We start from the raw sequence: 212590 nt of genomic DNA on the forward strand, positions 1-212590 counted from the left end.
GTCATGACGCCTGCAGACGTATACATGGTTGGTTGACGCGGAGTCCAGCTTGCTAGCCAGAGTCGACCCGAATTTACGTTTCTGTCTACCGAGTCGCACGCCGCGTGCCATTGAATCATTAGTGCAAAGCCTTCGAATAGACGTCCGGTTCACGCGTGCCATGTGGTTAAAGATGGGAAAGGTACACTCGCCGAACTGCCTCACGTGTGATGAAGTGGAGAACACTGAACACATATTAATTAACTGCTCCAGATATAGTGTCGAACGTAATGACCTCAGAGCCGCCTTGGAAAGACTGGACCACCGTTCTCTATAGAGGATGGTGACTTAGTAGACTTAGTAGACTATAGGGACTATAGACTTAGAGGGATGGGCAGTATTTAAATACATTCTAATTGAAATACTATTTAAAATATAAATACATATATTTATATTTTGTATTGAAATACAGACTATAAATATATGTATTTATATATGTTTATGTATTTATGTTTAGCTAGTTTGAATCTTGTTTAACTTGTGTATTTAAATACAGACTATATACGGACGGTTCCTCCACTACGGAGGAGGAGGAGTGTCGTTGGGAGGAACCCGAGAGGTCTGCCTGCCTGATTAGGCGGCATGTTTCTCGGGAAGGGAAAGGAGGTGGAGAGGAGGAGAGGAAAGGGTGAAGTGGAAGACCTAGCGGAATCCGCTTGGGGGGAGGATAGCTGCGTCCATGGGCCGACTTCAGGGGAACTGTGCCGGCATACACCTATTACACATCTGAGGGAAACCCAGGAAAAACCCCAGACGGCACAGACGGCCCGCGGATTCGAACCGCGGACCTCCCAGTCTCCAAGCGCACGCGTTACCGCTGCGCCACCGGAGCTGGTCGTTCCTCCACTACCGGCGGCTCATCTGCGGCATTTGTAATCCCAGACGAATCAATTTCACGTGGGTTCCGCCTATCGCACCGCACCTCGGCCACCTCTGCGGAGTTGTATGCCATCCTGCTATTCCTAAGGTCTATTTTGGATCACCACCCCCGCCTCTGGGTGGTTTACACAGATTCGCGGGCAGCGCTGCAGTGCATAGACAGCATGGGCATCCGTGGCTCCTTGGCTCCGGTGGTAGTGAACATCCTAACGACACTCAAGGTTTTAGAAGACAGGGGCCACCGGCTCACCCTCCAATGGGTCCCTAGCCACATTGGAATAAGAGGCAATGAGGTAGCGGATCGGGCAGCTGCTGCAGCTCACCATCGCCGCTCAGCAGTCTCCATCATACTTTCGAATGGAGATAGGCGCTCCCTCTTGTCCGCTTTGACGTCGCCCTGGGCCCATCAGGAATGGTGTCATGACATCACCCGGTGGTCGCTTCTGTATGCTGTTGACCCAACGCTTTCATTTGACATGCCAAGCGGTTTCCCTCGCCTCTTTACGTCCCTAGTGCGTCGTTTACGACTTAGCGTCGCATTCACCCCTGCACTCCGGTATAGGCTGGGCCACAGCACCACGGCGCTGTGTACAACTTGTGGTTTACCGGCAACAATCCGACACATTCTCGAAGACTGCAGCCAGTACGTACGCGAGCGACGCGCCTTTAAATCTCAACTTGAAATGCTGGATCAGAGGCCATTCAACATCTGCAAAGTTCTCGGCCCATGGAGTAACCCTGGACACCAGTGCCGTGCACTTGGCGCTCTTCTTTCCTTTCTGAGGGCCACCGGCCTCCTTCACGAACTGTAGGGATTTCCTTCCCTCGTCATCCTTTCATGTGAACCTTTTTGGAATGGGGTAGGGTCCTGCACTTAACGCAGGGAAACATCCCACATCATCATCATCCATTCATCTATGTTGTTGTTGTTGTTGTTAAATACAGACTGGAAAAATGTATTTATAATTATAGTTAAATACCAATGTTTGGGTATTTATTCTTGTAAATACTCTGTAAATACTCCTAAATACAGAATATACTGACTCATAATCTCATATCCTAAAATTGCCCTGCATTTGACCTTTCGGGAAGAAGGGCGAGTTTGGGGCGCAGTTATACCGTGTGTGTGTCAGCGTGCGCATGTGACAACCATTTTAGATGGAGAGTTTTCACTGTTGTTGCGGACAACGCTCGCGACTACCCGATTACCTTGTTGTACGAAGCAGCTTCGTCAAATTTAGTACAAGCCTTTGTTCATCGGCACCTGTGGAAATGCAGCTCTCCTTTGCGAATCTGATTGTACGGCCGAACAGAAGATGCCTGAAAGATGCAGTCTTCGATAAACTTCTAATATTAAAATCGCCATGATAATCTAACAAAGAAGTGCTATTGTTCGTTGCTGATTTGTTGTTATGACCGTCGTTATCTCTGTAATTCCAGATGACATCTTCCTCACAGTATTTATGGTAGTATAGTTACGGTATTTAAATGCTGTATTTATATTTTGTATTTAAATACTCATATTGAAAAGTATTTATGAAGAGTATTTAAATACCCCTTTCAACAAAGTATTTCGTATTTATATTTAAATACTCAAAAAATGTATTTATGCCCATCCCTAGACTTAGTGAAGCTCCTCGGAGAATGGCCGAGGGATCTTAGACGGCGTGCGACAGCTGCTTTAATGACATTTCTTGTGGACATTGCGGAGCCTCTAACTTTTTAGACTTACTGATTTTTATTTTGAAGTGTCTTGCAGGAGCCACCATCTCCATATTTTTCTTTCCTAATTCCAACTCCAATAAAAAAGGACGCCACTCAGGGAAGCCGGTGGCAATGCAAGGAGACACGGCCGCGGTGGACAGTAATGTAGCGCGTCGCCCACCGTCGGAGGAACTCTATTCCGTGTCGTTTTTTTTTTTTTTTTTTTTTTTTGAGTTCTTCGAATATATTCGGTGCATCTATACGATTCAAATAGAAAATTCACTCCACACTGAGATTGAGGAACAACAACAACAACAACAAATAAGTTTATGATAATGAATGGGGAAATTCGCCACATGAGGTTGCGGCCCACTACCCCAAGGCACAATGGACAGGATGAGATATTGTTGTCTTGATGATGATATGATGAACGACGCTGAATAGGGGCGATAGTCAGTGGATAGTGAGACCGAAGATGACCCGACTTGACCAGAAGTCGCCCCTAGCCCCCGATGAGGACCGACGCCCGTGATAGCAGCTCCCCGTGATGGCTGAGCTCCCGCCCTCGGAACACCGACCTTCCAGCGAGCAGCACAGCGTCCCCCAGCGCCCCATCGTCCGCATCGTTGCCGAACATCATTCCTTGCCCTGTGCCTTATCGTCCACGTAGCTATTCCTCACCACATCGTCCACGTCACGTCGTCCACCTCGCCACCACCCTTCAACCCGTCAGCATCCACGTCGACGATGTCACCTTCCACCACTGTCTCTTGACCATTGTTCATCTCCGTCGTCACGTCACCACCCGTCGTGCCCGAGGGATCATGCCTTCGGGGAGGGGGGGGGGGGGGGCAGTGTAGCGACGACGATGACAAGAGGCATATCACGCGCATTATCATTCTCTCATTAAGCCATTGCCATCATGACGCTGAGCTGCTCGTAACACTATTACACATTCATTCGCTCCGGTATTCGAAAAATTCGAATATTCGCGCAGCCCTAAAATATATATATGATAGGCGGCACAACTTGAGGCAAAATGTCGCAGCCTCTTTTATGGATTACTCGTCTCGAATCCGAGCACAACCATCCGCGCTGTTGGCGCACGTTCATCAAGAATTCGTTATTCGAACGCTCGTGGTAGAGCACAGTGCGACGCGGCGCGCATAACCGATTTGAAGGAAAGTAATTCACTCATGGAGCGAGCACATTATATTTGGTATCCTATTTGCGAAGAGACCTTCATCGCATAATCTCGTCCTTAGGCCGCGCGCAACGCAGGTGAGATTAGAGCCGAGATTACTTCTTACCTACGATCTCTCTCCCAAGAGGTAGGCCAGTAACGTGTTCTTCTGTTACACACGTTGCACAACAGGTCGACCTCGTAAAAGCATCCGCGTTAATGGAAATATTTTATCGGTTGCGAGTCTTTGCTCGCTGTTGCGATCCTAGGTTATTAATAGCGAAAGGTGCATTTCAGCAGCAGGACGTCGATCCATTTAAAGCCGTTACCAACCGGAACAAAAGCCGCTCAGCGGAGCGCTAAGAAACGGCCGTTTTCATTTCGTATATGCGGCAGTAATGTCAAGATGAAACTGATGCGAGCCTTTCGTGCTACTACTCAACGGGTTTGCCCCATTGCGCACCATAATGCATCGTGTAAAACGAAGTGATGTGCACGTAGAACTTACATCTATTCGGAGTCACAACAACAACAACAAATAAATCGTGACTATGACACTGGGTGACGGAGCCACATGTCTAACATCAGTACATGAGAAACGAGAACCTCACTGCATAACACGCAAAAGGTCAACCATGCATTCAGAACGAAATCGTTCGGTCTCCTGATTTGCTGAGGACGAGGGGCGTACGCCATTTTCCTAACATTTTGAGAAAATGTATATATATAAAAGGCATTCATCTCCTGCTCTCAACGATCAGAAGAGGGAACGAATTTCTCGTGAGTGCTGGATGTCCTTGAGCGTGTTGTGCCGTGAAGTTCTGTTTCGTATAGAGCCGAGTAGATCCTGAACCGAACATTCCCGTCAGTTGTGTGCCCTCCACTGGAGCTCCCTCTCCTTCCTAGTTTCTAAATTTCGCAAGTTATAGATGTCGCTTTGAGCGATTCACAAGTTGTAGCGATTCACGAGTTGCATTGTGCGCCCAACCGGGACATTCCGTATGCTGATTTTGTGCACGTGTTGAGAAATTTTCTTGTCTTTACCAGTAATGTCACCAGCAGAGGCGGATCCAGGATTTTTCTGAGGAGGGAGGGGGCCCTGCCTTGGATGGCATGCTGTTACACTACCAAGGTCACTTGAAACTCTATGTAACTACAAAGCTTGAGGGGGGGGGGGTCAGTAAATCTGGACCCCTCCTAGATCCGCCCCTGGTCCCCAACAATCGACCTCTGGGGGGTTCCGAGCTTCCAAGGGGGGCGGAGGTATATGTCTGTGGGTACATGTCTATGGGTATATGCATTGAGCTGTATTAGGCAATCCCTGAATTTCAAGGGGGTGTTGCAAAAATCCAGGGGTGGGGGTGGGGGTGGAGGGAAATCCCTGGTCTTTGCGACATTTCCTGTCGTGAAACGCTCAGGCAGATAGCTGTCCGTGCTCAGAAGATAGATAGAACACTTGATTATGGAGACAATTTCCTATTGCTCAAGTAATAAGAATGGTTGTTAGCACAACTTCGTCGAGTGACCGGGACATTTTTTTTTTTCTTTTTGTTTCTGATTTGACACGACATATAATGGTCTTCTCTTTGGGGAATCGTGTAAAACATGTTTCAAACTATTTCAGTAATGCAAAAGACCTCCCCCACATTGGCGAAACAGGTTCTCGACAGGCTCTCTAAACTCCTGTACAACCTCTATGCTCGTCTAGTCATTTTCTTTTTCTTTTCTTTTCGGTGCATCGCTCACAACGTTTGATCTGTGCGAAATTTCGTCAACAGCCGAAAGCAATATTCCCGGATGTGCCACTAATAATTCATAAACACTACCAAAGACGGAGCTACGTACTCCTCTTTGCAACGTGAAATACATGACTGGGAATGCGAGCCAGCTCATGCAAATTCCTCGTCGACAGCATATCATTCGGGTTAGAACAAGGGAAGAAATAGAAAACGAGAGGACCCAAGCTGAGCCAACTTCGTGTCCTGTCTAAGTCATCAAACTCGCAGAAATCTTGCCTACGGAAATTGTAAAATGCAGCATTGCGGAAGGAATCGGTACAAGCGTTCCTAAAGCACACAAATCGATATCATATATTTTAAACAATCTTTTCCACTCCCGGCGATCCTCTCCCTCTCGCCATCTGCTGTTTAAGGTCAACTTTCCCTCAGCGCGCGATATCATACCGACCACCCCTCAGCAGGTGGGAGTGGACCAGTCCCGTTTTCTTTCATTGGCGGCGGGCAACTTGCAGCGAGGAGATCGCCGAGTGGAAGTTTTGCGCGATCTGGTCTGCATACACTGTGTGCGTTGCTGAGGTGGAGCTGTTGTACGAACTCGTGGTGCTTTCTGCTTATTTTAGTGCACACCGTTAGTATTCACAAAGTTTGATCACCAACACAGCTGTGCAAATTAATCGTCTAGTGAAGCTGTACTGAAAAAATGCGCTCGCTGCGCAACTAAGGGAGTGTTAGCAGCCGGTCGGCATCGTGCGGCCTTTGTCCATGCGGTCGAGCGCTTCAGGGCTCGTCTGACTGACAACCACGAGCACGGAATTATATTGTCCGGCGGACACTGGGATTTACTCGTTCTTACGCTGTAATACACGGGATTTGAAGGTGAGATATCTAGTTGCTCCTCTGCCATGCACATGATAAGTTGTCGCGTGAATAAGACCCATTAAACTGGAAAGGAGTACATCCTGCATACAACTGAACCTTGTCCGGACAGTAAACCTCAGGACTTACGGACCAGGGTCAGTTCTTGCAGTATTCTTGCGAGGCTCTGTTCTGTGTAAGTTGCCGACCAGTGTGCCAACAAGGCTGGCGTAAATCGTACATATCCGATAAATGGTTCTTAGTGTGTGCGTACTTTTTCACGCCGATGATTTTAACTTTGCCCCCATATAAACATTAAATGGCGTGAACGTTCCCTTTACACTGTGTACTTCACTAGTAGTAGTAGCACATTTGTTTAGCATTAGTTGATCTATGTTTTGGACGGTTGAGTACCGTAACTTTATTGGTTGCCTGCCTTTACATAACATATCGTCAAGTTAGAGAACCTTTGGCATCATTAGTAGCCGTGGACAATAATCATGCCCCTCAGCTATAGAACTGTGGCTGCCAATATCGTTCCGAGCCTGCTAAACACAATTTTATATATCATGATTCATATGAGCAGTGTGCCTCGCAGCGCATTTGCCAGGTATATTACAGTCGGTAATTATTTATAACATTTCCAAAATCTACCATATCTCGTTTTGCAATGTGTTCTCGATTTATGTCTGACAAATTTAAAATCATGTGACTGTCGTTCATCGGTATTTGTATTGTAATGCCCATTACTATGAGTGGGTGAACACCAAGGTCAACCGAACCTTGCGTCATTTCTGATATGACCACATCACAAGCTTTGATTAATACATAATTAATGCATTTGTAATATCATGATTGTTAGCTAGAATGATCGTTCTGCTTTTTTTTTTCTTTTCTGGATTCGTTGAGTGTAATTTTAATATAATCTAAACATTTTCATACCTAGCAACCATTCTTGGGAGAGTAATATCATGTCAGCGCGTCATGTGAGCACGACGTACAAAAACGTTTTTCGTAGACGTATACCCTATATAGCTGTGGTCGCAACCAGTGAATGGGATTACCTGAAGTATCACGTACTACTTTAAGTTCATTTCTGAGTACTTGCACTTTACTTTCAGTGCATTTGAACCTGTATACTTAGAACTGTACTTTTGTAGTACACTTTTTGAGTACGTTACCATCAAGTACTGAAGTACCTAACTTGGACTGTGCCTGTTGACTTGGGTCTTTTTCCCTGAAAGTACGCCTTGCAGAGGTTCCCACCAGAATACTGCGCACTATGCAGACAAAATGTAATTATAATTTGCACTAGCTCAGCAAATGATGACGTCTGTTTCACGTCATATTCACGAGTAAGCATTAAACTAGTAGGACTTCATAACTAGCACTTGCAAGAATGCTAGCTAAAATATCAAATAGCATTCTTGGTGTTGTTCTACAGAATGTGTCAAGTTAAACCGTAGTTATTTCTGAAAGAATAGGCAGGTGAGCAAGTAACTGACGAAAAACAAACATACAAGAAAGCAAGATTAGAAAATAACTTCCGTTTATCCTTTATTTCTTGTCTCTGGTTTGTTTTGTTATGGATGATTTAATTCATTCACGGCTATAGCCGCAACTAAAATGTTTCGCACGAGAGAACAAGGTTATCATCATAGCCCCGCAGGACGGGAAAATAGTACATAATAGTACAAAAACCGCACAAACATTGTGCGAACGTCCTTTCTTCGTATGCATAAAGAACAAGAGCCCGCAATATATTTTGCATACTTTCTGAAGAATTTTGTCTATGAGAATATGAGTTATCCAAAGAATGTTACCCAGTTCAGAAGTGGGTCCTTGCATCTTTGTACCAGCCGCACTAACGTCATTCTTGAAATATTTGAAATTGAAATATTTTTCAGGCCTGAGGGCATATCCACACCGTAATGCTTTTGCACTTCGAAAACCAAGCTGAGATGCTTCTTATGTTCAGCCGCAGTCTTTTACACTACTTGCTACAGATGCTGGATTTGTGTAGAGCCTGCTGCTGAGTTGATCAAGTATGCGAAGCTGCGATATTCATTGTACAGGACGTGTCGAAAAATACGCTGTGCTCCCAACAGGCGGGAGAGAAATATGACACTGGGAGGCTTTGGCACGGAGCTGTGACCTTATGGACCACACAACAGATCAACTTTGTCCGCAGCACCGCGTTACAGCGTTACATATCAAAACGTGCATTTTCCAGTCTGGTTATAGGAACTGTAAAAGGCTGCACTTGGGTGCAACACAGCATTCAGTTATGCTGCACATGCGTGGCAGTGGCGCACTCTCTTCACATTTCTCTTTCATCTGCAAACAAAACCTGTGTGGGAGCCAGCTAGCAATTCCACGGAACCTGGCACCAATGCAACTACTGTGCAGCTGGGCCTTTCAGCGATTTAATGAGATTGGGAAATGGGCCTAATTAGGCGTGTTTAACATAGTTATGTTGATACTGGGAATTTGGTTTACGTGCAATAAAGTACACCAGCCTTTGTTCGAAATATCAGCGGCACCCGACCTGAGGCCTTTGCTTCAGTGTGCCTTCTTCGGATCGCCGGGGTTTCCACTTTTCAATGTGGTTGCTACAGTTATTGTACATACATTTTTTATTTACATCCTTTTATTTCAAAAAACGTTTTCCGTTCGTAAACGTAACATACGCTCTATACTGCGTGCACGGGCAGCATGTGTATGCTTAGGAAGGCTACAGACCTATTTACGTATAGGGTGTTTTGACGGTTTATTGGTGTAATGACGTCAAACGAACGCGTTTTGCCGCCATTGTGGTGGTCACTTTTTCGGCGCAGCTGCCGAGATTATCTAGAATTTGCTCGAAAACGAAGCCTTGAATGGTGTTTTGAAATCCGATCGCTTCCGTACCCTCCTTTTATCCCGAAGACACTTCGTCATTTTCGTTCTCACATTTTCTTTGATGAAAACTATGGTTGTCGCATTGAAAAATAGTCGTCATCTTTCAATGCCGCTAGCACGAAAAATGACCACCAGTGGGAGGAGCTTACGAGCATGCCACGTCACAATGTGACGTAGGTGAAAACTCTCTATAGGCGTGCTTGTGACACTGTTTCACTTATGCAACAATGTACCAAACTGGTAAAACAGTGAGAACAGCGACACAGATCTTGTTATATAAATACAGGTGTTATATATAGCCCGCAAACCTTGTACGCAGTGAAAATTTTCGGTTATTGACAGAATGGCGTAAATGCAGGCTAGCTGGTGGATAAATTCCATGATAGGCAAGCCTGAGCGATGGGCAAGACACGTAAACAAACACAAACACGAAGGCTCTTGAGCCTTCGTGTTTGTGTTTGTTTACGTGTCTTGCCCATCGCTCAGGCTTGCCTATCATGAAATTTTCGGTTCCCTTCAAAAGCGTGTATAATAAGCGTAAGCGAAAATAGCTTCAATAAATTGACATATACCTGAATAGGTGTGGTAAGTTTGTATAGACGAGTTGTTGACTCCTTTTCAGTGTGATTTTGTCGTGGAAATGAACAATACTGTAGGAATGTATTCCTTTCTCTCTATTTCGCGTGCCTCCCCCTCCGAAAATCGCGGATGGAAGTTCCCGCGAATATCTCCGTTCTCACGACACCTAACACGTCTTCTGTTTTCGATCTATCCTAATAGCTTTAGTCGTTGACGGAAAACATTTCAACGAATTACATTAAAAAAAATAATGAAAAACGCGAAGATCCACGCGAAAAAGTAGAGAAAAACCTGTATGGTTAAAGTATTGCAGTAGCAGTGCTATTAGCAGGTTGGGTGGGCCGGGCAGCCCCTCCACTAGTGAGCCCACCGTGTTCAACAATTGAATATCAAGTAGGGGTTCTTTCCGGTAAGCTGCACTGGACCTCATGACTTTCGCTGCCTCTGAGCAGTAACTACCGATGTAACTATAGCACAATAGGACACGAGTGTTACAACGCTGCAGACAACTTTTAGACACGTTGAGGCAAGCGAAACAAGCGCGATTGCTACAAGAAGTAAATGCTGCGGTGAGAAAGTGCAAAAGATGCACTAAAATATCGGCTATCAGCATTTTGGCACTGTCACGGTGGATGGCTACTATTCCGTGCGAAAACATTACCCATTACTTTCAATCGCTAATTTTACAATTTTTTGTCCACTCCTCACAGTGGCATCAACCTTCTAACCAAATTCTAGTGTTAGCCGCATGTATGAACGTTCGACGTGCTTTCACGTACCAAAATTATAAATGGACTGTTTGTTCGGCAACTGACGGAATAGTCGTGCAGCGTGTCATTTCAAAAGTTGACCTTCCACAAGCTGTGCTGGCTGAGGTTTATACGCGGGTCATCGCCACAGCTGCGGAACAAAGTCGGAATCAAAAATAATAGGGTTGCGCGAATTTGAAAACCGAAGCCAATAGCTATAGTATATCTGAAGCGAATACGAAGCGGATAGTTGAATATGGAACCGAACTCACATGCTGCATTACACAGCCGTACAGCATAGATACGTTGTATATGCCCACGGATCTTCGTATGAAGATCCGTGGGCATCCGCTCACTTTGCTCTGCCCTTTCTTCTGGCCGGCGTTGTTTGGGCTTACGAGTGGGCAGACATCGCTTCGATTGGAAATTCGAATATAGAATTACGTATTCGATTTGGAATGCGAATCGAATATACATTTGGCGTCGGTATTCGAAATATTCTAATGTTCGCACTGCCCTAAAAATAACAATAAATTCCAAAAGTTACTGTCAGCTAAAAGTGTGGGACAACCATCTCAATGATGTGATGGGCAGTGGAAACTCATTCCGAAGCCTGATCTGGCATTTAAATCATCGATAAATGAATTAATGAGCATATCGCCGTCCGAGATCTAGACCACTCAGTGTCCCAAGTATTCAGCGGTATCCGGGACGTGTGTAGGAAAATATCAAAGTAACGCGTCCTGGAGCAGGCGTGTGCCGTCAGCTTGAAGCAGATGAAGTTTATTTAACAGATAGAAGCCGTAGTGCGACGTTAGATTTATTTGAATAAGTGTAAGGTTTATTTCCATCGTACTAATGAGCACCAAAAAATCTTGAAATACACTCTTTGGGTGAAGTTTCTCCTCGTTTCTCTTATGCGTCGTCTTTCTAAACAGGGTGTCCGGATTGAGACACTGAGCTGTTGAACTACTGTGCTTTGCAAGTTTTTCTTAGACTTAATCCAGGCGCGCGGTGTAGTTAGTTGTGGCGCTGCAGTCGCAATTTTCAAAATGGCGTCGGATCAACAGAGAGCGCAACCTGGTTGCAAGGTATGCTATGTGAGGCGAATTCCGCAGTGTGAGCGCAGCGAAACTTTCGTCGTGTGTTTGGAAGTGAACCTTTATCACGTAGCACGAAGCATGGGAGGTGCTGTTCCTGCGCTTATGAATTCGTATTGAATATCGTTTAGGTATTATCCGTTCGACTGGATGAGCGCATGTGGAGATTTTATATTTGTGTAAGAAGGAGTGAAGACAGGGTTCCTCAACGTAAAGTATACTGTATTTCTTCCGTTCTGTAAGAAATATCGCTGGCATTGCGGATGTCGATCCAACAACAACAATAAATGAATGATGGAAAAGTCAAGTGTCGATCCGTTTTTTCTATAATCAAACTCAAACCCAGTGTCGATCCAGTGATGTGTGAAGAGCTAAAAAAATCGTGTCACAAATTTTCAGCTTCACGATCTGTTTCAAGAAAGAATGAAAAATTATAAGAATCGCACTTTTCTTGAGCTGTCGGGGCATCACTAGTCATCGCTGACGCTTTGAAATGAACTCTAGAAGGCATATTTACTAGAAGTGTAACAACAGAAGTGCGTGTTATGGTTCCGAGTTTTAAAAACGCAGAATATATATATATATATATATATATATATATTATAAGTTCTCGTAAGTTCGTAACAAAGTTTTTCTACTTCTACGAAACTACGCAAACCAGCATACTCGCCAGGCTTAGCAGGTGGTATAGGCCATCGGAAATGTTACAAGGACATTTTGCTTTTCTTTTTCGTAATTTTCACGATTTGTCGACGAAGTACTGGACGAAATGGCAATTTCTATACGATTTCTTAGCCTATGTTCTCTTGCACATAGTGTAGAACCCAAAAGCTACCTGTATTCGTGTTTATTTCGTGCGTTACCCTCGGAAGACCCACAGAACTGTACCGACGTTTGCAGGGAAACTTATTGAGTTTGTGTTCAAATTGCTTGCTTTTATTGTAGTTTACCCATTGAAAATGTGTCTTCGTCTGGACACAAACAACAACAGCAAATACATGATGTGATGATATGGTGTGTTTCACCACTGGAGCTACGATATACCTTACCCTCATAGCATATCTGTGGAACACATGTGTATATATGCCAAAGTTCCATATTTCATACTTCCCTAGTTGCGCATAATATAGCACTTATCCATGTTTTCTTTCATCTCTCGCAGATGTTCTTTCCAGTGTATGTGTACATATGTGCGGTGATCGTCATTTGAAGCGCGTGCTGTTGTGCTGAACAATTCAGGCAAGGTCTTCGGGGCCGACATATAGTTTGGGCATTATGAAACACTTCAAGGCTTGTGAGGAATTTGCAGAATCAAGACACATTGGCGTAAATGAGACGGGCGTAGTGAGATCCAATCATGAACGCGAGAGTTGGATTTCGCGGTTACATCCCAGTTTCTGGAAGGAAGCGTCTTACAGAATGAGGTCTCAGCATATTGACCCACTTTGATGAAGCTTTTGACCTCAATAGGGTTTACTAACATTGTTGCGTATTACATCGGCCAGGAACGCGCTATGGTCCTTGGACCTATCTTTTCAATTCCTGATTAATGTACATCTACACGACGAATGACTCTAGCAGCTAATGAAACATAGCTTACAATCCCCACGCGAAATTCATGCGTAATTGCCTATGCACAAGTCGGGACGATGTACAACACCACCGCCTTGTATGCGTCATATAAAATTAATTAAACCCGATTGCAGATTAGTCTCGTGAACGGAGGTATTCGCTGACTTTTTTTTGTAATAATGTCGCGTAACGTTTTATACCGAACGATCTTGTATGTAAGTGATCTTGTATTGGAATTGTTTGTCCGTTCATACCGTAACTACAGAACTGTTTCTGTACCGTCCTTCAGACAGCAATGCAGCCTTGATGGAAGTTCTACATGATCATCACCACCACCTCTGTGTATTATTTGTATGTGTTTGTATCGTGAACAGAGCAAAATTGTATGGGACAGTGAGACTACCGTCAAACACTTTCCTCTTCTGAAATATACCGGAAGGGGTGTGGGAGGCAGTATTACAATGTAGTAATAAGTGTGTGCTCGTTTTGTCTACAAATTAAGCTAAGAAACTCACTCGGTTAGCATTGTCGGCGCGTCATCTTCTTCCTATATTTAACCACGAGAAGCCAGTACGGTGTTCAAAACGTTGTATTAACCATACATGCTGCCCATATTTATTCCCCAACATCATTATTTTCGTAGTTGAATGTAATAAGCATATATACCATAAAATTCATCAACAGCTCCCGAGATGCCGTTCTTACGTTGAACATGACTATAGTTTTGTTTTGTACTCAACAGTCTTTTCTGTTTACGGCCTGTTTATTCTGGAGCCTACCCCCCCCCCCCCCAAAAAAAAAAAGTCTTCACCCCCCGAAAAATAAAATGTCCTGATATTAACATATCTTACATAAATACAGTGCAGTAGCCAGCGGATACAGGTGTCACCCCCTCCCCTTGAGATGGAAATTCCCGGATGAAATTTTTGAGGGAAATTACTCGCATTCGGTTGACGAGTGGCGTGGTCGTTTGAAACAGACAAGACTGTCGTGTGTGTACAGATGTTTCTGTCAACCCTCCCGCTTTCCTTCGATGAAATTGTAGTCTCATGCGCTTCATATTGTAGATGTTACGTGTTACTGTTACACTACACGAAGATGTGGTTGTACATAATAATATACGTTAAAGTCGTCGCTCAAATGATTTTAAAGACTACCGCTACTTCGTTTGCGGTGGATCCAACCAGACTGATGAGCATCTCTTTCAAACCAGTTACTCCACGAGATAAGATATGTGTGTGTGTGTGGATACTTTCCGGAATTACGTCATTCTTCTTTCGTCATTCGTGTACGATTCATGCACTAGGACGGGCGATTTTGTCGGTTAGCCAGCTATGGTTTTACTCCGTGTATCAAAATTGCGATTAATGGGGCTATTATTGCTAAGCAACTGACGCATTAATCAATATCTTCGGAACGATACTGTTAAGATCAATGAAGTTAAGATAGATTGCGCATTCCACCGGACATTGAAGTTAAAATTTGAACGAACGCTATACGAAAGGGACGAGTGAATTCCGTAATGCGGAATTTTCAAATCGCGTGTATGCCACATTCCGACGTGCTGATCTGCATGCGATGTGCGAAAGATGTAAGTACAACCGTATTCTCACTCCGCTCTCAGGGATCCCTAGTGGCGCTTCAGGGGGACCTCTCTTTCTGATTCGGTCAGGCAACTGTCTCCGTTATACAATCCGGCTATGTTCTTTTAACCTAACAGTAATGTCGCCACAGTCATCTGCTCGGTTTTGAACCTCACTCGGGACACTGAAGGGCTACTGGAAGGTGGTCCAGCACGCCCTTGAGTGGTGGGAACGGCAAAGGAAGACGCTGCTATAGAGTGTGCTTCGAGAATCAAAGAGAGGACCCCTCAAGGCTCTCAGTGGTCCCTCAGGGCGGAGCTAGAATACGGTGCTAAGCGTCACTGTGGTCGCGACACTCGCTCTTTCTGGTTTCCCAATTTAGTTGCTACGGGAGACGCACACTGATGTAATTCTTTCTCTTATAGTCCGATGGAAATCAACTGTGAGCTTAGTAAAAAGAGAATCCCGGAGTCGACCTGTTTTCGAAAAATACACATTTTGCCGACATTTTGTGGCCGTGTCTGGAAATAGTTATTGGAGTACAGCAGGCCGGCTATTGTGTAGGCGTATGGCTATATGTAGAGGATAGTGATAACCGCGTGTCTGTTCATTTACGCACGATTCAAAACTATAGCGCGGGATTGGTTGACGACCATTCTCCATAACTCGATAGCGGCGATTAGCTTTTCAATGAAACTCCTCCTGTAATGTTACTGCGTTTGCATTCAAGTTTGATATATACATAGTTGCTAGTCGTCCATTAAGGTGATACAATGAGGTGTGAGGCAACTTGCATTAGAAAGCCATTGTTCGCTTGGAGAAGTTACATTCTCTGTGCCATTAGCCCTTGTCAATATGTTTTATACCAGTGACCCCAAAACACTGTTTCCTGTCTTACTGGCTGTAATCCGATAAAAAAGGCCGTTAGCCCGAGAGCGGCAACCGGTCCTACAGGCAGTTATATGCTTTGCAGGTTGGTTGTTCCTCAAACGCAATTAACTGCATGCCGGATAATGTGTTTGTTCATGCGTAGGTTCACAGTGGGCGGACATTTCTTTTGGCCAGGATATCTTGACGGATACGCTTTTCTCCGAGGAATCGGGAATTTTTCGGAGGAAAAATGTATCTGGATTTGGTGATGTAAATCTTAAGTTGACGTCACGCGCGTTCTATATCATAATGGCACGCGCACACCTCTATACAACGCATTGGGTTTCAACTGGTCCCGAGCACGAGGCTTCTAGGCGTCTGACATTGCCTTTCTGGTGCCAACTTGTCAACCCACTGCGGATATGTATAGACGGAATGCCACCACTACTACCACCTTCGGTTTTGCGAAGGAAACGTTTCCCGGTATCTGCATTTATGGTACTTCGAGACCCGTTTCCTTCTTGCCGGTTGTTTTGTACTATATAGCTTCGGAAAGTGTTACATTAAATTGACCCTGACTGTTGAGCTTCACCATTGCTTTCCCTTTAAATGTTATAATATTCTGGCTTGTGTATCATGTGCATGTGTCGCAATATTTGCACCATAAATCACAAGTTAAAATAGAAGGCCATGCATGTTCATTCACCATATGCTGCTAATGTTCGACGGTCGTGCGTGCGTTCGATATAATCGTTCCTGTGTCGAACGAAATGTCATCATTCAGCAAACGGGGCAGCATGTCTAAGAAAATACATGTTGTGACACTTTGATAGATGTGGTTCATTACGTCATGCACACATTGTATTGCGCACTAGAGTATATTGAGAAAAAAAATTTTTTTTTCTACGCTTCGTACTTGGCGAGATATAAATCCATGAACACAGATACTCGTCAAGCTCTGACATGAGAGCTCCTGCCATTCCCGTTGGTGGTCGTAAGCATGTGACCTCTCTCGCGCTTCCTCGCTGGCTGAGACTCCTATTGGGACGTCAGAGCCGCATGAGTTTCGGTATTAGCCCCTCTACTGTAAAACTTGGAATGCAGGTTCACATTGATGCAGATAATTGCATTTTACGTTTGTCCGGAATGACCTGCGACGAAGTTGTCGCAGCGTCTAAGTAATACAAAATACAATTTTTGTATCAGCTTTTCAATTACTTGGCGGTTCTTCAATAGCAGATTTTTTAAACTCAGTGGTTTCACCGACAAAGTTTCGTTTTATTATTTTTAGTAAAAATAATGTGCCAGGATATTAAAGTATTGTCTGCAATTGTCCATTGCAATGTTCACGTTTCAAAATATCGCCGTGTAGCATAGAGAGGTGCGTGGACCTATAATTTATTGGCCCTGCCTATACCCGACCTCAACTCACGACAACGCTACCACGAATTCAGCCCTGCCGCTAAGCCCGAATTCCGATCCCGACAGATTTGTGTGGTCCGTGTGGCAAAAACTCGGGAACGACACTGACCCGAGAAAGAGTTCTCTGACTGGACCACGGCCCGGATCCCAAAGTAAATGGGAGGCCCGAACCTGACCCGCGTGCTGGGTCGGGCTGGGATTTTCGTGCCAGGCCTAGCCTGTGCTCCAGGGTAACGCATTTTGAGCCGCATTCATTCGTCAGCCATCCTGGAGCGGCTAAACGATTTGGCCTTGAAGGCGCTTCCCATTCTCCTATTTCAATCGTCTCAAACATTCGTTAACAAGGGCTTAATAGCGTGTAATAAGGAGGGCACGCCATATCTAGAGCTCGGCTCTCGTGAGCGCCCAGACTTACTACGGGGTATTGCGGTTTACCGTATTTTGATCAGCATCACCTGGATTATTTCGAATATTCGATTCACCCCAGCCACACTCTAGTAAGGCATTTTCCGACGTCGCATAGGGAAGTCAGCAGAAAATCTGTATTTAGATGAAAACTACCCGCGGTGAGTACGCGTTAATTTTCTGCGTTTAGAGGAATACTCTTTTTCGCGCTACGTATACGGGGACTGATACTCCTGCCACACGGGCAGGAAAAATGAGATTATGTTCTTATGAGTTAAGTTATGTCATTCGAGCGGTGCCATACGAACAGTTTTAATGGCATTTGGCTACATGCCATTTTCTTAATACTGAGTTCGCCACAACTCATTCGCCCATGAAATATGCCTACTCTCGCTCCCATTGTTAGCGCAGTGTAACAATTTTAGTTCGCATAAAACCACTTTCTACTGTATAACACGATGTGATTTGATAAATTTGACATTTCTCAAACATCGTTTGACGAAAGAAGTTCCAAGCAGGGGCGGATTTAGGGGGGCGGGGTACGAATGTCCTGTCTCCCCCCTCAATTTCAGTCGTTACATAGAGTTTCAATTGACCTTGGTAGTGTAATAGCATGCTGGCCAAGGCATTACCCCCTCAGAAAAATCCTGGATCCGTCTCTGGTCCCGAGTTGTTAGAAATTATCGACAACAGCAAAACAACTTGAGGTGCCGCCATATTGCTTGTTTTGGATTCGGGACCTGTTGGCAAATACGTTAACTGACCAGGTTTTTCAAACACATTAGAACTGCTCCACATGGAGACCGACTCGATATTATTATATTTCAGAATACTATTACATGCATTTTCAACATGTTTAACTGGGTTTAATTTTTTTTAAATATCATATCTTAAATTTTACTTAGTGAGTGGGCTGCACCGACATCGTTGCGTTTAATGTCATTAGAAAATGACGTGTGGCACGAGCTTCGTAAATAATGTCATTCGAGACCCGGATGTCATTAGACGATAATGTCATTTTTCGTCCCGTGTGACTCTGGTATAAAACTTAAAAGTGGGGGTACGTTGATGACTTTGAAGCGTTGCCATGTTATATCTCATACAGTCCCGTCGGTATTCGGGTAGTGGGTCATAATAAGTCAGGTGGCGAATTTCCCCATTCATCATTATATTTGTTGTTTGAAGCATGACAAATATCAGCTCAACCTCAGACAAGGGACAGAGACGAGAACCAGAGACAAAGACTTGTACAAAAGACAAAGGCAACAGGGGCTTATACCTCACAGAGATAAGTCATATTCTAAGCCATTGAAAAATGAACCGGGACGCATATCAACGTTTTCATCAGGAACATCGCGTCAATGATTCCCAGTTGTTCCGAGAAAGTCTCTCCTGACTGCAAATTCGTTGCTCGTACATGGCTGTAAGTGGTAATGTCCCAAACGACAATCTTCTTAACATTCCCTTAAATTTTAACATTTTACTAACCATATCTGCCCTTACATAACCGCTTTGAAGGAACCCACGCTGAGTGGGCCGACGTGCCTTTATTTTTCTGTACCTATCATTGTCATCAACAACTGTTTTCTCCCTTTTGTGGTGTATTGGGCCTCGTTTTTCTTTTTTTCGTTATTTGCTGGTTTCCTTCGTTATTCTGCCTTGTGTTTGCTGCGACTAATATACTCTTACGGTTTCTGCCTAGGCAGCAATAATAGTTAAAACCTTGAGCTTGAGGAAGCAAGAAGGACAACACGACACGGAGACTGACAAACGATAAGTCGTGCGAAAAGCGCCCCGTACTGACATCAGTTGTAACCGCAAAACAATAGGAGACCGGTGCCATAGCAAACTTTGTTCAGTAGTTAGGGCTTCTACTCCTTCTTTCCCTCCAACGTTTATGTAGCAGTCCCGTTTAACGTACAGATCTACAGATTTCAGACGTAAAGTTTTGCATAATCGATGTTCCGAAATGTCCGTGCACCGAGTCGACGGAATCGCCCGGTTACCTCATTGTACATGTAACACATCTGAACACATCTACGTGTGAAATTCCCCTTTATGTGTGTATGAACGAAGCCACCCCTCGGAACAAGGGAATGACTGATCCGCATTATCACCGCCTTAGCTGTGCGGGCGTACGGGTCCGTTTTTCTTTTCAAATTTTGCTTCCTTCGTCTCCTAAAAGCCCCAGATGAGGTACTCGAATGCGGATTGATCCCATAATCTAATGTCCTACATTCACTAACTACGTCATCAATTAATATGACTTGATTCAATTCGAAGACTTCCTTTCGTAATCATGTTCTACACGTTGTAGCCTGCGAGTTTCCAATCTGTTGGCCCTTGTATGGAATATGTCAACGTCGGGGGCAATTTGTAGATGGAAGGAGGTCCGAGTAACAATGATCTAGCAACTGGGTTCAACAATAACGGAGAAGTCCATTTTTCTGTTCTCTTTTTTGGAGTAATTCCGGTGCGTAGACGGTGACCCCGTTTTGTTTATTGTATACTTTTCCAAAGGACATACGCTGCGATGACCTCATTTCGCATTGTTCTAGGCAGTCTCCGGTTCATATGCTTCTGTTGCGGCATTCCACTCATCGAATCACCCTCATTTCTTGGGCAATTTGGAGGGTAAAAACAATTTGTGTGGGAAATCTAAGATCTGTTTATCGATCAGCCAGATATACTAAGTTACACTTGAAACGTTAGACGTTTGGTAACTGTTGACCACCCTGTGCCCCGGATTCTTCTCTTTGTTACAGACTCTGCATTAAGCTTAGTCCTGAGCCATTTCAGCTGTCCAGCTAGGTTTTCCTCCACCAGCCTTTTTACCCTGGTATATGGATGCGTGGAGTAAGCAAAAAACCAAGAAAGAAAACTACATAGGTCCCTGCAGCGTGATTTTCATGTGGCATCTTCGACTGGTCAAAACGGAGCGCTCTGACAAAATCTTCTTTCTTCCTCCAGCTCGGAGCGATCTGGCTTGGAGCATTCGTACAGTCAGAGCAGTTGAAGATACCAATAGTGTATTGTCGATTGCTTGATAATAGAGGTGCTGTCTTCACAGTGGACCAATGTTCTCTAACCTGTCCTGGAGCAGTCCCCCCAACATTTTACTAACCTCCTCTAAGCTGTGCTGACCACTACCACACTCACTAATCCTTCCTCTGACCAATGGTGCTGCCACGATGCGAGAACGACGACTTCCTTGACACACTGCTGTCCGTGACCCTCAGATTTTGTCTTGCAAGTGCCAAAAGCCATAAGAAGTTTTGCCGTAAAGCCCTCAGAGCAGGTGAGCGAATGCGGAAGTTACACTCGCGTGTGCTTTAGAGTGCCTTTTACGATTCGTGCAAAAGGACATCACCACCAGATGCAGATTTGAAGCGATTAGTGCGGCAATTCATTGTGACTCGCCAACCGTGAGGTTGTCATCACCTCTCGGCAACACTTCCCATTGCACCGTACGTAGCGTATGCTCACTTGACACTTGGTTCAGTCGGCACAGTTCCCTGTGAAGTCGGCCCAGGGCGCACGTTCACCCCTGCGATAGTCGTGACGTTGCCCGCCTAAGCGTGGTCTACTACGGCAAGTAATTCCATCACCACCACCGCACTTGGTTCAGGGACCAAGATCTCGAAAGGAATTATATGTATCAAAGCATGGTATCTATTTGCGTTTTACAATAGACAAAGTTAATAGCAAGTCCTCTAAGTTTGATAGTACTACTTGGTCCTTAGGCCATGTCCTCGTTGCAGCGTCTTACTATCAAACACCTTGGACATTTCCTTACGGGCACAGGACTGGCCTGTTATCATTAACCGTTTTGCTCCATACAGTTATAGCAGCAAACAACGCACGAAGGCAGAGTATAACGGGTCCTATATTTTGCGACAACCCTCTCTACATAACCTTCCTTCTTTTCTCATGGTACCCCCATGGTACCTGTAGTTCAGATAACATCCTTTTTGCGTACCATAGACGAACTTCAACAAAGGCTCTTAAAAAGCCGTTGCCTTTAAAATGGGACTAAACTTTAGATCTTGACCACTGACGTTCGTTTTTGCATAGGGACAAAATCGTACTGAGAGCCATATTGAAATTTGGCGTGTTTTTTTTTTTTTTTTTAATCACACTATCTCCGTCACTTTGCCACTGATATGACGGCCGATGGACCGCCAAAGTCGTCGTCGTCATTTTTGTGTGACGAACGACTGGGGAACGACGGCAGAATCAGGTAGTAGTACTGGTAGTAGCCTTGTTCTTTTGCTACAAGGTAAACTTTGAAGCAAGGAGTCCAAACGTTCCCTTAGATATACAAAATAGATGTTCTTTGATATGTTTTCCCAAATTAGGTTTGGCACCATCTACACTCTTCGAACAGAACCACTAAAGTGCTCGAGACCATGACCATTCATTTTATTTCATTATTAGTACCCTGAAAGCGCCCTGGGATGACATTGTCCGGACAAATGGCATAAATGATTGCAGGATAAGCTTGTGGGGAAAACTCCATACTGAAAAAGCCTAAGCGCACGAAAAAAAAGAAAAGAAAACGTCCGTGTCTGTTGTCCGCAGTATTCGAGCTTTTTCTGTGGATATTGTTCCACCTGACTGCTGAAAACGGGAGGCCTTTATGACTTCACCTTCGTACTTTCGTACACTATATCTCGAAGGTATTGAGAGCACTAAAAAATATATATATTTGAAGTATCAAGCGTACGGACCTCGTCCTCAAGCAGTCCAGGTACATGTCGGGACAAATATATCTCCGTGCTTTTCTTTTTTTATATCTAATCTAATTTTCAAAAAATGATAATGCAGAGGTCTCATCCCGAATGTTGGTTGGCGTGTTTTGCAATTCTCCGTTTAGAATGTATGCAATGCATGCTGCCATATCCGGCAGGCAGATACATCGGTATAATAACGCTATTATCATGTATGAACAAACTAAAATAAAATAGCCACTGATGGCCGTTTTAATTGTCAAGTCTTCTGCGCGTTCATGGAAGGCCAGACGCTTTCTTTATCGGTTCACGATCAGGTTTCGGTGTGTGTGGTCAGCTGCATTTATGTGGTAGCTCTGACGTAGTTCCCTCAGCTGCAGGGCTGCAGACGGTCATAGTGTGTGCGAATTCATAACTGCGAAACACGCCCCTCTGGGATGTTTTCAAAGCCATTTCGTCAAAGCAATGTGTATCGCGGCGTCACCGCATCTGCACTCGTGCGTACATCACTTGGCAGTAATTGTTGCGGTGGTAAATGTGGAAATGTGGAACACAAATGCGCCGGAACAGGTGCGCTGGAGGACGTAACATTTGCATTACTAGCATTGTGTATCTGTTCCTGGTCGGTAATGAGAAATTACCGTCAGAAGGAAACCCTGAAATGCTTCCAGCTCTTAGACTACTTGGTACTGAATTTTTCGTCGCGTTGCGTATCCTTCAGAACAGACTTAGAACAATTCAGAGCAGAAGTGTTTTCTTTTCTTTTGTTTTTCTTCGGGACGTTGATGCTCGAACGGCTCTACTGTTTTTGAGAAGTTCTGCCGAGGTTATGTCAAAATTCCCCTCATTGTTTCGCCTGGATGTCGGTATGGCAAACGAACGTGCCTCTGCTCATACAAAGTTCTTCCAAGTACCGTGAAAAATAGCTTTGACCGCAAGTTTTGTTGCGCCATTCCGTGATCCTTGCAGAGAAGAAAAAGCGAGGAAACGAAGCGTGCAATGACAAAGCAACCCCAGGTTGATGGATATACGATAGAAATCGTCTGGAACAGGTTTGGCGCCATTATACGCGCTGTATTGTGTCGGCCGAATTGTTATTTCCCTTCACTTTACATTGGCCGCTCCGCCAACTTGAGCACTATTATTTACCTTCATTCCAGACCTTCTGCGAAGGCTCGCGAAAGGAATCTGGCTTATCCGGTTGAAGTGGATCACTTTTATTTTGTACTCCGCCTACAATTTTCGGTGCTTTTAGAACCTCAGTATCGCGTACATACCTGTGACGCTGTCTGGGATCTTTGAAAATCTTGAACATTCGTCGGTTCTTTTCTGTATGGTCGGGTGATGCCCAGAGGACGGAGAACGTGAACCTCCATCGAGTGGCTCTAACCTGTGGTGTTGCTAAGTCAGTCTTCGCAGAAAGCGCAATGGTCATTTTGTCCTTTCTGCATCATCTAAATTAGCGAAAGTATACACTGCAAGAAAAGAAAAATGGAGAGAGATTTTAAAGAAATCAAATTCCCGTTGTTTACAGAGTAATTTGAGTCGTTTTGGAGACCAGATGCCACTTTCGGGCATGCACAGAAGTTTATGTGAAGTTTAGGGACTTGTGCAGTTCTGGGGAGTAAATTTCAAGGTCTAGGGGTCTAGAACGGGGAATAATTACAATATAAGGGACTACAAGCTGTAATTGCTCCACAATTTACTCATTTTTCCTTAAGGGTGTATTGGGAATTATTGCCGTTTTTTAATTCGACATAATTTTGCGGGAATCCCAGTGACGTATCAGGAACCGACATATTGAAACAGGGCACTTTTTAAATTGGCGCGTGATACGTCTTTTGATTGAAATATGGCAGCCGTCGAAAAACGTCAGACTAGCGGCGGAAATCTCCTCGGCGCCTTGAGGCTGGTGTTGTGTACGTCTGTTGGTGCGTTCGAGCCCCAGAACAGTTACTGTCCACCACGTCTTTTGAACCTCTTTTTATAGTTCACTCTCAAAAAGTGCCTCGGGAAATATAATTTTTTCCTGAACACGTAAGAAATGCACCTTTTTAATATACTTAAAGGGACGGTCGCAACCGGAAACCCATCTATGAAACCGATACCACTATGTTTGGCATCGGCCGACAATCTACCGGGCTAGTTTTTTCGTCCGAAAAGTGCTTAGATATTAAATAAACGAATTTTAAAGATAAGCGCCGCTTCTGCGGCCACAGAAGCTCCCGCGGCGTTAGCGTGACGTCATTCCCTAAGCGGAGGAGTGAGAGCGCGGCGCTCAGAGGAGTAAAGGCGCCGTCCAGACGCCCGCACGGCCACGGCATTCCTTCACGGAAGGTCGCGCCCGCATTGGTTCTTAGGGAGTGAAGTTTTCTCGTTTTTGCGGAGCGGGAATTCCGGAACACTCTCAACGTCCGTCGTCTTCTCTTGTCATGTATTCCGTCGTATAACAGTGAAACTACGCCACATTTCGCGTGGGATTTTCGGTACCGTAGTCAGTGGTCCAGGAGGAATAAAATGACACTATAGTTTCGAAATCGACTGGAATGGATGTGACCGTCCCTTTAAATAACACGGAATGGAAGAAGTAGATGGGAGTCATTGCTGATGGCTGAGTGGTCCACGTGCAATGCTTCGCAAAGGATGATGTATTGCCGTGAGTATGAAGCGTTCGGTCGCAAAAGCTTGTTTACGTGCTGTAAGGTTTCGGGCAGCAGCACTGCCACCTATTCTCAGTCAAGTGCGCGAGCAGTAATATTGTCACTGGGTCTCTAGCGTACCTAAGCAGCATATATCTAGCGAACCTCTTAAACAAGGAGCTGCCTCTTGCGCTGTCCAGCAATGTTTAACGGACCATTTTGCATGTTTTGTACATTGGTACTGTGCACTGTGCAGGGGGTTCATATCTACGCGAGCATTGTCTTAACGCCGGTTCTGTTTCCCTTTGATCTCTCTGGCAAAAATTGCGGAAATCCCAAAGGTACTTAGTTGCACGCACTAAAAACAGCTGCAACCGCCACCTGCCGTTTTTTTCCCCTCGCCTACTTTACACGAGTAATTTATGCCCCAGTGTCCCACAAATCACTCCTTTATGTTTGTTGTCGTTAGCTGTACATCACGTTGCTATGCAATGCTTGTTTGTTGGTACCGAACAGGTTGGTGCGGCTTTTGCATTCTGTCAGTACTTTGCTGCTGAGCTTGTACCTTGGCGCAGGTGGCGAATGTATCTGAAGAATTGCAATTCACCTGATGATAAAGCGTCGTGATACTTTCGAATAATTGCCGTGACAAATCATTTCCGTTCCTGTGGCAGAGAAGCGTCTTGGCTGTCAAACGGAACAGTGAACTGCATAGAAGTGATGGTATCACTGCAGTGCTTCAAATCGCCAAGCATAGAACAACAACATAGAATTATCTGCCTTCCCCCGTTGCACTTTCACAACATTGTGCTACTTATGGCAAACTAATGTCGAGCGTATATCTCGTCATCAGTCAAGAATGCTTCAAGTGCTTGGTAATGATGAATAAATAAGGACAGCCTCGGGGGGATGCAATGAGGGGTTTTCACTTTAGCATTACGCTCTATAGGCAATAGCATACGCACGCGCGGCGGTCACAACAGTTCAAGACACGTAGTTTCCTTATGGGTAATAATATTGCCACAGTAACTTTTATGCACTCCAGTCAAGGTGTCTAACGCTGCTTTCGAAAGATGCTTCAACTTTGTGCAAAAATGACGTATGTGTGTAAATCTATATGTTTAGCTTAATGAAGTGGCAGTTGATCCTGTAAAATATTTCGGTAAAATCTTTTTCGGTCAAAGAAATGGCAAGAAAGCGAAATAGACAGTTTCTAGAACTGGATGCAGGTTGAAAAAGTTTATCCTGAAATCAGGTTTCGTCTAACCCTTTGAACCATGTAGATGTGCGACTGCTTCACACCGTCTCGTACAGCGTCGACTGTTTAAGGTGCCTATTTCTCTGAGGTGTGGAGTAACTTCACAAAATGCACCGCACCTTTTTCTCTCTGTCTCTCTCTCTTTTTCTCCTGTGGAAAAATTATTTCCGATCTGCGTATAACTAAACAGGTATTTCTGAGGTTGCAGAAAGTTGTGCTCGAAAGTGCATAGTTTTGCATCTGTCGCACTATTTTTAGAGTGCTATTAGGAAAGTGGAGTACGCAGCGCATTCTTTCACCCGAAACTTTGCAGCGGTTCGCTAACGCAACTCCCAGGTACATAACTCCGCTTCTGACGCTTTGCTACGTTGGGTAGAAGCTGTCGTCTGTGTGATACGCATTGATTGTGGATTCAAGCAATTTGCCTGACTCGAAGCAAGTAGTGGCAAGTGAGCTCCTCCGCAACACACGGCGTGTTGGACTAAATCAGCGGCGAAGGGATCAGAAGTAGCAAGAAAGAAGAAAGGCTGCATTGAGCAATCTTTGACTGTGGAAGATCTACAAATCTTTCTATATGCGGAATACGTTTTTGTCACCCGCAATAATTGCCGGCGAATTATTTTTCCGTTTATTTTCAGCGACCGGCAATCGTAATGGCAATTTGCATACTAGCCTTATTGAAAATCTTGTGACCCATTCATTAAAGGCCCAACCGCATGCTGCGTTTCTCGAGCAGCGGAATGCCGAGCTTCTTTCAGCGGCAAGTGACGCTGTCAAGAAACGTCCGAAGAAAACCGCATGCAGCGTTTCCACAACGGGATGTGGACGGCGTCCTAAGCTAACTTTTCCGTACTCTCTAAAAAAGACAAACTCCACATGATTTCATAAACACATCTAAACGAATGAAAAAGTCACACACACACACGTATTTTAGCGATACCATATTCTAACGAATAACATAGCGCAGCAATGAGCACGAACGGTGCCATTCATTGTGAACATCGTTCCGCTGTTGAAATTCACGTAGTACCCCCCAAACACACGGAGCGAACGCACCATTGCAGTTGACATCTTCACAATCCGTTCCACAGCAGTGGCGGGTCCAGGAAGGTGTGCGATCGCCCCCAAATCATTAGGTTCCCCCCTCCCCACCCTGCTACGCGGTTCGACAAAGAATCCCCCCCCCCCCAAAGTGAGGGTCTTGATCTGCCGCTGTTCCACACTTTCATCTTTGTGTTTGACATGCTGAATTACGGCCGCTCACAGAACGGTTTCGTTTTTAACCTTCGTAACGATGTTCTGCCGAACGGGCCGAACGCTATCCATACGAGCCATTCCGCGAATCGCTACACCTGCAGTCGCATCTACAGGGGCCAACATATCAAGAACTGACGCGAGGAAAGCCTCCCAGGCAAGTAACTGACGCCTCCCAAGAACTGACGCGACCGGATGCTAACCTGAGGCTATTATCCGATTGTGCGTGCCAGTTCCACCGCTTGCTGTCCAAATCTACACGTCTCGGACTTCGCTGGGCCGTCGCGTCACTATTTTCCTACGACACTGTGGCTTGCCGCCCGACAAACGCCGCGGCGCACCGCGCAGAAAACGCCTCATCCGGTTGGGCCTCAAGTTTGTGCCCACGCATTGCCCCCCACTTCCCGGTGGTGAAGCTCAGTAGAGGCCTATGGATGTTAAGCAAGATACACAGTGTCTATGCATTGTGCCCTGATCTTCTTTACATCACCGGCGTTAGATGTTGAAAGAATAGTCTGACACTACATGCTATCGCTGACCTCGATAGCTCAGTGGTTAGCGCACTAGCATGGACACAGATCTCAACCGTTGCATGGTCGGTCCATGCATGGCCGAGGAGGACGCTTGCACGGAAGTACGGCACGAATCTCGGCGCGCTGTCTTCCGCGATGGACGTTAAACATGGGGTGCCGTGCACGTTAAAAAAAAAAAAAACCTTCGGGTGACCCACGGATCAACCACTATCGCCAATTATCGTAAGACTGACGCTGAGGACAGAAGCGGCGCCTTGATGTTCCCGTAGCTGCGTTTACATGAGTGCGACAGAAGCTTGTCGTATCCAGTTATCGCATCTCCTTACACCAATTCTCTCCAGCGGATTGGTTGACATTGCCTGGTGGGAGAGGATTTTCTGCTGTATGTGGATACTATACTCTTTTTCGCATTCGTGTAAGTGCGGCTTATGAATGGCCACCTCATGCGGTCCAGCATCCTAAGCAGGCTTTACGTTTCAAAGTCCCTTTGCTTCGTTTCACGGGAGCGCAAAGTTTATCTTATAAAGCGGGATGTATCTAAATTTATAACTAAATACACGTTCATGTAACGCTTAGTTTTGAATGTTAGCTTGAAGCTCTGAACAGAAAGATCACGATCAGACTAATTAGGGCACGTGAAACCAAGGCGTGGTTATGCGAGATGTTCTGACGGAGCGACATAAATCTCAACGGCACAGTTTAACATTAATAATTATGTATAACATCGTTTAGCAAATATGTTTTTACCAAAATTTTACCACCCAAAACTGGTGCAGATATCGGAGATCGCCTTTTCGTCGGAAAAGTCAGGCTCAGAATATCGCGATGACCATATTTTTCGTAATTCGTCGTCGAAAAGTGGCGTTCAGTGAGCAAAGCTTAACTTGCTAGTGTCAAGATTGGGCCTGTTAACTGGAGGCCTACAAACTATCTGCAATGCATGGTCTTTAATGACATAGCTGATGGTTAAGAAGTGATAGTACAAAATATGTTAAATGCTCGAACCATACTGTAACCTGCATAACGTACAAACATGTGTTATTCTATAAAATAAAATACCGCGCTCGACCGGCTTGTCTGAGGTGAGCGGCAAGCACGTTGACTAGTCATCGGGTATATTTACGTCCATATTCTAACGAAGGCGAAATCATTATGCTTACGTCAACCGCACTGGACGTTGAATTGACGTGAAGGACGACTAGGTGGTGTAGTCCGTAGAGGACAAGATGGGGTCCCTGGCACTAATTGGCTTTTTTCATGAACGGCATTATCTTGACGGATTATTGGTATTGGAAGTGCGCTTTATAGTGTTAAAGCATTTTCATTGTTGACACAAAGGCTGCACAGGAGTATTGTGAAGGGGGTGAAACCCAAGATTGTACGAAATGCGAGTTCATTGATTGGTAGGTTGGTAAAAAGAAAGAAAAATGGGGAGATGTTGGCCCAACTCTACACTTGGCCGACTACTCCAGTACGCTTATGGTAGAGAGGTCTGTCTACCAAGGAGTCTAAAAGGAGGTTTGCTCCACTAAAGGTCATGCTCCGAGTTCATTGTCCGAGCTCATTGTTCCGCTGCTCTCACATGGCTGTTGTGTATCCAGTATGGATTATGGGATAAGTGCTCTACTAGTGTGGATCATATCAGTCTGCTGAACATGTACGAGCTTTTCAAATTTTCTATTGTACTCCCAATTATTATCAGAGTTCGAGGTAACTCGTTACTGTAACTAAGTTCCTTTTTTAGGTAACTTGTAACTTAACTCGGTACTTTTGCGCCGTGGTAACTTTCAGAGGAACTCGTTCCTTTTTCAGGTAACTTTGCCACAGTAACTTAAGCTCCAAGTTACTTTTAACTCGCTTTTCACTAACGTCCACATATTTTCTTTCTTTCGCTCCGGTTCCTTCATGGCATTTTTGCCATAAAACGAGATATTCAATCAATGACAGTATTTTATTCAGGAAGTAAGAACCGCTGCCATTGAAATGAAGCTGAACCATTGTGCGCCTACAGGGAGTAAGATGCAAAACGTTCGGATAGACCTCTACCAGAGAACGTCATCATGACATTGGTAAATAGACTGAAACCGAAACGAATCCGAAGGAGAGTGCTGGGTGCCATGAACGGGCACTTGTTTGCTGCCTTCCATTGAAAGAAAAGTAGGACCGAGGGTCGCGTTAAGGGACCATATCGTAATCACCTCAAGACCGTGGCTTTCGGGCGCGACCTTGTTCACCTCTATCTTCGAGCGTAGTTCGATTCTACCAAATTTTGGCGCTGTCTAACACTATGACGTCATTTGTTTACAAACAGAGAAAGTTCTATTGTTGGACATAAACGAAAGCGATCTAAGCGTGTTGCACTCCTCGCTCCTCCGCAGGCAACTCAAGGTCTAACTCAACTGCTCACGCGCGCTGCACCTGCGTAATGCTATTTTGTGTCTGAAGTAAATTGGAAGTAACTCGTTCTTTTTTAAAGTAACTCAGTAACTGCGAGTTACATTTCAGGCTGAAGAACTTCGTTATTAACTTAGTTATATTTTGCCACGGTAACTTAACTTGTAACGAGTTCTTCTTGACGGGTAACTTCTCAATCTATGATTATTATTATTTCTATTGTACAAAATGCATTCGGAGAGCTGGGCTACTTATAATTAATAACGTTATTGAATTATGATCTATTTTGTTGTACTGAAAGAGGCATACAATACATTCAGCAAAAAAAGAAAAGAGGTGAACATAACAGGAGTATAGGTAAGCTAGCTGGTGTTGACTTGACGTTAACATGAAAAGTGAAATGTTACGATGACATTTAACTTTTCTTTTTCGCGTTCTATCTCACTGGATTTTGCGCGACTCTCAGCAAGAGCACGTTGCTGGATACTGTCAGCAAGAGGAGCAATGCTGGTGCACACGACTTGTTGAATGACATGACCTGAACTTCTTTGAGCGTATAATAGGCATCTCTGCCACGGCTTGCCAGCACTTGTCATATAGTCATATGTTTTTGTTGTTGAATTGCAGATAGGTGCTTAGGAGCACCTATCTTGCGACTTTTTGTTGTTGGATAACGTGTAGGAAATGACTATTCCATATTGGTTTCCACGACTTCTTCACCGCAGAACACTTTCGAGAGCTCGCGTAGAGATCGGTCAGCGAGAATATATTGGTGTTCAACCGAAGAAAGGCACGCATTGGCTTATTCTATTCGTAATACAACATGGCCATAACACTTACACGGAAGAAGCATGGCAGAAATATTAGCTTCAGTATATCGGCACATGGAACATAACTGTAGCGTGTTTCTCACTCTATAAATCACTGTACCAGTTTTACGAGTTGAGACTCTCTCTAATTCACTCCCTTTGATAATTTTTATTTGCTTTCTGTTTATGATGACTCTTCACAAAACGTCAAATGGCGAGAATAGGCGGACGAAAAGCCACTCTTTATTGGTGTATTCCTTCACGCTGCCATTCAAATGAGATCGGGTTCGTTTGGGACTGCGATTATCTAAAGTGACAGTAGTATTGGAGCTGGTATGTTTCATCAACCGGTTCTCCTTTCCTATCAAGCTGATAATCCTGAATGATCTGCATGGGTAACAGCGTCCCAGGCAAAACACTCACTGACTCTGTGTGCGCCTGTATCCTTATCTCGTAGGCATCAGCCGCAGCGTAACCAGGTTTCAACCGGGAAAGTTCATGTTAATGTGCTTTTTTCGTGAAAAGCAGTTGCAGGTTACGATTCACTCTATATCAGTAGTAGCCGTGATGTAATGATAGAAAGCAAAAACCGTGCGCTTTCACGTATAAGCAGTTGTTGATTGTTTTGTTTCCGAATTTCCCCATTCATCATCATTAATTTATCTGTTGTTGTTTTGTTTTACGTATAGGCATCGCCGTCATACCTCTTGACTATCCAATGAGCGACGATGCCACAGCGGGAATTTGACTCATCGTCACCGCTATAGGGAGGGTGATCACTTATGACGGTTTGGCGGGACATTTTCGTCGTGTACGTGTACCCTCAAGCGGCCGCTTGTGGCAAAATCACCAATTTGGGTCCAATTCACTTGGTTTATATCGCGTTTTAGCGCTCGTCGACATATTTCCATAAGCAAAACGGAGAGCTGAATGTATTTTGTGCGGTGTAAATTGTACGATGCTTCTTCTACCGTAGGTAGGTAGACCGACGGTAGCTTATTCCTACCAAGCAGGTATGGGCTGTATTTAAATAAATTGTATTTAAAATACAAATACATGTATGTATATCTTGTATTTAAATACAGTCTATAAAAAATGTAATTGTATCTGTATTTAAATACTGTTTTTGAGTATTTATTTGTTTAAATACTACATCAAACGCGCATATTTCCAAATTTCACGGCTGCATGTATACTGTCGTGACTGGGGTCTTGCTTAGAGGCTAGAGGTATTCACCTCGTTTGAAGCACTAGTACACTTTTAGAAGTTTCTTTCGGGCATATGCGGGTACTGCACTTGTGTCAGCAGTCGAATGACATTAACGTTACTTATTTGCAATACCGTGTTCAGCACCACACATAGCCATTGGCTCTGAGACCTCAGAAAGACTCCAGGGTCAATGTCTAGATGTTACAGAGCTATCTGGTTATGCATTATTCTTCAACTCCTGTGGTGAGGCTCACGAACCGACATCGTCTGATCAGACAGGAGCTCCATGGACAATAAAATCGTGTAATTAAATGATTTAATCATTGAAATCACCATGTTGAAGGAATGTTGTTACTTCGTACTGATCTGCTTGAAAGCTCATATAAACAGTTATTCAGTCTGTATTGATCTTAATTGTTTGTCCATTCAATGTATTTATAAAAGCATTTAGGGTGTTTAAATACTGTATTTATATTTCGTATTTAAATACTGCACTTGCAAAGTATTTACGGCAAGTATTTAAATACATATTTAAGCGAAGTATTTTGTATTTATATTTAAATACAGCAAAAATGTGTTTATGCCCATCCCTGCTACCAAGTATGAGTGCATCGCATCGGTTGAGCGAGTCTTAGCGCCGGTGTCGGTATCACATCTTTGGGAGTGGCCAGCTGTAGAGGCCTCATTTGCAAATGTACGTGCGTTACTGTGAGGATACCGCCGCCGTCATTATATTTATATATATATAAAAAGAAGGAAAACTAACTTCCGATTTCAGAAACAGGTACCCCGTTGCTTAGCAACGGTTTGGCCGCTGATCATGGGCGCGGCCATTTATATGGTCACTTATATGATGATGTTTGCGATGCCGTGTGAAAAGGACCTGTCCAGACTATCTTCAGTGGACCCATATATGGTAGGGCACCCTGTGGCCACCAACGTCAGTTCTGGTCGTATATTCATATCTGAGGATGATAGGTGGTCTTTTCAGTACATTTGCTCCGACACTGTAAAACGCCTACAGGCATGTTGCGAAACGTTAGTGCGTAAATGTGTTTCGCAAGTGGCGGCCGTATACTTCTGCTCTGTGAAATTCACTAGACATAGTCCTTCATGACACGCATTTCCTCTTCACATGCACGCTAATGTGTGGACATGCTTGGCGCACACATAAACTCAGCTTGACTAATACAGTGTTTTAGTGCCCAGTTTTAGCTGTGACGCCCTTTCCACCTGTGCTTTAACAGTTACACGTAATCGTGACGTCCCATGTTTGTACTCTAAGCTTTCTTAGGTTTGTTATGACTGCAAGTGGCGATGCCCGCTGTTTGTGGGCATAGGTAGGTGACCTCCTTAGCAGCGCATGACCAGAGTTCTGCGTGCATTTGGAAATTGCGCGTTTGAGAGTATCCTGAAGTAACGATGACTTGGTGTACAGCAGAAACCAAGCTGGAAGAAATGATAAATGTATGTTTTAAAGCTGCAGCGGAAGTCATATGTCATGGAATTGGTGAGCGTTCCTTGTTAACGCTGGCCTTGTCTGCTTGCTCCCTAGCGACAACGCAGCCCGGGCCTGGTCGCCTCCCGGCATCGGCTATGCTAGTCGTCGGAGAAGCCGGACAGACGCTTTGGGTATGCATGCAGTTGGAGTTGCTGACCTCTCCCTTACTACCGAATGAATGACTGAATCATGTGGCTTGCAAGGTACCCAGTGTAAGAAAGTGACGAAAATCAGCTAGCTCATGTTATAGCTAGGTTTTCGGTTTTAATCGAAAAACTACGCCGGGTAAATTTTCTCTCATTCGGTTTTAATCGGAAAACACCGAATACAGAGGGACATTCCAGGAACGATGGCAGAGATAAATTGCTGCACATGCCCAGCAAGGTGTTGATGCAGGTCAGAAAACCACACCGAAATACGATGGTCGTGAAAAATGTCAGTTTACTTTTTCGTTAGCCGTAAAACGGCACCGCAGCGAACAACGCCATGTTGAATGAGCGTCGTGCGGAAATTACATTGTGATTTCTATTCGGCGATAGCTGTCGGGTAAACCCCCGGAAAAACATCGAAAAACGCCGATTCCGTGAAAATCAATAAACACACGCCGAATCCGCCCAAAAATAAAAACCGAAAACACGGAACCCTAGTTATAGTTAGGGTTCCTAGTTTTCGGGGTTTTCATCTTGGAAAATTCGGAGGCTGTTTATCGGAGTTTTCAACTTTTCGGAAATTCGGAGTTCCTCGGAGGATTAAAAAGTCTGAAAAATGAACGGCGCCGATTTCGGAGTATTGCGGCGCGGTCGTCGCAGAGACAATGCAAGGAAAGATGTGCGAAAGTGACTGGGACCACACGATGTAACGCACGGATGTTTTAATACCCAGACCTATTGAAGTACAAACAAGCGTATTTGCACAAATTGTGAATGGTGCCCAGACTCAAAATGAGTAGCAGCTGTGACGAACACAGAATTGTTCTGTGCCAAACAAGCCCAGTACCCGGGGTCAAGTAGAGTCACTAGGGTCGAGGATACATAGAACAGATGGGACAAGTGTGCGTAGTATCCTCCTTTTGGGCCATTCATGCGTCCAGCGACCCTGAAGGAGGCTACCACATCTGACCTCTTCTTTTTTTTTTTTTAGTTGTGAATTAGTTTGAAGTCGAAGACTAGGTGTGGAAGAAGGGGGACAAAGGAAGAAGGAAACGGGAAAAACCTTAAGGCCGCCCCGTGGGCGTTGGAAAAATCGGAGTTTATCGGATAAATCCGATGTTTTGCAAACAAAACATCGGAGGGAGTTTATCGAAGTCTATTGGATAAATCCGAAAAGTCGGAAGCCTAGTTATAGCTTACGGTACGCGAGGACAATACATACAGCGAAACCTCTCTGTACGGACACCTATACGGCACCAGTGTTCATGTCCGCTGGAGGGAGGTGTCAGTAACGAGAGGCATTGGATAAGAGCATTGAAGCTTGCAAGGGGAAATCCAGCTGTCCGCAGTAGGGGAGTGTCCGTCTATAGGAGAGGTGTTCGTAATGGCACGTTTTACTGTAATATACATACAAATAATGCTAGTTGGCTAATATGCGTCGAAAATGCGCTGACTTCGTTCGTAGCTTTTGCATCTACACATCTGTCGTGTCGTGTGACGCCTGCCAGCGTTCAAGACTTCTTATTGAATATATGCTGACATTCAGTCAACCTGGTATCCCATAATCCACGATGGAATCTTAACTGCCGAGCTGGACTTTCCCGAACGCCCACAATGTGTGTCGTACTGCGTGCTACAAACAGTTGGATGAGCTAGTTTCCTTATTACATCCTCAATCATGCCGGATATGCTTACATCATTACCTATATGGACTACAGCGCGTCTTCTTGCTGTCCCGTGCAACGGTGCGCAGTCGACGGCTACGAACACCAGTGCTACTTTGTCGCTATGCCTATGATTTCAAAGTAATGCCTGAGTGACGACGATGCAAAAATGACTAACTCCAAAGCCGGACTCTGCTCGTAGTTCTCGTTGTCCTCGTTCTTTCTGGTGTTTGCTGTCTTTCTTATGATGTGAAATAAACTGTGGTATAGTTAAAAATGTAAAATACTAGGCAAAACGTGAATAAAATTCAACATAACAGTAGAACATGAACCACTGCCTACTGTTAATTGTGTATCCTTTTGAGCTACGGCGCGTAATAAAAATATCACGAAGATAAAAGTAATATAATGATAACAACTGGGTGGTGGGTTCTGTATATAGTAAGGTGGTATGTTCTGTAGGTTAGGTAAGTATTAGGTTACCTAATTACCTATTATTATTAGGTTAGGTATCGACAGGGGAGTGAGATGCTTGTGACTAGTTATCCAGGATATCAGGGCTTTTATGTGAGGAAGTCGTCAATGCTAAAACATAAGTGCAATAAAAATGTTTACGCGGTAGTTCTCGATCCTTAAAAAGGACGTTCGTTTGAACCACGACCTACTAGATTATACCGGCCATGTCATAATCGGCAACTCCTATGCAGAGCCCGTGCGCATGATCCGCTAGGATCGCTACACGTTGGCCCGCGAGATCTCCATCATGATTGGACGAGGGAAATTTGAATTTTGAACGTGCAGAAGCGGACGTACGGCTACCGTAGCAGACGACAGCAACAGCTCCTATGAAAACGCGTAGAATGATGATGATAATCAACTTTAGCAAGAAGCATCTCCCGTGGGACATCCACCGCTTGTACAAAAATTCTAAGGTAAGCTGAAGTACAAGGTATTGTCGATATTGAAGAAGCAGTAACCGGGCCGATGAGCAGCGCCACCGCTAGCTTCCAAATGCGGCGCTGGGAAGGGGTGCGAATGGTATGATCGCTTTAATCTAGTAGATTGTAGTTTGAGCACTATACACGAAGCACATTTCCAACCACATGCCAAGCACTTTTTGTATAAGGAGAATAAAAGCCTCACCTCAGATGTCTCGCATCCGAATCACCCCACAGATGAATGATAAGTACAGCTAAGGGTCACAACTCGATTTACAAGTATACATGGACCCAAAGAAAGTAATGCGTCACACAGAAATATCACATATTGAACACCTACCTACCGCCCATAATTGAAATGATGTCGCTATTTGTTGGCTATACAGGGTGTCCCAGCTAAATGCGAAAATATATTTTTTAAATATATATATATCACTTTTTTCGAGATGAAGCACTTGCAATATAACATGCTGAAGGATACTCCTTAATAGGGCAACAGCAAACTCCTAAGGTAATGTCCTAATTAACTTTCAATAATTAACTTGTTAATTATAAAAGCTACGAAGTTGTCCCAATGAGAACATCTGGTCCCTTCGGTCACCTGATACCGTAGCCGCTTTCAGAACAAAAATCCGTTCGATAGATCGTCCGCAAAGAATTCGTGAAGGAACACCATTTCCTTCTTTATTTTGTTCATTCCGCATCTCCAGAGACGCGTCTTCCCTTCACTCCCAATGTGAGAGGGTGAAGGAGCACAGTGCCCCCTCCCTCATGCGTCGAAGATGAGCTTTAACTCGCAGAAGCAAAACAAAACAAATGTATCGGGTGATGCTATGGGAACTGCTCTTATCTTAGGCGATAATGTGCTTTTTCGCTCTGCTTTCGCCCTCTCACATTGGGGGTGAAGGAAAGACGCGTCTCCGAAGTTGCGCAATGAACAAAATAAAGGAAAAAATGTTCTTTCACGTTTTTTTTTTGCGGACGATCTATCGAACGGATGCTCTCGTAATGCCTTAGGAGTTTCCTGGTGCCTTCTTAAGGAGTGCCCTTCAGCATATGCTATATTGTAACTGACTTCATCGCGAAAAAAGTGATATATATATTTTTTGAAAATCTGTTCGCATTTAGCTGGGGCACCCTGTATGTCCTCAGATACGTTGGAGGGTAACACGTTTTCAAAGCTCTCATGGGACGACACGACCGACACGAAGAAATGCAATGCTGCATCACAGAGTTCAGCTCAGGCAAAAGTGCAATTGTTGCGGTGATTCCTTGGAAGGGTAACTGCTACTCAGCCACGAGGTAGAAGTGTAATAACAGGCCCGAACATAGATGTTTGTCCACAGATGGCGCTGCCGTCCGGTGCCGCTGTTAACGTTCAGTGGTATCATAGTGGTTAATTCTTGTATACTTAAAAACTTTGCTATGAAGAGACACCGTTGATCTTTCTGTGCCGTACAGGATAATTACCGTGGTGCGTGCGCTTCCTGCTGTGTGTATTATGCTTTGGCCCGAATTTCTCTGGCAGTAACAGACAATGTGGAAAGTGTTGTCACGGTAAAGCAGGAACACCTGTTCGTGGCAAAACTGGCAACCGCGAATTCTGTTTCGCGCGGACCAAAATGAAACCACCTGCGTGTAGACTTCTTGCTTGTCGAGGGATTGAATTGCTCGGTTGCTTTGGCATCTGGTGGCATAGTTTCGTGCGACGGAGTTATACGTACTTTTAATGTGCTCACGCAGCTTCTTCCGGAAAATGGTTCTTCGTCACTGACACATAAGACATGACCAGGTCTTCTGTCGCGTTACAAATCGATAAAGCGCTGGAGTATATATCGTGATGGTTTACCGGCCACTCTACGGTCGATTGTGCGCGAGATTATTTCTCATGTTCGATGTATCCGGTATAACTAAAATCTGCCCGTGATACCAGATGTGCCTTGGCGGCACATGAGCGAACCATAACCTATGTGGTGGGCTGGTGGTCGCTTATATCATTCTTTCCTGTATGATAGAGATAGGCGAAACAGATGGACACAACCGAAGGTTTCATAGAATTTAAAGGACGTCGTTTCTACGTGGAACCCTTTTTTCGCGTGCGTATATAGTGGTTCGCGAATGAGCTGAGTTTCAGCAGATCAGCTATTAGGCAGAATGGCTTACATTGAAAGACAGTCCCTTGATACATCCCCAACATTGCGCTTCGAACTTATTTTGAGCGTTGTGTTCTCCTGTTGCGTCTGTCGTCAAATCACAAACCTAATGCTTTCTATGCGAGGCTCCCTCCATATTTATATTCAACTCCCGCTACTTTTTCGCGCTGAGCGATCCAGGGAATTTCCCAGTGCCCTCACGCCCCCTAATACTTCCCAGGGTACACCCCTCAGAAATACCTTCCGAATACCAGTAGATACGTGTGCCATCCCCCGAGATGAAAATCCTGCGCAAATCTCTGGATATATCATCTTTATATAGGCTAGCTGGTGCATGTCTGTAGGTAATAGAAATCGCGCTAAACTTGAGATAAACGTCTGTTCCTCAAGCTTTGCGCGGATCGTCTTAATGAATGAGGGCGATCAACTAGAAGAAGTCGCTCGAACTATAGTTACGTGTGCATATTGCTGTGGTACCAACTCGAATGGTGTCCTATAATAGCGGCGCCCAGCAACGACACAATAACGGTTCGCGTAGCTTTGTTTGAAATAGGAACAGCTGTGCAGCAATAAACGACAGAGCAGACGCTGCATGACAGTGTGTGTCTGTATTTGAGAACAATTCTTATTGAGGAGAGCATGTTTCAGCAAGTTTTTGTTTAGCTTCCTAGCTTTACAAAAACTGTCACACCAGCATTTTTACTAATTCTTGCTGGTGAGTTAGGGCATAAAGACGGCGCTAGTCGTCACCGTTGCGTTGTCGGGTGCGGGCACGTCAGCCCCCGTGGCAACGAGGTGCCTGATAGCTCTTTCGCACGCTAGTTCTGACAATGCCATGCGACATACAGAAATGGAAAAGCTGCTTTCCGCAGCGTTACTCCTGTCGTGCTGCTCGTGGAGTGGTCCTCGTTTTGGTTCGTTTTTTACTCGTTACTTTTGGAGTTTTTTACTCGTTTTCGGTTTGAAGCGAAAAAACTGTGACCAGCCTCTCTGCATAACCTTTTTACGTATCCCCCTCGATATTCCCCCTATATATAGATACCCTTATATATTTCGCCTTGTCCTCAGACAAGTGTGTGAGTCCTTGTGGCCAAGTGAGCTGTTGACGCAACAAAAGCAAACTTCCGAACATGAACCACAGGGTAAACTATCGTAGCAACGGAAGTCCGTTCTTGCGAACACTGATTGCGCTTTGCCTCGCGGCTCCAACATTTATCCGTATTGCGCCTAGATAGTACGAGTAACCGGCACAGGGGTGATATTTCTGTGGGAGTCTGGCTGTCATACGTTATTTTTCCTTTTGCATATTGTATACGAGAGAAGCCTTGACGGGTGCACGTACGGAGCGATTTTTTTATAGCGAACTTTGGTTTGACAAGGAGTTCGAGAAATGGAAACCTTAAGTAATTAAGATACCTTTTTGATTTAAAATAGTTCACCTCCATACATGAAATGTGCATCAGAAAACCGTTATATGGATTCCCCCCACTCGCGCGTAGGGGCACAAAGATGTTTTCGCCCTGTATAGGCTACATGTGGCGTGTTTGTTGTTGAGCAGGTTTCGACTAACTGCTTCCATGGGCTTACACGAGGTACAACGAATTGTCATCCCCCATTTCGGTTGATAGCAACCGTTTCTTATTTTCGTTTGAGTTGGTAGGGAGCTTTGATCCATCGGAAGGTTTTCACGATAACGGTTCTGACGAGATAAGTTAATCGGCTTACGTATTTGAGCTGGCTGACATCACATTGCAGACCTCTGATTTGACAGCTTACTTTATCGTATACCGTTGTCCGAGAGTTCTTCCGACCTACCAAAAACTCCCTACTAACTCCCTTGAGGTGAAAATCGTTTCGAAACGAACATCGTAAAAACTACACCGAGTTTTGTGTCTTTGCATGTCCAAGCGTGATACAAGTTACCGGCTTGCACATTTGAATGCGCTGTTTTGTACCCTGTAAATCGTGAATTGATTTAGGACGCCATTGAACGCCTGTGTCACTGGTTTTGTAGCTGTATAGGAAGCGCTGTATCCTCTATGCGGTTCGCAGAATAGACGGTTTGTATATTTATAGCTCAGGTGGTATCGTTGCTCGTAAAAATAAATCCTCGCGAAACCTCCTTTCTTGGTTGCGTTTACGTCTTTGCTTTCATAAATATTACAGAGACACTTTTGCTGGTAATGGCGCACGCTGTTTTGCATACGCAACGGACACTGGGGTGTCGTTAACGCGCTAAAAAGATGCATTCGAGAACATCTGTACTGTACGTTTTGCTGTCGGGATGGAAACCTTTTAAAGGTGGCCGCGTCATTTAACGATAATGTCTCCAAAGCTGGGGCCATAATTCCAGCGCCTGTCACACATGAGAACGACTCATTCCCGGCTGATGCGACGTCCTGTCGTCGACGAGTGGGTCCTCTTGAAAGTAACAGTGCGTGACGATTTACAGCATAAAAGTCACAATAAGATGCTACGGAATTGGGATTTCCGGTAGAAATGACGCTTTAAAGGCGAAAGGCGATCCCGGGGGGGGGGGGGGGGTCACTCTGGGAATCGCCTCTCGGGGGTGACTTTTCAGTCGCCGCAGATCTCCCTGAAGCCGGACGCCAACACATTGTCCAGTCAATCCTCGATTTATGAACGGTTAACCTTCCTGGAAAAATCGTTCATGAAGTTTGGTATAGGGGAAGTGTCCTGTCCCGAAGAGTACCGTTCATAAAGCGAAGGTTGACTGTACACTGTTTAATTAAAGAGTCTGTACATCGATCGCAGGTACTTTCCCGTGCTGTGACGTAATTAAAAAAAAAAAATTAAGTCTGAAATTGCGCAGTACGGGATTGCCGATGATACGCAACGTGTAACAAAAAAAGAAAGAAAAAGAACTGCCAATTTTGAACGTCGACGCAACCAAGTTAGAGAACCCCATTATGTGGTCTGGCTCAGCCTTGGGTAAGTTACGTACTTCTAAAAAGTAACTTAGTTACAGTTTATCTGCCAAAATAGCAACTAAGTTGCAGTTACATATACTTTATTGGTCGAATAAGTAGTTACAGTTATTGAGAGAAAGTAACTTAGTTACATTAGTTACTTTTTGTGAAAATGGCCATGAGAGGGTGATACAATTGCTAAAAACATACATTTATTTACATTAATGAAGTGCGATAAAAGTTGTCTTGCACTTAACCAGAAGCAGTATAAATTAATACGCGGTTAGCCCACACGGAAAAATACATGTGCATGCGACCTGGCGCATCGCGGTGAAAAACAAGAGCACGGTGACACACACGCGTTTCGTAGCGTGTAGAGAGAGAGAGACATACACAAGAACAAGGAACTCTCCTCAAGATGCTTTTTCAGGTTTGAAGTTGACGTCTTGTTTGCCGAGGACGTCTTATTCCATAGCTTGCATGCATTTACAATTAAATTATTCTCGTCCTTCCATTTTAAAAACTCGAAGGTTGCTTCATAGAGCGGCCACGGAAGCTTATGATAGGAGCAACCGGAGCAGTATTAGCTATTGGCCTGGTCGGAGCGCAAGTGAGCTGACAGGAAAGTTTCTCTTTGTGCATAATCATTCCCATGTCCATATCCACAGAAGGCAGGATCCTGTGCTAGGGCAGTGACACTGTTACTTTCATATGACTCACTCCGACCGTTGAGGGTCACTATCTTCAACTAATTTCTGTTCGCAAAGCTGGAATCCCTTGCTTGTTGAAGAGCCCAGGGTACGGGGCACATACCGATTACGGATAAAAGGAAGGAAGGAAGACACTGTTAGGGGGAGGTAGGGGAATGTAGGGTAAAAAAAAAGGAACAACGTTTATTCGAGTAACTAGCTACATTTTGCAGTTACATTCACAGAAATAGTAACTAGTTACAGTTAAAAGCTACTTCTCTGGAAATGTAAATAGTTACTGTAACTAGTTACCCCCAAAAGTAACTTAGCTACTACCCAAGACTGGTCTGGCTCCATAACCCAGTATCTAACACTGTTTAAAGGTACCAAAAAGCAATAAGCAAGCTGCTCACATTCTATTTATTGGTCGCTTCTAAGTATCGTGCAATGTAAGTTGTCGCTCCAAAAACTTTTAATTTGATGTCAGAATTGCGCCAAAAATTGGTCGGGCTGCGCTGGCGTCCATGCATCCAGAATTTTTTGTTGTGATTTTGGTTTCCACGCTGCGTGCCGCACGTCGCTGTGTTGCACCCAGTGTTGCACCCAGTGTTACACGCTAATGCAGGTCGTGTTATACGCACGCAAAGTAGTTTTGCCGCCGTGCTTGACGGGCATTGCGAAGTTTGGGTCTGCTTTGCCACTGTGTTGCCCGCAGTTTTCAATTTTGATTTTCTCAAAAAATATGGCTGTGATTCGGATGAAAATGGTGACGTCGGGGGTCGGAGTCCTAAGGGGTTACGCTATTCAGTGAACCCATTTAATGAGATTGCGCCTTAACTGCTTTACGGTAAGTATGCTACGATCCTTTTCGCCCCCTTCCTTTCCACATGACGTCTTCCGTGGCGAAAGGTGGGGCGGTGCCATTCTGATCACATTCGTAACCGATGCAAAATAAAAAATGATGCTGATTCCTTCGGTTGAATACCGCAATAAAACCGACGGAGGTTTCTCTGACGGGTTACTGCGGTTCAACAGCGTTTGTCTCAGTTTCTGTCTCAAACGCCTCTTGGGCACATCTTCAGCGACGACGAAGTTAAAGATCGCTGTGGCCAACAAAACAGCGCGCGTCATCTCGCGCTTTCTCAATGACGGGCTTGGCACGACGGTCTGACCATTCGGACATCACGAGCAATAGATATTGAGGCCACGTACCTCACTGTGTGTACACTAACGGATGATTGTGAAGGTTCTTTGCATACTCACATCCTGCCTTTACGTTCCTACCGCGGAAAGTTTCCTACCAGGCCCAATTCTCAAATGTAGCTATAGCGCTATATCATCCGGCTTGATGTCTTTTAGTGACGAAGTAATGATATTTTCAACGATTTGTCTCCCCGTGGTTTCGTCATCCAAATAATTGTGCGCACTACGTCTAGCTCTATGAGGAAATGTGTTTTAAGTATATACAGGGTGTTTGCTCTAACGTGTCCGGAAATTTTATTTAAAGCGAGCGATAAAAGAGAAACGAGAGCTACTTTTCAGCTGCTTGGCTAAGAAACAGGTGCTACTAGTGAAGCAGTACCTGTTTCTTACTCAAGTAGCAGAAGAGTGCCACTTGCTTTTCTTTTATCGCTCGCTTTAAATATAATTTCTGGACACGTTAGAGCAAACACCCTGTATAGTGTTGTGTGCGTTGTACTTATTGGTACGCATTGGTCGAACTGGACCCGTTGTATTCCATCGAGTTCTAAAAGCGCTAGAAACACACCGAAAGAACGAAACACACAGGTAGCGCACTAACAACAAAGGTTTATTCGCAGACACAAACCCGTCGGTTGGCCTAACCGACAAAGGGAGGGAATTTCTGCGTGGTTTTAAGCGATTTGTGTCCGTGAATAAAGCTTCGTTGTTAGTGTCTCGTCCTTTCTCTGTGTTTTTAGCACTTTGAGTACTCGAAGGAGTGCTTAAACTGAGAGAAACGACAACTGTCGGCTATACGAGAGCCACTTTGAGAAAGGCCGAGAGCGCAATAATTTGGCGGGCAACGCGTGGCGTCCAGGTAGCAGGTGGCCACGAGACGGAGCGTGGCACCACTGAAAGAATCAACAGATGGTGGAGGGAGAACCAGTCTTCCCGGGCCAAAATGGCGCTCTCTCAGTTGTCCCGTTGGCCACGAGCGAGACGCGTGCGGGCGACCATCATGAAACCGAGTTTCTCCTGCGCTTTATTTCTCACACGTGAGTACAGTTCAGTTGTTGTCGGAAAGCTCTAACGCCAGTAATGGCGTTCCTCCGCGGTACAGTTCCGTTTGTTGGTGTTTCCCGAATTCATGAACGCGAGTGGTACCCTCCTTTGTTGAACGTGTGTTAGCTGCTCAAAATGAAGGCCTCTTGCAACAGATCCACGACGACGAAAGCCTGAGCTTGGGCACAACGACAGGAGGATATAACGTCCTGTTGTTGTTCTACCCACGCTCAGGCTTTCGTCGTGGTGGATCTCGTCTACCGGCTTGCCTGCGCGTATGCTATTTTATCTGCAACCGATAGTTCGTAGCTGCTGCACCACGCCTTCATCCCTATGAGCAAACTAACGATGGGTCATGTTTTGTATCGTTTTTGAAATTCGACGTACGCCAACTTAATCTCAATTCCGGTGTGCATACGACACGATGATCAATCTTGTTGCTCTCAATTACCTATGGCATCTTCCGGAATGGTTTCCAGATATTGGGTACGGTTTAAATGGGGCCATGCGTGAAGGGACGATCTCACTCTGTTAGCACCCTGCATGCCTGCTTGCATGAGCAGTTCACCCACGCAAAAATTACCGACGAAAGTCTTCCGCGGCAGTGATAATGCCCCTCCACTTTGGGATTATTAATCTTATAGTAAAATTCGACTTTGCTCGAGTGAAAGGCTAATAATTTCGTTTAGATTTACACCGTTACTCTTTGAAGCCAACGCAGAAATGCTGCGAATATTGACCTTCGTCTTTCTTTTCTTCGTTTTACGGGTACGAGGTTTGTTTGCTCGCACGCTATATACGCATATGTAAACATTTTCGTGCCAACGTAGCCGCATCTCTCATACTCATAGTGGTGTAGCGTTGCATGGGCTCACATTTTCTTTGAGGAACATTGTTGATTCTCACATCCGTGCAGAACCGTAGGTTTGCGAAGAAATCCCCGGCGAGCAACATATATTTGGACGAATTTCGCTATAGCCCAGAGAGGGCGCTTCGCGAGGAGGAAGATGTGGAGAAATAAATTAGGTTCGTCCCTCGCATTTCGTTTTCTCAATGCATATTTTCATGAGCTGAATAGTGTATGTTTCTTCAAGAAGTGGCGATTTGCATTTACCATTCAGGTCACATAGCAACGAATGTCTGTGTCCTGAAAGTACGGAGCGTTGTCTCTGCCTTGCAGGGGGTCGGGAGAAGCGTTTATCAATTTATTTGACGCACAGTTGGTTTAAAAACAGAACAGCATAACGCGCTCTGAGCGAACTGTCATTCAGAATTATATCCTTCCTTCCTTCTGATTGTTTATGTGCGCCTTTTCATTTTTTAAATTTTATTTTTTAATATTTTTTGTGACACTTTACGTAAATGCAAAGCCTTATAAAAGGGGTGTACGCCCATCGTACTCAACAAGCAACAACACCCGTCACTGAGAGTGGTGTTTGGCTTTGATCGTGGAAAGCTGAAGGAACATCTCAGTTTAGTTTCTCAGAAAAATCACAGAGGCCGTATATTATATTTGATCGGACTACTGCGTGTAACCGCACTCACAGAAAAAAAAAGAGAGTAAGTTTAGTCCCTTGTGGGACTATAGATGCATTGCCGCAACCATTAGTCCATTTTCTGGACTATATATACGACCTTTGCGCGATTATTTGCAATGCTGGGGAGTTAATTTCGTTGTCAGGGGACCAAAATGGGGAGTAATTGCAATGTAGGGGACTATAGAGGCTGCGATTACTCCCCAGTTTTACTCTTCCCCCCTTTCAGAGTGTTGAAGTGTCGTGCTGACAAAAAAGTTATTGCAGAAGTGAGTAACACTTTTCACCTCACGTGTTAAATCGTCATTCTCCTAAAGAGCGGCTTGTAAAGTAAAAACTTCGTTGAGTTGGAAACTTCAAAATCGCTGAGCCTGAAGTGCTGTTCTCCAGATAGTCGCGAAAACGGAAGGATATATGTCACAACACATACCACTTTCAACAAACTGCGTTCATTCTTCTTTTCCAGGAGATTTGTAGTACTCCTGTCAGCAAAGTATATGGAGCAGTTGGTAACACAACTCTCCCCCATTATGCTGATCCATCTTGTTTGCTCACACAGAAGGAAACCGCGTCCTGAGCACTTTGCGAAAATCTGCATATTTTCAAATTCGAAATGGTACATCCTCTGCAAATTTTGTTGTAATTGAGAGAGTTTCGTTGTTTTTACGGTCTGGACTTGTGGTCGTATATTCTTAACTCGACGGTATTTCATTTATTACTTTTGTTCAAATTCCTACGGAACACGTTCTTGGCACTCCCCACCTCCCCCCATTCGCCGAGGTTATCAAGTATATCCACCACGCTTTGCGCAGAATAAAAAAGCTCTAGAAAGTCTGTGGTCTCAGTTGCTTTCGGGAAAGAAATTCCAGTTCGCGGGCATAACAAAACGAGGGAGAAAAAGAGCAAGTATTTACTAAGTACGCGGAACCACCACCACGGTGAACTTTTAACGCGCTTTTAAAGTATATAGAGTTTTGGTTTATAAAGATTCGAATTCAAAATAGCTGTCGTTCGTCGACATCTCCCAACAATAGAGTGTGCGATCAACTAGTTACTCAATACCGAAACTGGTACCTGAATTCGCTGTGTCCTGTAGAAGGTGATCCATTAATACGAGCGTTTTCTTCGCCTAGACTTAACTCGCAACCTCTCAGTCTTTAAAACCTACTTCTCCAGAATTAGGCTCGCTGAGACGTGGGAGAACCCTTTCCGAGTTACACACGACGCAGTCAGTACAATGTTTTGTTTACGTTAGATGTATTCGGTCCAAGTTATGTGTAGTCGAAAGGCATTCACGCGAGATAACTTCATCCTAACATTTTGAGACAGCCGTTCTTGGGTTTGGTTTGGCTTGGCCTTTCCTGACCAATTGCGTTACTGTGTCGCTTTAATTCGTTATGCATTACAGGTGGCGAAACCTGGCTTCCATTAATATAGTTGGATATTGACCACGAATTGAGCACTGTCTCTTAAAATATTTCGAACTGAATCCAGCGTGAAATCTACGAAGCTTCGAAGGACATTTTCTGTTCCAAAACGGATCGAGCTCTCCCATCAGTAATCGTTGAAAGGATGGCATGATATGCACGTCCGGGCTATTCCTGACACACGTTATTTAGTAGCATGTTGTTGTGTTGTCTGATGATGACTTTCTTTGTTTCCAGGCGATGGATAATTTTGACCTCTCTCTGAGCATGCAAGAGTCAGGACAAGACAGTTCGAGCAACGCAGCATATTTAGATCAAGTAAGCCTTCTTGTTTTTCAACTATGTGTATCTTTCTAGGAGGTGCATTGAAGGATCGCGAAGACGAAAATGTGCATCAGCATTTCTGTCCTCGTGCTCTTTCTTCATTATCATATGAGATAGCGCACGTTTTCTCTTTGTACCGGTGCTGCTCTCGTACAGCTTTTGTCGCGATGTCATCGAGCACTCTGAAAACGGGACTACGCCATTCGCGGTAGATCTGTCTTGTTGAGAAAGGGTCTGTAACATTGTATGTATGCAAAGGAAGGAGACCTCGTTATCTGTGTAAACGAAAGATTACACAGCCACAGTTGTACTTGTGTGCAACACGTGAACTGTGGCCCCCGACGGGATTCGAGCATCTGGTGGCGATGGGCGGGACCTGAAAAAAAAAAAAAAAAAACGGTATTTGAGGAAATAGTCCCAACCGGCATGGGAGTTAAAAATGGTCCCGTACCCGTCGGTGTCTCTATAGGCTGTCGATAATGTACCAAAGAAGGAGAGGATGAAACCCCAAAAATTCGTTGCTTCCCTCTCAGGGTTCCTCTGCGGTTCAATAAGTCAGTCCCGTTTTAATGAAGACATCACGTTTTAGCGAGTTACGTTTTATCGACATAAGGGTCGTTTTAGTGAATTACGTTTGACAGGCACGTTTTAGAGAAGGCTGTTCTGGCTAAAGTCTGGCTCACGCTATTGCGTTACAGTGCGTGCGCGTTGCCGTGGGGTACGGGGCCATTTCATCCAACGAGCTGTTACATCCATCGTGTCGTTACATCCATCGATGGACGTACTGGCACGATGGACGTACAGGCTTGTTAGATGTAATGACCCGTGGATGTAGTGGCAAAAATTGGTTGTAACGTCTCGTTGGATGTAACGGCACAATGGATGTAACAGTATGTTGTACGTAACTGCTCGTTTTTGGATGTAACTCCACGTTGGATGTAATGGCACGTTGAATGTAGTGGCGCGGTAACCAACGTCTGCGTCGGGGGGGGGGGGGGGGGGAGTGTCGAGGTAGCTTGCCGTTGTTGGCCGCACTCAAGTGGGCATCGTCACGACTATAGCCAAAAAAAGGAAAAGAAGGTGGGAGAAAGGGGAGTTGAGGACTTCAAAGTGATGTAGAAGCAGGATGACCGGTACTGATGGGACAGAAGCACACTGTAGGTGAGAGGTGCACTAGAGTGGTCTCTCCGCTAGGCCCGTTGCTTGGAGAAAGCGCACGAGGCCGCGAGTTTTTGAAAGTCGTTCCGCACAAGAACCTTCGGGGAAGAGGACGTCCGTCAGTATACCAGGCCTGGCGTGGGGAAGATGGGTTTCCCGCATGGCATGGTATGCACGGCATTCTGTCAGGATATGCGCAATTGTCTCCGGATGATTACAGTGTCCGCAACTGGAATCCTCCCTGGAGCCGATCTTGCACAGTTGAGAGTTCGTGAACGCAGATCCTGTGCGTAATCGATGGAGCATTGTCTGCATACCACGGGGAAGATCTTTCGTGGGAAGAGAGGGTCGGTGATTCTGCAAGATGTCCTGTATGCCAGGGTGACGCACCTCAACTAGCTGTTTGACGACCAAGAGCCTGTCAGTGTCGGCCGGGACTGCTAAGGATGGGCTGCAGCTGTTGTGTGCTGAGGAAGCTAGCTGGTCCGCTCGTTCGTTGCCTCTGATGCCGACATGAGATGGGATCCATTGGAGAGTAAGCTCACCTCCGGTTAGCCTATGCTGGGCACACGATCTCCTTATACATCGGGCCAGAATGCTACCACACATGGGGTTTATCACGTTGTTGAGGGCACTTTTGGAGTCCGTAAGCAAGACGGCCTTAGGTATTCCGGTGACTTGAACCGCAGCAGCTGCGTGTAGCAAGGCCAGGAGTTCGGCCGTCGTAGATGAGATTGGGTAGCGAACTGATTTCCCTTGCCAGGCCTTGTTTATTGACGGGATGTAGTACGCACTGGTAGCACTTTTGGAACGGTGGTCAATGGAGCCATCCGTGAACACCAGAGTATGTGTGGGATAAACGTCGCTGATCAGGTTCTCAGCCGCCATCCTGGCCACTAGGGGGCTGGACTCGCTCTTCTTCCGTAGACCCGGGATGTGAAGCGTTGTTGCGGGCACGAACTCCCGCCACGGCGGCGTAGGTGGACTAGCTGGGAGCCGAGGAAGAGCGCCCCTGTTGGCTAGAGAGCTGGTGGCACTAGCCAGGCGTCCTAGGGATGTGTGTGTCCTCTGTTCGAGGTCGGTGAAGAGGGAATGCTTGCTGATGGATGTTGATGCATCATCCAGAAACTGGAGTCCTTTGAGCTCAGAGCGGACACTAACAGGCTTTTCCTTAGCTTCCAGGTACGTTTGGGTGACGCTAGAGAACGTTGGGAGACCAAGCGCAGTTCTTATGCCAGCGCGATGAAGGCGCTCAAGGGCCTGCCATTGTGTAGGCGCGAGGTCTACGTATGGCGCCACGTAGAGAATGCGTGACAAGATCAGGGCTTTGTGAAGGGTGAGCAATGACCGCGCATTGCAGCCCCATGACTTACCGCTGATTCTGCGTAGCAGGTTGAGCGTTTTCTTCCCCTTGCAAATAGTCTCGTTTACTTGCTTAGACCAGCGTAATGTGCTATCGATGGTGACACCAAGATATTTACATGACGCGCATCTTGGGATGGGAGTGTTGTTAATGCTGAGGCTTGGGAAGTCTTTGCCCACGTACTTTCCACGGGGAATGCAGACCATGCATTTTGACTTCTCTGGTGATGCTTCCAGCCCTCTCGCAAGCAGCGCTGCATTGAGCCCGTTCAAGGCAATATCAGCTGTGTCACGAACTTTCTCCTTGTCCGTTCCCACAATGCGGAGGCAGATGTCGTCCGCGTAGATGGTGAGATGAAGGGCGTACGGTGTAGGGCGAATTCCTCGGTGAATCCCAGCCATGATTAGGTTGAATAGTATAGGTGATAGAACACTGCCTTGTGGGACTCCTCGCTCAAACTTCTTCACAGAGCTGATACACCCGCGGACGGAGACGTCAAACGTTCTGTTGGACAGAAAGTCACATAGGTATCCTAGAAGGCGGCCAGTGACTCGAGCTGCTTCGAGCGCAGCGAAACATGCCGAGTGCGTTACCGAGTCGTATGCCTTCTTCACGTCAATGAAGAAAGCGAGAGCAAACTCATTGGACTCTCTCGCTTGCTTCAGGCTAGTAGCCACTTCAGCGATTGCGTCTGCGTCGGTCCGCGCAACAGGACGCAAGGAGATCCAATCATAGGCCGCGCTTCCAGGATAGAAGATGAAAAATGTTTGCTGCCCCGAATTTTTGCTGCCGCTTCTTCTTCTTCCTCGTGATGTGACGGACGACGCTCATTGGTCGGGGCTTGCGGTAAGCCGACAGCGGAGAGCTCATTCAGCACACAACGGCAAGCCCTATCACCACCACCTTATCGGAGAGCTCATTCAGCACTACCAGCCAGCCAACCAACCAACCAACCCGCATATATGTGAACAGTCGAATGCATGTCAACGCATTGCAACGCGTACGCACGCAGCCGCTCGCACGCACGCATTGGAACGCAATAGTGTGAACCGCGCTGTACTAAAGTTCGGTTTTGGTACCAAGGAAGTCGGGCGGGTCAGCAACCACTTTAAATAAGCAATGTATAAGCCACTTCCAGTCTAGACCACCCTCTATTATTCGGAAAATTTCCACGAGCTGCAGGTATTTTGCATTTTCAACTGTACTCTTCTCGTAAATCTAAACTATAGCTTTGAAGGCTGGGAAAGGAACAGGAGGGAGCATAATATTTCTTGACGCATGTATAAACGAACAGCCTTTCGCTCGGTTAAAACATCTGGACTTGACATTTATTGATGACCTGCGTTGGAATTGCCGCGCCGATTATGCCTTAACGGAAGCTAATGTACTAGGATGCACCTTTTACGGTTTCACCCAATGTCATTACACGACAACAAAGTTATTGGCTTGGAAAGCGGTCCCAAGCAGCACAATGTTCTGAAAGTCGAGTGCAATAGGGGTGGACGGTAAGTGTCTTATCAATATCCTTTAGTTTCAGGAGTATGTTCAACGCCTTCCACCTACCCGTCCACCCCTATTGCACTCGACTTTCAGTACATTGTGCTGTTTGGGGTGGAGCTCTCCATTACTGATTATAGTTCAGTCGTGCGTTTTCTGTAAGTCATCATCAAAGTGTGTCAAGTAGTAGAAGTGGTACAGATAACGGCATATCCGTTTTGTTTATAACGGGCATTTCCGTTCTGGTCCTCCGTCTCTGTCACAATTACTGAAAATTCCGCTATTACACTGCGAATATAATTCAGCGCTTTAGGCGTCTGTTGTTTGTCTCCATTGATGAAGCATGTATCTAAAGGTATTAATACGGTATCCTCCTGCAACTGGCTAACCTTTTCAGTGACGTCCTTCTTTCATCATTTCTTTCAGTATTAATACACATTGTACACCAATTTATAGAAACGCGGCGGTTGGTAACACTTCACCCTGGATAATCAAGCTGCCAAAAAACAGGGGAATGCAGAGAAGCTGTGGTGTCGTCCTTCTCTTTGCCCCTGCGTTTTTGGCAGGCTTTATCCAAGATGCACATTATAAATATTTAGTGCACTATCGTTTCAGCATTATCGTTTCGCGCGTATTCTCGCCGAGAAAAGAAGTCGAACCGAAATCAAAGCCATTGCGGCCGAGGGTATTTGCCTAAAAACGTCATTCTATGAAACGACTTTCACTAAAACGTAACACGTCGCAATTTCCCCAAAGATGATAGGACTCTCTAAAACGGCACTCCCAAGACCGTATGGAAACCCTAAGATGGGAGCAAAAGATTTTTTGGGTTTCCGGCATAACAAACGTTCTATAAAACTTTCCCGTATAAACAGATAATGACTTGTCTGTGGTCACCAGGTGTTCGAGTCGCATGAGAGGCTCGTGCATTGGACACAGCTAGTGTGTCTCCATGCATCCTCTCATCACAGACCGCACCATACCTATCCGTAATGCACTACTGCGAATTGTGTTTATATAATCTATGTATACGGGAGATTCTACGCATAAACAAAGCAACCACTGATAGGTGGATGTTGTATGGTTGTAAGAAGGTGCATCGCGAAGGCATCGTCTGCCGTCGGGCGGTGCCTGGCGAAACAGGTTTGCAAGTGTATTTCGAGGCCGATCAGACAAGAGACCTCTCATTACCCTCTTTCTGGAGAAAATCGGCTTTCGTAAGAGGCGTCATTGTACTTTTCGAAAGAAATGGCACACTGACTTCTCTGGTATGCGAAACTGCCGCTAGAAGTCGACGTTTTTCTATTATTTCGTCTAGGTCATTGTTTTTCAGACTCATGTTTGCTCAAAACTATGTACTCTGCGGGCTGGAGTTTTCCTCTTTGCCGGGCATTGTCCTATAGCCGTTCCTTCGCTCACCTTGAGCTTTCCCTATTCCACTCAACCAGGTGGCTGCGTTTCTGTAGTGAATGTACTACACTGATAGCAGAAATTATTATTACTCGACAAGGTTACGTTCGTAACGAGATGCTCGAGGAGGTCCAGATTTCTTAGCGCACTTCATGCCTTGCAAGCAAAGAAATGTATGGTGAATATTTAACCTCATCAGAGAAGCTATCTCGGAGCCAAATTCGCAAAATCAAACTATACAGTCTAGCAGCGGCGCGCCTTACATTTTTGGCTGTTACATTTTTTATGCTTCCATTATTGCCATATTTGTTTTAATTGTTTAATTGTCACATTTCTCGTTTAATATAAAACGGATCTATATTTTATATATTTGTTTTTATATAGCCGTTTTATATGTTTGCGGTTTAATTGAAGGGGGATCTTTACCACATATCGTGCTCAGACCTTACATAGTAAATGTTTAAACACCTTTCACGTGTAAATGTCTTGTCCTATGGCGCAAACCCTTGTGGTGTAAGTTTCACACCATACAATAGGGTGTTTTGTAAAACACAATTAAAAAAGGGCGTGCTCTACAGGAAACACAATTTCGGGGAGGGAGGGGGGGGATTTAAAGCACTGTGTCAGATGGATGTTATACAAAGACCTTTTTCAAAACTGTTGTTACTCGATGACGTTACCATTGCCTAGTATTAGTATGAGTGACATTGCCTGGGTTTGAGGTAAAACAGAGGACAAGAAGAACACACGACACACTAGCTCTGCCGTCTGTTCTTCTCGTCCTGTGTTTTACCTCAAACTCAAGGCAGTGTTAACGTCATCAAGCCAACACAGCTAGCCTGCTTACTCCTGTTATGTTCATCGATTCTTGTTACTCCTTTCACTTGAGCGCGCGGGATAAAAAAAAGTGTGTTTATTTACTAAAGCACCCCTTTTTATGTGTACGTGTAACGCGTGCATAACCAACTACTTTATTGTCAGCGTCGTCGTCGTTGCGTATGTCACATACGCTTAAAGGTGAAAAAAAAAATAAAAAAATACTGTGTACCGACGCCCTTTTCTCCGAGCGTTAGAAGCGGGGGGCGGGTTTTGTAACACTTCATATAAATGGCAGGCGTTATAAAAGAAAAGCGTAAGTTCCTCGCCCTCAACAAATTTCGGAGACAAAGCTACATTGTTCTGAATGTTGGTAGGCCCCGAGATCACAGCCACAATTGTATTCTCGCAGTAATTATACGGACATCGCAAATTTGAGACAGCCGGTTTGTTTCACATCGTTTTGACCAAAAGCCCATTCGCATCACTCGTTCATTGAGACCAAGCGCTCAGTTGGATCACACATTCCTCGGTCGAAAAGAGCAGAGCCTGTATAATTACTTTGGCCACGAGTTCTTCATCGCGATTTACACGATGGTCACTGTTCACCTCGGGAATATGAGAAGGGTTGATCCAACGCTCGCTTTCCGCATGTCACGAAACACGTCTCGTCAAGATGCTGCATTAAGTCATCGGATGCGATAGGATGTGGCTTTTACAGCTCAGTGGTGTTAGTGCTTGAGACAAGTTGACTCTCCCAGATGCTGTCACTGCGGTGATCTGGAAGATCTACAGCACATTCTTCTTCATTGCCCACACTACCAACCTTCCCAAACCGCACTCTCCAGGTCTCTTAATCAGCTGGACTCTCGTCTCCCCCTCCCCCCCCTCTCTCTCTCTCTCTCAAAATTGCTTGGTCCCTGGCCAAATCCAGCCCACCAACGCTCTACCCTGAAAGCTCTTTCGACCATTTTGGACACCATAGGACTTCGATTCTTATCGTGAAGGGGCTCATTATTTCATTCATTTCCCACATCTCCGCCAGCACTGGAGTAGAGTATCGCCTCTGGTGATGAAACTCCCCACTCATCATCTCAGAATAAAGTTGTTTATCTCGGTAATAAGCCGGCATGGTCACCCTGAGTGAAAGGTTTCGGCGAGTATGAAACAGCGAAGAAAGAACGCATTAGGGCAGACTGACGCTTGGGTACTGCGAGAGGAACAAATAATGTCCTTTACCCTTTTACCTACCGTTGAGCATTTTTGATGGCATTGCCCGCGAAAGAAAATTTAGTGAAAACCATCGTATTGGTCAGCGGATCAGAATCTCGTTTTACTTGAATAGTTTTGAGTAGATTTACACGTAAGGTGAGTCAGCCCATATATGTGTGGCCGGAGATGCTACACGTACCACAGGGTAGGACCGTGATGGGGAGCTTCGACCGCCTAGGGTTCTTTGACGACACACGATGCTGTTCCCCCACATTGCTACCATCCACGACCGGGAACGAACCAGCGATCTCACTAGGCCATCACGCTACCGACTAAGCTGCCCAGGCCAGCTTTTCTTTACTTTATTACGGCATCTGTCATACATTATAGTCATATGCAAATATTAGACGCAAAGTCTGAAGAAAAGAACGGTATTTAAGCGATTGTATATCAAAAGCAATTCAAGTGACATATGTAGCGCCATTTCACGGTTACTACCGCGGAGGAATCGTAAAAAAAAAAAAAAAAAAAAAAAAATTATCACCGTCGGCAGTCTCAAGCAGCGCTCATTTTAAGGCAAGTGTTTGGTCTAATCGCAATATGCGAGCTTGATATGACGTAATGTTCTTCTCCTAGGGACGTCATTCGTTGACCTTTTGGTAGATCTCCTTTTTGAGTACCACGAACAGTTCTATGCTTCTTATACGTGTTTTTATGCACAATCTGCGTACGATTACCAACAGAGTTTTCCTGTTTCGATCCTCGTCGGTGGTTTCTGGTTTGAGTGTTGGGTTTAATAGTCATTTTGTATAATAATTTCGCCTTTTTCGGGTCAATTCAGTGACAGAAGTCACATAGGAAACGCAATTTTGTTTAAAGAAGAACACTAGCAGCGGAAAGTACTGCGGAAATTCCACGTGCTTCTTTTTTTTTTTTTTTCGTGCTTTCTTTCTAACCTTTGAAGGAGAGTGCATTTATGAATTACGATGGCGTGGCAAAGCTCCATTGGAACAGCCACGCTTATAAACGAGTTCATAAAACGGCGGCACGAAAGCAGTTTTTTTTTTTTTATGTCGTACTTTCAAGATTATTTCGTCGTGTACTTTAATTTGAGTCGGGACATTTATCATCAGCCGAAATACTTTCAATCAATCTATCTCGCGAATTCAAAAAGGCTTTTCTCTATATAGACAATGGCAGCTATGCGTATCCATGTGCGAAGTGCAATAATGGGTAGATAGTGACCATCTGCGTAAAAATCTGCGTAGGTTGTAGATCTTACCAGAGCAGGATCGAGTTTGACTGTCTATTTAGTTTCGTTCGGATTTGTTCGGTACAAGGTGTGATGTTGCTTAATATGTTACGAATGAATTTGTCAACAATGTCACGAAGGGGAACTAGGTGAGCGTTCGTGGTTTATTAGAATCGGCAAGAAGTATGTATAGCTTGGGACAAAATTTTACGGAACACAGCACTGGCGTATTTCTTCATCGGAGCGGCCCCTTGCTACCTATCAGGAAGAGATCGAATAAGAAACGGGTGACCGGCTACTCCATCCATCTCCCTGTATATGTGTCCACACTTGTTTGCTGCTTGGGTGTCGCTCCAATGGTGAAATGCGACACCGCGGTGTTCCGTAAATGTTTGTCCCATGCTGTACATAGCGCGTGCAGCCGTAGTAAATACGCGATACTGCGACTGGCGTCAGAATTCGTTCTTTTTTTTTTTTTTACCGGCAGAAACACTGCACACATCGCCTTGGAGACCGTTATGTATTTTTGCCGCAATCGGTACGGTAGCATGATACCGGGATACCGGGAGTCATTGGATCGCTTCGGTTTATGGTGTCCTCGACTGGTTGCTTCCGAGCGCTCTGGAGCGACGTTTCATCTTCGACTGGTCGAAACAGAGCACTCTCACTGCATTCGATTTGTTCATTTGGAGCTCTTTCCTCCAACTCGGAGCGCCCTACAGTGCTCTCACCAATGCCGTCGGAGCGATTGCGAAATCTGGTTGGGTTCCGGTCACGCGACTGCGCCAACTTCCGCTGAGTAGTGTTTCTGTATGATGGTAGTTTCTGGTTTCTGTTCCGCCATGCTTTCCATGTTCTGCATTTTGCGTCGTTGTCGTTTTGACTACGAGGGAAACACCGGAAGGCACGTGAGTTAACATTCCCTTTCCGCTCATCTGCTCGAACCGTGCCGCGTTCGGTTTCTGCACGATTCCTCCGGCCCGGAGCCGGAGTGAGATGCGGTCTGACCCGCTCCAACTCGGAGTATCGGGACGACCAGTCGAAGACACCATTAGTCTTTGCTTCCGTAGGACACTGCCAGAAATGTAATAATAGTGAGTGTTAGTAGACCGCTACCGGGAGCCCGGTAGGCTACCGCACCATATCGACAGATAAGATTCTGAGTCACGCTCTCTGTCATTGGTCCGGTAGGCATAGTAATGGTGTCTTCGACTGGTCATCTCGGTACTCCGAGCTGGAGCGCGTTAGACGGCATCTCACTATAGGCCCCGTGCACTAACCAAAGGGCGCGGCGAAAATTTGACACGCGCGCCACTTGTGCAGAAGATCGGTATGACTGAACTGAGCGCGGGCTGCTGTCGTGTGTTGCGCAATGGCAAACGAAGCAGCTAGCATCAAACTCAGATGCGGCTTGCGACCTCCTAAAGAAACAGGCCTGTTTCTGGAGGTATGTCCGTGTTCCTGTAACTCCATAACACTTCATGCTGCCTGCCCGCCGTTCTCTTGTGGGGTTGAACGAGCAATGAAGGAGCAAAATTGAAACGTGAAGACGTAAGATAGAGGAAATGATCTTCAACGGAAATACAAAGATTACATTTAGAACGTTTCGGAACAGAAATTAGGATTAAATTACGAGCCCGAGCTGTTATGGCCTCCCCTTTTTACCTATTTTGTGTTTTACGCACGTTTTACTCGCCCTCTTGTGGGAAAACAAAAAACGCTGTGTTTTTCTGGACAGTATCTACGGCACTTCCTAGATCGACCACATAATATCACGCACGAAATTAATCACATTAAGAAAAAAAGCATTCTTGAGACCCTTTCATTGGACGTCCAACCAACAACTCTGTATGCACAGACTTGACCACATTGGGCCAAGACACTACACTGCCTCGATGACCTTTTCCAGGGGAGTCTTCTGAGCCGTCTTATGACCCCGGTGATTATACATTTCGAAAACGTCTCTAGAAAGATGCGTTTTCTTTTGGATATCGTTTGTTGGTATTCTTCAGTCGTTTTGTGTACGGTATATACGTTCCCTAGAGTCACTAAATAAGCTTCGCTTCAGAGTATCGACACTGAGGTCCAAGGGAGAGCAGGAGCGCCATCTTGTTTCCGCACCACACCGGTACTATCCCCAGTTGAGCATCAAAGACGACTAACATAATGCTCCCTGTGGGATAGAGAAGCGTGTATGATTGTTGTGCGATAATCCATGTATTGTCAACCAGAGCGTCCCGAGGATCATGAGAGAACTGATCATAAGTAGAGTAGACAAGCGAGCTGGTGTATACGATTGAACGAAAACAGTTGATTGATGTTCTGAGGCTGGAACAACATAGAAAGGCCGTTTTTCGTCCCGAGGATGTCAAGGTGAGCTCAAGGCTGCTTGCAAACGAAATGGACATTTCACCCGCGCACGATAGATGGCATCGTGCACTGAAGTGCGCGTGCGCAGCATGGCACGGAAACAAGATGGCGCATGCTTGCTCTTGGAACTCAGTGTCGATACTCTGAAGCGTAGCTTATTTAGTGACTCTAACGTTCCCAACATGGTTTCGTTCGTGAAAGCACTCTTCTAAAGATGTTTACAGCATTCGCCGCACGTCGTCTTTTTTGTTTTTTGTTAGGGCGTTTTGCCACTATAGGTTCCTATACTCATCTGCAAAAATTATGCTTTGCTTGAGCGTCTACGTTGACAAGGAAGATGTTCTGCATGACATCTGCGGGAGTTTTGCACGATCACATCTACATTAGTGAACATATTTTCTCCCAGTCATACGATACACCTGTGCTTCTATCCAAATTGAATATATTTAACTTAATATTAACGGGGTACATGTCGATATTACGTAGGCATTAATGTCATTAGCGGTGCATGAAAACATCCACGTAACGTAACACTGCAAATGGAGTTTTGAACATTTGGCGCGTTAACGACGTCAGCGTGGAATTCATTGTGACACGAAAAGAGAGCATAAGGGAGTTCGTGAACTTGGAGAGTCATAAATGGCGCGTGCGTGACTCTGGCGTTTCACTGTGCATCGCTTAGAGAGCGAGAAGGAAAAAAATGACCATATCTCTGGGCATGTTTTTCATCTAACTGCAGCTCTTCGTGACTTATGGCGTCATGATGACTATACAGAGAATGTCGCATATCACGCGGCCATGAAAGGAAGGGGAAAAAATGCGTGTAAGGAATGCCAGGAGGTCGTCAGCTATTTCGGCAACGAATGTGTCCGGTCCGGTCCCCTCATAGCTGGCCGCCACTCAGCTCTGCCTACACTATTAATATCGGTGTGAACAGTAGATGTAACAAATGCATAGGGTTGAAAACATTCTCCAATGTCATACGGATACGCATTAAAGAAGCGTGGAGGGCACCTCGAACCTATATCTTTTTACGGCGTGATATAAACATACTACCTTGAGGAACTGTCATGCAAAACATTTCATGAGTAAATTAGTTTATAAAAGTGTGCGCATCGGCGATGATCTCTCTCAGCTCCTTCTGGCGTGCCGTGACGTCAGATCATTCGATCACTTTTATTGGCTGCCGAGAATCGTCTGCTACGGCAAGGCGGCCGGTCGACTGCGCTGTGTCACACCAACGCCACCTAGGTAAGGAAAGTCTGATCTCTTAAACAACGTGACGTAGTCACTAAGAGTCCGCCAATCGTGGCCGTAGCTATGGAGACAAGCCGCTATCAGCCTCATGGACAGCCACTGGTAGCCACAGAAAGCCTGTGTTTCAAATCGTCTGCGGCGATTGGTTAAAGAGGACTTTTCCCCCACTTTATTATGTCAGAGGTATGTGAGCAGGTCTTCTGTATTTAAGCGGCGCTGGTCAGACGCGTGACCATAGAAATCATAAGGAGAGAGGCTAGAAGAAAAGCTGGGAGAGAGAGTAATGGGGGAGAGCAAAGAACTTGTACGGAGGCGATGCCTCCTCCCAGCGTGGAAGCCTGGGAGGCGCCATGATCGATATAGTGGATTACGCCACGACCTTTCCACGCGTAAATGCCAGCCCGCTTCGGCACCCTGGTATGCAATCCAATCCAAGTCTCTCTTCCTTCCGCTAGGCTCCGTGTGCCGTGCCGACAACCTGTACAGAAGTGTTCGGGCCCCAGTCCAGTAAGAAATTTGTCCAGGTTCGGGGCCTCGTTGAAAGGTTGAGCATGATCCTGTCAAAAATGCCGCAAGACGGTTCTATGCCTCAGTGGATAGAAAAAGTAGAAAATGTCTGAGTCGGAAAGTGTACCCGATCAATGGAAAGTAGGATTGCTGTACCCTGTCTTAAATACACGGCGCAGGCAAATGCTTGCGGCATTGCCTGTAGCTAAGCGGGGTAGGTTCGACCGAAAACAGCACGCGGGGGCATACGTACACAATTGCTGAACGTATAGAACCGCATGACGGTGTCGCAAACAGAACAGCTCAGAAATACTAGAGAACGAGTCAGACGTTGGGAGGCAGCTTGAAAGCTCTGAGAACACACCGGGGGTGTTAGCAGGTGCAAGAGGCTCAGTGAAAATAGATAGCCGATGCACAGGTGGTTCTCACAGTGTTAGCGGGTGCCAAGTAAAGGTTGAGCGTACTGACTTTACCGGCGACGTACTGTCAAATACTACTACGACGATGGCAGAAGTGCAGATTATTGAACTTAATATCATAGACGATCGAGCGATCAAAGCGTAACTTCAGGCAAGCGTGGAAACCCACTAGAGAAAGTGAGGTGTCGCACTGTCTAAGTGAAGACGCACAAACGTATGGCGAGCATGAGGTGCAGTTCAAGGCATCTATGGCTGGGGATTTTGAGAATCACTGCGAGGAAATTGAGTTGGAGGCCATTGGTTGCTGGGCTCACACGTTGAAGCTGTACAGTGACACCGCACTGGAGTGCATGCAAACGATCAACAGTGATGGAGCTCGGTGCAGCTGTAAGCTGCACAGCACATCCATGTGCTGTGCATGAGTTTTGAGCTGAGGAATGAGCACGGTCATCTGACAATGGTGAGACACTACAATCAGTCGCCATTGTTCGTGCCTAAGGCAGGCAGAGGCTCCGCAGTTCATACAGTAGGAAGATACGTGTTCGATACCTTGGACTGAACAAGGTTGCGCCATTATTTCGGTCATGATGTGCTGCAGTTCGCGATCAGAGAGGCACTGTGCCAGTGTTTTTGTGATCTTCGTTTTGCGACTGTTGTGCATACGAATGTGTGTTATGCCTAGTCCTGTGGTGGAGGTACTGATAAGACGAGAGTTTGCAGGAACCGTAGAAGCCCTCTGTCAGAGTACAGGATGACTATCTTCTGTCCCCATATGTCTGCGTATTTTTTTTTTTATGTTTATAAGTGTGATGCATCACGTTTGAAGTATATGCATCACATTTGTAGTGGAGGTTTTAGGCGCGCAGACTCTTGTTGGTGTGTTTCGCCGACGACCTTCATTCTGCAGCACGCCTATTCGCCGACATGGGAACCCCACGGACATTATGGGATATTAGGGTACCTTTTTGGTCGTCGTCGTAGATACGTCACCGAAGTGCCTCCAAGGACATTGGGAGGGTTATAATTATGCAAGCGGCAGAGTGACGACGGACCAGGGTGGACAACAGGTAATCCAAAGGTAACCCTGCGGGGCCGTTCCTTTGGAACACTGCGACAAAAGTCGCCGCTTGTCGTGCGGCACAACTGTGATTCGGTTGATGAAGTGCTTGACTGGAGGGTTCTCACCTTCACCACACATTTTGTATATGTATACTGACGTCAGTTTCGTGTGTGCTGATTGGTAGAAGAGAGGTGGCCTTTCCCTTAAGAAGGCACCCGCGCATGTTAGCGTGGTTGATTGCTGATGGTCTCGCTGCCACTTAGGCTAGCAGTTGTAACTGGAAGTTCCTTGTAATAAATGTATATTATTGGTGTTCTACATCAAGTCCCCGTGGACTCCTCCTTTCGTAACGTGTCGACGTAGCGTCGAGCCCGCGAACCGTTCCTACGACTTGCGGACCCACTTCAAGAACTCTACGAACTTATCTGCTTCCTATTCCGTAAGGAACGGGTATTGTATTGTTTAGAGATGCGACATGCGAGAACGGCGGATGGAGCCTGTAGGAGATACCATTCGTAACATGTTAGGCCTACCGTGTCTGTCACGGCGGCTCACTTGTTGAGATGCCCCTCTTCGCTAGCTTAGTTTCTACTTTGTAGTTATTATCAGAGTTCTATGCGCGGGATGGGCGGCGCCATATACAAATGCAAAACTAGAAAGAAAGACGGGCGCCTCACTATTGGTCAGAAGACGTGGTCGCAGACTTGCAGCCGACGGATGGAACTTTTCTGACCCGCGAGATTGGAAGCTTTCTTGCGAACCAAGATTGCGCGCTGCTGTCGTATTTGTAGTGCGAATATGTATCCCAGGGCTTTTAATTTCTACTCCTCCTGACATTTTTTTTTCAAGCTCTTCATAATGCTTTAATAAAATTTGTGGAATGAGTGGGATATTGTTCTCATGGGGTATTGGTGACGCCCCGCAATAGGATTCCGCAAGGTTGCGTCAGATTGAGCCGTAAGTGAATAACGAACTTGCTTTTGTGCGTTGGAAAAGGCCCAAGAGTGCACATTTTCCACTTTCGTAAAAATTAAAAGGGAAAATATGTGAATATAACGGCGTGCATTGTAAGTAGCACAACGCGTGGCACGCTCCAACGATCGACCCGTCATTGACTGCTCATTGGGGGATGATTAGAAAAGGGAGCGAAAGTGGTCTCCTTTCTTAGCTACGCGAGTGTATACCCCGTCTGTTGGGTGCCCACTCAACCATGTGGGAGGCTATTTGGGTTCGCCTCGCTGGTTTTTTTCTTTTCTCCCGCTTTTCATGCGGTTTCATTGGTAGTTTCGAGGATCTACTTGTCGTTGTACGGTTGCCATATGTCGTGATGACACGTCTCTGCCTGAGGTGGGGCACAGTTTGCCTGCAGCTTTACGGGTCTCGATGGCAGCTCGGATACACGACGACAAGTCACACCGTTTTGGCCGCGCCGTGTTGCTTTTGAGCGCGTGTCTGACGCGATCCTTCCATTGGAGCATTGGATGGCACAATGAACAGTATTGCAAAAGAAGAAATAAACTCTAGTCGAGCGGTTGGTGTGATTGCTTACCCCGTTGAAACTGGGAGATGACTCGGTTCGAATCCCTAGGCCAGCTCTGCTAGCTGTTTTATTTATTTACTTTCAAATTTTCCCGCGGCATTTTCAGGTCTTCAGGCAAATTTCCCCAGGTCGACGCAGTATAACCTCGAGTCACACGCCGCCATCACAGACACGACGTTCTGTTCTTTTGTCAACCGCAACGGTAAATACTGGAACTTCTCTCTCTCTCTCTTTCCTTCGACAGAATGCCTCAAATTAGAAACGAATCAAACCGAAACAGGAACGTGGAGAGCAGGTCGCAGACATTTCTCCCTCCCAAGGCCACCGCGTTGACGTCACTCTGCATGGAGCGCACAAGTTGTATACCACGCCGGTCGCAGCCGCTGTGTTACATTCCCGAAACAACACTAAAAATTCGGGGTCAGAATACTCAGACACCGATGGAAAGAAACAGCGTTTAGTCGGCTTCCACGAGTCAGGAAACAGCGCTGGAATGGTATTATTAATGCACGGGGTCGTTGGCCCACCAAAGAAAGAAAGGAAGAAGCACCTCCATCGACGCTCGCTGGTTGATGCCAGATCTCAAATTTCAAAAGTCGTTTTTATGATGCCCCCTCGTTTTCAACTGAGATATTTCACAACTGTGTTCTGTTCGTGTAAATGATTGTGAGAATACCACACACTTGACCATTTGGTTGCGAAGTCTCCCTTTAAGCTACGTTCCGACTGCCGGGCGTGCGCTCTCGGGGATTGGCGAATGGAGAACGGCGAGAGTGTCCACACCGAAGTTCGCCGTACTCTCGAGATAAACCGATGAGGGCGATGGAGATGGGCTTCCACGCGCGTTACGAGGCCCTCGTCTTATTCTTCGCTTTGATTGGTTGGTCGCTGCCGTCCGCCGTCGTCAGTCGCGCAAGGAGCGACAGCTTGACGACGCCAGAGAACGGGCCTCCGGCGTCCTCCAAGTGACGTTTCTGCCGTTGCGGGCGCCGTTACGGGATCCCGCCCGACAGTGGGAACGCGCCTTTACTCTCCTACGGGTGCTAACGTAACCGTGTGTTCCGGAAGATGCGTAAAACGTCATAGCTTTCTTCTGTCACGTGAGCGCGAGTGCTGAAAGCCATGTCTTTTCGTGCTCTTCTAAACATGGGGAACATGCTGCAGCGCAGCCACAAGATATTCCGTAGCAGACGACATGGCGTCGACTGCTATGTGCGCAGTACGCCACTACCGGTATTTCTGCGCCCTGCGAATGCTCAACATTAGACAAGGGGGAACATCCGCACCAGCTCCGGTGGCGCAGCGGTAACGCGTGCGCTTGGAGACTGGGAGGTCCGCGGTTCGAATCCGCGGGCCGGCTGTGCCGTCTGGGGTTTTTCCTGGGTTTCCCTCAGATGCGTAATAGGCGTATGCCGGCACAGTTCCCCTGAAGTCGGCCCATGGACGCAGCTATCCTCCCCCAGAGCGGATTCCGCTCGGTCTTCCACTTCACCCTTTCCTCTCCTCCTCTCCACCACCTTTCCCTTCCCGAGAAACATGCCGCCTAATCAGGCAGGCAGACCTCTCGGGTTCCTCCCAACGACACTCCTCCTCCTCCTCCTCCTCCTCGGGAACATCCGCCCCGTTGGCAGTTTTCAGCTTTTTCTTCCTCGAGAATATTCCGCGGGGATGTCACTCGTATGAATCCACGGTAAATGGCCAAATGTGCGGCGACACTACAGCTAACGCTAACGAGATGCAAGTCTACCGAGTGCTCATTGGGGCACGTTCTCCGTCAGTGGGGACAGTCTTCGTAGCGTGTCGGGTTCGCTCATTTCGAAAAATCTATCAACTAAATCATTCAATCAACTAATCAACTAAAACTAGTAGCCGAGGCGGAGTGCGTCCGTCGGTGGCTTTTCTGTTGCAGATGACAACGACGAGACTATTCGTAAGACCCGGAAAGCCGGGGCGCATATACATGCTCATAGAATGCATCCTGCTTACGAGACGTTTGGTCAGGCAGTACCGAAGATGCGCCGTGATGTTCCAGTCATTGGGCGCTGCTGGTCTTCTCTTGCTTATAGTTATAGCGGGATTGGATTCAAGAGTTGCATCTTGCTTGAACGCAACGGGACTCAATTGGTGGAAGGAAATCGTTTGACAAATCGTGATGGAACCACGTGCCAGGATATAATCCAGATATGTCGTTATAAACGGCCGGAATAAAGTCTCTGTCATTGGTCGATTTTCGAGGACTTCTCGCCTGAGCAATTTTTATGAAGCTGCACTCCCTCTCTTTGCTTTCATTGTGCACTCTCTTTAAAAAAAGGGTGTACAGTAGCTCCTTTTTGGGGAGTACATCCTTGCCACATATATCACTCCCTTTGGAGTGTACAATTACTCTCCAGTAGGGAGTTAAAGGGTCTCCTCATTCCCTAAAGGGAGTGAGGCGACTCCTTTTGAGAGTAACTGTACTCTCCAAAAGGGAGTGATATATGTGGCAAGGATGTACTCCCCAAAAAGGAGTTACTGTACACCCTTTTTTTTAAAGAGTGGGATCCTGTCGTGGGTGTCATTGGAAAATATCGTACGAGGTAAAACTACTAGAGAATATCTGTGCCGCTTCTCCAACGAGTTAAGATCGGGCCTCCCGACACGCGACTTTTCGTGGAGGACACAATCACTAATAGAATTTCGAATGCTGCTGGAATTTCTAAGGGGCACTGGTCTGTTGTACACATTTTAGTAGAACTGGATTCGTATTGTGACTTTTACGCCTTTGTACATTGACATGTTATGACTACAAAGGCTTCATGTCGTAGGGCTTTGATGTAGTATCATTATTTACGCATCACCCAGTCAATTGACCGTTGCCTCTCATACTAACCACAGTGTGGCCTGGGATAGTGAGCCACACGTTAAGACCAGCGACATTACCGAGTATAAAAGCGTCCGCTCGTTGGTGGGTTCGGATCCTACCAGCGGCTGTGCTTGTCTGAGGTTTTCCCTGGGTTTTCCGGCAGAGTTCCCCGTGAGGTCGGCCCAGGACATATCCTAACCCCATGTCTTCCACTCCTTCCCGCTGTCCTCTCTGCATCTGTCCACGTCTGTATGCCGCTCATAGCCACAGTTGCTTCACCGTCACTACACGTATTTGTTGTTGTTAGTTTTAGCAAACCGTTGATAACGTTGCTTGCGTCGAACCGTATCAACCGGAACCGATCAGTGGATAAGATTCTGAGTCACACGCGACTGCGGTTGGTTTCGATAGGCACGACAACCTTACCAACGGTATGCTAAATCTGCCTATTGTGTACGTCCGCTATCGTAAACGTATAGCCAGTAGTTAACTACATGTAGTTAAACTACTAGTTAAACTACCTGCTTGTAGTTAAAAAGTAGTTATCAACTACTTGCAGAAATGTAGTGTGCAACTACTAGTTAAACTACTATTTCGAGTAGTTAACTACCAGTAGTTAGGTTACTGCAGGCGCCAACTACTTCCGATTTTGCCGCAAGCTTTACGGCACGATTGTGCTTCCGACTTTTACCTTGAGCTACTTGTTTGATGACAACGGATGTGCAGAGCAATTGTGCCGTGCTTGTGTACTAAATCTTTACTTTTATCACTGCTTGTGATTCATATTTAGGTGTGTCCAAGAACACTATAGTATGGGATTGGTGTTGGACAACGTTAAGTAGTTAGAGATGTAGTTAAAATACATTGCAGTAGTTAAAGTAGTAGTTTTAACTACCTCCCCTCAAAAGTAGTTGAACTACTACTTAAACTACTCCATCGCGAAGTAGTTAATAGTTGTAGTTAAACTACTGTAGAAGTAGTTAGTGGCCATCACTGCGTATAGCCTCCATCCCTTTCATTCACCACGAATGGAAACGTACTTGCGCTATGTGTGGATACGCTGTATTGGAACTATCGTTCGGAACAACATATGAAACTGCTTGTCCAACCGGCTGCTTCATTGTCTGCGATTACTGACCACGTATCACTTTAGGACAGCCTTCCACATCATATCGTAGCCGATCATAACCGGTTTGTCGCGGTTTATTCCATCCATAGACTCGCCAGCGTAATCATCGCTCAAATGTGTTCTTTAGGCTGACGTAACGTAGCTTATGATGAGTTCGTTTGGTAGGACTTTTACTCGCCTGTGCATCCCACTCGCCCGTGTAATGGTCGTTTCAAAGCCGTTTACAAGATTAGCCGTGTGAGAAAAGGAGCGGGAATAAACCAAAAAAGTTAGGGACCCCTTTGTTACAATTATCCTCGCCCAGGGACGATTTGGGGTGGGGAAGCTTCCTTTGTCAACTTTTTTTTCAATCCTAATAAATTGCGGTTATGTGATAACAACGGTAGTTTCAATGCTGTCCAATGAAGGGCTGTAACTCTCAAAGTGCGTCGGATTGAATGCAACCCCCGTGAAGATCCTAATTTCCTTGACTGCGCCTTGACTGCGCATAATCCGCAATGTCCCAATGTTCATCAGTGTTCAGTTCAACGTCACCACTATCGGCAAAATCCGGTGTAATGCGAGCCTCGGAGTGGACTTCCACGTTGGAAGCAGTGAGTGGCGTGCTCAAGCTGCCCTACCTCAAGTACACTTTTGTTGGTATTTTCTTTTCCTTCAAAGGCATATGTGCTCTCTAGCTCAAATACTTTTTATGAGTACTTTCTACGCAGTATCCGAGGTGCTTTTCCCCGGATATCGTGTCATTTCCGATCCATCACTCCTTTTCTGTCAACGGTCAACATCCGGCCCAGTGCTCCCACCTTATCTAAAAGATTTTGCCCGCTGATTTCTGACCTCAAAACGGTGACCAGTATTTTCGAATTCGGATTTGTTCCAGGCTGCATCTCTCGCTGGCGCAGCAGCGTGTTTGTTTCGATAAGTCACATTCTTGTTGTTTCACACACATACAAATATACACAAAGGAGAGAGCGAGAGAAACGAAACGTAAATCGTGCAATTTAATATTCACGTGATAGTGCGGTTGTGTGGTGCGGTGAAAGGCTCCATTTATCGCTGCACCGTCAAGTTTACACGCTGAAGAAAACTCTGTTGATTTGAGGGACGCAAGATTTCAGTACGATGAAACGCGTCAAGTTTGCTTGATCACACGTGTGATGAACGCCTCGGATCGTTGTCTGCCTTCAAGGCTGACTTCCGACACAAGTTTAAATTGGAGTGTCCGATCCCCATTGTTTGAGTCTGGCATAAAATTATTCCCAGTACCAAGATCTTGCCTGTTCTGTTTCACACGTCACTAGTATAGCGAGCGGGGTTTCGTTGTTGAACATTACAAATTACAACCGAACGTGGATATCAAACGAGGGATGGAAACATAACAACAACTGCTGTGACGAATGATTCGTGTACTCTTTTGAAGCTGATCTTTTTTTCGGCTTATGGTCACGGTCGATACTCAAGTACCTAATTTATATTTTAAATACTCATCTTGATCATCGATGCTTTAATCTGAAAAGTGATTCGCATGAAATTCAATTCGCGAGACATAAGGAAGTTCGATCTCACAATTTCGTTCGTGATGCGTTTGTAAGCAGAGGCTCGCGTATCACAACATTGCATAGCGTTCTTGTAACCGCAAGCTGCAGAACAACTGTATTCCAGATTACCTCAGTTGTACGTACGAAGATGGAGGAAAGCAGTGAGCTGTCACTTGGAGAAAGCAACTCCCCCCCCCCACACACACACCCAAAATTCTCATGGCACGTTGCCATCTTTTCTAGCTGGGCTGTTGGTTGCTGGTTGCTATATTGTATCAAATGGTTTGGTGTCTTACATTGTTCTCATACGTGACGCGAAGCGGTTTCATGGCAGCGCGAACTCCGACGGAGAATAGAAGTGAGTCTTCTACGTTGCTTGTGGCTGACGAAATTTTTCAAGCAGTGCCGAAATGTCACGCAGTGTCGTTCTGCACGGTCAGAATTCGAAATGTGATGCGATGTGATGTGATAGAGGAAGAAAAAAAAAATGAAATGAATTCGAAATGATTCTGAATAAGCGTATTCATTGCGCATTTGTATGATGTACTGGGCTTCCAACTAAACATTGAGGCATATTATTGGCAGAGTACAGTATTCAATATTTAACCTCGAACCACTGATATTTTCGCGCCTACTTAGCAAAGAGTAAACATGCACGAAATTAAAAGAGTTGCAGTACACGTTTTTCTTCCCCCCCCTTTTCTTTTTTCTTTTTTTTTTTTTTTCGATGTCAGAATGCGCCATTACAATTTTCTGATTTTGCTGCAGGAGACACAAAAGTCGTGTATGAACCTAATTGATGGAGAGTAAGGAAGCTCATGTACCATTGGGCTTGCCTTGCTGAGGCCCTTTGAAAAGTGTACTGTTTGGAAGGAACACATTTCGCTGTCTCCAGATTCTCGACTAACCTCATTTTCACCTCTTTTACAACGCTGAGAGTGCCGCTGAGATTCCTTCGCGTGTCCTGTTTTAAGGGGAATGTTTTGCAATGATGATGTGTACGTATCGCCGAGAACCAACAGATTCCTCCCAGTGGGAGCATTCAAGTGTGAGGACAGTGGCCGATGTCATCGTCACCAACTTCCATGCATTCCAAATTCCGTGCAAGTTCCATGCATTCGTTACTGCTCGATGGAAACGAGACTATAGAAACTAACCTGCGTAAACGAGAAGTTGCACCGTACGTTTTGCTTTTTCTAAGGGAGTTTCAGTGAGTGCCTTCTTGAGCTAGCGGTTCGTGAACGATTCGTGGACAAGTTCGAACGATTCGGGGAAAGCACGGCTGCTGAGGGCAGTGTTGCCAGCTCCAAGAGCTTGGAATAAAAGGAGTTCACACTTTTTGTGGGAGAACTGAGGATTGCGCGAACGTAATAACCTTCGTGACTACACCGCGGCTTGACACGTTTAAAACGTGGAGCATGTGCCCATTATTTCGAACTAGTAGACGGCGGTTAAGATGACGAAGCGGAAAACGGTTGGCTCGATTCACTAAAACCCCACAGGTCACACGTACGATTAGTCTAAATAGTTGTTCCGAGCCACTATCTTCTGGGGGAACGGTTCACGCTTTTACGATTCACTAAAACATCGAAACTGAGTAAGGGAGTTTCAGTAGATCGGAAAAACTCTACGAAAGCTATACGGTAAAGGAAGCTGCCAAATAAAAATCTCCAGCGTGTGATGTCAGCCACTCCAAATTAAGGAAGGTCCATTGGCTTACCAAGGCCATTGGCTTACCATGTTTTCGGAATGGTTAACAGTTACGCCTTACGATCTTCTTAAGCTCGCTAATAAATGGACATTGCAAAGTAAGCTGTCAATCAACGACTCATAACATTGATAGTTTTGAGAGCTGGTTTTGATTTCTTTTTCTTTTTTTATTGAACTGGCTCTGAAACATGTTCCTAACCGAGGTGGATAGCAGATCCCAAACTGCCAATTAAGTTTGTGATCTTCTGTTTGCTTCATTGCCGTAAAGACTCTTTTAGGCATCTCCTCACTGCATCTTAGGGAGGGTTCAGAGTTTACTTTTCGTTTCGAACTTGTCGGTTGAATCCCACGTCGGAGCAGTCCGATAGTAGAAGACGGACAAGGGAAGCTTTGCATGAAACGTGCACCCGAGAAGCGAACAAGCAAATCCTCATCTGAGGCATTAGTAAGTACCCATGCGTGAAACAGAAAACGTCCCAAATGGTGAGGAAAGGTTCCTTGTCTTCTTTGTTCATCGTTTCCCTTAAAATAATACGCGATAAATGGCACATTATTGCTCTTTTTCGCAACTGGGCTCTTCATTTTGTTCGCTTTGAAGGTAAGCAGTCTCTATGCACCGGGGTTAATGGCCGGTCGTCAGAAGATGATCACTTTGAAAGTTTGAAGGAAACTGCTACGAGCTGCTGTATAAGTTTGGGCTCGGTGTTTAATTTTCGCTCAAATTTGAGTTTATTTATCGCCACTCCAAACAAGTGGGTTCCACGCGTTCGCAGAAATCCCGGTCATCCAGCGTGCTCCGCTACATGCATGAGGACCTTGCAGGGATGCTGCGTAAAATGGGCGGAATCAACAAAAGCAGTCAGTTTCCGGACTGGACCTACGAGAACAGTATGCCAGAAGAACATCTCTTGCGCCCGTCATATCACTGAACTCCATTGCCCCACCCTGGCGGCAAAGACATGTTTTGCTCGCGTTTTCGTTTTTTGCGGAGACTCAAGTCACATTCGCAACGTGTCCCAGCTGAGTTTGCGTGGCTGTGGCCTGTAAGCCACTTTCTAGTTGCGGTAATATTTTTACACTCTATTCGTTGCTGCATCGCCAAACATGCCAGTTGTACGCAGTTCAGCGAGCTTTCGCACAGGAAGTAAGCAAGTCCGAAGCAACCTAGCAAGAAGACGTAGGATGTATATCTGTAAGCCCTGTTGCACGCTGGAAACACGACCAAATTAGGGAGATATTATTTATTGGAGGTGACAAACGGGCGATCCCATAAACTTTCTCGTGAACATTTTGGTCAAGGCGCTGGACCGGTAATCGAGAGACGCGTGGTTCGAATCCCGCCGCTGTCTGGTTTTTCGATGTCTTCCATACAGACATGTAATAAAAATTCTGCACAAATGTATGTAAAATAAGATACCAAATACTGTACGAGGGACATTCAAGTCAAACCGGGACTTTTCATTTTTCGCAAAATGAACTTAGAGGCGAGAAATTAGTTTTATTTTTCAACGTAATCTCCAGCTGCACTAATGCACTTGTCCCAGCGTTTCACGAGGGCTTGGATGCCAGCAGCGTAGAAATCCTTACCGGCGCGTAGCAGCCATGATCGCACCGCATTCTTGACCTCGTCGTGGCAGCCGAAGTGGCAGCCCCCAAGGAACGCCTTCAGTGGACCGAAGAGATGGAAATGGCTGGGGGCGAGGTCTGGACTGTAAGGGGGATGTGGCAGCAACTCCCAGCCAAGTTCCTGTAAGGTGCGTGTCGTGAGATGTGCTGTATGCGGGCGTGCATTGTCCTGTAGGAGGAGGACTCATTTGGTGATGAGGCCCGGCTTTCCGAAACTGGAGGTGTTCATGAATGATAGTGTTCAACGTTCCCACAGAAAGGTCCGTCTTTCGAGCCAGTTCGAGACATGTTATTCGTCGGTTCTTGAGGATCGGGCGCTCCACAAGTTGGATGTTCTCAGGAACTCTGATACTGGGCTCTGAGCTGTCCCGGCCGGGATCGTCCTGCACTGATGTACGGCCGTCTCGTATCCATTCGCACCACTCAAACGCTTTGCTACGGCTAAGTGTATCGTGGCCATACTGAGCCCGAAGTCTTCTGTGAATTTCAGATGACTTTACGCCTCCATTCACGAGAAACTTCATGACAATTCGCTGTTCGATGTGCGCGCTCACCTCGTTGTCGGCCATCTTGTCCAGCACGTATCTTCTGTTTTGCACAAACTTTGGACCACCATGTTGTAAACGCGGAGGCCTGTCGCGTGTGAAAATGGCGAAAAAGAAGTACACTCAGGAGACAGAATGTCAGGGTTTGACTTGAACACCCCTCGTAGTATATGAAGTAGATAATGAACGGACTAATCACAGAACCTATAGTTGCGCACTGTTTGTGGAGTGTGTTAGTGCAGTATTATTCCCCTGCCACACGGCAAATTGAATGGCATTCCCAGCGAATAATAATCCTGCCGAATGGCATTCGTTTGTATTTCATCGCGCTACATGAAGAAAAAGAATATCATTCGCAAATGATGTCACTGTCGACGATTAAGATACCAGGGACGAACATGTGAAGCTGCATACAGGTACATTCGTTATATATATTTTTTTCTCGAAACTAGCAAAACATTAAATTATTTCATAAAATTGTTGCGTTTCGGACGACGCTGAGTTGGCTAAGTATCACAAGCCAAGACAAGCAGGAAGCAACACGGCGAGGGAACGAGGGTACACTGTTAGAAAAATTTATACCTTTTGGGGTATAAACGGCTTGTCCCAGGGCGCATACCTTTTGAGGTATAAACGCTATACCTTCCTCAAGGTATAGTATGTTTATACCTCCCTGAAGGTATATTATTTGCACTTCAGGGTATAAACATATACCTCCTGGTATAATTGACGAAAACGGTAATATTCGATTTATTTCAGTGTCATATCCGAGTGGCGGCTTCCCAGTCGCTCTTTCCACAAATTTTGAAAAAAAAAAAGGACCAAAGGAACGATAACGAAACAAGAAAATACCTGGAGACGCTCGCGCACTAACTCACACAGGATGGATGTGAATAGGAGAGGAAAGAAATGAAGCAACAATTAGCATCTAATTCGAAACCAAGAAGTAACACCAACAAATATTAGGAAAACTATTTCCAGGAGCAGTTGGCATTAGCTGAAGAACAGATACATATACAACTCACCGTGGCTACGCATGGTGGAGACCATCCTTCGCCCGGGAAGCAATTTTAGAAGTGAGGGCGTGTAGATTTATTTATTTTGGGAACAAATAATAGGTTCCAGATGTCACTGCCCAACCTAATTAGAATGCCACTGTATTACTGGCTATGTTTTCAAATTAACTTATTGTTTAACTGAGATGATATAATCGGCGTCACAAATTAATGTGATCCCACATGTTGTGGAAGAAAAGGTAATACATACATACAAAATGCTGAAGGTATAAACGTAATGGAGAAGTACTTTTATATACTCTCAGCTGCCGTGGAAGGTATAGACGGAGTGATCTATACCTCACACATGGTTTAAACAGGGTGATGAGGTATAAATGTCGTACTTTAGGCCTGATTTATACCTTTTTTATACCTTTTCTTCTAAAAGCAGTGTTAAGCCTTCCTTCCTTTGTATCAAAAGTTATTAAATTCGTGATAAAGTATTGAAGTAAAACTTTTCATTTGTGTTCAATTTCTCCTAACGGTTTGTCGTTGTTGGTTTTGCCACCTCTCTACAGACGGGGTACGCAACCGGTGTTTCGTGGGAAAAGCGAATGAGTTCCTTCAACTCATTTGCTGGGCGATTGCCATTCGGATGTAATGCCATTTGTTTTCACCATGTCATTCGGTACGAATATCATTCGCTGAGATTGACTGGGAGTGACATTCAATTTGCAGTGTGATAGGGATATTACACTGCTAGTGTTAGTCACTAAACGCGAGTCTTATCAATTGTATCTTACGTTCTTCCTAGACATTTCACACACCAAGTTTCGGAGACGAGGAGTTCGAGATCCCTCCCATCAACCTGCAAGGTGTGGGGGGCCATGCGCCAGCGGACGATGGCAACCCAAGCACAGATCCAGGAGTATACGGTGCGCAGGTAAGCATTGCCGCTGCTGATCATCTGTTCTGAGTGAACTGAAGCTGCCACATACGCACAAATGCAGCAGCAGCAGCAGCAACAACAACAAGCGGCGCAACGTATGGGATCTCCACCAATGGGCAATCTCATGCAGCCAATGACGTACCCCAGCGGACAGGGAGCTCCGTACCACATGGAACCTATGCGCATGCCCCCACAGTCTGTGCACATGAGGTGGGACCTTGCATTATGTGTATTCCCAGTGTTCCTTATGGCAGTGTCCGTCCGCAGTGTACCGTCTTACGAACCTCAAGGAACGTACGTGGCTTCCGCTCGACAGTACCCGTCGCCGCCAAATTCTCTAAACCCTATGATGGGACCTCCTGTGGTACGTGGCGGGCCCGGAAGGACAGGTTCCGTGGGCAGCGGATCACCACCAGGATCAAATCAGACATCGCCGGGACAAGAGACGACGAGCGAAGACAGCGACGACAGCACGCCCCTTTCACAGGTACGCTTTGCTCACTTGGAATGTACGTTATATCCGCACGAGGCTTTTCCGATTTTGCTCTGTAATGTCCACAAGGGCATAAAATTGTCCGCGAGTTATAAAAACGCCCTTAGTAGCTGCGAAACAGCTGACTCTGCTTGTATAGGCCAGTCAGTAACTGATACACGTCATGGTGACCTCTCTGCCCCGGAATAGTGCATTATGACTCATAAGGTCAAGGCAACGAAAGTGACTCTCTTCATATCTGGTGCTCTGACTAGCCAACTTTCCGCATATCATCCTTTAGTGATTTCCTCTCTCGCACACTCACTCACTTCTTCTTGTTTTTTTTTTTTGTTTTTTTTCCTAATGGAGTTTTGCACATTTATCCTACACGAAAGGAGCAGCGTATGAATAGTTAACCACAACGTCGAATCCCCTGCGGTAGTGGTTTATCCAGTATCAAAATAAAAAAAATGGGGGGGGGGTCATTATTACAGTTGCCCTGTAACAGTTTGTTTTATGTATCATTGCCGACATGTGTCTAAAGCTGAAATAAGAAGACCCCTCTATATGGGGGGTGCACAGGTAAAAAAAAAAGCAGGGGCTGTTTCCAAACATTGGGTGGGGGGGATAAATCCCTGCCTAGCAGTTTCATGGATTTAGTTGGGGAAAAACCTTAAGCAAAAAGTACTGGTTTTGACTTTTCGGGGGAGAAGCATAAATTCATTTCTATTTTTCATTTTTGAAAAACATTAACATTGTCGGTGCAGTGAAATGAGAGGAGGAATACACTACCTAGGAGGAACAGACAACAGCTACATGCTGGACGATGATAATGATAATTATCATGATTATTGTGCGTGACGATGGGATGGGGTATTTCACCGCACGATACCCTTCCTCAGTGCAGAAACAGGGAAGGGAGGAAAGCAAAGACTGCGTACCTCATCTCAGTCAAACGGCATGGTAGCACATTAACTTTGTTTTGTGTTAACATTAACTGTGTTCCACAAACGAAGAATTCGTAGAGGCGGCCTTCACTACTTTTGTTGTGTGCTTTATTTCTGCGGGCAGTCCTTCGTGCCCTCCGTGTGTCCCGCACGTATTTTTGGAGCGCCCGTCTGCCAGATAGGCCAAAGCTTTAGCTCGCGTTAAGTGCGGTCATTTCTTGCAGGGGAAAATGTACCTGGCGAGTTTTAATGAATCACTGGGCTAAAAATAACATTACTCAATCTCGCATGGTGACGTAAAACAAAGATTTTACAGTTGGCCGCGGTGGATAGTTTTTACTGTTTCTGACTTGCATATTGTTCAAACGTGACTGGAAACTCTACACAATGTGTACTCGTGTGCGTTGCGTGTGGCTCCATCAAAAGCGCTTCTCTAATGTCCTTATCTTTATTGATTACAATCACCAGCTTGTTGGCGGTGTGAAACGGCCTTCACCGGAACCCTTGTTGGTGGACAACGGCAAGATGAGCAAGAAGGCCAAGATGCCCAAGAAGAAAAAGAAACGGGACCCGAACGAACCGCAGAAGTATGTGTTCAATTTCTCATGTCTATGGTGCGTGCGAAACGCTGTATAAAACGCGGTGCCCCCACGTAGACCGCACGGGAGGTAAAGCGACAAGTGTGTAAACTGCTGCGCGTTTTGCACCAAATATACCAGGGAATTTAGGAGCAAAAGAAAAAAGAAAACTGCGTCTGTGAGCATTGTGCCAAACGCGTTTAAAGGTACTATAAAGCAGTCGAGGTGCAACCTCATGTTTTGTGTGCCCTGAATTGTGTACGTCCTCAGGAGTAAAATGCCGCAAAATTTTCTCACATAGATGTTATAGCTTCCGAAAAATGCAAATTTAAATCTACTGGCAACACTGTGGCGAAGCAGACCGACGAAACGCCAATTCCGCCAAGTACGGCGGCGAAAATGTCTCATGCGCACGACTCTGGGCCAAACAGAGCGACGTACGATACCAGCGCCACGGTGCTGAAACAAGGCCCAGGTATAGACGTTTAGCTACTAAGTGCAAGATTCGGCTTTTGTTTATTTTCTTTCACACAAATTACATTTTCTCAAAAGATAGTATTTGCAAATCCCAACAGGAAAGCCATCTGTTTATCGGTCTCCTTGTTTACAGGGTTGCCTGACAAATTGAGGACTTCTTCCCACCAGGCGTCGCCCCGACATTCTTGACTGCGTTTTTATTTACCAATTAAAAATACTTAAAGTAAACTCCTGCGCATATTACTTGTTGTGCTGAACCTTTGAATCTAGCACTCTCACGTCATGCTGATTGCATAGATAAGACCTCGACTGCTTTATAGTACCTTTAAAAACGGTAGCGTTACGGGCCATCGTTGGCGGAGCTCTTTTTGAAATTCTATTAAATTTTTATTGGAAGCTTTTTGATGTTTTGTGAAATTGTTTTTGTTTTGTACCGCAAGCACATGTTTGGCGATCACGTGACGTGGCCCTATAAAGTCATGGACGGACCTATTCGCCCCGAGATCGAACGGTGAAGGCGCGCTGCGGAGAATCGATGAACAACCGTAGTGTTGGTAGCTTCCTCGCGTCGTCTGCGTTTACACGTTTATTTTCCGCGTTCAGTGCAGTAGGTGGAGCGCTTCCAATGAATTCTAAAACATTTTCACCGTGCGGTGCCTGGTCACTGCGCACTTAAATTCACAAAAAACACCCGGAAAAAGGCCCGTCCTCCTGGCGTGACGTAATCAGGTCCGTGTGACGTAGTGTCAGCCTGGGGAAGTTACAGCCGCTACTCGCAGGGCACTCCCCGCGTCACGGATGACGTCAGCTCCACTCTGCACTTTGAAGGAGTTGAGGGATTTCTGCACGGTGCTCACATCAAAGACCGCACGCGCACGGTACAGCTCAGCTGGGATACTCGTTTCTTGCACAGGAGCACGTGTGCAGAGCAATACGCTGCAGCCAAAAACGAAGAATTCGTAGAGGCGGCATTCACTTCTTTTTTAAAGACTTTCACTTGACATCTATTATTATTATTTTTGTTATTGATCCTGGAATATTTTCGCAACATTTGATGAGATTGAAGGTATATCTCACATTCTTGGCAGGTAACGTAATTTGTATCTTGACAGAACCTCCCCGACGCCAATTTTTGCAAATCATAAACGCCTCCGAAGACCATTTTGGTGCACATTTCACTCACTTTATTTCAAACTGAATCGAGCTGAGTGTGTCAAAAACAAAGGTGATGTGTAGGAGGTACGCTGTGCGGGTATTTCAGATAAACACAGCTATGCGTTTGGCCTCCTGGACTGGTGCTCCCACTAAACAACGAATAAAAGCAGCTCCTCTATTTATAATTCAGAGTAAAATCATTTCTCAGGCAACTAATACATATGTAGCCAGACGTAGATGGATAGTCTGGGAGATTTGCGCGCGCCATCTATTATTCAGGTCGCAGTGTTTCAAGAGATGAAGCGGGTTATATGGAACAAATGGTAATGGTGAGCTAAAAGAAGCGTATTTTTGCTCCGTTTTGACTCGGGACGTCACGTCTGTCATTTATCAACAGCACGCAAAGAGAACTGCGGGAAATGAGACATAAAGCATGAAAAATGCCTTCGAATGGTGATTCGTCAACATCAGTAAACGCGCGTGTTGGGGGCGTATGTTACGAAAGTAGTTACAACCAATGCATACACGAAGTCGTAGGAGCGGTGCGGTAACAGCGGGAAGGAAACCGTAAAGCGCGTTTCCTTCGGATGTGAACTTTCCGGTTATCGCCGTTTCCAGTGTTCGTAGAATGAGACAAACTATGGGGGTAACATTAGAGCATTGTTTCTGTTGATGATGATGAGTAGAGCTGTTGTACATACCAGACTCCGCGTACAATTGCGAACCGATTTTGCTGGCGATCTTTGTGCAAACACAACTTGCACTTTCACCGTGCCGCTCTGCTGTCACTGGAGTAAAATTTGTGCGCTACGCTACAGGTGGATTGCAAGAGCTCTGTAAGGATCACCGTGCAACAGTAAAATATATATAATAGCTGTCGACGAATTTACACTATGCGAGCAGAGTCGCCGAGAAATATCAATTTTTTGCACGCTTTGTGTAACACGGGTTGACCAAGAAAATGCAGTCCGTGTGAGCGACGACTTGACAGCGTCTCCTTTTTTTTTTTTTCTTCTTCTTTTTTTCTTTCGGGCGGCGCTTGTTGCGGGCACGACAGACACGAGCGCGTCTCGCGATTGTGTAACAGCAGCTGGCGTGGTCCGCGGCGCTGAGCTGCAACTGCCGCACACAGTGCAAATTATTCGGAGTCGATTATGCGGTGTGATAACTCGCAGTCAAGCGAAAATATTGTACTGCTGCCGATCGCCGGCAACTCACAGAAATTCCGAAAGCAGTTTCCTTGCTCCAGTAATACGGAGCACCCTTCACTCTGTTTCTTGAAGGCCTGCTTCCTGTAATACCTTCGTAATGACGAAATTGCTCAATAAATCATTGATTACTGCACTGCACTGCATTACACTGAACTGAACTGCATTTACAGAGTCTGTAGAGTTAGATCCATTTGAATATAAAGCGTCACAAGTCATTTCTAATGCATATCAGTATGGTGACATTATTTACACAGGTAGCATGCAGATTTCAATATTCCCAATGAACTGTGCCAGCAGTGTTTTTCAGCATACTTCACTCTGCAGTCCCTGACAGTGTTATCAATTGGGAAGTACTTAACAAACTCAAATATTGTACGAAAGTATTTCTACATGTTCAGTGTGTCATTATTTATGCATTGCATCAATTAACTCAGCATACCCTTTATTGTTATTAATAGTATATTGATCAGAAACTGAGCATACAGTTGTTAATTGGTGATTGTCGGTATATGCAAATATATACGTGGCAAGTTTTTATTAAAAAAAGCTATTACGGCAGCATAGATATCGTTTTTACAGTTGAGTTATACGGCCAGTTATTGTTACATACTCTCTTCGAAAGGATGTCCACCTGGTCGTGTTACTCAACTGCAAAAACTACATCTAAGCTCTTCAGTAGCTTTTTTTATAACAACAACAACAACAACTCCGGATCCCTTAACGAGCTAGACTATCGCCCCCTCTCTCTCACAAAATTGCTTGGTCCCTGGCCACATCCAACCCACCAACGCTCTGCCCTCAAAGCTCTCTTCACCTTTATGGATACCATAGGGCTTTGATCCCTATTGTGAAGGGGCTCATTATTTCATTCCCCGCATCACCACCAGCAATGGGGTAGAGTATCGCCCCTGACGATGAAACTCCCCATTCATCATCTCGCAATAAAGTTGTTGTTATTGTGATTAAAAATTGGTCCTTTTAAAAGTGCTCTGCAAAGGTCATCTCACTGTTCACTGCATGTTGCTGTTACATTGGTTCACATGGCGGGATGTATGTTTTTGTCGCAGGCCGGTGTCAGCATATGCCTTGTTCTTCAGAGATACCCAAGCAGCCATCAAAGGTCAGAATCCAAACGCAAGCTTTGGCGAAGTGTCCAAGATAGTGGCATCCATGTGGGACAGTCTCGAGGCTGATCATAAAAATGTGTATAAGAAGAAAACCGAAGCAGCGAAGAAGGAGTATTTGAAAGCTTTGGCTGCCTATCGAGCAAGTCTGGTGTCCAAGGTTGGTTTATGTTTATTACCGTTATTAGTGTTTGAGCGTTAGCTGATGTGTGGGGAAGAAAGAAAACAATTCCCTTATTCTCATATGTGTCTGATGGAGGTGACCAGCATAAAACACTGTTATCCAAAAAGGTAGACATCAACTCCAGAAGAGGAGTAAACGGCCTGTCCCGTAGCGAACCCCTTCAGAGGAGTTTTTTTTACCACTTCTCGAAGGAGTAAGCATGTACACCTTCTGGGGTGTAGTAGATATACTCTTTCGGTGGAGTTCTGTAGCCCACATGATATACCAAATGAGGAGTGAAATACGAAATACCGAACGAGAGAAGTGCAACACGTCAGTTTGGCATCACAGAACAACGAATGTGAACTGTTACACACATTTATTAGCCACAGAGACGCGAAACAGGTACAAAGAGTAAAATAGTACGTACGTCCAAATTCGAATCCAAACCGGCTTAGCCATTAGTATTGAAGTGTCCAGTATCGACCACCACAAACAACGAAAAGAAATGCAAATCGGGAATGTCACAGCACCTACAGAAACACTGCAAGTTCTGACACATTAATACCGTGACGTCTCTGTGCACAATTTCGTTGAAAGCATGTCTTTTCCTGCGTTCGAACGTCCAGCGGCCAACTTGCACGATTAAACTGCAAAACAAACAGACGTATGTCGTAAGCTACTGACCACAAACACGATGTAAGGACCTGTAAAGCAACATGACCTCACCTGTGTTTCAATCACAGTGACACGCCTCATTACCAGTCAAGATGGTATGCAACCTGAAAATGGTAAATAATTCGCTGAATTGACCTAATTGAACAAAGGTTATAAGTATGAAACTGTTTTGTTATGCCTTACCGTATTCAAGAACATCTCTCACGACCGTGGGTGGACCTACTACCGAATGCATTCAGTCCGAAGAATCCTTCGGAACAGAATCAATTCCTTGATAACGCTGAGCTTCACACATACGATTTTCAACGTCTCAGCCACGGTGAAAACTTCGCGAACGACCGAACACAAAGCTGCGTTCGTCACACTCCAGACCGACGTGAAAGGTCTCGAAACGGTACAAGAGTGCGGCAGAATCAACCATGTCCACAAATAATTTGCTCGCGTTGGTGACGACTGACGACTAACGAGAGACAGAGTTCACCTATTTCATATCATCACGGAAATGTATATTTCAGTTTTAATGTGTTTAAACATTTAATAATATTGGGAACTATGTGCCCCACATGCGCGGATGAAAGTGCACGGCGGCGGAGCGGTCGAGGAGAAAAGGTGTAAGAAGGAGTAAGATGCACAAGTTACTGCTTCTCCGCGAGGTCCGTACACCTCTTATACGCCTTCCTCTCAAACAAAGGGGAAGATGACCATCTGTTCTCCTTTTGTGGGGTGTAAATCTGACGTGAAAAGAGTAGAAATGGGATATCTACCTTTTTCACTCCATGAGAACACCTTTTCGAATAACAGTGAAGTGTAATGCAGACTACAATCCCTTGGTGATTCTTTCAGTGCCTAGGTTCAGACCCATTACTCTATTGAAACTGGGTAGTTGGTATCTGATAGCCATAGTGAAGCACAAGCAGCCAAGGACAGGACAAGACAGCTACAACACAACTGCTAACTCTAAACTGATAGATTTATTAACAGACTCTGAAATATATACACACATGTTGCTAAAGAAATGACAATTTAACAAATAGACTATCAAACCAACGGCTATCAGACTCATTGAAAAGAACACTTGCTATCTTCCACTCCGTTGGATGAATTTCATACCTGCGCACATACCTAGGACGTAACTGCACCCCTGATGATCCTTGATCCCTTCCTGGCAGAAGCAGTTCTCAGTGAGCTGACAATTTCACAATATTGCTCCATCTTTTTCGAACCTCACAAGATTAAAGTCCTCAAACCAGTCGCCAAGCAGCACTTGATTTTCTCCTAATGAATGTCGGTCACCATAATTGCAGCTATGCTTTCAAATGACACGTAACCTCCTCTCAATAGCAAGGGAACCTTTATACTCACGGCTAATGGCCCAGTGGCTTGAGATTAAACAGGTATAAAATTGTGAAATAAAACGTGCTGTTAGTGGGGCATGGTGAACACACAGATGTTTGTTATACTGTGGCAAGCTGACAGGAAAGATGACACAGCAATGTTATGTGTCTTTAATGCAGCCATTTTTTCTGCTTATGCGTGTGTGTCCTTGACACACATTTGTTTTACGGTGGAGTAGTATTCCCAGCAGTATTATTGCAATCTGTACAGGCGAGCATGAGTGCGGGTGCTGTTTTTGTTTGCGGGCAGCAATTCATTGTCACTTTGGGTAATATGCGGGTGCACCCCTTCGTCGATTCTTCGGGTGATGAAAATGAAGATTAAGTAACAGCGTAGGTGAACAAGAAAACTAGATTCGAGAATGTTGTTGAACGTCTGCAGTGGTGGAAATTGCACCAGAATATGGGTCTCATTAGGGTAGCCGCTTGCATGCATGCCATCCCAGTGTCGAGTGCCCCAACTGAATGAACAAATTGCGATGCTAGGATGCTTGCTGCAGGAATGGCAACTAAGCCTCAAGTCAAGTGCTCTCAACAACTTACTGTTCCTAAACAGTTCTATTTCAAGGAGAGGTCGTATTCTGACTTTCCTGTATGGTGTGGCAACTTTAGTTGTGTGGTAAATATTGTATTTTCTACAGCCTGTGTTAGGTTGTATTTTGAGTTTTGCAATTCCAAAACATAGAAGGCGCACATTCTGAAGCATGTTACCACCAATGAGAAGACACATCTCTCTGCTTTCAAGAACTGGGGAAAGATACAGATTAATATATGTGCAAGTAACTTTAGATAAAGCTCTATTCTGCACCACGAATGATCATTGCCAGTTTGATTGTATGGTTGTCAGGTGGAGCTTTTAAGCTGCACCAATTGTTCCTCACTAGAGGATGCTTCTTCCAGAATCGGACCCCAGTCTATGGGGTTTTTCAGTGCAGATATTTTTGTGATTATAGTGCACGGGCTGCATCGCAGGTGACACACATTAAATCGCTGCATTGTGTTGGTATCATGTCTGCTGGTTCTAGTTTACTTACCCACGCTCACCTATAGTAAGGGATTCTTAAATTGGAGAGCAGAGGGAGTAGCATTTTCCTATAAAATCTCGGCACTGTGCCCAATAGGCAGCTGCTGACCACTCGGACACAATGTATGGTGGGCCCGTGAGCTCAACGTCTCCACCGCAGGGCAACCTGTCACCCCTACAGAAGAAAAGTCCCTTGCTGACATCCCTCATGGAGGGTGGTTCCCCGCATCAGCAGTACATGGCCATGAGCCCACCCCAAGGAGCATACAACCCTCAGCAGCAGGTATGGAGCAACATGGTAAGAGTCTCTGTAGCATATTGGGCCTTCATATGGCAAACATGGCTTTCTGCTTTCCTGGCTGGATAAGCTGAGAATAAGGAAGGACTCCTAGATACTGGAAATTAGTTCCCTGAGGGAATTGTGGAAATTAATTACCCGAGTTATGGTAGTTAATTGTTAATTAGGCAGAGCAAAATGCTGCAGCCTCGCAGTTTTGCAGAGGTTCCCTGTCCTCCAATATAACGCTTGCACAGAGTGCTGTAGAGGGATCCCCAGTCTCCAGTTAGCTACGCTATTATTTACAATGATGCCAGATGAAGGTTACATACGGATTGTATTATATTAATGAGCCTCGATATCACTTGCGCTGGGTGCATATTATCTATATTGATGCAGTGATTGAGCAAAACAGCTAACAAGGGGACCTCGTAAGATATATTTTATGAACCATTGGTGGCGAAATGTCGGTTGGGAATGTGTGAGACATCAGTGCCGCGGGACGCTCGTGCAGCACAGCCGGTGGTGAGGGTCAGTGCGAAGCAGAAACTGATTGTAGGTATGATAACTGCCCCACCAAGCGTGCCGAGACGCTGTCGTACGTTAACGCCGTGTATGTCGCATCCCAGTTTTCGGACATGTGCCTTGGGAAACTCAGAGTCTAACGCTCCGCGGTGCTGGCGTCTACGCAGGTCACGCGCGTTACGGTTAAGTGGGATGGCAGCTGTACATGCGAGGTTACTAGATGGCGCTAGCTTAGCCTTTTACTAACTTTTACTCCCACTCAGCTCCCACTATGATAAAAGGGGAAGAAGCCTATCTAATCAAACAGAAAGAAGAAAATGTGTCGGCCACCAGTCAGTGGCCTTGTTAGCTGGAAGTCTTGTGGGAACAGGACCACGTGTCTCTCTGCTGCTTGGGATAATTAGACTACGTCTAGAGGATAAAAGGCTGTCTGTCGTAGAAATAAAAATTAGATATGCGTCTTTCTCTCGCTCTTTTTTTTTTTTTTTTCAATAGTTACTTGTATACGCCATGGAGCATCCAGACTAGCGCACCATACATGCGTGCAATTGTTTTTCTTTCTGACCAATTTTTGTGATTTACAATTTTTTTTTCATCTATGCTTAATTCCAGAAATTTTAACGTACATGTTTACACAGATGTCATAACGGAAATCGTGCGATATTAGTTCAGGAAACCCAGCGAGATACTTACATTTCATATTTCATTGGACGGAGTTTAGACATGCCGTTGTTGTTTATGCGACTCTGCGCATGGCGATCATCTCAATCCTTCTCCCGAACCTTGTACTGGACTTGCTGGGACTGGGTAGCTGGTTAGGAGACTTTGAAATCGTGGCTACGAGATGGGGGAGGTGGTATGGCAAACCTTGTAATCGTCAGTTTTTGTCCGCGGGTTGGGCCCATTTACGTTTTGCTAGTTCGTCGCCATAGTCGTCGCTCGTAGAGAGAGAGAAGAAGTTAAAAACGCGTTTCTCGGCGTCTTTCATAACGGTTACATTAGAGCACGAGAGAAGAGAAAGACGGTGTTTGGGGAAAATAGTTTGCGAGTGGCTAGTGTGACATTGTGTTCCCCAGGTATTTTGCAACGTATATGGACCATATAGCATATGACGCGTGTTTTGCAGCAACCAATGAACCAAAGCCCCCCAATGATGCAGCAGGGACAAGCCATGATGCCGATGCAGCACTCTCCGCCCCAACAGCAAGCCATGATACCTCAGCAGCACTCCCCACCTCAACCTCAAATGATGATGTCGTCACCTCCGGCCACAAGCTCCTACGCTGCTGATATGATGCCTGGGGTGAGATATGAATTACAATCGCTGGGGCTGTTAACAATATGAACGGCTGAGACGGGTTTCTTTCTCTCGCGCCCGAAAGTGAAGATTAGTGTTTCGGTGCCAAGCCATTTCTGCCGAAGAAGCATCTCCCGATAGTCCTTTGCATGTAATCCCTAGAATACCAAGATTTCTGGCATCACTCGAGGTCCTTCCTCTTCTCGTCTTTATTTTTTTCCTATCGATTTCGCCAATTAGCCGCGGTTCTCTTTTCTATACCTGTGAGCAAAGTTTAAACAAAACCTGGCATCGTCCTCAGTTAGATGAACATTTCAAAATTCTTAACTGGATCGCACAAACGATGTCCGGCAACGATGAGCAGATGGGAAGTGTTCTTGTGACTGGTAGATGGGGAAGCGTTATTTGATTTCGCGGAGCATCGGTATCCAGGAATGGGCTGGAGCACGGTGGAACTTTGGTGCGCAGCAGCCATCGACAGTGCCGACGTCCGTGACCAGCAGTGGGAGTATGATGGGCGCCGACCAGGGACCCATGATGAACGCGGCTGGCGGGCTGTGCAACCAGCGCTGCATTCGCAACGGCTGCCCCAACCCGGCCATCGACTCTCACGACTGGGACCGCGAGTACTGCAGCAGTGAATGCGTCGTGTCGCATTGCAGGTGAGTCACATAGATGTTCTCAGGCCCACGGCTAAGCTGTGTTTCACGTGTCTTTTAACTCGTTCTTGAACACGCGTTGCAATGTTTCAGCCTACGTGCGTAACATTCCCACCAGTATATACGAGGCCAACAATGGAAAGCTTCAAATCCGGTAAATTGCCGACTTGCAACTTGACATAGGCCCACTAAGCTTTGTACGTCGATTGGAAGTGACCTCCCGCATGTTTGGTCGCCGTCGATATACTTCGGTTATTGTGAACGCCACGTCGCTTTATGTGACGTGCAATAGAGTATTTGGCGTCCCCAGGGTCACAAGCACGGGAGTAGTCTCAAACGATAATTTATTTATTGCTCTTTCGACAGTTCAAATTTCAAATATTTACCTGACACTATGCGAGAGTTACAATATTAAAAAAATCACAGGACGGTTACGGTTGTGTAACGCGAATTTCAGTGGCAGCTGTTGTGGGTGAATGTTGACACTTTTATTGCTGATGTATGGAGAACTACTTTAGAGTGACGAGTACTGCCTTTTGATCAGTGAAGTGAGTGGTGATGTGGTCGATATTGTTGACGAGGTCTCTGTTTTGGAAGACCAAATCAATGCAGGTCTTTCTCGAGGTTGTTACGGCCTGTGTTCTAGTGACGAGTTGCAACATCAGCGCTTCTTGTAGACCGGTGATGAAGTTGAAGTTGGAACGTAGTCCTTGCGTTGATGTTAAAGAGACCATGAAAGGATATTTGACAAGCCTACGATCCGTTTCAATGTGTCCCCCTGTGCTAAAGCATTCACCCTGTGAAATGTGAATTTGAAAATCGTTCAAATAGCGAAAATATTCGATATTAACCACGGCCGTGAATGGCGGCCGCTACGACCCGCCTGCGAGGCGAACTGACCGTGACGTTATACACAGGGGATGTTGCCGATTCGCGGACGGTCTTTTGCGAGCAAATTGCAAACTTCGCCATGAAATATGTTTTAATTTGACCTGGAGCTAAGATGATATCCAGTAGTTGACACAGGATCCTACCAGAAGTCTAATGTAGCCGTTGATTATCAGCATGCTTACCGGAGCCCGTTTTCCTCTCTAAGCTGCTGCTTCGTCAGAAAATGTCTCTGTGGTGGCTTTTTGGAACCTGCTCCGTACGGAACGATTCCTAGACGCTGTGTGCGTCGCGTAATCTCTTCCTCCATTCGCTGACAATCTGCGTTTCGCCATATTTCTACTGATTTTGACGGCAGATATACGACGTCATTGTTGTCCAAACCGAAACCATGCACCCACGTGGTCCCTTTGGGTGTGTGCTCCCGGTCGTCCACAATAGACCTCTACCCGAGAAACGTCATCATGACGTTGGTAGACAGACTGCAACCGAAACAAGATCCAGAAGATCTGCTGAGCCTCCACAAGTTTCGATGACTCAACGAGCGAGTGACGTAATCATAAGCCCACAAACTGCAATGATGTCATGTTCTGGAGAGTGCACTTGTCTCCTAGCAACGACGCCGGCGTCCGGGGAGAGTCACGTAGTGGAGAAGTCATGTGAGGCTGATCGAAAGAGGGGAAAATGGGAGAGATGTCTTCTCCCTCCTTTGTGTTTTCTCCAAGGTCGGAGCGGTTGGATGGTATGTCACGTGGGGCTCCGGTACCGGAGTGCAAAAAGTGAGCCCCCCGGAAGACTCGAAGGGCAACAACGTTGCCAGATGATAGCCGGGCGCTCCGTCGGAGCATAACATGACGTCACAGTTCTCAAAAAAAAAAAAACATTTCTCTAGCTTTCGCGTCACGTAGAGCCAAAATATTTTGCAGGAATGTAAAGTGAGGCAAGAAGATTTCAATAACATAACTTTGGTAGGTTTCTGAAGACACGAGATTTAGTCCGTAGTGGCACTTTAAAGTCCCCAGCAGCAGTATCGGCGATGGCATGTGGACTCTTAACGCGAAAGTGTTGTGATGTGGGCAAAGTAGGCGGTCATGACGATGAATCCACCCTCAAATTGCACACGTCTCACCCACGTCTTCGCAGTCAGCAAATAGGTCTAGGGGTGAAGCGTTGACCCGATTTTGCGTGTAAGATGGCCACTCTGGCCGCGCGGTTTTTGCAGTCGCGTCAAGAGGCACGGCTATACTGAAAGCCCTTCACCTGCAACGGTGCGGACCGACTGGAGACACGATGCACACAAGCGGAAGGTGGTAAGGTCGGCAGTAGGAAATTCTAGTCGAAGCAGCGCATGGCAAGTCAATGGCAGCGCTGTGAGATCATTCTTGAACCACAAACGATCGCACACTGAGCAATTGTACCCAAATGGGTTCTCTCGGATTTGCCTAGTGAAGCCCTTCGTGGCTCCACCGGCTTTCGCTTGCCTCTGACGCCTCTTTGCCTCCGCTTCGGCGGCATGTACTGGAGGGTCTTGCCGCTGAGTCCGCCGTGCCTCAGCTTCGCCGGCACGCACGTTGTCATCCTGACGTCGCACTCCCTTGTTTGCGGCCCCGGGTGCACGACGAGCTGGAACTTCGCGAGCTCTCCGCTTCCGTTCTCGTTCTCGTCGCCGCTGCAAAGCTTGTGCGCCAGCAGGACCCGGTATCTCCATGGCGTCTGAAGCAGAATCACCGGTGTTTTGGTAAACTGTTTTGTCGCCGTGCTAACACTGTCCTCTTCTTCGTCGTCGTCGTCACTAATACTGTGTTTCCTTCTAAATAATGTAGTGGGATACAAAGCGCCATCTACGTGAACGTGAAGCACCACTGAGGTACTATAAACGACGGGGTAAATGTCCTTCTGCGGACGCCGACGCTGAGATCTCGGGAAACGAGGCACTAACAGCTATCGGTGTAAAAACGCCTTACTGAGAGATACAGAGGGACAGGGGCTGTGATACCATTGGAGGTTTCTCATTGAGAGATGCTGCTGACCTAACCGATCCAGTGGGGTGGTGTCAGTAGATCACGCGACTCCTGACCTGGTCCATCTGAGCTTCTGACGCCATCCCATCAAATACTGTTTGCCTAATGCACTACTGATGAGGTTTCAATAAGGCTGAAAGGGCTGTTCAGTGTTGGTAATGCATCGCACATTAACTTCAGGCCCAACCGAGTCAGGCGCTTTCTTAGCGGTGTGCCGCGGCGTTTGTCAAGCGGCAGGTCACAGCATTGTGGAGCAACAGAGACGCGACGCCCTCCTCGTAGTCCGAAACGAGTACGTTTGGTCGGAAAGCAGCGGAAGTGGCGCGCACAAGTGAACAGCCACAGGTTGGCATCCGATCCACGACCTATTAGATTATACCGATCATGTCATAATCGGCAACACCTGTGCAGGAGCACGGTTCAGATTCAGGTTCGCCTCGTCCCTTTAGAACCAGGGCAGGTATCTTGCCACACCACAGGTGAGGCTAGACAGAATTGTGTAGGTTTCAGTTGATAACGACACCGACGACACACAGTAACGTCCCCGTTCCTTTGGGTGTCGCTAAGATCGTTTGGCTTAGTTGTCGGCTTTCTCGCCGTCCAAGCTGTTGGGTTCGCAAAGCCGCTCCTCTTCTGTTTCTCCCAGTTTGCTAGATGTCGCTGGCGCTTTCAGCATTCGGTGGAGCCTTCAGTCCAATTGCGGTTGGTCCGTCCACGTCTTGTGGGCGGGTTGATTCGCTAGCTGGGCATCGTAGTATTACGTGTTCCAAGTCGTCCTGTTCCTCTCCGTATCAGAAGCATGTTGCGTCCCCCTGGTTGAAGTAGTTTCGCTATACTCTTCTGAATCAGAAATGCGCCCGTTCTGGCCTGAAATAGCGGGCCGCTTTGGTGGTCCTCTTGTACTGGTTGCCTTGTGGTTGGTATAAAGGTCCATGCTTGGTTTTTTGTGGGTCTGCTGCTTCCAGAGCTCCTTTTCCGTTTCCCTGATTTCTTTATCTATACTTGCTTCTGCCATTCTATGACGGTTTGTTTGTTTGTAAGGAAACGAAACGAATTATCTGATGGTCTTTGTATAGTGTCGATTTGTTCCATTTCTGTATTTGGAGTCTATCCGATTCGTTTGTTTTGCCCAATCTGTTTTTACTTCCTTCTACCGAATGTGGTGGTAGACCCCTTTCGCATAGTTGTTTTCTGGTGGTGGATGAATCGTCCTAAGTGTCATGTTTTTGACTGCGCTTCACGGAATTCGAATCTTGACCGTCCTACCTCACCGTTGATGGCTGCGTTTGCTGTGGTAAGGTTTCCGCCTAGAATCCACTTGCCAATTTCCTTCTGTTGCCGTTCTAAAGCATTGATTGTGTTATTGTCATTTTTTTTGGTCGTGCTTATTGTTTTTTCGTGCGCCTCCAGGTAGTTGGTTATGTACCCCAGGAGTATGCCGACATATCTATTGTTTGATGTGGTCGATAGTGAAGTTTTGGAGCGAAAAAATTTCGTCTATGTTAGTGCTTCCCCAGATTTTCATCCGTTGCGTTTTTTTCCTAGGGATTCGCGAATCCGAATCCCAGTTCCCAAAACGGCAAATTGAATCTTTCGAATCCACGAACTACGTTTGTTTGTTTCTTTTTGAAATTGGCGCCTCCGGAGTCCGCCGAAAGCCTGATTGGCGTAAATGTTCCTGATCACTCCCCCATCGACAGTAATGTCAGAAGGACTCTTCAGCACATCGTGTGTCATAGCTGGTAAAAAAAACGCAGTGGGCTAGACCCTGAGCGGGTGAGAATACTGGTGTTTTTGAACAAAAATCTGCATTAATTTAAAACAGTTGTGTTTTCTTGTTTGTTTGTTTACATTGCTCTGGATTGAAAGAGTTCAGGCAGGAACTCTTACATTACAAGTTTAAAAGAAACATGGTTTTACTTTTGATTGTTTCTTAGTTTTATGGAAAGAATTCTGACTAGTTAGCGCATTTCCTGTAGTCAATGAACAATATGTTAAATAAATTACATTGAAGAAGTATATGGGTATGTTTTCTCTTCAAAGTGAACTGTTATTTGTTTTACATCAGACAAAGATATCAAATTCTGCTTTAAAAGACTTTTCAGTAGAAGTGTTTTTTTTTTTTTTTTTTCTTCTTCTTCTCCTAGCGTACTCTTTTTTTATAAAAGGATTCGAAAGATTTGTGGATTCGCAGAACCTTGCTGGGAATCGGATTTGGATTCGGATTTGGAAAATTCAAAATTCTGGATTGTCTCATGTTTACTTTGCTGTGCGTCATCCCGTTGGGCTGTGCCACCGTGGTGCATAGGTCAAGCAGGTGTTGTAGGTCTGTCGCTGTTCTCACAATGAGTGGTATCATCTGCGAATGCTAGCACGGAAATTTGCGTTTCTGTCTGTTGACCTGTTTCCCTTCTGAAACAGTGTTCGCACCGGCCTCGGTGGCTCAGTCGGTAGCGTGTTCGCCTACTGATCCCGAGATCGCGGGTTCGAACCCGGCCGAGGACGCCAGCAACTTGGTGGCAGGGTACAAGTTGCTTAGACACGTCGTCTATGAGCTTTCATCGCACGTTAATGAACCCTCAGACCGACCGCTGTGGCGTCGCTCATGATTTCAGTTGTCTCGTGACGTAAAACTCCGAATTATTTATTTATCTGAAACAGTGTTCGCATAGCCTATAGTCTCTATATAGTCTGTATAGTCTCTACATGAGGTTTGAGCATAGTCAATGCATGAATGGTGGGTGGTTATACTGATGCCACCAGCTCCGGTGGCGCAGCGGTAACGCGGTTCGCGGTTCGAATCCGCGGGCCGGCTGTGCCGTCTGGGGTTTTTCCTGGGTTTCCCTCAGATGTGTAATAGGCGTATGCCGGCACAGTTCCCCTGAAGTCGGCCCATGGACGCAGCTATCCTCCCCCCGAGCGGATTCCGCTCGGTCTTCCACTTCACCCTTTCCTCTCCCCCTCTCCACCACCTTTCCCTTCCCGAGAAACATGCCGCCTAATCAGGCAGGCAGACCTCTCGGGTTCCTCCCAACGACACTCCTCCTCCTCCTCCTCCTCCTCCTATACTGATGCCCTTGCTGCTGTTTTCCAGTCCCTTTAGCAGATCGTCGAGGAAAATGTTTAACGTTTGCGATAGGGGGCATCCTCGCAAGGTGGGTCGCACCTCTGAGACACACTATCTGTTTCACCTTCTGTGTAAAACCCTCCGAATTATACCAACAATAATAGAGTACATGTTTTTTTATTATCGTGAGGATGTCGTCTGGGGGTCCAAATCTTCGTAACTGTTTACTAAAGCATTTAATGTGGGACGGCATCGTATGCTTTCTCCAAATCTAGGAATGCCAGATACATTTCGTCTCCCGTTTTCTGCGTCAGTTGGGGATAAACAGATTATCGCTGCCCCTCCTGTTGTTTAGGGAACCGTTTTGCGATTCGCTTAGTCTGTTATCGTATTGCTTAGTTAGTCTTTCGTTCATGATGGCTGTAAATAGCTTTGCAACAGTGCTCTGGAGTGTTACGGGTATGCACGAGCACGGTTGATTACCGAAAATATTGTTTCCGGTTCCGTTTCTGGTAACTGGAAAACTCGGCTTTTCGTTTGTTTCCGTTTCTGGACGATTTTCGGTAGCGGTTTCTGTTTCCGTTTCCTTTTAAGAATTTCGTTTCCGTTTCCGAGGTAATTTCTGTACTGGTTTCTGTTTCTCATCCGGAGCTCGTACTGTCTGGTTTTGGCTTTTTCATGTCAGATATTCTAGTTACATAATGGATGCAAAAGGACAGCAACACAAACACTAAAGACTTTAATGCAAAGTTCGTCACGAATCTTACACACCGCAAGTAGATGCCTCTCTAGGTTGCGGAAATACATGCCTTTAACTTTCAAAAGTCTCCGCTCGTGCGCAAAAATAACACGTCATCCAAAACTTTCGCGTCCATCTTGCTGCGCAGTGGGCTCAACACGAATGAATGAATGATGACTGGAAGAATAGTGCGGATATATATAATTTTCATATTAACGTGAAAACACTGAGGGAAACATCCTGCGAATTTGGTTTCCGTTAACGTTACCACTTTTGAATTTCATTTCCGTTTCGGTTTCTGGTAGTGGAAACTAAAACAATTTTGTTTCAGTTTCCATTTTCGTTTCCTGTTGAATTTCGGTAATTACCGTTTCTCGTTTCCGGTAGCCAACCCTGTGCACGAGTTGTGTTCTTTTGATTTCCCAATAGTCTTACTGTGCTTTCCTTCCATTCCTCTGGTATTTCCTTTGTTGCCTTATGTGTTGAAAATTCTTCTCAAGTTTTCTTTGGAAAGTGGTGCACAGGGCTTTCAGGAATTCATTGGTATCCCATCTGGGCCAGTGTCTTTTCCCTTTGATAACGTTATAACGTTATTGGTTATAACGTTTGGTTAGTGCCCCCCTTCCTGTTTTGACGCAACATCATGCTCCTGCTCGAATGATTGGGGTCTTCTCCGGTCGATTGTTGGGCTTGCCCTTTTGTACCTCTCTTGCTGTTTCTTGAAGAATCGCGTCATGTAACCCTCGATGTCCTTCTCTGGCATTGCGCAGTGTGACCTCTGATGTGGTCGTCTCTTTCTGGTGGTCCATCTTTTCTATGTATTTTTTTTTTTTTTTTTGCCCGTTCTTTCTTCCCAATGTGCTGATGTCTTCCATTGAGGAGTAGTACCGTACAATTTTCTCCGCTATCAATCGTTTCGTTTTTGCTTGTTGCTTTTCATAAGCTTCTTTTTCTGATTGACTCTCGGCCTTCTGATCGTTTCTCACCACAAGCGACATAGTCGTTTCTTTTCGCCTGTCGTATCCAGTATTCGCACCACGGCTTATGTTTGATCTTCCTTGGATTTCCTCGAGTCTTCCCCGTCGTACCTTGCTGTGCTTTCTATCCGGTGAATAAAGGTCGCGTAGTCCACAGGTTCTGTCGTTGCGAGTGTTTCTTAAAGCTTTGAAGCGAATTTATGTATATTCTCTTCGTTCCCTGTCTTCCATCGTGGTGCTTGCCGGCGTTCTGGTAGTTTGCGGTGGACGATCCTCTTGGGTGTCTCTATAGTTATTTTGATTCGATTGTGATCGCTGGCGATCACAGCTGTGTTGTTCTTTCTCGTCGATGTCGATGTCCTGGATAGCTTGCGGTGGTTCCTGCCATCATGCGGAGGCTTGGGCATAGTCAATGCATGAATGGTGGGTTCCTCTGCTCCAAGTCGCGCGACCCTTTCTCTCCCATCGAGTTCTATTATGTGGCAGTGTCTCCGAGCAGCATTATCGGGGTCTTTGGGTGCGCCTGTTTTATTTGGGTGATATATCGCATGATGCACTGGCAGGTGTTCAGATTCCACGCTGGTGCTTCATTTGATGTTGCCATATACACACGATTCTGACGTGAACTGTGTACTTTTGGAGTACGTTGAACTCTGCCCACATGTGGCCGTCCCCACACGTCCGCACGATCCGCTAGGGGTGCTACACATCGGCCTGCAAGATCTCCATTATGATTGGATAATGGAAATTTGAATTTTGAACCTGCGAAAGCGGACATACGACCGCAACAGGCGACAGCAACATCTCCCATGAAAACGCGTATAGTGATGATAGTCAATTTACAACTTTGCCAAGAACGCATCTCCCGTGGGACATCCACCGTTTGTGCAAAAACCCTAAAGGACTACAGGGGTGCCATCCAATGTATTGCTCCATAGACGACCCTCTGTTTACAAACATGTGACGTCACAATAAGACCGGTTCGAGGTTATATTTTGCTGTGGTGGGCAAGATGCGGGGAAAACGCGTTGGCTGATAGGCCGAAAAGGCTGATAAGGTTGACAGGTGGGTCATTCCAGGCCAAATCAAGCAAAGGTCGTGCTCGACCCCCCTCAGTTTTGCTTCCAAAAATTATCATGGACTCCTTATTGCAAATAAAGATATTTTCCCTAGTTTTACTGGGCAATGTTGAACCGTTGTCGATTTAGGCGGGGTCAAAGTTCGTCAGAATCGCGAAAACCATGCTACGAAAAAAGTTACCTAGTGAGCAGGGTTTTGCGTCTAGGTGGACTTTAGTGACATAGAATGAAAGAGCGTGGCCCTAACATTCTGCCTATGTCAAGTTCTTCTCTCGTGTTTGATTTTTGGCCAGCGAAACAGGGCTGCTTTTTGGCGCTATTTCTTACAACTTTGCGCCCTGCTGAGGGCACTTTTCGCACAAGCTGGATGGGACACATAAATTCAACATATTCTGGACCTTCCATACATGTTTTGAAGGCCGACCACACAATACTTTTTTCCCCATTTAATCGCAAATGCCGTGCTTTTGATAAAGTTGGCCGTTTTCAACGTCATTTTTGAAAATGAAGCGGTCGGCCGAGAACAATCTAAATAGATGGAGATGACAGATCAATATCTATACTAAAGCATATTAAAAAAAAATGAGAAGGTACTTTTTGATAAGGGCGAGAAAATATTTTTTGTCCCACATGGTTACGCGAGGGCCTCACGAGACGGCTCCCTGTGAGGCGCGCGAACAGATAGCGTGCCTAGATTTCACGAGCCGCGTCCTGCGGCCGGATATGAGCATGTAAACTGTGTAGTTTTTATTGTTATCAGTGCATTGGTAAGTATTGTTAGTAGGTGTTTCTCAGTCTTCCTTTCGCGGCGTTTTAAAGTGGTAGTCATGAGAAACGACAGCGATGCTTTCACACTAACAAGGAACCATTATGAGCAAACCATACTATCCCTTCAAATGCGCGTTTCTTACGATTAATAGCAACGCAGGTCACGTTGTGAGCGTTTGGCTTTTGCTGCATTGTAGCGTCCAAAAATGCGCTCGTGCATCCACGCAACCTTTAACACATGGCCTTGAAATCGGCTTAGGAGAGCTCATCCGCGGCTCAGCTGATTAGTTTCTGATGGTCTTTCTCCTATGTGATGCATGCCGGGAAGTCGTTGTGTTGAACAGTGGCCGAAGTAGGAACGTCTGAAGTCACTAGGAACGTCAGCAAATGCGCGCGTGCAAAATGAAGGACTGCGGTATGAAAGTGCGTGGCACGCACGGAAACTCCAGTTGGAGCAGCATTCAAGACCTATCTTTTCGCCGTACACAGGAAATTATAGTGGTCACTTTTAATGAGATACCCTACCAATGGTCGCCTTTGCTTCTTAACGTTTGAAAAGAAAATATGAAATAATAATGAAACCGTTGTGCATTCATTTATGTGGGTATCTTTTTGATCTTACTTCAAACTGCTACAATCGCGAAAATAAAATATGTAGACTGTCTGAATTGCAAATAAACTGTTTTTATCATTCCAGCCTGCTTGGGTGATCAGCAGCAGCCAGCTGTTCGGTGTGGATAGATTAGCAAGCACCACATGGACGTCTCGGGCTAGTACGCGGTAGTAGCATAGATGTGACTTAGCTGTATATAATGTCTGTTCTGGTCCTACATAACGCATAGGAAAACTTCACCACACGGAAAAATTTTATTCGCCGAACCAAGCCTCGCGGCCCACCCGTGCTGTGTTCAGCGTAACTATGTGTAGAGTGGGTGGGATATAAAAACTATTTTCTCGCCTTTATCAAAAAGTACCTTCTCATTTTTTATATATGCTTTAGTATAGATATTGATCTGTCATCTCAATCTATTTGGATTGTTCTCGGCCGACCGCTTCATTTTCAAAAATGGCGTTGAAAACGGCCAACTTTACCAAAAGTACGGCATTTGGGATTAAATGGGGCAAAAAGTATTGTGTGGTCGGCCTTCAAAACATGTATGGAAGGTCCAGAATACGTTGAATTTATTTGTCCCTTCCAGCTTGTGCGAAATGTGCCCTCAGCAGGGCGCAAAGTTGTAAGAAATAGCGCCAAAAAGCAGCCCTGTTTCGGTGGCCGAAAATCAAACACGAAGGAAGAACTTGATATTGGCAGAATGTTAGGGCCACGCTCTTTCATTCTATGTCACTAGAATCCACCTAGACGCAAAACCCTGCTCAGTAGGTAACTTGTTTCGTAGCATGGTTTTCGCGATTCTGACGAACTTTGACCCCGCCTAAATCGACAACGGTTCAACATTGTCCAGTAAAACTCGGGAAAATATCTTTATTTGCAATAAGGAGTCCATGATAATTTTTGGAAACAAAACTGAGGGGGGGCCGAGCACGGCCTTTGGGTGATTTGGCCTGGAATGACCCAGGTGCCCACCAGCATGCTTTGCGCGGCGGCGAAACGTAGTCGATGACGTAGGGGCGCAGGTCGAACGCAATGCATTCTGGACAGGTGATGGTCACACGTCACAGCAAACGTCACAACACACCGCGCCCGTGATCGGTGGCCAAACCGTTTGTAAACAACGCGTTTCCTCTTTCTGTTCGCCTTTTTGGGCGTTTTTCAATCTGGGTAATTATTTTTATCCGATAATCTCGCAGCACAACGCGCAGTTTTGTGTATGAGGGCTCGTACTGTTAACCACTTCCGAAGATCTGATGACGACCCCGCGTTAAGACACACTGAGCCAATGTGATGTACAGGGTGGGCGCAGATAAAGTAGCACCACATTTTCGCACACAGCGCGTTCCCTGCATACCGTACGAACTTCCGGCGGCACACGACGGTGCATTTATGTGGTGCAAGTCGAGAAAAAAATCGTGGTAACCAAACTCTGCGCAATGAATGAAATCGTTAGCAACGCGAACTTCGCACCATGTATTTCCAATGGGACATGGCAGTGTAGCGCAGTTGTATCGCCCTACCACTGAGGTTGCCACTCATGCAAGCAAAACGAGATCTGGTACACCTAGCAGTAGCTAGACACATCTGTGCCGTGACCGCCATATTGACTTCTGCATTGGAAAATCGGGATGCACGGAGAGCAATGTTTGCACGGATAACTTTTTGTTACGTGGAGTTTGGTTACTACGATTTTTTTGTTCGTTTTCATCGGATAAATGCAACATCCCACGCCACCGGAAGTTCATGCTGTAAGCAGGGAATGCCATACGTGCATAAATAGCCACGTTTGCATGCACACATAGGTCGACTAAACGTGTTAGTCGACTTTTCTCACCCAGTCGACTTTTCTCACCCAGTCGACTTGTACTCGTTTACATGTGGGAGGCTGGGGCGACTGGAAGAATCCCGCATGCCAGGCGACTTACGAGCGACTTATCCGATAGAAGCGCCCTCTTCAAGTCCGACAACAAACATTCGAGGGTTAGAGTCAAGCTGTGATGCAATATTCATTTCCAGGATGATACACAGCATGAAATTCGTGCTCTCTTTATTCCAAATGCACCTCTGCTGATTGCAAGGAGCTCCCGCCGTTACTACCATGTTGCTTCTTGCGAGAGGGGAAATGACTGGCAGGGAGGAAGTGATGTAGCGGATACGACTTGCAAAGTCATCTTTGCCGTTTACATGGCAAATTGCAGTCGACAGCTGTCGCCTAAACTACCTAACGTTGTCGATTCAGCGGTGTTCAATCGACGGCTTATTTAAGTCCTCTTGCAACCGTTTACATGCAAGCCGTATGTCGTCTTCTGTGGCTAAGTCGCCTTCTGCCGTCTTCATGTAAACGCAACTAATGCGGGGCTACTTTATCTGCACCCACCCTGTATTGAAACTAAGGAGAAATGGGATACCATGTCGCGGAAGAAGCACTGTTTAGTTTATGATGGCAAAATAGTTCACCTCTTGACTTTATGCCAACGGGAATATGTCATCAAGTGGTAAAACGACATGTCAACAAAGTTACATGACCTAAAAATGATGTTGCCTATGGCGTGTGACGACAACAAGACTGCGGCTTTTTCGAAAAGCACCCGCCTCAGGGCAGTTACAACAAGTTGATTTGAGAGATGCGGGTAGGAATATTTCATGATCACCCCGTTTGGTTGGCAATAGGTTTTGTGCATGGTGGTTCACGTGGATGGAGGAAGGGCAAGATTTTAAAGAATTTTAACTTAAGTACGACCTACCTGTATTAGTGTATATCTTATGTTGTTGTACACAATAAAATTGTAATGCACAGTACTTGATTCATTTATTAATTTGCTGTTATCAAAAATGCTAATTCACTTCAACAGAGTTCACACAGTGCGAACTATGGCGATTCAAACTGGGTAGCTGTCTTCTGCCGTAACGTTGAGACCAGTCAGAGGATCGTTGCTTACGGGCTATTACTTGCGTTTATTTTGCTGTAGTAAAAATATTGTGCTGTATAGAAGTTCTGACTGGATATAAATGATGGTCTTGAGGATTTATTTAAAAAATAATTCATAAAAAGAAAACTGACTTTGCAAAGGTAGGGGCCCTGGGGCATATGCCCTGTTTGACAAAAAAGAGAAGAAAAAATCTGGCACTGGGTATTCCTCCTGGAACAGTGGAAGTCTCGATGACTAAGATTCTGGGGATGAATTGTAGCTGTTCAGCTCAGTGATAAAGTTTTCAGATACAGACTGCTTTTGCCTGTGGTTATATAACCAAATAGTGTCTGAGATATTGAGAGTTTTGTCACAGTTGTATACTTTATTGTTGCAGTTTTTGTACTCCCTGCATATGAAGGAGATTGTTTTCTTTATATTTTAAGAGTGTAGCTTTAAAGAATGGCAGCTGCTTATGCTAACCTTTTCTCATTCACTAGGGACGTCTTCACTGCATGGGTCGCACAGAGGCAAGCTACTAATACGTTTGTGAAGTAAGTTAGCTCCAACATCACTCGACAACTCTGTTTCTGACCCTGCATCTCCTTTCATGTTTCTCATAACTGTTGACTGATAACCATCAGCGAATGTTAAACATTCCTTTTCTGGTTATTGCTGTAATTAGAAGCTGTGTCTAGTTGCCAAGACAGTTAGACTTGCGCTAGAGGAGATGTCTGGTACATGTATAAACATTCAGATATGTATAAATTGAGTTTTGGTTTGTGCATCCATGGACATTGTAGCAGGGTGGTGCGTCGAGCTCTTACCTGTATGTCGAGATGTGTTTTCCATGCAAGTACATGTAAACATTTGATGTGTGTAACACAATGTTTGAATGAAAGCAGTAACAAGCTGAGCAAATGATCGTGTGCTGTAACCATTGTGCGGTGGTTCATGACGTGGATCACGTTGAAACCACATGCATTTGACGACCAGCAGTGAAGTGACATCCAACCTAGACTGCCCGTGTTGTGCACGGCTGGACAGGTGGCAACATACCTTTTCGGACAGTTACTACAGTGGACTCTCATTTATGAGCTGGTGTGGACATGAAGGGCCTTGGCATGTGTGCATTCTTCTGAGAGTAGCTAAGGCCTGCATATTTCAGGATAAATGAATCTATAAATATGATTATATTTGTATAGGGGGAAATATGGTGTTGTAATATTTTGAATAGCAGAAATGTGACTCATGTGTGGACAATGTCTTTGTAGAAATCAGTCACTAATCCAATGTTGAATAACTGTTTTTCCTGATGTTAAATTTTATTACATTCTTTTAAATATATACATACATACATTCATATATATGCATATATATGTACAGGGAGAGAGAGAGATACGAGATATCCCACTTGAAGCTGACCGCATGGGTAAATATAGCAAATATAGCACGTTAGTGCATTTGAACTTTGACAAAAGCATCCTTATGGAACGCTAAAGTTAAGAAACAGACTCTGTCACACTCTGAATTAGAAAATTAGCATTTTGTTTGCAGGTAATGGCACAAAATTGAAAGTCCCAATTCATGCAACTGAGCAGAATACTGCGAGAGGACTTCCTTAGAATTGGAATTCTTCTGACGTGCTGAACAGTGGAGGTAAACTCATGAGATGTTTATCAACATTTCTCATTTTTGGAAAATTCACCATTTGTAGCGTAGAAATTCAGTACAAGTCCTGCAAATCTGACTAGGCAAAAAGAAACATTAAATTTGACAAATTAAGCAATTGTATGAGTTCAAGACATCATAGGAATTTCGTGGCATGGCTTTGCTGACACAAAAGTGAGGATTGCCAATATCGTGTGTATTATGAAGAAATAACAAAATGATTCAGTTAATAAATCATGGGGCAGATTGCAGTACGAAAGTGCAGCGCTATACTCTCATTGCTTTTGTTACCTCCCTCTACATCTCTACTTTCATGCCAACACCCAACTTGCTATTTGAATAGCCTGGGTTTTTTTGCCCTTTGTTCTCCTGATGAACGCAGCCACAACTGAAATGACTTTCTATTCTGTAATGCTAGGTACAATGATGTGGCATCACATTGGATGCTCATTTTACACAGCAACCAACAGTGATGACTACAGGTAACATGTGCATACTCATCTGAGTAGCTTAAAAAGGCGTTGGGTCCAAAATGAAAATTTGAAGTCCTAGGGAGCTCTATGTGTGACAATGTAACAAAAGCTGTGTGCTGCAAATATCAGAGTTTTCTTAATTTAAAGGAGCGAGATAAGAATTTTCTGGGGCATGCCACATTTCAAGCAAAATATCTGACAAGTGCTTACCAGCAAAGCTTCTGACAAATTCCAGAACTATGGAACCCTAACCATGCTCATTGTCAAAATGGATATATTGACCTGAATGTAGAATGCTGTAGTGGTGAAGCCAAAAATGAGATATAGACCTTTGATGTATTCTTACCCGAAGCTATAATACTAATTGCAACAATGGAGCTGCATTTCTCTGCATTGCGGTGCTCTAGAGCATTTATAAAGCTGAGCTGTATGGCTTTTAAAAGCCTTCCATTTAAGGTGGGTGGATGGACATTGTCTTGCGAGTGCTAGGCCTTTCCCATTTTTCCCTGTTAGTTTCCTTCTTCCATTTAAGTAAAATCTTAATCGTTTAAGTTAAGTATCAAAGTGGACAAGCTATTTCTTCCCAACAAGTGGATGTAAAATTTGCACACAGTAATACTTATCAGATATTTATCTGTGTGGTTCGCATCTTGTGATGTTCGGTATGTACATACATATGTGTGTACCAGTGTTGCGGATTTAACGAGTCAAATCGGATTTAAATCAAATCCATGTTTTTCGGAACACCGCAAATCAAATCCAAATCAAGTGCAGAGAACACTCGTTCAACTGCTCCAGAACTTCCAGGTACTGCAAATACATGTTTCGCTACTTCCGAAAGCAGCCGGTAGCGGGCCGGAAAGCAGCGGGTAGCAGAGAGGGGAAACATCATCATCTACTGTACACTCGCTTAAATAGAGGACTATTTCGTCGTTCGTTCTTGCGGTACGAGTTCTGCGGTGGCACCAAGTTTACCATAAGCAAGCCACTATGAAAAAGGGCAACCAACATTCACATTCCTGTTCCTGGACACAATGACCTCATACGACTGGTTCTCGTGTGGACATTTCGGGACTTATTCATTTTAGCAATCTCTGGGACACCAGAACGCGACATCAGTCGCAGTTCAGAACCAACAAAACAGACAAAATACGTGTATGGTAGTCCTTTTCTCGAACGTACATTGCCTGAGCTCAGTGGACCAGTGGTGTGCTTTCTCCAATGCGTTCCATTTCTAAGAAATTATAGAAAGCTGTGATATCGTTGTGAATTAGACACCGCACTGCCCATGTGATTGTGTGTGAGTATTGCACGACATACCCTTAGTGCTCGGAAGGGAAGATGGCTGTAGGCCTCAGAGTTGGTCAGTCTGACAGACAAACCACCTCTTAAACATGAAGCAATCTGCAAACAGTGTCCGTAGACTGTTTCACGCAATCAAAAAATCATGGGATTTCTTTTTAAACGAAACGGAACTTTTGGCGGGACATTGGGAACAGAGATGGCGGGATGCGAGGCAAGCCATCTCAAATCCAAACACTTTTTAGACCTTCTCCTCATTAAGAGTTGCATTGCATCATGTGTAAACATATGTGAAATGCAATTCAGCCAAATGTCTTGTAAAATCGTAATTACAGAGACGGCTTTAGATACGACGAAGAATCTGCCTGCCTGTCAACGTCAAATTTCGCAGCAGACAAAATCCAACCATTTCCCTTAAGGAGCTTGACCAAATACACATCCAATTCTGTCGGAAAAAACATGATTCAATCCAAATCCAAATCGTCGCCATATTTTCCCCGTAAATCAAATCCCAAATTAAATCCACGAGCCCTTTGATGGATTTAAATCCGGATTTAAATCTGCAACACTGGTGTGTACATATATATATATATGTGTGTGTATACATTTGAAATGGGGTCATACAGAAGAGCATGACCCATTTGTAGCAGTTAGACATTTTTCTAGTTATTTGGTGCAACTTTGTTAATCAACGAAGGAATGGTGTCACGCCGTGAAGTTTACTTCCGATGTCTATGATGCAAACTACCACAAAATGTCGGCAGTCTTCGATAAGTGGCTGCCTTCTCAATAAAAATAGTTGTGCTTCGTGTCACTCTGGACACGGAAGCTACCCATCCTGTGTATAAACTTTCCTGTACAATCTTGTGAGATAATGGGTTCAGACTGAACTGGGCTTGTGTGAGAAGGTTTATTGTTTTGTTTTCTGCTTTGATCTTTCAGTTTGAATGGGAACTGTCTAAGTGTAAATTTTGCATTCTATACATGGCATTTGTTTGAATGCTGAGTTGTGTTAAAACAAGTACTTGATTAGACTTCTTGTGGTGGTGATGTATATTGTAATATATGCCCTAAAGGGCCATGGCTCCACATTGCAACTAATAACCCTAATGAATCTGTTGACGAAATTGAGACCTGGCTTAGAACAGGTCACCAGAAGCATTTCACACTGTCCCCCTTTCTTGTCTCTTCCTAATTGAGTTCATATTTTGCTCCCCCTCCCCCTGAGTTACAAATCATTTGGTGCTTGTATACAAATGTTGAGTTATAAATTAATTGCAAAATGAAGAGCACTGATCTGCAAAAGTTGAGTGCAAGAAATTAGAGAAATAAGTGCACCTTTAAGAGCACCTTTCTTAGAACTGGTATCAACGCATGTGCAATTTCAAGGTGCATTAGCCATATCACTACTGAGTATGAAGAATGTGAATGTGATTGTACCTCTTGGAATGCAGTATCAGTAGGAGGTTTTACCATGGCATTGTCTTTTTTTTTTTTTTTTCCTCGAGAGGACAGTACATTGCATGTACATTTAAGATGGTACCAATACGATTTGTGCAAGCAGTGCAAGATAGCTGCAGTCAGTTGATGCGTATCATGTACCAGATTATTTAAGGCTGAATAAACACACTCTGGAGCTTGTATATCTATTTATTTACTTATTTGACTTGTATACAATGTTCCTTTGGTCCTTTAACTGCCAATAGCTGATTGTCTCCCGTGATGTAGAAGCATCCAGATATCTATACTACAGAATTGTACCCAATCTATGCTGCAGCAGTAATTCGATTCCCAAGTTGAATGAATACTATTCAGGCCTATTCAAGCCAAAATTAGGTGGCATATATTTGGGTCATTTCATGCCAAGTGATGTGTGAGTGCAGCTAGACAATCATGGACCTTTATGAAAAAATTGGGACTTTCCTTCCATTTGCAACTTAGGTGTAATAGAAACATAGTAAATTCAAGAAAATCCTTATGGAGTGCATATTTCAGGTGAGAAGTTCTTCATGGTGAGAACAGACTACAATGGCAGGCTTTACACAGAACAATGTCATGCACATTGCCTACCAAAGTCTTTGGACTTATGTGAAAATATTTTGGTTCAATTGACTTTTTTTCCTTCTGGACTTGCATGGTCGGATTGAAAGGGTATGTGTTCGCTCTTTCCTTTCGAAAAAGGGTAAGGTGAAATTGAAAACTTAGCGGTGGAAGGGCAGAAGGCTTTCCCCAAATTATGAGCTTTTAGCTTAGTTAAAAAGTAAAACTTCCGTAAGTTGGACACAGTTCTTTTTTGTGGCCCTAATCTTTGTGCTGGAGACACAATTCTCTTCCACCTCTATATGTGTTACAATAGGGACAATTTGTATGCCACAGCCGTTGCTTAACCGTACAACTGTAGAACAAATGCTAGTGTACTATATGCTGTTGCTGTCTCCCATGGTAAAGGTTATGACACCACAGAAACCCAGTCTGTTGAAGGGCAGATCCAGATCCTCACTTTGGGGGTGGGGTGGGAGGGGGGAACCTAATGTTGGTCACTAGTCTGTTGTCATTGGTGGTGAGTATATACAGAAGCGTGGAAGAAGCCAAAATGTGACACACTGACTGCTATCACCAGCAGAGTGCACACAAAAGTAAGCATTGAAACCCTTTTGTACTATGTGTCCTGTATCTTATTTATAGGAAGATTTTGTTGCGTTTAAATTAAACATTCTTCATCCTGCTTTTTTACTTGTAGTCTCTCTTCTTTTTCACAATTCAAGAGCTGTATATTCAGCCCCTGTGCTTGTGCTACGTAAGAGGGGCACGAAATGCATGCAGACTGATTCCAGGTTGGCAATGAGTCAGAAACTTGCAAATCTAAGACTTCATGTAGCAAGTGTAATGGGCTGGTTCGGAACAAATGAAGGATATTGAAGAGCACAGTCGCTGGCGTGGGCATGTGCTTCTGAGCCGAGAGAAATGGGCCAATACAAAATTGCCACTGTTTGTGCACCAAAGCACACCCAAGTTATGTGGATCTGTTGTGCTATTTGATTAGCAGTGTGGATACTGGCGACCTACCCCAAAGCCTCTTCTTGCTGTATGACCGCAGTTTCATGCCGCAAGCGGAACCTTTTTAGGCGTGGCTAGCTGCATGTAATTTGGTGGCATGGTACTCTGCGAGGGAGCTATACAAGACATTCCTATCGGACCCCATCGAAGAAGTGTGCGAGCGGTGCGGGTACGCAAAACATAATCTCTGCTGTTGCAGCCAATGCAGGCGCAAAACGCGACGCACACTACCCTTCATGGCAGCTGTGGAAAGCCTTGGATTGTCACGTATAGGAGCTACGTGCAAAGATGTCAGTGTAAGTGTATGTTAAATGCAAGGTCGACTTGCTATTCTATTGGGGGAGAAATGAAGAGATTAGTGAAAAGGAGAAAAAAACAGAAGAGGAGCTAGTAAACACAGAGAGGAACCTCTCCTAGCTAGAACGGCTAGAACCTCTGACAGCGCGTTGTTCGCGTGGGGGCTCGAGCTCGAAGAGGTGAGGGGGTTTCCCGTTCTACCCTTCCCACCCTACCCCCTGCTCCACCCCTCGGAAAAAAACCTGGGAACGCCCATGCATCTGTTCTGGTAGTACAAGGCAGAACGGCAGAACGGCTCTGTGTACAAGTGCGAAACAAAAAAAAATTTCTTCGATTGTCAAAACTCGGCTTTCGCAACTTCGCAAACAAACAAGTTTTCGAAGCGTACACGGTTCTAAGAACCCATAGTACTAAAATAAAACTGGAAATGAAAGTCTTCTTAATTTATTGTGACTTTGAACAAGTGAGTCAAATTTTAGAGGTCTAGGAGGGAAATTCTGACCTGCCAGGTTGGCAGCCCTGGCTTCGCCCGCGAAATGGAGACCATGGAGGTGTCTAGCATGGGAGTAACTTGGACGCGACAGATGACCGACGTATTCGTGGATGAATATAAGACAATGCCATGCTTGTGGGATGGCGGGCACCGTGACTACCACGATCGCAGCAAGCGTCTTGTAGCCTTAGAAACCATGCGGAGAAACTTAGCCCATCTACACTCAAATATGAGCGTGTGGGACATAAAGAAGAAAATCAACAGTATGCGCACTCAGTACTCATACGAGCGAAGTCGAGTGATCGAATCTCAACGGGCAGGCAGCGGCGAGTTGTACGTGTCGAAATGGTGGTGTTATGATAAGTTGGACTCATTCCTGCGTAATCACGTCGTTGTGCGCAAAGGCTTTCCTGGGAAAGCCACTAGTACTCAAAGTGCCGGTGCAACAACGGTGAGTGCGCTTGCAATAAAGCATAAAGCTAATGGCGCTGCTAAGAGGCCAGTGTACTTCCACGTCGTGCTTTCAAAGCGGCGTTAACGCACGCTGCAAACGTTAATGCACTTCGCCGAGCAGTGTTAAGAGTATCAACAGTGAGAGCGTGCAGTGGCCAGACCTCCAAGGTATAGGGGCGGGGTCCCGATACAAATCCCCCCCCCCCCCGTATTTGAACGTTAAAAACGTGATTACATATGGACTGTCATGACCGGTGAGACAGCATCACAAGATTGGAAGAGTTTTAACAGCTTATAATTTCAAAACTGTTCAAGAATGCTGCTTAGCTATAGACGCCAGAAACTGCAAGAACTTTAGCGAGCGTCACACTGGACCCCCTCGTTTTTCTAGTTGGATTTGCACAATTGGTGTGGATTGGCCCGTGGCAGGTAAGGGGGGGCTCAATCCCCCCTTGTGGTTACGAAACTGGCAGCGAGTTACATGGCATAACAGCGTAACTCGCAGCTTCGTTTTTGATCAAAAAGAGCACTGACAGTAGCCATAAATGAGCGCACAATATTCACTCAGTGCAACGATTGTTACTAGTTATCAGGCTCCAGTGTCACATGGAAAGTGAAGTTTTCAGGACATCACCTTGTGCTATGTGCTAGAATCGGAAAGGTCTTTCGCAGTACACTTCTTCAGCATGACTTCAGTTGCAGATCTGCCATGACCTCTGTGCAGTACGTCTGTATACTGAAATGCGTCTGCATTAAATATCAGGTCCACCGGTTTTAACAAATAAGTGGCATGCAATAGTGTGAAGTACAGCTTGCGACATACTTCCCTGGAATCAACAGCATTCGGTTTATCCGTCCTGAAATCTTCTAAGCGTCGCAAGATTGTTTGTTTAGACTAATAAACACGTACTGGGTAGCATGCCGTACGTGTCTATTAGTCGGAAGAAACATTCTTGCGACACCTGCATATTTCAGACAGGATAAACGGCAAGCTGTTGATTCCAGACAAGTATCTTGCAAGCTGTACATAAAGAAATAAAGAATATAATAAGACGCAAAAAATGCACACACACACACAAAGCAGCTACGTAACGCATAAATTCTGCACATAATTTTTATGTTGGGATTGTAGAACATTTACATAAATTATGTGCAGATTTTGTGCATTGCCTACCTCGTACGTAGGAGCTCCACATCATAGACACAGTTGTCATTGTTCCTCTAAAGAAAAGGGAGAACAGTTTTCATAAGGGCTAACAGTTCAGTGTTGATTCTTCCCCAGCACTGTCCACTGTGAGTGTTGTCTATGTTCTGACTAATCTATGTCATTGGCAGGGAAGTACCACCTTGCAACAGTGCTACAGCCCATTGGCCCTCCCCTCAGGCGAAATCCAGGTCCACGAGATCATTGATGACGATGAAGACTCTGACCGTGCTGTGGACCAGGCATCCAATGACAGCTCTACGGAACTACGTATTGACAAGCCTGATACTCCATCATCTCCCCAAAGCGATTCGACCACTGTGCAGTCAGGTGTAGTGAAAGTTATTTCTATCGACAGCGATAGTCAAGTTCCTTCAGTTACAATTACACCTATCACCAGCTCGTCGACATCATGTAGCGTGCCTTTTGTGACATCTGTCCATAGTCAGCACATAACTTCTGCAGGCAGCATAACAAAGAACTGTCAGAATGCACAGCCGATTGCTGCACCACGGCATGTGCCACCAACTGTCCCTTGTGAGAAAGTCGACCAGTGCACATTTTGTGATTTGCCACAAAAGCCTAGATCTGGCAAGATGAAACATCAGAATGGACTGGCATCGACAGATGAAGATGACGATAGTCCACAAGAAAAACGCCAATGCGAGGCGCCAAATGCTTTGAGAGATGTTTCGACGCTCTCTGACTTCCGAGCATGCCTGACAGCTTTCAAAGATGTCCTCCTACTGCAAGAATCTCGACGAACCATGCAGGAAGACAATGAGGATGACGTTATTTTTGGACGACACATTACTCACGAGCTACGATCCATTACTGATCCTCAATTGAAGCGCTGGGCTAAACTACAAATACAAACTGTTATATATCAGGCACAGAGTAATGTGTCTGGAAGGACGGCCTTAACTCACTCACCAGATACTGGCACAACAATTGTCACACCAGGAGAGTGGATACCCATGGATGTTGATTTAGGGGCCAACCAACCAGTCTGAATGTGCTCCCATTGTATGTACTTGCTAGTCAATCCATACTGTCCATTAATCGTGGTAGTAGCTCTCAAGCACAGGATACCTATAATGCCCAACTGGACATAAATACAGCACTGTCGTTACAACAAGAAGAAAAGTGTTGTAGTAGTATTTGGTGCTAATGGGGCAACAGGGAGAAGGCTACTTATGAGGACAACCCAAACCCACGATCTCTGGAAAACGCATAAAGACCAATATGCAACATACTTCAAGGAAGCGCCATCTTCATCTCCCATTTCGAGCTAGTCCTCGAGGGAAGAGGGAGAATTAATAGCACTTACTGAGGCGAAACACACGCAGCAGGTGAAAAATGCAGATTTGGAGAGCGGCAGCGCCATGTTGAGTGCTTATCTCACCTTGACATCAAAGCAGCAGATTTCACTGCTTCACACATTACTGATTTTTCAGGGTTGTACATAATAGGGGAAGGCAAGCTAGCTGGAGTGAACTCAAACAGGGCAACATATCCTTGAGCCTGAGGAACTGGATGGATGAACGTGGAAGACGGGTAGGACGGAAGTGATCAAGGTGGGAGTTTGTAAATTGTATTGCGGAGTGATAAGCTACCCTTCTGCTCAAATTGCTTGATCGATTAAGCAGGGTCTTGAGCAATCCTAGTCCTTGCAAAATATGTCCCCATACTGCTCGCCATTCCCAATGGTATGATAATGACACAAGTGCTAAGACTCGGCTAATGCGACAACCATTTGAGGGTGACGAGCGGAGGGCATCCCTGTAATACTGAGCATTTGCGCTTCTTGAGGCCCTCCTTAATATCGCTGCTCAAGTCTTCTAATATGGACTTGTGGCCAAGATGTGAAGGATAGAGGTGAAAAATGCATTATTAAACCATATGTTTGTCTTTTCTTCTGCGTTCCAGCCTCAGAACATCAATTTCCATCAGACTGCCTAGCCACTGAAAGGTGGTAACGAAATTTTCAGCCAGGGATTTTCCCAAAAGGAGGTAACCCCGTAGGGCTCCTCTTGTTACGCAGTATCCATATAATGTTTGTACATCATGATAAGCACAATAATAACCGTGCCCTTTAACTCTTAACAGTTGTGGTTTAGCCACCAAAGCAAGGGTAACGTATTCGGTCAAATGCCCGTAGGCGTAGGTCCATATTTTGACCATGGCGATGCAGCTATTTTCCTAGGAATTTACCAGAGAGCATTCGCTTGGTTCAGCTTCAAAAAAGTAACCACGCCATCCTTCAATTCTTCTCATGGAAGGTTCATCAAGCATATGATGCAATGTTGTGTAGGGTAATGAACTCAATTGCTATGACATGGCCAACAAGCAGCCCGAAAGGATTACCTCCACGGAATATAACTCTTGGTCACTCCTCTGCTACTTTTTACGCACATGCTTCTAATATATTAGTAGTGTAGGCTTGTAGAGGCCATTTTGCGCTGTCAAGCATAGCAGGCAATGGATTGGTTAGTTTTCATCTCAGTTGCTTCTGGCTATATGTAGAAAATTTTGTGAACGTCAAAGTCTGCCCTGAACATATTGCAGTTACATATTGAGTATCCAAGATTTCTCCCTGGCATGCAAGACATTTCGTGGTTACAAAAGCTGATTTTTAAAGCATTCTGAATGTTGACAAAGGCAGGGCATCATCATACTGTAATTTGTTTGAAGTTCTGAATACTATATTGTAAATAACATCAACTAACATGATAACACATGCTATGTGTTCCTTATAACAATCTTTGTTGTCTGAGATATCGCTGCAAGAATGTCATTTTTTCATCACTGGAAGCATAGCATTGTGTGCTTCCGTGATAACCCACAGCACAGACAGAATCTCAGGGTGTTGCTGTTGATGCCAGCAGCATGCACGCTGGCGCTGCTACAGCACATTGTCTTTTTTGGCCAGCACCAGCCAGCCAAAACCTCGTAGCAGTTCTGGAGCCATTTCTAGTAGGCAGAAAGTGACCATTTTGCAGGCTGCATTGGTAGTGACGCTACTCTGTAGACACTGACCCAGTCTTCGAAGCAACCAGCAAAAAGAGGGAACCTGTGACGCCGGTGCAAGCGCCATATTGATTTATGGGCACCGTGGAAAGTATCACAGAAAAATTGTGTTTGTGAATGAATACTGCCCTTTCATGAGGTCTCTTGGCCCTCTCTTGTGAAATTAAGTACTCGTAAATGTATTTATGGAATCATTGTTTTAATGTTCTCTTGAGCACTTCAGAAAAGTCTATTGGGCCAGGTCTGTTTTGTGGCTTCTGCCATAAACGTATGTCTCACATGGATCTCATGTATGCACGAATGGTGTGGGACATAGTAGCCTGTGCGTGTTTGCCACTGGTATTGATTTATGAGCATCCTTTTGAAAGGTAGACAATTATGGAACTGATTCGTTCTATACAGTTATGAAATACGAAAAACAAGGCGTTGTCTGTCTTTTTTATATCTCTGTCACTTTTCTTTTTGTATATCGGGCTTCACCAGAAACAGAGTTTGCTTTATGTATTTGCTTTGTAAAAAACGAGGGCAGGTGTACGACAGCAGTTTTGATAATGTTCTGCAGGATCACATTGTTGAGAACCGCACAGGATTGATTTTATGATGATGCCAGTGATTGAATGTCTTCACGTTCCTCACCCACAAACAAGCAGGAATAAGCATATTTCTATGTATGGTCATGACTTTTCTTTCCTTTTTTTTTTTCACATGTCCTGAACAGTTCTTCAACACATGGGGACCATCACCCGTCTACCCAATTCCGTATGTTATGTAAGCAATGTATATATAGTGCATAAGCAATGTACATTTCATTGAAAATTTAAGGAAATAACCGTTGATATTTTCACCCCATCTCATTACATATACATATTGTATGCTCTATATATACAGTCGTCTCTCGTTAATACGGACGCTTTCGTCCCCGACCAAAATCGTCCATATTATGGAATACCAAGGAAATAATGAAAACAATGTTGAAGGTTTATTGGAAAAATTCCCGAATTAGGGCCTGCTTGAGGTATACTTCGTTGCACATTAGCAAAACGTCAGCAACACGTAAAGCCTGCCGCTCATTGTCCTCAAATAATTTAAGAGCCATCTGTAGTGCTGCTTGAGCCATAGCAGGCGTGACGGTTGGCTTGGCGTTGCTGAAGTCGTAGACATCAGGGCCTGACAACTGTACGTGTGACCTGTGGGCTTGACCTGTGGTCGTGTTCAGAACAGTCATGACGTCATACAGGATTTTCCAGGCTCTTTATGTCCGCAAATAACCCCCTTTCCTTTTATAGTTCTTGTGGACGGTTGCGAAGGAGAGGGCATAGCTCCCTATACGCAACGGAATGTCCTACACTCAAAAATTATCCTGTAGAATATGGGGAGAGGCTTGCCCTCCACACCCATACCGTACATAATAACGAGACAAAAGTACATGGACTACATATGGTTTGTACCATGCTAGACCGTCCGTTGTCCGAAAAGCGAGTTTCCATAATAACGAGACTAAAACGCATTGAAAAAGTTTGGTCTCCACAAAAATCGTCCATAATTCGAGTTGTCCATATTAACGGGGTCCATATTAACGAGGCACGATTGTATATTATATATCTGCTAAATAGCTGCCATCCGGCCCCTCCAGCTGATAATGTTGCTCATTATATGATCGAGTTAGTATATGAGTACAGAAATCACAGACCCTGGAGGGACGTTGCATCGTGTCCCTCAAAGAGGGTCCAGCAATTCCACACTTTTATAAACCACAAATAAGCTGTTGTTGATATGGATGAGATTGTTGACTCAGCCTCTTCACGTTTCTCACAAAGCAATTGAGTTATTTTCTCAACATTCCGAACCCAGCCGTGTGTGTGTGTGTGTTTGTTTCCTGTGAAAGCTGGAAGAAATAAAATAAGCAACTGATTTGTTATTCATTATTTGTTTTTTTTTATAAATATTACTCACTGTCATAAGAATTATATGACCAAGTGAAAGCACTTGCATTCCTTAAAGGAGCGAGGAAGTACCATTTAAAATGGATCGAAACCCTGTTCCATTCACCAAGCAGTCTATCAGTAGCCGCCATGTACAGTATTTTCGTGGTACGGTGTATTGTCACTGCGCAATCATTTATAAAAATGCCCGGAGAAAACGGCCATCGGCCTGGCCCGATCTATTCGCTTTACGTCAGCAGACGTGCGTGGCATCACGCCTGCGAGGGGAGCAACTGTGAGCTCTCATTGGCCAACGCAAATTCACTCGGCTACTGCTTCGATCGCACCGGACTACGTCACGAGTCACCTGATTGGCCCTCCCATCGGAGCTGCGAACGTCGCAAAGTCACATCACTCTCTTCGTTCACTTACGTGCTCTTTAAAGAATTCTACAGGGGATGCAGATTCTAGTGTGTGTGTGTGGGGGGGGGGGGGGGGGGGGGGGTACAGTCTTGGAGTCGTTGCGCAATCTGTTGCCCTGACGTAAGGAGCACAGTATGACGAGCCACCCAGTCGGTACTCCCACCGGTTCTCCATGACGTCAAGGTTACCTGTCAACTTCTCACTCTCTTACACGCTCTGTGAAGAAGTTGAGAAGGGGTTTCCATATGGCGTCCTGGTCAAAGGCCTCTTGAGCGTGCTACGGGTCAGACATGATCATAAGAGACCCAGGTAGCATAAAAAGTTGCAGCAACGTTGTCAGAATGTCAGCTTGTAACATTGCTCAGATGTTGCTAATGTCCGCAACTTCAACGTTATCTGCAACGTTTATTTGCAACATTACCGCAACATCCACTGTAAACATCACATCAACGTATGCATCTGTGATGTCCTCTCAACGTAAATTTTGCAACGTTTCAGTAATGTACGTGTGCAACATTACAACAATGTATGAATTGAGAGCATTTCCTCAATATGGTATTTGTCCAAGATCGTCGATCGGGAATGGGAAATTCTGATTACTTTCAATGAGAATTGTGAATGCGATATCCACTTTAACCGAATGAGATTTCTGGGCTATTTTGAATTGGACTATTTCCAGCAGTAAGGCAGCTTTAAGTGATACACTGTACAGTATATCACTATTAAAGCATTGGATATCGCATTCACAATTTTAATTGAAAGTGAACAAAATTTCCCATTCCCAATCGACGATCTTGCATCTTTTTTTTCTTCTTCTCTTTTTCCTGGCTCTATCATTCCACCCACAAACGCGTTTTGGAGTAGCCAGTCCTGACTGGGTCGGGGCCAACCTCTCCATATTTTTCTTTCATATCCAAGCCAATCCACTCACTTGCCTTGCCAGTACGAATACACCCTTATAAGGGGGCACTGGCGTGTCCAGAAGGGGGGGGGGTCTGGGTGTTCAACTCCCCCACCCCGAAATGGTACCTTCGGTAGTGCATTTGGGAGATGGAAACAAGGGGGAAATCCTCTTGTCCCATGTAAAGTCCCCATAGAACCTCTCCCGAAATATTTTTCTGGCTCCGCCGCTGTAAGGGGGTATCAGTAGACCGGCATGGGTCCTCGAGGAAGCCACATGCGCCTTAGAGTCACTAAATAAGCTACGCTAGCTTATTAACCTAGCTTACATTTACCTAGCTTACATTATCTTAAATAAGCTACGCTAGCTTATTTAGTGACTCTAATGCGCCTCAACCTTGAAGTGTTACCCCCTTATTTGGGAGAGGGATCAATGAGATCGCCCCATGGGCAATAGGGGAGAGAGGATGCTGCAGTATTTGGGGACGCGAAAAACGAGGACATAAGGTACACACAACACAAACGTCTTTCGCGTCCCCAAATATTGCGGTATGCTATCCCACCAACTAGCCCAACTTTCTGCACTAGTTCAGGGAAGAGAGGGAAAATGGGGAGCTGCACACACGGGTGGCGTGTCTTTTTGCAAGAGCGCTTGTCGTTTCTCGTACATCCGGCCGGAGCCGAAAGCGAAAGTTTTATGGAAGGGTTCTTCACTGGACCTCTAATGTAGTCACGATGGTTCCCTGAAGACAAAGCCTCTTGGTGCTCCACGAATGCTTTGCTGAGAGAGGATTAAGCACCAACAATGGGATGGGTGGCCAGAGCTGCGTGGAGACTGAAGCTGTCAGCTGAGATTGAGCATTTGAGATTCGAGTTGTATTCGACTGTGAGTTATTTGTACGTATATACCCAGGGGTGGATCTAGAGTGGGGTTCAGGATGTTCTGTCCCCCTCCTCAATTTCTGTATTCGCATAGTGTTTATTTGACCTAGATCGTGTATCTACCATGCTGGACAAGGCTGGACCCCCCTCAGAAAAATCCTGGATCCGCCCCTGTTTATACCAAATGCGAAATTTTATCCAAGAGAGCGTCATAGATTTTGAGATAAACGAGCAAAACGATCGAACACCACGTTTATTTTCGTTTTCGCGGTGACGTAAGCATGATTACAGTGACCTGTATAATGATGGTTACTATACCTTACTTACAGCATGATTACTGTATACATTAGCGATAAAATGGTTAAAAAGCAAGCGAGCTGGTGGCTAAGATCCATGACGAAAACCCGAGACTGGGAAAAAGACGAAAAACAGACGACACAACACAAAGTCTCTTTGAGAGAGAAGGAGACTGTGTTGTGGTCGTCTGTTTTTCGTCTTTTTCCCAGTCTCGGGTTTTCGTTATATATTAGCTGTTGTCACAAGGGGACTGAGATTGAGGACGGTTTATTAAGATATAGTAAATCCAAGTAATATTCGTCAAATTTTGTTTCAAATAGCTGATTGCAAATTTAAGAAATATATTGCACAGTGAGTCATAGTCAACATAAGCATGTGATAGTGTTTAGGTTTATGATGTCCAGGCTAGAGCACTGCACGGGCCCGGGCCCCCGACCCGGCCCGCGGGCCGGGCTGGGCTTGTTATTGGCTGTGTGCTCCGGGCCGGGCCGACAAAATACGCCAGCACCGCGGGCCGGGCCGGGCCCGGGCCGTTAAAATACGCCACCACCGCGGGCCTGGCCGGGCCCGGGCCGACAAATATGTTCCCGAGAGTCAGGCCCGGCCGGGCCACGCAGCTAATTCTACACATTGGAGATGCATTAGTTCATATCATCATGCGCTTGCGTCATTCCTGTGCATATTTTGCAAAGACAAGCAAAGGGTACTGCATTATGCATATGATTCGACCCTCTAGAACATTCTCCAAGCCACTTTACATTGCTCCTCACTCCTCACATATTTCACAATCACTTTGGCAAAGCTTGGTGAGAGGGATAGGGACTGGGAGAAGCAGTTTGTCGACAGCAAGCTCTATCTCCGCAAAATCTTGACAGTGTAACGATAACGCCCCGTGCGTTCTGGATTTAATTTGGTCTCGTGCGGTTACGGTGTTAAACCGCCATCACTTGTATGTTTGTCTTCTCTCCTTATAAATTTACTTATAAATTTGTTTGATAATCGCCAGAAACGCGTACGTCGCGGCTGGAAATACTAGGCCGGGATCTACTCGCCGGGTCACCGGGCCGGGCCGGGCCAGGCTGTATTTGCTTAGACGCCGGGCCGGGCCGGGCTCTAGTCACTGGGTCACCGGGCCGGGTCGGGCCGGGCCGCATAAAAATATGAAGGTCCGGGCCCGGGTCGGGCCATTTTTCGATGCGCCCGGGCCGGGTCGGGCCCGGAAAAGTCGGCCCGTGCAGTGCTCTAGTCCAGGCTAGGTGTGACATTTTCCTTTTCTTTTGCCGAACCGAGTGCTCTCTTAAGGTAACCGGGAGATGCAGTGATTTTATGTAGTGTTAGCAAGTGTATGTGAAAAATGTAATAAGTAAAATGCTGCTCATGTCACTGAGGGGTCAGCTGTCCCTTGTGCATTCTCTGAGGCACACTGACTACTCTGTACTTGTACTTCTCGGCTGTCGTTATGTTGAATATATCCTGTTTGAGATAGTTTTGTAATCCTATAACATGAAAGGCTTCACAATAACTGGACTGACATTTCGTATTTCTCATGGTAGCCTCTCCTCCAGGTGTTCAATGAAAATGTTGCACGTGTGTAGAACTATACTTCACAGTTTTAAACAGTGGGGTAGAGTATCGCCTCCTGCGATTAACCTCCCCATTCATTATCACTATTATAAAGTTGTTGTTACTTCATTTAACGAGAAACAATAAATACAGGGAAGAACTTGTGGTATATAGCACCATGTCTCAGTCGGTCACGTAATGGAGACGTCCTGTCGATGTCCTCGTTCCGAACGTGATTCAGGCACTACACTACACTACCAACATACACTACACTTCATTGGCGTCCACCCTGCTATTCCAATTGCGATAACCCAAGCACAGTAGAGTAGGGTTCGAAGGAAAACTAATACAACGAAAAAAGTATCCGTGTGAGTTTATAACAACGTCGCCATACCGGCACCCTCTGGTATATGCTCAGCGCTGGTATGTCGACGTTTGAGTTGATAATCTCATACATTACGTGCAGCCCAGGGTCGGATCCAGACCCTGGGTTTTGGGTGGGGCGGTTTGTTTGTTGAAGCGCGTAGTGGGGGAGGGGAGAGAGGGTAATCCCATGTATAAACTGACGTTTTGGAGGGCGATCGCCCCCCCCCCCCCCCCCCCCCCCGTGGACCGCTACTGGTGCAGCCAAAGAGCTTCATTTACCCTTATAGTGTCAGTGTGTGTTATGCTGTCCTTCACAAAATGCGCATAGCCACAGTGCAAGCCGAGAGATTGTGAACAGTTATTGCAAAAAAAAATTACCACTGAAGTGTTATTCCGGCGACAGCAGCACTGCAATTCCGTTGACCAGAATTCGGACTGGAAATCGAAACAGCTTGGAACAGCTAGGCAAACGACGCAGCGATACAAAGAGGACCACGTGGCCGACAGGCAATGGCGGGTTTCCAGCGACCCCCAGAGTGTCCCCATTTCCCACATGCAAGACTCTGACAGACAGGGCCGCAGATTTCCTTCCTCCATTGAGGAAGCCCAGCAAAAACCTTCACAGTGTCATCGGAAGGAGAAAGCAGATGATGAGACGACCAACATTTTTGCACAGCAAATTGTCTTCATTCCATAGGAAAGCAGAATACGTTTTCCGTAACATTAGTGTACAGAGGGGGTTTCCGCCCATTTCATCGAACGCCGTTTCATCGACGCTGTTTCATCGAATGCCGCTTCGCTCAACACACACGTCACCATGTGGCTTGTACAATATTGTCCCGTTCCCGAGCGTGATTACAGCATCCCATGGGGCCATGAGGAAATCTTACTTGAACAGAATTATTCTGTTTAACGCAAGGATTTTGTTTATTTAACATTCCCCCAGTGCCCCCAGGGTGACTGTTATCGCTCTCGGAAGCGAGACCGAATTTTTTTCCAGTGTTGTTATTGAGGTTGACGGGAGCTTTACAAGGCATGCAGATACGTTTCACGGTCCTTAGTAAGCAGAAAATGTTCGTGTTTCCGCACGATAACTTTGATATTTGACAGTCTATTGCCGATTTAATTAAACAGTGTCATATAACAGTGTTCCTGACCACTGCTACGATCTAGTGCGGGATAGTCGATTGAGTAAATTATTGTGTGGCTGTTTCCATATGAATGTCTATATCCTCGTCAGGCAAATCGGTTTCTGACCGAACGACAAATGAGGAGCGATCTTGATAACATAACCTAGCGGTGCCTAGTATTGTTGATGATAATTAGATCTGACAAAGCTATAGAAAAAAAATATACAGGTATTTTGAAAATAAACTGCAGGCTACGGTGTAAGCTATTGAACAATGTTGATCATTATAAATACTTAAGTATCACTATCAGAAACGATAAAAAAAAATTCCCTACAGCCCCCCCCCCCTTCAACCCCCTCTCTTTTGGTATATCAATAAACTCAAACTGAAATTGAATAGCCATATTAAACACGTGTTCTAATGAAAAAACGGCTAGGAAGCAAGCGAGCTGGTGAAGATGATGCATAATGTAAAACCCCGAGACTAGGGAACACGAAGGGACAGACACAACACGAAGTCTCTTCGTGTTGTGTCTGTCCCTTCGTGTTCCCTAGTCTCGGTGTTTTACATTATACGTGTTCTAAAGCTACTCGACGACTTTGGATGTGAAAAAAAAATCGCTTTGGAGAAACAAAATAAATTAACAGCATATAAATCATTAGATCTTCCTTGGAGTATACATATGTATCAGCAGTCTGGGATCCATAAAATAGCGCGCTGCCTGAAAATATGAAGAAAATACAAAGGTCTACTGCACGGTTCATATTGTCTAGGTGCAGATAGGACTCCCTCGGTATACGGTAATTACATATGAATATTAAAAATGAATGACTAAGTTGCGAAATCTGTGTTTCATTTGGAGGGTGACTGCCCCACGGATGGTCTCCGAAAATTTTACGTCCAGTATACTGCTTCAAAAAAAGAAAAAGCGTCTCCACACCCATAAACGGAGAAAACAGCTGATATCTAGGTATCGTTCATTGAAGTCGTTACTTGTGGGATGGGAAAACGAACCTTCATGTGAACGATACGAGTACGTTAAAAACATTGCTGAAAATGATTGGATTCGCCAGCATACGCCAGCAAAAAAACAGACCGACAATGAAATTTATTATGAAGGGAATTGCCGGTTACAATAATTACAATAATATATATATATTTCATGAATATTATGATACGCGTATATCCTTATATTACATACATGTATTGGTGTGTAGTATACAAAGCTATAGATATGTCATTATACGTTTCAGGCATATTATTGCAATGAAAATATTATTGCGGTAAATTTAAGTATTGTAAGTGAGCGGCGCCGGCAGGGCGGGGAAGAGGAGGAGGAAGAGAGATTGAGAATCGAATGGAACAGGAATAAACAGTTTTGAGACCGCAAAGTCTTACAATTGGCGCAGCCGACACTGAATATGTGGGTTGAGCTCCACGCCGAAGCGGACTCGACCGGACACCTGCTTTTTACAAGCTGTACGCCGGCGGATGAGGAAGCCGTGCAACTTCCCAGAACGGTGAGCAGTGATGCTTTTCGCCAACTTGTGCTTTCAAAAACCAAGAAAACGGCGCAGGAGATCCTTACCGAAGGATCCGTGAAGATCAACATGAGGGTCATTGACTACGAGGAACATATCGGAAGTGCTCTCAGGGTCGCTACACAGGCTTCAACTCTGATGGGTGCTACGCAGCCTTCCGCAACCGATGCGCTCATTCGGTTAGTGGAGGCACAGAGTCAGCAACTCATACGATGTCAGGAAATGTTCAATTCGGTCCTGCTCTCACAGTCTGCTCCTGTTCGCCCTCACTTCAAGATGATAAAGCCAGACGTTTTTGACAATCAAACAACGAGCCCGGAAGCATGGATAACATTTTACGAGTATGCGTGTGAATGCAATCACTGGTCCACTGACAATGACATGATAAAAAACATGCGACTGTTTCTCTCTGGCATGTCAAAGAAGTGGTACGAGTTGCGCCTTCCCAAGCATAGTTGCGACACCTGGTTGCAGTGGAAGGAAAGCTTCTTGAAGTCGTTTCGAGAAAATCCCATTGATAACTGGGACAAAGCAATTTTTCACAAGTTTAGATCCGGCTCTACCCTTGACTATTTCTACGAGAAACGCAGACTGCTTCACATAGCCGAACCTAACCTTCCGGACACAGCAGTGATTCATTTGGTTGTGCATGGACTACCAAAAGACATGCAGACGCAAGTTTTAGTGAGAGCGCCAACAACCGTCGAGAGTCTCCTTGACTGCCTTAAGGATTTGAGCACCCGACACTACCCCTCACCACCCCTGGATACTGCATTTCGTTCCCACAAAACTGCGACACCCCTCCGAAGGACGGAACCAGTGGACAAGCCACAAGTAAAGGACTACGCTGGTCCCCGGCAACTCAATACTGCGACAAGCGACAATCTCCAAATTACACGCGGAGAAATTTTAAACTAATAAACGAGGGTGCCCAGTCCTACCCGACGACACCAAAGGAGACTGTTTTCCTTCTTCACACTAATCTTCTGTTCATCAAAGTCATCGTGAATGGCCAGCCCATTAAGGCATTCCTCGACACAGGAGCGTCCATTTCTGTCATTAACTTACACAAAGTCGATCCTACTCAACTCAGAGTTGGAAGACCTGTCTCTGTACAAGCATATGATGGTCGTACAACCTTACATAACACATGGGCCGATATTACACTAACGTTCCAGGAAAGAACTGTCTCAATCCATGCTTTGGTAATGCCTGATGTCCAGTATGAGTTTCTCCTCTCACGACCTGACATGAAAACTCTCAAGATGAACCTCTACTGGGATGACAAGGTAGACATCGACCCACGGGAAGACATTAAACCAGTACTATGCCTTCAGGATGCAGAGGACATCAAACAAGCCTACCCCGATCTGTTCTGTTCACAGGGTTACCCTCCAGCTATGAAGAATTTTGCTGTTCCATTTAAGCTCACTGACACAACAGCAATCAAACAAAAACCGTATCCCATGTCTAGAGAGAAGAAAAAGTGGCTTGCGCAGGAGCTGGACAATATGCTACAAGCTGGAGTTATCAGACACTCCACTTCCCATTTTGCATCCCCAGTGACCATAGTGCCAAAGGAAGACGGTTCCTTGCGCTTATGCACGGACTACAGGAAAATTAACAATCAAACGGAACTCTTCCCGTACCCAATGCCACGAATAGACGACATCATCAATGAAACTGGTGGGTCTTCCGTTTTCTCTCGAATCGATCTGGCAAAGGGTTTCTGGCAAATTCCACTGACTGAAGACACTAAGCAGTATACAGCATTTGCAACCTTCAACGGCCTATATGAGTACAACAGATTGCCATTCGGGTGGAAAAATTCTCCCGCCTGGTTCCAGAAAATGATGAACGAAGTTTTGCAGCCTTTTCTAGGAAACTTCTGTCAAGTGTATATCGACGACGTTTTGGTCTACTCCAAATCGGCTTCTGATCACCACAACCATCTGCATCAAGTGTTGCAGGCACTTTGCAGAGCTTCGCTTAAAGTCAACTTTAAGAAAAGTGAGTTTTTCAAGCACCATGTCACCTTCTTAGGACGCGTATTTGATGGCAACACAAAGACGACAAAAGCAGAGTCCATAGCACGGATAACTCAGCTTCCCAAGCCACACAATTTGCACTCGCTTCGTGTTTTTCTTGGTCTGGCTGGACATTTTCGCGCGTTCATCAGAGACTACGCTAGGAAAACAAAGTGTCTGACTATTCTAACACAGAAAGATGTGCCCTTTGTATGGTCAGCAGAATGCGAAGCTGCGTACAACCATTTGGTTTCTGCCATTTCCTCCGATCCAGTCCTTACGCTGCCAAACTTTGAACTTCCCTTCGAACTACATACTGACGCGTCCTACTATGGAACCGGAGCTGTACTCTATCAGCGCAACTGTACGGCATCTACTCACCAGCAATTGCATGTCATAGGATACTACTCCTACACCTTTACTAAAGCTGAACTCAACTATTCTGCGACTGAAAAAGAAACGCTTGCAGTCCTCGTTGCCTTGAGGTACTTTCAACCTTACCTGGATGGGAGGAGGTTTCAGCTTGTCACAGATAACGATGCCCTCACGCATCTGCTTCAGACAGCACAACCGAAAAATCGGATAGCTCGCTGGATATTAGAACTCCAGCATTACGACTGTGAAGTCATACATCGTCCAGGACGACTTCTCCAGGATGCGGACGCCCTCTCAAGGTTACCGCACAATCATCATGTGAACAACCTCACAGTATCCAACGCGTGGCAAGACTTAAGCTTCAAAGACGGCAAGTACTTCGTTCCACCGTCGCTGCACGCCACAATACTATCACTCTATCACGACAGTCCCCATTCTGGTGGTCACGACGGATTCCCCCGTACATATGCAAAAATTAAGCAACGCTTTACTTGGCCTGGAATGAAGGCATCTGTAAAAGAATACGTTCGATCCTGTCATACGTGCCAACTCGCAAAAGCGAAATTTCATCCTCAACCCGATGTACTTACATTACCAGATCACTCTTCGGTGCCCTTCGAAGTCGTCCACCTCGATTTTGCCGAGATCAAGAAGAAGTCAGAGAGTACGAAGAAAACTCAGTCCTTCCTACTGGCCATCGACCAATGCACACGAATGGTTGCCGCGCGAGTGGGAAAAGAAAATTCACACACCATAGTAACCCTTTTGAGCCGACAGATGTTTCAGGACACCAAGACTATAATATCCGATAACGCATTGGCTTTCAAGAGCAAGCTCCTACAAGAGTTCGCGAGCGAACGTGGCATCGCACTTAGATATGCATCGCCATACCACCCTGCGGGAAACGGTCTTGCCGAACGCGCAATCCGGGATATCAAACAGTACATCACGTTGTACCCTGACTTCCCAGGAGGCTGGAAATGTTGTCTTGAAGCAGCCGTTCACCACCACAATAGATCGGAAACAGCAGCACTTGGATGCTCACCCCACTTCGCAGCTTCCGGTGAGCAAACAGTACTGCCTGCAGACAAGCAACTTCATATCCAGGACGGTGTACAGCTGCATGAGAGACGCACTACTCCTACTGAAGAACTAAGCTACAGACAGTCAATGAAGAGGTCCTACGATAAGCGCCACTCGAACAAGATCCCTGTGGTACGAGTAGGAGACCTGGTCATGGTACGCAAAGGTATCCCTGGTACGGCTCGCAGTATCCACGGCCCCTACATCGTCCAGAAAACAGCTCACAAAAACGACGTCCTCAAAAACATTGTATATGTAGCGCCGTCTGGACATTCTGAATGTGCGGCAGCAAGTAATGTCATCCCTTACCATCTCAGGAGAGATGAAGCTCAACTGGGGGAGAATTGTAAGTGAGCGGCGCCGGCAGGGCGGGGAAGAGGAGGAGGAAGAGAGATTGAGAATCGAATGGAACAGGAATAAACAGTTTTGAGACCGCAAAGTCTTACAAGTATGCGAAAATTTGCCATTTTCCGTGGTCGCAGAAAAATGTGTGCCTATGATGGTGGGGTTGTTGCTAGTTGAGTGATCTATTATTGTTCGGCTTCAACGCTTCGACGGCGAGCAATTGTCCGCACCTCTAAAAAAAAACAAAACAAAAAAAACTCAGATGAATCAGGCCCACTCTGTTTGCACAATCTCCCTATCGGGCTCGTAGTATTTGCATTACCTTTACATAACTGCCATAATATCGGCGGATACAAGGGAAACTTGCTTCGAGCCAGTTTTTAAGAGGTGCTTGTATGCATCTGTAACGAATGGAATGTTTCGGACGAAATAAAATGCCATTCAATGAAACGGCGGTCAGCGATTCGATGAAACGTCCATTTTTCGACGAAATGGCGTTCCATCAAACAGCGTTTCTTTCTTTCTTTTTTTTTTTTTTTTTTTTTTTTTTTTTTTTTGCTCATAGAGCACGCATGGTTCTCTGATAAATGCTCAGAACGTCTACAGTCATTCGAAGCACCTTGCAGCCTCTTCCTTAGTGGGTACTCGAACGAAATCGTCTGGAGGCACACGTCTGTACAATGCTTTACAACTCGACATCGGCGCTTGATCCTCAATGTTCGTCTGTGCTGCGATACGTCGTCAAATGATCATTTCCATGCGTGGACCAAAGATTGTATCCTGATCAAATCTCAACGCTCTGCGAGTACTTACCTGCGCACGTAACCTTATACCATATGATGTGAGCAGATGATGGTGCACCACATACTCTGTTTTGTCACGTACTGCATGTAAAAAGCAAATTTTCTTGCGCTGTAGATTTTCAATTCAGTTCAAATGCAATTCAGTGCAGGCAAGTAAACGGGTACTCAGACAACCACATCTCAACGACCGTTTGCTTCATATAGAAGCTTCTTTTGTTTAATGAACCTCGGATGAATAGATGAGACCACAAACATAAATGAAACTAAACTCTGTATCCGGAGGGTGGTTAGTGATATCAAAGTTTGAAAACTCGGGCTCGGGCAAGCACTGCGCAACGCAAATACGAAGATTGGGCATAAGTTTGCAATACATATTGCTAGCGATTGTGATCCCTCGTCTGCAAATACCACCTCTGATATAGAGGATACGATACTATCTTCATTTGTGAGAAATTCGATTTCAGCCTTTGTGTTCTTGAATACCAACTAAACCCTAGCAGACTAATAAGTGGAACACTTCCAAATCAGTATAGAAAGCTGTCTAATGCTGCACAGACTTGTGCGTAACGCGTTACTAGTAATTGCGTTACTTGTAATCAATTACTTTTTTTAGTAATTTTTCGAGTAATCAGTTACTTTACTGTGAAAGTAATTTTTCGAGTAATCAATTACTTTTTGGAGTAATCGATTACTCAGTAATTGATTACTTTTCCGGCAGAGATTAACTTATTTTTCAGATGTTCTGCCCCAAGTCAAGCCCCTCGTGCCGTCAGCCTTTGTTGGATCGTTCTACTATAGCAAGCACAGGTCACTGTACTAACGTTCTGGAATTTCAGGGTCTCTCTCCCTAATCTTTTCCTACACCAGTATGCTGGTACCTGAAGGTTTAGAGGTTTAGTGAGTCATGGGGAAGTTCCAGGCAATGTTCTTCCACAATCGGGTCAACGTCTTCCCGGACGATAAATACAGTAGACGTACAGATCTACCTGTCCTAAGCGTTTTTGTTTTTCATGTTATTTCAGCTGTTCCGCTATTGAACCTTTCTTTCTTTCCTTTCTTTTTTTTCTTTTTTTCTGGGGCACACAAAGACAGGTATAATTTGTGTGAATGCAAAGTAACGACCGGAGTAACGCGTTACTTTTTTACTCGTTACTCAATTACATTTGGAGTCGAGTAATTGGTAACGGTAATCAATTACTTTTTGCGTAGAAGTAACGGTAACGGTAATCAATTACTTTTTTCGAGTAACGGGCACAAGTCTGATGCTGCATAACATCCAACATGAGGAAAGACATCTCATTTGGTTCTGCAACAGCGGGGCTTAGTCTATTTGTGAAACATTGAAATATGGCAGCCGTTGAAAAAGTCAGACACCGGCTGAAATTGAACCATGCACCTCTCGGTTGCCGGTCCAGTGCGCGTGTTTTGGGTGTACAACCCCCCCCCCCCCCCTCCAAAAAAAAAGGTACGCTTGGTAGTGCATTTGGGAGAGGGAAAGATGGGGAATCCTTCTCTCCCACGTAAAGTCCCCGTAGAACCCGTCCCGAAATATTTTTCTGGCTACGCCGCTGCATACATGTCATCAGTACAGACATGGTATACTCAAATACCGTATAAGGAAATGTGCCTCTACTCTTGTTTTGATTACTGTACCAGCAGCACAAATGTCTCGAGTTCGTCTTGAGCCAAACTCGAGCTTGTGCAAGACCGCCGCCGTGCTTTTCATTAGCAACAAAAGACACGAGGTAAAATAATACAATCCTGTATTTTGATCAGGCTCTTCTATCCTCTTAGCGGTCACATAGACGTGCGCTTAGACATAGCATAAAGACGCTGCAATGCACACAGATGGCGAGGGCCGTGTCCCGCTAGAAGTCTAGGCAAGAGCCATTGCTATGAAGGAAGCATAAGGCAAAACAATTCGACTTTCCGTAGGGTAGAGTAGCCGTCTTGCAAATACTTGCACGTCACTCGTGTAGTGCTTCCCAGCCGTCTGAGAAATCCACAGGCCTCAAACCCATTGATATCCTTCCGAAATCTCTACGGGTATCTCGTTCTTTTTGGCTTTACCGGATAGCCGAGACAGCCCGATGCGGGAGGTCCAGCGCGTTCTCAGTCGTCTTCTCCTTCGCGGTATCATTGTAGTCTGCTTCAACATAACGTTGCGCGCTGCGCGATGAACGTCAGTATAGAAGAGTACTTTAAGACTCTCGAAAAAGGATTTGGGCACTTCCAGGCCACTCTCATTCAGAGTCTGTATCTTCTTGTTGAGCTGAACACGTAAGTAAGTCAGTCCAATTCCAAGAACGCCGCAGTTGATGACGCAAGCCGTTGTGAGCATGATGACCATCATTTTGTGATCATTGTGGCGATCCTTCAATGCAGTCTTACCGCTATGGTGTTTGCATTCCGAAGACCTGTTCACAACTGGCGCGGTGACTTGTAATGATTGAATGACGGTGTCATTGGACGCAGTATGACCAATGTTGTCCTGATCGCGAGGTTTCGCAGGTTCCACTTGAACCATCTGTGTCCTCCGGCGGTTTCTTCGATCCTATGTGCATAGCCTGGCCAAGGAGACACATGGGCCAACCGGCACAGCGTCCAGAACGCCACCCAGCCGCTGACGCACCATAGCGTTCATGGTGATGTTGATGGCCGTCGATCCGTGGGAGCCGAGCAACTTATTCACAATCGTTCAACTTAGCAAGATCAGCATTCCAAAGATGATTGAAACACTGTGACGTGCGTTGTTATCATTATTGATGTATAGTATTCTCATTTATTTTTTATTACGATGATGTATTCAGTTTCTTCGTAATTTTTTATCTGTCTGGCAAAAATTGTTTCGTTCATATTGAAGCCAATTTTGTTCCTGGTGAGAAGGCCCTTCCCAAGGGTCCGCATGTATTCAATGGCAACGCGAACCTCGTTACACAACGTTCTTTTGAATGGAAGTAACATCTATTGCTCATGCTTCGGTCGCCCTTGTACGCATTTAATGCTGGGCAGTAAGGGTATCCGGTGTGTACAAATCGAGCTGGTCTACGATGGCGTTCTTATCAGCACATTGGTATCGGCATCCTCCCTACGCTCGTTATGAGCCACTTGCTATTAACTATACGGTGACGAGAGAAACAGCAAAAATCGGCGTACCTGAACCACTCCAATGGGAATCCGCCGTGACGTCATGCGCTTCCGCCGTTTCCGCGATAACGAAAGTGGCCTGAATTTTGGGACAAAGGTGGGTCTGATTCAGGGACATTATTATTCGCGCCCATGTAAGTGCAATAGTGAGGTTACACAACGTGGGAAGCAGCATGCTGTGCGAGAAAAACGCCGCCGTCGGGCCCAACTGGACTCACTCGTCGCTTGCTGGACTGCGCAAAGCATGGCATCCGCATTGCTGCTTCTCGTTGCGCTGGGCAGTTCTGTGTTGGCTCAGGTAACTCACTTTCATTAAGTTTAGGGTGGCATAGTAACATCTATATGCGTCGTCCAGAACGATATCATTCTCTCTTCCGATTGCTTTACTTTTTTGCGCACAGATCCAAAGTGTTGGAAAACGGGCGTATATACGCCCATCGTCCCCAACAAACGAAGAGACAGAGTGATATCATTTTGGTTAGCCGTAGGAGTGTGATGGCAGTGAAACTCTCATGTCCGAGTGCGATCTAACTTTGTCCACGTGAGAGTTCTTGTGACAGAATACGTTTGCGAGTTGAGCCTTTTGTAATTTGTTTTGAGCGCAAGAAGATGCAGAGCTTTTTGGGTAAGACTGAACATGATGGGGACGCGAAGAAACGTGTCTTTCTCTCGTTTCTCCCATCCTGTTCAGTCGTTTTGAGCTGGCTACCTCCCTCTTTGGTTGCAAAACAACCGGTGCACAAAGATACCAGTGAAGATGATGACGGAGTTCGCGCACGCAGTCCCGCTGGATGGTAAAGGGACGCGCGTGAACATGGCGTTGCGGTATGCCACTGAGTTACCGATCAGGTTAAAGGAGATCCGTACAAAATAACTGGAAATAACTCACAGAGTGACGGTCAAACTCCGTCGTTCAGAGTATGTTGTTGACACTGCCTTAGTGATCGCCTCCAGTTCTCTAAATCTAACACGTGCCCTCCACTTGATGAGCTAAATAGTGATGCTTAGCTAACTAGTCGTCCGGTAGTTACGCACTCTGTTCCGTGGAATTTCCGACTGGACGTATAACCGTCCTGCAAAAACGACATTTAAAACATTTTGTGTGACTTAAAAAAATTACACCATGTACTGCTTGCGACACGGTTGTCTGGAATCGCCTGTCAGTAGTTCTGCAGCCCATATTACTTTGTTCTACTTGAAAGTGTTGTACCAATATTGTATTTAAAGAAAGACCATATACTGCACGTGCTTATTACTCAAAATAAATGATCTAGCAACACCTGGAGATTTGAGATGAAATAAACCACAGGGTGCTGATTTCAGACAAGCGCGTCGCAAGCAGTACATACAGGGTTTCCACGCCACAGTAGCTCACATGTCCGAAATCTTGAACATAGTTCCACATCCCGCGTACGGTTAAGTTTCCCACGCATGTGAATACATTTTAGCGGTACCTATACTTACTACGGCAATTCGTTATCAAAATTTTCTGGTCTGTCGTGTTGGTATACCATCGACCCCACGGCGCTAAAGTATCCGAAACGCGTGTTATTCGAAACTGTCTCGCGCTAGATGCACTCGGGTCATCCCGTCATTTTCCAAAGTAGAGTAAACCCTCGTGTTATAGCGAAGCAAAGAAGCGAAGGCAAGAAGACCGGAAAAAATTGATAGCGGCAATTCGATATAAGTGAAACATATACCACTAAAGCAGTGACAGTCGCTTCGGAAGCACGCAGGAACACCGAGGGAGCCTTCAAGAAAATATTCAAGCACGCAATCAAACCTTGGTGAACATCGTGGCAGTGAACAACCTGGTGCCTTGCCTTCACAACATCTTGTGTGCCAACATCTTGATGAACAACCCTTATATGGGGAAAAAAGAGAGAAAGGAAAAGACGTAAGCTGGGTCTGGCGTATACGGATTTCCGCCGGCTCGCCCTTCGCACCAGACGGAGTCGGCTGGCAGCCAACAATCGGGTTCGAAACGCATGCATTTCGGTCGGGACAGCAGAATAAAGCGACAATAAAATTAAAAAAAAAAACTATTTCGTTACGACGAGGGTTTGCTGAAACTTCTCAAAATTTTCACATTTTGTGTCATACGTGCCACTTAGATGCGATGTCTGAACTGTAGCCAAAGATAACTTTTTTTCTTTTTTTCTACTAGGAACGTACCATGGACGTCCAGCCTGCTGTCAGTAAGCGTGAGTGCCATTTTCAATATCCAGAATGCGAAAATAAAGACGCGTGCAGGGGCTTTTATCGTGGACTGTGAGTGTCTTTTGGAGCGACGTATGTTCAAAAGTGTATGTACGATCGAGTCATTTCACCAGTTTCATAACTCCGAACACTTATTATGCATGCATGTAGGACTGCCTCGGCACGTCCTGGTGTTTCGTCAAGTGGAGGCGGGTGTTTGTCCATCGCCAAGTCCATGCTGGCAGCAGTCTGGCCTGTTTGCTGACCCGAGTGACTGCTGCGGCTTCTTCAACTGCGCCTACTGCCGTGCCTACCGCCAGCGCTGTGCCTTGGGTACAGTGTTCGACCGACGCTTGGGCCTTTGCAATTACCCGTACGCCGCTCCTCCTTGCCTAGCTCCCAACCCTGGTGAGTTCGCGTCACCCACTCTCCCCCCCCCCCCCAAAAAAAAAATATATATATACTGAAGAGGTAATGGCGCCAGTTGCTGATTCTACCGCAGCCAACCTTTACTAACTGCTGTCCCCGTTGAGTGTTTAGGACTGCTATCATAGCAGCGCGTCCTTCTTATAGACTAATTTATAGTGTTTACAACAATCAATGAGCCGACTACTCTTGACTATGCACCAAACTCCCATTGGACGGGTGAAGGAAATTATATTCCACTATGAGTTCGATCTCGTAAGAACACTTCATGGAAGAGTTACACCAATGTGATTTTTCTAATAGTTATCGAAATGCACGGGTAAAAATATGAGCGAAAACGACCTTTTTTATTACTGCTGGAAGATATTGCTGCAGGATATTGGACTTTCTTTGAAACCTACAAAAAGAGCCACGAAAGAGGTATTTGATTGGAAACAACTGAATCTGGAGTTTCTCAAGGCGCTGTGAAACTTTAAACTTGGCTGTCACCCATAAGATTGGTACTATATAGGGTAAGGTGGGGCAAGATGAGACATTTTTTGCTCGACGCCGCCTGTCTCAGAGACGCGTTGCTCCATGCGCTTGAAACTTTACTCATAGGTGGCTCTGCATGTCCGTTGCACGTGAGAATTGTCCGGATTGGTGTTTGCGTTGTAGAGAAAAAAATCGGTTACTTCTGCCTGGAATGTAAAGACCCGCAAAAAAGGCGCGATTTTCTGTAGTCCTTTTTCTTGTCATCTGTGCAGCAACATGTCGCAGGCTTATTCTGTCAATATAAGTCCACATCCTATTTCTTTATTCATTCATCTAGATACGACAAATACGACAAAGTATGGCCACTCTTGGTTATCCGGTGTTTAACAGAAAAATTAATGCATTATGAACGGGGAATGCGATTATATGAACGGGGCAAGACGCGACAACTTAATGTAATTTAAATTTAATATAATTTATAAACTGAAAAGTCAGCTATTAGGTGGCTTTATGTTTGTTCCTCAGAGATTTCTTTTTTGCATATTGCCTAGGATTTTCCAGCAAATATTCCTGTTTCCCAGGATATTTAAACCAAGGCAGAAGCGCACGCAAAAGCGAGCGACCAGCGACACATCAGATTGGCGGTGCCTTGTTTGCAAAGGACGGTGGAGCAAAATAGTACCGGGTTCTGTGTGGTTTTATTGCACATCATGTGGGCGGTCTGCTTGGATTGCAAAAACTAATTTGTATAGTTCATTACCACGGCGTGTCTCATCTTGCCTCACGCTATGTCTCGTCTTGCCCCGAGGGTTGGGATAAGATGAGACAATCTGCATTTTTGAATTTCTTGTTCTGTGTTTATTTTAGAACCGGCTACGTCCGCCCTGATTTACAGATCAGAATGTGCCTATGGCTAGTTTTTTTGAAAAACACGAAACATAAAAATTCCATATTCAATTGCAAATTTCTGTCTCATCTTGCCCCACCTTCCCTTACATATTAAAACTTGGATCGAGTTACGTGGTACATTCCGTACATGCAATGGGGCCAAGACCTCGAACCACTTACCGGAGTAGACGCTCACACGCCATCACAAGGCCTTAGATGTCTTTCTGCAGCTCATCCAATGTAACACTTGTTCAGTCTGTGAGACCAGTACGCGTAAAAAATATTTATCTCGTATACGTTGTGTGTGACGCTAAGTACCAATTAAGTAATATGGCCTAACGTTCTGTTTTCAGGATGTTACCTCCATTACTGAGAACCATCAGCAAGGCATTTCAAGCAAAGAAGAACGACGCAGTATTGCTTCACATAAATGTCAGGCTCCCAACCTTGATATTAAATAGCAATTGCTATAATAAATGTTGCATAAAAACTCCAAGATATGTGGACAGCCATTTCGCTTTCATAGAGGCTTACCAATGAAATGCACAAAAGGAATATGTGGCAGGAGCCAAGAAGAGCGAAAGAACAAAAAGAAAGCCGCGATTAACGAATTCATGTAACCCGCTAATGGTCTTATACGTATATAATGTAATTGGAGTAGATTTACACGCAAGGTGTGTCAGCTCCTATTTGTGTGGCAACATGTTGCACGTGCCGCAGGGTAGGACTGCAGATAATTTCGACCACCTGGGGTTCACACACGCGGTGCTGGAAGCAATATTTACCTCCCCCGCATTGCTACCGTCCTTGTGTTGCCTTGTATTGAAGGGACAAGCGCAATGCTTGCCCACATCACACTTCAAAAATGGTACTGCCCTAAAAACAAAGAGCAGGCATGCACTACCATTACTTTTTTCTCCCTCGGCCGAGCTTGAACCCGCGATCTTGTGCTCAGCAAGCCAATACGTTACCGCCTGACCTACCGAGGAGGGCAAGGGACTACACTTTCGCGAATTCTGAGGTCGTCTTCCTCTGACAAGCGACCTTGCACGTGAGGGTTCGGAGATTTCCTCACCGTAGTAACGGAAAATATGCCGCCACAAGTGACAACTGTAGTGTCTCCGTCCCGGTTGTGTCAAAGGTACGACCAAACAAAGGCCCCAAGATCGCCTTGCTCCATACCGTTTATTCCAGAAAACTAAAAATGTTCCATTTCACGCGCCGTCCCCGTCGTCGTCGTCTTCCCAAACCCCAAACACATCATGTCGTCTTTTCCGAGGATATAAAATAAACAACACTACACCCTTCCCCTAGTTCATTAGGCAGCGTCCCTCATTCAGTAGAGTACGGTGTCTCCAAACTTCTGTGGAGGCTGCCCTCGGTTAAGGTGTATTGGATAGCGCCTTGGTTCTTCCAGCGGTGCCCTGGCCTCAACGGCGGTTGGGTCCTTGGAACCTTGCCCAGTTGATGCTGATTCGAGGTTTCCAGTCATAGCCCCCGATTGAGATGATTCCAGTGTTTGATCCTTCGAAGTATCTTCGATCATAGTACTATCCCAGTCATCTGCAGCGTTCTGGTCCCTACAGGGAATGCGCTTGAAGAAAGGTGCATTCCTGACCACCTTTCGGTGGTCTCATACAGCCGTAACTGCGGTCCCTTGAATTCGGATGACCTTGTATGGCTGAGGCTCGTATGGTGTCTCATGGGATAATGGTGCTGTCCTCTTCAACAATACACTGTCTCCCTTGTATAGACCGTGGTGTGCGGCATGACGTCTGTGGTCAGAGTAAGCCTTCATTTGTCCTTTCTTCCGACTGTCCCTCTCCTGTATATCTTCGAAGCTAAGCTTCTGCTGCATTTGGGGAAGCTTGGTTCTGATCCGAAGAGGAGTTCTGCCGGAGTGGCACCTGTGGTAGAGTGCGGGGTGGCTCTATAGTTCAACAGATACTCATCTATCTCGTCCTTCCATTTATGTCCCCCTACACAGGCTGCCTTTATGGTCTTGTTCAGATTTTTTATGAATCGCTCTACCTCCCCATTCACTTGCGGCCACAGAGGTGTTACTCTATGGTGACGAATACCATTGTGCTTGATAAAGTCGGCAAATTCTTTTCCGAAAAACGGGGGACCATTGTCTGTCTTTACAACTTCAGGGATGCCATGTACGGTGAACATGTCGTTCAACTTGGTGATCACCGTTCTTCCGTTCAGAGATGATAACGTCGCAACCACGGGGAACCGTGATCTACGACGACAAGCAGGTACTTGTTGCCAGGTAGTGGACCAGCAAAGTCTGCTGCGAGTGATAGCCATGGTCCGTCGGGAAGCTGTGTCATTACTAACGGCAGGTTCTTCTTCTCCTCTACTGTCCGTTGACATGCCTCACAGTTTCTGACCACAGCTTCCACCATCTTATCGATCCCAGGAAACCACACCTTCTCTCTAATTAGCTGCTTGGTCTTCACCATGCCCTGGTGTCCCCGATGGGCTACTGCACAACCTCCATCTGCGCCTTTTCGGGAATTACCAAGCGTGGTCCTCGCAAGACCAAGTTGCTCTCTGTTACTCTTAGTTCTTCATTTATCTGGTTGAAAGGCTAACTTTCCGTGCTTCCATAGATGTCTGCAAAACTTCTTGTCACGTCTTCGGAGGGCTGCAACCAGTAAGTCGATTTGTTCATCATCTTTGTACGCCTTTTGAACGTCTTGCAGCGTCATAGCCTTCGGTGTAGCACACCTCACCAAGAAAGACACATACTCTTCGGCGGCAACGGCTTCTTTCGTGGGACTTCTTTCTTTCGTTGAAGATGGATGTCTGGACAAATAATCCGCCGGGTTCGTTTTACCTGAAATATGTTCCACGTCAAAGACATTCTAGGCAAGGCGTTCTAGCCTTGCTGATAGCTTTGCGCTTGGATTCTTGAGTATTGACACCAGAGGTAGATGGTCGGTTTTGACGGTGAATCTTCCCCCCGCCAAGTAGACACGAAAACATTCGACCATCGACACTACGGCCAGCATTTCTTTGTCGATTTGCGGATACCTCTTTTCCGTTGGCGTCAGCGGTCTGCTGTGGTACGCCAAAGATGCTGTGATCCCTTTTGTCCCTGGTTTCCTGGACTAGAATGCCAGCAATACCCTCTGGTCCAGCGTCTGTGATGACGTACATATACTTTCTGTCATCGAAGTACGCCAGTGCCGGAGCGTAAGACATCTCTTTTCGGAGCCTTTCGAGGGCATCTTCTTGCTCTTGATTCCATGAGAGCTCAACATCCGTGTATGTGAGTCTCCTCAGGGGCTCAACAATTTCTGCTAACCGGGGACCAAACCGACTGCAATAGTTCACCATCACAAGCAAGCTCTTTACTTCGGCTGCATTTCTTGGAGAAGTCATCTCTGCCACTGCTCTCACTTTTCCTGGGTCAATGGTGACTCCCTGGGCAGAAAAGACATGGCCGAAGAATTTCACACTCCGAGAACCCAACACACATTTTTTCAAGTTTAGTGTGAGCCCTGCATGTTCAAGGTTCTTTAGGACCAAACGCAATCTTCGATCATGCTCTTCTATAGATCCATCATAGGATACCAGAATATCATCACTGATGTTGATGATTCCGTCTTCATCGGGTAGAACTTGGCTGATGGCGTCCTGGAATATCTCAGCTGCCGCATTGACTCCAAACAACAGCCTCTTGTATCTTCTTAGACCGCAGTGGGTAGAGAAAGTAGTTATTTTCCGTGACGATTCCTCTAGTTCTAGCTGATGATATCCTTCATTCAGGTCCAACTTGGAGAAATATGCTGCGTCATTCAGTGTATTGATAATGTCTTCAACCGTGGGCATCACGTGCCTCTCTCGAGCGATAGCCCTGTTAGCTTCTCGCATATCAATACACATTCTTAGCGCTCCTTCAACAACCTGTGAGACCCAAAGGGTAGGCCCTATGACGCGCTCAATGATGTCCATGTCTTCTAAGCGAGTCAGCTCGGCCTCCAATGCTTTCTTCATTCTGAAAGGAATTCTGCAATGTCGTTGTGCGACCGGCTTGACGTTGCTTGATATTGTCAACTTAACTTGAAAATTCTTTAGTTTTCCAAGTCCTTGTAACAACTTCGGAAACTCTCTTCTGGCATCTACCGATGTTTCCTGGCCCACCGACTGTATGATGTTGATGAGGTTGAGCTGTTTGGTAACTCAGCAATGATGCTTGTGGCCCTTTGACTACGAATATTGGTGCTCGTACAGATTTTCCTTGAGTCTTGAATGTCGCTATGAATGTTCCCATGACAAGGATTTCTTGTTTCAGTCCATACGGAACCAATCGTGTTCTTGTTTCTTCCAGCGTTTCTTGGAAGTGCTCGCTCCAGGTCTGCTCTCCTACGACGTTTACTCCTGACCCAGTGTCCAAGAAAAAGTCCACGGGCGTTTTGTTCACGATTACTGTGATTACTGGGAGTGAGTTTGTGACACTCTGTACGTGGAACACAGACTCCTCCGAACTTGCTTGTCGGAGCGAGGACTGAGGTTTGGACGACGTAGTGAGAGACCGTATCGTTGCTGTGCCCTCTGCTGTGCTTCCTCACCACCTCGCAAAATGTGACACTGTGAGGCATGTCGCCCCCCATGCCGGACATGTCGTTTTGCCGTTCGGGTGGGGCCAGCTTCCTCCACATCCTGTACACCTTTCAGTCCTTCTTTTGTCCCGTGCTTTATTCTTCGGGTGAGTGCTGTGCGTTCCTTTCTTGGTTTCTATCTTCTGCACTAAGTGAGACTGTGCTGGATTCTCTATGCTGGTGGCTTGGACTTGAGCATTCTCAAGGCTGCGACCAGTCGCTAAAACTTTATTCAGCGTGACGTCAGTTTCTCGTAGTGCTGTGCGACGTAGTCTCTGTGATATGTGGTGCCCTCTATAATCTGAGAGAGGAGCTCCTTGTCCACGTCTGTGAATTCACACGTTGTTCTGAGCTTTCTGAGTCTGACGTGGAACTGGTCCAGTGTTTCTCCTGGGTTTTGCCGTGCAAGGCGGAATACGAGGCGTTCGTACACAACATTCTTCTTTGGGCAAAGTGTTGCTTCAGACAAGCAACAGCAGTGTCATAGTCTGACCCGGTATTGGAGAGCGTATTAAAAATATTGTATACTTTTTCACCGGCAAAATGAAGTAACATGGCACGTTTGCGAGATGCGTCTGTAACGTTTGCTGCCAGAAGAAAATTGTCGAAGCGTGCTTGCCATTTTATCCAACGCTGTGCAAGCGATGGTGCGTCGCTGTGTGGGTCAAAGGGCGGGAATGTAAGTACGAGGGTGGTCCCATAAGTTTCCGGCACGAGGTAGAAAATGCGCGCGAATTTGAAAATGCGATTACGGACGCGTGGCGCCATCTGTTGGAGGGCCGGAGCACAACCCTCAACCCTCTCCATGCTTTTGTCGGTTGGAGAGCGGCATTTCGAACAGCCAGGGTGCACTCTTCAGTTAAAATGGAAAAAATCGAGTACCGCGCTGTGATAAATTCCTTGACAAAAGAGGGACTTTCGCCTAAAGAAATTAAAGCGCGACTGGACAACATGTACAGGGAAGCCGCTCCGTCGTACACAACGGTACAAGACTGGGCTAAGCAGTTTCGACTGGGGCGAGAGTCCATTGAAGATGATCCACGCGATGGTCGTCCAGTGGAAGTGGTGACACAAGAAAATTTGTCTCTTGTCGAGGAGGAAGTGCCGAGCGACAGGCGTCTGAAGGTGAAGGAAATCTCAGAAAGGCTGGGGCTTTCCAAAACAACCGTTTTTCTAATCATCGGCGAGGGCCTTCACATGAAAAAGGTCAGTGCGAGATGGGTGCCACGACTTCTCTCGTCAGTTCAAAAGCAACAGCGCGTCGTCTGTGCCAAAGAGTTTTTGGAGCTCTGTCAAGAGCACGAAGAAGAAATATTGAAGTCAATTGTCACAAGGGATGAGACTATGGTGCTCTACTATGATCCCCTTTCGAAAAAGGAGTCGATGGAATGGCGCAAACCAGGAGAAGCACCCCCAAGAAAAGCCAAGGTCACACAATCCACAAAGAAGATCATGGCAACAATATTTTGGGATTGTCACGGGATCCTCCTGATCGACTTCAAAGAGAGGAACACCACAGTGAATGCGACTTATTATGCTTCACTCCTGCACCGACTGCGAGACACCATCAAGGAAAAGAGGCGCGGCAGGTTGAGTCGAGGTGTCCGGTTGCTCCAAGAGAATGCCCCTGTCCACACGGTTTCTGTTGCCAAGGCTGCACTGAAGGAGTGCGGCCTCGAAGAAATCCACCACCCACCCTACAGCCCAGACTTGGCACCGAGTGACAACTTCCTGTTCTCAAACTTGAAGAGGGATCTCAGAGGACGGAGATTTCAAAACGATAGTGAGGTGCAAGAGGCAGTTTTCCAGCATTCTGCGGACAAAACTTCGGACTATTTTTTCAAGGGTATAAGAATGCTGGTTGAAAGGTGTCAAAGTGCATCGAAGTTAACGGTGACTATGTCAAAAAGTGATACACTTGTTTCGTCTCTATGACTATTAAAAGTTGGTCGGGCCGGAAACTTATGTAACCACCCTCGTAGAAGCGTCTACATGTGCTCGGTGCTGTTCTTGTGGCGAGTCCTACGTGGTTGCCGTTTGCTGTGGGTTATCTTGCGCAGGAAAACCTTAGGATCTTCGGGTTAGAACCCATCATCGTCTTTTCCGAGGATATAAAATAAACAACACTACAACAACGTTTCGGATTAAAATACAACCGTGTTGCTGACTGTGTTTTCTACTTAAATTACTCCTCAAATACGATACTGTCTCCTAAAATACTGTCTCTCCGAGAAATTATCTGTGTGTCATGTAATAAACTGGTGTAGCCAGGGTGGTAAATGGGCTCAGTTACTACCCTGCGTATGTTGTCGACCGAAAGAATGCGTCGCAATCGAGGAGGCAAGCAGTCCCGTTATACCCTTCCGCAAGGGGGCGCTGCTGCCGGGGTGGTAAGAGAGCCTGTTACCACCTTTTCAAACTTTTTCAAAGAGTGTTGGGTGAAATGATGCATCCAGGTCTCATCACAAGTGATCATTGATTGCAAAAATGTGTCCCCCTCGGATTCAAACCGCGGTTCAGCAGCTGCTCAGAGACTGCCATGCGCGGTCCCTTCTGGTCACAAGTGAGGTGTTGAGGAACCCATCTTGCACAGACTTTGCGGAACAGTAAGTGCTCGTGAATGATTGTCTCCACACTGCCGACACTAATATCACACTGGGCTGCAATGTTCCGAAGTGTTGCTTGCCGGTTCTCGAGGATGGCTTACTCGCCTGCGATGTTCACTGGCGTGACTGCAGTCGGGCGAACGTGTCCGTGTGGTTCATTCGTCACCATATCCCGTCCTTCGCCAAACTATCTGCACCAGTCGGACACTCTTCCCCTTGAAGTCATTAGTTCCCCATACTGTGCCTGTAATCTTGGCAAAATCTCAGCTGGTTTGACGTTCTCCTTCACAAGGAACTGATTATGAACTTGATTATGATCGCTATACGGTGAGCTAGAAGGACTAGTCCATCATAATAGCTGTTCCGCAGTCACAGACACACCTCGCCGCCATGATAGCTGCCGTTTCACGTGCCACTTACCCGAGAAGGATTGCACTTCGTCCTACGAAATTTTTACTCAATTACATTTACTTACGGATTTTTCTCGAGCAAAGGTCTCGGTCAACATTGAACAACCCTTGTGCAAGTTCCTTTACCGTCCGTGTGCATAACAATGGCGGAGAGGTGATGGGGAGCCAGTCACTCATGCCGTGAAGTTGATTTTGCTTGAGCTTCCTTGTGCCACGACGTACGCAACGGACGTGGCTTTCTAGCCCAGCATATTGCCACGAATCATCATCGCGAAACTTCCAGGGCAGGCACGAAACGGTACATCTCATCCCGGCGCATGCTGAAGAAGAAGCAAGAAGCTTCCAGACACATCGCCTGCTCTCTGGCAAACGCACGTGCTGTTTCTAGACTTTTCGGCGCGACGCTTAAATGCTTGTGCGCTCCAAGCTGGAGCATTCATTCTTTGGACTCAGTTGTGTTCAGAGAGCTATCACTCTTGTGTCTTGCTACCAAGTAGTCTAATAAACCATTCGCTGTTTATTCGACGACTCGCCGACCCATTTCGCTTCGTGACAATATCGTGCAACACGGGCTTGTACAGCTTGGGACAAAAGTTTACAGAACACGGCACTGGCGTATTTCTTCATTGGAGCGGCCCCCTGCTAACTATTAGGAAGAGATCGAATAAGAAATGGATGACCGGTTATTCTGTCCATTTCTCAATATGTTTGTTCGCTCCTGGTTGCTGCTAGGGTGCCGCTCAAATGGAGAAATGCGACACCCCGGTGTTCCGTAAACTTTTGTCCCAAGCTGTACTCATGCGTAACAACGTAAAGTTCTGGGCATTGCGAAAGAAGCGTGTTTTTGGCTAAGTGCTATGTGGCTAGCGTAGCAGAATGTGTCTGGAAGGACAATGCACGAGGCGTCCTAATGACTTGCGTCCTAATAACTTGCGAGACCAAATGAGCACGTTGAGTACACCAGCCAGTGGCGTCCACAAGCGGCGAGTGTGGGGGTGTCCATCGGGAATGGGTGGGGAACGTCGAGATGGCCGCGCTTCAAGCAATCAAGGAAGACCGTATCCTGGACGCGTGGAAGCGTCACAAGAAAATGTTTGTAGACGCGTCACAAATTGCCGTCCTACCAAATTACACTGTCATTTGCGGATTGTAAGGTTTGCCGAGCCACGTCATTGTGGCACAGACATGCCTGGTAGTCTGGAGCTCCTGAAGCCCGTGTTCAGGCAAGTAAGGGATGGATGCAGACAGGGGCGCCACTAGGCAATTTTTCAGGGGGGGGGCAAGATTTCGGACCCGGGCGTCACTGCACAGTCCCACATTATTTAGGACAGGTCGTGTGCTGTTTGTGGGCGACGGAACGAAAAAGGAAAGTAAAAGAAATACGGCGGGAACTTTCAGAGATGTGCAGCCTTGACCACGTCGGCAGGGCTCTGGCAAAGTCACGAAAAAAATAAAGTCTGAGCCAGCGGGGGGGGGGGGGGGGGGGGGGTCCGAATGTCCTGACTCTCTTGCCTCTGAATTTGTGTCGTTACATAGAGTTTCGATTGACCTTATAGGTAGCGCAGTAGGATGCTGTCCAAGGCAGGACCCCCCCCCCCCCTCCCCCCGGACAAATCCTAGATCTTCCTCTGGATGGATGTCCTGCAGAGTGCAGCTGAAGTATGGTATAATGGGCTCCCACATCTGGGAAGGCTTTCAAAGGAGGGCGGTTGACGAGAAGTGCCACACACCGATTTCGGAGCACTGTAGACGCGGTAAGCCAGGAAGTGGAGACGGCACACACGGACACTTTGTGTTGCCTGTGTAGGTGCTCGACTATCTTATTTACATTCAGGTGGTACGCGATGGTCCTTAATTGTGTTAGTGGTGCCGAGGTGTTGACAGAGCTGGTGATGGAAGAGCGATGACTCGAGCTGGCATGTGGTTCGTAGTTAGGGTGAATGGCACGTCAAAATGGGAGACCCGGGTGGTAAGGAATACATGAGACACGGTTATAGCAGTAATCTCCGCAATATGGAATACCTTGGGCCACCGAGTCGGTCGACATACATTACAATATGCAGTGAAATCCGTGGGCAGGTGGCATCGTCCGACCGGAAGAGGTTGGACGATGTTTATATGGACCTTGTCGAGAGCAGAGGGCAGGAGTAACGCGGTCAAAATCATCATGATGTGGAGGGCGATCTTGGACCGTTCACACGGGAGACAAATCAGAGTCCCCGTGTGCAAGTCGGTGTGCATGCGGCACCAAACGCACCAGAGCGTGGCCGTAGAAAATGCATGGTAACTTGGGCCACCGGATCAGTCGATGTGCTAGAAAAGCGAAGGCCGTGGAAATCTTGATCGTGACTGTCGATCCGGTCGAAAGCAATCTGAAGAACCGGGGAAATGGCGGCGACACCGAGGCGGGAGAGGACATGGGCAGGAGTAACTATATTGCCGGGTGTGTGGCGAATGTCTGCTGTGATCTTGCAAGAACACCAAGGGTTCGTGACTGGTGTAAAATATGAAAGGTCCCCCCCCCCCCCCCTCGTGACGACAAGGTACGTGGCGAAGGGTTCTCGGCCGAAAGCCCTGCACCAAATTTCGGTCGAGGTAAACTGCTTGGAGAAGAAACCAGGTAGTTTCGAGGTTCTGGTATGCCTTTGTGTGGCGCCGTCGGCAGCAGTAGAAGTCTCGACCAGCTGGGGCCGGACTGTCCATATAGACCTCACCTCACTGGCGTAGCCAGAGGGGGTTCTGGGGGTTAAATTCCCCCCGAAATGGTACCCTTGGTAGTGCATATGGAAGAGGGAAACGATCGAGGGGAACTCTTATAAAACCCCTCCCGAAATATTTTTCTGGCGCTGATTCACGGCGCCCGGCACTGTGCTGTCGCCCCCCAGATAGAAGTCTTGGGAGTCGCCACCGTGGACCGTCTGAGATTTTTGACCACACAGTCATCTGCATCTGTGCCGTGCAATAAGGCGTCGGAAGGCCCTCGCCACAGGGTTATAATTTCTCGGTTACTCTCTGAATGTGAGTGAGAGTAAGAGAAGTAACGTTTGGAATTTGTGAAGTGTCAGAGGGTCAGTGAAAGAAGAGTGGGTGACGGTACCAGAAGTAACTAGCTCTTACCTAGGTTGCCTGCACGCAGGGGCGGATCCAGGGAAGATCCTCTGGGGGCGCGGCACTTAAAAAAAAAAGAGAGAAGACGTGGGGGGGGGGGGGGGTTCGCCATGTAAGACTGCGAGCTGCTGCGCTGTTGCACATGTTGCGAAGCTTAGCAAGCTGTAGAGGAACGCCGCCGTGCGGCGTGTGCGGAAAACGGAGCGTGCGGTATGGGAATGGGGGGTAGAGGTATGTCTCGGGGGGGGGGGGGGAGGGGCAGGGCCCCCCTGGATTTGCCCCTGCCTGCACGTAAACCAAACTCATAAAGGGTAACATGCAAACCCTCCAAAAATATGCATTAAAGATCGAATACCTGACCCCATGACCGATCTGTATACATGAAAAAAGAAAAAGAAAGAAAGGGGGGCAGCATGAGCCTGAGAAGGGGTCGCCCCCCTTTCTCCCACCTTGGGACCCCCCTGCGTGCAATCCAAGTTCTACAGCAAACGGGGTAATATAAGCGTGAAAAATAGAAACGTGCTTGTGAGAACCAACACGAATGATTCAGATTTTCGCTCCTGTCACTGCATTATTTGATCAATGTCTGCATCTCGTTCGGAACAAAATGGTTATTTTTCCAGTGGATTCTAGAGACTGGATATAACTTTTTCAACTGTCTATAATGACTACACACTGTGAAACTGTTGGATGACATAATTACTGACCTGCCTCCTTCGAAATGATTACAAAATAACAAAATGTATGTTTAAAGGTGAACCGAAACCGAAACAAAAGAGTTCTCGTAAAGCTCTCGTGAAAAAGCTTCAAGTCTCGCTCACCACGTGAACGTCCTCTGCTGTCCCCAGCCGGGTTGTCCCTAGCTGTCCCTCCATCAGAATGGCTGGTGTAGCAGGAAGGTTTGGTAAAAGTGGTTTGCTTCGGCTACAGAATGGTTTGCTATTAAATAAGGTGGGAACTGTAACTTAAGTTCTTGGATGCCTTTAGTGGTTGCTTGATGCAGTTTACACGCATGTATTTACATGTGAGGGAACCACCGTCTTCAACTCGAGGGCCGGGACGAATCGATCATCGTTTGAGATCGTCAAAATATTTCGCATATTGCGTTTGTTTTCTGCTAATTAGACGCACCTATACATCACGTGTGATATGAAGGTGGCGATTGTGCACTATATAATCTGGAGACTTCCGAGGAGATGTTTTGAGCTGACCTACCGTGACTTCAAATAATGAATGCCGTTCTACAAGTACCAATGCTGTACCTAAGGTCATTTAAAAATTTTCTCATTATACGTGTGTTACAAGAAAGCATTAAGACTTTCGGGTGGAACTTTGTTGAACGTGTGGCAGCTTTTTAAGGGTCATTTGAATGCCTTGCGGTCTTTTTCGCTAATATGTTTTGTTCACCCCACAGGCTCATGCTTCTAGTTTTAGTGCGCTACCCAAGGGGAAGAAAATCGTGAGTGCTTGATCTCGCCGTATCGTAGACGATGTAGCATTCTAATGAGAAAAGCAATGTATACATTATAAATCTGATGCGTTTGTGTCTTCTAAAGTTTCTCACCTCTGCTGGCGCTGTTGGTGCTGGTTTAGCAAGCCTTATCTACGCTTTAAATGAGTCTGTGAAGGCTGGAGAACTCGAGCTACATGCTGCAAAGTTGCCCTGGCCACACAAAGAGTCTTGGATCAGCTCCTATGACCATGCAAGGTACATAGTCTGTGCCATCTGTTTCCCATTGCTTATACATGTCAACAACCAAGTGAACTAGAACCAGGGCCGGCGATAGGGGTAGGCGAGTAAAGCGACCGCCTTAGGCCCCGCGCACGAAGCCCTCAACCAGAGATTACTTTTTTTTAAATATCAAGTATGCACTTAATCGCACGCAAACGAGAGAAGAATGTGTTATGTGCCATTCCGTCATGTGATGAGAAAAAGTCCCACTTTTAAGAAAAATCCGCCAACCCTGCAAGCTATACAGAGAATTTCGCACCCTTCTCTCCTACCGCCACGCCCTGCGATGTGCCTTTGCCTCAGGCCTCGCACACCCCTAGCACCGGCCCTGACTGCATAGGGTGCATTAAAGAGGAGAAACTCGATGTTTGTACTGTTTTTACCAACAGTATTCGAAGAGGTTATGAAGTGTACAAGCAAGTATGTGCAGCTTGCCACAGCCTGAAGTTCATTGCCTACCGTAACCTGATTGGAGTATCACACACAGAAGATGAGGCGAAGACTGAAGCGGAATCGGTTAGTGAATTGCATAATGTGTTGCAGTCTTCTGAATTTTCTTGGCCTCTCCCAGTTTTAACTACATGGTTGGTTGAAGCCACCTCAGAGGACATTTTTTACCATTAGATCCTAATTGCAGTGCTGGCAGGAAAGAAAATCTGACATGCAGCTACAGATCTGCGACTTGTGCTAGTAGTGGTGTCCACTGTGAATGAAAATTTCAAAAGTTATCTACGGTGCCACAGAGATTTTTTGATAGTGTGCCCTCCCTTGCTCAATGCCGGAGAATTTTTCAATCCACCAGAGGAGGCTGGGGCACAGTGCCCTCCCTCCTTCGCGGCACAAACGTTTCAGGCTATGGAGTACTTTGTCCCCGCTTCATGCACAGAGGTCGAGCGGGATGTCTGGGATTCTGTGTCATGAGGCAAATTTTTGCAAGATTGTCACGTTCACTTGCGTGAAGCATGCAATTTTTTGGATATCCCTCGTAATGTTCATCTTGAGTGTCAACTGGGTAGACTTCTCGGAGGGGACCAGGCCCCCCTGGGAAAGTTCCGGGGATGGCTTAGGCCCCCATGCAGTCTGCGCCTGTGCCCTTGCTGCAAGTTACCCTTTGTGACTGGACAGGTTTTGTAGAATTGGGTACCTATGCTAGGATGAATTTGCATTCGAATGCAGATGCATTATATGGGGCCCTCAAATGTGCTGCAGCTTCTCTCTTCTCATCTTTGTTGTACTTTTTTGTGTGCTGTGCTTTTATACATGAGTATGCTTGTGAAGTTTACACTAATACTGTGACCAGTGGCATGGCCGCGTGTGTAAAAGAATCCGCGTGTTGGTGGTAGACAAGGTCATGCTGAAGACTGGGAGGTGGTGCGTTCGAATCCTACCACTGGCTGTGCTGTCTGAGGTTTTCTCTGGGTTTTTCGGTAGACTTTCCAGACGAGTTCCCCCTGTCCTCTCTCTATCTGTCCATGTCTGTACACCGCTCATAGCCACAGTTGTTTCACGGTGCTAACACAAAATTAAAAAAAAAACAATTCTGCATATGTCATTCCAACTTTTTTCTAACCTGTAGGGCATCCAGCGAATCAAACAAATTGCAGAAAGAAAAATTCACGGATTGAAGCCAAATTGTAGGTTTTGTAGCTGTAAAATGGAACCAGTGGTTTGCTTAAAGAGTGGAGGACCAGGTTTTTTTTTGTGAATATATGTATTGTAATGTTTGTAAGTGACAATTCATCACTAAAATTTAAAAATTTAAGTACAGCTTAACAGTAAATTGTACTTGATTACATTGTCTGCTCATGGGTGCGCAAATATATGAACAGTTTGTATGGCAAATAATTTTGTGTTTCACTCCTCCAGGAGGGTGTCTTCTTATGTGAAAGCAGGTAATAAGTAAAAATGTGTAGAGTACAGAAATGCATTGTTGTGTTTCTGTACTGAAGGGCTGATTCGCCTTGAAGTTGATATGAGAGACAAGCTGTCTTTGGAGCACTTTTTACTTCACTTTTTATAAGCCACAAGAGTATGTCATAGAGGCTCAATATATGTAACCCTCTTTGTTTCTAAGGCACAAATTATAGATGGACCTAACGAACATGGCGAAATGTTTGAGAGGCCTGGGAAGCTCTCAGACTATTTCCCATCTCCGTACCCCAATGATGAAGCTGCAAGAGCAGCTAACAATGGTGCTCTTCCACCTGACCTCAGCTTCATCACAAATGCCAAGCATGGCGGAGAGGTAACAAATGCAATTGGCTGAGCTCTGGCATGCCTGTGAACCTGTATTTCTTTGCAGGACTACATTTTTTCTCTGTTGACGGGTTATTGTGACCCACCAGCAGGAGTGACAATGCAAGAAGGCCAGTACTACAATCCCTACTTCCCAGGAGGAGCCATTGGCATGGCCCAGGCTCTCTACAACGAGGCCCTGGAATACACTGATGGCACACCGGCCACCGCTAGTCAGATGGCTAAGGATGTCACTACTTTCCTCAGGTTCTGCACAGAGCCTGAACATGATGATCGCAAGCGTATGTTCATCAAGGTGAGAATTGTTTTTCTACATTATCGTCTTAGCAGCATTTTGCAAAATTTTTATTGATCAGAGACCCATTGTCAACAGCATTGAATTTAATAGTGCGATACGTAGTCTGTCTATTAGGACAATTTTTGAACTCTTAGGAGAAATAGGTAGCTAAATGGTGGGTCAAAATCCTCCACTAGAGTACAAGGTACTAGATAAGAACTCAAATGTACACTATGAATGTACAAGTCCATTTCCAGTAATATACTGCACGTTAATGAAATTCTAAAATATATGTGGAATTCTTCGGACCCTTTAGTATATGGCCTAGGTATGTTTCTGCACAAAGCACTTTCCTATAGGAAATAGGGTCCCTCGAGTAATTCTATTCACGGTAGCTATTTTATGACAGTTCTAGTGGTGAACTAACATTCTCCTACACACTATAACAAACTGCTCATCTTTTGTGCCTGCCTGAAAACCATATTAAAAGTTTTGTCAAGTACTTGAAAACAAACAAAGTTTGGCACAGAATAGATTGTTAGGAAAAAGAGGTTGTTGTAGAAACCCACTCCTACATTGGCATCATTGGCTGGTGTGTCAGAGTTATATTACACAAGCCTTGATTTCTCTCTCAACGGAAATACTATTTGCTGTGCAACATGATCTGAGCATGAACATCTTTTCTTTAGGTTAGAAATCTTGTCATGTATTGAATAAACTAAACCTTCAAGTTTCAGTGCTGCTTACATTGAAAAAAACTTTTCTGGCATCTTCCATTCTTCAGCACTAGAGCAAAGGTGTGTGTGGTATAATGAATGACGACTGCCATGCTACTGCCTCAATGTTTGATGACATCCAAGATTTTGAACTTCCCCGTGTGACTGCTTTCCAATGATTCAAGAGAATCTGACATTGTGCCCACGCTTTTGATTTCTATCAGTTTGTTCTAAGTGATCAGTTCTTTCCGGAGCACTGATACCTCATTAACTTGATTCATTGTAGTGCCAACCTTTTGCTTTCTGCTACACCAAACTGTGCCTCAGATTTTTTTGGTTGCTACGTAGACATTTCAGTGTGGATGTGGTGGCACCAAATGACAGCTGTGATTATGCACCGATCCACTCGTTTGTGAGAGGTTATTAATGTGTAATGACCCTACTGAAGGAAACAAGCATGAGAGACATGTCAGTGGTGTTCATTATGGCAGCTGTTGAGGTGATGGCTGCAGTTATCCAACCGGCCACATCTCACCATCATGCATACGTGCCGATGATGGCAAGAAAAGCAAGTGAAGCTGGCAAAACCGTGCTAGGATGCAGTGTCCCAGAGGGACCAGTCAGGAATTGAGAAAGATATCTTTGTAGGCTTAGCCGAGGCAATTCTCGTGTGTTGGCCACCAATATGTTCGACATGCAGCCATCAGCAAGTTGAAATGATGGGGGAAGCTGACTCCGATAATTCCTTATGTTGAAGCAAGCGCAACTCTGATGCTGTTGTAGCCCTTGACAACTCATTGTTAAGGGCCTCATGCAGACAACCTGCCCTCATTATGGTTGCTCAGCACAACTTACACCCCCCAAAGACCTTGCAACACCTTCCCAAATTTTTCTGATGAATATACATGGCAGTAGCTAGCTCACATAGGTGTCTCCACCCCTCTCTCTGGAATTCCGTCACTCCCCAAAGATGACATCCCTGTCAAATTTGTTTTGCTTGTGTAGCCCAATTTTGTTGCTCTCTATTTCAGGGCTGGATGATATTGTCACTGCTGCTCGTTGCAAGCTGGTACATGAAACGGTCGAAATGGATGACAATCAAAACACGCAAAATACTTTTCAAGCCCAAGAAGTATGAATAGTGCATTGACTGTTCTTGTGCTCTCTCCAGTCAGACAGTAGATCCTAGCTGTTTGCCTACAACCTTTGTTGGGGAATAAAACATGTAAAACAGCGGAATCTGCCAGTTTTCTTCTTTTTTCTGGTCTAATTCGCTGATTTGTCTGTTAATCAGACAATGTGAAGTGGAACTATCAGTAACTTGCTGTTGAAAAAGCATGGATGTAGTAAAGACCTGACACACAAGCTTTGCTGCTTCACATGCTAGTGCATACAAATGCACTGTGTAGTGTATTTGTTGCTTTGGAACAACTGGAAGAAGCTTGCTGAAGTGCCGACAACTAGTCTTAAAGGGGTTGAGAAACCACACGGACAGAACTTTCTGTGGTAGGGTCTGTACGCCTCATTCCACGCCCTTCGTACGCAAAGTCCCACATCATATTTTTTATGCTACAGAGTTTTAAAAATCTCTCATTTTCGAGGCCCCCACCGACCATGGTGCCAAGCAGTGCCTAGCACCTCCATGAAATAGGCGGGAAGTGAGGCTTCGACTGGTTGCTCTATGTCATAGCACTTCTGCTCATTTCCACTTATGTTCCGTGCACTTCGCTGCACCACGTCCCTGTTTACAGGCGTCATCATGAGGACGGGAAACTATGTACTTCCGTTGCGCGCTCAGTACTACGTCATAGCGAGATCGGGCAAGGAGGAGGTGAGCCAAGAGTGAAAGGACCTCCTCATATTCAAAGTTGCATAACTCCATGACGCGGGACCACAGCATGAAGGGGTTTCAACAGAGATATTTTGCACCCATAAATCTACATTTCAACCATGATTTCGTGTAATATTTGGGACTGGATTCACAACCCCTTTAAAGTAGCACAGAAGTCATTTTTAACACCCAGTTTTCTTCTTATAAGACTTAAGTAGGCCAGTAAGATGCACCATGCGAAGTAATTTACACCACAGAGTCATAATTATCGCAGAAATTGAATTTAAAGTACGCCGCAAAAAGCGACCGTGCGCAATGTCGGTAAAGAGCAGAACCAGCCTGTGATCTGCCTGGAACATCGCGCTGACGCTATAAGGAGAACGCTCGCTGATTGGTCTAAAGAGATGTTGTCTGCTACTCCTCTGTCGTCTGCTACTCAGCTGTTTGGGGTTCTGAAAAAGCCTTTCTCCTGGCTCAGTAATGGTTCGGCCGCTCCTTCTATCCCCAATTCTTCGGGAGAACTGGCAAAACTGGTTTACGGCAGCAAAGGGACAAGGCACTGACCCCCACTGACCGCCGAACCAGAACGAGTTCTCCTTATAACGTCATCGGTGACGTGCATCATACCTTCTCCTCGTAATACCCGGAGTGGCGAGTTAAGGGTGAAGGCGCGGACTCATGTTTATGTGAGTTTTTTTTTTTTCTGGGAAACAAATTGCACACATCAAAACATTTAGCGCCATTCGGTAAAATGACACACACTTTCATGAGACGTCTTCATCTGAAAATTTTTTGGACGGCTCTCTGTACAGTCCAGCCCGCTTATAACGACATTGACGGGAACGCGAAATCCGATAGTTATATCCGAGTATCGTTAGAAACGAGCTTTCGAGAAATTGCCACTCGGGTTCGCTAAACGAAGTAGATCGCCACATGCGCGTTTGTTGGGAGCACGGGAGCATTTTATCTAGCTTTAAATTGACGCAGCTGTGCGTCGAAAGCGTTTGATAACATAACCGCCGACACCGTGTGAGGCGCCGCACCTTTTAAGATCGACGACCTCATCCAATGCCGTAGTCATCATCATTCTCACGATCGCGACTACGAGGACCATCAGAACGCGCCTCAGCCACGGGTAATCCGTTGACACGTGTTTGGGTGGTGACACGCAACTGTCTGCCAATACATGTTTTCGAAGCCGCGGTACTTCACAACGCGGTTTTGCACCAGTACGAAACCCGTAGAGCGCATGTAACTTAGGGTCGAGCCACGCGTCTTTCATCGTCAAAAAGCGTCTCGGAACCGCGAACGCCATCGTAGCAAGCGCGCAGCAAAAGAAGAGAAAAAGTTTGAAGACGAGAGGACGATGTGGAGAGGGAGCAACCTCCTCTACTTCTCCCGAGCTTCTTCCGCCCTTTCGAAGTCGCGTGCCTTGCCACGCATCTAATCCCCGCAGTCATGCGCGGATAAACGCACTGCGTTCTCACTTTAGCGGGCACGAAGGCGAAGGCTCTTGAAAATGCCAATGTAATTTGTTTTCAGTGAAATGGTGCAGTCTTGCTTTGTAATTTTCAGGCGTTTTACCGGCCGCCGGGAGAATTCCGATCGCTATATGCCAGTAAGCGCTTTCGCGGCGATTGTTATATCGATGTTTTGTTTACAGGTAGTTCAATGGGAGAGCTAACGGGAACCAACAATTCGATCGCAACATCGGAGTTATCGTTCTATCGAAGATCGTAATAAACGGGCTCGACTGTACTCCTTTAAGGTCATGCTGCAGTGCTCAGGCCCATTGTGCTCGAGCATGAAACTGATATTGCAGTTTCATGCTAGAGCACAATTTTAGCATTCGGAATGATTGAGTTGAGTGAACACTGCCATGTGGTAGTACCATAAGATAGACCTATTTTGTTACATGGCAATTCATTGCAAAATCTTGGTCTCACTTTCTTAGGAGACCTTTCGACTTGGAGAGGTTCTGCTGAATTGCCATTTCTATCTTGCGTGAAAGAAAACTTCGCTAGCCATCGCAAGTGGCTTTTAGGACCCTGCCCTGTGGAACTTGCGATTTCATGCTCTGAATCACGTCATAATTGAATACTACTCACGTTTTCCGAGTGAAGCACGCTATGTCACATAGATATGACACGAATCAATCATCCAAAAGTGTAGATCAAAACAGAAACTGGAAGCTTCTGCATAACTATAATGACTAAAGGAAGGCAACAAAAACAATGTTGACTTTTCAACATGACACCTCAAATGCAAGTGCTCCCCTTTGTTGAACATAAATGTTATCCTTGTTGAACAACTAAGATGAGAGACAATGCACATCTGTAATGTGTTGCAAACCATGTTAATCATGGCTTTTTTTTTTTCTAAAGCCTTTGAGGTACAAAAATGAGGCACTCTTGCATTTATGCAGTGTCACTTTGCGTTTCTTCGAGATTCCCTTTCTTAAGCAGCAAATATGGCAAGACCTACTCTAATATTTTTCCAGTTTACACATCACACATTATGCCTGAGAGTAAAAAGAAAAGTATAGCCATTATGCTGAGCTAGCTGTGCCGGAAATATTTTTTTCATGCCTGTATACGCAGTAAAAAGTTACACGATTGTTTTGTTTTAAAAAATCCTGTTTCAAACCCAATAAGCATGCATTGTGGACATTTTTTTAGGAGACTTTTTTGCTTTTTTGAATGTAAAGAGGAGGTGTGTACACTCAAATAAACAAACAAATGTACAGTATGAACCTGTACTCTTGTAGAATATGTTTGAATATTACCATTGCTATCTTCTACCAAGACTGTCTGACATTAGGTAGAACAAACAGTACACCACAGAGACTCGTTTAAAACTTGCACCATAATTATGAGTAAACTCAATTCAAATATATGTCATGTTTTTATATCATTTAGGGAGCAGTTTGCATGGCTTGTTTGATTCTACAAGCATGAGTTTGGCAACATGCAGTACGTAACGTTTGCTGAGTCACCGTTTGTCTATTGCACAACACATATGCCATGCCCAAAGAATGCCGGTGGTTGGTAGCAATAGAGGTGCTTCGCACTACGAGGAAAACAACACAGTAAAACGACAGTGTACGCTGAAACATTTTGGTGTCAGCTCATATTGCCTTATAATTTAAAGGCAAGACAGGTTACAAGAATAACAACTGTCTAAGTTGCATAGGAATACAACCATCACACAATACACACTTAAACAGTTTCTCTAAATTAAGTCAATACCCAGCATTTTCCACCTCAAGTTTTAGAAAATCCACTCTCAATACCAGGAAGTACCTCTAAAAATGTCAGCCAGCTTAATTCGCTTTTCTATTTTTGCTGAAGGGCCCTCATTCATTTGGGTTACTCCACAAAGATATTAAGTTAATTCCAGCACCTAGGTTAATAAACTAGGTAATAACACTACTGTCCCAGCAACAAAAATGTGTATGTACATGCACTGAATATAATGGGAATTTCTTTCTGTGTCATTCTGCATTATCAATGGTTGCACCTCAGCAAGTTCTGTATTCAATGTACATTATAGTGAACCTCAGTGTATAATATAACAATAACAATACAATGGGAAAACTACTTGAAGGCAGTTAGCATTTCATTTATAGATCTATGACTCATATTGTAATTATTTACAATGAGCAAGGTCAACACTGATTTCATTTTACACTCTGCTGTGTGTCATCTGCATGATGTATGTCATGATAGTATGACAGTTCTATCAGAACAGGTTATCACAAGTCTGTGCCATGGTGCTGCATATAATCAGTTCAAAGGATTTGCTTCACATGGTTGCTACTCTGCCACTGCAACATCTACTGCTGCTATTTCTTGCACAAGCTCCTCAGCTGGCACATCCTCCATATCTTCTGGCTGTACATACTGTATAACATAGGAGGCCTCCCCTCCACCGCTAAGGACCACCTCTTGGCCATCTTGCTGCTGAACCACAATGGTTTCCGGGTTTAATGCAACCAGGCTTTCACCATCAGCTGTCTGCAAAGTCACTTGTTGCATGTTGTCCAATGCTCCTTGTTCCATGATCTGTTGAATGATGCTCACTGCTGATGCTGTACCATCATCGCCTTCTCCTAGCTGCAACGTCTGGATTAAACAAGCAAACAAATGAACGGGAACGATCCAATGAAAACAAGTAATGTTGCTGATTTCCTAGGCAACACTAAGGCATGAACTTTTGATAAGAAGCCCCACTAAGGTGCCTGAAGGGACCGCATATAGACCTACCTGGAAAGAGCCTGGAAGAACTGTTGCCGTACTTTCGCCTGCTCCTTGTAGTTGCACCAATTCTACGCTGCTTCCATCTTCAACAGTCATGTTCCCTGCTACTACAGCTTCAGAAGCTTCAGTCACCACAGTGTCCCCCATTACTTCTTCCACACTGAAGTCAAGGTTCTCGAGGCATACTCCATGCTTCAGCTGATGTATGAATATCATTGACACAAATTAGCCTTCATGTATAGTACCACAACAGCAACACGACTTTGCAGTTCTCTATTTGCATACCAGGAAATGCTGCCATGTGTAAGGCAATAAAAGCTGCCTCCAATCCCACTTCGTTAAGCTCAATTTCTACTCTACTTTTTATCACAGCCTATGCCAATGCATGGAATAGTGGATCAATCCTCCTTTCTGTTGCTCTAAAGTCCAAGTTTCTTTGTTAGCACCTAACTGCTTCAATGTGTTTAATCACTGGCACTTCCTCCTCAGCTTTGCTGCCTTAGCTAAGGGGCTACATAGACTGGCATAATGTGCAATTGGGTCGCTCTGGGCTCGCTACCGTAAGTCACAAAAATGGTATATGTATACGAGAAGCAACTTGCCCTCAGATGCCTTTTCATATCATTCATATTTCCAAAGATGTAGGCACAGCTGAGGCACTTGTAGACACGATCTTTCTGCTGTTCAATGGAGCTAGGATCAGCTACGACTGTATGTTGGTTGAAAGCTTCACCTCGGTGCTTTCTGCTATAGTGTACCTGTAACATTATACATATGAGTATTATTAGCTAGAACAAAACTAAAAAAATCAAACTATATTGGCAACACTAGCCAACAGCATGCAAACATGGATTCACCTATAACGCCATTTTCTTACGTAATATCCAATATTTTCTACTTTAAGAAATACAGCTAAAGGAGTGAGCCCTTTAGCTACGAGCACTGTGAGCCTCAAGATGAAACATCTTGTATACCAACGTGTTCAGCTAATCAACCACTCCTGTTGCTGCCCTCCAGATGATAAGTGCCAGATAAGCAGGAGCTGGGCCAAATTATTAGCTACTTGGAGCTTACTTTGCATCCCATTCGCTTTCCCAACACGTGAACAAGAGTCTACAACTATAACTAGAAGTCATGTACATAGGGGCCCATTATCTCACTTGTCACATTGCATCCTTCACATGATTCCTCTCCCGTGCAGAGTGACCCACATTGGTAGCACACACGTGATGCTCTAATGAAAACAGAATCAAGCACACAAGAAATGTCTGCGATTTGACACTGCTCCCCATTAGTACTGCGTAGTTCCACCTCAAATCGAACAAGCCATGAGGTTTTGTCTCTCGAATAAACAGGAAAAAAATATACGTTGATGGCACTGTTAAGAAAAGAAAAATAAATGTTTTCGAAAGTTTTTGCGTTGCATGGTTTGGGAGCTGGGGGAGGAAGAAACTGGCTCCCAACAGACAAGGCCGTCGCATGCAAGTTTGAGTAATTCCTGCAACGGTATTACTTAGCAAACAGGACAGTGATTTCTCTTTCTGACCCTAGTCAACATGCAGCATAATAGGCCCCTGCATTTTTGGTGCTGCATCAGTTTTGTTTATCGGGCAAAAAATGACCAAAGTTGCACCGCAGCCTCAAAGAGCACCGCATTCAGTGCGACTTTCCAGACGATCCACCGAACGGATAAAGCTGAGCTTTGTGTCATTTTATTGGCGATTCACATCGCTTATTCATATCCGTCTGCCGTGGTCGAACAGCAAATTGAGTATTTTTCTCTTTTTAACGTTTGTGTGTGAGAGAGAGCCACAGACAGAGGATGATAAGAGCATGTTGTTGCTGTCCATATTGTGGCACAACAGCACAGCAGATGATTACAGATAATCCTGCAAAACTGCAGCAATTCGACAGTACACCAGTGTACTGTCAAAATGCCGGCAACATGCGCGCACCTACCAACGAGGAATTCAGGCGGCGACACTGTGATACAACTCCACCTTCTCCCGTGACAATTAAACTGAGTCCTCGAAACTGCGCAGAGAAGCACTTGCATTGAATAAGGTGTCATCGGACTGCTGTCTATTGTTTCGGGCTGGGCCAACGTTCACAGATCTTGTAGCAGCTAAGCCACGCGAGTCCCAGCGGCGTGAGGAGGGTGGAGGCGATGCGGTGCTCGTGGAACACGGGATCGCAGTTCGCGGAACCATTGCATTCCTTGGAAGATCGTTTGGAACCTATGTTCTGTACCTTCTCAATTTTGATATCACAAAGTTTCGAACTGTTGCATAGCCCTAAAATGCGTGCACTGCCTTCCATCTAGTCCTACGGTGAATGCAACAATAACAACAACTATGATGAGTGGGGAGCTTAGTACCCTGCAAGAATGCAAGGTGCCTCAATGCCTGGGTGAATGCAAGAATATTTTATGATCTGGTAAGCTGCAGACCTCACAACAAAATTACGTCTTTGTGACATGTCAACATGAGCCGACTGAATTTAGATTTTGTAACCACTATTCCAATTTCTTAGCTCGCATACATGCTCGCATGCTCTTATCCTGCTGCTCCTACTCAAAATATCCAGATGTGAAATATTTGAGCAGATGGAAAATGTCATTCTTACCTTCATATAGTTGAGTGTGTTGGATGAGTAGGAGCAGTGCTCACACACGTATTTCCTGATAATATCGTGTGTCTCTAAGTGGCGCTTCAGATGACACTTTTGGGTAGCAGTGTATTCGCATCGGTTGCACGAGAAAAGCAGGCCGCGACCATGGGTGCGCACGTGAAGTCTCAGAGCTGCCTTTGACTTGTACCCTTTTCCACACTGATCGCAGAGATGGGGTTTTTCTGAGGAGTGAGTCAGCATGTGAACGTTGAGGTTGTTCCTACTACGGCACTCGTATCTGCATTCCGTGCACTTGAAAGGTTTGATGCCCTCGTGAATCCAAATATGCTTCTGCAAGTCTGTACTTGAACGGTGGAACACGCGACCACAGTAAGGGCATTTGTAAGTTCTTCTTCCAAGTCGCGCTATCACACGATGTGTTGACCCTGTTACCTGGATAATGTCCAAGCAGAGAGTTACGCCTTTTCCTCAATCACTGAACCCTACATGTATAGAACCATCATATAACCATCCTATAGGCCTGTTGCTTACCTTGTGCATTTCTTGTCTGTCAACATCAGGATGCTGTGACAGTAAGTGGGCACGAAGCATACGCCATGCAGGAAAACGAAGGTCACAAAAGGGGCATTTCCCTTGGGGTGCAGAGTGCTTCTGTCGATGCTGACAATAGGCACTGCGTGACTGAGCAACAAAATCACACTGGTCACATGGATACCTTCGTCCTTCATGGGTCGTTTCTCTGTGGCGCTTCAAGTTGTCCTGAAAAATTCCAATTCGTTAACTCTCATCACTCAATACAAGCTGGCATGCTCACCTTTGAGCCTGAAGCATATGGACACTGGTTGCACTTGTAAGGTTTTTCATCCGTGTGTGTCAACATGTGAGGTTCTAAATCGAGACGACTATGAAACAGACGGCCACAATCGGGACATTCTTCCTGACCGAATGTCTCACGAATTTTCATAAACACTTCCGCTGTGAGAGGCTTGTAATTGAGCTGTGACAGTGATGAAAAACTTGGCTGAAGACTGCGTCCCATCGAGCTGTTTGCACCAGATATACCTGAGGGACCTGCTTCACTACCAGACAGCTAGAAGGTCAAGAGAAAAACTATAATTATTGGCAAAATCATTAAAACCAAAGCTCATGTGATATACACTGTACATGTGAGTTGATAAATTGAACATCGTCACAACAGTGCAGGCCAGCCCTTTCAACCTTATAAGGTGCTGATAGGGCCAATGCAGCTGTCTAATGCTGGTATACTGATGTTGGATGTATAACGATAATTCGTGGCTTTACGACGCAAGACAACTATGACAATGAGGAATACCACAGTGGTCGGTCTGTGGATTAATTTTGCCCACGTGAGGACTCTTTAACGCGCACCTAAAGCTCAGCACACGGCATAGTGTATCTAATGTCGCTCACAAAATACAATAGGTCTAAGAAACTTGTACCCTGCCACCACGTTGCTGGCGTCCTTGGCCGGGATCGAACCCGCAACCTTGGGATCAGTAGGCAGATATGTTGGATGTATCGATCCATATAGGTAACTGTCGACACATGCCCCATAGATATGTGCAATAACTGTGAATGCTGACTGCCTGGCTGTAGCCTGCACCACAATGTGCAAATACATGCAAAATGCACCCTCAGAGGTGCAAGCGTAGTCTACACAATATCAAGCGACAAATGTGTTGCTTAGTTGGTTTGGCTTCGGACTGATCACTTGCTGTGTTTGTTTATCCAACTCGCGTGGCCTGTGAATCAGAGTCATGACGTACGAGAGTTATCGTACGTCATTGACTCCAGGGACCCGCATCAAGAGGGGTGTCCATTCTCAAGCACTTTTGGTGGTGACACCTCGAATTTTAGAATGGGAGTCATGACCACGGGGACATGACGTCACAAGAGCCACACCGCAGTACTTTGGCCCACCAAGAGTCTACTCTGGAGCTGCTCGAGTCCAATAAACGAATGCACCCTTCATTGACACTCGATCTCTCTACATGACACAAGTGGTCCCATCTCAAGACAAGGTCAGACTAGTACCATGACATCCCATAAGGAAATATGGTAGTCCCTCGACACATATGGCTCCTTATGGGGAGCTTTTGGTGAATTCACTAACTTCTTTTTATCAAAACATACATACATACCACTAGCACATTTTAGTTCACATATACATTGGCAGTTACATGTATTCTGAACACCCCACAAAAAGGAATACCTTTTCACTCTCTGTAGCAGAAACCTCCTCACATACTGCTGCAACAGCACTGTCAGGTTCCTCATCTGCCCCCTGATTTTCAGTCAGCTCTTGAGGGATATTCACATAATGACTCATTGCGAGCGAACCATCTGGCTCTGGCAGATACCAACTGTTCTGAATGGAATCATCAAACAATGACTCCAAAGTAGCATCATCGGGAAGTGCAGCAACTGAAGAGGGGAAAATATATTACATTGCAGCATTCCCTCCTAATTTTTTAATACATTCTTACAAACATCATCTGTGCCTGGGTTACCTTCATCTGAAACAGTGGTAGGTATTTGAGTAGAGGACGCTTCATCACCTGCTGGTGGTTGAAGTATCTGAGTCATTGTGGCATCTACATCCTCCATTATGACATCATTCTCTTCAGAGTCTTTACTAGTTAGACCTGCTTCAGCTGGTTCTGAAGCACTTGCATCTAGTATTTCAAGGTACAATGAGAGAAAATTGCTTGATGAGTTTGTATGCAGCATACAAAAAAGGTAGAACATTGCATATTTCCACTTGTCTGGCTTTTGTCTCCCAATACATGCATGACTAGGGCCTTATCTTCTTGGGTTAAACGCGGTAAAACCCAATTTTACCCCCCCCCCCCCCTCTTGCATCATCATCACTTGGGGTAAAACCTGAAAAAACCCGAAAACTAACTTGGCAAAGTGCCAGTTCAGCCGCCAACACATCTTGTGTTTGTCTAAAACGCGGGAAGCAGTCTTCTTTTATTTTCTATCCATTCGATTTCCCATCCAATATTGCCCGATTTTACCCTGTTTTATAGCCCTGAAATAAAAGCCCAATTTTTACCCCCCCCCCAATTAAAAAAACAACGTGAAACCCAAAAACACAAGGCCCTACGCATGATATACAAAAGATATTGCACAACATCATGGTCCTATGTAAAGTTGTTAATGGCGTGCTTAATGCCTCATCCGCCTTATATCCTATAACTTCAACATGTCTCAATGCATTTCAAAGCCTCCAGTATGTCTCAACCTTTCATTTTACCACTGGTTAGTAGAACCAGTAATCAGTAATGTAACTGAGTTATGTTTCAATATGCCAAAAGCATAAAAGTACCAGCATAATGCAAAAAGAAATAAGAAACTAGTCTAATGCAATAAAAGCTTTCACTCTGAAAAGGCTCAGAGAAAAGCTATACCCTCACTGCTGATAACGTGACTGATGCTAATTTGCTGGACTCATGAGAAAGTTTCTGGCATTAAGAAACATCTCCTAAAGCTTTGAGCTGGCACTTCGTGTCTCCATATCGTGGCAAAGTATTCTTGTTGTTTTGGACTACCAATGCATACTTTTTCACACGGTAATCTTAAGGACCATCAACAAATATAGCATACGTTACCATTTCCCGCAGAAGTTAGTTCAATTGGGTTTTCAGTGTGGTCAGGAAGGTCTTCCCTTAAAGATGCCCCATTCTCAGCAACAAAGCACTCAATGCCATCAGTGCCCTCGTCTTCAGCTGCGGCTTCAGGAGCCACCAGGACTACAGACTTCTTATCTAAATGTTCCTTATGGACACATATGATGAATTGAAAATAAGTCATATGATGCTTTAAGGCCTATGTTATAAATTTTATCATGCCCAATCTAGCACAGTTGCATGCAAAATATCATATTTTAAATATGCAACACTATACCTGTAAGTGCTGCCGTAGACTGGATGCACTGAGATGGAGACAAGAGCAGAGAGAGCAAACGTAAACCAGGCGATGTTTACGATAGTGGTTTTCCAAGTAAGCTCTGCGAGAAGCCTGGTATCCACACAGGCCACATTGGGGGTATGCTGAAGAGCTCTCTGGCACGTTGTGTACAAACAAATGCCTGTCTCTATCCACCTGTCAACCAAAAAAATTTGAGAAGTGAAAAATGTATTCCACAGGGCTGCACATACAATACGAAAATTTGGCAAGTGAATAATTTTTCTATATGTAAATTTCCTCATGAATTTAATGCTCACTGCTGTTTGTTTCAACTAGAGTTATAAAATGAGCACAGAAACATAATATGGTGCATACTACAGGCATTTACATATTTATTGCAGACATTGGCTATCGTACAAATGACAGTGCATTTTTATAGGTGCTCTCAGAGTACTGATACCCATCTAAATTTTTCTCATCCACTGCAATTGTAATATTTGATTTCCCAGATAATATGATAGAAAAATTTACCTGTCAAATGTATATCAAATAAATATTCACACTGCTGGATAATTTGGGCCAATTATGTAAATTCTAAATGTCCTGGAAATCAGATGGCAAGTAGTACATTATTGTTTGCAGTACAAAACCCAGGTAATATGACTTTTACTTCCAGTCTTCCCTAAAACATTGTAGCACTGGCATTTCACTGCATCTAGAGCAGGATATTGCAAGTGCAGATTGAGCACAAAGAGCTAAAATGAGATAGGACAAAGAAAACACAGGCAGGGTTTATGCTGTTCTTCAAGTTATATTATTGTATTATCAACTTGCATGCATTTTAACAATTTTCCCCATTAAGCATAAAAATATCACCAAACTATGAAGCTTCCTTCTGAAGTAAACTAAGACATTTTCTTTACCGAGAACAGTTATGACTGGATCACCAATGATAACCTACCTTCTTCTTAAATTTGCGGTTACATATGTGGCAAACATGCAGCACAGCCATGTTTTGAAGCTGCTTAGCCTGAAATCCTGCCAAATAGCGCTTCCCAGCAGGTCCAGTGTGGTACTTGCGTACATGGTTGACAAGTGATTTTATTGTATTGTAGTCATTGCCACACAGCCCACAGCGTTGCCTTACACTTGAATGTGTGGCCTACAAAAAAAAAAGATACGATTGATCAATTATAGCATGGGGTAAAAATAAAATTAGGGAATAGATTTATCTGCTCCACTGATGAGTGTATGGATGGTGGTGCTCTATTAGCAAGTACAGTAAAACCTCGATAATTTGACTCCCGTTAATTCGGAAATTTGGACGATCTGCACGGTCCCGGCTAACGTCTGCACAAGTCTATGAGAATGAACGCTCGTAAATTTGGCAGCGGTTGGGTGCGCCCCGGCGCAAACAGCGGACACTAAAACGATACAAAAGAGAGCAAAGGGTGGCGGACGCATTGCAATCATCATCAGCGCCATGATGTCAGCTGCTATCTTGAAGCCAAAAAGCGTTTTAAACCATTTGAAACTGTGTTGCCTGCATGCTGTTTCGACATAACTACTCCTGAGGCCTTCAAAGCATTGGAAGGGTGGTTTGTGTGGTTTAAAGAGCGCCATGGACTTGTCTTCTAAAAACATATACTGGGAGAGAGGTGCTGTTGATGAAGACGTCGTCAGGGATTGGCAATGCGTTCGGCTCCGGGAGCACATAGCCGCCTACGAGCCCTGTGACGGGTCTTAACGTGGACGAGATGCAGAAGCAGCGAAGCACTTGGCGGCAATCAGAAAAGTTTTAAAGGCTCAGATCTCCTGTCCAATGCAAACAACACTCTTGCAGTTCTTTTTGCAATAAAGGTACGTTCATAACGGCAAGTTCACCTCATATTTTGTTGCCCGTTCGATAATATGACATTCGGACATTTTCGTCGGCTCCGTGCGATCCAAACTATCGAGGTTTTACTGTAATTGATGGAGTTATAGCAGGTGATAGCAAGTGTTGGGTGGGTAGTAAGAAGGGTAATGCACATTTAGAGCAGCATTGGGTACATGCAAAGTTTGAGTTCTGTACAGGTGGTAATCTCATCAAAAGATTGCCTGGGTATGCTATGCTGATGACGAAAATAGCAACAGAACAGCAGTGCTTGTATGCAACATTCAGTTACAAACACATAAGAATGTCATTTAACGTATGCACTTTAAAGTATTTAATTACATGGACTGAATAACTTGCAAACTTGCCTGGTGGCATATTTGTGGAGTCTTCTTCATGGTACCTTAGCATTGTAAAGTGAATGGTAATACAGTAGAATCTCGATGACACGATCACGGATGATACGAATTTCGGGATGATACGAATTATTTTCCGGTCCCGGCCGGAATGCCTATTCTTCCCATGTATTAGAGTTCGGATGATACGAACGTTATCTTGCCTTTACGGATGATACGAATGAGCCGGGGATGCGACAGAGGTCGTTCCCCGTGGCGCGAGAGCGCGCGAGTCATGCTGCTGCGTCTTCCGAAAAGGCAGGGCGATCCTCACCACGAACTCCCTTACATCATGTAGTGCAATGCAAGCAATGACTTGCCTTTTGGTGGTGGTGATGGAGGTAAGATCAAAGGGATTGAACGTCCCGGAACCTTATCACCTTATCTCTGTTTTGACCTTTTTACCCCCCTTGCAACAATAAACCGCGAAGCTGTGTGACATCGTTCTGGCGGAAAACAGCGACCAGAACCCCAGAACCCCAGAACACGTGGAGGGAACATATCAGGACAACTTGTGGCAACATTACGCGTCACCATTCCGCAAGTCGGCTTCACCTAACGCCTGCTTGCTTTAGGAGAAGCTCGCTTTAGACCACTGTCGCGCGACCCGCGGGTGAAAAACACGTGCTAAGTCTTTTGACTCATCTCGCGTATTTGGGCAGCATTGGCCAAAAACGGAGACACAAAAGCGTTACAACCGACCTCTTTCATTGACAGTAACGAAAAATGAACAGTCACTGTCTATTTTCTTGCCTCAATTTTTATTTTGGTTTAATTCGTTTGATACGAATTTTTTCGCGACCCCGTGAGATTCGTATCATCGAAATTCTACTGTAGCTGGTCTATGAATGGCTACGGACGGATAACTACTCTGCCCAATTTGTCAGAGATCAGTCTCTGCATTAAGACGATGAATCCCGCTGCACTGGCTAGTTTAAGCATCCCCATGAAAATTTCAAGCAGACAACAGTGGGATACATACTGCACTTGTAAACATGTCACCAATACTAATGAGTGACTAGGAAGAGAGTGAAGTTGGCAATGATGTAAAACTAAGTTGAGCCGCAGCTGTCTTTTGTTCAAATAGCCTCAATAAATTAAGCACAGCAAATCACTTAGAATTTATAAAAAGCAAATCTGTAGGACCATAGCATCGAGGTACCTTCCGCCAGTGTCCACAGAACCTCATATTGTGAAGAACGTTCAGAGTAAAATCTGTGAAACATAGAAGTTTGCAAGAACTGCTAATTTTACAGTATCATAAACACATTAAGCCCTCACTATCACTGTAGAACGAGTCAAGCTAGCTTACCTCATGTTCAGCCATGTGGCTGCGGTTGCAGCTACGAAAGTCACAACGTGAACAACGAAAGTAGTTGCCTGTGTGCTTGCGCATGTGAGTGTACAGGTTGCCTTTTGCATTTGTGGTGAAGCTGCACAGATGGCACGTAAAAGGCTTCAAGTCTGTGTGTATCAGGCAGTGAAGTCGCATGTGTGACTGAGTCTTGAACACCTGCAATAAAAAAATTACTGTCAACTCCTGTCAACCACACCGGTTTCATTTCCACAAGATAATAAGAGATTAGCTGGCTGTTTTATCCCTTGTAGGACAGCTGTATGCACTAGCATAAAACCTGCCTTTTTGCAGACATTGCAAGAGAAAACCTGCAGGTCGCCAATCTCCTTTCCAGCAAGACGTGACCCTGGTACAGACGTGATTTCTTGGGCAACTTCATGCTGTGTGTACAGGTGGTCAACACAGCTGAGATCCACTCTGTTTAAATGTTCCTCAAAGGTCATGCGCTCTTCGTCTGTTGAAAACACTGGCACGTGCCGAGGATCATCACGCCAATGTAGCTTCTGCTGCACCACTGGGCTAACAGCTGTCTCTGCTTCTGGTGTTTCTAGTTGTGGGGACCAAAATATGCATAGTTACCATTGATGCTACAAACACATACATTACCAGTGATACATAATTGCTATAATGCCCCGTGGAATCCCTTTAAAATAACCTTATTGCATGTGGACGGCATGAGTAAAGAGGACAACACACCAAAAGAATTATGTTGTGGCAGGTTAAGCGAACGGACGCAAAAATACTGTGCAGGAATAATGATCTGTCATGTGACCATTCGCATATTTTTGCTCGACAAAGGCTGCAGCAGGAACTTGCATAGTATTGCATTGTGGTGACAACAATCCATTTTTCAACAATCATTTCATTGTCATTTTTGGACAAGTCGCTTCATTTAATAAAGGAATAACATCTTTGTAAAAGCCCAGCATATAGAATAGAATGACAGAACATTCAGTGACTCTGATGGGTTGCAATGTCTTGTTTTTTAATGTTGTAGCAGTTTCTTGCATCATGCAAGCCTTAGCGTTATCCATACGAGCATGGGCAAACAAAAACTACAACAAAACACCGACAAGTAAAACCAGGGTTTTGCTGGTTTGAGCTGCCTGCATAGGTCAGCACTTTTCTAGAAATTCATTCAACATCGTATCATTGTAGGCTTTATTCACAGCCCATCACATCACAGCCCATCATTCGACATCAACTCACGATCGATTGACATCATGACTCATCATTCGACATCAATATCATAACCTGTCAGTCGACATGAACTCACAGCTCATCAAAACATTGTAATCCATCATTTGACTTCAACTTCGAAACCCATCATAAGGACCTCAACTTCAACACCCATCACTGGACATAAACTTCAGAACTGATCATAGCCCATATTTAATATCAACATCACAATACAGGCCATCACTCAACATCACAGCATTCTCTGCGATGTGGTGAATGATATAGTGAAGGTCGTCATGAATGAATTTTCACTTCATTTTTCATTTCATGAGTGAACTCACTGTTTCAATTCAATTTTTCATTCACTTTCGTTTATGTTGCTACGTCAGATAATCTTGTGTATATGTGTTATGTTGCTCTTTCGCATGAAACTGATCTCAAAACAGAAAGAGGCAAAGTTCCCTTCCTCAGCTTATCCAAAGGATAATAAAACGTTAGATTACACACAAAAAAGGGTATGTTATTATTATGAGTAAAAGCACAGTTTTTCTCCTGCAGTAAATTGCAAATATTGAAACACCCTACAATGAAAAATTGTGCGTTGTAATTTTATAATGTAATGTATGTGCACACAGTTAAATACTGTAATAAATAATAAATACACAATGTTTTTTATTTAGAATTTCATCAAAATATCTAAACTTCTGAAATGTTACTCATCAAGTGACACATGAGACCATCTTTTTTTTAAAGGGGCATTAAGCAGGTATACAAGGTGTATTTTTTGCTGTACTGTGCTACGTTGCAGACAGTGAAAGTTTTCCAACAATTATTGGCGCTAAAAAGTATAGAACACCTGCAAACCGACAACGTGTTTGCTGCATTCTTTCGTACTCACGCACCACCCTGCAGTGCCTTGCTAACAATGGCCGCACGTCATTTTGATGTTGCGCCCCATCGACCAGTCACAATACAGGACGCTTACACATTAATTTATTGCAGTATTGGGAAGTGAGGTAAATTCAAAACATCCTTCCACTTGGAACCCACAATTCAGTAAGTTCAAGCTGTACCAAAAGCATGTAATGTTTCATTTGGTGCAAGCACACTCTATTTTTAGCACTGTACTGTTCCGCGAACGGGGATGAACATCTGGCAGTGCCGTTTCCATAGTACATACTACCAAGTACATTCTGGTGAGGTCACTGTGACGTTACCAGAACCGGCACACTCTGTGCGCCACAGCTTGTCACAATGGGGCCCCCTCATTGGTGAGGAGTGCGACACATCACTGAGCTCCAGTGCCAGGAAAGCTAGGTGATACAGGGAAGGAAGGAGAGAGTCACACAAATTATGCTTTTTGAATGCTTTTTTTGCTCGGTAGACACGCTCACTAGAGCTAAAGGAATTGAATTTTCGGATAGTGAGAGCTTTTTATGAAGCTTATTATGGTTATTAATTGGAAGATGCTTGGCAAGCTGTTTAGTGCACCTTTAAAACAGGTGACCGCTTTCTTACACCATACAGCTTACATAGAAGCAATTGGCACATCTGAAGGCACATGAGCAATATATTTTGTTGTCCAACAAAATTCTGTATTATTGAAGTAGCTTGGAAGTTATCATAGTGGATTATCATACCTTGACCTTCATCACTCCCCCTTTCTGTTCCACTGAATGCCTGCAAATTCTCTTTGTCTGCTTCATCTCCTGCAGGAGCTCCCTCATCTTTCTCTGGAGCTAATCCTCCACTTCCTTTGAACATACCACGGCTTCCTCTGAAACCTCTCCCACGTCCACGTCCACGACCACGATAGGAACCACGGCGGCACCTCACGCGAGACCAAGGTTCACGGTTATTTGCACGGTAAGCCTAGGAGAGATATTAGCAGGAACTGGAACTATAATAACCATACAACTGCACAAATACCAACGTTCTAAGTAGACATACAAAGCTGGGAACATTACAAAACAAGAAAACAGAGTCATGTTCACACAAGAATGTAAACAAAAAAACTATATGTCTTGTAAGAATGATCGCTGTTATTGAAGATGAGAGGTGACACCGAATTTAAATGATGAGGGATCAAGAGTGGAGGTGACTGAGGCTGGCAACGAATTTCATAATTTCATGGTTTGCAGGAAGAAAGAGAAGAGAAGTTACTTAGTATCACATTAGAATTGACTGATTCATTGAAACATGATGAGGCAACACAACGGAGACACGGACAGAGGACACACACGGACAGCGTTACTCCGTTGCATTGCTTCATCATGTTTCAATGTACCAACCAACATGCTCTACACCTTCTCGCACATTAGAATGGCTCGCACTTAGGAGGAGGATCAAAATGGCAGCTGCTATAATGTGCTGAGCAGATGTGCACAAAAGACTGCAAAGGAGATTTATGAGACAGAAACAGATTTATGAAAAGCTTATGAAACAAATGAAGGTTTTGTATGATTCAGCAGTGTTCAAAGGGTTCAAGATCAACATATACTGTGTATATCGAGATTAATAATTCCTTCTTCACAATCATGCACCTTACATTTCCAATTACTTTCATTTCTGTTTTCTCTTTGGCATTTGAGTTAGAGCCACACAAAAGTAGCTTCAGCGCTCCTGAAATTGTATATGACACTCAATATATCTGAACTTATACTACAATCAATAAAAAAAAATACGGGGCCGGTTGGTACATGACTGACTGTTGGCGACTGTAACACTACGAAACTAGGGACGGTAAACGAGAAAGTTTACTGTCCCTAGGCAGAAACCCACCTGCTTAGCACAGCAGGCTCCAAGTGCGCCTGCGCAAATGTTCTTCAGCTCGCCAATTGGAAAACTCATGGGATTGCAGAACTGCCATCTCACTCATTTAATGTAGCACCGCGAGCCAGCAAATATAATACAAAAGGTGAACAGAAATTTTTCCTCTTTGTAAATGCTTAACAGTATTGCTCATGTGAAATACAGATACAACTTTGGAACTGCATAATTCAAACAAAATGAACCCCAATACGACTTTAGGTAAATCTCATTAACAAGACTGGTGGTGGCTACATTATTCGGTAATTTCTGGCATTTCGGTCATTTCGGACAAGGCTTTAGTTCATCCATGGATGCTTTAACCTACCGAGTGACAACAAAAATTGATCTGTAATATTTCAATCACATAATATTGTTTTCAGAAAAAAATGCAGACTAACACTGCCACACGCCTTTCACCCTCTACTTGCCTTGCACGGTGAAACAAGGAGGAGGGGGGGGAAAGGTGGCACACCCATTTTTTGCTTACAGTAATGAACCAACGGCTGTGTAGCAGCAGATGACATTTCTCTATACAAATCAGCGAATGGTACCACAGTGACTTCAGAGCAACTCGGACGGCTGGTTCAATACCTCACCACTGTGACGCGCGTTGCTCTTTGCGGCACATTTTAAACTCAATTTCTCTGATAATTATGTATATGTGGAATGAATTACTTAGCACAGTGCATTTTACTATATATGTTAACCATTTGGTACTACAGACTTTTACTGTATAGGTTTTACTATACAGGCATTTTACTAGTACTATATAGGTAGGTTATGTGTTCGGTACTAGATACCGTTTGGTACTTTGGTAATAGACACTGAGGGACCTTCTGTGCTTCTTTGAGACATTGAAAAATCAGTGTACCTTGAAGTCCTCAGTGACATCTGCATCAATTTCTTCCATATCTTCATCGTCCATGTTGTCCTCTCCTGTAGTTTCCACCTCACCAGAAGCAACCTCTTCAGTTTCCATGTCCTTCTGTACATTGGATACACTTCTCTTAGAGTTAAAATTGGAAGATGAATACACACCACTATTTCGTATGCTTCCTACGAATTACACTACATGCATACTTAAAACATTGGCAAGCAATTATACTGAATTATTGTTGGTGACGAAACCTCCAGCTGAAACACTGCATGTGACAACAGAAGAGATGTAGTTAGGAGGGAACACAACAGCAACAAAATGTGCCACACTACCCCAGCCATGTTGGTCCTAATATGGATGTGTAACTGAAATTTAGTAGTGCTGGCCAGGTAACCCTGATACTTCGAAATACATTCCTAAAATACAGGGTGTTCCATTTGAAGCAGCCCACGTAGGAAAATATAGAAAAATAAGTATGTATTAGCACACTCAAGCCTTCGGAGCTTCTATGCTTAGCATCCTTAGGAAACACATTAGGGAGAGTAATATTTCATTCTGCCATTTATTATTATTACAATTTTATTTTTCACTTTTCTTGGTGAAAATGAGATCAGGTGCAAAAGGGAGATATCCCTGACTAAGGCACCTGACCTCTACAGCAGTCGTATGGAGGCACATCCAGATACATATTACGGACTATGAACAGCAATCTGGCAACAAGATACTAATAGATGCAAAAACAAGGAGTAAAGATCTAAACTAGTCAACACCTGGTAAACATAATATAAGCAAGTGATACTATTATGATCAAGCAACAAGACACCAATAAGTTGCAAAAACAGTAAAGTTATCTAGAGTAATGAATGCCTGGCAAACATAATACGAGTAAGCGATACTAATACGATGCAAAAAGAATGATCCAATCTAGTCAATATCTGGCAACATATCATGGCAAGTATTGCCTCAATTAACCTTTTTTTTATATTCTTGGCACCTTAGAAATGTCACAAAGAGGTGAGTAAAGGTATTGTAAAAATTTGCCAGAAGATAACTTGTGGCTTGTGTGCCATAATTTTATCTTTAAAGTGTTCTCATGCGCAGAATAACACGATGGATATTTTGATTTTTTAGATATTTCAAACTCAAATTTTCATTTTTGATTGTGCACATTAAAATGGCTGTTCAAACAGACCCCTTGCATGTGACATCAGACATCACAGATCACAGATACCATGTGCACCCTGATTTCGGCACCACCGCCAGCACTACCAGTTGATGACAATCACCATAGTGTAGAGCAAGCACTGGATGATGTAGGTGCAACCGCACTTAATTCAAGCATCACAACTAGATGTGCAACATGCATACTATTTGACATACATTCAAAAATTAGAATTTGCAACACATATATCAGTCATTACGATGAAAAATATGTATATAAGATTTCAAGTAAGAACCCAATACCGGTAAACCCTAGTGTGTTTGTACTTGGTGGCATTCTGGGTGGGATACCTCACCTGAGCAGAGCTTTCAGGAAAAGAAAAAGACGCTTGTTTGGTTAGCATCTACATAAGCATGTTGCATCATGTGCATGGTTAATTGCTTCACATGCACCAAAATACTGTGAATGAACTTGAGTGCACATCCTTCAAACAGGTGGCCTTCAGGGGCACTGTGATGTGCTTAAGACAATCAAGGGGGCACCACTGTACCTTCTCGTTGATATCAACATAGTCTCCTCTAGCCATGCACTTGTGGCCAAGGATATGCCTCTCCTTGTGAAAAGCCTTTTTACAGCGGGTACAGTGAAACATTCCATCTTCCCCTCGAACAGGAACCAGAGGTTCTTCCTCAGACTTTTCTGTTGCAGATGGAGGCTGCAGTCTGGGCAAATTTTGGAACTTTTAATTAGAACAAACTATTTCACCACATAAAAATATGCAAGGGTCATAACACAAAACTGAAAATTATACTCTACCTGTTATTAAATTTCTGCATTAAAATGTGCCAGCAAATCTTTGTTTGCATTAATTGCTCAGCACCGTAAAGTATTCGCCTCGAGATCGAACAATATCGCCACCATGCGGCAGCTCCGTGAACTGCCCTTAGTGGGGATGCGCGGCCTGAGCCTGTGCTTCCTGGTTCCCTGCACTAGAGTGCTTAGCAGAGAAGAAAACTACAGAATGTACATATACATATGTTCCGGTATGCGGATTCCACTCGGCCTTTGTTATATTATATTTGTCGCTGCGGTTCTGTGTGCCAAACAAAATGTACCGAGAGGTAAGGTCAATGTTGTAGCAGTTTTTTTTAATTTTTTTTATCATAAGTATAACGATGTCACAGTTATTTATAGGATGGTTTCTCTGCTGGCCGTTCAAAGTTACTTCGTAGTGCTCAGTTATGGTATTCTACGCGCACTAGACACAAGGTGCATCGAATGTATGAATATATGTATCATATGGAGGTTTTAAAATATGTGAATTTCAAGCTTTCATCTCATTTCATCTGACCGTATGACATACGTGATCATTGGAAAAAACGCATTCAATGTAAAATGCTATTCCCGAACGTTGTCTGTAAAACACACGTGTTTTGTGGTGTATGAAGCACGTGTGCAACAGCGAATTTCAGAATATACCTGCCGCTGAAACCAAAAACTTAGTTTGTATATAGTTATTACCTGACCAGTAGCACACCACACAAAGTCCACCACAGAGGTGTGGTTATCTTGTAACATATTTTAACACCGTCTAATGAATGCCTGCAGAGAATCAAAACCTCAAACCTCTCCCATACTCGCACGACATGAATAACCACCGCTGTTATACGACGCAAAAATTATAGCGAAGGGCTTCAGTACTTATTGGGTTATTCTGCCCTTATATTGCTTTCTTGCACAATTGTACAATTAGATCTCCAAGACCAGTGGAGACAGGAATGTTGAGCTTTTTTTTTTTTTTTATCCTTGTTCTTCCCAAAAGACAAAACCAAAATCTCGCTTGGAACAAAGGAGGCAGTGTCTCCCTTCAAACACACACAGGTGATTTTCACAACTTCGCGACTTCAGTGTTTCGCAGTGCATCACTTTTGGTCAACTTTCACACCTTATCAGCGTTCTAAGTAGCGCATTTCATCACATCCGGAATATGTGAAGCACTGGCAGCGGCATTTCATCCAAAAACACTGCGATACCCGCGTAGAAAAGCCTGCGCCTGCTTCGCCGCATCGCGCCGTATCCCCACTAGAGCTCAGCCGCAGAGCCACCTACAGTTCGATCTCGAGGCGAATAGGCTAAAGTAGTTGTGCACATTATGCTAGTGGATAACAGACCATGTACACATTCTACTGCATGCCAGAGTTTGCCTCATGTTTGGTACACACAAAGGTTTTTACTTAGTTCAGAACAATAGTAAATATGCAAGTGAGCTGGCACAGATTTGATGTAGTGCATATTTGGTCTGGTGTATATCTTGTCCCGTTGTCTATTACCCAAAATTGGGGGATAGGGAAGGTTTTTTGTTGTGTGAAGACCAATACATACAGCTGGTAGACAAGCTGTGTGTAAGCTAAGGGAATCCTAGGAATTCTGCAGAATATAATTCAGCGCAAATATGACCACACAAAATCTCCTATACTAAGTACGAATAATACTATATTGGTTCGGTGGTATGATTTTGTAGCTATTTAATTTATCCTGGAATATTCCCACTCTTTAAAGTGATGCAGAGTTTTTATCAAGTGAGGACTTGATCCTGTTTTTACTAGACCACTGGTGTGAAGCTTCTCAAACTGCTTGGGAACATTCCCTGCTTCCATCATTTTATGATAAATGCATCATTAACACAAACAATATGGCATCCATGAATGCATGTGAATGCACCTCTCCGTCATATAATTACACAAACTTTCTAGTTAGAGCAGGGGCGTAGCCAGAAATTTTTTTGAGGGTGGGGGTGTGTGGAGGGGGAGGGGGTGCGCAGGTGGCACAAAAACAAATCTATCTATCTTTGCTCCCACATTTGCGAGGCAAAATGGTGATCGCCAGCCAGTGGTGATCACATTTATTCTAGAGCACTTCAGCAATCAACCTGAGCCACCCTGAAGAAATGGCTCCATACATACAAGGTGGCCCGAAATCGCTATGCCCCTGAGTTAGAGTGACAGAGGAGGGCAATGGTCACCTGCACTGTCGATCAGCCTTCCGTGGCCTCCCACGCCTCCGTTTGGGGGCTGCGGTCTCGACAACAAGGTGAACAGTGGTAGGCTGTGCACTATTGATGGTCTCCACTGGCTCCTGCAGGGCTTCAACAGGTAGAATACGTAGCATAGTCTTCTCCTCACCAAGGCTTTCCCCTGATTCTGCCAGGAGAGCTTCAGTCCATAAAGAAACACGTTAGCTTCGGACTGCTTAATGATGTGGTTTAGAATTTCCTTAGTTAGCATCCCGTAAACAAAATGAAAGTACCTGCAGGTGCCAATTGTTGGAGACTATAGTAGAATGATGCAGCTTCTTCTGAGCCCTTTGTAACACTTCTATCGTGACTAGCATGTACATGATTTATCATTTCATCCTCGTTTAGTGCAAAGCACTGACAGAGACTGCATGCAAATACGTCGACAACTTTGTTCTCTGTGAAAAGAAATGGAAAGTGACTGGTAAAATAGCACAAACACACGCAGGTCTGAATGTTGGCAACAAGTAAATCGAATGACACAAAGACAGCTCAAACCAGCTAATTATTTTAGTAAGCATTGAACCACAAGTATGTACACAAGCATGGTGGGAAAAAGTGGAAAATGTAAAAACAGGGCATGTGCCAAAGGGAACTAGAAAAAGTGGTTGAAAAAATATTTGACCTAATACAGCAATGGGTGAGCGTACAGGCAAAACAGTTATTGTCTTTGTTTAGATTCAGTCATCTTCCCTTTTGCCTTTGAAGTGGGGATGCCAAAGGGTTATAGCCATCCTGCTTCCTATGTTTTAAAGGTCGACTCGTCTAGTCTGCTGAAGGTTGTTATTCGGATTGTTGACTGTCATGTGATTATTCAGGTGACGACGATGATGATGATGATACTGATGGCCATACCCTTTGTAACAGGTGGACGTCGCAGTTCTTTCTGCGCGTCTCGGCCGGGAACCCTAATATTCCATCCGTGCCCCATTTGTTTCCTTCCACCAAAACATTAGTCTCTTTTTTGTGGTGGCAATATGCAGGGACGGTGTTGTTGCCAACACAGGTCGGAGCAGCTTCAGAGCAGCTACAGAGCAGCTACGGAGCTGTTACGAGTTTAACTTCTAAACCAAAGCCTCTTAGGCAAAATAATTTGCACTGTTGCATTATCAACAAGAGAGGCTAGAATAGCATTTGTTCTGATTGCATCATGGTCTACGAGACCATCCCTACAAGCTATTTTCGTGCTATCCATTTTGCTTGTCACCCATGTTCAGGCCTTTCTCACAACAAAAAATTGGCTGTCATGTTGATCTCTTAGCAAGAAACTTGTGTGTTTTGTAGCAGCCTCTACAGAAAGAAAAACAAAAAAGAGAGAGAGAGAGGGAGACAGAAATAGCATACCCAAAGTTTCGAATGAAAAGCCTTCAGTGAGCACAATAGTCTGGCCTTCTGAATCAACACCAAGAGCTTCTTGCACAGAGACATATGCTTCCTGGGAAGCCTGGGCCGCTGTGGAAAGTGTAATTTTTGCTCCTTCAGTTGTGCAATTACTCTTAGCATCAGCTGCCATGCTGACAACAGTCGAGCCAAAAACTTGGCCTTCTTGCATAGCCACTAGCTGATGGCCCTCATGAACAATGCTGGAGATGGTTCCAGATGTTGGAATCACTGTTATATCTTGCATAGCTTCATTCTGCACACCCACCAGCTCTGTTGGAATGGATTATTCTTCTCAGCATTAGGGTGCACAGAAATTGGGACAAACAACTGTTACTTCGACTTTTCTAAGTTGAGCTATAACTTAAGAAAAGGGCCAAGAGGTGTACACTTAAGTGAACTAAAACCCTATCTAATACAAATGCTTTACCATGATAATTAAGCAGAAATGATAAAATATTTTTTGGAATGGCTACCTGGGCTAATTTGAAGAAATCTATGATAGTTTTGTAAAGGTGTTAGCTAGGTCATCACAATGCATAGAGGCCCATCACAGTGTAGCAAATGCATAAAGCCATCGAAGATGAAGCCTGAGCTTGGGTGACAACGGAGGGACAAGAAAAAGACAAACACCAAGCAGCTCAGGCTTGGTGAGCTGAGCTGCTTGGAGTTACCTGTTATCCCTCTGTGTTCGCCCAAGCTCAGGCTTCTTCTTCAATGGGTTTCGTCCACCAGCTTGCCTGCCTCTATGCATCTTATCAAATACACAAATGTCTGCAAGGCTGCTTGTAGTAGCTCAGTAGCCATCCAATGCATCCACATCTCCGAGATTCCTTTTTCCGAGCTTCCAACCAGATTTGTCTCACTCCCCTATGGTTGAACCATAGCACAGAAGAGAGCTGAGCTCCCACACACCTTGAGAGTCTCCTTCTGTAGCTGTAAGTGCAGTCTGTTCCTGTTCAAACTCTTGCATCTCAGTCACCATACCATGTTCCTCCACAGTGTGAGTGGCTACCTCCTTGGAAGTGTGATACATGGCATTGCACTGGCCGCATCCAAATACTTCCAGTGAATTTTTGTGCTCCACAAACTTTGCAATGTCATGAAAACCTTTGCGGCAGACGCCGCAGATGAAGACATCCATAGCTCGGCGGTGTCTTCAAAGCTGATAAATGCGTCCTAGAAAGAACAAAAAAGCAATATTTGCAATCTCTTCTTGATCACAAAATCTAATATAGTCTGTGTGTATGTGTGATCACAACTCTAATGCATTAGGGTGATGAACAATACCTACTAAATTAGCAATCATTAAAAAGAGTTAAGATCTGGGCGGTTTGGTACCTCATATTAAAAAGACTAAAACCCCAGTGCCGAGGAGACGAAAAAATGACGGACACAAGTGGCGCTGTCTGACAAACTATTTGCAGCAGTCTGTCAGTCGGTGCTGCTTATATACGTCCTTTTTTGAGCCTCCCCGGCACTGGGGTTTTAGTCTTTTTAATATAATAATCACTGACACTTTCCTATCACAAAATTTAAAAAAGAAAAGGAAATGCAACAGAACAGCAGGACAACAGCCTTAGCAACTTGCTGGGAAGAGGGATTACCAAGCACAAGAATGAAGTGCAAAAAACACATGTTTGAGGCTCACTCCTGTTCGAAAAAAAAAAAAAAAAAAGAAGTTTTTCAACTGGTTTATTGATGCTATAGCAATCACCACGTTAGCCTAGAAACCCATCATGCATAACGGTTCATGTTCTCCCCTTCCTTTTCACTTTTCATGTAGTCTAGCAGTGTTTTTTTTTCTTTTCTTTTTTTTTGCACACAGTGGAACAATTGTGAGAATGGGAAACACGATGCAGGGCTTATAACAGCCTCTAGAATACAATCTAGACGCTTCCAGAGTCATAGCTCGCAGCTTCAGTGTGATCGAACTGCATTTCTTGGAATATACTTTTTCGTGTTAAGTGCCTTTCCGAATTTGAGGGGGCAATCGGGTGCTACAGATATGTTCGAGTGCAGTGGTTTATCCACTTATTTTATATAGATTTCTAAAACAAATTCTGAAGTAATATGTGCTAGAGGACTATGTTTTCTCTCTCTCTTATTCTTCTGGAGTAATAAAGCTGTTTATGCAATTGCATGCATTCCTGCATTTGATTCGCTTATTCGAACGATAGAGGGTAGGCACCGAGGCATCCAGATGCAGAGGAGCTGGTGTTCCCCTACATGAGACCTGATCGGCGACGATGGAATGTCCCAGAGGGCCTGATGTGTTGGGGAGTTTCTCAACCTGTGACCTCACTCCAGGACGTTGCCGATAGAACTGACAGGCTTGTGCCATGGCGCACAGTAATAGCGGCGCATCGTCATCGTCCACGGGCCGTCACATCACTCCTACCCCCAATGCGAAGCTGTGCTTGCGATTAAGGTCCACGTCAAAAACGCGAGGCGGTGAATGAGGACGACACATGGACAAGGGACGGCTGGGCACACAGCTTGGTATCGCAGTGGATGCAGCAGCAGCAGCAGTATGGGGTGGACAAGAGCTCTGCGAGCCAGGCGGGTTCCAGTGAGGACCTGAAGCGGTGTGTGCTCCAGGGAGAGAGGAAGTACTGCAGTACCAGACAGTACCGCATCCGGTACATGAGCAGCGAGCTCTAGAGTTGTCGTCAGAGAAGTGCCGGGGAGGACCATCGCAAAGCAGATGGAGGCTGGGAATTGAGCTCACTGCGGTCTCCCTGCATCCCCCAAGTCCCCAGTGGAACAGAGGTCCCGGTGTCTCTCGTCTGCCAGTGAGTAGTTGGCTGCTGGCTTTGCAAAGATGAGGACGAATGGGTAAGGCCAAGTGGGAAGGTAGCACGGACTAGGCTCCTGGACTGGTTAGTGTAGGAGATGCGTGTGGTGAGGTCGACAGCGGCGTACTGTGTACAGGAGCGTGTGGCTCGAAAAGGTGCCGCTGGCTGATGCCCGAGAAAGACCGTCGCGAAGCGCAAGACAGCGTGACGCTCTGAAGGTGACCGTGGCGTATTGAGACTTGTGCGAGACGGGCGTGGCACCGTGAAATTACTGGTCGTTGCGTGAGTGTGGAGGGTAACCACCTAGCGAGTCCTCAAAGTAACAGGCATTGTGCCTCCAGCGATTGCTTCTGCAGTGGCACATAGGTTGCCTCGAAGTCCATGTAAAATTTGGGATAGTGAAGGGCTGAACTGCTCATCGGACTGAGGTGTTCGATGTCTGGGTCACCAAATGTAGAGGAGCTGGTGTTTGCCTACACGAGTCCTGGTCGGCGATGATGGAACATCCCGGATGGTCGGATGTGCTGGGGAGTTTCTCAAGCCCTAGCTTCACTCCAGGACATTGCCGATAGAACTGACTGGCTTGTGTCATGGCGAGCGGTAATAGTGATGCGTCGTCGTCATCCACGGGCCACCACACAGATGAGCAACAGATGACTGTATACACATTTGTCTCCATTTCATGACATGTCATCCCATGCAAGGAAGAAAAACCACACTGCTTCTCCATCCATATCTGTGAGCAACTGTAGACACTTGTGCATAAGCATGATTGGAGACTCGCACTATTGCAGATAACAAGCCACTGCAAAAGCTTCCAGGCAACATTTGATGGGGTTTTCGTAGAGGACAATTAGAAACGTAGATGTTTTGCATGCTTGAGGATGTCTGCTTGTAGCTCACTCATATTTTTACATGGGCTTTCTGACATCATTTTCTCTATTTCCCCGACTACACTCTCAATAGTTGTACGGAGATAGGAAATGGCTGTCATTGCAGCACCTACTCTTCTGACTCCTAGCAAACATGGAAAATGGTGACATGAAAAGTGTCCAACAAATCAGTCAGATCTGCAACTGGCTTTAGCTGGTTACAGTTGCTCCAAAGATGACGGAACTCCAAGTTGTTTCATACGCTCCACTTTCAGTAACGAAGACCATATTGGTTGTTAGAAAACAAAACGTGTGACTTTATTATTACAAAGTTACATTGTTGTGCTTTTTTCCTTACTTTCTCTTTCTTTCTTACATCGGCACACATGTCAACGGTAGAGCTTTAAGATCTCCATGTACATCGTCATCCCGACAGTGCGCCGAGAGCAGAACTTCAAAGTGCAAAGCAAGAATACTCATTAAGTAATGCTCGTCACAGCCTCAAAATTGCCCTTGGCCGACTCAACTTCGGTCGTTAGAGTAATACAACTGAAAAATACTAGGATGCGCTGTGACACCGCTTTACGGAACTATGAACAGGAATATTTCGTCTGCTGTTCAAGTACTAATGACTAAGAGCTATGCCGAGATATTTTCGCATACGCGTTCAGTACAGTTTACAGGTTAGGACAGAGGTGGTGCAAAGAGTCGAGGAAAACAAAGCTGCACCTTTCATGTCAAATGATAACTGTTAACTTAGGTGACTTTTTATAACAACACAACGAATTTATTTCAGCAGCAATTGATTGTGACATCGTTCGTTGTAAATCGCCGGCCATATTACAAGTATCAAAAACGACGGTAGTTATTTTCGCCTTCGCAGTGCCTCAGTCAATAGAAAGAAAGAGTGAATAGGTAGATCACAAAGTCGCACCATTATTTCAAAATAATTAATATGTATTAACACCCTCTCTATCTGAAGACTAGATCAATAAATTTAAACGGAGCCCTACCTTTTCAAGGCTTTTCAATGTTCACACAAAAGTAGGCTTACAGAATTCTACGAGACATCAAATCACGTGACCAGCTGCCGTTGCCATGGGAGCGCGTCATGATATGTGTTGCGCTTGGCTTATGCTTTCATTTTGTGATAGTGATTAAATCTGATAGTGATCATTGATATGCTCCATGGAGGACGACATCGACATACTCTTAGATGAAGTGGAAACGAAGTATTGCTTGGACAGGCGACAGCGTTTCAGCGCTACAGAGAAAAAGTAGAGGAATGCTTAATTCATTTTGTAAATTATTTATATATGGTGACAAAATTGTCATGAAGCATGCGGGTTATTGGTTCTAGTCCATAACGAAATCCAGAATAGGGACAACACGAATACGACAGATAAGATGGAGCTCCAGAATCCGGTGATAACTCTTCTTGTGCATGCTCTCAGGGTTTTCAACGTGAACCGAATTAAGTGCGATGTCCACTGCTGTCATGGGTTGTATACTATGCTTTGTCCAACAACATCTGATTTTGGAAGTAACCGATGACGTGGGACGTTCTAAAAAACTTGTGACGTTTCAGGTCGCCGTTCTCCTCAGAAGACAGTTTGAGCGAAGTCATAAATGATATATGCAATACGCCTGAGCCACCTGTACGTACTTTCTGTGTAATTTTTCAGGATAGTAGTATTGCATGTTAAGCACTACTGTTGCAGGCTTACAAAGACAATGAACTTGACCTATCAGCAAAGAAAGACTCCAAACGGTATGTCATTTTCTGTGGCCTCATGATGTAGCATGGTACAGGTGCTACTACAGTATAAAATTTATCAAAGCGAACAGAAATAATAGGTTGAGTTATGTCTCCACTAACTGAGTACAAATTGAAAACGTCTGACCAACTATCTTTTGTTCAGGTGCCACATCCCATATTTAGGTGGTACAGCACTTGCCTTTGGTATTTCCACAGGAAACATCCAGAGGTAAGCAAAATGTACACACATATTGGAAAAGAATTAAGCAAAGTTGCCACATATATTCTTTTTTCTGGTCGGCAATCTGCAAGTGACTTCATGAGCATTAACCTCACTTTACCCTAATGAAACCTAGTGGAAAACAGAAACCTCAACTTGCTTGCTTCACAGTATGTTTTGTTCACATTACCCTCGCTGATGACGAGGAACTGAAACGAGTTCTGAAAAGGCTCACTGACTCATTGAAAGGGGTGTTAAAGGGGTTGGGACACTTTCATACATGTGATTCATTGCATCATGGACACATTGTACTGCATGTCAGAATACTGAAGAAAAAAAAATTATTCTTCTGATTGTCATGCTTAGCGAGATACAGGCCCTCGAGCACACTCTCGAGCGAAGCGCAGACGTCACAGAGCTCAGAGTTGCGCCCATTCCCATTGGCAGCCGTAAGCATGTGACTTTTCGTGCGCTGCCTCACTGGCGGCGGTGAGGGCTGTGATGTCAGAGCCGCATGGGATTTGGTATTCGCGGTGCCCATTTTCTCCGCTTCTATTACCCTCTTTGCTGTGAAACTTTCACTACAGGTTCACATTGATACAAAGAACCGTCTGTTATGTTTATCTAAGATAACATGGGACGACCTGTCACAACCCCTTTAAGTGAAGGCTGCAGCATACTAAGTTGGTAGGAATTGCTCCAGTGTCCTAGTGCAGACATCTCCCCATATTGGCACTTCCCATGCACACACATGTGGGCAGTGTAGATATAACTCTTTTGCAATGGACTGCACTCACCACAAGTCGACAGAGAGAATAAGCACAGATTTTTCTTGTACATGCAGGATTTCTGGTGTCATAGAATTGCACTGGTGAACATGCTCAAAAACCTAGGCATGATGCGACACACAAAATTGATCTTCAGAGTACCCTTGAGCATGGGGATGGGCAACTTACGCATGATCCATTCGTACTTTTTTGCTGGTTCTTTGTCCATTCACACGAGGCAGGCAACACATGACATAACTTGTGGAAACACCTGAGCATACACAGCACAAACACTTAAGTCATGCCAAGTGTTTCTTGTTTTTGGCGTCTTTTTGGGACCTCCCGAAATGCAGCAGAAAACGCGTGCAAAACCAAACAGTGCAGTACAGTAATGCAAGTTTGAGTTGTAACTTATAACATCACTATATAACAGGATAGCTTCTCTTTTTCACCTATCTTCGCCCTACCTCGGAAAACATTATCACTGAAAACGATAAACCCACGTTTTGCCATCAACATGCAGGGGCAAGACAATGTGCCTTACCTTACATGACCCCTGTGCACAACATAAAATTTTTGCTCAGTACTGTAATTTTCTTAATGTTGGAGGTCCTCCAATACCGCTCATTTATCAGATTGGCCCAAAATATGCTGCGACAGCTTGTCCCTGCACATCAGGGGGGTAAAATTTGGAGAAACCATGTGACAAAGTGTCTGTGCACCCACAAGGCGGCAAAAAGGTGATATTTGTAGATCGGGATGGTACTCTGTATGGGTCCACAGAAGAAATGCCATGTGCCTCAGGTTGAGCTGTTACCCCCTTATTTGGGGGAAAGGTCAATGAGGTCGCTCCACAAGCAATACGTGAGAGAGGGAAACCGGTGAGCTGTATAGTCAGGTGGACTACTTGCATAGCATAGTGACCTAAAGGGGGTGACTTTCTTTTGTGCAGTACTAAGCATTAGGTTTTCCAAAAAATGTTGAAAAACGCTTAACAAATGAGTCTTTTTGCAAATTTGGAATAATAAAAAAAATCTAAAAATCTCGATATATGACCTTGAGTTGCGAACTGTATTCCAAATAAATCGGCACTGCTGGCAAGTGTCCTTGTCTAAAAGGGTCAGGAATTGGAAATCCCAATTGGATTCCCCAATGTGAGGACAAGGCTCCTTTCCTCATCTGCTGGGGGTGGGAGGGATTGTTTGTTTTGGGTGAAGGGCACTGATCAGTGACCTTTTTGCCTTCCATCCTAGCTGTACACTTTTCTTCTTACCTAACCCCTATTCCTTGCTTCGACTACCTTGGTCGGTTCCCTTTTTTGCAACCTCTTAAAAGGTTTAGGACTGGTCACAAGGCGAGTGATTTGCTTCTCAAAATCTGTCACAAGCACAGAGGTGCTAAAGACTGTATGTAACATAATAAGTAGTATTCCTATAATACATATAAACATTGGTGCCTGAATTCAAGCATTAATTTAAGAGTCGAAATATTACCGCCATAAAAAAATCCATAAAAATGACTTTTCCAAACCAAATGGATGATGAGAAGCATCCCCCAAATTTCTGGAAAAATAAATGCAAGAAACCCCAATGATCCAGCAGCAAATGCCTTGCTTCATTCCTCTCTCTGTTTGTTACATCTCAACTGTACTTCTTTTCACACAGGGCTTGTCACAGTCTTCACTGCATCAGTTGTGATTTTAGGGTCTCTGTATTTGATGGATGTATGTGGGACAATGACATAGACTACTACTTCTTCAGAGACTCTGCTCCAGATTTCAATAAGCTTTGTTCGAAACTCTTAGCAAAGCAGGGTATGTAGAGGAAGTTACAACACGGACACCAGCAGTTGCTTGAATTTGTGTAGATGTGCTGAACATATTTCTTCCAGGGTCCCGAGCATATGCGTGTCAGTGCCAATGGCGCTCTATAACGACAGCTGTAAATGTTGAGGATGAAGGACTGCCTTGGGTCTGTGGAAAGCACTGATGTCTCTTACGATTCTGCTGTTCTATCAAGAGTCAACATAAGCATAGCTCCTTATTTTATTGACAAGCAAAAATTGGGCAATAAACGTGCTCCCACGCTTGGCTGCTGTACACTGTTAAGCCTTCGCCTGTGTCAGCTGAGAAGCTGCAGAGTGCAGAGGTGAATAGCAGTCTCTCATTATGTCATGCTGGAAGGGAAAAAGAATTATTACTTCAGTGCTTGAACTAATGTGGCAGATTCAGAACATGGCTGTGCTTCAAATCAAATACTCGAACCGTATCACCACCCTCGACCATGAGAAACTAGTTTTTGTGTAAAAATGAAATTTTGTTGAGATGGCATCCCTTGCACAATCTCTCTCAATACAATTACACAGTGAATTGGGCGCAACACATAGCACATCAGTGACTACAGTAAAACCCGCGGATAGCGATGTCGCGTATAACGATATCCCTCGTAAAACGATGGTTCATGATTTTACCGTCAAAATATACATTGTTTCTATGGGGAAACGACCCACGTACAGCGATGGAGACCGCAGTTCAGAGTACTCGTGTAACGATGTTGGACACTGTCCCGTACGCGTAACCTCGCGGCGATTTTCACCGCGATAAGATACAGCAGAATCTCGATGATACAAATCTCACGGAGTAGCGGAAAAAATTTGTATCATCCGAAATTCACATCAAAAGAATTTAACCGAAATAAAAATTGAGGCAAGAAAATAAACAGCGACTGTTCATTTTCCAATACTGTCAGTGAAAGAGGTAGGTGGTAATGCTTTTGTGTCTCCGTATTTGGTCAATGCTGCTGAAATTCGCGAGATGATTCAAAAGGCCTAGCACGTGCTTTCCACCCGCAAGTCGCGCGACAGTGTTCTAAAGCGAACAATCCAGAAGATGTGGGTTCGAGTCCTACATCTGGCTAACCTTTTCAGTGACTTTCATCTTTCAACTTCTAAAGCGAGCTTCTCCTAAAGCACGCAGGCGTTAGGTGAAGCCGACTTGTGGAATGGTGACGTGTAGTGTTGCCAGAAGTTGTCCTGATATGCTCCCTGGTTCCCTCCACGAGTTCTGGTCGCTGTTTTCCCAAGCCAGTGCGATGTTACACAGCTTCGCGTTTTTTTAGCATCTGTTTCTTTTTCTTTTGCTACACGCGGGGTGGCGCGCTATTTAGATCAGCCCTCGTTTAACGATGTACCCCGTATAACGATAGAATTCGCGATTACTCTCAATATCGCTATACGTGGGTTTCACTGTACCAACAAGAGGAGTCCATCAGCAGTTTCAAGGTTCCACCCACCTTTCGATAAGGGATGATTTCATAGTGGTGGTGATAGCAGAAGGTGTAGCCTCATTCAGCCTGAATACGCTTTCTATGACAGACAGCTCCGTGCTTGTGGTGTCCATGCCACAGAATGCACACCAGTCATTTACTACCATTCCTGCACCAATCACATCGCTACCTCTGTTCACTGTACCAGCCTGGAACCAGTAAGTTCAATAAATGTAATATATACATTGTAAACCACATCAACTAATAATTTGTGGCTTTACGTCATGAGACAACTAAACAACAATAACTGTATGTGTACAACAATATCAACTGTGACATTAAAAAGTTTAAGAGCTAATAATGAAAAATTTGCCCCATTGAGGATGTAATGAGGTGAATCAAAACAGAAATAACTGCAAATATTTTTGGAAGGATCACTGTGGACAAATGATAATCATGTTTTTATATCATAATGGGGTAAAAGTGCTGAAAGAAGGACAATCACAGAACAAAGGAACTGACAGGACAGGTCGGTTCCTTTATGTTCTGTGATGGTCCTTCTTTTAGCGCTTTTACCCCATCATGAATCTTTACCAACAAGCCCAAAGACAAGCATTAGTAAATTTGTATGTAGCATCCTTTTTAATGGAATGAAGATTGTAGAGAGTCCAAAGAGCCTGCAGGTGATGGGACCACACAAATTTCAGTGACAAGAATTGGAATACCGATATGAAACAAATTTCAGATTTAATTTTTGAACCTCAACGTCCCGTGAGAACCATATCAGGTGTTGGAGTGAGGTTTGAAAGGCTGGAAGCTTCCTCTGAAGTGAAAAAAGATGCTTTTGGAATGCTTACCACCAATGGCACTTGTAGTAAAGATGACAGTTCTCCTTGATCTTCAATAGATGTTCTTGGATGGACCTATAGAGGAATAGCATTTGAAGACAATTCAGACATCTGCAGCTTTTACTAGTGCTCATACTGGTGACAAATACAACATGAGATATGTATCCAAAACCCCTGTGTACCACAAAGACTGTAGATGTACTCTGACACTGGGCTCTGAGCTGCCCCGGCCGGGGCGGCTCAGATTTTTGGGGCGGCTCACATTTTTGCTCACTCATACACACTTATGAATGTGTGTATGAGTGAGCAAAAATGTAAGAGTAAAAGGAGGATGAGTGAGAGGTGAGAGAGAGTGACTGGTTTGTGCCTTCAGATGACGCACCCTGGAAGTCGCTGGGAAGGCGTGTTAGCTTAGCTCAATTCGTAGAGCCCTGGACCGGTAATCCAGAAGATGTGGGTTCGAGTTCTACAGCTGGCTAACCTTTTCAGTAACTTTCATCTTTCATCGTTAATTTCTTAGGCAATTTGAGGCTTTGTATGTATTTGTCCCTTCTATGTTGTTCCAGCCTCAGAACATCAGTTCTCTCATTGTATTTCAAGGTGGACCATGTCCAGCACGTATTTCTTACTCAAAAGAAATTGCCTTGCAACATCTGGATATTTGATATGCGATAAACCTCGGAGTGCTGATTTTAGACAGCCATGTCCCCTACAGTACAGCAAGCCTGCAGCCAAGTGAATACCAGGATCAGGCCATTCAGTACAGGATAAGTCCATGAAATCATGCCCCTACACCTCAAATACAATTCAACCTCAACATATTGAAGTCAGAAAATATCTCAAGCTTCGTTATGTTGGAAAATTTGCTATATATCCACTATGCACGATTCTGTACGGTAAAATGAAGTTCTGTTTCCAATATTACTTAAAGATAAGAATGGAGGCAAATGCTGAGAATAACATTTAATGAATCCAAGTCGCGAGAGTCCATAAAATCTAGCACCATGGAATCCATCAAACGTATCAGCACCAAACCAGTTCATTGGTCCCTTATCTATGAAGGGTGTTGAAGTCAAACCGGGACTTTCTGTCTCCTGAACGTACAAATGGCTCGCGCTACTTCTCTTTCATCATTTTCACACGCGACAGGCCTCTGCGTTCACCACGTGGTGGTCCAAAGTTTGTGCAAGACAGAAGACACGTGCTGGACAAGATGGCCGACAACGAGGTGAGCGCACACATCAAACAGCGAATTGTCATGAAGTTTCTCGTGAATGAAGGCGTAAAGTCATCTGAAATTCACAGAAGACTTCAGGCTCAGTACGGCCACGATACACTTAGCCGCAGCAAAGCGTTTGAGTGGTGCAAACGGTTCCGAGACAGCCGTACATCAGTGCAGGACGATCCCGGCCAGGGCGGCTCAGAGCCCAGTGTCAGAGTTCCTGACATCCAACTTGTGGAGCGCCCGATCCTCAAGGACCGACGGATAACATGTCTCGAACTGGCTCGAAAGATGGACCTTTCTGTGGGAACGTTGAACACTATCATTCATGAACACCTCTAGTTTCGGAAAATTAGTGTGCATTGGGTCCTGAGGCAGCTCTCCGTGTTCGACCAGCAGAGAAGACTTGAAATCTCCCAAGAGCTAAGGTACCGTTTCGACACTGAAGGACAGCTGTTTCATGATCGGATCATCACGTGCAAAGAAACGTGGTTGCACCATTTCACTCCTGAGTCTAAACGCGCATCAGAACAGTGGAAGCAACCGGGCTCGCCAGCTCCCAAGAAGTTCCGAAGCACCCCGTCTGCGGGTAAGGTCATGGCCACGGTTTTCTGGGACAAGACTGGCATTGTTCATGTTGATTTTCTGCCCAGTGGTACCACCAGCAATAGTGCATATTACTGCCAGGTTTTCAGGCATGTGCATAAGGCGCTGAAGCAAAAGCGGCCGGGCTTCATCACCAAAGGAGTCCTCCTCCTACAGGACAATCCATGCCCACATACCGCGCATCTCACGACATGCACCTTACAGAACTTGGCTGGGAGTTGCTGCCACATCCCCCTTACAGTCCAGACCTCACCCCCAGCGATTTCTATCTCTTCGGGCCACTGAAGGCGTTCCTTGGGGGCCACCACTTCAGCTGCGACGACGAGGTCAACAATGCGGTCCGATCATGGCTGCTACGCGCCGGTAAGGATTTCTACGCTGCTGGCATCCAAGCCCTCGTGAACCGCTGGGACAAGTGCATTAGTGCAGCTGGAGATTACGTCAAAAAATAAAACAAATTTCTCGCCTGTAAGTTCATTTTACTTTTGCGAAAAATGAAAAGTCCCGGTTTGACTTGAACACCCCTGGCACATCACCCTGAAGGTGGTCAACATCTCCGCCGGTTACCATCACCAACAAATATGTGCTTCCCCACACGTGTAACACAAGAATCCACATTCTGTTCTGTACCGCAGTTTGTTACTGCCATCTGATATCTTCAATGCACACTGGAAGGGCTTACCAGGCCGCCTTGGTTGCTGAGGGCACCATAGGTTCCTACGAGAACGTTGCCTGCGATTGTCTGGCGGAATACCTCAACTTTAAGCACATCGGCTATTATTTCCTCTGTCTCCTACACATGGAAGAAAATGGAAATATGAGGACAAGAAGCACTCTCAGAACAATAGGAGTGCGATCCACACATATGGGATTCTCAATGAGCATTTCATCACACTTGTGTGAAAGACAGGTTAAAATAAAATATCAGGGACGTCACCAGAAGCGCTTGAAATATTCTTATGCAAAAACTACATTTGAAAAAAAAAAAAAAAAAAGGATGGTAACAGTATTTGTCTCTAAACCACTTATGTTACCATCTGCTAAAATTGTAGTTCATCTGGAGCTCTACCTTTTACCTCTACCAATTTAAATTAGTACATGTGTGGTATCGGGGTGCACTTACGATTCTCTAAAACTTCCTATTATGGCATTCCCAAAAATCAATCCATTTCCCCTTTCCAAATCAGGGCCCACTGACCCTTATCTTTCATTTCTACATAATTTTGCCTGGCATTTTTCGTGCAAAGAGAGAGAAAAGACAGAAAGGAAAAGGAGTGCCACCACATAAAATGAAAGAGCAAATCAAACGACTCAGTATTTCTCTACTTCTGATTGTATACAAACATTTCAGGAAGAAAAGATGCAAGGAAATGAGAACATGCACTCCAAAAACATGTAGATATCTGAAACATAATCTAGAAAATGTTCAGAACCTTTAGATGTACTTCAACATGTGAACGCATAACAGCTAATGTCATTTACCCATGTATAAATATCAAGAGCCCAGGTCTAAAAGGGGAGTTATTCACAAATATATTCATTTCTAGCACCTGAAACAAATTTTCTGGAACATGAATGTCATTATGGAACCTCTATATAGTTAGGGAGTGACTTTTTCGGGTTAAGCCCGATTCAGCCCGGTTATTCCCCACTGAACTGACCCCCGACCAATTCGGGTTAAATCCGATTTCTCCTCGAATTCCAGTCACTATGAAATCCTCAAGTGACGTTTCCACTGAAGATGAACAAAGGTCGCCACATGCAACACATGTAAGAATGGGTCACTTACGTTCCCAGCAATACACCCATGTGTGTCAACACTGTCTATGCCTTCAAGGATTACCGCTGGAAGGTCACGATCCCGCAAAAAAACCAAAAAAAGAGAGATTAGGAAAGGACTTAATAGACAAGAGGAGAACCAAAAACACCGGATAACAATTATTGCCTGATTTCTCCCCGAATTACATATTTAAAAATAGCGCCAGATTTTTACCCCCCGAATCTGAGAAAGACATTTAACCCGAAAAAGTCACTCCCTATATATAGTGAACCTGCATATAATGAAAATATAGATGTAGTGAAGTAAACCTGTGATCGCATGTTTTGAAACCTCAACAATGAAGTACTGACACAGAATATACTGATACAGTGCCATTTTTTAACAGTCCAACCAACTTCACTATAAAGAGGTTCAACTATAATAAATAATTCGCTTTCTTTTTACCTTATCCAAATCTGGATGGGTTAGCGCTACATAGTCATTGCAGGCTATGACATTGCCAAGTGCAGACAGCCGTTCCTCTATTCGTTGTATTTTAACACTGTTTGGTAATGAATTGCGCAAGTGTTGTAGTTCTTGATCTGTCGTCGTGCTTGGGACAAGCAGACCGTGCCTGTTGCCTATGAAGGAAAACGAGATACACATAATGGAAAATTGTATTTGTAATCAAGTGGTGAAATACTGCACATGCAGCCTTATAGTGTGGAATCACTTTTTGTATGTGCACGCAAATGTGATTTTTCGAACAGTTTGTGAGACACGAGTCTAGTATGAGAGCAGTGATTTATCCAGACCCACCCCTACACGCCCCAAGTGTTTGGCGATACCCGCCAACATCTTTCCCCGTGTTCTGCAGGGGGGAGGCAGTGTGATTTCAACTTTAGATACACGTCAGCAATGACACATATAGGTGTTACATCTGTTATAATGACCCCCAAAATTTTTTGCACCTCGTGTTTGTGATCTGGATAAAGCACTGCATCAGAGACGAAGCATGACGAGGGTGTTGTCTCACGAATAACACTGAATATGTGATGCTGTGGAGCTTGAATGTCATTCTTTTAATTTCATCTACCAGGTATTCCCTGTATCTTCTATGTTATCTTTAGTTGCAGTCAAATGTTAAACATTATCAATGTCTTGGCAATAATGTGTCAATACATGCACTTATGGTCAGTGGAATCTGAACGATTATCTGAAAAGCAGCAGGCAGCATCCTCCATAGACATGCACAGTATCTCCTTCAAATGAATCTAGGAATGATCAGTTTTCCCTTTCGCAGCCCTGTTATATATTTGTGTGGCTATGCATACCAACTGTGAGTCGTCCAACAATCCGGCAGCCAGCTATTGATGAGTGGATAACAGGAATTGCATCTGCAAGCTCTCCCTCGAAGATACTAGGAACAAAGTTAAAAACAAGAGAGAATGAGTACAATTACACGATATGGCTCCATCATTACAATCTACCAATTCTTTGTGAGACTGTGAGGGGCATCGATTCCCTACTAATTATAATCTTGCAACGTGCACCATTATCACGTGTGTCAACGGCAGAGTACCTGTAAAAATTCTCACATCCACCGATGGCGACGATACAATAACTATTTGTAAGCTTCGCGAAGACGCCAACTTCGTTATTATTTTCGAACTGAACTCTTATAGCCATTATTAACAATTATATTCGTACTGCAGCTTCGTAAGGCGATCAACTCGTGCATACACCAAACGAACACGCACTTTCAATCTTTCAATGGCCTCTTCCGATTCAGAGCTGCTGCTGCTGCTACTACTACAAACACGGTATGCTTTAGGCAGCTTTAGGGAAATCAGAAACACACATTCATAATTTTATGACTATGCGAGTTGAAATAAGGACATATTTTTGTAATACACTGCATCGTAGTGATGAAACTTCATATTTATTCTTTCAGCCTATTAATGACGGATAGTAGCGCCAATATTGTCAATGTCGCAGTCCTGTTACGCTTGTGCAAGCCTTGGCCTAGTGGTGGAGCAAGAACACCGCTGAGAAATTTGGAAATCACGTTTTTTGACTGTCTTACCCCTTCCCATTCTTGCAGAAAATGCCACCACTTTCCAATTTTAAGCGTGTCCAACAATGGGCTACATTTGCAAGGATGTGGTACTTATATGACGCAAAATGGCAAAATCCATTTCAATCTGCAGAAATGATCGCGGACGTGCTTGCTGGTAAACACAAGCCGATTTATCATCCTTTGAACAACTGCGGCGATCACGTTGTTGTAATCAACACGAATGACATTGCAATGCCTTGGTACGAGTGGAAGTACCGTATGTACTACCATCACACGGGATTCGCTGGAGGTGAATCTTGGACTGCTGCGTGGGAGCTGCAAGACAAAGATTCGACAAAGGTCTTGTGGAAAGCTGTTTACAGAGCGTGCCCTGGCAATTTGCTCAGGAGACCAAAGATGGCTAGGCTACACCTTTTTCCGGACGACAAAATCCCTCCTGAAATTGCAAAGAATATATCTGGGCAGCTACGGCAGCTTAGACCTGTACCGAAGAAACTAAGTGAGCACAGCAGCGAGGAGATTGAAAACTTTCCGAAGCTGTTCGATTACCCCCACGATTACGTTGTCAAATGATGCATCAGAGTTGATAGTAGTAGTCATTTCCTTACAATAAAGGGCGGCCTTACCCTCCTACGGAGTGTTGTCTATATTGACCAGTGAAATTAAAGTAGCTCACAAAAAGGCTTTGTATGCCAGCACCAGGTCAAGCATGAATGTTTCCATCGAAGTGTTCCAGTGATTCAATATAGACATTCTTATGGACCATGATGTCTCCAAAAGCGAGGAACGTGCGCCGAGCTATGGTCAGAGGTAAAATAAATTTTGAAAGCAAGGAGTATTGTTCCTCCTTTTGAGGAACTGCAGTACATGAGATTATAAATTCCTGGAGCTTGCACACATTAGCCTTTTCTCTTTCTGAAGTTGTGACAGTTTGTCCCGAGTTCTGTTGACCTGATGTACCATACAACGTTTTGTACTGATAAAAACCTGCAATACAGATTTTATAACATATGGAGCAACATATAACATATAGTCATGCAGGGATGAGCACTCCTGAAAAAACTGCATATAAAATTTTACAACCACATAACTACATATATTATAAGGTTTTCTGTAACATTTAGTTTAGTAACATCAAAAATTGAATCTTCATTTAACTAACACTTGGAATATTTAAACAAAAAAGAAAAAAAGCTTTGCAGTACCTGCGGTAGACTCATTAAGACCGTGCACACTCTTGGGATTGTAGTTGGTATCATATCACACAGTATCGCAGACGCTCCGCTCGATCAATGTGCATGAGGCGGGGGCACAGTACCCCGTAGCCTGATGCCCCATTCTCTTCCGACGGATTGAAACTTTTTCGACTATTAATTGGGACTTTGTTTTAATCTAGAAGGAGCTTCCAGAGTTCAAGAAATTAGTCTTGCAAGGATTTCTGAAAGCTGTTTTGGGGGTTATGTTACAGCATTTGTCAATCTTGCAGTCATAGGCTGCAGTCAGTCGTTCTGTTGCTACATGTTGACTTTCTCATCATCAGACCCGAATTCTTTAGGCAAATATCTGTTCTATTTCTGAGGGTACATTTTAAGAAGCTTTGTTGTACTTACTCATAGTAATTGTAAACATGACTTATTTTACACTAGTGTGTGAGCCTACCTGAATCTCTTTTAAAAGAATTGTAATCGTTATCACTCAAAGTTCTGCTAGTCTCCTGCTTGAGGCTAGAGGTAAAATTTCATGTAAGGTTGGTGCTAACTGTACTAATTTGCCATGTTGGAGGTGGTGGTGGGGTTACTAGTTTATAACCGGGTTTTTGGGATCGGAGGATCCACACATTCAAGCAGGCATCAGTTTTCTGGGGTACCAGACTTCTATTGCATGGCAGTTCCTGTTGAAATTACATTAGCTAAGGTAGCCTTGAACGGTTCTTGCAAAACTTTGAAGCTTGTTGTGATACAGATTTTCATCCCAAAGCAGTTCCACGTTTATATGTCCATATTTTTCAGCCAGGACATTTCAAAACATGCATATGAGGGGGTGTGATACTGAGCAAAGATGTAATACTATGAAAAATACCTAAGCAAAACTGGTGGAACACACATTGCTTTTGCTACTCTTTTACTGAGTGGCAGCCAAATAACAGCCACAATACAAACTGTACAGGCAACAGAGAACCTACACAAACACTAAGATGAAAAAGAAGAACTTCTTCTCTCAACTTCAGTTCATCATGTGCCATTGTAGTCTATCTTCAGGCGTTCAAAATTAATTACCTGAAACCACAAAGTGGAATTAAAAATTTTGCCTCTCATACATAATAATAATACGTAATACATACAAGATTACAGGCTAAATACATGACACATAAGTAACATTTTACATATCAAGCAAGTTCTGATGAGATGTGCTATCTGAGTAACAAAGCAATCAGTTCTTAAATGCTCACAATAAACAACTTTTGCTTCAATTACTCCATTCTAGTTGCACCTGATCTATAGCAACTCTACATGTAATTCATTCATTAAATGTCTTATGTCGAGTATGACTGTAGTATAACTTTCTAGTATGGTGGAATAGCGCAAACAATGCTTGCACCAGTCACATTTTGTAGATATGGCTGCGGGCTTATTCCTAAGATTTCCTGAAACTGAATGAATCTGAAGCAGTATGAGTTAGGGTTGTCGTTTTCACAATATTTCACGATAGATAACATCCCAGAGCAATATTTCAGTTTGAACCTGCCCTTAGCTATTCTTAGCTCATCAATATATATTTTTGTGGCATAAGCGTGCATAGGTGGAGCTCAAGAGTAGGGTGCAACTGAGCTGCTGCTGTAGTATAAGAAGCAACATTCAAGATAAAACAAAGTCAACGAAACAAACACGACAGAACAAGACTGGAAAGGGTAGTCTTGTCCTGCTCCTTCACTTGCTTCTATGACCTCAAACGTATCGGTAAACTTTGAGACAATAATGGCAGAAAATTGGGCTTGTTGCCGAGACAAATTTGCATAACTACGTATGCGTCTGTAACAAAACCAGAGTATCAGGCCCAGCACGCACCTGTGCTGCATGAGAGTCAGCAATGTGTTGTAACTGCTGAGTAGTTCGGCCAGAGCCAAGAAGATCCTGAAAGCAGATTGCTACATTATGTACACAACTAAAATTTCAAAAAATGTCACAACACTGGTTAAGCTATGTTGAGTTCGCAACCGAGGTAAAGGAAAATGTCTGCTTAATCTTCCTGTGTCTTCCTGTATCTCAAACGTGAGAGAGACTCATTTATCACATGTAACCCCAATGAATAAACAAGTTGTGGGGGAATGGTTGAGCAAACCCATACATAACGGAAACCTGGCTTTGCTTGGCTGTTGGGTGAGATGGTAGGAGCTCATCCGATTGCTAGGAACGCCACGTGACATTTTGTGGTACATCGCATTGATAAAATACAGGACGTTTATTATTATGAGGACAGGTGCAGCAATAGACAGTCAGTTGTTGGGTTGATGTGGCATCTACACATGTGTTGATACCAGTAATTTGCCAATAGCTGGTGAGTCTGTTGCTGCTGTTTGCTAGCTCTGTGGCAGCATAAGTCTTCTGTGCTGACTGAGGCAGAAGATTGGTTGGCGCCTGCCTTCGCAAGAAGATAGAAGTGCGGATGTCGGAATAGATAAGTTACAGTGGAAAGTGCAGGTTATGAAAGTGGCTGATAAAGGCTGTTGGAGCACTGGTTGAGATTCAACAGTGACCCTAGGTGGGTTCTTGTTCAGGTAGTCAATGTCGCAATGTGCCAAAATATTAATGAAGTTTCGCATATGCTGATAAAATGTACAGTGAAAAGTACACCAACACCGAATGTCTGGTGCTTGTGTGTGGTAATTAGGAGAACATTTAGAACGTGCGTAACATGTGGGTCAGTATTGATTTGCGACAGTAGTAGGATGCTTAGTACGAGTAAGCACTTTACGTTAGGTACTCTACTTAGTGTTGACACTTCAAAGTTGGTTCGGAAGGTCGGGCTTTCTCTTGAGACTAAACAATACGGTAGGAGCTTCCTTCACTTAGAATCTCATAAGCCTGTGATCTCTCTCACCATATTACCACTCCCAAAAGCATTGTCTAATTACAGCTGAACAATCTGTGGTGACTGAGGTGGAATTGTCACTGGCAAAACTGGATGAGAAAGACATTGAAAATTTTTGTACTTTTTTCTCAAGAACTGTAAACAAAAGACAGCAGATGAAAACAGTAAGGGAAATAAAAATGCAAAAATGAACAGGCATAATACCAAAGACACACAAAAAAATCACAAGAAACGTGACAGTAATGGAAACAAATTTATGTGAACACCAGAAACGAACACCAAAACAATTCCTGTTTCTTATTTGTTGCATCATCCTGTATGAGCTGAATAGTATTGTAGCTTCTGGACAAAATGCACTACCAGCATTCAACACTTTAATGATACCCGAATTTCCTCGATACACCTACCTGTGCAAATGTCTTGCATATGCTAAGCAGTTTCTTCCCACAAGCATTGAACAACGGGTCCTTTTGAGCAATGCCATGACTCTCTAGAGCATTGGCCACAGCAATTCTTACTTTCTGAGGACCACAAATGAAAGGCACATAAGTACAACATGCAAAAATACATCTGGAACCCAAAATCTGCATGAGAGTTCAATCCAAACAAATAGCAAGCTTTTCAATAAATCATCATTGCATGAAAGTGTGTCCTGTCTGATAGAAATATTATTACACCAAGGCAAGGCAGTTACCATATTATACACTTACCATTTTAAGCTTCTCATTCGTCCTGCTTGAGGCTTCTACTTGTGCTTTTCTCCTCATACTTTTGTGAGAAGTTTTTCTGTGAAGAACAAAGTGTGGCAACTAAAGCAGTCACATATTTTTAAAATGGTCAGTGCACAGTGGTTACTTATGTACATTCCCTGTAGAGTAATGATTTCTGGCAGTCAGGAAATATGATTACATGTACAGCTATACTTACAACAAACTTCAGCATCATGTGGGGCCTGTATATTATACAAATAGCTTGTTGCATGTTGGCATGTCATTTTAAAGGGGCCAAACATCGAATTAAACGGATGGCAGTGCCTATCTCTTAATACAAAGTGAACTACTACAAACACTTTCCAAATATTCATAAATATAAAACTCATAAATATGCAACCATAATTAGAGGTGAGCAGTGTCCGCACACATTTAAATCCGCGACCACATCTATATCCGTGCTAGTTGAAATAAGTGCGTCTGCACATCTGCAGTGATTGCATTTGAAGGAAAAAAATCTACATGACATAAAATGTTATGTTACAAAACGTTTTTAATTTTCAGCATATAAACTGTTTAGGAACATTATGTCACCCACAGCACTTTGGATTCACTGCGTGCTCCCAGTTACGGCTCCACCTAAGAGACGTCGGCAAAGGCACTAAAGCTTATTTGCGGATAAGATGTGAATTTCAAAACATTATAGTTCTCTTCGCAAACCAGTATACCACGCGGATACTTTGAGTATCCGCAGATATAACCGCACCCCCACACACCTCTAACCATAGATATGATAAATAATTTGTGAGTAGAGAGGTTGTTTACTGTAGCAATGAAAAAATACTTCAGTGGTGCACAAGCATAGCATAGAATGCACAGAACACTGCAATTTTTCATATCGATTTTGAAGTATTGGTTTCTTTTCGACGCACTTTTCGGGTGAAAGGTCCATCCCAAGTTGTGTGAGGTATGTATGTACATTAGTATTTAAAGCCAGCTGCAAGTGGCGCTGTATGGTTGGTCGTGATTTTCCTGCTGTCCAAAGGGCAACGTCATCACACAAGGTCAACTGACATTCTCCCCAATCTATGCTGAGAAGAGTTGATCCAACGCTCGCTTTCCGCATGCCACGAAACACCTCTCGTCAACATGCTGCATTAATTCATCCAATGCTTTTTCAGCATCGGCTTTTACAGCTCAGTGCCGTTACAGCCAAGTTTACTCTCCCAGATGCTGTCACTACGGTGCTCTAGAAGATCTACAGCACATTATTCTTTATTGCCCACACTACCAACCTTCCCGAACCACACTCTCCAGGTCTCTTAATCAGCTGGATTCTCGCCCCCTCTCTCTATCAAAATTGCTTGGTCCCTGGCCAAATCCAGCCCACCAATGCTCTGCCCTCAAAGCTCTTTTGACCATTTTGGACACCAAAGGAGTTTGATCCTTATTGTGAAGGGGCTCATTATTTCATTCCCCGCATCACCACCAGCAACGGGGTTGAGTATCGCCCCTGGCAATGAAACTCCCCATTCATCATCACAAAATAAAGCTGTTGTTGTTGTTTGTTGGTATCTTTTGTTTTTTTGCATGGTAACTGGTATCTTTGAGTCAGCTTACCTAGTGGAGGTGATGTCTCGTGCACTTTCACTTCGTTTCCATGGGCTTTTCCTTAAGTGCTGTGTAGTAGACAGTTTCCTAGGGCTCCTCCTTTGTAATGAGGAAGATGATGTCCCAGCTTCATTTTGTGCGATCAAAGGTCGTTTCCTTGGGCTTCTCCTCAATGTAACAGGAGGTGCATGAGGTGCAAGTGAATTTTTCCGAGGACTTGTTTGCAAAGATTCACATTCTAACGTTTTGGTTGTAGGGCCTAACTTAAAAATAGTAGGAAGAAGGTTGGAGTCGAATGTTGTTAACGTTTCATCCATGACTAGCTGTTCTTTAGCAGCATTGCAGCTGCTTTCCAGCTCCTCAGTGTCTGTATTGTAGCTGAAACATTAGGAAGCAAGACAGAGTACGGATTAAGCACTGGCGATACATAGTAATTAACCACACAGGTGGAGTACCAATGTAAAGTGTACCCAAGTAACAAATACACAAAGGCTGAGAGACACGTACTACAGATCATGGTACTTGCAGTGGAGTAAGTAAGGCCATGCTAGCGCGTCAAGCCTTTCTGCAGTGATAGATGGTTTCATTTTGCATTCCTGCAAGGAGGTCCATGCAGTCATATGAAACTACTCTCTTCAGGAAGTCTGACAAGTCAGCTGTTTTAGATCCAAAATGTCTCAACTTACAATATACTGCAGAGTTTCTTTAGACACATGCTTTGCTTCGCCAGATCCTTTAAACAATTTCAAAATGTCCTTAGCAGATACTGATGTTGCTAGAAATTCACAAACAGGAATATGAAACATATGGGTTATGTAGGATGCAGGTAAATAGAATTTCCTAAAATGGCAGCAGACTAAACAGGCACAACTCAAGAAATGACATTCTTGACAATTGGCCCCAGTATTTGGGAATGAAATTAACCTCAGAATGCGCAATGCACTAAAATAACAAAAGAGAGAGAGAGAGAGACATTTTTATCATTGGAATCCCATGAAAGCCCATTCTAAGTGCTATAACCTTGATTACGGCTAAATTTCAACCTAGAGAAACCACTTCTGTATCAGAACGTGGCAAATGTGTTGGTTGCAATTGGTGGCAAATTGTTGTGCTACATCAATACCTCTTATTTTTCAGTATTTTCTAGTATGCCACTTTGGGCTAACCATGTTTTCATTAATGCCAACAAGTTGCATTAATGCACAACATCCTTTAAAAGATATTAGAGCATAAAGTGTTATACAGATGACAACAAGAACTCACAGCTGGGTTGCATAGCCCCACTTTTTGATAGAGCAAGGTGCCGTGTAGGCTTCGATGACAGCAATGACTTTTGTAGAAGGAAACGTCGTTCTGGCCAGTCTGATGGGTCCTCACTCGCTAAATAAAGTTCACACATTCCTCAGGTCCATATCAATGCATTTTGGCTCTTGCTTACTTTCTCACAAGATCTGCTACTAAAGGCAAGTAGCATAAAAATTTATAAACCAAGGTTATAGAAATGTCAAAATGGGGACTGCTTTGAGCCAAGTGTTCATTAAAGAGCACTAAAGTGAAAAAATTTCTCCTCCCGGAGTGAAAGATTCTGTTCCATTGACACCAATACAAAAGGAATGGGACACATCCGTTGCGTTGTTCAGGAGAGGCCTCGGAATTGGTCTCCGAAACAATCTCCAGTGATGATTTGGCAAATTGTTGGAGCAGACAAATGAGAGCCCACTCCACATTGTCGGCCTTTTTGAGAAGGAGAGGGAAAGGGAAAGTGTAAATTGCAGGTTCTTTCGCTCATATATCGCGCATGACACGACGGATGACTCCCGTTCCTTTTGTGTTGGTGTTAAGGTAACGGCTTTCCGCGAGGATAAATTTTTGCACATTAGTGCCCCTTTAACACACTCGTATAATTCAATATCAAACATACCACATACCTGGCTTGACCGAATTAAAATTCGATGGAAAAAGAAAACGATATGACAATTCATGTGAATCAATGAATGCCATTAATTATTTCCAGGAACACTGCAATAATTAACTCTGGAGTAACTCAGATATATACTGCTGTTTTGAACCAGTGTACAATACAGAAGTGCTGCGATCAATAACATCCTCATCAAGACAACACAACCTTTTCCACATTCTGAAAATAAGTGCACAACAATACTTAGAGTGCTAAGTGCATACAGTAAATATATTATAAGGAAAAGCAAAATAAAGGTAGATCTGTCTCAATCAGACCATCACAGCATGAACCTATACCTATATTTTTTGGTGAAACTCACAGCAGTACTTCTTAAAGGCAGGCTTACTAGGTATGGCTTCTTAGCCGCTTTACGTACCAGGCAGGGGAGCAGGAAGTGCCCTTCTACAAGTTCCACCAGACTCCAAGATAAAGGCTTCTTTCCAGATGTCCCTCAACAGTCCTGTGGCATCCGAGACATTGCTTACATTTTCATTCCCTGCTATAAAACACAGATTTGCAGACATATAGTTTCCACAGCTAACTATAAGTCCTCAGGTAGGCATATCACTACGCATGAACATACCTAAAGTATTGCTTCTTATTTGTAAGCACCTATCTTTGTAGAGACTCAATGCTCCAGCAGTTGTCAGTACGCAAGGTACACTTTTCATTGCCTCGCTCAACTTGCCTGACGGTAAAACTTGGGAATAATTGCCATTTGTTGAGAGATAAGTAGCATCAACATAAGCAGGGTCCTTCCAGAGTGGCAAAATCATAGCGGAGTTAAATGACGGAATGAGGATGAAATGTAAGTGCCCCGTCGGGTCCTGGCTTCTGGGTGGAATGCCTACGAGCAACAAAGTTTCAGCAAAACAGTTGTAGTGAGTCTGTAGTGCTTTCCTTGGTTTGTTATTTGCATTTGGCAACACTTGTAAGCGAAGGAATAACCACGAAGTTTATACTGCTTAAATTAGTTAAAGAAAGAAACAAAACCTACGGCTCAGTGTTTTTTGCTGGACTGCTTTCCTCCAAGCTTGCATGGAGGGACTTGTCTGCCTCTTAGTTACATCATTGTCCTCCCAGTAAGACAGGCGCAAGATGAATCCCTTCTTCAATTAAAAAAAAAAACTTTATGAAGTTGTGCAATTAAATAAGGAATATATAATAAAATAGGAACCCTGGGCATTACATACTAATACAAGGCCCATTACCACAATATCATTATTTTTAAAAATGTGCACATACTCTGTTATCTTCTCCACACTGCTGGATGAACCTGCTAACATTGCTGCTCTGATGCGAGTGTGAGAGTCTGAGTCATATAATGAAGAAAAAAATCAAGAATGTGATGACAAAAACTCAGTGTGTATGTATGCATGTGTGGGGTGAGGGGGGATCAGGACATCCATAACGTCCCCCCCCCCAATATCTGTCCCTGCTCCTGTTTTTTATCTACCATCTCAATTGTGTTGTTCGTATTACAACATCTTGCGAAACCAAAATATTGCCAATATGGTACAGAACACTCCTACACGTACACCTGAGCTCACCTAATTTTGTGCATTGTTACTCCATAGTCACGAGACCTTCTGCAAAAAAATGTTCGGACCTCCCAAGAGCGGAAGTGCGGTACAGTTAAAGGAGCACCGAGGTGACCCATAAAATATTTTTTTTTTGTTTTAGGCTGCGGTCTGTTCTGCAACATACCAAATGAACTCTCGCGGAATAACGACAGCCACGGGCGACCTGCAGTGTGCGTGTGTGGCCTCTGTTCCGCGCACGTTTAAGATATTTTCCATTCTTGGGAAGAGTGTATCGAAGAACGAGGAAACGTCGTGACGTAGCATATTCCCCTGGCATGTGACTTGTGGCGTAGACCAGTGCTGCTCAAGCGGGTATAAGCAGCGCAAGAGCCGAGAAGGAAGAAACAAAGAAGAAAGGGCATGGGGACATTTCGATGGCACGTGAAAACTGTGTTGGCCATCTGCGACTGGTTTTTGTAAATTTGATTGCATAGCAGTGACAATACACTGCACAGCGAAACTATTTTCCATGGCGGCTCCTCATGGACAGCTTGATAGATGAGACAGGGTATCGAGCCATGCTAAATGTCACCATATTGCTCCTTTAAAGGAGCGCTGAGTGACCCTGAAAATATTTTTTGTTTTTCACCGCGGCGTGTTCTGTAACAAATAAAATGAGCTCCTGCAAAAGAACGATGAACGCGGGTGACCTACAGAGCGAGTGCCAGGACTCTGTTCCCCCCATCTTTCAAAAATCCTCTTCTCGCAAAGAGCGCATCGCAGAACGAGAGGACGTCGTGACGTAACATGATTCCCGGTGCATGATCCGTGACGTACATCGGCACAGCTCAAACATGTATAAGCAGCGCGTGAGCTGAGAAGAAAAAACAAAGAAAAAGCGGCTCCGGGCCTTTTCCACGTCACGCAAGTATCGTGTCGGCCGGCTGCTTTCTCTGGCTGTTTTTGTAAATACGATTGCGCAGCTATAATACACCGCAGAGTGAAAGTATTTTGCATGGTGACTCCTGGTGGACAGCTTGACAGATGAGGTAAGGTTTCGAGCCATGTTAAATGTCACCTCATTGCTCCTTTAGGAAAGCTCATAGCTACAGAGCGTTTTGCAGAATAACTGAAATTATAATTTCTTCCATAGCATCACAAGTTGTAGATAAGGATACAGCCGGAATAAAATTGGGCATATCAGATGCATGCGAAAAGTATCAATATGGAATTCATCAAGAATCTCCAGCTCTGAACTCCAGATCCTGTGTGTCTGAAAAAGAGTAACAACATCATAATTGTGGAAGGATTACACGAAAGATCACTAAATAGAACATAATACATTTTCACTGTTATCAGAGCACAAAATGTTGTTCCAGAAAGCAAGGGTTGTTGATAATAGCCTCTCACATGTGAATGCAGAGGGCTGGAATGTAACACCTCAGGCTGGCCGTCACGGCAGAACTCTGGGTGAGAGGCTGTTATATTTTCACGATGCACCTTAACCTGAAGCTCAACATTTCCAAAGGATGATCCATTCGGAACCTGCAAGAGGATGTCAACAGTGTGAAGATGTACGATAAGATGAACCAATTCATTAATCAAGCAAATTCAACAGAGCCTAAATAAATCTAATTTTTAAAAAAAGTAGCACACGCCAAGTATTTTATACTGTTTATCCAACAAAAGCGGAGAGATTAGTTGTCTCTTGAGTCATATTATAAAAATATAGTGAAACACAACAAGACTAATGTCACACACAACAGTGCTGAAACCGCACTGCAAACTGACAAGTTAAAGTTAGTGTTGTAGACAGAGATGTTTGCAGGTTATATCACCCCTACCAAAACCCAGAAAATATTTTCTTTTGTCAAAGATTTCTGCAGATATGGCACTCCCCCATCACATACACACACCTGAGCCTGTCAAAATGCTCTATAAAAACTTTCTTGGCTGGTGTGAAATGTTGAGTACACTATTACCGCGTATTGGGCAAAAGGCAGCAGCGATAAAAAAGCAGGCACGAATGAAGATGAAGCAAAGTTCAATAGAATTTGCACAAATTCAAACTGGGTTTTAGAAGTAGCCCTACATGTATATATAACTTTGGGATAATGTTCTTACATGCAAGTGGCCCTTCCATACAGTTATCCACTGTTGCAAAAGCTTACTCCTTTGTATGCCAAGGTGATCAAGCCACCAGGTGTAACTGGTAGAAGACTCGTGTTCATTTAATGACTGTATAGAGACATGATACCAGGTACAGGCTCGTAGTAAGGCACCATATAGTTGAACATTAGACCTGAAGAAAAAAGAGAGGTACCAACAGAAATAATGCATGAATACAGAATCAAACGTTAGTTTCAGCGTCAAAATGTATAAAGAGCACAAAAACAGAGCAATCATGTAGTGTACATAATAATTTCAGTGTCATAAACTTGTCAAGAAGACAGCAAGGATTTTTTCTCAGCTGAAGAAATGTGTCATATGACAATAATTATGACTGCAACATGACTGATACTCAGTAGTGTCAGAATAAAGTAGGGAGTATATGCTGCATCAAAAAATTTCTGATGTCACCCTAAAAAATGGTGACAAGGAAGGAAGGAAGGAATGGTGGTGGAATGTGGAAGGAATGGTCACTTTAGGAAAACTATACTACAGGTTCTAGAATACACTATGCCATTTGTTTTTTTTTTTTCTGGCATGAAACTGTCGTGGCAGTGCACTGCATAAAGATGGATCCTTGTGGAGCACCATCTCTCTTCGATTAAACTTTCTTAGCACCAGAGCTCCGGAGCATATGGATTGTACTTACTCTAGATCTAACTCGTCAAACAAATATTCATCGGCTGCTATATCTATCGTGTAAGTCCCTGTGAATTGAACAAAATGAATAAGAATTTCCAAGTTACACTATAGTCAGGATACTCACCAACCGCTGGTAGCTTTCCCAGTAGTTCATGGAGGAACCGCGCTGCACTATTACCTTCATCACTGAAAATCAGATGTCACAACAGCGAAAATTGCGCATATGTCGAGTACAATGATGTCCGTGGTGTACCTTGTCAAGTTCGAAGGAAACTGGTAAAGGTCTTTAAACTTCAACAGCTCATTTATCAAGACGTCGAGATCAGTTTCAAAACAATCAAAACTTGTTTCAGTCCATGAAGTGAGCTGCAAAACGTATTGATCGAGGCGAAGATGGTAAGACAGCTAAGGATATTGAAAATAATAATAATAATAAACTAGAAGAAAGAACGAAAACGTATACCAGTGATTCAATGCCACCAGAAGAGCACATAAGAAGGGGGAGAATAGCAACGTAGATTTTTTCATCCGGAAGCAACGACACTAAATGCTTCCCAGCAAATCGCAGTTTCGACGACAAAGCTCTATTTGCCACCTCAACATTCTGTAGATATTGTTGAATTGTGTCACGCGTATCGACATCTGAAAGAAATAACCTGATTAAAATGTGAGTGCGCTTGCGGAGAAGTTGCAGATGTTGGAATGATGTAATTTGAGCTCCTCATACCTTTCACAAAGAAGACAAAAAAACGCTTCATTGTAAGATCATACGACTGGTCCGACTATCGCCCCATACTTATTCATGCAAGGTCTAAAAATGTCCAAAAATTCGCTGCATTGATAAACACTCAGAAACAAGGCAGGACAAAATATGCGCGCGAAACGCGTAGACAGTTGATCGGATTCAGGATTGGATATGACTGAATTTGAGTCTCCAACTCCTCCTCTTCGCGTTTCTCGATCCCCTCTTCCTTCTCTTGGACGCGCGTTTTTCAAACGTCGCTGAGTATCTGCCGTCTCCGTCCTCCCGGACTTTATCATTTACGGCATCGGTGGAACACTTGATAGCGTGTTCGCTCACTGACCTCGAGGTTATGGGTTATGGATTCAAATCCGGCCGAGAACATCAGCTGTTTGGTGGCAGGATTTAACGTCCTCGAGGGACGTTAAATAGCGTGTACCATGTGCTGAAATTTCTGCGCATGTGAAATAACCCTCAGATGGATAAAACTAACCTATTGATCGACCACTGTGGCGTTGCTTATGATCACAGTTGCCTTGCGACGTGAAGCCACGAATTATCATCATTCGTGATTGATTATTATTAGGCCGCGACGTCTCACTGTCGTGAAGCAGATGATGCGTTAGTGGTAATGTGTGCCATGCGAAATAACTTTGTTTGTTATGACACGTTATATAATGTACCTTAATATAAGTTAATAACGAATCAACTATAGTGAAGTCAAACAAAATGATTGGTTTCGCAGATGTTATGTGCTTGGAAAATTGATCAATGCTGCATAGTCATACTGCTCCAAGGGCGCTATGCATTCCATAAATACTATATAACTGCAGTCTTTATTGTAAATTAACTTAACATTTGGAATTAAAGATACTTTTTATGTCGGAGGAACATTTATGTATGAATATGTATAGTATACACATAAATAATTCTCTCGATTCTGCGTGCATATGTAGGCTGTAACGTTTTAAATTTTATTACTAATTAAAAATTATGCGACTACTTGTTGCCAGGACTTAGTATCACATAAATGTGCCATGTTTTCAACAAAAGCATATCACAATAATAACACTGCTACCCTGTTTTGTTAGCCGAGGTCATAGTGTTAGCAAAGTATAAAGTGCTCTCCCGTGTACATCACGACCTACTGGTGTAGATAAGTACTCAAATACATGCCAGATAGGCATCCCGTTACCGTGTGTTGAGACGATCACTGCGAACTATGCAGGTGGTTCAACAACCCCTTTTTCACTAACATGGCAGTAAAGACAAACTGTCACATGAACCCGTCTCCAATCATCATCATAAAATACAGTTGTTGTTGTCACATGTAACGAACGCATGCAGGGACTTTCCAAAGGTCTTACGGTATCCCTTCAAAATACCTGCCAAAAATGTCATCCCTAGAGATAAAAATATTCCCCAAGCCTCCGCTGCATAGTCCCCATACACGTGGAAACAAGGAAGGGAGGGCACAGCCGCAGAGCCAGAGCGGCCAGAGCAGTCAGAGCAGAGAGGGAGAGGGCGGTGAAAGAGCACGTGGGGAAGGCAAATTAAGGCAAATCAGGCAAATAGAACGCCAACGCCTGTAGGCCTGTAGCTCCAGTGATGGGCAGTACCAGTACTTGAAGTTTTGAAGTACTCAGTAGCACTTAAAGTTCCTTTTGAGATACTTTTACTTTACTACAAGTAATTCTGCTGAATAATACTTTCTACTTCGCTTGAAGTGCATTTTGCTGCACTTTCCGTTGAAGTACGTACTTGAAGTTTCCTTCTGCGAGCCTTGCTAGCTCACTGCACGACAGCCGGCCCAGCGGTGTTCACAGACTTATTTTAGCCAGTTCGCCAGTATGTGTGTGCATATTAGTCTCCGTAAAGAGCTAAAACGTGTGGCATGAACAGCATGTTGTATTTGAGGTTACTTAAGTACTTCAAGTACATATCTCACTACTTTAGAAAAATAAATATTGTTATAATTACTTAAAGTGTTTAGCACTGGCAGGTCTTTTTACTGTATATTTCCTTACTGTACTTTCCTGGTACTTTGCCCATCACTGGCTACTTCTGCCTGCTACTGGCACTACTGGTCTAGAATCGCAACATCACTACTGGGCCATTTCATACTACTGCATTTCAAGGACAGATGGAGAGGACGGCTCGATATAATAAATCTACAAACATCACGGAGAGACCTTGGATGATACATGACGGGCATGCACAAGTCTCTCTCACTGAAAGATCTCACTGCATGGTTTATTCCAGTCTTGGGTAGTAAATAAGTTACAACTAACTTCTAACTGTAACTAGTTACTTTTAGCAGTAACTAGTTACTTTTCTAAAAACCTTCTAACTGTAACTATACCGCTTTTGGTTAAAGTAACTGCAAACTGTAACCGTAACTAAGTTACTCAGGTATGGCAATATTTACCACGCGCCAGTTCCCTGGCGTCGTTTTGCCGAGGGGGGGGGGATATATATTTATTGAATGGAAAGGTCTGCCAGACCAAGGTCGGCATGCTATTCCATTAAAAAAAAAAAAAAAAGAGAGAACGAAGAATAAATAGAAAGAAAAGGACGAATAGGAAAAGATGAGTCTCCGTAAACAGGAGGAAAAACAAAAACGAAAAGAAAAGAAAGAAGGGAAAAAGGAAAATATAGCAAAGAAGAAACAGAGAAAAGGAAAAAAAGAAGAAAGAAAACGAAGGTGAGACTCCTGGAGCGCGCAGCTCAGAGCTTAGAGACCAGGCCAGTGCACTTCAGAAAGTGCAGTACATTGTGACGGCCCACTGTTGGTGCTGAGGCACAGGGCCAAGAAGTGCGGCCGAGGCTTGAAGTATACGCTGCCGTTTTTCCCAACCAGGAATTCCACGAACGACATATTTACATAGGAATTTTGTCACCTCATACGCATCCAGGATGGCCTTAGACTAACTCACACCGTGCTGTTAGGGTCCATGGGAAACCCTCCGCTTATAACACGGTATAAGTATGTTATATAGGCCAGTACAAATGCAAAAACAAAGTTTTTGAGGGTTACATTAATTCGACCTTTCTTTTTTTGTTAGAAGGTAACTGTAAAGTAACTAAAAGTTACTTTAACGTGGTAACTGTAGCTGTAACTAGTTACATTTTAAAAAGAGTAACTGTAACTTAGTTACTTTTTGGCAGTAACTTACCTATGACTGGAACTTTATTCTACAGTCACTGAATAAGCCTCGCTCTCAACATCGTGGCTGCTGCTCTTACGGCAAATTCCTCGAAATTTTGTGAGAGCTGGCCGTTGACCTTGATAAAACTTTCACTGCATGCTCTGTATCTACATGCCCGAGGGGGGATATGATTAATAGTGTGAAAGAAAAAGGAAATACATGCCCAGGACTTCCCAAGATACAGTACGGGTTTGAATTGAAACAAAAATGAATACAAATCGCTTGAGTACTACACTGCGCAGACGGGTCATGCGCTAAAAATTCATATAAAAATTGTGATTTGAACCAGGGCCCTCTTGCACAAAACTGTTTGTGGGAAATACTCAACGAATTTTCCACTCAAGCATTAGTGCACCCGGCGTGAATTGAGTGAAAAACTCGATGAGTGTTTCCCTCAAACAGTTTCGTGCAAGCGGGCCCAGTTCTTTGTGGTTACATCGTGAAAAAGAAAAGAAAACAAAACAAAACAAAAAATACCGCCTATACTGCCTGCTAAGCCAGTGTGTATGTTTGTGTACGTTCGATATTTCTTTTCCTACATTTTTACTTCTGTTGCTCCACTTCTAGTATAAGCATCCTTTCAAAAGTTCATTTCAAAGGCGACAGCGATTCTTCGATTGTTCAAGAAGATGGCAGAGTGCATTGACACCGTACAGGCAAGAGCGGTTTTTAGTTTTTCATGATGTACTGAAATAAAACTGAAAGCTGGCACACAACAAATGAGTTTTTATTTAAATGTTTAAAGCTGGCAAAGTTGAACGTGAGACTACATTTTTCATCGATGAATTTGACGTACTAGAGGAACTTTTCGCAGACAGTAAGAAATATCGTCCTTTTATCTCAAGAAAACCCTGCACAGTACTCACGAATGAACTTTCAGTTTAATTTCGAAATCGACGATGCTATTTAATAAACATCACTCTACGGAAACGCTAGCAATAAAAAGTTGAAAACACGCATGACTGCTCACGCTAGATTTCACGGTCATTACCCGTCATGTGCATATTATATCATCGACAACAGCTAAACAGAAGCGAACACTGCTTGTATTCACGGGTATACAGTACGAACACGATGTCGAATATTTTAGCGGTTACTCCGAAGTACAGAGTCGTAGATGACTCGGTGACTCAGCAGTAGACATGTTACGTGATGCACAGTATACATGGGCGATCTGGGACCCGCTAAGTTATATGGGCAGTCTGTCCCTGACATGTGCTGTCTGATGTCTCATGTTCCTCGCATCACTCAATGTGTGAGCAAACCTAACTTCTAACTGTGTCAGCCACAGCGCCTCATAAGCTCCTGGAGCGCGACAATCACTTCCCCGAACACATTACAGCTTGTCAAAAGCCATCCCTAACCCGAGTTAAGCGTATAAGTATAAGATAGTAAAGATATAAGATAAGTATAAGATAAGTATAAGCGTATAAGTATAAGATAAGCTAGCTCCCGCGAATTAGTAGGTGGGCTGGATAACGTAGGTTGTTTGTTTAAAGGGACAGTCGCATCCGTCCCAGTCGATTTCTAAACTATAGTGTCATTTTATTCCTCGTGGGCCATTGGCCACGGTATCGAAAACCCCATGCAAAAGAGTGGCGCAGGTTGACTGTTATTCGATGGAATCCCTGACAAGAGCAGACGCCGGATGTTGAGAATATTCCGGAATTCCCTTTCTGGAAAAACGAGAAAACGTCACTCCCTAAGAATCAATGAGGGCGCGATCTTGAGAAAAGGAATGCCACGGCCGTGCGGGCGTCTCAGAGAGTTAGGGGGCCCCTGGACGGCGCCTTTCTGTTCTGAGCGCCGCTGTCGCACTGCTCCGCTTAGAAAATGACGTCACGCCTCTGCAGCTGATTTTTAAAATTCGTTTATTTGATATCTAACAACTTTTTGGACGAAAAAAAAAAAGCCAAGTAAATTGTCAGCCGATGCCGAACATAGTGGTATCGGTTTCATAGATGGGTTTCCGGATGCGACCGTCTCTTTCATCCAAGAGATGGTGGTCAAGGCTCGGATAATGACAGAAACTGTTTCAAAGAAAGGTTATCTGACAACACATGGACCACATGATGTCATCGTTTGGGGAGGTCACACCACACCTCCATAAATTGTCAGCAACAACCAAGGGCGCAGTGACGGTCGGTCGTGGTCCGGGACAGATAAGATAGCCTGCACGCAGGCAAGATGGTGGACAAGCTCCATGACAACGAAACCTGAGCATTGGGCACAACAACAACAGGACGTAACGTAACAATACGAGCTCGTCGTCTGGGAAACCGCCGTCTTGGCGTTGCACAACGGGGGGGATATGTTAAAAAAGAAAAGCAGAATAAGGTTGGGATGGGCCAAGCAGAGTGGCCAAAGAAAAGTCCTTACAGCCAGTTTGAAGTAGACGGTGCTTCGATGATGGACTGCTGTGGGCAATACAGGAGATGGCGGGGGATGTCAGCTTCCACGACGCAGGTAGTGCAGTTAGGGGAACTTAAAGGGACGGTCTCGTACACCCTGGCCCATCCACAAAGCGTACCATTCGATTCCTCATTGCTGAAAACGTAATACTGTGAATTCGCTCGTCCAGACGCGAGGGGGTACGGGCAACATTGAGTCGTAGGCGGTGGAGAAGGGATTCTTCTTTGCGACTGCAGTGTGGCAAGCGACGACAAACTCCATCAATGGGTCGATGGACTGCAAGAATGCGTTGTATAACGGAATTGCATGCGGCGTATACCGACGTAGCGGAAAGCGATGACACAACACCAACAACACTTTATTTTCGCGATAATAGAATTTAATGTCGATGCCCTTTATACAATTATGACCTAATAGGAACAATAATTGATGATTGATTGTCAATGATTGTTGATTGAACTCTGCCGAAACAAAGGGTCACTACATCATCATCCAATGGATCCCAGGGCACTGCGGTATCAGTGGAAATGAGAAGGCGGAACAGGCTGCTCGAATTGCTCACCATAAAAGAACTACTCATAAAATCTACTTCACGCAATCTGATGCAAAGTACTTCCTCGCCTCCTTACGTAATCGCCTCTCTAAGACCATGTGGACAGGCGACGTCATGAATCATTCGTTCCTCGCGCGAAGTGACCTCAACTGCACCTACTGCCTCCCATCGAAGATGCCAAGGCCGTTAGATTTCGTCATCCTTCGCCTGCGACTCAACGTCCCGTTCGTAGCAGCATTCCTTCATAAGATAGGTGTCATGGATCACCGAACTGTTCAACTTGCGGAACTGTGGGGAACACGGAGCACGTGCTGGTCACCTGCCGACGCTCCGACTCTAGTCGGCGAACACTGAAGAACGCCGTCGCGAAACTTGACAACCGACCTTTTAGTGTTGAGAAGGTACTGGGTTGCTGGCCAAAGCAGCACCAACAACCTGCACTGTGTGCCCTGGTGAACTACCTCAAGGACATACGTGCTGAAATAATATTTTAAATCATTCAGTGCTTTCACACGTCAAGCGTCCTGGAACAGCTGGTACCACCAGTGCGTCCTACGTTTCCATTTTCTTTTCTTTCTACTTCTATTCTATTCTAATGATTTTACGTGTACAGGGATGAGGTGGGCACCACTACTTTGAGCTTGAGGACAGAAGAACGACAAACACGAAATGGACAGCTACGTGTGCCCACTTCTTGTTTGTAGCTCGTCTTAAGGTTATACAGCCCACTTCGCCCGAGCAACGACGGCAGCCGTTGATGATGGCAGCTGAGGATGAAAACTGCCACTAAAAATAAATATTTAACTTCATTTGCCAAATATAACGCAATATCCGTAAAATAGGATATGTTCCCTTACCGCTTAACAAACTGCTTGACACCACATGCACATCCATGTGTTTTGCTTTTCCACTGCGCTCGCTCTTTTCAGTACCTTATCTAAATGTGTACAGCCCAACCGCTGTTAAAGTCACTCCTCTGCTAGAAACCAAGCGAGAAATGTCGTTGACACTTTGACGCTCCAGTGCTTCCTTACCCATTAACCGACATTCGAGTGATGCATTCATTTCACGCGACTTTCACCGAGGTCAACACGGGAGGCGCCCTTCAATCGTGCGAACATGCATGTCTTCGATCCTTGCATTGCCCGAATATTTTTTTCTGAACTGGGCCAAAGGATGAGTCTATTTAAGCGAATAGAAGGCGCTTGATTACGAGTTGCGCGGGAAGCCGTCGTCTGTTCCACTGCCATGTCGTCTCAGGTACGTCCACGACACGTTTGTCCGCAGCTCTGTGTTCTAAAACTGTCGTGATCGAATTCATGCTGCACC

At 44.7% G+C, this 212590-nt stretch overlaps 10 protein-coding genes across 23 annotated transcripts; 6 read left to right on the top strand and 4 right to left on the bottom strand.

Moving 5' to 3' along the window:
* The first annotated feature begins 6044 nt into the window (after positions 1 to 6044).
* Positions 6045 to 105283, top strand: LOC135377900 (TOX high mobility group box family member 4-like). 7 transcript variants are annotated; one of them, XM_064610636.1, is made up of 12 exons: positions 6045 to 6420; positions 33962 to 34038; positions 47874 to 47954; positions 75018 to 75146; positions 75214 to 75362; positions 75420 to 75639; positions 77040 to 77158; positions 81060 to 81276; positions 84473 to 84673; positions 86304 to 86480; positions 86907 to 87136; positions 100695 to 105283. In XM_064610636.1, exons 2-12 carry the CDS (start codon positions 34003 to 34005, stop codon positions 100750 to 100752), a joined length of 1617 nt encoding a protein of 538 aa, XP_064466706.1. In that variant the 5' UTR covers positions 6045 to 6420; positions 33962 to 34002; the 3' UTR covers positions 100753 to 105283. The 7 variants fall into 7 exon arrangements, with proteins under 7 accessions (XP_064466706.1, XP_064466710.1, XP_064466709.1 ...); XM_064610640.1 differs by having other exon boundaries at positions 86943 to 87136; XM_064610639.1 differs by having other exon boundaries at positions 84473 to 84658.
* Positions 105284 to 106918: 1635 nt separating this feature from the next.
* Positions 106919 to 114096, top strand: LOC135377901 (uncharacterized). 4 transcript variants are annotated; one of them, XM_064610644.1, is made up of 3 exons: positions 107462 to 107938; positions 109276 to 110170; positions 110602 to 114096. In XM_064610644.1, the coding sequence occupies exons 1-2, from the start codon at positions 107531 to 107533 to the stop codon at positions 110155 to 110157; spliced, it is 1290 nt and encodes a 429-aa protein (XP_064466714.1). In that variant the 5' UTR covers positions 107462 to 107530; the 3' UTR covers positions 110158 to 110170; positions 110602 to 114096. The 4 variants fall into 4 exon arrangements, 3 of the variants coding, with proteins under 3 accessions (XP_064466715.1, XP_064466714.1, XP_064466713.1); XR_010418214.1 differs by having other exon boundaries at positions 107463 to 107938; positions 109276 to 110496; XM_064610645.1 differs by lacking the exon at positions 107462 to 107938 and adding an exon at positions 106919 to 106993 and having other exon boundaries at positions 109276 to 114096.
* Positions 114097 to 128914: 14818 nt separating this feature from the next.
* Positions 128915 to 133407, top strand: LOC135398029 (uncharacterized). The gene is made up of 4 exons (XM_064629478.1): positions 128915 to 129276; positions 131146 to 131182; positions 131349 to 131585; positions 133319 to 133407. The coding sequence occupies exons 1-4, from the start codon at positions 129001 to 129003 to the stop codon at positions 133336 to 133338; spliced, it is 570 nt and encodes a 189-aa protein (XP_064485548.1). The 5' UTR covers positions 128915 to 129000; the 3' UTR covers positions 133339 to 133407.
* Positions 133408 to 134301: 894 nt separating this feature from the next.
* On the bottom strand, positions 134302 to 135433 carry LOC135384298 (uncharacterized). Its single transcript, XM_064613521.1, has 2 exons — positions 135231 to 135433; positions 134302 to 134545 (listed from the first exon to the last, which is right to left on the bottom strand). Exons 1-2 carry the CDS (start codon positions 135431 to 135433, stop codon positions 134302 to 134304), a joined length of 447 nt encoding a protein of 148 aa, XP_064469591.1.
* Positions 135434 to 144524: 9091 nt separating this feature from the next.
* On the top strand, positions 144525 to 149922 carry LOC135377902 (cytochrome c1, heme protein, mitochondrial-like). Its single transcript, XM_064610646.1, has 7 exons — positions 144525 to 144653; positions 145117 to 145161; positions 145259 to 145410; positions 145824 to 145950; positions 147509 to 147679; positions 147737 to 147985; positions 149715 to 149922. Exons 1-7 carry the CDS (start codon positions 144582 to 144584, stop codon positions 149823 to 149825), a joined length of 927 nt encoding a protein of 308 aa, XP_064466716.1. The 5' UTR covers positions 144525 to 144581; the 3' UTR covers positions 149826 to 149922.
* A 4081-nt stretch (positions 149923 to 154003) lies between these two features.
* Positions 154004 to 180221, bottom strand: LOC135377903 (zinc finger protein ZFAT-like). 3 transcript variants are annotated; one of them, XM_064610649.1, is made up of 22 exons: positions 180131 to 180221; positions 176363 to 176626; positions 175412 to 175720; positions 174301 to 174465; positions 174017 to 174206; positions 171545 to 171716; positions 169827 to 169940; positions 167785 to 168016; positions 165247 to 165512; positions 164921 to 165121; positions 162299 to 162499; positions 161335 to 161532; positions 161040 to 161205; positions 159936 to 160100; positions 159638 to 159849; positions 158347 to 158494; positions 158219 to 158292; positions 157936 to 158163; positions 157399 to 157836; positions 155376 to 155531; positions 154780 to 154971; positions 154004 to 154638 (listed from the first exon to the last, which is right to left on the bottom strand). In XM_064610649.1, the coding sequence occupies exons 2-22, from the start codon at positions 176589 to 176591 to the stop codon at positions 154330 to 154332; spliced, it is 4365 nt and encodes a 1454-aa protein (XP_064466719.1). In that variant the 5' UTR covers positions 176592 to 176626; positions 180131 to 180221; the 3' UTR covers positions 154004 to 154329. The 3 variants fall into 3 exon arrangements, with proteins under 3 accessions (XP_064466719.1, XP_064466718.1, XP_064466717.1); XM_064610648.1 differs by having other exon boundaries at positions 158219 to 158494; positions 159984 to 160100; XM_064610647.1 differs by having other exon boundaries at positions 158219 to 158494.
* Positions 179843 to 184058, top strand: LOC135377907 (cilia- and flagella-associated protein 418-like). Of its 3 annotated transcripts, none has more exons than XR_010418215.1 (6): positions 179843 to 180032; positions 180706 to 180775; positions 180839 to 180888; positions 181040 to 181105; positions 183528 to 183676; positions 183754 to 184058. XR_010418215.1 is itself a non-coding variant. In XM_064610654.1 (6 exons), the coding sequence occupies exons 1-6, from the start codon at positions 180306 to 180308 to the stop codon at positions 183849 to 183851; spliced, it is 522 nt and encodes a 173-aa protein (XP_064466724.1). In that variant the 5' UTR covers positions 180193 to 180305; the 3' UTR covers positions 183852 to 184058. The 3 variants fall into 3 exon arrangements, 2 of the variants coding, with proteins under 2 accessions (XP_064466724.1, XP_064466723.1); XM_064610654.1 differs by lacking the exon at positions 179843 to 180032 and adding an exon at positions 180193 to 180394; XM_064610653.1 differs by lacking the exon at positions 179843 to 180032 and adding an exon at positions 180412 to 180619.
* LOC135377905 (eukaryotic translation initiation factor 6-like) lies at positions 183890 to 191353 on the bottom strand. Its single transcript, XM_064610651.1, has 7 exons — positions 191144 to 191353; positions 190896 to 190981; positions 190027 to 190202; positions 188485 to 188595; positions 185984 to 186049; positions 185154 to 185335; positions 183890 to 184038 (listed from the first exon to the last, which is right to left on the bottom strand). Exons 1-7 carry the CDS (start codon positions 191248 to 191250, stop codon positions 184029 to 184031), a joined length of 738 nt encoding a protein of 245 aa, XP_064466721.1. The 5' UTR covers positions 191251 to 191353; the 3' UTR covers positions 183890 to 184028.
* A 205-nt stretch (positions 191354 to 191558) lies between these two features.
* Positions 191559 to 192274, top strand: LOC135377906 (large ribosomal subunit protein uL13m-like). Its single transcript, XM_064610652.1, has one exon. The coding sequence runs from the start codon at positions 191669 to 191671 to the stop codon at positions 192212 to 192214; it is 546 nt and encodes a 181-aa protein (XP_064466722.1). The 5' UTR covers positions 191559 to 191668; the 3' UTR covers positions 192215 to 192274.
* A 1364-nt stretch (positions 192275 to 193638) lies between these two features.
* Positions 193639 to 205354, bottom strand: LOC135377904 (uncharacterized). Its single transcript, XM_064610650.1, has 20 exons — positions 205073 to 205354; positions 204809 to 204987; positions 204599 to 204711; positions 204470 to 204531; positions 204353 to 204410; positions 203659 to 203836; positions 202945 to 203079; positions 202713 to 202807; positions 201257 to 201323; positions 201009 to 201120; positions 200595 to 200858; positions 200388 to 200510; positions 199315 to 199431; positions 198738 to 198826; positions 198559 to 198647; positions 198061 to 198429; positions 196441 to 196516; positions 196138 to 196251; positions 194707 to 194772; positions 193639 to 193917 (listed from the first exon to the last, which is right to left on the bottom strand). The coding sequence occupies exons 1-20, from the start codon at positions 205101 to 205103 to the stop codon at positions 193873 to 193875; spliced, it is 2382 nt and encodes a 793-aa protein (XP_064466720.1). The 5' UTR covers positions 205104 to 205354; the 3' UTR covers positions 193639 to 193872.
* Positions 205355 to 212590: the final 7236 nt, after the last annotated feature.

The sequence above is a fragment of the Ornithodoros turicata genome, chromosome 1 (genome assembly GCF_037126465.1).
Source record: "Ornithodoros turicata isolate Travis chromosome 1, ASM3712646v1, whole genome shotgun sequence".
Lineage (NCBI taxonomy): Eukaryota > Metazoa > Arthropoda > Arachnida > Ixodida > Argasidae > Ornithodoros > Ornithodoros turicata.

Bases quoted from the DNA above. Each gene is read 5' to 3' on its own strand.
- LOC135398029 (XM_064629478.1), top strand. From the start codon at position 129,001: ATGGGAATCCGCCGTGACGTCATGCGCTTCCGCCGTTTCCGCGATAAC. The intron at 131,183-131,348 runs GTGAGTGCCATT...GCATGCATGTAG, and splicing joins CCAGCCTGCTGTCAGTAAGC to GACTGCCTCGGCACGTCCTG. The intron at 131,586-133,318 runs GTGAGTTCGCGT...TTCTGTTTTCAG, and splicing joins TTGCCTAGCTCCCAACCCTG to GATGTTACCTCCATTACTGA.
- LOC135377901 (XM_064610644.1), top strand. From the start codon at position 107,531: ATGGAGACCATGGAGGTGTCTAGCATGGGAGTAACTTGGACGCGACAG. The intron at 107,939-109,275 runs GTGAGTGCGCTT...TGTCATTGGCAG, and splicing joins AAAGTGCCGGTGCAACAACG to GGAAGTACCACCTTGCAACA.
- LOC135377904 (XM_064610650.1), bottom strand. From the start codon at position 205,103: ATGAAGCGTTTTTTTGTCTTCTTTGTGAAAG. The intron at 203,080-203,658 runs GTAAGAACATTA...ATCCTCTTGCAG, and splicing joins TATGGAAGGGCCACTTGCAT to GTTCCGAATGGATCATCCTT. The intron at 200,859-201,008 runs GTAGGTTTTGTT...TGTTGCTCGTAG, and splicing joins CCAGCAAAAAACACTGAGCC to GCATTCCACCCAGAAGCCAG.
- LOC135377902 (XM_064610646.1), top strand. From the start codon at position 144,582: ATGGCTGGTGTAGCAGGAAGGTTTGGTAAAAGTGGTTTGCTTCGGCTA. The intron at 145,162-145,258 runs GTGAGTGCTTGA...TGTCTTCTAAAG, and splicing joins TACCCAAGGGGAAGAAAATC to TTTCTCACCTCTGCTGGCGC. The intron at 145,411-145,823 runs GTACATAGTCTG...TTTTACCAACAG, and splicing joins AGCTCCTATGACCATGCAAG to TATTCGAAGAGGTTATGAAG.
- LOC135377903 (XM_064610647.1), bottom strand. From the start codon at position 176,591: ATGGATGTCTTCATCTGCGGCGTCTGCCGCAAAGGTTTTCATGACATT. The intron at 175,721-176,362 runs GTGTGTGGGAGC...CCATTCCAACAG, and splicing joins TACAGAAGGAGACTCTCAAG to AGCTGGTGGGTGTGCAGAAT. The intron at 169,941-171,544 runs GTACAGTGGTGC...TCCAATGTACAG, and splicing joins ATGTTGATATCAACGAGAAG to AAGGACATGGAAACTGAAGA.
- LOC135377905 (XM_064610651.1), bottom strand. From the start codon at position 191,250: ATGGCTATAAGAGTTCAGTTCGAAAATAATAACGAAGTTGGCGTCTTC. The intron at 190,203-190,895 runs GTATGCATAGCC...TTTCCTTCATAG, and splicing joins TGTTGGACGACTCACAGTTG to GCAACAGGCACGGTCTGCTT. The intron at 185,336-185,983 runs GTAAGCATTCCA...TACTGGTTCCAG, and splicing joins TACTACAAGTGCCATTGGTG to GCTGGTACAGTGAACAGAGG.
- LOC135377900 (XM_064610636.1), top strand. From the start codon at position 34,003: ATGCTAGTCGTCGGAGAAGCCGGACAGACGCTTTGG. The intron at 47,955-75,017 runs GTAAGCCTTCTT...CGTTCTTCCTAG, and splicing joins ACGCAGCATATTTAGATCAA to ACATTTCACACACCAAGTTT. The intron at 75,147-75,213 runs GTAAGCATTGCC...GCACAAATGCAG, and splicing joins CAGGAGTATACGGTGCGCAG to CAGCAGCAGCAGCAACAACA.
- LOC135377907 (XM_064610653.1), top strand. From the start codon at position 180,525: ATGGAGCTCCAGAATCCGGTGATAACTCTTCTTGTGCATGCTCTCAGG. The intron at 180,889-181,039 runs GTATGTCATTTT...TCTTTTGTTCAG, and splicing joins GCAAAGAAAGACTCCAAACG to GTGCCACATCCCATATTTAG. The intron at 183,677-183,753 runs GTATGTAGAGGA...TATTTCTTCCAG, and splicing joins GAAACTCTTAGCAAAGCAGG to GGTCCCGAGCATATGCGTGT.
- LOC135377906 (XM_064610652.1), top strand. From the start codon at position 191,669: ATGCCACCACTTTCCAATTTTAAGCGTGTCCAACAATGGGCTACATTT.
- LOC135384298 (XM_064613521.1), bottom strand. From the start codon at position 135,433: ATGGTGAAGACCAAGCAGCTAATTAGAGAGAAGGTGTGGTTTCCTGGG. The intron at 134,546-135,230 runs GTACCTGCTTGT...CATTCCCTGTAG, and splicing joins GGTCCACTACCTGGCAACAA to GGACCAGAACGCTGCAGATG.